The sequence below is a fragment of the Phoca vitulina genome, unplaced genomic scaffold (genome assembly GCF_004348235.1).
Source record: "Phoca vitulina isolate PV1807 unplaced genomic scaffold, GSC_HSeal_1.0 scaffold35, whole genome shotgun sequence".
NCBI lineage: Eukaryota > Metazoa > Chordata > Mammalia > Carnivora > Phocidae > Phoca > Phoca vitulina.
The window spans coordinates 13,484,945-13,772,362 of record NW_022589738.1 but is presented as its reverse complement, the minus strand read 5'-3'; the positions used below and the strand labels follow the sequence as shown (position 1 = coordinate 13,772,362).

Genomic DNA, 287,418 nt, shown 5'->3' with positions numbered 1-287,418 from the left:
AGAAGGAGAAGCAGGCTTCCCGCGGAGCAGAGAGCCCGATGTGGGGCTCGATCCCAGGACGCTGGGATCATGACCTGAGCCGAAGGCAGACGCTTAACGACTGAGCCACCCAGGCGCCCCTCTCTCTGTTATTTCTTACAACTGCATCCACAATTATCTCAATCAAAACTTCAAGTAAAAATATGTATTATTGGGACGCCTGGGTGGCTCAGTTGACTGAGCGTCTGACTCTTGATTTCCGCTCAGGTCATGATTTTAGGGTCATGAGATTGAGCCCCGTGTTGGGCTCCCTGCTCAGTGCAGAGTCTGCTTGAGATTTTCTCTCTCCCTCTCTCTTTGCCTCTCCCCGTTAGCACACACACACTCTCCCTCTCTAAATAAATAAAATCTTTAAAAAATATATGTATTACTTACAATGGGATAAGGCAAAGGGTTTGAAAACTACTACAGTGCTCTGTAAGGAACTTAAAGTTTCATTCTCCAGACAAAATTTTCATTATTTCTTCCTCTGAGCTTCCAATATAGTGCTTACCACATTGTTTTATAATTATCTATAGACAGTCTCCCTGACCACACTGAGCTAAAGTAGGGGCCATGATTTATTCTTTGTAACCTTAGTGCCAGCTTCATTTAAGCTTCAATGTGCTTTGGTTGAATTAAATTATTCAGCTCTATATATACCATGGAGATTTGCATTTAATAAATCTTTAATAAATTTTGTTGACTTGAACTAAATTATAGTGTAGTGCATGAGATTTTTTTTTTCTGTTTCTTAGCAGGGATGGGGAGGGCTCCTGATCCAAGGAGCATTCTTCTCACCAGGACAAAGGAAATGACAGGGAGGGCATTTCCATGGCATGTTTTTCCTCCATTCTAAGATACCATAAGTCACTAGTTGACCATCAATTTAATAAGAGACTTTCAGGGTCGGGGGAAGAATTAGGTGGTATGTTTAATTTCAGAAATCTTAAAACCTGAGTCACTATGCCCTTTTGACTCAAAGAATGATTGTAACAAAAGAAAAGTGACCTTATAGTCTGAAAAGCTGCCTTTTTGTCCTGGGAGATGCTGGTTGGCATCCTGAATTGCATACTGTACAGAAAGAAAGAAAGAAAGAAAGAAAGAAAGAAAGAAAAAGGAAGGAAGGGGGAAAGAAAGAAAAAGAAAGAAAGAAAGAAAGAAAGGAGAAAAGACAGAGAGAGAGAAAGAAAGGAAGGGAGGGGGAGAAAGAGAGAAAGAAAGGGAAAGAAAAGAAAAAAAAAAAGAAAATTTCCCAAGTGTAGGAGGTAACTATTGGATAAATGGCCATGTCTGAAGTGAGTGAGTTATACCATATGAACATGAAAAATCTGGAGTGTTTTCTTAGTTAATATTACCCACTAAAACCAAAGGGTGGAAGATTATGCGTTCCTGCTGGCTGATGCTGCTGACAGCATGCTGTCTGGACAGAATCCCAGGAATTGCTGGCAGAAGCATATTTTCTCTTTAACTCTTTAACTGCTAGTGTTTTCACCCAACTTGTCTTTCCAAATTCAAGCCTCTTCAGGGACTTTCGTTCAAGACTTCAGGATCATTCTTGTTGCTAGTTATGACCAAAATAAAATCACTTCCTTCTATGGATGATTTGATAGTTTCTCCCCCAAACAGTTTCTAACCCCTTCAAAAAAAGTTCACCCCATTGGCTAGCCACAGATGCTTGGAATTCCTCTTTGGCGAAAGGAATTTTCCTCTTCAGCCTTCACTTTTAAATGCAAATAATCTCAGAGTGGGAATACAATTTGCTGTAATGCAAACCAGTTTGTCAGAGATTACCAATGAATTCCTGCTCACACAAATATAATACAAAATGAAAAATGTATGAATAAAGGACTGGATTAGGGACCATGGGCTCTAGAGCCTAGTGACAAAGAATAATTTCCTTTGGATGCTCATTTTCTGACATTTGTTGAGCAAAGGTAAAGTGCAAAAAATTTTAACTTCAATAATTTAAAGTTCAATTCAGCACCTACTGTGTTTCAGATACTGAACTCTAATAAAAAGAAATAGTTCCTACCCTTGAAGACATCAGGATAAAGTGCAGGGAACAAAATATGTGAAGGGCAATTATAATATAAATGCTAAGTGCTGAAGGGTAGCAGAATATGCCACTCTGAAATATTCCACTGTGATATAAAGATCATTTTGAGTTGAAGGCAATTGAGAAGAAACAGATACAAGAAAAGCCCAACTGCTATTTGCCTACAAGCAGGATACAAATTTGTAAAGCTGTTCCCTCTTCCCTCTCTACCAAGAAGAATAAAAGTTAATCACTAGAAACAAGTCTAGACCCCTATCAGCCCAGAGAAAGGGCCAAAGGAATCCATACACCAAACTTTACTAACTAGCCATTATCTTCCATTAGTTCCCCCCATTTAATTGCCTTCCTACAATCTGCCCCCCTAGAAACCCAAAGTCTTTTTCCTTTGTCTTATTTCTCTAAAAATTTATTGTTCTTGTGTGAAGATGCTATATAAGTCCAAGTTCTAACCACCCCTTTGAGTTATTCATCTCTGTCTGAGTGCTCCCATGTTTATGTATGATGCACATGCTAATAAACTTCTGCTTGTTTTTCCCTTGTTAATCTGTTTTTTGTGAGTCTCATTTATAGGACTCAGCCAATGAACCCAAGATGGGTAGAGGGAAAAAAGACAAGTGGAACAAGGTGAACCTTGACCTCTAGCTGATATCATACACAAAAATTAACTTGAGATGGCTCAAAGACTTTAACATAAGAGCTAAAACTATAAAACTTCTAGAAAAAGAATTGGAGAAAATCTTCTCAGTTTTAAGATAATTAAAGATTTCTTAAATAGGAAATAAAAAAACACCAACCATAACAGAAAAACATTTGGTAAAATGGACTTTATCAACATGTCTGCTCTTCAAAGGATGGTGTTAAGAAAATAAAAAGCCAAGCCACAGACTGAGAGAAAATATTCACAATACAACTATCTAACAAAGGACTTGAATGTTGAATATATGTAAAAAATTCATACAACCCAACAGTAAAACTAACAATCCAAGTAATAAATCAGCAAAAGATTCGAAAAGACTTCACCTAAAAAGAGATATAAAATAGATCTAAAACTAGTAAGAAGATTGAATCAGTAATCAAAAATCTCCCAACAAAGAAAAGTCCTGGACCTGATGGTTTTGCTGGTGAATTCTACCAAACATTTAGAGAAGAACTCTAAAGTTGAAGAGGAGAGAACACTTCCTAACTCATTCTATGAGGCCAGCATTACTCTGATACCAAAGTCAGACAAAGCACTACAAGAAAACTAAAAACCAACGTCCCTTATGAACACTGATACAAAAATCCTCAACAAAATACTAGCAAACCTAATTCAGCAGTATATTAAGAAGATTATACACCACGACTAAATGGCATTTATTCCTGGAATACAAAGATGGTTCAACATATAAAAATTGATCAATATAATATACCACATTAACACAATGAAGAGAAGCCCACATGATCATCTCAATTGATGCAGAAAAAGCATTTGACAAAATCAACAACCTTTCATGATAAAAACACTCAGCAAACAAGGAATAGAAGGCAACTACCTCAACAGAATAAGAGCCATAGATGAAAAAACCCATAGCAAACATCAAACTTAATGGTGAAAGACTGAAAGCTTTTCCTCAAAGACCAGGAACAAGGCAAGGATGCCTGCTTTCACCACTTCTAGTCACCATAGTACTGGGAGTTCTAGCCACAGCAATTAGGCAAAAAAGAAAAGAAATAAAAGGCATCCATATAAAAAGGAAGAAGAAAATTATCTGCTTCCAGATGATATGATCATATGTAGAAAACCCTAAATATTCCACAAAAAGACTGTCAGAACTAATAAGTGAATTCAGTAAAGTAGCAGGATACAGAGTTAACATGCAAAAATCAGTTGCATTTCTATACACTAACAAGTACCAGAGAGGAAATTATAAAACAATTGTAAAACAATATCCATGATGATAGCATCAAAAAGGTTAAAATACTTGGGAATTAACTTAACCAAGGAGGTGAAAGACTTCTACAATGAAAACTATAAAACATTGCTGAAAGAAATTAAGTAACAAATAAATGGAAACACATTCCATGTTCATGGATTGGGAGACTTAATATCATTAAGATGTTACCACTACTCAAACCAATCTACAGATTCAATGCAATCCCTATCCAAATACCAATGATTTTTTTTTCAGAAATAGAAAAACTCATCCTAAAATTTATATGGAATCTCAAGGGAACCCAAGGAGTCAAAACAATCTTAGAAAAGAAGAACAAAGCTGGAGGCATCACACTTCTTGATTTCAAAATATATTAGAAAGCTACAGTAATCAAAATAGTACCTTTCATGATAAAAACTCTCAACAAAGTAGGTATAGAAGGAATATACCTCAACATAATGAAGGCTATATAGGACAAGCTGACAGCTAACATCATACTCAATAGTGAAAAGTTCAAGGCTTTTTTTCTTAAGACCAGGAACTAAAAATCTAAACTAAAAATCTTCTGTACAGCAAAAGAAATAATCAACCAAATAGAAAGGAAACCTATGGAATGGGAGAAAATATGTGCAAAACCACACATCTGATAAGTTAATATCCAAAATACATAAGGAACTCCTAAAACTCAATAGCAAAAACCAAATAACCCAATTTGAAAATGGACAAAGGACATAAAGAGATATTTTTGTAAAGAAAACTTACAAATGGCCAACACTGAAAGGTGTTCAACATCATTAATCATTGTACATGAAAAGGTGCTCAACATCATTAATCATTATGGAAATGCAAATCAAAACCACACTGAGCTATCATCTCACACCTGTTAGGATGGTGTTGAGATAAAAAGTGTTGATAATGGTGTGGAGAAAAGGGAACATTGTATATTGCTAGTAGGAATATAAACTGGTACAGCCACTATGGAAAACAGTATGGATTTTCCTCAAAAAATTAAAAATAGAATTACCATATGATCTAGCAATCCCACTTTAGGTATATATCCAAAGGAAATGAAATCAGTATCTTGAAAAGATATCTGCATTCCCATGTTCATTGCAGAATTATTCACAATAGCCAAGACACGGAAACAAATTAAGTGTTCACTGACAGATGAATGGATACAGAAAATATGATACACACACACACACACTCAAATATAATTCAGCCATAAAATGGAAGGAATTCTTGCCATTTGTTACAACATGGATGAACCTGGAGGACATTATGTTAAGTGAATTAAGCTAGACACAGAAAGACAAATGCTGTATGATCTTACTTAGATGTGGAATCTAAGAAAGTCAGACTTACAGAAACAGAGTAGGATAGTGCTTGCCAGGGGCCTAGGGTTGAAAAAATGGGGAGATGTGGGTCAAAGGGTGCAAACTTTCAGTTATAGGATGAATAAATTCTGAGGATCTAATATAGAGTATGGTGATTATAGCTAATAATACTGTTTTGCATACTTGAAATTTGTTAAGTAGATCTTAAAAGCATTCTCATACAGGCCTCCAGTTATGGAATGAATAAGTCACGAGAATAAAAAGCAAAGCGTAAGGAATACAGTTAATGATATTGTAATAGTGATGTAATGGGACAGATGGTTGCTATACTTTTGAACATAGCATAATGTATAAACTCATCAAATCATTAAATTGTACATCTGAAACTAATGTAACTAAAAAAAAATGTGTTCTCACCACACATAAAAAAGGTAACAATGTGAGGTGATACATGTTTATTAGTTTGATTACAGTAATCAATTCACAATATATGTATATATATATATATCAATCATCACATTATACACCTTAAATATATATAATTTTTATTTGTCAATTATACCTCAATAAAGCTGGGGAAAAATATACAAATGGCCAATAAACACATGAAAAGATGTTCATTATTAGTCACTAGGGAAATGCAAATCAAAACCGCAATGCAATATCTGAATACAACAGCCCTCTAAGGCAGTAAAAAAAGACTAAAAGGAGTTGAAAGCTTATAGCAGATTATTGCCAACTGATTTCAACTGCTGCTCCCATAGCCCTGGCTGTTCCAGACATTGTGACTGCAACTGAATCCATCATACAGGCTGATGACACTTGGTATGTTATCGTAGACATTACCAATACCCTCTGTGCCATCTTACTGACACTTGAGGAACAAGATCAGCTTGCGTTCATGTAGCAAGGCCTCCCATATATTTTTATAGTATTCCCCTAGGAATACCTAAGCTCCCCTGCCATTTGCCACCAGTTGGTGAGTCAGGATTTGGCATGAGTTCCTCTACCTTTGATATCCCAAGCTTTCACTATATAGATGATACCTTGTTGGCAAGTCAGAAGCCTCAGTCTCAATGACCTTGACGGTGGTGCTATTACACCATGCGGGTAGCCAGGAAGAGGATCTGATAAACCCAGACAAAATTTAGGGGCCTGTTCAACAAGCAAAATCTCTTGGAACTATGTGGGTGCATTAATAACATTCAATCCCTCTGGTGGTCATGGGAAAACTGCTGTCTCTTTGGCCTTACAAACCAAACAGAAAGCCCAGCACCTTATTGGACTCTTCGGGTATGGGAGTATGTGGTTCACCCAGGCATGCTACTTGGTCTTTTATATTAGCTAACCTGCTAATCAGCATCCTTTGAGTGGGGCTTATACAAACAGATCACGTTTGAAACTGCCCTGCAAGCTATGGCATGCTCTCTGTCTTTAGGGTCCCATAAACTTAATGATCATGATTTTGCTGATTGAAGTCTGGCAAAGAGAGGCAGCCTCCACCCAGAAATGCCCTTCGGGGTTTTGGACTAGTCGCCTCCCTGACATGGCTACTAGAAACAGCCCTTTTGAAAAGCAGCTATTAGCTTGCTACTGGGCTCTTGTCAAAACTAAACATCTGACCCATAGAAGCCTTGTGACTCTCCAGCCCAATATCCCCATTTTGGGGTGGGCTGACTCAAACTTGATGACTAACAAGGTGAAATGAGCCCATTAAGCTTCAGTTGTCAAAAGGAAATGGTATATTCAAGAAAGCAGCTGGCCTGGCACAAGCAGCATCTCAACTTTACATGAAAAAGTGACAGTTATCATTTGGGGGATAATTTATCCCCTACTCCGTTGCCTGAAGCCGAGTCACTGGCTCAATGGGACCCTTGATTCACAGAAATTCCTCTAATGCCTAGGCCTGGTTCACTGATGGCTCAAACTAAACCCAATGGTGTCACTGGGTTGCTGCAGCTAATCAACCTCATCACCAGCTATGCAGAACCAAAAATGAACGTGGCTCCACTTAGTGGGCAGAACTCCAGGCCATTCTCATAGCTCTGACCGATGCTCCCTTTGATTAACCTTGTCAGATTTTTACTGACTTATTGGCTACTGCCAATAGCCTAGTTGCTTGGTCTGCCACTTGGAAAACTATAGATTAAGGACACCCCTCTTGGGGCCCAGGTACAGTAGAAACAAATCATGACTTCTGATCAAACCAGCTGGGTTATTCACGTGGATGCCAATGGAAAGGCCAATTCTCTGATGAGACCAATGAAAATCAAGCTGCTAATCAAGCCTGCACTGCCCAGATTATCATCATTGCTGCTTAGATCAGACATGGCAAAACATCCACTCTCACAGACTGGGCACAAAATAAAGGAGCTTATGTTTCTGATCTGCAGAGGCTACCATTGCATACCAGACTTGTGACAACTGCCAAAAGCTGACCCCTTTGTCTCACAATGAGGGAGCCCATATTACATGGGGTGCTAACTCCACCTGCTCCTGAATGATTAACCGCACTGGGCCTTTGACCCTTTCTCGGGCCTATCAGTAGGGCTTCACTGCCGTTGATACTTTTTCAGGCTACTCCTCTGCTGTTCCAGTCTGATCAGCTGAATCCAAACAAATTACTGTGGCCCTTGAAGCTAATCTAGGTTATGTGATCAGCTTCCCAGACCATTTGCAGGCCGACAATAATGCCCCTTTTGTGGCAAAAGCCACACACAATGGGCTGATTGTCAAGGTATTCAATGGTTCTTCCATGCGCCCTACCATCCACATGCATCGGTATTGTGGGGTTTGACAAGCTTCCTCAAAAACTGACTTGAAAAGATTTCTATTTCCCTCACCTCCTCCCGGTCTATATATCTTAGTAAGGCAGTTTGGTCATTGAATACAGTTGTTCCCAAAAAGGGATCTTCCCTTCTCAGCTACTTCCTGGGTAATGATCAAAACAAAAGTGGTGGGGCTCATAGAGACCTATTTTGAAAATTCAGGATTCCATCCTGCCCAATTCTCGGCATGATGCTTTTTTCTTTTCCTAATGGCAACCCCAAGCCAGCCTGGTTGGTACACTCTCTAGGTGGCAGGCCCAGGGGATTAAAACTTAATTCTGGTTCGGCCATCTGGATTCTCTTGTTAGACTTCTGTGGTCTAGATCGTCAAGGTAATGACCACTTGGTTGAGTACATTGCTCACGGAATCTCCCCATCATGACCCACATGGGCTAAAGTGGGGGATATAACGGGGTCTCTATATAAGTTTTCTAAAAACATCCTTGTCCTTCTTGCACCTGACTCTTATGGACAAAAGGTATGGGTATGAATAATAGATGATTGGAAAAAAGTGAAGTTACAGCTGCTGGAATGGGCCAAAACAATTTTGTGGGGGTGGAGGGGAGCAACACCACCAGCAGAGGAGGGAGGGACGTTAATGACCTTTTCTCTTTTAGAACCGCCCCTGGAGCCTTGGGTGTATGAGGGAAAATGCCCCGCTGTAGCTTTCCACAACTGTTTTACTTGTGTACTTTATAATTTAACTGACTATTGGGTCTGCTGTCCTTGCCAGATAGCTCTGATGACAATTTGATCACCATTGTCCTTAATCTTACTGAGAAGTCTATCAGCAACAGTGGGGGAGGACCCAAGCTGCTAAACTTTCGTACCAAACACCTGTCAGCACCTCCAGATGTTTTCCCCAAGCTCATTCCCATAGCCTTGACTCATTCTACAGGGTGGACAAATGTCATTTGGCTGGTGGTGTGGACAAATAGAACAGACTGGATAACTGCCCTCAGATTGGCTTTCCAAAACTGAGGACTAAACTCAATTATTCAAACAGAATTGGGAACTTAAGGTGTACCAGCTGTCTGGGAGGCCACATTGGAGACACTGTTAATCTGCGTTCCCCAACTGATTCAGGTCCCACTTGGGGGCTCCAACAATTGTCAAGCTTAGATTGACAAGTATCCTCGTGATGTCCCTTTGTTGGCGGATAGAATAATGGCCCATCCTTTCACTGAGGGAGCTATTTATCTCTCATCCCCACCATGCTTCTTGTTTGCTGAGAACAATAAAAGCTTCCATCAGCACAAAACATCAGCACACGCTTACCACTTTGGTTTTGTCTTTCTCTTTGCTCCTCCCTTCCCTCCCAGATTTACCTACTTTACCTCAACTATGCATTTTAGGGGATATTTGTTACATTTTACCCAGAATTCCCATCTGTTTGTAGTTTTTAAAATAACTAGGATAACTGATGCCATACATGAGACAGAAATGCCCTCTCTGGTTTACTTTATTCCTCTATTCTATATAGCTTTTTTCTACCTCTTAGCTTTTGCCAATTCACAGTTTCTGCTTCTTTGCGACCTGAGTTTGATCTGTCCTGAATGGTCCCAGCACTAATTCATGGCCTTTCTTTACACATACGCTCAATTTCAGCTTCCTTTGCCATCTACTTCACATCTTCTAAAAAAGAGGTAATATGATAGAGCCAGTTTGGCTTTTTGAGTCAGGCTACAGCAGAGTTTCCCGACCTGCCTATGGACTGGCTGCTCACTGGACAGGTGCCCACCCTGGCCCAGTCAGCTGTGACCATGAGCAATGGTAGAGAAGAGGGGTGCACTGGGTCACATGGAACCAAATATGGGGCAGCTCTCTCAATAGGAACTGAAGATAGGGTAAGTTCCCTTAGAAGGAACTATGGGTGGGGAAGGCATTTGATATATCTAGAGGTTTTAGAGTGATTAACACATCAACCTGTTTGGAATCCGTATACTCTCTTTTTAGAGAGGAAGGGAACAAGAATATAATAGGTCGCTGAGTGACTAGAAGGTGAAGAAGCAGAAATCAAGTAGGAACTACCCCAGGAGTCTTTAAACTTTGTTGCTTGTGAATCCCTTAAAAGAAAAGAAAGCAAAACAAAACAAAAACTACTTACCTTTTCACACAGTTGGAAGTTATTTAATATTTTTCATAATAAATTTAAACAGTTGTAAGTTACACGTATTAGCTATGGTTAAAGGCTATGGTGCTGTAACAAACAGATAGTCAATATTTAGTAGCTTAAAGAACAGAGGAGTTTATTTCTTTCTTTTATTCTGGTTCCAAGATTCAGGCTGAGTAGGATGTTCTGCTATCTTTGACACATGGCTTCTAAAGTAATTCTAGTTACTATTCCAGCCAACAAAGAGAAAGAGCAGGATCCTAGGGCCAAGGATTTCTTTTAAGCAAGAGAAGCTGAAGTTATATCAGTTCTGCTCACATTCCATTGGTGAAATCTTTGTTACATGGCCATCACTTTGCTGCAGAGAAGACCGGGATATGTGGTCCCAGGCCAGGCAGCCATATCATAGCGATGGCTCTATTGTTATGGAAGAAGAGAGAAAGGAATTTAATGAGTGTGGTTCCTCAGGTCTATAGATCTAGAAACAAAAAGACAAGTTATCTGCTCCCTCCCTACCCAAAATCCAGTGGTAATGTGGGAACAGAATAACCATAGTGAAACTCCTATTTGGAAAAAGGAAGAATTAGAAACACTAATAGTCATCAATCCATAGTGACTATAAAGCCCACTAATAGGTAAAGCAGAGACTCCCACCTCTGACAGTAGATTAAATTTCTTGACTAACCTATCTATCTGCCCTAATTCTGATGATGGGGAGAATTCCTATGACCACTATCCTCTAGAGGACCTGGCTTTGCTCTCTGGGAGTTTCTTCTTTGTCCATTATACCCCATGATCACATGTGAAGAAGAAGTTGGGGAAATACTCTTCTTGGGAGTTGTATAATTTTCACAACCTCATTCTTGCTATTCCAAGTTTCTCCAAACATTAGTACCCTCTGTGTCACCTAGAGGGTTGGTAATGATACATTATTTAACACTCCACTATTGTCTCTCAGATTTCCCAAACCATTGGCACCCATTTTGCAAATGTTGATGCTGGCACTTCTTGATCCTACCAGAAGAATTTGAACCTTTATTAATACCAATTTATGCTGTGCTGTCCTGTGTCTTTTGCAAATACAACAATTTTTCATTTCAATGGCAAATAATGGCATAATATTTTTGAAAACATTTAAAATGGCAACTGAATTTAACATGTAGTATCAACAGTGTGATAACTCAACTGAAGTGATGGCAATGTGAATTACTGTGGCCAAATTCCTGCATATTTTGAGAACTACAAATACATAAGGACAGATGCTTGACAAACAGGGATTGTAAGTCACTCCTAATTTCTAGAATGTTAAAATGTAAAAAAAGCATGTCTTAGAATTGATGAATCAAAGCGATATCTGTACCCCCATGTTCATAGCAGCATTATTTACAATAGCCATGAGATGGAAACCACCTAAGTAAGTGTCCATCAATAGATGAATGGATAAAGAAGATGTGGCATACACACATATACACACATGGTGGAATACTATTCAGCCATAAAAAGGGAAATCCTGTCATTCTGACAACATGGATGGATCTTGAGGGCATTATGCTAATAGGTCACAGAAAGATAAATACTGCATGATTTCACTTATATGTGGAATCTAAGAAACAAAACAAGACAAAAACAGAAAAAATCAAACTCATAGAAAAAGAGATCAGATTTGTGGTTACCAGGGCAGGGGGTAGGGGGTGGGGGAATTGAAGATAGTCAAAAGGTACAAACTTCTAGTTACAAGATAAATAAGTAGTAGGGATGTAATGTACGGCATGATGGCTATAGTTACCACAGCCGTACGGTATATTTGAAAATTGCTGAGAGAGGAAATCCTAAAAGTTCCCATCATAAGGAAAAACCTTCCTTTTTCTTTTTTTTTTAAATCTATATGAGATGATGGATGTTAACTAAACTTACTGTGGTAATAATTTCACAACATGTATGTCAAGTCATTATGCTGTACACCTTAAACTTATGTGGTGCAATATGTCACTTATATATCAAAAAAATGAAAGAAAATAAAAGAATTGATGAAATATGAAAGTGGCTGTCTATTTAGTTTGCTTCCAATCACTTTAATGTGCCAGTATCTACAACCAAAGTAATTTCCTGGACATAATTCTTAGGCCTGCTTTACTCTGATTGTCTTCATGTTCTCATCTCTTAATGTCAGCTAACTTGTTGCCATCAGAAACAATAAATTTGATGGGAAGATGGGTGATTACCATAATCTGATTCTTCCTTCCATAATGGATCCATTGTTTGTCTTAATGTTTGACATAAAGGTTTTAATGAGTCTTTAAGTAAACTTTGAGAAAGAGACTTATTTCTTGGGTCCAGAAGCAGTTGGATTTTCCAACCTTGTGAGGCTTTTAAGGCTTTTAATATAAAGATTCTCTCCATTCTCTTCCACCTCTGCTTGCAAACTGGCTATTTCTTATCTGAACTCATCTTTTCCTAAGGTGGTAAGAAGAAACCATTACACATTAGCATTCTGGCTCTTGCCCTAGATCTACTGGCTTGGTAGGCATGTGGTCTGCCTTCCAAGTTAACATAGGTAACAAATGTACCAGTTGTCTAGGGGACACTAGCCTTCTAACTAGCACTATTTATTTCTTCATCATTTGCTATCTAGGCATTAGGCAAATGCTGAAAAATTTAGGTTTTTGTCATAGTAGTGCTCCACTTTCATAGTACCGATTCCTGTATTAGTTAAGGAAGTCCTAGCTGCTGTAACAAAGAAGTCCCTTAAAATTCAGAGGCTTAAAAAACAAAGAAGTTTATTTCTTTCATGTCACATTCTGAGCTGAGGGTTCTAAGGTCTCTGTATAATCAGACAGGGGCCCAGGCTGATGACAGATCTGCCATCTTCTATATGAGACTTCCAAGGTCACTGTAAGTCATTTCCATTCCTGCCAGTGGGACAGAAGAAGGAAGGGTCATTCAGGGCCAGGAATTATCTTTTAAGCAATAGACTTATACTCATTACTTCTGCTCAAATTCCACTGATGAGAGCTCAGTCCTATCTTGTCACATCTAGTTTCAAGGTAGATTAGGAAATTTAGTCCCTTGTTGGGTATCCATATCTCAGTTACAAAAATAAAGAGAATGGATTTTGGTGGAAAGCAAGCAATTTCCACCACAGGATATAATTTCTAATATATTATTAAAATTGACATTTAAAAATAATATGTACATCACTTTTTCAATGTATCCAATGGATTCTAAATTCTTTAGTTCTTTAATATCCAATATTGCACATCTTTAAAAAAACTTGAACAAGTTCTTTAACAGCTGGATATATTGCAGTTTCTTTCTCTCCTAGAAGTCATAATTCCATTTCACTCCCCCCCAACAAAAATTACGCAAATGTAATGTACTTTTAAGTTTGAAAAATCTTTTATTAATCATCCTATCATACTTCCCTGAAACCAAAATATATGTGTATACATATACTTCAATAAAACTAGAATAATATAAACTAGAATATATAAATAATAATAATATATAATAATAATATAACATAATATATATATAATATTATATATATAATATATATAATATAATATAATAAATAGAATTTTTTATTTTCTATGAAAAAAATATAAAATTTTATTAGGAGATATTATCTCAATCTCAAGGAACATTAAAGAAAATAGAATGTTTTGATTTTCTATGGAAAAAATTATAAAATTTTATTAGGAGATATAAAGATCTGAATGAATTGAGAAATACACTGTGCTCAATGGATTAGAAGACTAATATTACAAAGATGTCATTTCTCACCTGAATGATCTATAGATTTGATGCAAACCCAATCAAAACCTCAAGATATATTTTTGTGGAACCTGAGAATCTGATCCCAAAATTTATGAAAATGCAAATAGACAAGAATATCTAAATTACTCCTGAATAACAAGGCAATGAGTATTGCCTTACCAGATAAAAAGTCAATATAAAGATACAGTAATTAAGGCAGGATGGTATTATACCACAAAGAGACTAGTGGAACAGCGTAGAAAGCCTACAAATAGGTCTACGCAATCATGCACACGATATACAGCAGAGATGGTATTCCAGATTCGTAAGAAAGGGTGCACTTTTCAATAAATGGTCTGAGACAATTGGATACCTACATATAAAAAGAAAAATAAATGGAACTCCTATCTTACACCACACACAAAAATTAATATCAGATAGACTAAAGACACTGCCAAACAAATTCATGCATCCTTTTTCTCTCCTGACAAGCCAGAATGGGACATTTCTGGTTGCGAGATGGGGCGGCAGAAGGGACAGAAAGGGAAATCCACCTCTGCTTGCAATGCCAGGGCAACCATACCCGGTTGTTTTCCCTGCCCCAGCCTTAGCAAGAAAGAATTGGTTCCACTAAGCCATGTTCATACACGCAGTGTCAAGGGAAGCACTAGCCAGTATCTGAAGACAGCTAGATGGGGTAATTCTGGTCAATAAATCTGTGTGGGATCAGATCTGGCTTTTCCACAGCTCAGATTCACTCAATAAATGCCAACCTTCTCAGTTTCAGAGATGGTAGAAAGGGAGCAAAGTAGACAACCACTATGATTCCTAAGTGGTCTGAACTCTCAATAGGTTGGGGTTGCTGTACCTGCTTGGTTCCCATCTGCCATTTTTCTTTCTGCCTCTTAATTGAAGTGATGAACTTCTGAGGAAAGAGATAATGACTCACCACAGAGTTGTAGGCTCTCATGTAAGGGAGGCACCACTGACTGTTGTTTGGATGAGGATGAGGGAATTCTGCCCCTGCACATGGCTCTGCTATTCCAAGGGAGTCACAGGGCTGACAACTGCCAGACACTTCCTTCCTCAGACCCAAAGGTGGGACCACTGCAAAGTTCTGGTATGGGACTTCACTTCTCTCTTGCAGACTTCTCCCACTGCAGAGGGTGCAGTGAAATCAGCACTAGCCCAATCATCTATCCCAGATGTTGTCTGTTGAACTTCAGCTCCACACTCACCTTCCCTGTTACCACTGGGGCTAACAGCGTACAAACCACATTTCCCAGATTCCTTTGCCGGTGCGTTCTGGTTAGGTTCTAACAACAGGAGCCAGTCAAGTCAGATTAGAAGGCAGTAAGAAGGTAGGAGAAATTCTGTTCATGGAGTAGCTGTGGCAGCAGTGGTTCAGGTAATGTCAATAGTAAGTATGGGCTTATGAGTTCCAGTCCTCAGGGGGTAGGAGCTTCCTGATTCTGGCCAATGCCCTCTCTCCCTAGAATAGTAGCAGTTTCCTTGTCTCTGAATCACACCAACCCTTTTAACTCCTTTAACACTTCTAACCCCTTTGTAACCCATCCCCTGCATTAAAGCCCTTTCTGCTGGAAATATCTACAGTACTTTATATGTTCTTGACCAGAAACTAAGTAATATACTAGCCTTGGGACACTCTTTTAACCTCTCTAAAACCTCATTTGAAAAATATGAATTTGGGGTGCCTGGGTGGCTCAGTCGGTTAAGCATCCAACTCTTGATTTCAGCTCGGGTCATGATCTCAGGGTTGTGAGGTGGAGCCCCATGTTGGGCTCTGTGCTGGGCATGAAGCCTGCTTAAGATTCTCTTTCTCTCTCCCTCTGCCCCTCCCTCACCTCTCTCTCTCTGAAAGAAAGAAGAAAGAAAGAAAGAAAGAAAGAAAGAAAAAGAAAGAAAGAAAGAAAGATAGATAAATGTGAATTCAACTAAATGAATGTTAATTGAGCACTTATTAAGTTTAGAGCAGAGTACTGCCTGGGATATAAAGATGCATAAGACTTGACCTCTGACAGTCTAGAAGACATGATTAGAAATGTCCACAGATAACTAATGCAAGTCAGAGAAAGATAAATGTCAAAAGAGGAGGACATATTTTTTAAGATTTTATTTATTTTAGAGATAGTGAGAGAGCAAGAGAGTGAGAGAGAGAGAGCGCTAGGAGATGAGCAGAGGGAGAGGGATAAGCAGACTCCATGCTGAGTGCAGAGCCCAACAAAGGGCTCGATTCCACGACCCTGAGATCATGACCTGAGCCAAAATCCAGACTTGACCACTTAACCGACTAAGCCACCCAGGTGCCCCAGATAAAGACATATTTTTGAAACCATCAGATTTTTTCTGAACAATTACAGGATACATTAACAATAGTAATGATAGCAAGGTGCTAAGTGCCCTAAATAATTATCTCATGGATACGAAAAGGCATTGGAAAATGGAATATATATATATGTGTGTGTATATATATACATTCATTCATTCATTCATTTATTTTGCCCAGAGGGAGCCTGGAGAAAAGAACAGTGGAGTGAATGACATTCTGATAGATCTCAGCAAGGTTGGAAAGACACTGAGCTCAGGAGTGTGTACCACAGTGCTCATTTTAGACATATGGAATAAAGCCCCAGGGGGGATCTTTTCACTTCTTAGGAACCTGAGGTCCCTCCTACCCCATGTTGCTCCCTGGCCTTGAGGGTAGTGCTAACCGATCACAGCTCTATAACCTACATTGGACTGTCTATCCTCTGAAGTAGCTGGCTAGGAATTGTGGGAAATGGGGGCAGGCCTCTCATTAGAATGTTCTGGGATAAAGGAAGAATGGAGTCTCTGTTCTTTGTTCATGCTGTGACTCATTTATCTGAAACAAGTGAATTTCGTTTTCATTTAGAGAGGAGGAAGAGGAAAATGGATAAAATGTAAATGTAGGAAGATTATTGGTCCCTTGTGGATGTTACCAAAAAAATCAAAGTGACTTAGTATAGAGCTGCATCAGAGGAAATGGTAAGAGGCTCCTGGGATGTTAATAAGCTCTTCTTCGCAAGACCTGGGGGGCTGCACTCAGAGCAGGATGCTGACCTTCCCAGGCAACCTGAGGATCATCCAGGAAATCTCAGCCTTAATGAAGTGGGCATTTTCCCTCCATCCCATAGCTTCCTCCATTTACCATCTGATATCTGAAGTCTCCCCAGATAGGGTGTTTATATCTTTAGTTTTAGGACATCCATCCCAGTTCCAATGTTAACATGACTGCTCCCAGCCATTTCCTCCCTAATACGAATGAAGAGTTTACAAAAGCAGACTGCATTGGAAATAAAAGAAGAGATCAAGACACATGAAAATGTGGACCCATCTTCTGCTGCGGAAGATGGAGACAGAACCACCTTGGGGAAAGACTGGAGAAGAGGAGGTTGCCAACTAAAGCCAACTCTACATTCTGGTCAGGACTGGCTCTGGCAACTGGGTGTGGTGGAACAATCAATGGGCCAGAAGTGCCACCAAGAGGGGAGCCGCCCCAGTCCGGAAGAGATGCTGCATGTACGATATCTACCTGGGTCATTCTCCACCATCCTGTGAGTCATAGGGGCTGCCTGCTGGGCCACGAATGACACATCCCTTTCCCTCTAACCCAGGAATCTCCAACTGTTAGCTTACAAATAGGGTAAAACCTCAGAACCTTCACAGTTCTTGACATTTATATCATATAATATGGGGTGCCTGGCTGGCTCAGTCGGTAGAGCATGCGGCTCTTGATCTCAGGGTTGTTGAGTTTGAGCCTCACATTGGGTGTAGAGATTACTTAAACAAATAAAAACTTATATCATATTATATATGTAATAATCTCTATACATATATATCTTTTCTGGAATTTCTCCAGTAAGCATTTATTATTTTTAATATGTTAAATGAACAAATGGCTCTTTACAGTTCTTAACAATGACATACCCTTTACTGGCTTCCTTTCCCTTCCTGCCTCATTTCCCCATTACCCCACTGGTGTTTACTAGGTTCACTTCCCAGATAAACAACTGGCACTCAAATTCTTGATTTGGAAGTCTTCTTAGACAACGCAACCTAAGACAATCAATATGTCCCATAGATATTTGTTCAGGCACTCTCCACTCTCCCCACACTAGTCTGGAAGACAGACTGATGCAAGTTTCTACTACATTTACTAGAGGAAAGGGGTGCAGAAAGGGGAGGTAGAGGAAGGGAAAGTCTGAGGCTTTTATGTGTTTCCTTGCAGGGAAAGGAGTGCTCCGCATAAGCCTCACCACTGCCCACCCTACCACTTTTGGCTGCCCTTTCCCTTTCTTCCCACTGATTTAATTCCCAAATAACATATTCATTTAATGACTGTGAAACGGTTTAGACCCCATGGATAATGGAGTGTAATGATTGATGTGGGATATGGTACATTTTTCTGAACAATGAATTACAGTAATAAACATTCATCAAATGCTGAATAGCAAACACTGCAAAATATTTAGTTTAGAAAAGCATTCTGGTAATAGGTGCAAATAAATAAAAGGCAGGGTCAAATTAAAATGCAAAACAGCAACTAGACCAAAAAAAAAACTATAAAGGATGGAAAAACCAGTGGAGGCCTCAAAGACAGAGACCATGGGATTTGATTCAAAATGTTTTTCTCTCATATGCGTAATAAAAGATGTTATTCATATTCAAGTATTCTGCAAAATGTAATGAGGAAAGCAGATCAAATTTTAAATAACGATGCTTTTAAAAGGCAGTTGGCCAAAAAAGGCAGTTGGACCTCTTTAAAAATACAAATTAAAATCAACTTCTATTTTGGCATGACCTTTTAGATTTTAAAGATCTTTTCCCTCCTACCTGGCAAGTCTCTTTCTTCCTCTACCCTCTGTCTATTCAAACCCTACACAGCTTTCAAAAAACCAGCTTAAGTACACCCTCCTCCAGAGACCCCTCATAGCATCTATTATCTTTACTACTTATTTTGGCACCCAATGATAATAGCTACCATTTAGTGAACATTTATTATGTGCCAAGTCCTGAACTAAATCTTCTGGGGCAATTACCTCACTAAACACAACAATCCTTAATGTAGCTACTGCCATTATACCCACTTACATAAAAGGGAATGGAGGTACTGAAAGGCTGAGTAAGTTGTCCAAGATCGCAAAGTGAGTTGCAGAGTTAAGAGTCAAACCTGGGTCTTTTCATTCAAAGACCCACTATACCATATTGTCCCTGCCCCACATCTTAGAGCCTTTGAATGTCAGTGAAAAAACTACCATAAACAAGAAGAAAATGCATTTAAATAGCAGGATATTAAATTAACATGCAGAAACCAAAAGCCTTCATATATACATATGATCAATAACCAGCTAGAAGAAAAAATGGAAGAGAAGACACCATTTACAAGAGCAAAATAAAAGAAAATAAAGTGCCTAGGCATATGCATAATGAGAAAAGTGAAAAATATTTATTAAGAAACTATGAAACATTCCTAATAGATCTGAGTAAGTAGAAAGACATTCCATGTTCTTTCATAAGAAAATTTAACAGGATAAAGATATTCTTTGTAAGCTAATCTATAAACTTAACACAATCTCAATAGAATTTCATCAGTCTTTTTTCCTGGAGCCAGAAATGTTGATTATAAAGTTTGCTTCAAAGAATAAATAAGCCAGAATAGATATCCCTTAAAAGATAAAAGCAACAGGGAGAGCTAGCTCTAACAAATATGAAAACCTATCATAAAGCTTTCATAATTAAAACAGTATGATATCAGGGCGCCTGGGTGGCTCAGCCAGTTAAGCCTCCGACTCTTGATCTTGGCTCAGGTCATGATCTCAGGGTGGAGATCTCTCTTTCCCTCTCCTTCTGTCCCTCCCCCTGCTTGTGCACAGCGCTCTCTCTCTCTCTCTCTCAAAAAAAAAAAAAAAAAAAGACTTTAAAATAGTATGATATCAGCACATGAATTGGCCAAAGGAACAGAATACAAAAAAGCCAGAAATAGACCCACATGCACATGGAGATAGAGTATATGATAAAGGCTATCTCAATCATGGGAAAAGAAATACTTTTTAATAAATGGCATTGGAACAACTGGATAGCCATATGGTAAAAGATAAAATTCAATTTATTACTTACACTGAATAAATTCCAGATAGATCAGAATTCTCAATGTAAAAAAATGAAACTACAAGCAATAAGAGAAAATATGGGTGAAGTCCCTTAAAGCCTGGGAGTGGTAAAACTTTCCTATCACTTCAAATTACAGAAGCAATAAAAAAAAAAGATAGATAAATTTGGTCAAATAAAAATTAAAAAGTTTTGCATGGTAGAAAACATCATAAGAAAAGTGAAAAGACAAGCAACAAACTGGAAAAAATATTTGCAACTTATAATCACAGGGTAAACATCTTTAATATATAATGAGCTTCTCAAAATTGAGAAGAAAAGAGCAACAATTCAACAGAAAAAATGGTAAGAGAGATACACAGATAACTTGGAGAAAAAGAAATTAAAAAGGCCCTCAAAGATACGAAAAGATGTTCAACCTCACTCATAGTAAGAGAAATGTAAATTAGAACTATACAGAGATAGCACTTCTCACCTACAAGATTGGCAAAAATCCTGAAGTTTGACAACATGCTGTTGGCTGGCTGATCTCCCTAAGCAATGGTCCTTTTCAAGGGCTTGGCATTGCTCTTTGCTGGTGGAAGGTTGGGCATTCAGCAGTGGCAGCAGCTAGATCAGCCATGGTGAAAGGGAATCCATGTTGTTGGGCCCAAGTAGAGCCTCCATTGCTGCCACCATGACCACGCAGATCATGGGTGCTAGAGTGGATGAGGAAGCTGGTGACATCCACGGGACAGATTATCTTAGGCACCTGTAGTGGATGCTGTGTGGTGGGCATTCATGTGAGACACAAAAATCCACACACTCTGTGCCCTCTCCCATAGGTTAACCCAAATACCTCTCACCCAAACCAATGTGTTTATCCTTACTAACCTGCTGTTTATAATTCTCTCATTCCAGGTTCTCAGTTATAGACAACAGTTTCATTCTAGCTAGTTTACCCAGAAAGCAGTCAACTACAACTCAGCCAGAAATAATGCAGTCAGGACAATGTAGCCAATAAAAATATACAATCATCCCATGGAAAAATTCTGCCTGAGACACCACAACATTGGAATTGGTGTTAAGTGAGCCAACTTACAGTATCTGCCTGACCAATACAGGCACTATTTCTTTTTCAGTCTCTTTAAAGAACATAATTAACTATATAAAATCTCCCTAAAGTTTCTAAATTCAAGTATCATAATTATCAACTACCCATAAAACATCTTAATACCTTCAAAACCATATCCAGTGTCTTTAATGTGATATCCTGGCACTTGACAAGCACTTAATAAATACTTGTTGAATGACTGAATACAAGGCTTTCAAGGAAAAAAAAATTTTTTTTTCCTGAAAACCTGCCTAGAAATTTCTTCACTGAAACATAGATGATAGGTGACCCAGGTAGGACTAATTCCTAGTGAGCTGCCTATAACTCCACACCTAGTCTCTGGGGGAGAGAACGGCACTATTCACAGGGTAAACTTAAATTTACACTACCTTTTAAAGAACTTTTAAACAGAATCATTCCCAAATTTCAGTATTTTTGACATACTTCCAGGTCTTGATGTCTCAGGGTAAGGGAGAAACCCTGGTCTAGGCAGAATCTGTGAGTTCTGGCCTTCAGAGATCTAAGTCTCTGCTACATTGTAGACAATCAAGTTTCCTTGTGGTTGCCTTCATTTGGATTCCTCCCAAAATGGGGCCTGAGACCAAGATTTGAAGACAAGTAGTTGAGAGATGAGCCCAGGAAGCAGTGTGAGAGACTGAGGACGTGACACAAGGAGAGGAGGAAAGCCGATAAAGGGTGTATTGGTGAGCAGGTATCACTTTGGGCATCTGGGGCTCAATCCAGCTGGAGCCCCTGAGACACTGAGTACAGCTTACCTCAGAACTGCCCTGCTGAGGGGCCAGAAAGCCAGAGTATGTATTTATTCTCATCCCCCATTAGCTGAAGACCCAAGGACTGCTCCTAGGGTTGTTAATTTGCAGACATTTTCAGCATGCTTCCTCCTCCAGAAAGCACAGAGATGCAGGAAGCCATTAGCAAGCATACGGAATGTCCACAGGGACCTCCAGGGTGGAAAAAGGGGATAAGTGTAGAGCTTGCTAACATCTGCTATAGTAGTCAAGCTAAAAGGTTAACCAGATGGTGGGAGGTGGGGAAACTAAGAAAAGTACATTGGAAAAGCACCTCTTCGGGCTTGAGCTGTACTCTGGGACACAAGGCCCTGGGATTTTCTTTCTTGTCTGACTTCAACCCTTGTGGCAAAAGGAAGCATCTGTCAAGAGGCAGGGAGTTTCAAGGCTCCTGCCCTCTCAGGGATTAGCTACTCATCCAAGAAGAAACCACCATTTGGGACAGAGGAAGGGGAGGTAAGTAGCCCAAGACAGCTTTTTTTTTTTTTTTTTTTTTTGATGTAGTGTTCCATGATTCATTATTTGCGTATAACACCCAGTGCTCCATGCAGAATGTGCCCTCTTTAATACCCATCACCAGGCTAACCCTTCCTCCCACCCCCCCTCCCCTCTAGAACCCTCAGTTTGTTTTTCAGAGTCCATTGTCTCTCATGGTTCATCCAAGACAGCTTTTACTTTGAACAAAATGTTGAAGACAAACTTGTAGAAAGGATTTTTGACTCCACTTAGGGATTTGGAGTTAGTTAATAAGGGTAAAGCTTGACACTGGTGACAAAATTGCCATATGCAACCTAGATGTTTAATCTTTCAACATCTTACTTTATTTAGAAAAAACCTTGAAGCATAAGAATCAACTGCTAATAGCCATCATGGCTAGGGCATGGGGTGTATACTGTATGTATTTAACACATTTAGTAGATGTATATATAATAGGCCTATTTGATCTATTTTATAATTCATATATAATATAGTATTCTACATTATACATAATGCATATTTTAGGGGATGTATATGTATTTAATACACATCTACTTAAGTAGTTTAGCATAAATGTTATTTATAGTGAATATAAAGTGTATTAGGATAGGCTGGTTATAAGGAGTGAAGTAAAAAACAACCCCCAATCTCAATATCCTAATACAACAAAAGTCTGTTTCTCACAGTCTCCCAGGAATCTAAGTGGTCAGAGCTTCCACATCTTGTATCCACATTGTCTGCAACATGCATCCTTCCCAACACCCCTAGTAGAGGAAGAGAGACAGGAGAATCATACTGGACTTCTCACCACCTCAGCCCAGGGGTGACTCCTCCCCTCACAGCTCATTGGCCAGAACTAGTCACCTGACTGCCTATCTGCAAGGGGGCTGAGAATGTAGGGAGAAAGTGAAATATTTGATGAACATTAATAGTTGACAAAGCCTGCTTTTTTATTACCTAGCTAGATGGTTGGCTGGATGGACAGACATACGAAAATTCAGTGCAGCATTCAGTGCCATTATACCTAATCTGCCAAACTGATTTCCTCAGAGGTGATTAATAATTGGAGACTGAATCTACAAAACGAGAGGGGCAACAGTAATATCACTTAGAGCAGGGCTCCACGCAGAGTGAATATGAAGCTAGCATATAACTAGAATCTACCTAAGTAGGCAAAGCATTGTTTTGCCAGTCGAGTTCCTTAGGAAGCAAGTTCTGAGATTTATTGTGTAGGCTATTTATTAAGAAGTGCCCTTGGAACTAACACCTGTAGAAGCAAGCAGACACAGGCAGGGAGAAGATGAGCTGTAACAGGCTGCCGACGGCCTCAGTGAACCCAAGGAAAGCTCCACAGCTAAAACAGTCCTTCAGAAATGTCTCCCTATGAACTGAGATGGCTAGGTCTTCATATCTCTGCATCTATTAGTCATTGGATGTGGGCTGCCCTGGGAAGGGTGTGACCTTAGCAGATATATTTAAAATGCAGACACATATACACACTCTCCTGGCAGCTGGGGCAACACGTCCTTCACTGAAGAGGGATCTCAACAGCACATCAAAGTGACCTGCACACATTACACAATCTATCTGGTTATTACTTCTCTCTCAATAAGCCTAAGCATTATGTGACTTCTAGACTGTTTACTATTACTTGAATTGCTTTTCTTAAGCTGATAATTAAGAGTGTCCTACAACCCAATGTTTAAGGGCTAACACCATTTTTTTAATATGTTAAAAAGATGAAGTTTAAAATATTTTGCCAAATAAAAATCCATGCATAACACCTCTTGCAGTCGCGTGTTCTAAGAGAGCCTAACCAGAGACTGGGCGTTGAGAGGCCCCCATCCCGGCACTGATTTCCATCAGCTGATTTACTGAGTCAACGCAGAGCCATGGGAAAAGACTGTGAATGATGTCAGTGATTAGGTTCAGACACAGACCCAGACATCTGAGGGAGAAGTGCCAGAAATAAACATGAAGAAGTGACTGTGTGTTCCCTTTGAAGGTTTCTACCCTAAAGGAAGAAAAAGGTTGGCATACCTAGAGAGGGTAGTTGCTAGAGGTATAGTGTGACGGCTGTCACTGTGGGGCCTCCACACCCAGGAACACTGGCTGCTTTATTGTGGGGGAAAAGGCTGTTCAGATATAAAGCCAAAAGTGCTGGCCACCTCAGGGGCCGAGGGATCTCGGGTATCGGCTTCCTCGAAAAGCCCCGTACAGAGATCACTGTACGTTCCTTTCAGTAATGCCATATCTTTGCAAAGCTGTAGTTTCGGTTCTGTGAACTGAGAAAATTTGGAAAGTTCAAGCAGTCCTTGGCCCCCAGCTGGTGTTGCTAATTCATGCAAGGAAGCAGACAAATGGTGGAGGTCGGAGGAGAGTATGTGAGGTCCACAACTGACCTTTTTCAGGGAATTTCTGGGACAGTCTTTCTAGGATCCAGTGAGACAGAGGGGGTAACTATGTGAGGTGGCTTGATAATTATAGCTTGATTATGGCAGTTATTTCACAATGTCTACATATATCAAAACATCAAGACACATCAGTGTACAAAACCCACAAAACGACCTGAAGACTGGCAGAACAGACTCTCCACAATTAAATGTAGACAAGAAGCCATACTGAGGAGGGTGGCAAGAGTGAAGACATGTTGGGGAGCTAAAAAGACCCATGGAACTATCCACTGCAGGGAGGGAGGCCACAGTTGCAGGAGGGACAAGAAACAGACTCACACACCAGGGAGCCTTCACGGGCAAGATGAATCCCCACAACACTCGGCTTTGAAAACTAGAGGGGCCGAATTTCACAAGTTCTTACAATCAGCAGGGCTTAAAATCTGGAACTTTAAAAATCAGCTGGCTTGTCGAAGAAACAGGAGGGTGAGAGAAAACTGAGTTGCTACCTTTAAAGAGACAGTACTACAAACGGCCCCATGGAGATACAGCATAGAAGCAGCAGTTTGAAAAATGCCGGGGGTGTACATGGGGAGAGATTGGTTTACTCAGCTCAAAGTGAGTGCTGGAGGGGCAGGGATTGTTGGGAGACTTCTCCAGGAACAAAGGAGCTGGTAGATGGCATTTCTGTCCCCTGCCCCCAAGCCTAGATACGAAGACACCTACTGAAACCAACGCTACATAACTTGCCACCTAACTCGATAACACCGCTGTCCCACCTGCTGTGTTCTCCTGTGGACAGGTCCCCACCAGCCAGGCCTCAGCTCCAGGTCCCCTCCCATAGCAGACCTATGCAAACCTTGCTAACACCATGCATTCTGCCCCTGCTTGCTCCTGTGAATCTGCCCCCTCCAATCCAGCCTGCCTGGGTCCCCAGCAGCTGCAGGTTCCCTTCCACCCATGTGGACCTTACTGGCACTGTGCACCCCACCCCTGCATTCTCCTGCAGTTCAGGGCTACCGTATCTCTGGCAAATGCCTGGTCTGACTCAACTTAAGCCCAAGGGGGCCCCAGACTGGCCCACTAACAGCACAGGGACCAAACCCTGCCCAGAACAGGCAGAGAGAGACATTGCAGATGACTAGACTGAAGGCAAAAGCAGCTCAGCCACAAAAGCAGGGCATATGCAACACACATAAGAAACACCCCCAGAGTGGCAGGTTCTGGTGAACAGGGGACATTGCACTGCAGGGTACTACAGGACCCCTTCTTCATAAGGCCAGGAGGTGTAGCTGACTTTCCTAACACAAAGAAACAGACACAGAGAGTTAGACAAAGCAAGGAGACAGAAGAATATGTCTCAAATGAAAGAATAGGACAAAATCACAGCAAGAGAGCCAACCAAAATGGAGATAAGTAATATGCCTGACAGAATATTTAAAGTATTGGTCATAAAGATACTCACTGGACTTGAGAAAAGACTGCAGGACCTCAGTGAGACCCTCAACAAAGAGACAGAAAACATAAAAAAGAACCTATCAGAGAGGGAAAAAATAGTAGACTAGAGGAAGCAGAAGAATGGATCAGCGAACTGAAGGAAAGAATACTGGATAGCAATCAAGTTGAACAAGAGAAAGAAAAAAGATACAAAATGAAAATAGATTTAGGGAACTCAGTGACACCATCAAGTGTAATAATATTCACATTATAGGGATCCCAGAAGGAGAAGAGAGAGAAAAGGGGGCAGAAAATTTATTGGAAGAAATAATAGCTGAAAACTTTCCAAAGTTGGCGAAGGAAACAGAAATCAGGCCAAGGAGGCACAGAGAGCCCCCAACAAAATCAACCCAAAGAGGTGCACACCAAGACACATAGTAATTAAGATGGCACAAAGTAGTGATAAAGAAAGAATTTTAAAAGCATCAAGAGAAAACAGCTACATACAAGGAAAACTCCATAAGGCTATCAGCAGATTTTTCAGCAGAAACTCTGCAAGCCAAAAGAGAGTGGCATGATATATTCAAAGTGCTGAAAGAAAAAAACCTGCAGCCAAGAATACTCTATTCAGCAAGGTTATCATTCAGAATAGAAGGAGAGATAAAGAGTTTCCTAGACAAACAAAAGTTAAAGGAATTCATGACCAATAAACCAGCCCTACAAGAAATGTTAAAGAGGGGGGCGCCTGGGTGGCTCAGTCATTAAGCGTCTGCCTTTGGCTCAGGTCATGATCCCAGGGTCCTGGGATCGAGCCCTGCATCAGGCTCCCTGCTCCGTGGAAGCCTGCATCTCCCTCTCCCACTCCCCTGCTTGTGTTCCTGCTCTCCCTCTCTCTGTCTGTCAAATAAATAAATAAAATCTTTATTAAAATAAAAAAAGAAATGTTAAAGAGGACTCTGAGTGGAAAGGAAAGACTGTAAGTGGGAGTAAGAAAAGTAGGAAACACAAAAGCAGTAAAATTAAGTATATCTATAAAAACCAGTCAAGGGATTCACAAAAAAAAAAAAAAAAAAAGACATGAAGTATGACATCATGTATCTAAAATGTGGGGGGAAGTGGAGTAAAGAATGGGATCAAAGTTAAGCAACCATCAACTTAATACAGACTGCTATATGTATAAGATGCTATATACAAACCTAATGGTAACCATAAATCAAAAACCAGTAATAGACATGCACAAAATAAAGAGAAACGAATCCAAATATATCACTAAAGAAAATCAGAAAACCATGAGAGAAGCAAACTACAGAAGAAAGGAACAGAGAAGAACTATAAAAACAACCATAAAACAAGTAACAGAATGGCAATGTGTACATACCTATCAATAATTACTTTGAATGTAAATGGACTAAAGCTCGAATCAAAAGATATAGGGTGACAGAATAGATAAAAAAGCAAGACCCATCTATATGCTGCCTATAAGAGACTCATTTCACACCTAAAGACACATGCAGATTGAAAGTGAAGGGATGGAAAAGCATTTATCATGGAAATGGAAGCGAAAAGAAAGCTGGGGTAACAAAACTTGTATCAGAGAAAATAGACTTTAAAACAAAGACTGTTTTACAGAAAGCAACAAAGAAGGACACTATATTATCATAAAGGGAACAATCCAACAAGAAGATACAACAATTGTAAATATTTATGCATCCAACATGGAAGCACCCAAATACATAAAGCAGCTAAAAACAAGCATAAAGGAAGTAATCCATAGTAATACAATAATGGTAAGGGACCTTAGCACCCCACTAGAATTAATGGATAGATCATCCAAACAGAAAATCAACAAGGAAAGAGCGGCTTTGAATAACACATCGGACCAGTACAGTCTAACAGATATAGTCAGAATATTCCATCCAAAAACAGAATACACATTCTTTTCAAGTGCACATGGAACATTCTCCAGATTAGATCACATATTAGGCCACAAAACACGTCTCAACAAATTCAAAAAGATCAAAATCATACCATGCATCTCCTCTGACCACAATGTTATGAAACTAAAAATCAACCACAAGAAAAAAATCTGGAAAGAACACAAATACATGGAGGTTAAATAACATGCTACTAAACGATGAATGGGTCCACCAAGAAATCAAAGAGGAAATTAAAAAATACATGGAGACCAATGAAAATGAAAACACAATGGTCCAAAATCCTTGGGATGTAGCAAAAGCTGTTGTAAGATGGAAGTTTATAGCAATACCGGCCTACCTCAAGAAGCAAGAAAAATCTCAAATAAACAACCTAAAGGAGCTAGAAAAAGAACAAACAAAACCCCAAACCAGTAGAGGGAAGGAAATAATAAACATTAGATCAGAAATAAATGAAATAGAAACTAAAAAAACAATAGAACAGATCAATGAAACCAGAAGGTGGTTCTTTGAGAAGATCAATAAAATTGATAAACCTTTAGCCAGACTCATCAAAAGAGAGAGAGAGAGAGAAAGAGTACTGAAATAAAAAAAATTGGAAATGAAAGAGGAGAAATAACAACCGACAGCACAGAAATACAAAGGATTGTAAGAGAATATTATGAAAAATTATATGCCAACAAATTGGACAACCTAGAAGTGGATAAATTCCTAGAAACATATAACTTCCCAAAACCAAATCAGTAAGAAATAGAAAATTTGAACAGATCAATTACCAGCAATGAAATTGAATCAGTAATCAAAAAACTCCCAACAAACAAAAGTCCAGGACCAGATGGCTTCATAGGGGAACTCTACCAAACATTTAAAGAGTTAGTACCCATTCTTCTCAAACTTTTCCAAAAAATTTAAGAGGAAGGAAAGCTTCCAAATTCATACTCTGAGGCCAGCAATACCCTGATACCAAAATCAGATAAAGACACCACAAAAAAAAGAGAACTATAGGCCAGTATCTCTAATGAACGTAAGTGCAAAAATCCTCAAGAAAATATAAGCAAACAGAATCCAACAGTACATCAGAAAAATCATTCACCACAATCAAGTGGGATTTATTCCTGGGATGCAAGAGTAGTTCAATATTCATAAATCAATCAACGTGATAAATCACATCTACAAAGAAAGGATAAAGACCATATTATCGGGTACCTGGGTGGCTCAGTCGGTTAAGCGTCTGCCTTCAGCTCAGGTCATGATCCCAGAGTCCTAGGATAGAGTCCCACATTGGGCTCTCTGCTCAGCGGGGAGTCTGCTTCTCCCTCTCCCTGTGCCCCTCCCCTCTGATCATGCTCTCTCTCTCACACATGCTCTCTCTCTCAAAATAAATATTTTTTAAAAAGACCATATTATCATTTCAGTAGATGCAGAAAAAGCATTTGACAAAGTACAACATCCATTCATGATAAAAACCCTCAACAAAGTAGGGTTTAGAAGGAACATACCTCAACATGATAAAGGGCATATATGAAAAACCCATAGCTAACATCATACTCAATGGTGAAACACTGAGAGCTTTCCCCCTAAGATCAGGAAAAAGACAAGGATATTCACTCTCCCTCCTCTTATTCAACATACTACTGGAAGCCCTAGCCACAGCAATCAGATGAGAAAAAGAAATATAAGGCATCCAGATTGGTAAGGAAGAAGTAAAACTTTCACTATTTGCAGATGACATGATACTATATATGTCGAAAACCCTAAAGATTCTACCAAAAAACAATTGGAACTAATAAATGAATTCAGTAAGGTTGCAGGATACAAAATCAATGTATAGAAATCTGTTGTATTTCTATACATTAATAATGAAGCAGCAGAAAGAGAATTTAAGAAAACAATCCCATTTGCAATTTCACCAAAAACAATAAATACCTAGGATTAAACTTAACCAAGGAAGTGAAAGACCTATACTCTGAAAACTATAAAATATTGATGAAAGAAATTGAAGATGACACAAACAAATGGAAAGATATTCCATTCTCATGGATTGGAAGAATATTATAAAAATGTCCAAAGCAATCTAGAGATTAAATGTAATCCCTATCAAAATATCAACAGCATTTTTCACAGAACTAGAAGGAATAATCCTAAAATTTGTATGGAACCACAAAAGACCCAGAATAGCCAAAGCAATGTTGAAAAAGAACAAAACTAGAGGTATTACAATCCCAGATTTCAAAATATACTAAAAATCTGTAGTAATCAAAACAGTATGGTACTGGCACAAAAATAGACACAGAGCAATAGAACACAATAGAGAGCCGAGAAATAAACCCATGATTATATGGTCAATTAATCTTTGACAAAGGAGGTAAGAATATGCAATGGGAAAAAGTCCCTTCAACAAATGGTGCTGGGAAAACTGGACAGCTACATGTAAAAGAATGAAACTAGAGCACTTTCTTATATCACACACAAAAATAAACTTAAAATGGATTAAGGACCTAAATGTGAGACCTAAAACCATAAAAATCCTAGAAGAGAGCACAGATAGTAATTTCTCTGACAAATACATAGAGGTTAAATAACATGCTACTAAACAATGAATGGGCCATTGCAACATTTCTTTAGGTATGTCTCCTGAGGCAAGGGAAATGAAAACAAAAATAAACTATTGGGACTATATCAAAATAAAAAGTTTCTGCACAGCAAAGGAAACAATCAACAAAACAAAAAGACAACCTGCTGAATTGGAGAAGATATTTGCAAATGATATATCCGATAAAGGGTTAGTATCCAAAATATATGAAGAACTTACATAACTCAACACCAGAATAACAAATAATCCAATTTAAAAATGGGTAGAAGATATGAAGAGACATTTCTCCAAAGAAGACACAGCTATGACCAACAGACACATGAAAAGATGCTCAACATCACTAATCATTAGGGAAATGCAAATCAAAACCACAATGAGATAACACCTCATACCTGTCAGTTGGCTAAAATCCCAAACACCAGAAATGACAAGTGTTTTGGTGAGGATGTGGAGAAAAAGGAACCCTCATGTACTGTTTATGGGAACGCAAACTAGGGCAACCACTGTGGAAAACAGTATGGGGGTTCCTCAAAAAATTAAAAATAGAACTACCCTATGATCCAGTAATTCCACTCCTGGGTATTTTCCCAAAGAATATGAAAACACCAATTCAAAATGATATATGCACCCCTATGTGTACAGCAGCATTATTTACAATAGCCAAATTAGGGAAGCAATCCAAGTGTTTATTGATAGATGAATGGATAAAGAAGAAGTGGTGTGTGTGTGTGTGTGTGTGTGTGTGTGTGTGTGTGTGTAATGGAATATTACTTAGCCATAAAAAAGAATGAAATCTTGCCATTTGCAACAACATGGATGGATCTAGAGAGTATAATGGTAAGTGAAATAAGTCAGTCAGAGAAAGACAAATACCATACAATTTCACTCAGAAGTGAAATGTAAAAAACAAAATGAAGAAAAAGAAGAGAAAAACCAAAAAACAGACTCTTAACTATACAGAACAAACTGATAGTTACCAGAGGGGAGGTGGGTGGGGGGATGGGTAAAACAGGTGATGGGGATTAAGAGTACACTTATCATGATGAGCACCAAGTAATGTATAGAATTGTTGAATCACTATATTGTACACCTGAAACTAATATAACACTCCATGTTAACTATACTGGAATTAAAAAAAAAAATCAAGTCATACACCTTAAATATACACAATTTTTATTCGTCAATTTTATCTCAATAAAGATGGAAAAACGTTTTCCTGTATAATATGAATAGAACCCCTCCTTTGGAACTTCACAAATTATTTTATTAAAAAATCAAATTGTTTTTGAAATTGTTTCTGGAATGTTCAACTGACATTTCTTTGAAAAGAGCACTATATTAAGACTGGGCCATGGTACAGCTCAGCTTTATGTATGTTATATATACAACCATTATTTATTTAAAAATAATTGATAAAAGCCCCTCCTTTGCTCAGTTCTAGGGGAAGTGGGAAGTACCATATAGTTGTTAATAGTCTGTATACACAGATACCGTAAGAATTAAGGAATCCTTTTATAGCTTTATGTCAGGACTCATCCAGATGATAGATTTAACTACCAGAAATCCAGTGATTTCCTCTAATAAAGTACTCTGTGGTTCCTTCCTCTTTCTTAATTCATCTTTTTCCTCTTCTTCTCAAATAAAATCTAAAAATAGTTTTAAGTGCAAATGAAGTTGAGATCCTAGGCAGAAAATTATATTATAAATATAAACTTGGGGTTTAAAATTTATGTTAAACGATGCCAATCACATTCTAGATTAGATGTGGAAAGTATATATTAGTGTGCTGATGAAAGCATATTCAATATGCCTTTTTGGTATTTCTGTGAGTGTCAATTGTGACATTACCAGATGTCATGCACTTAGATCATCTTATACAAATGAAAACCATTACTGGAATTATTACCTACCTGCTAAAATTCTTATATTTTTCACATTCTTGTCTAATTCATCTTTACACAGTTGTCTGAAATGACTGTTTTCAATGGTATTTCTTTTCTGTTTAAAATATCTGTGGATAACACCTCAATCGCAATGAGCACATCTAGTGCCTGGATTATACCCCACTAAAAAGAACCAGAGCTCCTTGAAAAAGTGGATGATTTTAGTCTGGAGTAGAGAAAGTATAAGGTGGTCTTGAAATATCTTGTGCCAGAAAATACAGAAGTGCTCAAAAACTGATGGGGTCATGTAAAAGGAAGGCAGAAGCCAGCTTGAAAGGGCTCCCACTTGATAAATATGGAACAATTTGAGTATCAAAATGAATAAGGAACTGGAATTGATTATAACACCTTGAACAACAAAAAAAATTCAAACTGACACTATTCAGTAAAAAAAAATTAAGGGCACGGTGCCTGGGTGGCTCAGTCAGTTAAGTGTCTGCCTTTGGCTCAGGTCATGATCTCGGGGTCCTGGGATTGACCTGGGTCAGGCTCCCTGCTCAGTGGGGAGTCTGCTTCTCCCTCTCCTTCTGCCCCTCCCCCTGCTCATGCCCTCTCTCTTTCTCTGTCACACTCTCTCTCAAATAAATAAATATATAAATAAATAAATAAATAAATAAAATCTTTTTAAAAAATTAAGGGTGAGGAAGAAATGATGGAAAAGGTGTTTACAGAATAATGTCAACTCATAAATGTGGGATTGTTACAATTAGAAAACCAATATTTTGCAATCACCATTGTAATACCTGATTCAGGCAACAATCATCAAGAGATGTAAAATCAGTGAGTGAAAGGTTGGTAGGGAAGAATATATCATCCAGTCTCAAAGACCCCTAGTTACAACTACAAAGAGAAAAGGAAAAAAAGAGAATAAATGAGAAAAAAAGGTACCTTTATAAATGTAGAAGTCTGGTGGAAATCACTTGAATCAAATGTTCAAACTTAATGTCACCAAAATGGAAAAAATTGACATCGTGTTTTCTACGATGTGACACACTGAGGACACAAATCACCCATGAAGTATTCCTGTAAAAAAAAAAAGGATTCTGATCATAAGGTAGTAATTGTGCAAACTAAATTCAGGAACATTATGCAAAATAGTTGACCTGGACACTTCAAAAAATGTCAATGTAATAAAAGATAGAAAAGTGCAGAAATTATCTTTAAAGAAAGTAAAGGGACATGACAACTAAATGCAATGTGCAAACTTTTTTTGGATCTTGGATTTTTTTTAAAAAAAAGTATAAAAGACAATGTGGTTATTAGTCCAACTGAAGAAATATTAGTATGGAATGCATATTAGATAACAGTAACATATCAACGTTAAATTTCCTGAGTGTGGTAATTTTCTTGAGTGTGACAAATGTATTATAGTTATTTTTCGTAAGAAAAATATGCTTTAAGTATGTATGGGGAAAATGTCAAGAAGTTTGAAACTTACATTTAAATCTCTTGGATCTTTCACAAAAAAGTGTGTGTGTACACACACGTGGGCATAAGCGCTTACACAGAAACACATTTATTTATTTATTTATTTATTTTTTTTAAAGATTTTATTTATTTATTTGACAGAGAGAGACACTGTGAGAGCAGGATCACAAGCAGGGGGAGAGGGAGAGGGAGAAACAGGCTTCCCGCAGAGCAGGGAGCCCGATGCGGGGCTCGATCCCAGGACCCTGGGATCATGACCTGAGCCGAAGGCAGACGCTTAACGACTGAGCCACCCAGGCGCCCCCAGAAACACATTTAAATAGAATACAAATTTGCAAAATGTTAATAACTAGTGAATCTAGGTAAAGGGTATGTGGGTGTCCATTATACTAGTTTTATAACTTTTCTGTAGCATTAACAGTTTTCAAAATAAAAAAAGTTAGGAAATGAAAATAACATGGAAAAAAAATTAAATTAAAAAAATACGTTGAGCCAAAGATAAAATGCAAGAGACAAAGTTGGGATGAGCAAAGTTAGAAGTAGAGTAAGGATAAAAAGTTTAAATCTATGACCTCTCATGGCTCTATTCTTATGAGTCCACCCTGCTGCCTCAGAATATTCTATCATATGCTACATATTTTTCACATTAGGAACCAAGCACCTATGGAATAATGTTAGAATCATAAGCTCTTGACCTTGTGTCAGAAGAAAAAGGTGTATGAGAAATTCAAACATTCTATAGCTTCAATGCTTCATGTCATCTTTCCTACAGACAGGGTTGCCAGGCCCTTCTTGTATGGAGGACTGACTAAATTTTATTCTCCTTGGCTGTAGGTTTATCATAGTGATAAGACCATTAGTTCCCAGAGGCTGGAAGAAGAGCTAGATGCTAGAAATTCCAGTCACTTGTATTTTTTTAAGACTTTATTTATTTATTTGGGAGTGAGCATGAGCGGGGAGAGAGCAGAGGGAGAGGGAGGAGACTCCCTGCTGAGCAGGGAGCCTGACGTGGGGCTCCATCCCAAGACCCTGGGATCATGACCTGAGCAGAAGGAAGACCCTTAACTGACTGAGCCACCCAGGCGCCCGCCAGCAATTCCAGTCACTTTGAAATGCATTTTTAAAAGTAAGAGAAAAATGTTTATCTAGTTTGTAAGGCTTCTGCCCTATAATATTTATGTGAACCTTTTCTGGGCATATTCTGTATCTGACTCCTCTCTCTTCCCTCATGGTTTTCCTGTCCTAGTGACCTCACTGACAGCTACTGTTGATTCTTTATGTGTGTTGCCTATGAACATACGTGCGTATTCACTCCTTCCTCATTCTTTTACTCATTATTTATTCATCCATCACAATTACTTATTTATGTAGGTCACTTTATCTTATATATATTTTTAATTTATTTTTAGCTCACTTTATTTTAAATGATAGTTTTACAAATGTTTAAGCAGATGAGCATTTATACTCTAAAGGGCAGGAGAGATGAACAAGAGACACAAAATGTACCACAGACAGCTGGATTGGAAAAGAAAGATTAACACAGGCCTGGACTCTCTTCTTGTATCTCCATCATCATCTACCTTTTTTTTTCATTTTAGGAACTGTCCTGATTTCCTGTTTTCAATGGCCCTTTACTATTTTAAATATCCTTGTGATTGTTTTGGACTCTACTACCTAGAAAATGAAGCAAGGTTTGTTTGCTGTTTCCAAGCAGGAACCACAATGGCTATAAAACATGGTTAGCCTGACCAAATTGGAGACAGGGGTCTAAGAATAATAGATCCCGACTAAGCCAGGCCTCTGACTGGCCAACCAGTTTTTACTGAGCATCTACTATTTATCAGGCACTATTTTTGGAAGTGGAGGCAAAGACTGACTGAGACACAATCCTAACTTAGTGGTTCAAAGTATTCCATGTCAGGTTCACTCTAGTCTCATCTGAAGGATACTGGGCAGAAGATGGTGCCCACCACATGGATATGAGTGCATCATTTCTGAATTTTATTCAGATGCTAATAACAAACATTCAATAAAGGGTGGTTTAAATAGATTGGGAGGTTATTTGTCTTTTTTGCAGCCAGAGGTAAGTAATTGAGTGGTGGCTTGACAAGTCCATGAACTCATCCAAGTCCCAAGATTCTTCTATCTTGCTGCTTTGCCCTTTTTAGCACACAACTTCTACCCTAAAGTTTGCCTCATGGTTGCAAGGTAGCCACTGCAAGTCTGGCCATTGTGTCTGCATTCCAGGCTGTGGTAAAGAGGAAGACAGAAAAGGGGCTGAAGGCTACTTTCCAGGTGAGTCAAGCCCCTTTAAAAGAGCTTTCTCAAAATCTCACCCAAAACTTTTGCCTCTACCTCATTAGCCAAAACTTAGTCATTTGGCCACCCATATCTATAAAGAAAGATCTCAACAACAAAAAATCAAGAGTACTGTCAGTTACTCATTTGTAAGTACAAGTGTAGATACTTATTATATTGGCTTGTCTTTTCAATTGGGCCCTGGTACTTTCTAAGTTAATTTTTCTTGTTTCTTTTCATCACCCAATTATCTAAAACAACCATCCTTCACTTAAAATACATAGTTGTTAAAATTCTGACTAAGGAAGAGGGATAGTCAAATGATGCCCTGAATAAAAGAGTTGAATTAATGGTAGGGCAAAGGAAGGGGACTCTCACGTAAGAGGCCCCTAATTCTGTCGCTGCTCACTTCTGCTGCCACCACTCAATTACATAGTAATATATGTATAAAGATACCTTCTCTTTATGCTGTTAGGAACACAACCTTTTGTAGGCTTAACCTTTAGCACTTGCTTGAAGTACTGAATAATGATAATAGGAGTTGGAAAGCCTTAAAAGCAGGGCTGAGGCTTCCCTGAGACAAATAAGAAATTCCACCTGTGGACAACAGCTTGACCTGTGCCCATGGAGTTCCACCCTGTTTGTGATCTTACCTTCCTAACTGAATGCCCTAGGGCACAAAGATATTACAGCATATTTATCATCAGAAACAATGCAAGGAAGACAACAATGGAACATCTTTAAAGTAGTAAAAGAGGGGCCTGAGTGGCTCAGTCATTAAGCATCTGCCTTCGGCTCAGGTCATGATCCCAGGGTCCTGGGATCGAGCCCCGCATTGGGCTCCTGCTCAGCAGGAAGCCTGCTTCTCCCTCTCCCACTCCCCCTGCTTGTGTTCCCTCTTTGGCTGTGTTTCTCTCTGTCAAATAAATAAATAAAAATCTGTAAAAAAAATAAATAAAAATAAGTACTGAAAGAAAAAGTCAATGTAAGATTCTATACATAGAAAAAAAAGGATTTCAAAAACAAAGATAAAACAAGACTTTTTCAGACTTAACAAAAGGCGAAAGAATTCATCGCCAGCAGACCATCATTATAAGAAATGTTAAAGGGAATTCTTTAGGCCAAAGGAAAATCCTACTAAAAGGAAATATGGATCTATGCAAAGGAAGGAAGAGCACTGGAAATAGTAACTACATGGGTAAATGTCTAATATTTTTCTTATTCTTTAAATATATTGAAAAGACATTTGACTATATAAACAGAAATAATTAACAATGTAGTACAGGGTTTATAATATATGTAAAAGCAAAATGCAGGACAACAATAACACAAAGTCCAGGAGGGGAGAAATGTAAATATACTATTGTAGGGGTCTTAAACTATGCATGAAGTGGTATAACAGTACTAGAAAGTTGACTGTGTCAAATTAAAAATGTATACCTAAACCCAAAAGCAACCACCAAAACAACACAACAAAGAGTTATAACTAATACGGGGAAAAGGAGATAAAATTAAATAATAAAAAACACTCAATTTGTTCCCATTTTGGTCAGTGGTAGCTCTTTCAGGTTGGTTGTCACTTTGACATGCCCTCATCTTTTTGGGGTTTTTTGAGCACTTTCTTATTTTCTGATACTACAAGATGCTCTCCTCCTTGGTCCTAAAATCAGCTGTTCCTCTAACAATCCCTGGTTCCTTTTATTGGAGACTGTATTTAGAAACCAAAATCTGGGTCCTGACTGTGCTTGCTGCTATTGGGTGTCATTGCTTCTCGGCCCTCTCAATGGATAGAGCTAAGTAATATATATATGGATACTAACCCACATGTACACACATATCTATAATTCTTTTTTTCTATCTATCTATATTAAGCTAAATGTAAGTTCATACTTCATGTCTCTGACTCTAATCCGGTATCACAGGGTTTATCCTTGCTTTCTTTTCTTGTTTACCTGTAACTTTCCTCTCACAGTGAGCACCTTGAACATACCATCCACCATCCATTTACTTGTTTAACACCACTGTAATGTAAAGTGATGGAAAAATTATATCCATACGAAATCCTGTACACAAATGTTTATAGCAGCTTTATACATACTGGCTAACAACTGGAAGCAAGGAACATGTCTTTTATCAGGGGAAAGAATAAACAAACTCTGGTGCATCCATATAATGAAATCCTATGCAGCAGTAAAAAGAAATGAGCTACTGATTCATTCATCAACATGGATGAATCTTAAGTGCATTCTACTTAGTGAAAGAAGGCAGAAAACAAAAGCTACATATTGGATACATTGTATGATTCCATTCATATGACACCTGGAAAGGGCAAAACTATAGGAACAAAACAATTAGTGGTTGCCAGGGGTTAAGAAGACCCACGTGGTTGACTATAAAGGGGATGAACAAGAGAACTTTTAGGGTGAATAAATTGTTTTGTATGGTGTTGGAGTGATGGATATATTACTACCTGTGAACTGTATAGAATCCATAGAACTATATATTATAAAGAGTGGATTCTAATGTATGCAATTTTTTTAAAAAGCTGACCTATCTAACTTGGGAAAATGATATTTTGACTGAAAACTATAAGGCTATAGACAAAAGGAACTGTACATAGTCATTGTATTTCTAGGTGGTAAATTTGTTTCTCATAAGGGTATGAGTTTAATAATGTACTTCAAATAGGGGCACCTGGGTGGCTCAGTCAGTTAAGCATCCGACTCTTGATTTTGGCTCAGGTCATGATCTCAGGGTCATGAGATCGAGCCCCACATCGGGCTCTATGGTGGGCATGGAGACCGCTTAAGATTTTCTCTCCCTCTGCCCCTCCCCATGGCCCCACCCCACTGTCTCTCTCTCTCTAAAGATAATAATAAATAAAATAAAAATGTACTTTAAATATAAAGACACAACTAATTAAAAGGATGGAAAAAGATTATCATGCTAACACTAGGCAAAAAAAAAAAGCTTGAGCAGCTATATTAATATCAAAGTAGATTTCAGAGCACAAAATTTTGTATTACTAGGAATATGAAAGATCATTTTAAACTGATAAAGAAGTCAATTCATCAGGAGGACATAATCCAAAATGCTTATAGATCTAATCACAGAGCTTCAAAATATATGAGGCAAAATCTGAAAGAACTGTAGGAAGAAATAGACAAATCCACAATTATAGTTGATTTCAATGCCCCTCTCTAAATAACTGAAGAGCAAGCAGAAAGAAAATCAGTACAGCTATAGAAGACTTGAACAACACAGCCAACCAATTGATCTAAGTGACATTTATAGAACACGCCATGCAACAACAGCAGAATACACATTCTTCTCAATTGAGTATGGAACATTTACCAAGAGCGACCATATTATGAGCCACAAAATGAGTCTCAATAAGTTTAAAAGGATATATGTCATATAGAAACTGTTTTCTAGACTGTACTAAGAAAAATACATGTTTTTTTAATTTATAAAATGTACTTATAAATTTTGGATCTAAAGAATTCTGGTGTAACAGACAGTTCACAATTGGTTACTACTTATTAGTTTTCACTGGAGACTAAGGTTTCAAAGAGTTGAAATTCTAACCATAATTAAGACTGAAAAAAAAAGGCTTAGGTCAAAATCTGAATATTAAAAGGTTATAGGTTTATGAAGGGAAGTCTTTGGAAAGGAATTTTATGTGTGGTCAGGACTAAGGTTAAAATGCATGGATTTTAAAAGTATACTGGTATAATATTAAAATTTGATTTTCTCTCTGTTAAAAAGACAAAGTTTTTTTGGATTGTTGGTCTGCTCTTGATAAGGAAATGTAAACAAGTTTTTTTTTCTCTTTTGTCTGCCCAGAAAACCAAAACTTATATTTTGTCTTTATCAGGTCTTTGATTATTTAAAGTTAAAACTTTTCAATGTTAACAGAGCTAAATTTTACTAACAACTATACAACACTACATATTTGCCTTTGGAATCTCTTATTGGCACCTTGGTTAAGTTTTATAAGGATCCATAATCCTATTTAGGCATGTGTTTTACAACTTTCTGAGGGTTTTTAACAAACTTCCCCAAGATTTGAATTATAAATAAAGTATTTTGACCAATTAAAAAAAAGAAACTTTTCTAAGGACAATGGAATTAAATTAAAAATCAACAACAGAAATATATTTGAAAAATCCATAAACATTTGAAAACTAAGTAACATATAAATAACAAAATCAAAAGAATAAAATGAAAGACAAAAAGGAAATCAAAGAAAAAATCAAAAGGGAAATTAGAAAGTATTTTGAATGGAATGAATATGAAAACAGAACATATCAAAATTGTGGGATGTCACTAAAGCAGTATGTAGGAGAAATTCTATAGCACTAAACACTTACATTGGAAAAGAACACCTCAAATCAATTACCTCAGCTTCCACTTTAAGAAACTAGAAAAGGAAGAGCAAATTAAGTTCACACTAAGCAGAAGAAAGGAAATAATAAAGATCAGAGCAGAAATCAGTGAAATAGATAACAGAAAAATGACAGAGAAAATAAATAAAACCCAAAGCTTTTACTTTGAGAACAATAAAATTGATTAACCTTTAACTAAACTGATCCAGAAAAAAAAAAAAACCCACAAATGACCAATATCAAAACAGAAAACTTGAGTTGTCCTACATTAAATAAATGGAATCTTTAGTTAAAAGCTTTCCTACAAAGAAAATACCTGACCTACATGTCTTCACTGGTGAATTCTATGAAATATTTAAGGAAGAAATAACACCAATATTCTTTGTAACTCTGAAAAGGAGGGAATAATTCCCAAGTTATTCTTCTTTTTAAAAAGATTTTATTTATTTATTTGAGAGAGATAGAGCGTGCACACGAGAGAGAACGCGAGCAGGGGGAGGGGCAGAGGGAGAGGGAGAAGCAGGCTTCTTGCTGAGCAGGGAGCGGTTGGGGGCTCAATCCCAGGACCCTGAGATCATGACCTGAGCCAAAGGCAGATGCTTAACCAACTGAGCCACCCAGGTGCCCCCCAACTTATTCTTTAAGGCTGCCATTGCCTTGATACTAAAACCTGGCAAGGACATTACCAGAAGAAAAAAATTAAAGGTCAGTATTCCTCATGAACATCAATGCAAAATCTAAACAAACTTTTACCAAGCTGAATCCAACAATATATTAAAAAATATTAAAAACTTATCATTACATTTTAACAACAAAAGATGTGAAAACTCTGTATACTAAAAACTACAAACGACTGCTAAAAGAAATTAAACAAGACTGAAATCAATGGACAGACATACTATATTCATGGGTTATAAGACTTAATATGTCAATTCTCACCAAATTGATCTATATAGATTATATGCAATCACCAATACCAGCAGGCTTTTGGTAGAAACTGACAAGATGATTCTAAATTTCATAAAGAAGTGCAAAGGACCTAGAATAGTCAAAATCACTTTGAAAAAGAGGAATAAGTTAGAAGATTAAAACTAACTTCAAAAACTTAGTATAAAGCTATACTAATCAAGACTGTGGGATTGATGTCATGATAGATAATTAGAGCAATGGAATGAATTAAATCTATATATATATGAACAACTGATTTTTGACAAAGGTGCAAAGACAATTCAGTGGAGTAAGCATAGTCTTTTCAACAAATTGGGCTGGAATAACTGGCTATCTATATGCAAAAGAAAATGTATTTGGGATCATACCTTACACCATAAACAAAAATGGATTCAAAATAGATCAATGACCTAAATGTAAAAATTATGTAACTTGTAGAACAAAGCACAAGAGAAAAACTGTGGCCTTGAGTTACAAAAAGATTTCCTTGAAACAGCACCAAAAGCCTTATCCATGAAAAAAAATGATAAATGGAATTTATCAAAATTTAAAACCTCTCCTTTTCAAAAGATAATGTTAAGAGAATGAAAAAAATAAGCTACAGAGAGAGAAAAATATATCTGATATACATGTATCATATATCTGATAAAGGGCTTGTACTGAGAATAGATAAAGAACTCTCAAAGCTCAATAAGATAATTACAAAGACCCCAATAAAGTGAACAAAAGATTTTTATAGATACTTTACCAAAGAAGATATACAGATGGAAAATAAACACATGAAAAAATGGTCAAAATCACTAGTTATCTGGGAAATGCAAATTAAAACCACAAAGGAAATACCACCTCCCACTTTTTTAAATGGCTAAAATTAAGAAGACTCACCATACCAGAAGTTGGTAAGAATGTGAAGGAACTGTAATTTGCATGACTGCTGATTGGAATGTAAAATGCACAATCACTTTGGAAAACAACTTAGAAGTTCAAAGTTGAACACACATACATCTACCATATGACCCACCTATTCCACTTCTTTTTTTTTTTTTTTTAAGATTTTATTTATTTGACAGAGAGAGAGATAGCGAGAGCAGGAACACAAGCAGGAAGAGTGTGAGAGGGAGAAGCAGACTTCCCGCTGAGCAGGGAGCCCGATGCAGGGCTCGATTCCAGGACCCTGGGATCATGACCTGAGCCGAAGGCAGACGCTCAACGACTGAGGCACCCAGGGGCCCCACCTATTCCACTTCTAGGTATTTATCCAGGAGAAATAAGAGCATATGTCCATACATTGACTTGTACATGAATTTCCATAACAGCTTTATGTAATAGCCCAAAACTAGAAACCCACTCAAATATCCTTCAATAAGTGAATGAATAAGTTAATTTTGATACATCTATACAATGGAATACTACTCACCATTAAAATGGAATAAACTGTTGATATACACAACACTATGGATGAATCTAAAAATAATTATTCTGAGTGAAATAACAGAGACAAAAAGAACATACAGTAGTATAATTTCCTTTTTATGTAATTTTTAAAAATAAAAACTAATCTATAGTGACAGAAAACAGATCAATGGTTGCCTGGTGGGTGATGGTGGTTGGTGAGGAACAAGAGGAAGGGGGATGAGAAGACTTCTGGGTATGATGAATATGTTCATTATGTTGATTGTGGTGATAGTTTAATAGGTATATATACATCAAAAGCTATTAAATTGTATACTGAAGACATATGCAGTTTCTCATATATCAATTACACCTCAATAAAGGTGTTAGATACAGGATTTTTCAATGACTGTTCAATATTCATTGCATAGTTATACTCAGCTATGTTCTCTTTGATTATCTCCAAACTTTTGTTATTATCTTTGTTCACAAATCTTTGAATGCATTTTAAGTTACTTTCTTAGGATAATAAATTCCTCAAAGTGGAATTACTGGGTAAAAGATTCTCAGGGGTTTTTTAAAAAACTTTTTTTAAAAAAGATCTATTTATTTATTATAGAGAGAGAGAGAAAGCGAGAGAGAGAGCGCAAGCTGGGGAAGGGGAAGAGGGTGAGGGAGAGAGTGAGAGAATCTCAAGCCGACTCTCCACTGAGCATGGAGCCTGACTCGGGGCTCGATCCCACAACCCTGAGATCATGACCTGAGCTGAAATCAAGAGTTGGATGCTCAACTATCTGAGCCACCCAGGTGCCCCCAAAATTTTTGATAAACATTGACAAATTGCTTTCCATAAAGGGTATATCAATTTATACTCTTACCATCACTGTATGAATTACAGAATTGGGTCATTTTAAAGAAATTTATGTTCAAAACTCATTGAACACTTCATAAATGTACTCTTGATTTCTGAGCAACCTTTACTAATACTATTGTCCTGCTCTAAAATTATCTGAAACTACTTACCACTTTCTCAATTATCCTTAATTTTTGCTTGTTGCTATACTGTCATCGCTTCATTTCACATTGTTCCTTCTTTAAAAAATGTTTATGACAGGTTTATTAAAATATAATTCACATGCCATGCAATTCATTCATTTGAAGGATACAATTCATGGTTTTTAGTAAAATTAACAAAGTTCTGCAACTGTCACCAGAATCAATTTTAGAACATCTTTATTACCTCAAAAAGAAACCCTGTGCTCATTAGCAGTCACTCATTTCCTTCTGAACGCACTAGCGCTAGGTGACCACTAATGTATTTTCTGTCTCTATGAATTTGCCTATTCTGGACATTCCATATAAATGGAATGAATACAGTATGTGGTCTTCTGTGACTGGCTTCTTTCACTTAGTATAATGTTTTCAGGGTTCATTCATATTGTAGCTTGTATCAGTATTTCATTTCTTTTTTTATTGCCAATTAACATTCATTGTACAATATACCACATTTGGCAATTCATTGGACAAAGAAGAGACTATTCAACAAATGGTATTAAAACAATTGGACATCTATTTGCAAAAAAAAAAAAAAAAAAGAACCTGGATCTATGCCTCATACCTTATCCACAAAATAATTCAAAATGGATCCCATATCTAAATGTAAAACATAGGAGCAATTGAAGGATGCAAACATAGGAGCAATTGAAGGACCTGGGTGGCTCAGTTGGTTACACATCTGTCTTCAACTCAGGTTATGACCCCAGGGTCCTGGGATCGAGCCCCGCGTCAGGCTCCCTGCTCAGCTGGGGAGTCTGCTTCTCTCTCTTCCTCTGCCCCTGCTCCTGTGCTCTCTCTCTCAAATAAATAAATAAATAAAATCTTTAAAAAAAATAAATGTAAAACATAAAACTGTAAACCGTATAGAAAGAAAAATAGGAGAAAATCATCACTGTCAGTGGTTAGGCAAAGACTTTTTTAAAAGATTTTATTTATTTATTTGAGAGAGAGAGTGAACACAAGTGGGAGGAGGAGCAGAGGGAGAGGGAGAAGCAGACTCCCCACTGAGCAGGGAGCCCAACACAGGGCTGGATCTCAGGACTCTGAGATCATGACCCGAGCCAAAGGCAGATGCTTAACCAACTGAGCCACCCAGGTGCCCCTAGGCAAAGACTTCTTAGACATGACAGCAAAAATATGATCCATTAAAAAAAAGAAAGGACTTGTACCCAGTATATGTACAGAACTCTTAGAACTACATAATAAGAAAATCAACAGCCCAGCAAAAACCTTAAAATACAACCCAGCAATCATACTCCTGGGCATTTATCCCAGAGATATGAACATTTACATCCACACAAATGATCATAGCAACGTTATTTGCAATAGCCAAAAACTTGAAACAACCAAAACGTCCCTCAATAGTTGAACAGTTACACATACTGTGGTACATTTATACCACAGAGTAATTACTCAGCAATAAAAATCAATACATTATTGATGTATGCAACAACGTGGATAGATCTGAAAGGTAGGCTGAGAGAAAAAAGCCAATCTCAAACTGTTACATACCATGTGATTCCACCTATACAGCATTCTCAATGTGCCAAAAGTATAGAGATGGAAAACAAATTGTTGGTCACCAGGGGTTAGAGTTGGCTGCAGGGAGGTGCGTGGCCATGAGGATAAAGGGAGCACAAGGGAGGTATTTGTGTCGATGGATCAGTTCTGCATCTTGCCAACTGTGGTGGTTACACAAATCTACACACACGACAATATGGCATAGAACTATACACACACATTATACCAATGTCAATTCCTGGTTTGGCATCATACTATAGTTATGCTAGATGTAACCATTGAGGAAAGCCAGTGAAGGGGACACATAACATCTCTATAGTATCTTTGCAACTTCCTGTGAATGTAAAGTTATTTCACAATAAAAGAGGTTTTTTAATGGCAAAAGACCTGAACAAACATTTCAGCAAAGAAAATAAACAGATGGCAAATAAACATGTGAAAAGATGTTCAACATCATTAGCCATTAGGGAAATGCACATTAAAATCACAAAGAGGGGCACCTGGGTGGCTCATTCGGTTAAGCGCCGACTCTTGATTTTGGCTCAGGTCATGATCTCAGGGTCATGGGATCGAGCCCTGTGTTGGGCTCCACACTGGGCATGGAGCCTGCTTAAGATTCTTTCTCTCTCCGTCTGTCCCTTCCCTTGCTCATGCTCTCTCTCTCTCTCTGAGAAAAAAATTTTTTTTAAAGATTTTATTTATTTGAGAGCGAGAAAGAGAGCACTAGCAGGGTGGGGGGGTAGGGGTAGAGGGAGAGAGAGAGAAGCAGATTCCCTGCTAAGCAGAAAGCCCAATGTGGGGCTCAATCCCAGGACCCTGAGATCATGACCTGAGTGGAAGGCAGATGCTTAACCGACTGAGCCACCCAGGCGCCCCAAGAAAAAAAAATTTTGCAATAAAACCACAAGGAAACATCACTACATATCCATTAGAATGGCAACAACAAAAAATACTGACAAAAATCAAGTGCTGGCAAGGATGCAGAGCAACTAAAACTCTCGAGAATACACTATTGGTTGGAATGCAAACTGATACAGCCACTGTGAAAAACTCTTTGGCAGGTTACTTTTTATGAAGTTAAACATATGTTTGCCATATGACCCAGCAATCTTACTATTAGGTATTTACCCTAAAGAAATGAAAATTTACATTCACCCAAAAATCTGTACATGAATGTTCATAGCACCTCTATTTATAAATGCCAAAAAACCAGAAACAACAGAAATGTCCCTCAATAGGTGATTGAATAAACAAGTCGTGGTATGTCCATACAATGGAATTCCACTCAGCAATAAAATGGAAAGAACTATTGCTAAATGCAACAATATGGATGAATTTCAAAGGCATTGTACTCCAAAGTCTCAAAAGGCTGCATACTGTATGATGCCATTTGTATGACATCTTCCAAAAGACAAACTATAGTGAGAAGAAAGATAAGTAGTTTCCAAGGGGTAGGGGTGGGGCATGGATGTGGCTGTAGAGCAGAAGGTCAGCAACTATTTTCTTCCTTTTTTTTTAAACATTTTTTTTAAAGATTTTATTCATTTATTTAACAGAGAGAGAGAGACAGCTAGAGGGGGAACATAAGCAGGGGCAGAGGGAGAGGGAGGAGGAGGCTCCCCACTGAGCAGGGAGCCCAACACGGGGCTCCATCCCAGGACCATGGGATTATGACCCGAGCCAAAGGCAGACCCATAACAACTGAGCCACCCAGGTGCCCCTCAGCAAATATTTTCTGCAGAGAGTCAGATGGTAAATATTTTAGGCTTTGTGGCCTGCATATGGTCTGTGTTGCATATTCTTCGTTTGTTGCTTCTGTTCTTTTTATAACACTTGAAAATATAAAAACTATTCTTAGCTTCTGGGTCCTAAGAAAACAGGGCATGGGACAGATTTGACTCGGGCGCAGTTTGCTGACCCCTACTACAATGAGATAGCACAAGGGAGTCCAGGATGTGGTGTGTGATGTAATTGATCTGCATCCTAACTGTAGTGGTGGTTACACAAATCTATAGATGTGTTAGAACTCATAGAAGTGTATGCACATAAAAATGTCAGTAATATTGTATGCTAATTAAGAAAAAAACACCCCAGTAACCAATCAGGTCTGCTCATCTGTCACGAGAGATCAAAGATTGCCTTTTCTCTAAGATACAGAGATCAAGAAATCTTTTTAAAGATGGTTTCTACTTACTCTATTTATAAAATTGTTTACTGTAGTAATTCCCTCAGTTAAAATGGCACCCTTGTTTGAATATGATACTGAATTCAATTGTAATTTATTAGGTTATGATGATGACAACTGTTTCTTTGAGGACAGGAAAGGCACGTGTTGATTATTCTCTACTACAGAGAAATAAATGTATTTAGCACTTATAACAATGTCCAGTTTATTAGCTGAGCAATGAACATTGAAGCTCAAAGCAGTATGTGAGTTTTAGCCTGCAAACAGCAATTCAAGCTGAATTGTTCTCTAATAAGTTGCCTTTGTAAGCGCCAGAAATGATAACTTGTGTTATGGAGAATATGCCCTTTCTTAACTTTTCTAAACTGGAGACGAGAATCTGAGATTTACTTGGATGCTCCAGAGAAGAGGGTCACTGTACCATAGCAGCACTTTTCCACAGGCCTTGCTTACTGTCAGAAAGAAGACTCAGCATATTGTATTTAAAAAAATCCAGAGAACTGACTTCTGTGGTCTGGCCAAATGAATAAATTTTTAATGCTTCCCTAAAAATAGTCTTTAAGAAAATAAAAATATTTCATCTTTAGTAGTGATTCTCTTGGTGGTAGGTTGTGTACCTCGGGGTCAGTGATATTTTTGGAAATTATACGACCTAATCCAAGAATTGCTGTCCTGGTGATCCCTTTGAAAAATAGTATAAAATCTTTCATTAGGCAGTCCTTCAAAGTATATTTATCAAGTATATACTCTGGAAAACAGTATGAGGTTTCCTCAAAAAGTTAAGAATAGGGCGCCTGGGTGGCTCAGTCGGTTAAGCGGCTGCCTTCAGCTCAGGTCATGATCCCAGGGTCCTGGGATTGAGTCCCGCATCGGGCTCCCTGCTCAGCAGGAAGCCTGCTTCTCCGTCTCCCTCTCCCTTTGCCTCTCCCCCTGCTCATGCTCTCTCTCTCTCTGTATCTGTGTCTCAAATGAATTAAAAAAAAAAAAAAAAAAGTTAAAAATAGAACTACCCTATGACCCAGCAATGGCACTACTAGGTATTTATTCAAAGGATACAAACATAGTGATCCGAAGGTGCACATGCACCCCAATGTTTACAGCAGCAATGTCCACAATAGCCAAACTATGGAAAGAGCCCAGACGTCCATTAACAGATGAATGGTAAAGAAGATGTGATATATATATGAAATGGAATATTACTCAGCCATCAGAAAGAATGAAATCTTGCCACTTGCAATGACATGGATGGAACTAGAGGGTATTATGCTAAGCGAAATAAGTCAGTCAGAGAAAGACAAATACCATATGATTTCACTCATATGTGGAATTTAAGAAACAAAACAGATGAACATAGGGGAAGGGAAGGAAAAATAAAATGAGATGAAAACAGAGAGGGAGGCAAACCATAAGAGACTCTTAACTCTAGGAAACAAACAGGGTTGCTGGAGGGGAGGTGGGTAGGGGGATGGGGTAACTGGGTGATGGGTGTTAAGGAGGGCACTTGTGATGAGCACTGGGTATTATATTCAACTGATGAATCACTGAATTGTACCCCTGAAATTAATAATATACTATATGTTAACTAAATCGAATTTAAATAAAAAATTTTAAAAAATTGCTACCCCTTAATAGTCACATCCTCTTCTTCCCCCCTCACGCCACAAACTCTAACCTCTGGCAACCACTAACTTGTTCTCCATCTCTATAATTTTGTCACCAGAGAATGTTATATGAGGGGTGTCTGGGAGGCTCAGTCAGCTCAGGTCACGATCCCAGTGTACTGGGATCGAGCCCCGCATCGGGCTCCCTGCTCAGTGGGGAGCCTGCTTCTCCCTCTCTCACTCCCCCTGCTTGTGCACGCTCTCTCTAATAAATAAATAAATAAATAAATAAATAAATAAATAAAATCTTTCAAAAAAAGAAAAAAGAGAATGTTATGTGAATAGAATCATACAATATGTGACCTCTTAAAAATGGCTTTTGTAAAAAAAGGGGGGGGTTTGTTCACTCAGTGTAGTGCCCTTGGAATTCATCCAAGCTGTTGCAAGCACCAATAGTTACTTCTTTTTATTGCTGAGTTGTATTCCATGGCACAGATGTACCAGTTGTTTAACCATTCACCTGTGAAAGACATCTGGGCTATTTCCAATTTTAGGTTACTATAAATAAAGTGCTAGAACAATCATGTATAGGTTTTGATGTGGACATAATTTTTATTCCTCTGGGATGAATGCCTTAGAGTGTGATTGCTGGGCCATATGGTAAGCGTATGTTTAGTTTTTAAAGGAAATGCCAAATTGTTTTCTGGAGTAGCTATACCATTTGACATTCCATCAGCAATGTATAAGAGATTCAGTTTCTCCACATCCTCGCCAGCACTTGGTGTTGTCATTATTTTTTCCCAGTTTGAGATATAATTGACATGCAACAGTATATAAGTTTAAAGTGTGTAACAGAACGATCTGATATATGTATGTACAGGTTTCCTCTGCTATCCAAAAGTAGGGTGTTCCTATGAAACTTCATAAGCTGAAAGGGCATAAAGCAAAGCAATTGCCATTAATTTTTCTGGAAAAAGTTTTGAGTGTTCTCAGCTCCACCAAAATCACCCCTCTTAGGCTTGTCTGATACCTTAGGACACATCTTGCTAACGAGATGCACAAAATACATCAAGATAAAGCACAAATGCTCATAGATGCTGTTGAAAGTTCTGGTGGCTAGATGCTGAGATGCCCAATGTAGTTCTGAGGGAAGAAGCTTGGCGGGGCTGCTCTCACTGCTCTTGGGGTACACGCTGCCTCTTTTTTTTTTTAAAGATTTATTTTATTTTATTGAGAGAGGGATAAAGAGAGAGCATGAGCGGGAAGGGCAGAGGGGGAGGGAGAGAGAAACTCAAACTGACTCTGCTCTGAGTGTGGAGCCCAACATGGGGCTCGATCCCACGACCCTGACTGAGATCAGGACCCGAGAGGAATCCAAGAGTCAGAAGCTCAACCGACTCTGCCACCCAGGTGCCCCAAGGTGCCCACCACCTCTTTAATGGCTCTCTGCAAAACAAACACCAAATGCTATTTTCGCTTTTCACCTTTTGTCGTAAAAGCAAAAATCTTCTTCAGGTATCTTTTGATTAGCAAAAATAGGTAATGATGTAGGTTTTTTTGTAAAAGTGAAGTGGTATAATGTGAATGTTTGAAATGCGGGGGATACCAGTGTTGCTAAATAATTACCACAATAAGTTTAGTTAACATGCATCACTTATTCATTTGGTCATACCACGGAAGTCAGTTCTGTGTATACTGTATGATCTGTCTTACGTGTAGAGCCTAAAAAAACCAAACTCATGGAAAGAGAGGTCAGATTTGTGGTTGCCAGAAGCGGGGATTAGGTGATTAGAGAATTGGGTGACGGTGGTCAAAAGGTACAAACTTACCATTTATGAGATAAACAAGCTCTGGGGATATAATATACAACATGGTGACTATCGTTAATAATACGGTATTGCATATTTGAAAATTGCTAAGACAGTATGGAGTGCCTGGGTGGCACAGTTGGTTGAGTATCCAACTCTTGGTTTTGGCTCAGGTCGTGATCTCAGGATTGTGAGATCGACCCTGCTGGGGACTCTCTCTTCCTCTGTCCCTCCCCACCCCCCCACCCCCGTGCTTGTGCGCGCATGCTCTCTCTCCCTCTCATGAATGAATGAATGAATGAATGAATAAATAAATAAATAAGAAAGTTGCTAAGACAGTAGATCCTAAAAGTTCTCATAAGGTAAAGAAAATTTTTGTAACTATATGAGGTGACCTCACCTCATTTTTCTTCCCTTTACTCTGCTCCAGCCACATTGGCCTTCTTATAATTCACTCAACACATCAGACAAGCTCCCATCTCAAAGTTTTGGCATTTCTTCTTCCCTCTACCTAGAATGCTCTTTCCCCAGATAGTCTCACTTCCTTTGGATATTACTTAATGTCACCTTCTTATTCATCTCCACACCACCACCACCATCACTCTTGCCCAAGACATCCTATCCCCCCTTCCTGGCTTTATTTTCTTCTCCATAGCACTTAGCACTATTGATACAGTTCTTTTTATATCTATATTCTATAAGTTTACTTATTTACCCTGTCTTTATCTATTTTTCCCACCACGATATAATCTTATGAAGGTATGAATTTTTATCTGCTTTGTTTTCTCTTCAGTGTCAGTGTCTAGAACCAACTCTGGCACACCGTAGGTGCTCAACAAGTATTTTAAGTGAATTATGTTGTCGTCTCTAATTGAGTGTGTTTCAACAAAGAACTGTTGGTTGACTATTATGCTTTAAGGAGTATAGTGCTGGTTGCTGGGCAAATATTTTCTACAACATATTTCTTCCATATCCTTCAATCATATTTTCACTGTATCAATAGGTATAACTCTAAATAATAAAAGATAATTTTGTCTGTCAGATCCCCATTCAATGCATATATAGGAACTGTGAATATAGGCTCCTCCTTCTTCTTCAGACTGCAGATCTTAATGAGCCAGGATTTTGTTCATTTTTTTCTTAGGTATGTATTATTCTCTCTTCTAGCAATTTCTTTGTGATCTCTTTCCCTTCTTATGTCATTCATCTTCCCCCACTCCTTGCCCTAAAAAATTTAGGAGACTGGTTGATATCCAGGAAAACCTTTCGTCTTTTACCTTGATCTTTTTTTCAGTATTATCTCAATTTTGAACAGGCTTAATTGAAAAAAAAAACATTTCTTAGATACATGTATTATTAGACATACAGTTTTATCATCAAGCTGTGCTTACTATAAAGCTCTCTCCATTGACAACGTGTACAAATTGCATTGGTAGGATGAAGAAGGAAGCAGGAGAGGCTTCTGGAACTAGCATCTGTGTTCTTCAAATATCAGAATTACTTGATGATGTTTAATGAGGCACTTGCCCATTAATTTTAACTTGGCTTTTCAAATTCTTTGGACATCATCACTCTGCAATGTATTTTTAATTTTCCAGAGTAAAACCTTTAATTATTCTTCTCATAATTTTAAAGCATAACCAATCATTATGGCATTTAATGGGAATATACTAGGTAGTCAGAAAAATATTTGAAACTAGATTGATTTAAAAATAGAGACTTGCTTTCAAATGTATGCATGTTAAAAATATTTTGAAAGTATGTGTTTTCTTCTATGGCTCCTAAATAAAATATAATGACTAGAGAGGTACATCCCCTACTTTTTACTATGAAGGCTCGATATTCAAGATAAATGCCTTTTGTTAATCTTTCCTTTTTTGATTATTTGTAATTCTTTTTTTTTTTTTTTAAAGATTTTATTTATTTGGCAGAGAGAGACATAGCGAGAGAGGGAACACAAGCAGGGGTTGTGGGAGAGGGAGAAGCAGGCTTCCCACGGAGCAGGGAGCCCGATGTGGGGCTCGATCCCAGGACCCCGGGATCATGACCTGAGCTGAAGGCAGATGCTTAACTGACTAAGCCACCCAGGCACCCCTGATTATTTGTAATTCTTAAGAAGTTACTCTCAGCTAATGAACTGGAATTACATTTCCACACTTGGGCATACTAGGAATTGTTTAAGGTTTAAAATGCATGATTTTAAGCATCTGGGTAATTTAAAAGTATAAAGTTATTTGTGGAGAAATTTAAAATGTTACACAATGGCTGAAATAAAATTCTTGGGATAAGAATAGTGTGTGTGGAGGTGGGTTTGAAATATCCAAAGTCCAACATTTTACTTTTTAAAAATGGCAATTCCCTGTTTTAGTCACCAAGAATTCTAATCACAGAACATGCCAGATTTAAAAATATTTATTTTAAAACTTGAATCTATATATTTGTCTCTTTATAAAATATCTTATGGTGCAATCAAAGGCACAGTTATTTGGTTTAAAAGTATTTACCTAGATAGAGCCCCTAGATTACTTTTCCTGCTTTCAAATTTGTTGGACTTCAACCTACTGAGTAATCACTTGTACTTAGGTCATGAGTATTTGTTTATTTTACTTGTCTACTAATGGCACATGGGAGTAAAATCCATTTTCAAGGTCTCCCTCCTTGAACAGAGAAAATACTATAATAATAAGCCTCATTATCCCACCATGATAAAAAAAAAAAAAAAACCTCTAAAGTCTTTGTTTGAAGGATTCAAATAACATCTGTTGCAATACCAAAGCACCAGTTCATTAACCACCTTTCTTCTCTACTCATTTTACCTGCATAAAATATAACTCCAGGCTCCCTAAGGTAACTTAATTTTCATTGAATTTTTTTTTTTAAAGAAATTAGTAAGTTGAAGCAGTAGAGGTGAAGGCTGTCATTTTTTTTAGTTGTTTACTTCTTGTCCATTCCCAATTATTTCTGCCACCTGGTGCACAGAAGATGTGGTCCAACAAAAGGGATTATCACACACACACACACACACACACACACACATCTGTCATAGTCCTGGTCCCAGGAGTTCACATATTTCACTTTTGTTCTTTGGTTTGCCATTTTCATGTTCAAGTTATTTAGTTGCTAGCTTTCTTTTTAAATAGGAATTATTTGTGCAACAAAACAAGATGATAAATTATCCCACCCAGAAAACAAAATATGAGCAAGTGGGGACAAACTAGTAACAACTACAATACCTACAGTATTATCTTATATGCAGAAGGAAGCACAGGCAAGCAACAGGGCCTCTCACTGACTTGAGAACAAAAAAAAAAAATAATGAACAGGTACTCACTGAATGCTCATAGAGCCAACATGAGGACAGGAGCTAAAACTGTAAAGGGTTTAATATTCCAATGGCAGGTGAGTACCAGGGGTCTGCAGTAAGGTCTAAGAGGGCTAAAACAGTCTGGCTAACACATATGGACTCTTAGAACTAATCAGCTAAAACATCCTTTAAGGATAAATATCCACACTGAGGAGATCTGCTGGTGAATCTAAATTGAACAGGATAGTGAGAATAGAGACAAAGGAAAGAACAGGTCAGAAAAAAAAAATAATAGGGGAACAGAGTCTAGAAATCCCAGAAATTAAGCCACCATAGTTTTTGACACTTCACAAAAACAACAGGAGAGAGCCCTAGTCATAAATTTACAAAATCCCTATCTCCCTTCTAAAAGTTCAGGAAAATTAATCCACTTGAAAATGAACAGCAAGGGCACCTGGGTGGCTTAGTCGGTTAAGCGTCTGCCTTCGGCTCAGGTCATGATCCCAGGGTCCTGGGATCGAGTCCCTCATCGGGCTCCCTGCTCTGGGGGGCCTGCTTCTCCCTCTCCCTCTGCCTGCCGCTCTGCCTACTTGTGCTCTCTCTCCATCTCTCTGTCAAATAAATAAATAAAATCTTAAAAAAAAAAAAGAAAATGAACAGCAAAATAAAATAAAGAACAGAAGCCACCTAATCATCTTGATAGATACAGAAGAAAGTATTTGACATTCAGAATACAACCTTTCAAGAAACCTAGAATAGAGGGGGAAATCCTCAACCTGATAAAGACATGTACAAAAACCCTGCAATTAACATGATACTTACTGATAAAAGACTGGATGTTACCTCTTAAGATTGGGAACAAAGCAAGGATGCCCACTCTTGGCACTTCACCGTTGCCACTTCAACACTGTACTGAAGGTTCTGGCCAGTGCAATCAGGCAAGAAAAATAAAAGCCATCCAAATTGTAAAGGAAGAAGAACAACTGTCTTTATTGCAAATGACATGATCCTGTATGTGTCAGAGACACAGATGGTGTATTACAGCATCCAGAGTAAGGAATTGTAAGGAATTTACAAACAAAAAACTATTAGATCTAATAAATAAGTTCAGAAAAATCCCAGGATGCAAAATAAGTTTATGAAAATCAATTATATTACTATTTACAAGCAATAAACAATTCAAAATGAAATTAAGAAAATAATTCCATTCATGATACCATTAAAAAGAATAAAAATACTTAGGAATAAATTTAACAAAATAAGTACAAAACAAGTATACTGAAAATTTAAAAACACTGATGAGGGAAATTAAAGATTTAAATAAATGGAGAGACATCCTGTAACATCCCCAAATTGGTCTATAGACGAACACAATCCCTACCAAATTTCAACAATTTTTTTGTGTGTTTGTGGAAATTGATAAGCTGACTGTTGGGAGACAATTCTCCATGGATATTCCACAGTTCTGCAGAGTGTAGGTCTTCTGAGCAAAGAACATGTTTGAACAGCAAAGACCTTGGGAGCCAGAGATTGAGAGATATATCTCCCTAAAGACATTTGCTTACATTCCAAGATAATAAATCCAGAGACCTTTCCCTCCCCTCCCCAGAGAAGATTTCCTTACATTCCAGAGTAAAGATGAGGTTATTCTCTCTCCCAAAAGAGAGGAATGGGTAGATGTGTCAGCAAACCTTATGTGAGCTTAGAGTCTCATAATTTTGGGGGTCCATTCCTGTAGCAAAACCCACTGCATATGCAGGTAAACATCTGACCCTCATTTGTGTTGCCCTGTGGAGAGCTGCTGCGCGGAGAACTGACGCAAGATGCTACTCTGGATGCTGTAATATACCATCTGTGTCCCTGACACAGGGATCTGATGTCTTCTGTCAGCATATGCATGCGAAACTGTGACAAACTTAGTTTGAAAGTAGGGCAAAATCTCAGACCCTTCACAGTTTTTGACTTAACACTGATCCTAAAATTAAATGGAATAGACCTAGAATACACCCCCCCTCCAAATTTTAAAAATGAAAAACAAAGTTGGAGGACTTTCACTTCCCAATTTCAAAACTTATTATAAACTGTAGTTATCAATATAGTATGATGCTGGCACAAAGACAGACCTATAGATCAAAGGAAAAGATCTGAGAACCTAGAAGTAAACTTTTACATTTATGGTCAATTGATTTTTGACAAAGGTGCCAAGGAAAGGATAGACTTTTATATAAATGGTGCTGGGAAAATTGGATATCCATGTGCACACTACACTCCTACATTAACTCAAAATGAATCAGAGAACAAAGTGTAAAAGCTAACATTATAAAACCTGTAATAGAAAACAGGTGAAAGTCTTAAGCACCTTAGTTAGGAAAAGATTTCTTAGATATGACCCCAAAAGTATGACTCATAAAAGAACAAATTAATAAATCCAGTGTCATCAAGATTCAAAACTTTTGAACTTCTAAGCTCAAAACACCACTAAGAAACACCAGTAAACACCCTAAGAAAATGCGAAGAAAAGCCATAGACTGGGAGAAGATATTTGCAAATCACATATCCACATCACTTTGCAAGTCACATAAAGGACTTGTATATCCAGAATATACAAAGAACTTACAACTCATTGATAAGAAAACAAACCAATTTTATAAATGGATGAAAAGCTGGACTTGTTCCCTACACCTAACCAGTACAGCTTGCTTATAATGATTAAGTGGGATCCAGAGTTTCACAATACCCAAAATATCCATGATACAGTCAAAGATGACTCATTATATGAAAACCCAGGACAACTGCATCAGATGCCAACACAGATGACTCAGATATTGGAATTATCTGACAAGGATTTTAAGGCATCAATCCTAAAAATGCTTCAATGAGCAATTATGAACACTCTTGACACAAATGAAATAGAAATTCTCAGCAAAAAAAAAGTTTAAAAAGAACCAAAAAAATTATAGAACTGGAAAGTCTAATTACTGAAATAAAAAAAATTCATTGGATAGGTTCAACAGTATATTGGAGAAGACAGAGGAAAGAATCAGAGAACTCAAAGACAAATCAATAGAAATTACACAATCTGAAAAATAGGGAGCTCTTACATTTAGGTCTTACTTTTTTTTTGGTACTGTTTAAGGAATTTTTATTAAAGCAACAATTTTATGATCCAAATTATGATTCCTTTCTCAGTTATCAATTCTGTTATTTAAAACAGAGTGACATTCTGAGCTATTCCACAGTAAAGAATTACAAATTTAAAGAAAGGAATGCTTTAAATTTTTGTACTTTGCTGAACCACTGGTGAGAAGGCAGTCTTTGATATATTTTGAATTAATTTTTGTATATGGATTGAGGTATCAATCCAAATTCATTCTTTTGCACGTGCATATCCAGTTTTCACAGCATCATTTGTTGAAATGGCCAGTTGATTTTTGACAAAGTCCAAAAGTAAATTCAATGAAGGTAGGACAGCTTTTTCAACAAATTGTGCTGGAACAACTAGGCATCCATACATGGGGAAAAAGAAGAAAAAGCCTTGACCTAAACATCATACCATAGAAAAGTTATACTCTTTTAATACAAAAGTTAATTCTAAGTGAATTATGAATTTAAATGTAAAATGTAGAACTGTCAAACTTTTAGTAGAAAACAGGAGAACATCTTCGGGACTCAGAATTAGGTGAAGAGTTCTTTAAAATGACACTAAAAACACTATTCGTAAAAGAAACCATAATAGATTAGACTTCAGAATTAAAAACTTTTATGCTATGAAATACTTTACTAAGAGGATGAAAAGACAAGCTACAGTGTGGTCAAAATATTTGCAAAGCACATTTTCAGCAAAAGCTTTCTTTGTAGAATAAGTAAAGAACTCTCACAACTTAACAGAAAAGAATCCAATTGTAAAATGAGCAAAAGACGAACAAACATTTCACCCAGGAAGAGATGTGGATGGTGAATAAGTACCTGAAAAGATGTTTAACTTCATTTGTCATTAGAGAAATACAAATCTAAACCACAAGGAGCGATCACTACAAACTTATTAGAACAGCAAAAAGAAAATATATTGATGATACCAAATACCGGTGAGGATGTAGAGAAGCTGGATCTCTCATGCACTAGTGGTGAGAATGTAACCTGGTGTGGCCACTCTAGAAAATATTTTGGCAGTGTATCAGTTTCCTAGAGTTGCCATAACAAATTACCACACACTTGTCAGCTTAAACAACAGAAATTTATTCTCTCATGGGTTTGAAGGCCAGAACTCCAAATCAAGGTGTTGGCAGAGCCATGCTCTCTCTGAAGACCATAGAGAAAGAAGAATCCTTCCTTGCCTCTCCCTAGCTTCTGGAGGCTCCCCGCGATTCTTAATGTTCCTTGGCTTATAGATGCATGACTTCAATCTCTGCCTCCATTGTCACGCGATCTTCTTCCTTCTGTGTATCTCTCTCTATAAATCTCCCCCTCCTTTCTCTCTCTTTTTTTTTTTTTTTGGAAAGATTTTATTTATTTATTTTAGAGGGAGAGGAAAAGAGATTGCGTGTGTGAGCAAGTGGGAGGGGCAGAGGGAGAGGGAGAGAGAATCTCAAGCAGACGCCACAGTGAGCAGGGAGGCTGATGTGGGCACAGTCGGTTAAGTGTCCGACTCTTGGTTTCCGCTCAGGTCATGATCTCCGGGTCGTGAGATGGAACTCCACATCAGGCTCTGTGCTCAGCGCGGGGTCTGCTTGAATTTCTCTCTCTCCCTCTCCCTTTGCCCCACACCCAAATCTCTCTCTCTCAAATAAGTAAATAAATCTTTAAAAAACCCCAAAGAATTATTAATGAGTTAGAGGTGATTACTAAAAGGATAAAAGAGAACTCTGAAGAACACAGGAATAGCATTGCAGAGAGCAGCCATTATCTCTAGAGTTGAGGGAGTAGATCCGAGGACTTGAAAGAACACTGCCCCTCCCACCACCCTCAGGGTGGGACTCAGACCTTGGCACAGGGTTGCAGCCCACTGGATGGTGGAGAAGTCCTCTGAGGTATAGCAGGTCAGAGCTGGCCCACACCTGGCAGGCCCAGACTGGCAAACAGGGAGCTGCTCACCGGTGCTGGAGACCTGGGGCTAGTGAGCTAGGGCTGGCAAGCAGGGAGTTGCCTGTTGGGGTGCCGGGGAAATCCACTGGGCAGGGGGGTGCCACTGGGTCTCCTGTACACTGCTAGCAAGGGTGCCGCCTGCTTGGATTCTGGTGTAAATTGCCAAATGGTAGGCACCACTTGGTCTCTTGCACACCACTGGCAGTTGCATGATAGATTCAGGAAAAGAAAACGCCCCAGACCAGAAAGATAAGCTCCTGCCTCTGCTATGCTCTACACTGTTCCTCCAGCACCCTCACCCGACAAAGCCTAACATTATACTATCCGGCCGAGGAGAATTGTTTACAAGGTCCGGTATCACAAAACAGGGCAAAGAAGGGTAGATTTAAAGCTTAAGAGCAATAAACTGATAATTGGTACATCAAGTTCTTCAGGAGGTATCATTGGACTGGGACTAATTTTTTACATTAGTTGTATAGTTTGGGATTACCAAACCATGTGGGTAGTATAAATTTGGACTTCAAACCCAGAAGAGGTATATTCTTGGAATTTTGATTTTTCAGGGAGACTCCCTCCCTTCAAAACTTCCCATATAGCATTGCCTACTCGTAAAGGAGGCCTTAATCCTATGTGGCAGGGAATTATATAGCCATAATAATATTTATGCAAAAATACTTATATGTTTTAGTACTGAAAGTATTATGTTACAGATTAATTCAGATATCTGAAACCTATCTAGAACCCCTCACTGCTAACAATGCCAAATTCATTACATGGAACAAAAATCCACGGACAGAATAATAGAACATCTGAAAGAAATACAAGCACAAAACCAAGAACAACCATGAAAGAAAGCCAACTTCCCAAATGGAAGAAATAGCTAACATAGCAAACTAAAGAAGACTTTAAAATTAAGTATAATATCCCAGAGATATTTTAGACAAAAGTACATGAGAGAAAAGATATAACTAGAGCTTTTAGAAATGAAATATATGATCATTGAAATAAAAAATTCAAGGGAGGGGCTAAAAAGAATAACAAACAAACCTAGGAATGATATTAAAAATATTTACTGACTAGTATGACACAATTATCAAAAAATCAGAATATCCGCCTTGGAATAGTATGCCCTAACAATGTAAACCAGCTTAATTTCAGCCTTAAACACAAATGAAGATTGAGCCAGACAATTTTTTCAGAATACAATGCACAGGGGCAAAAAAATGAAAAGACATATCAAGAGACATGGAAAATAGATTCAGAAGTTTAAATATTCAGGGTGCCTGGGTGGCTCAGTCGGTTGGGTGTCTGCCTTCAGCTCTGGTCGTGATCCCAGCATCCTGGGATCGAGCCCCGCATCAGGCTCTCTGCTCAGTGGGGATCCTGCTTCTCCCTCTCCCTCTGACTACTTGTGCTCTCTCTCCCTGTCAAGTAAATAAATAAAATCTTTAAAAAAAAGTTTAAATATTCACATGATTGTGATTCATGGTAAAACAGAGATAGTGAGGGGCACCTGGGTGGCTCAGTCAGTTAAGCATCTGACTCCTGATCTCAGCTCAGGTCTTGATCTCAGGGTTGTCGAGTTCAAGTCTCATGTTGGGCTCCATGCTTGGTGTGGAGCCTACTTAAAAAACCAACCAAACAAACAAAACCCCCCAAAACCCACAGAGATAGTGAAAGGAAAGGAATACAGAAATAATGAACAAGATATTATCAGAGTTCAAGATGTCAGTCTTTCGGCCACTAAATACACAAACACACATATGGATTTTTTATAAAATCCCCCACCTATATACATTATGGTGAAAACTGAGGTCTTATAATTTAAAGAAAATCCTAAAAGCATTCAGAGAAAAATTAACTGGTTACCTATACAGAAACCTATACAGAAATGAGAATAAAATTGGCAACCACGGATGCTATAAGACAGTATCTTGAAAGTTCTGAGGGAAAACATTTTGATCCTAGAATTTTATACCAAGCCTCCGTAGCATTCAACCTTGAGAGCTAAATGAAACATTTCTGTTCAGCACCTCTAAATTGTTTTTTCAGACCCTGACAATAGCAAAATTCCTCAGTGTCTAGACATCCAAACTATTTTTGAAAGAATTATTTGAAAATGTACTTTGTCAACATAAAAATGAGTCAAAAATTAAGAAAAAAGAAAACAAATCTATGTCAATATTGCTGCATACTGCAAAAAAAAAAAAAAAAATCAACAGTCCAACTAAATTCCCAGGTGATTTCTATGTGTGAGGAGCACAGGTAGCACAGGAAACTGCATGTTAGGGTTCTTGTTTTGTTGGGGTAGGGTTAGAGAAAAAGGTATAGGTATTTATTGATGGTTCATGTTTATAAAAAATACATTTAAATAATGTAACAGGAATGAAACAAACAGAACTACTCAGTAAGTTATTTGTAGCACTACATTTACATTATGTTCTGTTAGGTAGGTCCATCTGAAAACGGTCCCTCTATTCTTAGCATCTTTAATCTCAATTTGATAATGGGCTATTGGAAAAATAAGTAATAGCTAATATTTATTGGGCAATTACTTTGTGCCAACACTGTTTTAAGTACTTTATATGTATTATCACATTTAAACCTAATAAAAATAACTCTCTAAGATGGAGAAAGGGTCATTATTACTATTTTACTGGTAAGAAAATTGTGGTACAAGGTAGATATATAACTTGCTCAAATAAGCCAAGATTTGAACCCGGGCCATCTGGTTTCGAATCTCCTTATGTACTACTTTGCTGCCATACTGGCAGAGTCTTCAGCTTTACTTATTTATTTAATAACTTTGTAAGCACCTCTGAATTCCAAGGCAGTGAATGAGTAAAGGAGGGGAGCCTAGTTAGAGGTGAATAAGACTCTGTTCTTACTTTAATTTACCCTCTTGCAGCTAGTGGGTAAATAGAGAAAGCAGTATGGCATGGTTTTAAAAGAATGGATTTGGGCATCAGATAGAACTGGGGCTGAATCTTCACACTAGCACTTATAAACGATGAGATTACTTCATTTTTCTAAGCTCCAGTTTCAACAACCATGGAATGAGAATAACAATAGTACCTACCTCACTGAGTGGTGGTGAAGATTGAGATGGTCTATGTAAAGAACTCAAGCCATTGTTATTTTAGGCAATAAGAACGTGTCTTTGGAGCCCACAAATAATTTCGAGCTGGGGAGATTAGGAAACACTTCATGGGAGAAATAATACTTGAGCTAGGTTTTGAAGAACAAGTAAGATGTTTAATATGTAGAAATGGGAAGAGGTCTATTCAGGCTGAGCTAACATTGCGAGCAAATGCATGGAGGCAGGAAATTAAATTGGGTCAGATCATACAGTACACTAAAGGAAATATTAGTAAATAAAGCTTGAACAGTGGCTTTGATTTGTATTTTGGGAAAATAAATGAAATGAGATTATGAACTCCAGGCAGACAGAACTTCTTTGATTTCCTCCTTAATTTTGCTACCCCGTGTCCCATAGAATAGAACTGAATAGCATAGAAGTTACATGCGTATCACATGTGTTGATGGGGTAACCCCATGTCTGTATCCATCTGCTTTTGCCCCCTCCTTGTGTCCATTCGAGAGGCTACAAAAAGCCTTGGTTTCCCAGTCTCCCTTGCAGCCAAGAGTGGCCATGCTTCACAGCCTGACTAATGAACGACAAGCAGAAATCTATTGGAGGGCTGGGCGCCTGGGTGGCTCAGTTGGTTGAGCGACTGCCTTCAGCTCAGGTCATGATCCTGGAGTCCCGGGATCGAGTCCCACATCGGGCTCCCTGCTCAGCAGGGAGTCTGCTTCTCCCTCTGCCCCTCCCCCCTCTCATGTGCTCTCTCTCTCTCTCTCTCTCTCTCTCATTCTCTCTCTCAAATAAATAAATAAAATCTTAAAAAAAAAAAAAAAACCTTTAAAAAAAAAAAGAAATCTATTGGAGGGCTCCTGGGAGAGTCTGGCTTTATTTATTTTTTTTAAGATTTATTTATTTATTTGACAGAGAGAGAGAGCACGCAGGGGGAGAAGCAGAGAGAGAATCCTCAAGCAGACTCCCCGATGAGTGCAGAGCCCAAGGTGGGGCTTGATCCCAGGACCCTGAGATCATGACCTGAGCTGAAATCAAGAATGGGCCACATAACCGACTGAGCCACCCAGGCACCCCCAGAGTTTTGCTTTATAATGAAAAGGAGGACAAATATCCTGGGACCATCTCTTTTTCTCTACTTCATGCCATGTCTGGAGTTGCAGCAACCATCTTCTGATCATGAACTTATGGAGCAGAGAATCCTGATATAGTTAAGACATTAAACCAGTTCCTGGGGCACCTGGGTGGCTCAGCTGGTTAAGCATCCAACTCTTGGTTTCAGCTCAGGTCATGATCTCATGATCTCAGGGTTGTGGGATCAGGCCCCATGTCCAGCTCTGCACTCAATGTGGAGTCTGCTTGTCCCTCTCCCTCTGCTCCCTCCCCCACACTCTGTCTCTCTAAAATAATAAATAAAATCTTAAAAAAAATTCCCCAGCAGCTACAAATCTCCAGACACCTTGTTATGTGAGAAAAATGAACTCCCATCCATTGCTGGCCACATTGTTCTTGCAGCCAGAATCATTCCTAGCTGATACAATGGAAGATATTCTGGCTTTGAGAATTTTAAAAATAAAGTAGAACTAGTTTTTACTCAGGCAGAGTTTTATTTATTCTGTTTTTCTCCAGTCAGTGCCCACAGTCCTAATGATTTTGAAACCTAATCTAGTATTTGGCTGAGGTCAGACCAGATCTGGGAAAGTCTGTAAATGGGCTGTGACAACTACATACCAGAGACAGATGGGTTTACTGTTCAGTGGCATTATTCATCAATACAGGTTTCTGCATGGGCCCTTAAATCTATTTATTATTTGTTCTATCTGCAAAAGTGTTCTGTTGTCAAAGAGAAAATACTCTGGCATTAAATAATGACCTACAATATCAGAATAATTGAACGCAACATACATAAAGTGGAAATAATTGACCAGTATGGAAATTCAGCATGACAGAACTGTTACTTTGCTGCAATGTAGTCTAACTTTTCTGCAGTGAAGAAATTGTCATGCAATGATTCCAGGGGATGATAAAAGCTTAACCCAGTATCAGATTTCAAGGTATAGATTTATCCACATATATTTTTATATCTTGGTGGCCTTCAAAATCAGATCGTTTGGGTTCAATATCATCTATACATACAAAATATATACTAAATATACAACACATACATTTCTGGTTGTTTGAGTCAGCAAAAAGATAAAACTGAAAAATTAAGAAAACACATATAAATGAAATTACTGAAGAATCAACAATCTCATAATATTTGGCAATCTTATTTTGTGCCTTTGGTTTAGTGAATGTTGCTATACCACTACCTATCTCTCAATACTAACTAATTCAACAATCTTTTGATAACATTAGAGGAGCTAATTTTGGCATCCTTTGTAAGTATCAAATAAAAACCAAAGTTATAATTCACATTTTCTTGAGGAGCATCATTTTCTCTCTAAACTTTGCTTTTAGCTTAGAATTCAGAGTTTCCTTCCCTTTTGGCTCATTCTCTCTTGTTCAAAAATCTCTAGAAATAATGGGCTACAGTTTTTTGAAGTAAAAATGAATCCTTTTATGAAAAAGATTTATTTATTTGAGAGAGAGAGAGAGAGAGAAAGAGCGCGCAAGTGGGGGTAAGGGGCAGGGGGAGAGAGAGAAAGAATCCTCAAGCAGACTCCCCGGTGAGTGTAAAGCCCAAGGTGGGACTCGATTCCAGGACCCTGAGATCATGATCTGAGCTGAAATCAAGAGTCAGACACTTAACCACCTGAGCCACCCAGGCGCCTAGTGAAAGTGAATTCTATACAAATATTTCCACTGGTTTATGGGAGAGGTAGTCACCACCGGTCTCAAGCATCCTTACATTGTCTTGCTAAGTGTTCCACACTAAGGCCTTACCATCCCCTGATACTGACTAGTTTCTATAGAGTCACATATACAGTAAGGTTAGTCAGGGTGACCAAAAGATGACTACGATGTGATGGTTTGCTCCCTGGAATGGGGAACAGGCTTGTTTGATGCTTACTACAAAACATGCCGAGTTCTCGATGAGTTCCTCAGCCGTGGCACAATCCACTATGCATGTAGCCTCTCATGTCACATCGGGAGACTTGGGGACACAGGAACTGGCACTGCTATGCTGATGCTCCTACTGTTTGCTGTGCTGGAATAAAATGTCTCATTGTGATTTACTGAATCTTGTTGCCTACTTTTTTGACATCTGTGGAAGTAGGAGTTTTACTCTGTTAGCCCCCATCAGACTACCAAAAACAAACCTATAGTGTAACAAAATCAGGTTAATCAACCCAGTGCAATGAGGGAGATCACATCAGAGGAACCATGAGACATTTTATCAAATGAAGGATAAGATAGAGGCATTATAGGATTTGGGGGGAGGGTGGAGTTTAGGTGAAATTTAAATGAAGCCATAGGCTCAAAGCAAGGCTATGTGTAAAGGGACCAAAATCAGCTCTAAGCTGCAATGTAAACCCCTGGATTCCTTGGAATCTACCAAGTTAGGATATACGTACAATGTTGAATCCAGAACCCCTCCCTGAAGCTTTGCACCTACGGTAATAATTGCAGCTGTTTCTCTAGATCAAAGTGACTTAAATTCTCCAGGCAAGAACGGGATGTTGTATTTTTAAAGATATATTTTGAAAAAGCCAAGTTTCTGATAGTCTATGATTTTAGAGAATAAAGTTTCTCAGTGAGTATGGCAGCAGTAGTCACCCAAAGAAGGTGGTTATTATGACATTTTATACCTATAGCATGTCCTTGGGAGAAATATTACTTCCTGTTAACTGTGCAATCATAATTTTTAAATGGAAAATTCAGTTATATATATTTTTAAACCACAGTAATAATTAACAGTGGCTGTTTTTAGGAATTTAAACTTAAAAAAATAAAAAACTTTTTTCAGAATTATTTAAGAGTTTGATATAAGTACAAAAAGTAAAAAGAATATTTTGAGTTTAACAAAATATGTTCTACAATTTTTAAATAAGTCATAACAGAAACCCTCTGTTAGCAGAGAATTAGTTGGTTGTTTTACCAAAAAAAAAAAAAAAAAAACAGAACAAAAAAACCTAATTTTTTCTATTCTTGGTCAATGGACATTTGGGTTGTTTTCATCTTTCAGCTATTGGGAATAGTGCTGCTGTGAACATCTGTGTACAAGTAATTATATACCCACTTTCAATTCTTTTTGGATATTTACATAAGAGTGGAATTGCTGGGTCATATGGCAATAGTTAGCTTAGCTTTTTTGAAGACCAACCAAACTGTTTTCCACAGGAGCTGTGCCAATTTACATTGCCACCATCGACGCACTGTGGAGCCCAAATGCTCCACATCCTCACCAACACTTGCTATTTTCTGTTTTGTTTTGTTTTTTAAAGATTTTATTTATTTATTTGACAGAGAGAGACACAGCGAGAGAGGGAACACAAGCAGGGGGAGTGGGAGAGGGAGAAGCAGACTTCCCACTGAGCAGAGAGCTGGATGAGGGACTCGATCCCAGGACTCTGGGATCATGACCTGAGCCGAAGGCAGACGCTTAACGACTGAGCCACCCAGGCGCCCCTAAAAATTTATTTTTTTTAGAGATAGAGTGCAAGCTTGAGTGGGGGAGGGGCAGAGGGCGAGGGCGAGAGAGACTCTTAAGCAAGCTCCATGCTCAGCACAGAGCCTGACATGGGGCTTGATCTCACAATCCTGAGATTATGACCAGAGCTGAATCAAGAGTCGGACGCTTAACTGACTGAGCCACCCAGGTGCCCCGGTATTTTCACTTTCCTGATAATGTCTTTTGATGTGGGAAAGTTTCTAATTCTGATGCAGTCCACTGTATCTCCTTTTTCTTTCATTGTTTGTGCTTTTGGTATCATAATTTAAGAGTCCGTTGCCAAATCTAAGGTAATGAAATTTTTATCCCTATGTTTTCTTCTAAGGGTTTTATAGTTTTAGCTTTTACATTTAGGTCTTTGATCCATTTTTGAGTTAATTTCTGTACACAGTATAAGGTAAGGCTCCAACTGCATTCTTTTGCATGTGGATATCCAGTTGTCTGGCACCATTTGTCGAAGAGACATTTCCTTCCTCATTGAATGGCCTTGGCACTCTTGCCAAAAACCAGTCAGCCACAGATACACAGGTTTATTTCTGAATTCTCAGCTCTAATCCATTGATCTACACTGTTGCTTGCTTGTTCAGTGACTTTTCTAAACTATTTTTGTAAAGTCTGTATTCTTTGTCACATGTGGCTACCTAAGCCTCTGTTCTGTTAGCTTTGTGATCAGTTAGTGTTTTGACAGTTTCCTTAAATGCCAGAAGAGAAGAAAGAGGAAGAAAAGGGAAAGAGGAAGAAGAGAAGGAGAACAAGGAAAAGGGGAAGAAGGAAGGAAAAAGAAAAAAATAAACTACTCTCCCAGTTTTCATGGATTGGCTCAATATGGGAGCACTTCTCCAATGCTTAGCCAGGCTCATTTGCAACCCTGCCTTAGCCTTCACATCCTGCTTTCGTGGAGCCTGTAGTCCAGCTGGAGGCAAAAGCTTAGGGTCTTTTGAGGTTCTTCTGAGCTTGTATCCGGTCCTGGGCATACATGTGGCCTTCTTGATTCCCAAGTATATGTGGGAGCTTCTAAAAGTCCGTATTTCCCCATGTATCTTCTTTCCTGATCTCTTCCTTACTAGGCTTTATGGTCTATTTGTCATCCTGACTGTTGTCCCTTGCCCCCAGGCTGCTACAGCCAATCCGTAGGCCTCTAAATGCTTTGGGCAAAAGCTGTTCAGGAAGCTGCCGGTGGTCCAGGAATGCTCCAAGTTGCCAGAAACAAAGGTAAACGTTGTGCAGGTCCTTTAGAGAGCCACCAGACAAGTCTAAACCCACAACTACAATTATTTGAGAATAAGGTCCATATTGCTCTCTTAGGCACTAGCAACCTGCACCCAGAGTATGAGCTGCTGTCCTCATGGGTGCTGCCAATCTAGGGCATGGGAGACCATAAGTGGGCAATTTAAAATGCACTGTGCTCTCTTTCCATAACTCAGCAGCTGTTGTCTTCACCAAGCCTTCCTCTGGTTGTTTTAATTGTTTGCTAGATTCTAGAGTTTTGCAAAAGTTGATTCTGATAGTTTTTGTCAGCTCATTAGTTGCTTCTGCGGAAGGATGCAGCCCTGGAGTTCTCTAACTCTGCAATGTTCAGTGACATCACTCCTTAATATACCTTCATATGAATGTGTTTGAATGTAAATATATAGCAATGTAAATAGACAATAAAATTAAAGGCTTTAATTTTAAGAAATAATTAGTGTTAACGTATTAAAATGTATTTTTTAAGATTTTATTTATTTAATTATTTATTTAGAGCAAGTGGGAGGAGGGGCAGAGGGAGAGGGAGAGAGAATTTCAAGCAGACTCCGAGCTGAGCATGGAGCCCAACATGAGGCTCAATCTCACGACCCTGAGATCATGACCTGAGCTGAAATCAAGAGTTGGACACTTAACCAACTGAGCCACCCAGGCGCCCCTTAAAATATGTATTACATTGAAATCACTATTTTAATAAACTAGCAATTTCCTTAAGTAACAAAAAAATCATATCTATTTTCCTGCATGCATATTCATATTTTATGTAATTATTATATTGTATATAGTATAATTATTTTTATTATCTCCTTTAATCTACACAGTCAACTTTTGTTTTCTCCAGACCCAGAGAAAACTAATAGACAGGAAATCAAGAACCTCTAGCTAATTTTCCCTGCATACACTTTTTAGATTATATTAATAAATTTTAATGGGGAAAAATAAGGACATGATCTAAAGCACTGGAATGTTCCATTAACTCACAACAGTTTTATAACTTACAAGAATGAGAGTAAATTGAAACTACATTTAGTGACCAAAGTTTTATATATTTTTGTACTTAGAAATTGTCCAAGTATCCTAAGATTATTTGTCAATGAATTCAATCTAACATTTAAAACCTAACCAGATATTAACTAAAGATCTGGATAAAAGATGTCTGTTAAACTGTAATCTGGTGAAACACCATTTTTTATTTTGTAATCTTTAATATTTTGTGCAATGAAAATGTATTTGTTCCATAAGACCAATATAGGAAATTTAGGAAGTTTAAATAATGAGAAGTTTGGCCTTAGTTGCATAAACTAGAACACTGACTTGCATTAATTTTACAGACTAAAACCAAGAGAAGACATTCTTCTTACCTGTAATTATAGTAAAAAAGGCCACGATTTACTTTTCATGTTTTTTAAAGTGAAAGAAACACAGTTTATTATCTTTTTTTTTCTTCCTCATAGACATTTATGACTATCTGTATTAGATATTCCTAGGATATGCACCTAATGACAAAATAATTTTTCTTATTATCTTTAAAATTTCCCAAGTGAGGCAGGGAGAAAAACTGTAAAAGGAGAGAAGGAGCCAGTTTCAGAATGAAGTTAGCACTGTAAAAGCTAAACACCCATTTTGACATACGGTTATATACACCTTCCCACAAGAGTCATTAGAGGTGTTTTAACCAGTAACTTGGGGCCTTGATAATTTTATCAAGTCATACCGCTGAATAGTCAGTACTTGCTAATACACAGTGTATGGAAAAATAATGTGATTTCTCTTTTTCAGACAGGATAGTCTCCTCGTGAATTTTTTTCCTTTTGTTCTAAAGCACCTCTCAGATGAACAATCTTATTTATGTCAAAGTTACCTAAGGTGGGCACTACAATTCCAAATTATCCTCAGGGAAGTTATGCCAGAAGTTAGTATGTTTATTAGCAAACAACTTCCTGAGAAATTACCTGACGCTCAGTTAAACATAAAAATATCACTCACAAATGACTTGGGCCCTTAACTCTAATAATGTTAAGTCACCTCAACTGCTCACTAGAAAAATCAGCAGCTTCCTGGAGGGCAGAATATTTACAAAGATCTCTCCCAAGGCCAATTTCTCACAAGTTCTCAGACAACATACAAGATGATAGACAGGAAGAACACAGAGGATAGTATTAAAAGACATATTTCAGGGGTGCCTGGGTGGTTCAGCTGGTTAAGCATCTGCCTTCGGCTCGGGTTGTGATCCCAGGGTCCTGAGATCGAGCCCCACGTGGGGCTCCCTGCTCATCGGGGAGTCTGCTTCTCCCTCTCCTTCCGCCTCTCCCCCAACCCCCTGCTTGTGCTCTCTCTCTCAAATAAATCAATCTTTTAAAAAAAAAAAAAAAAAAGACATATTTCATCAGAGGACACCAAAGTCTGATCGGAACTCTAAAATCCCAGGATGGGATAACAAATCTGACACCAAAGGGCCAAAGAGATCATCAGAGTCCAGATTCGGTGCAAAACCCATACTATCGGGATAGAAATGCCTCAAGTAGGGGAGATGCAAGGGGCTGCAGACGTGCACATTTTACCGAGTGAAGGGTCCTGGTCCAGAGCAGTGAGGGTCCTGACCATACCTTGGTAGAAACCCCAAATTATCCTAGCCTACTCAGCCTAAGATCACCAGGGACAAACCTGTAGTCCAACAAAAATCAGTTTTTGTTGAGCCATTGTGGTGAGGACACCTGGGACTGCTTTGGCTAATGAGTGGAGAGCTGTTGAAGACCTGGCCGGTATGTCTGAGCCTGAGTGCTGTCGGTGCTCCAGACTGACTACAAAATGGACAGAACGAAAGCCCCCAGGACGAGCCCTTCACTGCAGAGAATGGCTGAAAGGATGTGGTCTGCCCCACCCCCACGTCGGGTGGAAGACCCCACTATCTTTGCTTTTAGTACTTGGAGGCCCTCAGTGGTAGGCGGTGATGACACTGAGCCAAAAAATGCCTGGGATAAAGATGGGCAGCCCAAACAAGGCAAAGACTCTGCAGTGCAAGACAAAACTAGGAAGGGAATATCAAACTCCCTCCAAAGGGACCCATAAGGCAATGTGGATATGGCTGTTCAAGCAGGGGCTACCCACAGAGGAGATCGATAGGGTGAGGACCAAAGAAATTTGGTCCGGATATTGAGCCATGGGAGGAGGGGCAGCAGACAGTGAGCTGTCCACCCAGCTGGAATGGGGAGTGCCTCAATGAAACCAGATTCCTCCACAGAAATCGTTCTCTCTACTGGAAGAACTAAGAAGCCAAGTGGCTGCCTTACAACAAATTCCTCCTTCGGCACCTTTACTGCTTGACTGTCAACTATGTATTCTGATTTAACTGCCTTTAAGGAGAAAGGGGACTGAGGATGGGGGTTGAGGTTTCTCCACTCCCAGGACAGACCAGAGGCCTTAATCTCTAATGAGGGCACAGTGAGGTGAAGGGAGGGCAAGGAAGCAGGATAAAAATTTTTATGACTCACTCATTTACCAGTGCTCGTTCACAGCCATGCATTCACCTGGCCAAAATTGGAAATGAATATGAGGAAGGGAATTAACTGTAACCATCTGAGTCTAGGTTTTTGGACCCTTGTTGTACACCTTTGGCAAAGGGAGACTGCTTCTGCTCGGAGGCATCCCAGGGGGTTCTGGACTTGCTGCCACCCTGACACCTACCCACGACATTCCATTTGCAAAACAGCTACTGGTCTGCTATCGGGCAGGCACTTGGAGAGACTGAGCATCTCACCCAGTACCTCCGGGTTAGAGTGCACCTAGATATTCTCATCTTAGGTTGGCTCTACTCAATGCTAACAGAGTCAGAAAGGCACAACAGTCTTTTCTTATTTAATGAAAATGGCACGCCTAGTCCCATAGGTGTGTCCTCCTCACATGAAGATATTGTGGCCACAGCTTTAGGGGCCATGGTAGCCCCCCACTCCTAGATCACTCATAGGGGCAGCCTCCAGCTATGTAGCCACTAGCAGAGTGTCCTTGAGGATGCTTGGGCTTGGCTTACTGATGGCTCAGCCAAACTAAAAGCTGACAGTGTGTCCTGGGCGGCAGCAGCTGTCCAGCCCCAAACACGTGGTAAGGACTGGTTCAGTACAATGGGCCAAACTGAAAGCCATCACTCTTGCCCTAGGCAGTACTGCTGAGGACCACCCACGTTATATTTTTCCTGACTCTTGGGCTGTGGCTAATGCCCTAGCTCTCAGGTCAGGCACCCGGATGACGACTGACTGGTATAGCAAAGACAACCCTCTGTGGGGCTGTGAACTCGAAAAAGCCATTGCTACAGCCCAACAGGACATCTATGTAGCCCATGTGGACACTTGTAGAAAGGGTCCACACCCAGGAGAGACTGAATGCAGCCATATGGCCTATCAGGCTTCCAAGGGAACATCCTTTGGAACAGCTGAGTAGAGGTCAGGACTGAAAGGATGGGAGCAACGGGAGACTGGGTACTCCATATTTATGATTCCACCCGGACAATCTCTAGTCCCTCCTCTTTTTTCTCCTCTGGTCCTGGTCCTGGAAAGCCTGGCTAGTTTCATCTTAAGGTGGCAGTCAGACCACAGGGGGAAGGTGACTACAGTCTTTGCTTCTGCTACAACTTGGTTTCAGTTGTTGGGGGTGGAAGAGCACTGACCATGAGGAGAACAATCAGTTGGTGACATTCATGAGCCCTAGAGTATCCCTCCAGTGGCCTGCTTGATGACAGGGGACATCACGGTCCCACCAAGTTCTACCATGGTGCCCATCTGAAATGGAAGAAGGTCTGGGTGGAGGTGGGAGTTAGCTGAGTGAAGAGAGACGTAGTGGCTACTGACTTAGACCAAATGAACTAGGTGGCCATGGAAAGGGAACAATAACCCTGATACCTGATGATGGGATACCTTCATCCCTACAAGGTGTGCGTGTGTGTGTTCGGGGGGAAGGAGTGGGAACATGGAATGCTTTTTCTGTCCCCTTCACCCAGCACTACAGCATCACAAAACAGTCACATGGTTCATGTGAGTCAAGCAGCAGCTGCAAGTGACACTATGACCCTGCTGCTGGGTTTGTCATCTCATCCCTGTGCTATGAACTCATCTGGGCTTGGCCACATTGGAACTATTCTGCTGTGCCGGACACCCTCAGGATGGCAGGGCTATTCAGCTCTGCCTGGTACCCTAACAAAAAAGCAGGACTGCTCGGCTGGGCCTGACATCTCAGCTCTCTCCTCATGCATTCACCAGTGCAATCTTGTTTCAATCTGACTGCTAAGAGTTAAGGCATTGAAGTGGGCCCCAGGGTTTCTCAGTTATGATGCAGCTCACTGAGCACAGGGTCTCCATCTGGGCCCATCACATCATGCCACGGGACTTGGGGGCATAAGAACCAGAGCTATCATGGTGGTGCCCCTGCTGTCTGCTGCGCTGAGGCTCACTCTGATCATATGGTCTACTTTTAGCACCAATGGATGGCAGGTTTACTCCTAACAATCCAGAGGGCGGGGTTCTTCCCTAACAAAGATAGAAGAAGGCAAGATAAGATTTTTATCTCTCTCTTTTCAAAAAAGATTTTATTTATTTATTTGACAGAGAGAGACACAGCAAGAGAGGGAACACAAGCAGGGGCAGAGGGAGAAGGAGAAGCAGGCTTCCTGTGGAGCAGGGAGCCCGATGCGGGGCTCGATCTCAGGACCCTGGGATCATGACCTGAGCCAAAGGTAGACGCTTAACGACTGAGCCACCCAGGTGCCCCAGATTTTTCTCTCTTAATGAAGAATATAACTATATTCTAAATGGATTCCTTCTTCCTTCTATTTCTTTTTCCTTTGTTCACCCATTAGAAATCAGTTATTTAGGGGGCACCTGGGTGGTTCAGTCGTTAAGCGTCTGCCTTCGGCTCAGGTCATGATCCCAGGGTCCTGGGATCGAGCCCCACATCGGGCTCCTTGCTCAGCGGGAAGCCTGCTTCTCCCTCTCCCACTCCCCCTGCTTGTGTTCCCTCTCTCGCTGTCTCTCTCTCTGTCAAAAAATAAATAAAATCTTTAAAAAAAAAAAAAAGAAATCAGTTATTTAAAAGATAATGAATTTTACAAAGAGGTATCTGTACCCCCATGTTCACTGTGGCATTATTCACAATAGCCAAGACGTGGAAACAACCTAAGTGTCTGTTGATGAATGAATGGATTAAAAAACTGTGGTATCTATTTATCTATCTACACACACACACACACACACACACACACGAATATTATTCAGCCATAAAAAAGAAGGAAACCCTGCCATTTGGATAAAACTTTGATGGCAATAGGCTAAGTAAAGTAAGTCAGACATAGAAAGACAAAGATCATACTGTATGGTCACACTTACATGTGGGAATCCAAAAAAGCCAAACTCATAGAAACAAAGAGTAGATTGGTGGTTGCCAGGGGCTGGGGGTGGGGGACACGGGGAGATGTTAGTCAAATGTTATAAACCTCCAGTTATAAAATGCGTAAGTTCTGGGGATCTAGTATACAGCATGGTGACCATAGTTAACGTGTATTGTATATTTGAAAGTTGCTAAGAGAGTAGATCTTAAATGTTCTCACCACAAAATTTTTTAAAAAAGTAACTGTAAGGTGAAAAAAAAGACATTGAATTTTAGCACAGCTAGAAATTTTTAAGATTATACATTTGGATAAGTTTTTGTTTGTTTGTTCGTTTTTAGAGCTCCTTGCAAACATTCTTATTTCAAGGCCTGAAACCAAAGTTGTTAAAATATTTGACACTTTCATGTCTTTTATAAGCAGGTATAATTTTAGGTTTCCTGGTAGTTTTTTTAATGTTAAACACTCTATAAATTACACAAATGTTTTAAAAATCTGAAAGATGGGGTGCCTGGGTAGCTCAGTCAGTTAAGCGTCTGACTTAGGATGAGGTCATGGTCTCAGGGTCCAGGGATCAAGTCCCATATCTGGCTCCCCGCTCAGCAGGGAGTCTGCTTGTCTCTCTCCCTCTGCCCCTCCCCCCACTTATGCTCTCTCTGTCTCTCTCTCAAATAAAGTTTTTTAAAAATCCAAAAGATTAAATATATACTTAATTTATTACATATATTACATATTAATTATATTTATTACATATTTATTAAATATACATATATATTTTTAAAGATTTTATTTATTTGAAAGAGAGAGAGAGGGAGCACAAGCAGGGGGAGCTGCAGAGGGAGAAGGAGAAGCAGACTGCCTGCTGAGCAGGGAGCCCGATGAGGGACTCAATCCCAGGACCCCAGGATCATGACCTGAGCCGAAGGCAGACCTTAACCGACTGAGCCACCCAGGTGCCCCTTAAATATATATTTAATTTATTATATATTATATATATATATATATTTTTTTTTAAAGCTGTTGATTAGGAAAGAAAAAGATCTGGACCTTTAGTTGACTACCCATTTGCAATTATTCAAAACTTTTTACTATGCATATTCTCACACCTACAGAAGAGAAGGAATAGAGGATAAGGAACTTCCACGTATCCATCATCAACTTTAATAATTCTCAACATGTTGCCAATCATATTTCATCTACCTCCGCCCACTTTTTTTCCTAGAGTGTTTTCATAGAAATCCTAGACACTTCATTTCACGTGTAAATATACGTAAATCAATCTTAATACCAAATAAAGGAATGCAATATAAATAGAACTACAATGTACAGATGAAGGAATATACCTGTGCCATTCATTCATTAAAGCCAGATAGCTAGGCACACTATGCTAGGTGCTGGGGCTATCAGAGAGAGAGAGCTACATGAGTATAGGAAAAGACAGTAAGTTCAGAGGTTATTAGGTGAAAATACAAATGCAAGAATTATTACTCCTAAGTGATGATGATGGTAATAGTTAATATTTATAGATCACTTACTGTTTGCAAATGTTAACTCATTAATTCTTCACAATCATCCTCTGAGGTAAATACTATTATTACAGATGAGGAAATTGAGACCCAAGAATTGAAATAACTTGCTGGAGAGCATTCAGATGGTAAGTGGTCAAGCTAGGATTTTAACCTAAGTGGTCTGATTCCAGAGGCTGTGTTCTAAGGGAAAAAAAAAAAAAGAGAGAGAGACACAGAGAGAAGACTACTTTAATCTTCTGGTAAAAACAATGCTATTTATTCACCAAACCATTTCATTTTCTACCTAGGCACACAAGAAGACTGTATTTCCCAGCTCCCTAGCCTTTATTTTAAAAAGAATTTATTGGGGTGCCTGGGTGGCTCAGTCGTTAAGCGTCTGCCTTCGGCTCAGGTCAAGATCCCAGGGTCCTGGGATCGAGCCCCATGTTGGGCTCCCTGCTCAGCAGGAAGCCTGCTTCTCCCTCTCCCACTCCCCCTGCTTGTGTTCCCTTTCTCGCTGTGTGTCTCTGTCAAATAAATAAATAAAATCTTATAAATAAATAAATAAAAAATAAAAAGAATTTATTATTGGGGTGCCTGGGTGGCTCAGTTGGTTGAGTGTTTGACTGTTGGTTTCAGTTCAGGTCATGGTCTCGGGGTCCTGAGATCAAGCCCTGCATCTGTCTCTGCACTCAGTGCAGAGTCTGCTTGTCCCTCTCCCTCTGCTCCTCTCCCCACTCTCTCTAAAATAAATAATAAAATCTTAAAAAAAGAATTTATTATTGAAGTATAGTTGATATACCATGTTATATTAATTTCAGGGGCACAACATAGTGATTTAACAATTTTATACGTTAAGCTGTGCTCCCCACGGTAAGTATAGTCAACATCTCTCTCCATATAACATTATTATATTATTATTGACTACATTCCCTATGCTGTACTTTTCATCTCTGCAATTTATAACTGGAAATTTGTACCTCTTAATCCCCTTCACCTATTTCACCCATCCCTCACTCCCTGGCCCTCACTGCAGCATTATTTATAATAACCAAGTTATGGAAGTAACCTAAGTGTTCATTGATAGATGAATGGATAAATAAGATGTGGTATATATACAATGGAATATCACCTAGGCATAAAAAAGAATAAGGTTTTGCCATTTAAAACAACATGGATGGATCCAGCTCCTAGCCTTTAAAAGGGCCATGTGACTAATTCTGGCTAATGGAATTTGGGTGGACATAAAAAAATCTCCCGGTTAGAGTGATGGCTTCCCAAGGTAGAAGGAGCCTGAATCTCTGGCTTATTACTTAGAGCTTAGGGTAGTATGGGCCTCTCCATCAGGTACATCTTTCCTGAACTTTGTGAGCACGAGAAATAAACTCTTACTGTGTTAAGTCACTGAGATTTGGGGGTTTGTTATGGCAGCTTGTGTAAATTATACTAATAGAAACACTTTAATTTAAACTTTAACAAATTATGAAATCTTTAAACATACTGAAAAGTACAGAATATATTAACAATCACCTCTCCCTACCCAGATTTAATAGATATTAATATTGTCACATTTCCTTCAGGTATTTCTTCAGTAAACCCATTAAATATAACAAATAGCTAATAACCAATAATGCACCACCTCATCCCTCATCCCTCCCTGTAACTACCACCCTGAAAGTGCTGTCATCCTCATTTACATTTTTTACTTTGACTACAATATATGAAATTATAGAGTGTTATTTCGTGTGCTTCAAAAATGGACAGAAGTAAGAAACAAAACAAATGAGCGAAGGAAAAAAAGAGAGAAAGAGAGAGACAAAGCAAGAAACAGACTCTCAAGTATAGAGAACAAACTGATGGTTACCAGAGGAGAGGTGGTTGGAGGGGAGGGATGGATAAAATAAGTGACAGGGAGTAAGGAGTGCACTTGTCACAATGAGCTCGTATAAAATGTATAAAATTGTTGAATCACTATACTGTAGGCCTGAAAATAATATAATAGTGTATGTTAACTATACTGGAATTTAAATTAAATTTAAAAAAATAAAAAAACAGGGGCGCCTGGGTGGCTCAGTCGTTAAGCGTCTGCCTTCGGCTCAGGTCAGGATCCCAGGGTCCTGGGATCAAGTCCCGCATCGGGCTCCCTGCTCAGCCGGAAGCCTGCTTCTCCCTCTCCCACTCCCCCTGCTTGTGTTCCTGCTCTTGCTGTCTCTCTCTCTCAAAGAAATGAATAAAATCTTAAAAAAAAACTAAAATTAAAAAATAAAAATGGACAGAAATGGTATCAAAAAAGACTGGTGTTTTCATTCAGTTTTGTTTTTGAGATGTATCCACATTGGTACATGTAGGTCTAATTCCTTCATTTGAACAACTACATAGAAATACAGTAATTTGGGGCACCTGGGTGGCTCAGCAGGTTAAGCGGCCAACTCCTGATTTCAGATCTCAGGGTCCTGACATTGAGTCCCGCGTCAGCTCCACACTCAGCGGGGAGTCCGCTTGAGGATTCTCTCTCCCTCTTCCTCTGCCCCTTCCCCTGCTCAAGGGCGTGCTCACGAGTGCACGTGCTCTCCCTCTCTAAAATCAACAAATCTTAAAAAAAAAAAAAAAAGAAATACAGTAATTTACTTAGCCATTCTTCTACTGAGACAGTTAAGATCATTCACATGGTTTGGCTTCTACAATAGGGCAATGAAATTCCTTGTACATTCCTAATATCATATATTCAGGGGAGGCCTCCCTGAGGATTTTCTCATTTATGCTGATACTAGAAGGATGAGAAGCTAGCCATGTGAAGAGCTGGGAAACAAGTGCTTCCCATATTTGGAACAGTGGACAAACCCTAACACCGTAGAAAACAGCACATATTAGACCCAGTGAAGTTACAGGTATAGTAAGTGAAGGAAAGAGTGGCAGGAGATAGTGGTGGAGAAGCAGGCAAGGGTCACTCTGCTAATGGCTTTAGAGACCACAGTAAGAAGTTTGGATTTTCTTTTACAGGCAAAACAAAGTTTTCTCATTTTTTTCTAGGGTGGTCAGACCATACTCACAGTATTGTGAGTTCCTTTCCTCAACTTTACCATGAACGGAGCATCTCTTGAATGAATGCAGTTACTGCTTTTGCTCTCTGTTTTGGAGGAACTGGCTGCAGTATCTCATAAAAAGAAAGAAAAAATTACTTTTTAATTTCTTTCCCATTCATTTGTGTCTGAGGGGCAGCTGTATGCTTCAAAATGAAACTATATTTATCACAATTTCATTTTTCCATCAAGAGGGCTTAAAAGGAAATGTTCTCTTATTTCTCCATATTTTGCAATCAATTTCTTTTATTAAAATCAGATTGACTTCATGAAAGATGTCAAGTGTTTGGGTTAATTGAAGAGCTGAGGAAATATCATGCTGCTAGTTCTGAAACTATGTGAAGTGTGACAGAATCTGTTGATGACCAAATAGGGGAACAATTGAAAAATGTGAAAGAATTATGTATATACACTACAGTGCCAAACATTGTACTGTAGGCTTTAAAATTATAAATTACACGATTCCCAAAAGTGATTCAGATGAGTCATTCCTTTAGTAACTCAGCCAAACATGCTAATATTTTTTCTCCTTCCCTGTTCATTTCTTCACTAGCACTTCCTGTATTTGTCTAGCGGCTACACTATCAGGTTGGGAGGTGGGCTATCACCTCTTTGAGGAGCTTCCATTTATATTACCTCCCTTATTGCCAACAATTCAAGCATAGCACCTCTCACAGTTCTATTCCTTGATCGTTGCCCTGTTTTCCTTTGGAATATCTTTTTAACAAGTACTTTTCAATTTTTAAAGGTATCTATTGAAACACAGAAATTTCAATAGAATCTAATCTGATGGATGTGGGTGAAGCCTTCTCTATTCTAAAACCACCCCATCCAATTAATTTTTCTCTTTTATTTGCAAGTTGGTTGTACTGTCTCTAGGTAGAACCTTATTGCCAAATAGAATGTATACCAAAATACATGCTGTGTAACTGTGTTTAATATATGCAATAAGGCAGAGTTAAAATCCTATCAACATCACACAGAATCAGAATCTGAGAGTTAGAAAAGACCTTAAAGACCATCTTGTAGGACCACCTATCTTTCCTGTGTATGTGACCACCGGCTTTTTTTTTAACTCAAGTCAATAGTTTTCAGAAAGGTGTGTGTGTGTGGGGGGGGAACTTCAATAAAACAAATCAAAACAACTGCAAAAGAAATGGTACCATTCTAGCTAACATAAAAATGTTTGTTCCCTGAGGTAACTTGCATAGGGAGGAATAATAGTCTGTGCCCTCCAGCAACTGCACCTGTAAGGGGTGTAAGTAGTCCTAAGGCATTTTGATGAGTACGATGATGATACTGCGTGTAAATATGCTTGAAGGCCACAAAAGAGGGAGCAAGCGACTATACTCCAAAGGTTACAGGTGAATGGCCTTCAAGAATGACTGAGAATCACACAAGTGGACAATAAGAGTATTTTAACCTTAAAGAACAAGGGCATCTCCTACACCTAAGAGTTACAGATATGAAATCTGCAAAAGGATGTTTCATAAAAGGGTCGCAGCAATTGACGCTTTTTAACAGTGGATTTCTACCTTAGCTGCACATAAGGAAGATTTTAAAAACCTCGAACCCAGACCTCACATCAGACCACTTAAAGCCGAATCTATGAGCGTGACATAATATTTTTTAAAGCCCCGCCCCCCCGACGCCCCGCGATTCCAACGTGCAGACTGGGTTGCGAATCACCAATTTAAAGCAGGAAGCAAAATACTAAACGTGGATTTTGAAGGGGAAAACTGGAGGTAGGGCATAGAAAAAGAACTGAAAACCCTGGGAGGGCAGGGCGTCTACTACAAGAGCAGGGACAAGAACCGAATGAGAGCCAGCGGTAGAGGATTTAAGGGCTGTTTCTGTGGTAGAACTCCCGGGATTTGGGGGTCGGTAACGAGAGCGGCATATGTCCAACTCCATTAAAGTGAAGTTATTCTGCCAGCAGCCCTGCTCCTACCCCCCAGCATATTTTCTCACATCTTTTCCCACAGTTAAGAAAAAAAAAAAAAAACAATGACGGAAACGTTGTCTATCCCACGAAAGGCGCATGAGCAGACTGTGGGAGGAGCAAAGATCTGAGAAGCCACAAGAGCGGCCACAGCCGCTACAATTTCTTCGCGATTCCAGAACCACAACTCACGAACATCTTGGGAGGGAGCCTCCCCAGCAGCGTTTGAGCCCCACTGGGGAGCGCTGATAAATACCTCAGTGTAAATTGGAGCCTTTTAAGCACCGGAGGGCGGCGACGGCAAGGGCGGGGCAACTACTGACGTTCACGGTGACGTCGCCGGCTCCGCCCCCACACCCGCTTCCGGCGACGCGCGGCCCCCGCTTCCGCTTTCCGGGCCCACGCGCCGGCCCCGCCTCACTCCCACGCGCCCCCAAGCGTCACGGCGCCGGACAGCCGGAGAAAAAGCACAGGTTGCTGTCGGAAGTCCCCCTGCAGGTTCCCCTTCCGTTCTGCCTAACGACTTCCGCTTTGGGCCGTCAACATGGACGCTGCGGCTGCTTGCCGAAGCGGACTCTGATCGGTTGCGGAGGCGCAGCTTCTCTGCGGCGGCCGCCCCGCTTCCCCGCCCTCCCCGCCTCCCCCCCCCCGCCCCTCTCTCCAGTCGCTGGGGCCGGCGGGCTCGTCGCTACATGGGGGCGGGCCTCCGCGGCCGGCGCACGGCTTCCTGTTCGGAGGCGGCCTGGCGGTAGGCGGCGGCGACTCTGCCCGCGTCCACTTAGGCGCGGTGACCGAGCGCCTGGGAGGCTCGAGGGCTTCATCTTGTGCCGCTGCGCCAAGCCCGGCCCTGCGCCGCCATGGCCCCAGTGCAGCTGGAGAACCACCAGCTGGTCCCGCCTGGAGGCGGTGGCGGGGCCCCCGGTGGTCCCGCGTCAGCCCCGGCGCCTCCTCCTCCCGGAGCCGCCGTAGCGGCGGCCGCTGCAGCCGCGGCCAGTCCGGGCTACCGGCTGAGTACCCTCATCGAATTTCTTCTGCACCGGGCCTACTCCGAGCTCATGGTGTTGACGGACCTGTAAGTGCCGCGAAACCCATGCCTGCTCCCCAGCACCACCACCCCCCCATCGCTTCCCGCCCAACCGGCTTAGAGAGGCTCGCACCTCCCCACGGGGCTGCTGTTTTTTCCTTTCCTCTGGGCTACTTAGTCTAGAATTTCTGAACTCTTGGGGCTCAGTGGAGGTGGAGGAAAAGCTTTGCATTTGGGGTCTTTCTGGAGAGGAGCAACGGAGACTTGTTAATTATGTATGTTAGACTCACTGAAAATCCCATCTTTGGGGTTTTTGCTCGAGTTGCCAGCAGAACCCTATTGATTCCTTGGTTGGAAGCTTTTTAGCCGAAAGCCCCAGGTTAGGGTTTAGGAATACATAATATTCGAATTCCCAAAGACAGGAAATCTGTTTTACAGCGTCTTGAGGGTACATTTTAAATTTAGGTTGTAATTGCTTCTGACAGTTGGAACTCAGGAGATCTACTGTGTATAAAATAATCCAAAATTTTGGATTCCAAGGTTTGTTTGTTTTTTCCTGAAATGTTTGAGAGTGTTTGAAGTCTTAACGCATTTAGTGTAAGTAAAAGATTTATTGTAACTGGTCTTCTGTTATTGTCTCTTGGAATATGTAGGGAGTTTATAAATCAAGTTACCAATGAAATGCCTTGGGACATGATTAGGTTGTTAATCCCTTCAAAATAGGATCAGAATACACTAATTTTCAGTGTGTGAAGAAAAGACACTATAAAATTTGGGGGTATATATACCTTAATTACTGTTATACATTTTAAATCCAGGTTCAGAAAAAGTAAGAATTTTAAGTTTTTACTTAATTTAGTTTTTATCTTTTATCTTGTTACACTGCAGATCAGTGTTTTCATTTGTATGCATTAATATGTAGATATTAGGCTGTAAAGTGGCATAGTAATTTGTTACCAGAGACTTAAAATATTTGTTTGCGGATGACTGAGTTAGAATAGGTTCCACTTATTCCTGTAAAACATCATTCTCACTCAGTTTTGACATATGGTACTTTATTGAATGGAACAGAAAAAAGTCTTCCCCGTCTAATGAGAAACTTAAATAGCTGTCATTAGGTGTTATTAAAGTAATATACTTCTCTGAACCAATTACTCTTGGATTTCATGAAAATTTAAGAGTGTCTATGAAAAAATTTCATATATATGTGAAGATCACCTACCCAATGTATAGCTATGGAAAAATGCTGAAAACTGCTATCAGTGATTGTATAATTTGTCCTTTCATAGAGGATTTCTAGAAATTTTTTGAATTATATTGTGTTCTTCCTATTTTACAACTTAGTTACAAAGAAATGTCTATTTTATTGCAGTAGAATAAGTGTATAGTTTTAATCCTGCACCCTTTATATGATGATGATTCCCATACTTCTGTCTCCAGCAGAGACCTCTCCACTGAACTCCAGACTCTATATCCAGATGCCTACATTTAAATACGTAATGGGCATTTCAGTCAATTCCACTTGATATATCCCCCCCCCCCCCAAACCTCTTCTATCTCACTAAAGAGTATCTCCATTCTTCCTGTTGTGGCTTAGGCCACAAATTTGGAGTAATTTCTCTTTCTTCCAATCCCATACCCAGTACATCAGCAAGTCTTGTCATCTCTGACTTCAGAGTCTGACCAGTTTTCAACATTTCCATCAAGTGTGAATCCTTCTCCCATGTTAACTGCAGTAGTCTGCCAGTTGATATCTCTAACTGCTACCCTTGCCCCTTTACAGTTTTTGTCATCCATAAAATAGCCAGGACGATCCTTTTAAAACTTCTCTGCCCACAACTCTGCAGCGGTTCTCCATCTCACTTATGGTAAAAAGGTTTTATAGTCACCTGTATTTGGAGTGACCGTAAAACTTATGGTCCAGATCAGGACACTTTTGAGCATGAAAGGTGGTGTTCTTAATAATAATGCTGGGCGCACCTGGGTGGCACAGTAAGTTAAGCATCTGACTGTTGGTTTTAGCTCAGGTCGTGATCTCAGGGTCATGAGATCGAGCTCCATCCTCAGTGAGGAGTCTGCTTGAGATTCTTTCTCTCCCTCTGCCCCTCCTGCCCGTGCTCTCTCTCTTTCTAAAATAAATAAATCTTAAAAAAATAATGTCGGAGCAACAGGCATGAACCAGGACTATCTTGGGCAAACCAGGACATGTGTGTGGTCTGTGCCTTCTCCCCCTTCCCTCTTTATCCTCATTTCCTAATACTCTCCTCTTTGCTTATTCTGTTTCAGCCACACTACCCTTCTTGATGTTTTTTGATAGTGCCAGGCACACTCCCACCTTAGGGCCTTTGCTTTCCCCCCAGAAATCTGTGGTTTGCTTTCCTATTTCCTTTAGGTCTTTGTTCAGATAGAACTTACCAGAAAGACTTTCTCTGACCACCCATGAAAAGCACTCTGCCCCTGCTGTCTATTCTTTACTCACTGCTTTGTTTTTTTCTTATCGCTACTGGGTACCATTAATTTATTGTCTACTTCCTCCCCACTGGAAGCTCCATGAGGATGGGAATTTTTGTTTGCTATGTTCCCTGGGCCTAGAATATAGTTAGGCACATAGTTGGGGATTAACTAAGTATTATATTGACTTAATACATTAACAAATGAATTTTTAGAATTGCCATTGTAGACCATGGAGTATTTAATGGGAAAATACATTCCTGCTCTTGATACTTGGGTATATAAAATAACTCTTTTCTCTTTTGATTTGTGCTAGCCAAATTAGTTTAGGAACTTACCTTGGAGTTCCTAAGTCATATATTTTTCCTTATTCCAGGTGGGAACTGTCAGAATCAATGTATTGATATAAAACTAGTGTTCTAGGTTTACTTTATAAGAGTCTTATTTCTGCCATATTTGATATTTGTTTGTGAACTATTGAAAGTAAAAAGGACCGCCTTGGCAATTTCAGTGGTTTGTTTGTGGCCACAGATTTCTGTGTTTTTTTTTTCCCCCCTTCTGCTTGTCTACCCCCACCTCCTCCCCAACATGCATGCTCTCATCTAAGAGTTTATACTCTGCCTTGACTTCTTAGGGAATTAGGTTCTCCTCTTTTTTTTTTTTTAAACCTGTTTTAATGAAAATTAGAAAATGCTAGGGTCTCAGTCATGTAAACTTGTCTTATTACACTTCAGTGTAAATAAGTGTCTGCGACTTCCAAAAATTTGCATTTTAGGGCTTTTGCCCCAAATGGTGGATTTGTTATCCATAAAGGAATTTTAAATAGATTAGGAGGAATTGGGAGGAAAGGGATGTAGACAACAAAGCCTAATCTTTGTCCCGGAAATGATACCGCCTCTGACATGAGATGATCCTTTTAGGATCTCTGGGGCAGGTGGGAAGAGCTGGAACAATATTTCCTGTTCTTTCTACCCCCAGAGGCTCTCCTCTTTTGTTTCTCTCTGGCTCTTATGCACACACCTGCATTCAAGGTTCTCATTCTCTCCCTCCCTTGAGGACGAGGGTTGTGGCTTCTCAAAGGGAGTGTTCTCGGGAGCTTTCACATGTAGAGGAACTTGCCAGTAGTAGTTTTTCCTTGCGGTCTTCTAAGGCCTTAATTTCTGCTTGTACCTAGTTTCCTTTATCACCTGGATCATAACTTCAACTTCTATCTCACTGTCTACTCTGAGAATTATTGTTAACTACAGGCCAGAACTCATTTTGATAGTTTCCCCTCCTTGTACCTCGAACTCTGGTTTTATTTTTTCTGCACCTGTGGCCTGTGGGTGGGAGAAGAGAATCTAAGTGGCTCAGTGTGTGTTCTTCAAGAAGGGATTAGATGTAGAGGAGGCTTTAGAGTTGCTCAGGCCTTTGAATCTTGAGCCATGGGATAGAGGTTTCCAGAATGTGGTGATTCAGGAGGCAGATCACGACCTTTGTAAGCATCAGTGAATGTGAGAGTGTTAAATGGTATAATTTAATAGGGAAAATAATGACATTGGTTGCTGGCTGTTGTACTGGAGAACTAGCAAAAAAGAAATCAAAATCTTACTGGAGCTTAAAAGTAATCATTTACATCTAACCACCATGCAACATCATAATTACCATAAAACCCTTGGCTGACACTGGTCCTTTTGTGTGCTTAGCTTCCAGTTTTGCCCATCCTGACAAAACATGGAGAGATTATTTCTTGGAAGCAAGGTTCCATTGGATACAAGGAGGCTAGCAGCTAGTATTCTGCATCCGTGTCTATTTTGGTTTTAAAAGAATATTTTTTCTAACTCTATGATATAGTAGTGTGTTTAATGTAAGACTTGAACTTTTTAAATGTTTGAGGTTTATGCAATACCTTTTGGACCATCTTGAGTGGGGAGGAATGTTCCTTTGTTGGTTTTTTCCCTTATAGCCATATTGCTAGAAACTCGTAAAAAAGAGTAGGTAGCCACGTAAGCCTGTAGTGGCTATTTATCTAGTTTTTCTGAAACACTAAGGTGTGTAATAGAATTGAAATAAAGACCGTTATCATAGTTTGATGAAGGTATGTGTATATTTAGTCAATTTCTTTTGTTTTTCTTTTTTCTCTTAGACTGCCAAGGAAATCTGATGTGGAAAGGTGAGTATGAAAAAAAACTTAAATCTGTGTCTGTGTTGGTATATCTATGAGAGTGTATGTGAGAAAGAGTGTGTGTGTGTGTGTGTGTGTGTGTGTGTGTGTGTGTGTATGAAGGGTAGGGCTGTGGATTGGAAACCTAGGTCCAGAGAACCTAGGGTGATGTTTTACACCATTTGTTTAGGGAACCCTGGGAAATGTGATTTCCTCATCCTTGACAATTCTTGGTGTAGACCAGCTCTGGACCTTGTGTTCTAGAAACCTTTGTTGTTAAGTCCCTGAGGGGGAGAGGAAGATGTAGAAGGTATAGAACTTAATAGAAGAAGCTGAGGAACAGACTGACTTAAGTTGGCTGCTGATTTACTGTTTGCTATGAAGATGCTATTAGATGTCTTTAGAGAATTGACATTTGCATACTGCTATTGCTGTTTCATAGTTGAATTTTGATTGAGTTGGAGTTTGGGGCTTAAGACATAACTAAACACCACTGTTTCCATAGGCCAAAGGAACAAGATAAATTAAGGTTTCAAAGTAATCCTGTAATGGAGGTTTAAGTTGTGGCCACAGTATAGGCTACTTGACTGTGTCTCTGGCACTCTTATGCTCCTTGGTTAATTTTTTTTTTCCTAAATACCAAGTCACTAGGGAAGATTTATTAGTGACTCTGCTCCCCACCCCCACCACCAGCTATCTTTCTGAGGGAATTGGATCAAAAAGGTAGAGATGGGAGAGACTGTTGAAGCATACTTTCATTATGGTTTGGCTGGTCAGTTTTAAAGGAAGGAAATGTAAATCCGGATTTCTTCTGTCCACTCTGGGGTGGGAAGGGAAACTGGGCCTTGAGAAACTGACTCATGCTGCTGATCACTTGAGATTGCATGGTGTCAAAAAAGTCATGTTACAATAGTTTACAAAGGTGGGTGTTTGCTTTCCAGTACAGGAGATTGTTTGGGGAACCAAGTTAATAATAGACAGATATGTTTGCTCTAGGAGAAGAGCAGAGGGCTCACGTGCTCTGTAAGTCATTGCTGAGTTGGAGTTTGAGTACTGGGGCTCCCAGCACTGAGATGGTGCCAGGTCTTAATGTACATTTCCTATTTCTGCTGTGCTCCAGTCTTGCCTGTGATGCTCTGCTTGTTATCTCTCTTAAGATCCTTAACAGACACTGGCAAGGAGTCTTAATTGTATCTGTGCCCTTGCTTCTTCTCTTTGTACTACCAATAATCATATTGCTGGCTGAATCTTAAGGAAGCCTTTTCAGGTTTTTTTGTGGGCTACGCACACATGCTCTCACTAGGAGTTAGACTCTGTAGTCCTCAGTCAGGATTATACTTCAACAAAAGCTTTTATTTTGGTGCATTGCCTCATGGTGTTGCTATTGGTGAGATACAGAGATGTGGGTTGGATCTGTAGTCCATTGAACAGCTGTACTGAGATTAATATAGGTCAGAGTCCACTTGGAGGGAGGTTGATGTCCTGCTGGGTCCTGTCATCAGTCCCAGCCTGTCGAATATATTTTTCAGTATCTTAAGGTAAACTACGAAAGTGATTTTCAATTTTATAGCTGTCAGGAAATTGAGAGGTCTAGCTAACATACTGACAAAGCTTTTAAGGCTTTATGAGATGATAAAAATACTGATGAGTATTGAGAGAATAAGCATCGTAGTGGATATAGCATAAAAATAGATACGGACAGACCATCTAGCTTTTATTTTTAGTGCTCAGTTTACTTTAACTTTGTTTAGATGATTTAATATCTAAGTTTGTCACTGAAATTAGTTTGGTAAAGTGTTGCATAGTTCTTTGATTATTCAGGTGTTTAAATCACGCTCTTGCAAGCTTTGGTAAAGATCTGTTTCAGTTCCTTTCTCGTAACAAAAAGGTTGCAAATTCATAACTCATAGTCTTAATTATGAAATTCCTGACTCTTAATTTGTTCCTCTCTGTGACCTAGTTAACTTTTACGTTGTACTTTTATGTCTGTGAATTGGGTATAGTTCAGTAAACAACTTCTATTGTCACACAAAATTAATTTTTAAAATGTGATGGTGGTTTATTGCTAAAACATTTTTTTGGATTTATTACTCGGAAGTAGAAAATAAAAAAATGCATGCAGTATACAAAATGTGACAATAATTCATATTTAGGTAAGTACCTTAGGTGGTTCATTTTATTGTAATGGTTATAAACAAAGATTGATTCATATTTTAGCCCAGATGAAATAAATTGTGAAATACTCTTTTCAAATATGTTGGTTCATTAAGAATTGTTTTATCTTATAGGAAAATAGAAATAGTGCAGTTTGCTAGCCGGACACGTCAACTCTTTGTTCGACTATTAGCTTTAGTAAAATGGGCTAATAATGCTGGCAAGGTGGAAAAATGTGCGGTGAGTTAAACTTTTGATTTTATTTTATATAAAATAACTTTTTGGAATGTCAATTTATAATAGACATAGCTTGTAATTTTAGCTTTAATTTATATCTGTTGATTTGTTTTGAGAGATAGTACTTAAGTGAGTAATCCTATTTCTGTACGAAAATGTGTAGGGGCACCTGGGTGGCTCAGTTGGTTAAGCGTCTGCCTTTGGCTCAGGTCATGATCCTGGGGTCCTGGAATCAAGCCCCACATCGGGGCTCCCTGCTCAGCGGGGAGCCTGCTTCTCCTTCTGCCCCCACCCCCGCCCCCCCTGGTGCTTTTTCTCGCTATCTTTCTCTCTCGAATAAATAAGTGAAATCTTAAAGAAAAATGTGTAATATATTTCTGTAGAAACTTAGTATTTGATCACCCAAGCAGGAAAAGAGAGTAGGTCGTATCTGGAGACATCGTTACTCTAGAAGACATTAAATATGAGACTTAAACTACAGGGGGGAAATAGCTTTACATTTGTACACTTCCTTAGAGTGTGCAAAGTACTTCCTTGAATTTTGCCCATTGATTCTTGAAAACCCTCTTGAGTATGGCAGAGTTAGTGTTTTCTTCTTGTTTTACAGATGAGGGAATAAGGTTCTTAGGAGCTAAATGGCTTCTTCAAGGCCACAGAGCTGATAACAGCATTTATCTGTTTGTTATTTATCTACTGATTCTCCAAACCCTTTAGTGAGCACAGGGCATAGGATATGGCAGATGAGATTTAAGAAAGGCACAGCCCCTGCGCTCAAGAAGCTCATAGGCTTTGTCTGTTAAATCACTCTTGAATTCAGAGGAGTGACATGTAGTGAAGTGTACCAGAGATGCTAAAATCTGCCTCCCCTGCCCCCCAACCAAAAGAAAAGAAACCCAAGTTATGAGCCCATAACTTGGGGAGGATGGCGCCGTGTTAACAGACGAGGCACATGATTACTCCCTTCTGTTTTACTTCGGTCACTTCCTGTGAGGAGAAAGGAAAGAGAATAGAGTACCCTTTCATATTGGAAAGGGTAGAGTAATCATCATAAAGTGAATAAAGTCCTAAAGCAATGAGAGCATTTATTCACTTTGAGGTCAGCTCTACAAAGCCAAGTAACCTTCTAGCCACTGTCAGTTATATTTGGAAAGTAGGTAGATTCTCTAAGCTTAACACTGATGCTCATTATTTTTTTTCATTCAATTATGTAATAACATTAAAATTTTTTTATCAGTTTTTATCAGCGAAGGCAGAAAAACAGCATTACATTGGTTCAGTTTTATTTGAGTCCTTTTCAAATTCTCTTAAAGTTTACAAATTAAAATGAGCAGCCACCTGGTCATTATAGAGGTATGTAATAAATTTCTTTTTAGCACCCTGACAAGCTAAGTTGAAAATATTTTTATAGTACTTTTATATTTGCAAGTCTATCAGGGTTTGCCTCTTCCACAAAATCCCACATCAGAAAAGAATCTAGGACACAGTTGTGTTTCTGCACATGATTTCCTGACCCCTCCCCTCCATTGTAGCCACTGCATTCACTGTCCTCGGTTCTACTAGGTTCCTCATCATTAGACACAGAGCCTAGGTGAAAGTTGCTAAAGTGAAAGGAGAAAAGGGGTGGTGAAGAAGTTGAGAATTGTAAATTCTAGAATAATAATTTTTTTTAAGTTAAAAATAAAACCCAATTTTCACTGAAGTCGATACTCAATTCCAGCTCTACCAACTAAGCTAGTGACAGTGCTGGAAGAATTCTACCAAGATAAATTCCAGCCACATATCTTTTGTCCATAGGAGTAAGCTGTCATCCTTCTGAAATACAGCCTCGATCACAGGTTTATTTAGAGGGAGAATATTTTGTACCCCATATATTGTTTTTCTCATGGGGGAAAATGTTCTTTGATTCATCTGTTGTCTGTTGGTATGATAGGGAAATTAAAGTTTGTATTCAGAAGGTCTTTTGTCCACTGAAAAGCATCATTTGAAGGATAGTTGTGATTATAAATATTAATAAACAGACATACCAAGCTTATTTATCAGAAAGTTTTATAATTCATTTTTCTGGAAATTTGGGATACCAAATGTAGTAAATCTATTTTGGTTGAAATGAAGAAGCATGGTATAATATTTCTGAAAAGCCTAGGGTTTTTTCTTAATAATTACTTAACTTGGGGTAATCTTTTCTTAAAAATGTTCAAACTTGCAATGAAAAGTTAGGTGTCACTGAAGTATATCAAATCCAAGTGTTCAGTCTTTCAAACCTGGTGTTAAATCCCTAATCATATCATGGGTATTTCAGTTATCTGTTTAATACTACTGAGTTGTGCTTCAGTAACATAATGTCAAGGAAAATCCAAAACTCTTGGTTTTGAAGTTGAGCCGTATTGTAATTCATCTTTCATTAATTCATAGTTCAGCATTCTTTTATTAGTTTTTTGAATTGGCTGTTCAAATAAGTCACATTCTGAATAAAGTCTCATATTGAATTTATGTAAAGTTTTGGTATTTTTGTTTTGTGAATGTAGATACCACAGGTGTGTTTATGTCAGGTATTAAGTCCATCAACTGGAGAATTAGAAGATTATTCATGTTTTGATTCTTCTGTTCTCAACCTAATGATTATTTACCTAGTCTCATTTGAGGTTCTTAATAGATAATGATCTTTAGCCATACCAGACATATTAAGTGTGTAACAGTGTATAATATATAAATACAGTTTATAACTCTAATGGTAAAACAGTCTCGATCAGGTTTTATTTAAGAAAAAATATCTCTCATATTCCTGGAGCTTTTTAAAAAACAGCTTTATTGAGATATAATTCATATACCATACAATCCACCCATTTAAAGTATACATTTCAGTGGTTTTTAGTATATTCAGATATGTGCAACCATCAGTCAATTTTAGAACATTGTCATCATCTCAAAAAGAAAATTTGTAGCCTTTTGCTGTCACCTCCAAGTGCCCCCCCCCAGCCCTAAGGAAGCATTAATCTGTTGTCAATAGATTTGCCTACTCTGAACATTTCATATAAATGGAATCGTAATATGGGGTCTTTTGTAACTGGCTTATTTCACTTAGCATAACGTTTTCAAGGTTCATTCATGTTGTAGCATGTAGTAGTTAGTACTTTGTTTCTTTTTATAGTTGAATTGTATGGATCTACTATATTTTGTTTATCATCAGTTTGTGGACATTTAGGTTGCTTCTAGTTTTTGGCTGTTATGAATGTCGCTGTAAATATTCATGTACAAGTTTCTGTATGGACATTTCTCTTGGGTATATGCCTAGGAATTGAATGGTTGGGTCATATGGTGACTATGTTTAATCACTTGAGGAACTGCCAGACTGTCTCCCAAAATGGCTGTACCATTTTACATTCCCACCATCAATATTTGAGGGTTCCAGTTTTTCCATGCCGATACTTGTTATTGTCTGACATTTTGATTCTAGCCATCCTATTAGGTGTGAAGCTGGTATCTCATTGTGGTTTTGATTTGCATTTCTCTGCGGACCAGTGATGTTGAATATGTTTTCATGTGCTTTTGGCCATTTATGTATTTTTCTTAGAGAAATGTCTATGAAGTGCTCAGTTAAATTTGAAAGGAGAATATTAACCATATTAACAGCTGGCACGTGAGTGCTTAAAAAAAAAAAAAGGAATGCGATGATCATTAGGGACCTGTATAGTTTTACTAAAAACTAAGTTACTCAAAACTAAAATCTGATGTTTATTCATTAGATTTCTAAGTCAAAGGAGTATAACTGAAGCTAGTGTATTTTGAATTGAGCCAGAGTAGTGTCAAGAATGTTTCATTAATTACCCACGTTTAAGGTGGAGCAATGTGGGCCGGATGAACTGTAGTACCCCACTAGGGTTGATGCAGGTCTTCCCAGAAGGAGGTCTTTGGTATTCTTTGGCCTTGGCTTTGGTCTGATAAGCATTTTTACAGTGACCTGGATTGGAGACTTGGGATGATCTAAATCTGAGTAAAAACCAGCTCAGAAGTTGAGAGAAGTAGGGGCGCAGTCGGTTGAGCATCTGACTCTTGGTTTTGGCTCTGGTAGTGATCTTAGGGTCATGGGATGGAGCCTGCATCAGGCTTCACGCTCGGTGCAGGGTCTGCTTGAGATTCTCTCTCTCTCTTTCCCTCTGTCCCTCCTGCTCGTGCTCTCTCTCTCTCTCTCTTTTTCTCTCTCTAAAATAAAGATTTTAAGATTTATTTAAATCTTAAAAAAAAGGTTAAGAGAAGTAGGATCCAAATGGTTTTAATGTGTTAGAATCAGATTACAGTCCTGCTTTAGTTTCAGGATGGAGAAAGGACCTTGCTTGATAGAGATTCACGTACAAAATATCAAGGCCTTTTAGTGGACTCCCAGCTTGCTGTGTGTTAGCACTGTCATTGCTGCTAATAAGTTAATGTTGTTGTCATTGATAGAAATCCATTTTAGTAGTCATGCAAGGTAGCACTTCTGGGCAGTCTAAGAGAAGAAACATTTTTTGGTTCCAGTTTCTCTGATTGTTGGCTTTCTTTGGGCAGGTGTCTTAACCTAAGTCTCAATTTTCTCATATCTAAGGTGATAGTCATTATCTGGTTTTGTCTATTTCCTAGAGTTGTGAAGATCAGATAATAAAATGAGTATGGAAATACTGAGAAAATGTAGGACATTGTGTACCGGTATTAATTGTGGGTGTGATGTGGTATTAATTCTGGATACCATGTTTTAAGTTGACCACTGATAAATTGGAGTATTTCCAAAGCAGCAGAACAAGGGTGGTGAGTCAGAAATTTGGAGATACAGACTAAATGAAGTGACTTGGGATGTTTAGCTTGGAGATAGGATGGGCTTCCTCTATTTGAAGGACATGAGAGACATTACTGCTCCAGAATAGAAGATAAAAGTTTCAAGGAAGTAGTTTTCAGCTCCGTGATGAACTCTGCTAGTTCAGGTACCCTTATGAAATGCATTCAATAGAGAACTGATGGAAAGGATTTCTGTTTGGGGTATGAAGTTGGCCTAGATTTCATACAACAGGCAACATTTAGGGAGTATTTTATGTGTTCTGGGCAGTGTTCTGAAGGTTTTGTAATGTACTAACTCTTTTTTTAAAAAGAGATTTATTTATTTGAGAGAGAGAGCGAGCACTCAAGTAGGGAGAGGAGCAGAGGGAGAGAATCTCAAGCAGATTCCCTGCTGAGCACAGAGTCCAGTGCAGGGCTCCATCCCATGACCCAGGAGATCATGACCTAAGCCGAGAAACCAAGAGTTGGATGCTTTAACTGACTAAGCCACCTAGGCAACCCTATGTGCATTAGCTCTTAATTCTCAGAACAACCTTACGAGGTTGGAAATCATTATCTCCATTTCACAGTTGAAAAAACTGAGGCCCAGAGAGGTTAAGTGACTTGCCTAAGGTTATTGGGATAGTAAGTTGCAGAGTTAAAATTGAGACTAAGGCAGTCTGGGTCTAGGAGTCCATGCTTTTAACTACTTTGTTACCAGCCAACTCCAGAAGTCTATGAGAGTAAAAAGCATTTTATTCTATTTATTTTTCCTAACTTCTGATAATGTACTTGTAATGTTAAGGATGGAGAAACAAATTGGAAGACCTTTTACTTAAAGTGATAGAAAGTTATTGTTTTTAATGCCAAATACAAATGTATTAAATATTTCTTCACATTACTGGGAAATTTCTTGAAGAAATGTTTCAAAATGTGGAAAACTATTAATTCCCTCAAAGTTTACTTTGGAATGAATAAATGATATTTGAAGTGCAAAGCAGCTTGTTATCAATGAAGCTTAATATATTTACCCTTTGCTTTAAAGATGATTTCAAGCTTTTTAGATCAGCAAGCCATCCTGTTTGTGGATACTGCTGATCGCCTGGCCTCGTTAGCTAGAGACGCCCTAGTCCATGCACGCCTGCCTAGTTTTGCCATCCCGTATGCCATTGATGTACTGACTACTGGGTCTTACCCACGACTGCCCACCTGCATTAGGGTAAGTGCATTGCTCACCATTCCCCTTCTTAAAAAAGTTGAAGGGTTTGGCAATGAAGTCTACTGTGTTACCAACAAAACAACTATTCTCTATTTTTAAAACAGTTATGTAATTCACTTGTTTCTCTATAACTAAAATTGTGGTTTTTTGAAATAAATTGAGGGCCAGAATGTGAATAACTATCAAAATGGATGAATCTATGTGTGTGTCAGGTTAAACATGTGCACATTAACTTATATTTATTTCAGATGTGAAAATACTACATGCTAGTTGCTTTTTGGAAGGTTGTTTGTTTTTTTTAAGTACTATTGTGGTAGTTGTTTACTGACTTGGTGCTATTGTATTTTATACTTTTAAGAAGTGGTGCAAGTCATCTAGTGACATGAACTTGGTCTCATAAATAGAGCATGAAGAAGATCGTGTTGTATTACTGACTTAGCTGGGTGACTGGTGGAATCATTGGCATTCTAAAGCATGATAGTAATGGTCATGTCACTATTATTGGATGTAGACTGCAGAAATGAGTGTTGAGATTCTCTTGGGCAAAGTACAAAAATATTATGTTAAGACAGGCACAGGTAAAGATTGTGTCTCTTTGTAACATTATTTTAAAATCACTTAATTTTTTTTGTAGGATAAAATTATTCCTCCAGACCCAATTACCAAGATTGAGAAACAAGCCACACTTCACCAGCTCAATCAGATTCTTAGACATCGGCTTGTGACCACAGATCTTCCTCCTCAGTTAGCAAATCTTACAGTTGGTATGTACCTGAAGTTTATTTAGTTTTTTTTTAAAGAATTGACTTGTTAGAATTTTTTTTAAACAGCGTTTAGGGTTTCGTTCGAAGAAATACTATTTTGAGGTTTTGGCTTGCAATTCAGGTGGTGTTCAAATATGTGACTTGTCAACCTGATCATTTTTCTCTTTAGTACCTGGGGATAAAATTTTAGTACCTGGCGATAAAATGCTGGTATGTGAAGCTGGGAGCAGGGAGGAGAGAAGAAGCCCCAGAGTTACGCCTCAAGAGAAAATTGTTAGTTGATGTTAGAAGTGTTAACTGCCTTTGGCTATTGCTTATGCAGGAACTACTGAATTCTTTGGACACTTAGGAAAGAACTTTCAAGCTATTTAAAATTTCTTTTAAGTTAGACTGAACGTTCTAGGTTAGCAGGAAGCTGCTTATTTTCTAGCAAGTAGTCATGTTTTTCTTCTTCTAAAAGCAAATGGCCGGGTGAAGTTTCGAGTTGAGGGAGAATTTGAAGCCACCTTGACCGTGATGGGAGATGATCCAGATGTTCCATGGCGTCTTCTCAAGCTAGAAATTCTAGTTGAGGATAAGGAAACAGGAGGTAAATCATAAATACGGATTTAAATCATAAATATTAATTCAAATGCTTGGTGTTTTTATATTATTGAAACATTCTTGCAGAATAATAAATGTTTAGCAGTTTATCCTGTCGTTTGAAGCAGATGTTAGGATGATCATACCTACCTACCTACCTATCCATAGAGGCTTTAGTGTTTCTCAAGTATAATGTTCTCTGGTTTCGATAGATAACTTCAGTTCTTTTTTCTTTTTTCTTTTTTTTTTAATTTAGTGTTAGTATACTCTTCCTTAGTTGGTACTATAATATGATCTGTACACTTTTCTGATTAACCACCTTCTTTTCTCCTGCCAATGGAAGATGGGCGAGCCTTGGTTCATAGTATGCAAATCAACTTTATCCATCAGCTGGTGCAGTCTAGACTCTTTGCTGATGAAAAACCTCTTCAGGACATGTATAACTGCCTACGTATCCTTTTGAAATTTGAGACATATATTTGTAAGGAATTTGTGTGTCTCTCTCTTCCCCACATTTCCATTTGCCTCCCCCATCCTGAACTGTAGCAGACTAAACTCCTTCCTCCCCCTTCCTTTTTGGGGGTAGAAACAGGGCTGGGGAACAGGTCAGTGTGAAGAATAATTATACATTTGTAATAAACCAAATTTTAAATTTTACTGTTCACTTTGAAGGTAAAAACAAAAATGAATTAGAAATAGTACAATCTGGAGGGAAAAAACCAATGCTATTTGGTCTACTCATATTCTCTAAACTGATGAATTAGCGGGCAACCTGGACCTTACAGTTTGTTTATGTTGGTTCAAAATTAAACATAAAACTTCTTTCTAAAATTGTGCCACAAATTATAACACTTTTTAGTATATGTCATTGGAGAAATAAAATTCCAGAAATTTCTTTCATAGCCAGCTTTTGGGGAAATAAAGCTTTCGTTAAATGAAGTTTGCTTGTACTTCATTGGCTGTTGTAGTGATTTATTAAGTTTGCTTAACGAGACCCGTCAGATTCTTTCTGCTTATCACTTCAGTTAGAAGTGCTACATTCCCAAACTCTAATGTTAATCCGAGAGCGGTGGGGAGACCTTGTGCAGGTGGAAAGGTACCATGCTGGAAAGTGCCTCTCCCTCTCAGTTTGGAAGTAAGTGAAGTTGATTCTGGTGAGTTCATGCTATGACTGTTAATACTCTTTTTCTTCCTTTTTTTCTCTCATGCATCTGATTTACTATATACCAATAGCTGTATACCTCTTAGCAACATGATTTTATATAGTAAGGTTCCTGGTATCGTATAAACCACATAGGGCATCTATAACTGACCCCTTTCTTAGAACGTGGCATGTTTTAAATACGTAGACCTTTATTTATATTAAGATTTGCTTTCTTAAAAAGTTAGATTACTCTGGGCTCACACCAGATTGCTGAAAGACCATTAAAATTATTGGGTATGTTTTAAAACATGCTTGCTTATCACAGTTTTACATTTTGAATTGTGCCTTTTAAAATCTTTTTTTGGGGAGGGTTTTGGGGAAAATCAGTATCAGGCTGTTTACAGTCCTTGATTCCCTGGAACTTGGCTTGATTCCCATTTTCTGTGAAGGAATCAGAGATTAATAGACACCTCTTAGAACACAGGTTGTTAGTTTTGGGATTTTTGTTTGTTTGTGTGCATGTGTTTTGTTTTTACATTCTGTGTCTTTTTTTTTTTTTTTAAGGACATAAATCAAATATTGTGTTGGATTATAGAATAGTCTGTGGGCCTGTCATGTTCTAGGCTCTGGCTAAGGTACACAATGGATTGTTTCTGTTTTATTCCAAAAGTTAACAGGCTGTGTTGGGAAAAATTTTTATTAATATTTCTTTTTTTCTTGGGGTGCCTGGGTGGCACAGTCAGTTGAGTGTCCACCTCTTGGTTTCGGCTAGGTCGTGATCTCAGGGTCATGAGGTCAAGCCCCGTGTTGGGCTCTGCGCTCAGTGTAGAGTCTGCTTAGGATTCACTCTCCCTCTTCCCTCTGTTCTCCTGCTTGTGCTCGCTTGCTCTCTCGCTCTCTCAAATAAATAAATAAATGTTTTTTAAAAAGAAAATATTTCTTTTTTTCTCTTTAGTCAACAGGTTCTTGGGAGAAAAACAGGGACGGCATCTGTTCACAAAGTTACAATTAAAATCGATGAAAATGATGTCTCTAAGCCTTTACAGATTTTTCATGATCCTCCTTTGCCAGCTTCTGATTCTAAATTAGTAGAAAGGGCCATGAAGGTAAAAGATCTCAATATATTTTAATACTGTTTTGATTAAATGAGTATATATAACTTAATATTTATACTTAAAACTTTTAACACAAATTCTTTAAAATACCCAGTTGTTCCTAAAACCTTTTATGAAACTTGTTTTAGACAAATGTTATGCTTTTGCATTTTTTTAATAACTAATGTTATATATAATTTTTAAAATGTTCTTTCAAATTTTTTAACTTAGGTCATATCACCATTTTATTCTGAAGTTCTGCCATTTAATCACTGATAACCAATACATACACTGTCTTGATACATACTTGCCAAAATGTTAGCTGTGGTCTTTAAGCTACCAGTACCATACACTACTGTATATTTCTTTTTAACTTTAAGCTTGCTTCCTTTTACTGGTTAAAAAATCAGTGTGATTCTAAAAGGAACTGTCTTGAAACACAATAATCTGCTCTCAGACTTTTAAAGTAAATATGTTTAAATTGCACATACGATCCTGTTCTTTTTGTTTATGCAGATTGATCACTTATCAATAGAAAAGCTCCTGATTGACAGTGTCCATGCACGAGCTCATCAGAAACTCCAGGAACTGAAGGCCATTCTGCGAGGCTTCAATGCCAACGAAAACTGTAGGTTCTTTTAAACTGGCATTTCTGCCTGCCTTTTATGTTAGTATCCACTTTTATGAAGCATCTTTCTTAATCTGACTTTTTTTCCTGGTTTTTTTGTGGACGTTGGGCATTTCTGCATTTTAACTTGTGATCTACCAAGCTTGTCCTAATTTTTCTCTTATTCTTACTTTTTTAGCTTGGCCTTATTTTTGAAATGTATGCATATTGAACCTCCTTAAAGCCTTTTTCCTATTGAAATGGAAGTTATTTTAACATCTTACTATGAATCTTATTTTTTTTAGGTCTTCTAAGAATAAGGCAGCTTTGCAGATACTTATTTATAAAATACGTCTCTTTGAGGGAAGCAGAATTTATCCCTGGTCTTTTTAAAGATTTTTTTTTTTTTTGAATTGTTAATACATTAGTGGGATTCAGATAAGAAATATAGATATACACACATAGTGCAAAATCTTCTAAGTTTACTTACTTAGTAAGTATGTTTAGAGCTTTGGGGGACAATCATTTAGAAAGCCAGTGCTTTCATTCTAGAAATAGTTTCACAGTATCATGAACATATTCACTCTCCCTACCCCACTCGTTTTTGGTTGTGATGACCTCATGCCCACAGTGAACAGCCTTTAATTAAGTGAGCTGATGTAGGGGAAGTGCCATAAATATTATGATGTCTTTAATAGTTCTGGTAGCAAAGGGACTGCCTTTCATCGCCACAGAGCCCAGCTCAGTCCATTATACTTTAAAAAGCAGCTTCTTCGGTACCACTTTGACGAATTAGGTAAAAATACTGCCTGAAGGAAAGACAGTCAGGAAAATACATTTGTATTTAGAATACAACAGTCATTCAAAGAAAGTGAAAGAAAAGAGGTGTACAAGAGGGTCTGAAAACAAACTAAAGACTAAGGGGAAGGGCAGCTTAACTTAACAAAACTGCAAGTGTTGGCCTTAAATCTTGTTTGCGGGGACATGCCCACTAGCCCCATCGGGGCTTAACAGATTTATCGGGTTTTGATAATTTTAATTTAATTATAAGATGCATTGGAAGTCCTCATCCCCCACCCACCTCCATTTTAATCCCTCAAGCAAGGATGTTCAATACAGACCTAAAATTTCTGATTGGAAAGTATACAAAACTTTCATTGGGGTTAGAAAGCACACATAACCCCCCCCCCCCCGTTTTCTTCCTTTTTGTAATAGTTTTGAGATAAAATTCACATACGGTGCACTCATTCGGTGGTTTTTAATATACTGAAGAGTTGTACAACTAGCTCCACAGTCTAATTTTAGAACATTTTAATCATCTCCCAAAGAAACTCTGTATCCATTAGCAGTCACTCCCCCATTCATCCCTCCCTTCAGCCCCTGGCAACCACTAATCTACTTTGTCTCTTTAGAATTGCCTGTCCTGGACATTTCAGATAAATGAAATCATATAATGTGTGGTCTTCTGGATATTGTTGTTAGCATAACGTTTTTAAGGTTTGTGCATGTTAAAGCATGCTTCAGTACTTCATTTTTATTGTCCAGTAATCCATTGTACAGATACACCACATTTTGCTTCTCCATTCATCATTGATGGGGTTGCATCTGATGTAGTTTTTTGGATGTTGGTGTGTTTGGTGGGGTCCAGAGCCAATGGCCAAGAAAGAATTCTTGAGACGTCTTTGGTGCAAAATGGTGGTTTTATTAAAGCACGGGGACAGGACCCATGGGCAGAAGGAGCTGCTGCCCTGGGATTGTGAGAAGCGACTGATGATATACTTTAGGGTGGGGGGAAGTAAAGATAAGGAAAGTTTCAAAAGGATTTTCATATGCTAAAAGAAGACTGGGGAAACCTGAGGCCTTGCTATTGTCAAACCAAGGTTGTTTTTCCCTCTAGCAAGGCATTAACATTGAGACAGTTGGGATCTTATACTCTGCCTGCCTCAAGTATTTGTCAGTGGGCTGCAGGTTATAAGGACATCTAATTTTATCTACATTTCCTTCTTCCTTTGTTTCTCACATCATTCCCCCCTGAACAGTTTTGACCCTTAAATCTTTAAGGTTGCTGAGGGTGGAAGGTCTCATCTTCTGTAACTTCTTTCTGCTAATAGGGGTGTAGAGATGTCCCTACTTGTGGGTCAACATTGGTCAGTTGGGGAATTTATATATAGGAGTTACAAAGGCCAAGGCAGCCAGTCCAAGGTAGACAACATATATGAACCTCCTTGAGTAGGAAGGATCATCCTGTCAGCTAGAAGTTAACGGCAGTGAAGGAGTCTTGGCACCAGGCAAGAAGACACCGGAAGAGACAACAAAAGAAGGTTAATATTATAATGAGAATGAGAACTCCGAGTAAAAGGACCTTTGAGAGTTAACTGTAATTTTCCTCCAGTCCTTTATTGTCGTTTGAAAAGAAATTTGAGGTTTTCACAGGTTCACAGGAATAAAAAGGCATGCTAGAGTTTGCTCATTGGTTTCCTGTGAAGGAAATACAGGTTTTATTCTAGATATGTGAGTCCATGAAGAGTGCCCCTCTAATTTTACTGCAGTGGGAGTACATAATATGACCCGGTAGGGGCCCTTCCATTTTGGAGTTAAATCCCCAGCTGTATTAGACTTCCAGTCCTTTAAATAAACCCTGCCTCCAGGGTTTATATGGGGTAGGTTGCTAGTGACTGTCAGATGAGGTTTAGGGAGGACATGGTTTGCATATTCATTTAGAGGTTTATGAATATAACCCAGCCTCAAGAGAATAATGTAACAAAGCATTATAGTCTCCATCTATTGATAGGTTTACAGTGAGAAAAGGTTTTTCATATAGTAACTCAAAAGGACTTAACCCTATTGGTTGTTTTGGGGCAATCCTCATTCGGAGAAGCCCTGCTGGTAAAAGAGTAATCCAATTTTCTTGAGTCTCAATGGTTAAAATCTAGTATCTACAAAAATGTGTTATTGAAATATTTTCATTTTTAATCAGAGATAGCCATATCAGGACTATTTTGTTTGTAAAACAAGTCCAGTTTTAACAGACTTGGCCTAATGATTTACATAAGCTCAACAAGAATAGTGAGTGATCATAGAGATCTTTTACAGTTTGCTTTGCTGGAACTTTTTAAAAGGAATCTCTACGTTTAACTTTTAGTAGCCTCCTGAGGCCAGAAGCCAAGCCATGTGCTTGCCAGACATGCCTGCAATACCTGTAGATTTGGGCAAATTCCTCTTTTTGAGATCCTCAAAGTATCCAGAGGTTCCTGCACCTGCCAGGAAGTGATACTCTTTACTCACCTGGTAAGGCTGCTGGGAACTCTGTAAGCAAGCTATCAGGCCAACAGTTCCAAGGGGCTCTATTGGCTCCATGATTCATAAAGTCAACCTTAGTTCCTTAAAGCTGTCTGGTCATATCTGAGTCGATGCCGGTCTCTCTCAAATATGACATCCCAGTCAAAGCCTTGGTAAAATAACCACTGTTTCCAATGGTGTCCTGTTATAAGGAGAACACATTCTTACTGAACTTAGGCAAATGACTGTAATTGCCATGGAAGAGAGAATACTTTTCGGACACCTTTTGAATTTCGGAGGGTTCAGATAAGTAAAAGGCTTCCGTTTGTTCAGAGGAATATTTATCTTATTTTTCCGTATCATAGATATCTTAAGAGAAAGTTTCCTTAGTCTGGAAGTACAAATATTAAAGAACCTGCAAAGTTTTAAACAAGAGTCAAACTGTAATCATCCTCAGTTTAGTTAGTTCTGGAAATTCTTAGCCATTTCAATTTTATGATCTTAAAGATATAAAAAACCTGTATTTATCAAAAGCCCTTTTTATGATTCTCCTTGAAGATGAAACACGTTTTGCAAGAGAATAAGAACAATAACTATAAATGAAAAAAGACTCAAAAATGGACATGGTTAAAGATCTGATAAGAGGTTACAACCATAGCTGGCAAGGAAATTTGGTTATTTCTGTTCAGTAATCAGAATATTAAGTAATGGCCTCATACCCAGAACATATTAAAACTTTAGAACTGCATATCGTCTCTAGAATGGTTATAGCATTTACCCAAATGTAACCTAAGGCTTATTATTTGTTTAACAGTGCTTCCAGAATAACATACCAATAAGAAGGCCTAATGAGTGAAAGAGACTTTATTTCCAATTTAAATCTTGGGAAGTTTGTTAAAAAAAAAAAAAAAAAACTCAGAAAGTGGGGCGCCAGGGTGGCTCAATTTTGCTTCCATTTTGGAGTTGAATGGAGTTAGCAAAACTTAACTCCTTTAAGATTGAAAAGTTTTAACTAAGTGATCAAAGACCTGATAAAGACAAAACATAGAAACAGGTTTTCTGGGCAGGCAAAAGAGAATAAAACCTTTGTTTACATTTTCTTATCAACAGCACACCAATTAATTCGAGAAAACTTTGTCTTTTGAACAGAGAGAAAAGCAAATTTCAATCTTATGCCCATGTACTTTTAAAATCCCTTCATTTTAGGGGTGCCTGGGTGGCTCAGTCGGTTAAGTGTCTGCCTTTGGCTCAGGTCATAATCTCAGTGTCCTGGGATGAGCCCAGTATCAGGGCTCCTGCCCAGTGGGGAGTCTGCGTCTCTCTCTCTTTCCCTCTGCCCCTCCCCCCTGCTTGTGCTGGCTCTCTCTCTCAAATAAATAAAATCTTTTTAAAAATGCCTTCATTTTAATCTTAGTCTGTCTTGACCACATGTAAAATTCCTTTCCAAAGATTTCCCTACAACAGACCTACAACTTTTTCATTCAGAGTTGCTTCCCTTATTTCCATCAGTCTTAATTACATTTAGCAAAATTTTAACTCTTAGAAACCTTAGTCTCCAGTGAAAGCTAAGTAGTAACAAATTGTGAACTGTTACACCAAAACTCTTTAGACAGCAAATTTATGAATCAGTTAAGCACAGAGCATGTTTACTGACAGACCCAAATATCCTTAGTTTCTCTGCAATAAGAAGTCAAAAGCACAAACTGACATCCAGTAATCAGTGCTTTAGCACTTTATCCTATTTGGAAAAGATCGAGATGGCTAATGAATTCAGTCCCACTTATCTAAGCAAAACTTTGAAGTTTCAGGTTATCAAAGACTTGGAAAGCTATCTTAACAATTACCCATGAAAGCTTGAGACAGTTAACCATCATTTTAAGTCATCTTTTTGCTAACAAATTGTAACAGAGATAACACGAGCTTATTTGACCTTCAGTAAATCTTGATAGAATAAAAGTTTCACCTTTAATGCTGATAACTTTAAAGACAGGTCTACCTTAAACCAACAAACTTAAAGTTAGTTTAAATAACTGAATTATATTCCACCTGGATTCTCTTTTCAAAAGTCAGTTTGTTCCCCATTGTCAATATATCAGGAGGGAGTTTACTTGTCTGATTACGACCAAACACATTCTGCAAGAGGCCCTTAGGTTTGGGACACTGGTGGGGAAATCTCAAGTGGGTGGTGTTAAGTCCAGGGCATGCTCTTCGCTCCTTGATAGTGAGGGAAGGAGGGGGAGGCACGAAGGATGGTCTAAAAGCCAGTTATGCAGGCCGCACTCACGGTGATGCAGAAACAGGAGGAGAGGGAGGCAGAAGAGGCAAGGGGCTGCCAGAAGGCAGAAAAAAGGGTTCCCAACTCTAGAGCTCATCAGCTCCAACAGAGGAGCAGATGCTGTTTTCCCACCAACAAAAGGAAATAGGCAGTCCATGGTAGGCCGGAGAAGACAGGGAATTTCCCTGAAACAAAGGTAGTCTCAGCAGCTCCTTGGGAATATTCCTTAAAGCCCCCATCCCAAGGTAGACTAACCAGAGCAAATTGGTTCCAATTATATCCATTAACCTGGGAAATGAGGGAGAAGCCCTCATGTAGTGCTAGAGTAGCCTGGGTCTATTAGGAGGAATAGTGAGAGAGTCCCTTTGCTAGGAATGGTCTGTGTTTCCTCCAGTAACCTGGGTTTATTGGGAAGAGGCCTATGTAGATAATTATCATTCATATATCAGGAGGGATTTTACTGGTCTGATTACGACCAAACATGTTCTGCAAGAGGCCCTTAGGTTTGGGTCCTGATTTAGAGCCCTGAAGGCCTGGATGGATTTAGGGTACCTCCATCTATTTGCTGTTCCTTGCAGAAGAGAGCTAACTTGATAGATCCTACTGAGGCCATGCAGTACCTTTCTTAAATTTTGTAATCCGAATGGTTTCCAGTGGATTAAAAGGCATTCCAAGGGAGAGTCCTTGGGGACTGAAGAGAAATGGTCCATTACCAAAAAACCCCCATACCCCCGACTCCCAGGTGGGGTCCCACGCGCAGGATACGTCAGAGGTTCCTGATGTCAAAGCAACACGGGGCGTCTCGAACAAAATCGCTATGATCACTGCCTGCCCTAAAGGCCCTGTAGGAGGGAGGCCTGCCTTCCCCCCGCTTCCCCATTGCATTCTAGACTACAATGGGTGCCAGCGTATGGACCCAGTTTACCTTACTTTGAAGGCCCTATCGTGCCTTGGCTTGCCTTGCAGAAGGACCCACTGTGAAGGCCACACTTGCGCCTTGGCTTACCTTGCCCTGAAGGCCACACCGTGCCTTGGCTTGGCTTGGCACAAAGGTCACACTGCGCCTTGGCTTGCCCTGAAGGCCCGCCATGAAGGTCACACCGCATCTAGGCTTGCCTCGCCATGAAGGCCACAAAGAACCCGCCCTTTTTAACCCATGGAAAATACTAGAAAAGTTTTACAAGAGGAAAGTACCCAATTTTGTAACTTAAGTAGTTAGAGGACATTGACAGAAAACAGTAAAGATAGAAATCCATGATGATCTAAGCGACATTCCAACACATGTAGTCTTTACAGCCAACTTCCCTAGGAAACCGGTCCCAGGTTGGGTTTTAATTCAATCGGGTACTGGTTTCAGCCGGATCCCAGTGGAGGTCTTGCGGCCAGAAATGGCAAGACCAGGGATGTGGAAAGGGATCACATTCAACAAGTGAGGAGGAAACCTCACGTGGGAGTCTTAAGATTGGTAGCCATGCTAGTCACTTAGGTGGCTGTCCTGTGTCCAAGAAAGACAGCTTTGTATGAGGACAGGAATAAAGAGAGGGCATCAAGTTTCTGGGTCTCGTTACCATTCTGGCCATTGTACTAACTTCCAGCCAAAAGGCAGGCTTTCTCCTCCCTATAGAGTAGCCACGGGCTAGAGGATTGGAGCTTGGGCAGTTGACATGAAAGGGTTCCAATAAGACTACTCCTTGAAGAGCCACTGAAATGAGAGTAAAGGGAGAGCAAAGTACTCCCCAAGTGTGCACCGAAGCTCGGAGTCCAGATGCCAAGACTTTTGAAGCCCCACGTTGGGCACCAAATGGCGTAGTTTTTGGATGTTGGTGTGTTTGGTGGGGTCCAGAGCCAATGGCCAAGAAAGAGTTCTTGAGACATCTTCGGTGCAAAATGGTGGTTTTATTAAAGCACGGGGATAGGACCGGTGGGCAGAAGGAGAGGCTGCCCTGGGATTGTGAGAAGCAACTGGTGATATACTTTGGGGTGGGGGGAAGTAAAGATAAGGGAAGTTTCAAAAGGATTTTCATATGCTAAAAGAAGACTGGGGAAACCTGAGGCCTTGCTATTGTCAAACCAAGGTTGTTTTTCCCTCTAGCAAGGCATTAACATTGAGACAGTTGGGAGCTTCCTGGAGGAGCATTATACTCTGCCTGCCTCAAGTATTTGTCAATGGGCTGCATGTTATAAGGACATTTAATTTTATCTACATTTCCTTCTGCCTTTATTTTCCACATCACTTCCACTTTTTTTTCCTATGATGAATAACACTGCTTTGAACATTCTTGTACAGGTGTTTGTGTGGACCTGTTTTCATTTCTCTTGGCCATGTACCTAGTAGTGGAAGGGCTGGGTCTTTTGGTAACTGTGTTTTACCTTTTTACATGTTTAACACCACCTTATAATCTCATCACCAGCAGTGTGTTGTGAGGTTTCCAGTTTCTTTGCATACTTACCAATACCAGTTACTGTCTTTTGGTTTCTAGCTGTCCTGGTGGGTGTGAACTGATGTATCCGCTGTGGTTTTGATTTGCATTTGCCTAATGATTCTTGAACATCTTTTCATCTGTCTTTAGTTTCATAGTTTTAGCTCTTATATTTAGATTACTTTCTGAGTTAACCTTTGTATGTGGTGTGAAGTAGGGGGTCCAGCTGTTTTCTTTTGTTTGGGGATATGCAGTTGTTCCAGTAACATTTGCTGAAAAAAAAAACAATTTTCCCATTTAATTGTCTTGGCACCCTTGTAAAGAAGACTGTTAAGGATTTTTGCAATCTTAATTTTTTCTAACTTCTAACTTTTCAAAATAGTAAAATTCTAAAATTTGTTGGGATTGCGGAAAATCAGAGTTTGTGTTCTTTTGATAGGCTCTGGTTTATTTTAGTATCCTCCACAAACAAGGTTTATTATTAGTAGTAAGTAAAAAACTCTTTGTGATTGCCCAGGGGATATTTAAATTACTTTGAAAAATAGACTAACCAAGTATTTACATAAGAATAGTTTTTTGTCTTGTGAATATAAGTTGCAAAGATTTTTCTTCAGCGCCATTTTGTAGAGATCTCACTGGTTGGGCAGCCAGAAGGTTGAGTAGAGCTGCGTGCTCTTGAACAAGTAACACTCTTTGAGCCCCATTCTCTTCTGTAACTCAAGGATGTTAGTCCAGGCTCTTCCTAGATCTCTACCTTTAGTGGGAGTGTGCTCCAGCAGTGGTTTTCATGTTCTACGTGTCTGTGGAGTCCTGCGTGTGAGAGAAAGGTGCTTTGGAGACTGTACTGTGTTTCGGAGGAAGGAGAGGTAGGTGCTTGCGTGTGGGGTTGGGTTCCTCAGACCTGCTTTAATCAGAACAGTTCTGGAAATGAGGACTGCTATAGGAAAGGGCCTGCGGACCCACCATTTTACAACATATGCTTTAACTTGTTTTTAAACTCATGTTCGTGCATTTGTATTCTTCATGCCGTCTTACTTGATCCCTTTTGTGATGGGAAAACATGCTTTAGTCACATCCTTTACTGGGACCAAGGACTGTTCTTGGAATCCTTTAGTGCAATCACCCTTAATCACCTGGCTTTTCTTCCCACTCCTCACTGTCATAAGCCCAGGAAATGAGTAGCTTGGACAAGGGAGCATTTCAAGGGAGGGCTGGGGGAATGGACAGACAGCAGGTTTTGGACAGTCTAGATGGCAGTGTGTGGTTTCATGGGGGTGGGAATGTCTCGAAGCAGAGTAGGCAGAACTTTGGAGAGAAGGTCAAAAAAGGCAGTGCAGGGCACGTAAGGTCACGTGTCAGGTAGCCCCGTTTGCAGCATTCCTGTCTCTTGAAAGCCAGGGGAGTCTCCCTCCTGTTGCGATGCGGCAGCGCCAGAATCAGGGTCTCGGGGGCAGTTCAGAAGCGGGCTTAGTTGCCTCTCTTTCATCTTCACACTTTATATTACTGTGTATCGGTCCGTTCCTCATCTGGTCCTCAATACATAGACAGGGAGAAACAAAAGAGATTGATACATACATTCCTGCTGCAGGAAGTAGTAGTGTACCATCCTGTAGGCTTGCACAGCCTTTAATTCTTCTATATTTTATTGGTAAGTTTTGCCTTGTTTGGATACCTTCAAACCAGTTGCCTTTAAATGCTTAGGACCTTATGGATTTTATTTTCCGTAAAGAAAAATATGGACATTGGCAGTTAGAAGGGATACACATCAAAGTATTTTTTATCTTTTGGACTGTGCTTTCTATATTCTCTGCCCTGTCTTTTCAGGAGTACTCAATTTTGATAATTAGATTGAAATTATAATTGTTACCCCAATTGTCAGAATGAGCTTTACATCATTTCTCCACTTTAAAAATGTTTTTGCTAGAGAAAGACAATGATCATATGATCTCACTCATGTGGAATTTAAGAAACAAAACAGAGGATCAGAGGGGAAGGGAGGGAAAAATAAAACAAGACAAAATCAGAGAGGGAGACAAACTGTAAGAGACTGTTAATCATAGGAAATAAACTGAGGGTTGCTGGAGGGGGGGGGTGTGGGGCATGGGGTAACTGGGTGATGGACATTAAGTAGGGCACGTGATATGATGAGCACCGGGTATTATATAAGACTGGTGAATCACTGAACTCTGCCTCTGAAACTAAGAATACACTCTATGTTAATTAATTGAATTTAAATTAAAAGAAAAAACAAAAATAAAAATGGTTTTGCTTTAAAGAATACATTTCTAATCCATTAGGACTTATAACAGTACAGATATGTGTTAAAAATCAGCAATCTTGCTTCAAATCTATAAGCACTGTTTATTATATTAACAGTAAATTCAGCAAAACATAATCTGAACTAATTTCTCACACTGCTCTGAATTATAAAATATTGTAAAAGAAATTTCTATACCTTTTTGTTCTTTTGTGTTTGTTTTAGGTGATAGTTCTGCTGGCTCTGTATTGTTAAACATTTCTTTACAAATACGTGATAGATCTACTTGAAAGAAATTTGTTTTCATCTGATTAAATATGTCTCCTGCCATTTTTTGGCTTTATTAACTTGTTTGATAATTTCTTTGTATGGATAGCACCAACGGTAACTTCACCCATTTTAATTATTGTGCAAATTCCTAATAAGAGGTTTTGGTTTGTTTCTTTGATTCATAGAGGACTATAGATAATGTACGTTGTTGAGCACTTTGCTTTTTAAAGCACCTTCACAAACTTGTCATTTCTTCCTCCTAAGGACCCATGGCATGGACAGGAAGATGTTATTCTTGTTTAACAGAGTAGCACAGACCAAGTCACCTGGTGAAAGGCTGGGCCTACATTACCGCTCTGCTCACTGCCTGCCTTTTCTTCTATGCTGTAGCGTTAGAGGATCGTGGTAACTAGAAGAGTATATTCCTTTTATAACTCCTCAATCTGAGAGGCACGGGCTTTGCTTTCAGTGCTTTGCTCCTTTACTGGGTTTTGTTACGCCAGTTTGTGGGATTAAGGGAAGAGTTAATTGGGCCTGGTGGAAATACTATGAAGCTCTAGAACAAGTACATTGGCAGCTTTGGGAATTGGTGTTTAACAGTTGCTTGTGTTCTTATTTCATCTGTGACTTGAAAATGAGGTTGCATAAATAACCGGAAAAAATTTTTTCCTATTAAGCAATAATGTGTAATGGTTTTCAGGTTTTTGTTTTTGTTTTTGTTTTTTTTAACACACAGGCCCTAATTGCCAGAAAACCTCTGTTTATGAAGAATAGCATTGAAAATATTGAGGCCATAGATGAAATTTATTCTATTTACCAATTTTCTTCCCACGTATCAAAAAGAAAATCCTTAAAAACTAACTACTTAGTAATTACTGAATGGAAGTAAAACTAGAACTCAGCTCACTGATGAAGTTCATGTTTTCACTAGCTCTTTTAACCTTTTTTAAGGAATCTGGGAATTTTTTTTTGCTGTAGTATTTCGAGAGGGGTCTGTTTGTTTCAAGTCACCTCGGGGGAATACATTCTTCCTTTTGAGCTACTAATTGACATAATAGTACTATTCCAATTTTGCAAAATCCTGTTTTTCCTTTAACATTCAGGATTGTTTGATAGTGCATTTGTTTCTACTCACTGAGAAATATTTTTTTTTCTGTAAAATATTCAGATAGAAATATAATTTTTTCCTTCTTAACCTTTCAGCTTCCATAGAGACTGCACTTCCAGCTCTTGTTGTTCCCATCCTGGAGCCCTGCGGTAACTCAGAGTGTCTGCACATTTTTGTAGACTTGCATTCTGGAATGTTTCAATTGATGCTTTATGGACTTGGTAAGTGACTCAATGATACAGTCACTCAGCGTAAAGAAGAATGCTTTAACAAAAGCAAACTAAAATTTTTCTGCCATTACCTCTGGTATTGGAGGGGGTGGTTTAGCAGTACAGAAAGTCTATGTGGAAGGGATAACTCTGGCTGACGTCTATTCCTTGAGGCCAATTTTAAGTCTCCTTTGGATTTTCTTGTATCAAAAATTAAACCTCCCAACATGAAGTGCATTCATGTTGTTTCTCTTTTTGTAAAAGTAATAATGTTGATGGCTGATGTTTTTTAGATTAGCGATATTACCACTCATAGTTGGGTGACATGGAAACAACTACAGGGGATTCTGATGTCACTCATGGCTGAAGAACAAATTTATGACAGTGTAAACATCTAAATGTTAACTTAGGATACAGAATCCTGGAGAAGAGGGTTTTTGTTGTTGTTGTTGTTGTTGTTCCTAGCCTAAACACAGTAGACATTAACGTTGGATTTCTAACATGATCTGTTACCAAGTTGGTGGTCTGAAATGATGAACCACTTGGCACTTAGTGTTTTTGTATTGCTAATGGAATAGTGTTCTTGCACATATTAGCACATTTACCGCTTGAAATTAATATTAAGCTAGATCAATGAAAATAAAAGGTTTTCTGGTTATACTGTATAAAGAAATTTGTCTATGAATTGTTCATAGAACGCTGGTCTCATTACTTTGAATCACGTTGCATTTATGTTGGCTAAATGATAAGTGGCACACTTAGGAATTACCTTTTAACTATGATTCCAAAGCACAAGGCAATTGTTCTTCAAAAAATTTTTTTATTTAACTGTTTTCTTGACTATTTACATAATACATACTCGTAAATAAGGAAGATGAACATGTAAAATGAGAGAAACAAAAAATAGTTACCTGTTGGCAGTCATTCTTGTTTTAGAGGATATATGCTTGGCTCAGTTCAGGCTACCATAACAGAACCACAGAGAGGTTTGCCGAAACAATAGAATTTTATTTTGTCACAGTTTTGGAGTTTGGAAGTCTAAGATCAGGTTGCCAGCATGGTTGGGTTCTGGTGAGGGCTTTGTTCCTGGCTTGGGAGATGTAGGCCTTCTCTCTGTCATCACGTGGCAGAAAGGAGAGCGAGCAAGCTCTCCAGTGTCTCTTCTTTTAAGACACCAATCACATCATGACCTCAGTCCTATACCCTCATGACCTCGTCTAAACCTAATTATCTCCCAAAGGCCCCACCTCTGAATACCATCACATAGGAGTTTAGGGCTTCAACATACGAATTTCCATAGCAATGGTATTCTAATTTTCTCCATACTTTTTTCTTTAGTTGAAATCATTTTATATTTTGCTTTTTGTGCAACATGCTATTATAACATTTTTTGGTGTCATTAAAAATTCTAAGTGACATTTAGCAAGCTGAACTTAAGCCAACAGCTCTTGCTTATGCCAGAAATCATTTGTGTTTAATAAATAAACATTTTATTTTTTAAAGATTTTATTTATTTATTTGACAGAGAGAGACAGCAGGAGAGGGAACACAAGCAAGGGGAGTGTGAGAGGGAGAAGCCGGCTTCCTGCTGAGCAGGAAGCCCAATGCGGGGCTCCATCCCAGGACCCTGGGATCTCGACCTGAGCCGAAGGCAGACGTTTAACGACAGAGCCACCCAGGCGCCCCAATAAATAAACATTTTAATGGAGTTTTATAGTTATTGCACTTTTAAAGTTCTAAATTTAGTGATACTAGGAATTTGAAATACATGTAAGTGAAAAAAATTAACTACACCAAGAGTTTTGGGAATTAAAATGTAGGCAAAGAATTAATTCCTGTATTTGTTACTTGTTCATCCTGCTAGTATACATTTGCTATTAATTAGTTGTCTGACCTATAACTCTCTTTAAATGTTAAAGAGGGTAAACAAATTGGGTTAATTGATGCCTGATGATACGTTTAGTTTGGTTTTTCTCTGACTCAAAAACAACATTACTTTCTGCCTAAAACAATAATTTTCGTGTTAAGTTTTGGGCTACCTAAATATTTTATGCCTCATGTAAGCAGTGAATTAATGAAGTGCTATATTCTATAGACCAGGCCACGCTGGATGACATGGAGAAGTCTGTGAACGATGATATGAAACGAATTATCCCTTGGATTCAACAACTGAAGTAAGCTTATTTATTTAGCTCAAGACTAAAAATGGAAAGTTACTTTGGTATGATATATTTTCTTCTCCATCATTACTCTTGATCAGTCACTGTCCTTAATGTTTATGACATGAAACTTGAGCACCTTTTGGTACTTGGAATCGAAATTCTCTTGGAATAGGGCCGAGATGGCAGTGTTTTGTACCCAGTTCCCTTCCAGAGCAAATACAGGTTTGAAGGGCATGGCACTCTACTTTTCATTCCTTGCCACATTTCCTCCTGTAAAAGCACTGTATAAATCACTTACAGTGAATTTTATTGAATCTAGTGTTCTCTGCAGTAGAGTCTTATTCTTACCCCGGATAATCTTCATGGTATGAATCTACCAGCTGACACTTCCAGAATAGTTGTTTCTGCTTCTCTAATACTGTCATTCAATACTGTCTCAAAATCCTTTGAGTGCTTCATACTGTTAAACTAAAGAACACTGAAAATGGAACTAAAGAGTCCATTATGGCAACTCTTAACAAACTCTCTTTTAAAATTAATAAAACAGAATTCCAAGGGATAAAAATAAATTTCAGAGATCAAAACCCAAACTGGCAAATGGAGAAGGGGGGAGGGGGCTAGACTGTTCAGAGAGCTCTGTTGATTTTGTGATCTAGCCTTACCCCTTCTCGCTGCCAGTTTGAGTTGTATAAATATTTGAAGACTTCACTATAATCAGGTAATGTTTTCATTAACAAGATAAGATTTTTAATGCCAGTAGATAGTGTTTTATGAGCCTCCTTTTGAATAGCTGCTTAGTGTAATTGTATATGAAAAATGATAATCATTATTCTGGGTAACACATTCCAAAATTTTTAGTGATTTAGCATATTTTTGTGCATTTGGCTAAACAAATAAGGTTTAAATACTTAAATGCTTAATAACTCACATCTTGGATGACTCAAGGTTATCTGGCAGTCCAGCTAGCAGAAATATAACATAAAACCAGAAAGCTAAGTCCCCAAAGCCTTAAACTTATCAAATGTGTCTCTGTACTTAAACACATAATTTCTGAGAAAGGTCCCCTGGTTATCACTTACAATAGTGCTTCTCAAATGATCTTTGGTGAATGACCAGTTGATTGCTAATCTATCATGGGACATTAATGTTTTTGAAATGACTTTATTGAAGTATAATTTCTGTACCAGAGAATTCGCCTATTTTAAGGACTTGTAAATTTACTGAGTTTTGCATCCATAATCACAATCCAGTTTTAGGACATTTGGAACATTCTCATCACCTCAAAAAGGTGTTCATTTACAGTTAACCCCCATTCCCAGCCTGAGCCCCAGGCAACTATGAATCTACTTTCTGTTCTTATAGATTTTTTTTTTCTGGACATTTCATATAAGTAGGATCATAAAGTATGTGGTCATTTGTGACTTGCTTCTTTTTACTTAGCTTACTGTTTTGAGGTTCATCCATTTCGTAGCAGGTATCAAAGTTTAATTCCTTTTTATGGCTGGATAATATTCCACTATATGGCTTTGTACCACATTTTGTTGATCCATTCATAAATTGATGGATACTTGGGTTGTTTCACTTTTTTTTTTTTTTTTTAGATTTATTTATTTATTTTAGAGAGAAGGGCGCACACAAGCAGGGGGAGGGGCAGAGGGAGAGAGAGAATTTCAAGCAGACTCCCCGCTGAGCAGGAGCCTGATGTAGGGCTCGATCTCATGATCCTGAGATCATGATCTGAGCCTAAATCAAGAGTCGGCCACTTAAACCGATTGAGCCGCCCAGGCACCCCTGGGTTGTTTCGCTTTTTGGCTATTATGAATAATGCTGTTCTAAATATTCATGTGTAAGTCTATGTGTAGACATGCATTTTCATTCCACTAGGAATGGAATTGCTGAGTCACAGTAAATTTATGTTTAACTTTTTAAAGAAACTGCCAAACTAGTTTCCAGAGTAGCTGTGCCTTTTTAAAATCGCATCAGCAGTATTTGAGGGTTTCCGTTTCCCTGCATTCTTGCCAACACTTGTTACTGTTTTTTACTATAACCATCCTAGTGTGTGTAATGAGGTATTGCATTGTTGTTTTCATTTATATTTTTCTAATGACTGATGATGTTGAGCATCTGTTCATGTGATTTCTTATAACGTGCAATGAAAACAAATTCTAAAAAAAGAAACGAAAAAACGTGTAAAATATAAGCCCCAGTTTTTTATTGTAAGAACCAACAGAAAATTACATCTCAGTAAACATAATCAGAACAGTATAAAAATAAAAAAAAAATCTATACACATTTTTCATTGGAAGTGTACATAGACAGTTAATACAGAAAATTCACTCTTACGTTCAGATTTTTTGTTCCATGAAATCAAAACAAAAAGTTAAGAGTAAAATGACAATTCTGTGTGCACATTGAAGAGAGTATTTTGTATTTAAAATTTATATAAATACACATTTATGTATGTTTAGAATTTATATTGTATTGATACTATCTTGTATTTAGAATTTTTAACGTGACAAATGGGCTTGTTTCTTGCTTGTTGGAACTAGTCTAGATTGGGTTGATGATGATGCTAATCACAGGAAATAATGTATATCTTAACTGTTTTTATTTTTCTTCAAAAACATACATAATGGAGATCCCAGTCTCACAAAGTCTCACATGTTGATGGGAATGGAAGTAGAGATTTGAAAGCAGTTTTGGCAAGTTCAGAACATTCATTTTTAACTTTTATCTAAAACATAGCAAGTATTGTTGCATTTTCAAAATTTATCTTCATTTCTTCATTTGTAGCCAGTTCTAGCAGTTGATCCTGTGAAGTTGCAGATAAATTTAAGTTGTTTTTCAGTGGAAAAAAACTGCTTTCTAGACTTTATACATTTTTGGGTAATAGTTGACAAACTACCCTTAAAGTGTTGTATGTTATGACATGGTTTTACTGCACGTGACTAGTACAGAGTTTGTACCACATGCAGCTCACTAGATAAATTGCAGCAGCACCTGAGCTGGTCTGTGCCCTGTTCAGCGAGGCCAGCCTGCTGATCGTGAGCTTAGATGTTGTTGTAATTGTTACGTCGCTGTGGAAAGTTTCTAAATTTGTATTCTTATACTCTGTAGTTATTTCACTGTGAACCAGTGAGAGTTTATGGACCAGTCATTATATGACATGGTTTTGCTGCATGTGACTAGTACAGTACTTTTTCCATATATTTTACACACACATACACAGTGTCTAGCCTCAATGATAGCTAATCAAATAAAAGAAGTGAGAGGAATACTATAAAAAGCATCAAACTAAAACCTGGTGGCTTAACCGAGAAAGAGGAGGGAAAAGAGGTAATTAATACTTATTGGCACCTGCTAGATATAACCATCACTTTACACATACACGGTATAAAAACTGGGACTATATATCTCTAGTGATACTAGAAAAATTAGGTACATTTATACCCGTTTATTGTTTGTTCTATTTTCTTTTATAAACATTTCAGGCATTTTATAAAAGATGTTGAGGTTAGTTATTGCTGTCTTAATAAACCATAGGAAATCCGTCATTTTCTTTAATACACTGCTACAGTGTCCCAGCCTTAATACTAGTTAATTCTACCTTATGACTAAACAAAATCATTCACATTGTAGTTTCAGCTCCTTAAAGTAGAACTAGAACTAACAGACCAATGCAAAACTTGGAGAAATGATTCATCATTATGGTTATGTGTCTTTTTACTAGTTCAGTTAAACTTCAGATTGTTATTTTTTAGTGGTGAATCTTCAGTAATCAGTTTACAAATCAGTTGCACACAGTTAATCAGAAGAACTTACGATTTTGTGATGTGAATTATCTCCTTTCAATTAAGGTTTTGGCTTGGACAGCAGCGTTGCAAGCAATCTATAAAACATCTGCCTACATTAAGCAGTGAAACATTGCAGCTGTCCAATTACTCAACCCATCCTATTGGAAACCTTTCTAAGAATAAGCTGTTCATTAAACTTACCCGTCTTCCTCAGTACTACATTGTAAGTATGCAGAGGGGGGATTTGGGTGATCAAGTTCAGTAATTCTATTAGTATTTCACATGATTTATTGCTTAATTTAATTGCAAACATTTTATTGGATATTTGACTTTAGTGATTCTCAACCTAGGAGGTAGGGATGGGGGAGAGAGGAAAATCATGTCTATGAAATGATACAATGATCAGGCAGGGTTGGGGAATATAAGGTATGTCTCCATCCCTCACCCTCAGATCTTTCCTGTAGTGAGGCCTAGTTTCTGTTTGGGATGAAGCATCTCCTCTATATGGGAGGGAAAACATTGAAAGCAATTACTGTGAAGGTGTGGAGATGTTTTGGTATCAGATAAACTTGCTTGCTTTTAATCAAATGTTAACTTGCATAATGCATCGTTTTAAATACAGCTGGCTGAAGTAGCTTTATATTCTCATCCTTAATTGATTGAAGGCATATATATAGATTTTTATTAATTGCATTTTTATTGATTGCATGTACCTTTCAGTGCACAGTAAGATCCTTTCTTATTCTTTTTTCACTCTAGATTTCTCGGTGTTTTGTAGTTAGTTTCTTTGAGATCTTTGAATTGGTTAAAAGTTGTAAGAATTTGAAATATGAATTCACCCTAAATATATTTCCCTGCTTGTAGAAATTTCTGTATATACCACATAGATATTTTTGGCTAAGAATCTTGAGATATTTGAAAAACTTAATTCAAGTTTGTTGGTTGAAGGTAATAGGAGTGAATTTTTTTAAGGTTTTGAGCTGTACTTTTAAAAGATACTATCTTAAAAAAAAGTGTACCCTGTCTAGCCTGACATATCTGAGGTTAGCGTTATTTGTATAGAGCAATAGGTTTGTCATTGATGTGAACTTCACTTTTTTCCTGAATCTTAAAACCCCAGCTGTTGAACTAGATTTGGTACATGACAAAGGATTGTTGTCTCCGTCCTTGGTGAGCTGCCTAGTCTACATATAAAATGATACTCAGAATACATGTATAATAATCAGACCTATTGAACACACAAAGATCCTTATACTCAGCCACAGACAAAATGGTTTTATTATTTCTGACCTTATTTAGTATCAACAGAAACTAGACGTTAGTTTCAATGACTAATGGTTTATTATAAAGCAATAATTTGTTTCACGTGGCTTAGACCAAAACTGAATCTATGTTACTCTTCATCCTTCTTATTTCTCACTTAGGGGTGACACATTCATAGAAGTGGGAAAAACTGGGGACATTAAGAACAGAGGAAAGGATTGCTGCCTTTAAATGTCTGCCATTTTACTTTTGTCAGCTTTATTAAGATATAATTTACATATGGGAAAAGTTTAGACTGTGTCTGAGTTGTAATAAATGCATACACTATTGTAATCCGCCTCTCAGCAGAACACAAAACAGATCCATCACCCCCAAAATGCCCTCATGCTGCTCCTCTATAATTGGACCCTCCCCCCACTCTCAGTTGGTGACCACTGACCTGTTTTCTGTCTATATAGGTTTTCCCATCAGTCTAGTTTCTTTCACTCAGCATAATGCCTTTGATTTTCATCCATATTGTGATGTGTATTATAGTTCATTCTTGTAATTGGAGTAGTAGTCATGGTATGGATGTACTATGGTTTGTTGAACCAGTCTCTGGTGGAAGAACATCTGGGTTATTTCCAATTTGGTGCAATTATGAATAAAGCTGCTGTAAGCATTTGCATATAGGTGGGGTTTTTTTGTTTTTTGTTTTTTTTTTTTAGTGAACTTAGGCTTTCACTTCTTTGGGATAAGTAACCAGGAGTAGGATTGTTGGGTTAGGTTATAATGTCAGTGTATGCTTAGCTTTTGCCAAACTGTTTTCCAAAGTGGCTGGGCCATTTTGTATTACTGATGGCAATACAAGAGAGTGCTAGATGTTCTGCATTTTTGTCAGCACTTGGTATTATAATTTTTAAAGTTTAGCCATTCTGGGGGTACCTGGCTGCGACTCTTGATCTCGGGGTTGTAAGTTCGAGCCCCACATTAGGTGTAGAGATTACTTGAAAAATAAAAAATAAAAATCTTTTAAAAATAAGAAAATTTTAGCCATTCTGATAGATGTATAATGGTATTTTTTTGTAGTCTTAATTTATGCTGCCCTAATGACTGATGATATTGAATATCTTTTCATGTATTTTTTTTTTTTTTTGTCATCTCTGTATTTTCTCTGGCGAAGCATCCATTTTCCTTTTTAATTCTTCCATTTCCTCGTGCATCAGTGTGATATTAGGTGTTAGCCTAAGAATTTCCTGAAGAGAGTGTGTGGGGAGGGGGTGGGGTAAGGGAGAGAAAAGAGGCAGGAAGAGAGACAGGAAAGCATATGTTGGTCAGAGCAATGGTCCAATGGCATTTATTTCTCCCCTTAAAGTATTTAGGGGACTTTTCTTAAATTTTAGGTAGAACTTGAAAACAGTAAACTGGTATAGTGGGTAAAAGCAAGGTCTCTGGAGCCAAACTGGAATCAAAGCATGAGTCCATCGCTTCTCAGCTCTTGAGACCTTGGGCAAGTAACCTAAGTATTTCGTGCCTCAGTTTCTTCATCAGAAAAATGAAGGCAGTAATCCCTTCTTTACAGTTATTAGGAGGTCTGAATGCATTAACATCTGTCAGGTACTTGGGACAGTATGTGGCATCTAGTATAGTACTCTCTATATCAGTGTTGGCTGTTGGTGGTGGTGGTGTCATCCTCACAATGACCATATCTATCAGGGTTTATTTTTATATGCTTCCAATTGTGAGAGTTATTTGTCATTTTTCTCGGCTCTAACAGTGGAATTCTTAGGAGGTTTTATTTTTCTTTAAGATTTTATTTTTGAGTAATCTCTATACCCAGTGTGGGACTTGAACTCAACAACCACAAGATCGAGTTGCATGCACCACCAACTGAGCCAAGCCAGGCACCCTTAGGATGTTTTAATGGTTAAGGGAAACAAGGCAATTTGAAATAGGTAGATACCATTCTAGAAAATCTAGCAGTTCTGCTTTACTTAAGCATACAGTGTTTTAAGCTAAGATGTGAATATCCAGAACACTTAATGCTATAATAGTCTAAATGTCCCATTTGCTGTAGTTTATGGTGGTTTTTGCTTTTATTCATTAGTCTGATCTATTTTTTAGAGAACAAAGGATATATTTAACAGGAATGCTTTTTTTGTTGAGAATCACGATTGATTTGTCCTCATTTAAAGAAGAAAGACCATCTACATTAGATTTACATTTCTGAGCCCTACTTGCTATAAGGTGGAAAATATGCAACACTCATTAATTATTTCTCTGAGTCTCATTTCTGACTTGGGCCTTCTTAGGTTGTGGAGATGTTGGAGGTTCCCAATAAACCCACGCAGCTGTCGTACAAGTACTACTTCATGTCTGTGAATGCTGCGGAACGTGAGGACACCCCTCTCATGGCTCTCCTGCTGCAGCAGTTCAAGGAAAACATCCAGGACTTGGTTTTTCGCACCAAACCTGGCAAACAGCCTAGGACCAGTCCCAAGCGCAAGGTAGGATCACATATAGAAGTGAGCACAGGATTGGTGTGTGTTAACTCTCTTGTGTTCTTTAACCATTTTTAACATGGGAAAGAATTAGATCTGGTTTGTAAGAGACTGGGGGACAATCAGGTTTAAGTAACAGTTTTCTACATTTTCTTGAAACTGCCTCTCTCTTAATTAATAATTAATTATACACCATTTCCACAAGAGAGTTTGCTAAATACACAATATTTACGTAAATTTCAAGTATTTAGGTTGAAATATTTGCTCAATAAATACTTGTTGAATGCATAACATTTGTTTTTGTTAACCTTGAGCTATAGTAGTTTAACTGCCTTAACTAATTGCATCACCTGTACTTTTTTTACCCCAATTCTAGTTGTCTGATGATCCATGTCCAGTAGAACCTAAGAAAACAAAACGATCAGGAGAAATGTGTGCCTTCAATAAAGTTCTAGCTCACTTTGTTGCTATGTGTGATACAAATATGCCATTTGTAGGACTTCGGTTGGAGGTAATTTTTTGAAACAGTTTTGAGTACTCTATATAAAAGTAATTTTTAAAATGCCTTGCTAAAGCTACATGGATTCCATTAGGAGAACCGGAATAGCTGTGATCTTGTTCATTTTGGGAGGGATGGGGTTGAAATCATAGCATCTCATGGTATACTTGTAAAACATGACTTACATTATTTCATTTTTCTGATTCCAAATTGTGAGTGTTCTTCCCTTTATGGAAATGGAAAGAAAATTCTTCCTAATTTAAAAAAAGGACAATTTTTGAGTATTAACATCTTACTTGCATACCTCTTAGTAGGAACATTATCTCTTAGAGGTGGTTAGTTGATAAAGGGGTGGCTTATTTTTGAGTTGGTGAAGCCATACATATTGCTTACACACCAATAAAACCGGGTTCCTTTCTGACAAACAGGTCAGAAAGAATATTAAACCCGATTTTTACTCTTGTCACGTGGACTAAGGAATAGACTTACATAGAATTAGTGTCTTTCAAGAATACACAGTTGTGGTATCCAGCGTGATCCCCAAACATGAGATTAAAGGGCAGTAACAGAATCTGCATTTTATATTTACAAAAAGGACTCCGGCCAAGGATTGGCATCCCTTTAAAAGGGGATACACCAAAACCTTAATTATTTCCCTCTATTTTAAAGTTTTACTTTTTGTAAGACTCCTCCCCTTTGTAAATTATTGGGAATGGAGACTTTTGCCACAATAAAACTAAAAAAATGTTTTTTTTAATGTTTATGAATAAAACAATTGAGGATACAAAAAAAAAAATAGAAGAGACTTGGGAATGTGGAAGTGGATTATTTCAGTGAAACTGATGGTGATAGTCTTGGGAATACTTGTTGAACACTTTCATGCTTTAGAGCAGGAATCGCCAAACTTTTTCTGTAAAGGGCCAGATAGTAAGTATTTTAGGTATTGTGGGTCATATGGTCTCTTATTATAGCTACTCAGATCTGCTTTTGTAGTGTGAATCAGCCATAGTTGATGTTTAAACAGATGAGTGTGGCTATGTTTCAGTAACACTTTATTTACAAAAACAGTCATTGGGCTGCATTTGGGCCATGGGCTGTTGTATGCTGACCCCTGCTAGGGTTTCAAGGTCTGAAGCCAGAGGGTGAGGTGTAAAACTATGAAGAAGAGAATAGCCCAGAGAAATCGAGGCCCAGAAATAGGCATCTAAAATAGATACTCATGACCTTGATGTCCTAGCTCCTAGAACTGTGAGCTTGATGAATGTCTTCTTGCCTGGGTACTGGCCATATAGCTCCTGAACTGTACAGACAGTGTCCATGCTTCCTATCTACTTGACTGTGTTCTTGGGCTTTTCTTATTGTGCCCTGTGGATTGATGACATGCATGTCATTCATTTACTGCCTTTGTAGTGGGAAGGGAGGCTACCTGGTACCTGGGGGCAATGTGATGTCTCTCTCCCTGCCTGCCCTCCACCCTCACCACCTACAAAACTTGGAAAAACTTGTCTCTGTAGTGCCCACGTAGCCTAACACCTGTAGACATAGTCCTCTCTGTCCCCCTTCCCTGGGCTCCTATACCTGTTGCACACATAGGACGTGTAAGAACATTGTATAGTAGTACTCTGTTGAAACCCCCTCAAGCTCTTAAACAGCCTACTTTTTCTTATCTCAGTGAAAAAGCCATGTTGAAGACAAAAGCAAACACATTTTCTGCCTAAAGTACTTTATACTGAGATGTGAATAATTCAATCTAATCTTACCAGGGATGTTTATATCTCTGATCCATAGGACAGAGACGGTGTTTTTGAGTCCTCCTACACTTGGCTTCCTTTTGAATCTGAACTCCTATGGCCTATTTATAGGGTTAGCAGCTATTTTTCTTAAACCTCTGCCCTTCTCAGGCCGAAAGAACAGGGCTCAGTCAAATACTTAGGGCTACTTTAAATCCTTTCTGGAACAAGGTGGGTGTAAATAAATAGCCTGCCATAGAAGACCTGTGAATATGTGCCAAAGACAAGCTTCTCTTCGGTAGATCATCAGATGACTTTTTGGCTACCTACATGACCTGCAGTTCCACTTACGGGGTCTCACGCATTCATCTTAACTCACTTTCTGAATCCTCCTGTTGGGAAAGCTATCTCATTGGGTAAATGCGTAAATTGGAAATCTTTTCTTCTTGGGTTTCACAACAGGAAGTAGTTTAATTGTTAAAAATAAAAATGTATTCCAGAGGGGCGCCTGGGTGGCTCAGTCAGTTAAGTGTCTGCCTTCAGCTGGGATTGAGCCCCACGTCAGGCTCACCTCTCAGCGGGGAGCCTGCTTCTCCCTCTCTCCCCTGCTTGTGTGTTCTCTCTCGCTTGCTCTCTTTCTCTCAAATAAATAAATAAGATCTTTAAAAAAAAGTATTCCAGAAAAGTTATACGCTAAAAACGATTGTGATTAAAAGTAGGATGTGACTATGACTCAGACTTTGTTTTGAACAGACATAATTAAGAAAACCAGTCTTATTTTACACTTGCTTCATTTGGAACCACCAGGATTGATTCTGGATGACTTTTGGCTCACTGCTGGAGTAGATTAGTCTCCAGAATTCTGAAGATTTGCCACCCGGGGTGTGTTTTTTTTTTAAACTAGAAGCTCTGGGTCATCTTTGGGTTTCACAGGATTTAATATAGTTGCCCAGGAAATCAGATGATGGAAATCAGTGCGCATGTCTAACATGTTGTTACTTTGGAACAGAGTGGCCCTGAAACAGGTGCCACGAGAATAGACACTAGTACTTATAAAAGGTAGTTTCCTTTGTAAAGTTGGTGGTCTGATCTTCCTGCTTTTCTCTTACCAGTTGTCCAATCTGGAGATTCCCCATCAAGGAGTGCAAATGGAAGGTGATGGCTTCAGCCATGCAATTCGCTTACTGAAGTAAGTCCCTGTCCTCTGTCTCCCTCGGTACCGCACGTTAGAGCCACACTGCTAGAGCTACTCCTCTCCCGTGACACAGCATAAAGCAGAGTTCAGCACCTGTGGATGTCAGATTTCTGTACAGAATTACTGTGGTCTGAGGGAGGCTTCCTTTTCACCTGCTGAGTGGAGATCCAACACCACTTGGTATCTTAGGATGTCTTTCCTCTGCATTTCTTTTCATTCATTTAATGGATGTTTACTCCGTGTGACTGTTTATCAGGTTGCATTCTGCTAGGGCCCTTCAGGATGCTGTGGGTTCATATAACAGGAGCATCTGAGCTAGTTCTGAAGCCAGAAAGGGTAGCCCTGAGGAAGTACCAGTGGTATTTGGACTGAAGGAGAGGTGAGAATTAGCCAGAGGAAAGGGAGATTGCGGGGGTGGGGCGGGGAGTGCTGACCAGAAGGGATAGCTGCTAAGGTGGAGGCAGTTTTTCTCTTCTTTCTCTTTCTCTTGCTTGGGGCAAGAGAAAGAAAGCTCTGTACCCGGGAACTGAAAGGAGGTCAGAGTGGCAGGAGTTGAGAGAGACGAGGCTGGAGCTGAGCTGTAAGTGGGAAGGGATCAGATCCTGGAGGGCTTTGTAAGTGTCCTTAAGGAATGTAGACTTGATCCTAATGGCAGTAAGAAGCCATCAGACGATTTGAAGCAGAAACTGACATCATTAGCTAGGTGTTTTTGAGAGCTCATCCTGAAAGCCATATTGAGAATCAATTGGAGGGGGACCAAGACTGAGTGGTGAAACCGGTTGCTGGAATGGTTCACACCAGAGTTGGTAGCTTAGACCAGGGAAGGTTCCACAAGGACTTAGGGGATGGAATACTCAGGGGTTGGTGAGGAGATTGATGTTGAGGGTAAGAAAGAGGAGAAGATGGCACAGGTGCCTGTTGGTTTTATCTTGGGCACATGATGGGTGATAGTGGTGTTTTCTGAGATAAGGGACACCGAAGATGTGAGTTTGAAGGGGCTTCGCTAGGTTTGAGGTGTCTCCGCATCCCTTTGGCCAGGCAGGGCTGGATCGCATGCTCTGGCAACAGGGCTGGGCAGGAGAAGTAAATGAGTCATCACCAAGGTGATAGTAATTGAGCTGGGATATTAAATAGATACAGAGGGAGATGGGCAGAGGGCTTGGCTCTAAATGGATCGAGGACCAGGGGCCAAAGGATGCTTAGAAGGAAAGCCAATATGGTGCGTGTGCTATGGAAGGCGACCAGGATGGACTTGGCAAAACTAGCGTGCCATTTACGAGAGCAACCTTTCTGGTGCAGAAAACAGTTTTTAGGGGGCGGGGTAGGGTGGGCATTTGTATTGTTTCTTAGACGTTGCTTAATAAAACAAATCACAGAAGCAGTTTTTATTTATCGAATTCCTCTGACTACCAAGACATGGCAGCTCTGCCAGCGGAGCTTTAATTTTTGTTACTTGGGAATCAGGTAGTTTCTGTGGAAGATGGGAAGAGCTAGCCCATAGCACGCACTCTACCCGTGTGTCAAGGTGCTCACTTGAGACAGAGTTAAATAACTAGGATAGCTTCCCTTGCTGGCTATCTGAACACCATCTCTACAAAAAGTTCTCGGGAGAGAGAGCTGGCCTTATAATGGAAATCAGTAGGAAAATGTGATACTTTTAATGGCTTTTGGTTTTGAATTACTTCTGCCTAAAGTATAGGGGCTTGGGGTTTTTTTTTGTTTTTTTTTTAATCTTTTCACTCTTCTTGGCAACTGCAGATAAATAGATAATGTTAACATTTGTGTTCTGTTCTCTTAGTTATATTTTTCATGTTTTGCAGGAGTCTTAAAATATCTTGTTCTCAGCATTTTTATGAAGAAATTCAGTCCCCTTCCTTCTTGAATTCGAGAGAACCCATGATATAGTCCTACCTAGGAAGGAAGCATTTCCTATTTTTTAAGCTTCATTTAATAATTTTTAAAAAGTCTTTATTATATCCTGGCTATTATTGTCTTTATTTAAAACTTAAAAGGAAAAAATATAGAGAAATGGATAAATTAAAGATAATGAGTTTGTCTAGTACCTGCTGTCCATTATGAGGATTATGGGGATAGGGTATAGAAATGAAGAACGAAACAGTAAACAATAAATGTCTAAACACGATTTTACTAAATTAAAAATCTAGCATAGGTCTCATTAGTATATAATTGCTCTAATGCATTTAATCTTTAGAAAGTCTTAAGCCTTTATTCCTAGATATATTAATGGGAGTATGAGTTGATACATCAAAGCTTTAAATTTGAGCACATTTTTCTCCTCTTTGTTAAAAATATGTTCTGTTCTTGTTCAACTTATCTTTTTGAGACTCCGTTGAACAGGCCTCCTTGAAGTATCTGTGAAAGTATCATGGTAAACACCTTAGATTGCTATGGTTCATGGGCCTGTTGCCCTGTGTAGATTCCAAAGAGCTTTCATCCGACAACACGAATGACTCAGCTTACTCAGGTCTCAAGAGCAGCATGCTCACAGTTGCCTCCATTTGAGCTCTTGAGCAAACTTCCCACCTTCTCCCGAACTAACATTACACTACTGGGCAGTGGTGCTGGTTTGCTAGCCACACCCACAAGGTTTATTCATCTTGTCCATTGTGTTTCTTTGCCTCTTGTAGCCTGTGCAAATAATGCATAGGCACAGTTCATTTTTGCAAGGTGTGTGACTCAGCTTCTATCAGTTGTGTGACTCAGTCCTTCTGCATTTGCACGTGCAACCTTTATAAAACCCTCTTCACTTTCCTTGTGGGCATAATTGCACTTCTTTTACTTAAAAGCACGTTCTGTGATCTCCCCCCTTGTGCACCGCAGGGCCATACTGTGGTTACTGACGTTCGTAAAACCCCTCAGAATGAAACTGACATAGAGCACACGATGGCGGCCCGCGGCCAAAAACGAGCGGTGCTAACACGTCTGCCCTGGAAGACCAGAGCCCAGTTCCTACATTCTTCCCATGCTCAGAATTACAGGAGAAACATCAGTCAGGAATAGCTGTTTAGATCAAAAACCTTTTTTGGACTGCTAGAAATTTTCAGATAAGGTTAAGCCATTGTCCAGGAAACATCTTCCTCAGTTCTTCATTTTTTGGTGACTCTAACAGTATTTTGCCGTATCTTGAGTTTGTAACAGTTTTGTTTCAAAAGTTTCCTTTTGGGGAACTATCTATTTTTCTCCTCACATGGGGGACGATTAAAGTTAGAATTGTCGTTTATTTACCTTAAAAGCAAGTAAATAGTTTACAGGTTCCTTGAAGCTGAGCCAATTACTTGTGTATCGCAGATGAAGAAGGTGACATAGAATGCACTGTTAGGGTCATGCTGTCCCTCAGAGCATAAATTGAAAGGAGTCTTACTCTTTACTTGAAGACATACTGGCTTCTCTGGGTTCATTTTCTAACCAGATGGATTTCACGAAACACCTATTTATGTGAAAGGAAGATAATGTATGCATTTATATTTTTTAAACCAAGATTTAAAAATCGATCTGAATTGGCTGCTTTATAACTCCTGTGGGTTGGGGTTATGTTTTCAGGGATAAGGATAAGCAAAAGTCTTCAGTATACCTACGGAATTGACAAGCATATATGCAATGTATGTGATTTCTGTAATTTACCACAAATAATATTGGACAAAATCTTTCTGGTTGTGAGTGATAAAAATTATGTAGTATGAAAGATTAACTTTTTTTTAAAAAAAAGATTTTATTTATTTGATAGAGAGGGAGCACAGGAGCAGGGGGAGGGGCAGAGGGGAAACAGACTCCTGGCTGAGCAGGGAGCCCTACTCTGGGCTCATCCCAGGACCCCGGGATCATGACCTGAGCCTGAGCCGAAGGCAGATGCTTAACTGACTGAGCCACCCAGGTGCCCCAAAGATTAACTTTTGAAATGTTGGGAAAAAAAAAAAAACACGCTATACATTTAAGAGGAGCTGTGGTGGAATTTTTAATTAATTGACAAAATTTTAGTACTATGTTGATTTTCTTTTTATGCAACCTATGTAGCTGTTTTCTCCCCTACAGATTTTTTTTTATAATCTGCAATCTCTGTCTCTCTTTTGCCCTCTTAAATTGTTTATTCTAGGCAAGTGGTTCTTGACCCCAGGGCGATTTTGCCCTCTAGGGGGACATTGGGCAATGTTTGGAGATTTTTTTGGTGATCATTAACTGAGAAGAGGGGGTGGGAGATACTACTGGCATCTGGTAGGGAGAGGCCAAGGCTACACAACAGAGAATTACCCAGCCTCAAATGTCAGTATTGCTGATGTTGAGAAACCCTATTCTAGGTGTTTCTGAATAAGAGGCCTGAATCAAGATTCCATATTTCCAATTTTTGTTAGACTTAGATATAGGTAATCATTATACCAAGTCTGAGAATTAACCCACCATCCCTAGGAGTTAAAGGATAATGTGTAATTAAAAAATATATTGTCTCATTATTTCATCTGTTACTGAAAAAAACAGTGAAAATATATTACTTCATAATGTTTTATGACAAGATAGTCCATAAAGCTGCAAGAAGAAAATGGATAGGTAGGTATTTTACGACACCAAAGCTAATACATTCCTCTCCTATATGTGACATATTTAAGTGAAAATATGTTAAATGAGTTAATACATGCAAAGCTTTATCACATGAGTGTTACCTCTACTGGAGAGGGGGGTAGAGATAACAAACCTGGCATTTTATCTTGGCATCAGTGAGACTTGGTTTTACCACAAAGGGAACTAACATACACGAATACCTATTATATTAGCTGCCATGAACACTTCACGTACGGTGTGTCATGTTTCAAAATCAGTGACCCATAAGGTAATTATCTCCATTGTGTAGTTGGGAAACTGAAATTCAGAGAGGTTAATGTGGCTGGGTCAGAATTAGAATGCAGGTCCCTGATCCAAAGCCTGTGTTCTTTCCACTGTATCATTCTGTTCTCAAGGGTGGTTTTACACCTTAGCTTTTCCTTGAGGATGTTCTAGGTAGATTTCATAGAAAGCCAGTATCTTTGATTTTCACTCTGAAGAATCATAGTGTTTCTAATGATAGGAATAAGGATGAAGACAGACACACTTCGTTAAAACACTCAGACAAACACTTGGTTAAAGCAAGAGGTCCTAATCTGTGTTGATGTGAGTAGAAGTGGGTTCAGTGCTATGAATTGCTATGAATCGCTTCTTTTGCAGAAGGCACCTAGTAATGGAGCTTGAACTGAAGCACTAACGTGATACCCCGAATGTTGTTGTGTAGATTGTACTCTTGTCTTTCTGTGATGCAAAGTACACTTCATATGCTCTGTCTTTCATTGCCAGAATTCCTCCCTGTAAGGGTGTGAATGAGGAAACCCAGAAGGCTCTGGACCGCTCTCTCCTCGATTGCACTTTCCGATTGCAAGGTAGAAATAACCGCACGTGGGTGGCGGAGTTAGTGTTTGCGAATTGTCCACTTAATGGCACTTCTACTAGGGAGCAAGGTGAGCTGCTTCACACATTTTGTCTTTGCGTATTTTGGGGCTTTTCTTTTTAGTATTGATAGCTATTAATCCTCTTTTTTAATCCTGTAGGGCCATCGCGGCATGTTTATCTGACATATGAAAACCTGTTGTCTGAACCTGTTGGTGGTAGAAAAGTGGTTGAAATGTTCCTTAATGACTGGAATAGCATTGCACGATTATATGAGTGTGTGTTGGAATTTGCACGTTCTCTACCAGGTACATGTGATAATCTTCCTTTTGGGGGGGTACCCCCCTTTTCTTAACTGAAAAAGTAAAACATCGTAAAAAAATTTTTTTTCAAAAGAATATCTAATGAAAAATAAGTTTCCCTTCTACCTCAGGCTTTTGCCCAGAGACAACCACTGTTAAGTTTCTTATGTATCCAGAAATTTTTTACTCCCGAGCTCTACCATATTATAGTAACAGGGAGTATTTATTGAGTCTACTATGCACCATACAGTGTAACAGTTTGCTTTTGTTAACCCATTTAATCCTCACAGTCACCCTGTGAACTAGTTGAGTTATTCCTCATTTCACAAATGAAGAAAACAAGTCGCAGAGACTGCGGAACTTGCTGAAGGTCGCACAGCTAGTAAAGGGTAGAGCTGGAATTGGAACCGCCCCACTGCTGTGCTGTACTGCTTCAGTACTCTGCCCCTGCCCTGGACCCCTTCTGTAGAAATGGACATGGAAGCCCACTGTCTATGCCATCGCTTTCCTTTTTTTATTTTTAATTTTTTTAACAAAATTATGTATCTAGAGATCCTTCCAGCTAGGCATGTGATACTGCCCAGATGCCCTCTTCTCCAAATATGTGTTTTAAAGTTTTGCATGTATCATCTTAATCTCTTTTTTGCTTCCTTTCTCTTTAGACATACCTGCTCATCTAAATATTTTCTCAGAAGTCCGTGTTTATAATTACCGAAAACTTATCTTGTGTTATGGAACCACCAAGGGAAGCTCAGTAAGTCTATGAACTAATTAAAACTGAAATTCCTCTCATAAATCCTTTAAAAATGAAGAATTCAGAAGTTATGCAAACTGCCTTGAACTAATTGAGGACTCAAGTAAAAATTAGGGTTAAAATGGTAAATTTTAAATACTTTGATGCTATATAGTAGACTAGTATACTAGAATGCTTAACTCTTTAAAATTGAAAGTGAAAATTATGCCCTCTTTGATGGGATATATAATCTTGATGAGTTTTGGACCAGGTAATGTACTTTTGGTGTTTGTATTTTTTTTTCTTTACAGATTTCAAATCTGGTTAGCAACATGATTACTATAATGAAGATTATGAATGGTTTTGAACAATACTGTACGTTTATGCTTTTGGTCATGTGATTATTAACGTTGTTTGATCCTGTCCCAATCTTGAAGGCATTCCCCGTAATCTCTGTTTCCTCATTTTCTTCCCACTCCGTATGTAAAGTCCTAGAAATTTAGTATAAAAATTCAGCCAGCTGGCTTCTTTCTGGACTCTTCCACGTCAAGTAATATCAGAAATTGAGTGTTTAAAATCTATAAATTGAAAGCATCTGTGTGAGAAGTGGCTTCCTTTCCCTTTATGACAGTGCTCATGTAGAGGGTGACTTTTCTTCAGTCCTAGATAAAAATGAAAAATAAGAAACACCAATGATCATTTTCAAATAAAGTTTAATCCAGATTTTTTCTCTAGCACCTTCTCTTTCTGTTTTATTTGGTGGAAGTGGACTAATACACACCTACTTCGCGAATGTACTGGTCCATAGGGACGGCACTTCTGGAGTTTATTATAGAGTCCAGTCTTCTGACTGGCTTTCCAAAAAGACCTCATGTTGATCTTTGGCATTTTGCCTTATTGGTTAAACATTGTTTTTTCTTTTACTTGAATCTGTTTCTTTCTCAGTTTCTGAAACATGTAATCTCTTTGATTTAGATTAGCATCCAGTGGAATTCCATACATCAAAAATTTCACATTTCTTTGGGCACTGTTGGCCCAAACTCAGGTTGCAGTAACTGTCACAATACCATTCTCCATCAGCTTCAGGAAATGTTCAACAAAACACCAAATGTGGTTCAGTTATTACAGGTAATTAAGTTTATTTTCTGTGTAAAAATATGACTCCGTCAGTGTTAGTGGCTCATGTAAAACTAAAAATCATGTGGGATTAACTTGTCTTCAGTGACTAGGGTGCATGTTTTATCTTTTATGTCTCGCACTCTTCTTGGAGAATTTTTTTGATTCAAAGTGGATGCAGTGATGTAGTTTGCATTCTTTTCAAGGGAAAGGTACATGGAATATGCCAGGAAGACCTTGGCTCATTTATGACTGTTAGACATGGAAGATTCTGAGACTTCAGCATTTGTACAGAAACCGGCTGGCTCTCACTGTGTGTGTTCCTTTTAGGTACTCTTTGATACTCAGGCTCCATTAAATGCCATCAACAAACTCCCCACTGTGCCGATGTTGGGCTTGACCCAGAGAACCAACACTGCTTACCAGTGCTTCTCCATCCTGCCACAGTCGTCCACCCACATCAGACTGGCCTTTAGGAACATGTACTGCATCGACATTTACTGCCGGAGCCGAGGCGTGGTGGCGATCCGGGATGGTGCCTATAGTCTTTTTGATAATAGCAAGTTAGTGGAAGGTTTTTATCCTGCACCCGGACTAAAGGTAACCGACTTTAGTATTCTAGCATAAATAAACATAAATGTCTCTAAAACAATTCCTTTAAAAGGGGGAAATAATGGGGAAAAGCAACAAATTCCTGTTTAATAAGCAGCTGTGTTAGTTTATCACCTCCGCAGCGTCCTTCCAAAGGAACAGGAAGTTCTTATAAAGCGCTGTGCCTACATGTATGAGATGATAAAATCTCCTTTCCTTGTAATGCATATGGTGAATGATACCGAAGAGAGTCCTGTTTGCTAGTTGGAACTTTAAGGAACTTCAGCAATGTCTTTCTCATCGATTATTGAGAAAGTTTGATTCATCAGTTCAACCATGAAGTTTTTTTAAAATGTAGGGTCCTGGGCCACAATCCCTGCAGATTCTTGTATAATAGCTCAATTGTATGTGCTTATAGTTTAGAGTCAAATAGTTCCAAAGGCTTGTTTTGAAAATTAGTTGCTTGCAACCCAGTCTTGCCCTTTTCCTGCTCTGTTTTCAACTCTTAGGTGGTGATTCTCTTGGTATTTACATCCTTATCTCTAAATAACATGCTTACATTGCTGTTTGTGGACTTCTTAGTTGAGGGCATTATCTGATCCTCACAATGGAAGATGAGGGTTTAATTCTGTTTCAATTCCTATATGCCTCTTCATCCTCCCAGGCTGCTCCCAGTATACCTTTTTTCTTTCCTTCTATCCTTGCAGTATGGTTAGGCAGCAATTTTGATCAGATGATTTTTCGGTATTCTCAATATTATAAATATGTAAACACTATACACCAAGCTTACTATAATTACTTTTCCTTTCTTGTTCAACATTTTATTTTTCTGGGAGTTATTAATTTACTTTTTTTGCTTACCTTTTTGTATACTTAACCACTAACTCAACCTTAAAGTCTCTCCCCTGTATATAAACTCTCCCCTCTGTGCGTTCACATATCAGAAACCTCACTGGTTTCATCTTGAAGAAATCTCTTCTACAACCGTCTGACCTCCAATCTGGAATGGCAGTGCCCCATGCCCTTTGCACAGTGTTGATTTAGGAATCTGTAGAAGGATGGGGAAGAGGGAGTGTCCTTGGCTTCTCTCTCGCGTGGCATGCCCTGTGGCGTGGACTGCAGGTCTTTTTCTTGGTTTACTCCATTGTTTTGGTAGAATACCTCTACGTAGTTTCCTGGGAGAAGGTATGTGGGAGATTATTTTGAGACTTTGTGTGCCTAAAAACATCTTTAGTTTACCCTCATCTAATTGAGAGAATGGCTAGGTGTAGAATTCAAGATTACAGTCATTTTCTGTAAGAATTTTGAAGACATTGCTCCATTGTCTTCTAACGTCTATTGTGACTGTTGAGTTGTTCAATCTCGTTCTAGTTCTTGAGCCTTATGTAACTAAGTAGGTTCTTTCACGCTGGAAACTTACATCCTTTGGCTCTGGGAATTTCCTTGTATTATTTCTTGATTCTTCTTTGTTTTCTCTGTTAGCTCTTTCTGGTTACCACTACTATTCTGAGGCTTGGTATCCTGGACTTATCCTCTGATTTTCTTGTCTTTTCTGTTTTTATCTCTTTGTTTCTGGGAGATTTCCTCATTTTTTTCCTTTCAGTCTTTGTATTTTTGATAATTTTTTTGCCATCTTTAAAAAAATTTCCAGGAGCTCTCTTTTGTTTCTAAGTGTTCATTTTATGACATCTTTGTTGTATATGGCTATCTTATCTTCTCTTACCCCTTTTCTTCCTACATAATCTCCATTTCATGCACCTTGCTTTTTTTGGTTTTGATCTCTTTCATGTTAGTGATTTTTAACTCGCAGCTCTTACTAAAAGGTGAGACTTACTGACTGTGGTCTTCATTGCAGCATGATCTGCTTGGGCCATTTCTTAGGGTAACTCCCAGTGTCAGTAGATTGAGGTCTTTTTGTTGGGCTGGTATGAGTACCAAGAGAGGAGTATTCAAGTCTCTGCATAGATGGTGTGCATCTGGCCCCCAATTTTTGGCAAATCAAATAAGAGAAGGAAACTACTATTTTCAGCATTCAGTATGTAAACTTTAATCTTCTTCTTCTTTTTTTTTTTTTTTTAAAGTAATCTCTACACCCAACGTGGGGCTCAAGCTCACAACCCCGAGATCAAGAGTCGCATGCTCTTCTGACTGAACCAGCCAGGTGCCCCATAATCTTCATTTTTAATACGGCATTCCTCTCGATCGATGCTAGAGTCCCCCTAGTCAGAGACCCTCCACCAGAGTGGTAGAAGTCAACCTCACTCAGTGAGAGTGACAGAGGCTCTGGGAGACTTTCAGTGTCTCTTAAAGAGACTTTCGACCAGTCCTATTTTTAATCCCACTTTCATCCCCACTTCCAGAGGTGTCTAGTGCTGCCAGTTCCTACATGTCTTGAGGATCTGGACGGAAATAGCTTTGCTTCTTGGCTTTCCCCAGTGCTAGCTTTAGGATACAACTTCCTCACATTGGATAGTTCACTTACCACTCAGCCATCTGCTCCGCAGCCTCCAGAATTCATTGCTATTTTTTTCTTCTCCCATTCTTTCTGTATTTGTAACTTATTGCTTTAAAAAAATTTTTTTAGGAGTTTCAGTGGGGTATTGGGGAAAGATAAAATGTGTGTTGTGAATCCATCATCTTTTATTAGAAATCAGGCAATGTACTTTTAAAAGCTTTCTAGCGATCCTGGTAAGCTTTTGATCTATGTTTTTGAGGATGGGGAAGGTGGAGAGTATTAAAAGGAAGAGAATGCTTGAGGCACAAACTCTGGTAGCCTTGCTTAATTTTTGATGACCTATCCCATAAAACGAGATTGTCCCACTCTTGGTGGTTCAAGATTTCAGTCACGTAAGATAAAAAGAGGAAAGATGGCTTAGTTTCTGCATTCAGTTTTCCTCTGTCGTATTTTCTAGCTTACAAAATGATGACTCTCACCCAATAGGAAATTTCCCAAGTCACTGAAATTACTTAGATGGCCAACATACAACTTTTCTTTTGTTTCCTGCATTTCTGGTTCAGAAGTTAGTAAGGAAATACTTTGACTTGGTGTGAGGAGGTACCAGGGTGTACTTCTCTCTTCAACTTTGTACTTGCACAATACTTCTTAATGGACAGGATTTTTAACTTAGATTTTGTTTCTGTTGTTGCAGTTAACCAGTTTCCTCAGTTTCCCCCCTTCAAAATTATCAATATATCTTCCAGGTTGTCCTCATAATAGTGGCTGTATACCAAACTTCTATTTTAGAGATGGGTGTAGTATATTTGTTTCTCTTAAAATAGTCTAAATGATTAAAAATATCTTAGTAAAGTTAAGTAAAATAATCTGAATTCTACCTGTTTATATCCATAGACATTCCTGAATATGTTTGTTGACAGCAATCAGGATGCTCGAAGAAGGTCTGTAAACGAGGACGATAATCCCCCTTCTCCCATAGGAGGAGATATGATGGATTCTTTAATCTCACAGCTCCAGCCACCACCCCAGCAACAGGTGATGTCTAGCTGAAATTCCAAATGGTATCGCATTCCCGTCACTTAATGGGTTCTTCAGGTGTCTGAGCGTCTTTATTGAAAGGCAAGGAGGTCCTTGGTGGGCCCAAGGTGTCCAAGAAGTCCATATGAAAAAATAGTGACAGAGGGAGAGAAGGCGGCTTCTAGTGATGGCAAGTGAACAGTACCAGAAGTACCATTAACCTCAGACTCGTGCATTTAAAATGATGTGAGGTGATTAGCCATGCGATCATGAAAGAGTATGATATCAAAACGGCTGGTAAGCACAGAAAGGGTGTTCAATGTCATTTGACATCACAGAAATACAACTTAAAACCACAGTGAGATAATACTCAAAACCCACAAAAACGGCTTTAAGAAGAAAATTGATCATTCTTGGCAACATTTGGTATTAGCAGCAACTGAAACTCATTTACTACTGGAGGGTGCATAAAATGGTATAACAACCGTGCAGTGGTGTTTAGCAGTATTCCAGAGCACTAAATCTGAACATTAGGCATACCTGTGATTTAGTAATTCTACTCTTAGGTATATGTACAACAGAAATGCATCCAAAAAACAACGAGAATGTTCACAGAAACGTTATTTATGTAAAAAGTGTAAACTAACCCAAGTATCAAGCAACAGAATGAGTGAATAAACTGGGTCTATTCCGTATACAGTAGAATACTTTATAGAAATGAAAAAACAAACTACTACATGGTGAATCTCGCTGACGTAATGTTGAACAAAAAAAGCCAGACACTCAGAAGTACATTCAGTATTTATATGAAATGTGAAAACTGGCAAAATCAAGCTTGAGTGACAGAGGTCAGAATAGTGCTTACCTTTGGGGAAGTGGTAAAGCCTTGGAAGGTGGCTGAGGGAGGCCTCCGGGGCACTGGTGGTGTTCTTCAGGGTCTCGATCTCTGTGGCGGTGACATTTGTGAAAATTCATCAGACTGGACATTTTCTAAGATTTGTGTCCTTTACTATATGTGATTTGTACCTCAAATGAAAAACTAGGAAGGATTTCATTGTCCTAGGTTTTTCATTGCTGGAGATGAAGGTAAAGGTGAGGAGAGGTCAGGTTAAACAACCGTATTTCATTGCCTTTAAAAACTCCACCAAGTGTAAGATGCACTACTTTTTATGAATTGCCAGTTAAACTGTGCCATACCAGGAATCGAAAGATACACCTTGACTTCAGAAATACTAAAGGGGTGGGGAGAGACTCTTAGAATCCGGGAAATGGGAGAGAAAAGATACAGATAAATCAGTGATATGGTAGATAAAATAAGCAAAAACATCTTGAGGGATAAAAGCAATGGTATTACAAGGTCAGGAGTTAGTTCTTGCTGTTTTTTAAACATTTTGAAAGTCGGGGAGTTTTTAAAAACTTGTCTTACAGATGTGTATTTTGCACATTTTCACATCTTGTGTTTCCTGTTGGTAACCAGTGAACTGTGTAAAGGTTAACTCTTCAGCCGTATATACTATATACTATACGCACATGGCCCGTTTGACCAACATGTACTTTTTTTCTTTTCAGCCATTTCCCAAACAGCCGGGATCGTCAGGTGCTTATCCCCTTACTTCACCCCCTACATCTTACCACAGCACAGTTAATCAGTCTCCCTCTATGATGCACACACAGTCTCCAGGTAAGATATTACTTACTCTTTTGTTGTGTTCAACTCTGACATCCAGAACATACATGGACACACCCAAGCACCACACATGTAGCCTAGACCTTCAGAGACCACTCCCTTATCTGTGGCTAGGTATCTGCCATTCGTTCCTTATGGCAGGGTTGTGAAAGCTGCGTTCGTGACTCGGGAACATGTTGAAAGGTTTGAATTAAGTGGAGGTTTTGTCACCCAGAGCCAGGCTCATGGCACAGCTCCAAGGAGAGCTGATCACAACACGATCCTGCCCATCACCTGTTTTTGTAGTCATTTTGTAGTTTTGGGGGAACCCAGCCACACCCATTCATGCAATGTCAGGGGCTGCTCTCCTGCTAGGACGACCCCTTACAGAACAAGTTTGCTGAGCCCTGGTATATATGAAAGGTGCTGTGCCCCGCAGAGTGGGCCAGTGCAGAGCCTGCTTATCCAAACAAAATGACTCTGTTGGCAGCCCCATGAAGTGCACTATAAAATTGCTTGAGGATGCCTAATTTTTACTTTTAACTGAACAATTTGCTGGTATCGCTTAAGTTCTTGCCCTGGGCCAGATGCTCCATGGCGCTGGGGATACAGCAGCAAGCCAGATACCAGTCCTGCTCTCAAGCATATCGTCTAGCAAGGAAGACGGGTATCAGATTTCTTGGGTAGATGACCCCTTACCTGCTCAGCAGAGATGGTGGAACCACAGATGAAGATTTGGAAGTTATTGTCATGTCACTGAAGGTCACTGAAGGCTGAGCTGGGTGGGTGAGCTCAGCCCCTGCGGAGTACCGGCAGCTGCTTCCCAGGTGTAGGAGCCTGAGAAGGAGCTGCTTAGGGAGCAAGGAGCAAAACGGGAGATGTGGGCAGAGAACCCAAGGGGCATGTGTTTCTAGGATATGAGTGAGGTTTTATGTAGAAGGAAGTAGAAATAATTATTTTGAAATGATTATAGTAGCAGACAGGTATATAGTGCTTGCTGTGTGCCAAGCCGTGTTCTGAGCACTTTATCCATTTAATCCCCACAGCAAACCCACAGCTGAATATCTAAACATGACACTTAAAGGTTAATCGAGTTGATGAACATACTGCACGTAAGGCACTGCATTAGGTATAGAATGTAGAAAATATGAAATTCTCTTAGTAGTAGAGAAATTGAAACATGTGAAAACTGAGGATAGTGATGGTAATGTAGCAAGTGTCTCTGTGTCACATTTATTCATAGTTTGGGGAGCATGGTTCCCTCTTTCCTGATCCTCAATTGAAACTAGTCCTGTGGCTAAATCCCATCTTTAAGCTCACTGCTCTCAGTTTTTTAATATCTGCCATCTAGACCTCTCCCCTGAACTCAAGTCCTGTGTTTTCCAGCTGTCTGGTCAGCATGCCCTTGTTAGATGGGTAGACAATGGCTGAGCCTCAACTCCTAACACCTGCCCGCCCACCCAGCCCCCGCACCCTGCCCCCAAACTCCGGAAACGGCAGCCCCTTCCTGCCTGCCGCTTGGCCAGAGCTGTTGGAGTCATGCTGGATTCTTCTTTCTCTCACACCCACTTCAGTCAGTCCCAGATACTGTTCCCTCTGTACTGAGAATTTATCCAGACTCTAACCCTCCTCAGCCTCCACCCTCACCCAAGCCATTAACCATCTCTCACTTGGATTATTACTGTTGCCTCTAACTGGTTTCCCTGCCCTTGCCCTGTAGTCTGTTTTTTACACAATGGTTAGGGTGATCCTTCCAGAACAGAAGCTAGTTTATGACTCCTTCACTCCAAACTTTGCAGTGGTTTCCCATCTCATTCAGGGTAAACCCTAAGTCCTTAGAGTGGCCTACGAGTCCCCGTGTGATCTGGGACCCCCACCACCACCTCTCTGTCCTCATCTCCTCCCACTTCCCCGTGGCTCCCACTGATCCAGCCACACTGGCCCCCTCCCTGTTATTTTTGCTGCTGCCTTTGGGGCCTTTGCATTAGCTCTTCTTTTGGCCTGGAATCTCTTACCCCCTGGGTATCTTCACACCTTACCCTTCACTTACCCACATGCCCCCTTCTTAGAGCGGTCTTCTGGGGTTGCTTTATAGAAAGAACAGCACCCACCTCTGCCATTACATGATATTGCCCCCTTTCCTTGCCCTGGTTTTCTCCATAGCACTTACCACTACCTGACATACATTTGTTGTCTTTCTAATTCTACTAGAATAGAAACTCCACAAGGGCAGGAATTTTTGTCTGTCAACTGCTGCATCCCCAGTGCCTACAGCAATGCTTGGCATGAAATTAACATTCATGCCCACTTGCTGAAAGAATGAATGAGCGAACACAAAAGTACACTGGATTTTTTTTTTTTTTTTTAAACTCAGGTCAATATAAGAGCTAGAATTTGGGCCCCATGGAATTGATCTCTCTCTCTTTTTCAGTAACAAAATCATTTCAGATTTTCTCTGTGCTATTTAAGGGAGCTTTACTACTTATTTCTTTAATCCGTAGAGAGAGTCTTTACTTGAGGTCCTTGGCCAGGACATACTATGTGTCCTGCAAGATCATCTGTAATTATTTTCCTTTATTAGGAAATCTGCATGCTGCCAGCTCCCCCAGTGGGGCTCTGAGGGCCCCTTCACCAGCGTCATTTGTTCCAACTCCTCCCCCATCCTCGCATGGAATCTCAATAGGACCAGGGGCCAGTTTTGCTAGTCCACATGGTGAGTCCATACGTGGAAACCGCGATAGCATAAGAATTTGATGTGGAAGTAGTTTTTTGGTAAATAAATTCTTTTCGTATTGCAAAATTAGCACTTTGTTCATTGGGGAAATCGCCAAAGAAAATGAATTTGTCCTCATCCCACCACTCAGAGATCTACCAGTTAGTCCGTCTGCTTTGGACTCTCTCCCCCTCCCCCCTCGCTTCTGCCTTGCTCTTCCCGTCACGCACCCCCTGCTCACCTGCCTGCTCGCCTCTCTGTTGCTCTCCACCTGTCTGCTTGTCTCTCCTCTCCACACCTCCCCCCACAATTGGGACTGTACCATATGTAGTTTTGAGACTTGAATTTTTTAACTCAAAAATTTTATTTTGAATTGGTTCAACTAAAGAATAGAAGTAGTAGCCAGGGGAGTGTTTCGATGCCACCAACCACCCAATTCCTCTTCCCAGAGGCATTCAGTCTTGTTAATTTCTTATGTGTCCTTGCAGAGATGTTGTCTGCATACACAAGCAGATGCCTGTAAGTGTTCTCACCCCTTTTACACATACTTCAGTGCCTTACTTTTTTCATCTATTTTTCCTGAATGCCATGCCAAATCACAACATAACGGACTTCCTCAGTTTTTACAGCTGTGTAGTGTCTGTGGTTTTGTCTACTATTAATATTTGTAGGGACATTTCTATCAGTAAAAACTCTACATCGTCATACTAAATGGCTTCATAGTATTCCCTTGTCTTGACATAACATAATTTAACTGCCCTCCTATTATATGTTTAGAATGTTTCCATTTTTTTTGTTTTAACAACTGAAAATGGTATCATCTCTGCTCACATGATTATTCCCTTAGGTAAGTTCCTAGACATGGAATTGCTGTCTCAAAGGGTTTGAGAAATTCTAAAGCTTTCGAAACATACTGCAAATTGCTCACCTGAAAGGCTGTACCAATTTCCTCTAGCATCAAACAAGAATGCCTATTTTCCTGCATCATTGCGAACGCAGGGTATTACGACTTTCAGAAATCTTGGTCATTTTGATAGGTGAAAAATGGTATCTTTTTGTTTAATGTGCATTTCTTTGATTATTAATGAAGGTAAACCTTTTTTCTCTCATCGGTCTTTGGTATTTATTTTATGCCTGCCTATATGTTCTTGTGTTTTTTCTTACCAATTTATAAGACTTTTAAGTTAGGATCATTTACTCTCTGATATATGGTAAAAGTATTTTCTCAGTATCCTTTGGTTACAGAGGGGTATAAATAATACATTAAAAGTAACTGCGGAATGACATTTAAATATCAAATTGTTCAGGAAGTTGCTGCTTTCTTCTTTTTTTTTTTTTTAAGATTTTATTTATTTGTTTGACTGACAGAGAGAGACACAGTGAGAGAAGGAACACAAGCAGGGGGAGTGGGAGAGGGAGAAGCAAGCTTCCCGCGGAGCAGGGAGCCTGATGCGGGGCTCAATCCCAGGACCCTGGGATCATGACTTGAGCTGAAGGCAGACGATTAACGAATTAGCCACCCAGGCGCCCCTGGAAGTTGCTGCTTTCAAAACTTGATTCTTGGTTCATTTTTCAGTCAGTGTAGCATTTACTAAAGAAAGAAGAGGGAAAATTTCCCTCTCCTCAGCCTTGAATAGAATGAAAAACATAATTTGTCAGGTTTACTTGAAAAATATAAGATTTCTGCCCTGAAGTGAGCTTTGAGATTTTTTTGATTAACATTTTCAAAGACGTTTGCAAATGGGTTTTGAAAATAGTAGGTTGTTGCATAGTGTAAAGTAGATTGTTACACATTGCATATGTTGAAGCTTGTGTGAAGGTAAATTTTATCCTTTCTCATTCTGTATTTTTCTAATTTTGTTTCATGTTAAAAAGTACGTAAACTATACAAAATAGACCTTCAGATGTGCCATATGAAGAAGCATCATACTTCAGTGAAATAGCGAAAAGAAAAATAAAATGAGCACCTTGTAAAGTGTCAAGCATTTCAGCACCGTCAAGTACTTTTCAGTTATTAAAATACAGGTTTTGAAAACCATCTGTTCACTTGTTTACAGGGACCCTGGACCCTAGTTCTCCATACACTATGGTGTCACCAAGTGGACGAGCCGGGAACTGGCCAGGGTCTCCTCAAGTGTCCGGCCCCTCACCAGCAACACGCATGCCTGGAATGTCACCAGCCAATCCATCACTACATTCTCCAGTTCCAGATGCTTCTCATTCCCCTCGAGCTGGAACAAGTGAGCGTCATCACCATTTTTGTGTTGGTTTTAGTCTAACCTCCAGATGACCTATTTTTTTTCCATCCTCATATTTGACGTTGTGACCTACTTGTTAAATGAGGATACTTAATAACTTAAACTTTAATCCATTTAGTAAATTGGTTAACGATAGTTAATTTGCACAGTTAAAGCAAAATATAAGAAAGGGAAATGTCTCCTCCAGAAGTCTAGTGAGGTGAGCCCCAGTACCTTTGTTATGTCTACTAACTTAGCTGCAAAACTAGACCTTGAGGGACACCTAAAGTTAACTGACAAGGTTGTACAAATTAACACAGAACAGAATTGTGCACATATGTTAGTTAGCTTTGCCAGGTAACGTTTAATGACTTAGAACAGCAATCTTATTATTAGCTCACCATTCTATAGGATGGCGATTTGGGCTAAGCCAAGCTGGGTGATTTTTCTAGGCTCTGCTTTGCTCACTCATGTGTCTGTGGTCAGCTCCTGTGTGGGCTGGGGCCTGGCTGGTCTAAAATGGCCCCAGCCGGTGTGGCTTCCTCTGTTCCATGTGGTCTCATACTTGATCACAGGTTTGATCACCTGGTGGCTGGACGGGGTTTCAAGAACCTGAGTGAAATCCTAAATTTGCAGCCGGTACCACGTCCCTTCCACTGCATTCTTTAAGTCACAGCAAGTCACAGGGCCAGCCCAGATCCCAGGAAGAGAAATAGACTCATCCCTCTAAGGGCTTGCTACAAAGTCACTTTGTAAGGAACCTAGCTACAGGGAGAAGAAGAACCCTGGCCATTTTGCTAAAAGGAAGCTAACATGTGATTGTTAAGCCACAAGGAGTAATGAAAACAGTATGGATTGCTTTAGAATATCAAAGATTTATAATAAAAGCAAAACAGAACAGTGGGACTGTATGTATTTGTGACTGAAATGACATGTTTTCCTTCCCAAAAGGTTCCCAAACTTTGCCAACAAACATGCCTCCACCTCGTAAACTACCTCAGCGCTCCTGGGCAGCCTCCATACCTACCATCCTCACTCACAGTGCCTTGAACATTTTACTGCTGCCCTCTCCAACACCAGGCCTTGTGCCTGGCCTGGCAGGTAGTTATCTTTGTTCTCCGCTTGAGAGATTCCTTGGATCGGTCATCATGAGACGGCACCTTCAAAGAATTATTCAACAAGAAACGGTATGGGTACCTAGTGAACTCCTCAGTGATGGTTGTTGAAGGCGGGTGCTGATAAGTTGCCCCACAGAACAGCATCTGAACTAAAATGATGTTCCCTCACTTCCTTTAACTAGCTCGCTGGAACTGTGCTTTCCACCCTGCTCTAGCATTAAAAACGGACTCCACTGTTTTCTTTTCCATTCTTAGGTTAACATGTTCCTGCGTTTTATAGTTTGCTGTGCTACGGCTAACGGGCCCAGAGATAGGTCCCACAGGGTCCCCACAGCACCATGGGACAAATGCTCCCAGGATCTGCCTTTGCAGAGAGTAGCATACAAGCAACTATGGGCCTTCTGGAATCCCCTTGCAGGCAGGCTGACTTTGAATCGGATTCTCCATTGAAATAAAATTATTTTTGATCACAAGGTTGAAAACTCCTTTTTAAATTCATGAACAACTGAACTGATTTAGAAAAAGTCAGAAAAAGACGTGTCCTGTGGTGATACCCTCAGGAGATAGTTCAGAGTTGATAGCCCCAGCTCTGGAGTCTGACTCTCTGGGTTTGTACCCAGGCCATGCCACCAGCTAGTACAAGCTTAGGCAGATCCCTTTACCTTTTTGATAATGGTAGATAATAATATTTACCTAACTCATAACAATTGTGGGAATTCGAGATACTTCATATAAAGCCCTTAGCATAATGTCTTGGTATTATTCAGTATCTGTTAGTTATTTATAACTCTTGATATATGTATGTGTTAATGAGGTAGAATGGTGAATGTTTGAAATATCTACTCCACGGATGGCACCAAGCTATTTTGCAACCTTTATATTCAGATTTGAAAATAATAGAGGTTTTAACATAAGTTGAATAAATTAGCATTTTATAAAATGATTATTATGAGACCTGTGATCTACCCTCCCTCTGCCACTTACAAGCCACGTAAGCTTTCAGCTCTTTGAACCTCATTTTGCTCATCTGCATAATCAGTATGTTACGATAGAGCAGGGGTCAATAACTACTGGCCCTGTAGTGGGGAAGGCAAGTCCTATGCACCACCTGTTTGTAAATAAAGTTTTACTGGAACATAGTCACACCCATTAATTTATGGATTGTCGGCAGCTTTCAACTACGATGGCATCATTGAGTAGTTGCGACAGAGACCATGTAGCCTAAAATATTTATTCTCCATTACTTTACAGAAAAATTTACCAACCCCTGGGCCAGTGTAAGGTCCCAATCCAGATCCAACATTTTGTAATGGTACTCTTTATTCTTTTCTTCTACTGTGCCATTTTTTAAAAACTTCTTACGGAAAATTTTAATCATATATAAAAGTTGAGAGTATAACAGTATAAGAGAGTATAATGAACTTCTGTGTTCTCATCACCTACCTTCCAACAGTGAACCCCTGTCAATCATGTTTATTCTATAGCTCCTTCCCCAGGTGGTTTGACAGCAAATCCCAGACATTGTTTCATCCATGAAGACAATTTCTTTATCATCAGATAGCTAGTTGGTGTCCAGATTTCCCAAGTTGTCACGGTTTTTACAGTCTAAAGCAGAACCCAGACAAGTCTTTAAGTCCCTTTTATTGTTGAAGCAACTATATCTGTTGTCTTGTCGAGTTTCTCACAGTCTGGATTTTGCTGATTGCGTCCCTTTGGAATTATTTAACATGTTCTTGTGACCCTCACATTTCTATAATATTGGTCCACCCTGCAGATCTAACTACCGAATTCCAGCTCAAGTTTGTTGTTGTTTTACGAGAATATTCCATAGGTTGTGTTCTGTTCTTCCATTGAGAGGCACATAATGTATAGTTCCTTCTTTGGGATGTTAGCAGTTCATGGTGCTCAGTGCCTAGATATTTTTGTTTGGGAACGGGTATCACCTTTTAGTTGTTTTCCCTCTGAAACAGTTCTCTGAGCAACGTTTTCATTTCCTCTTTGTCTTACATACTAACTTGATGCATCCTTCATGTTTTGCAGCTGCAGCTGATAAATTCCAACGAACCTGGAGTGATCATGTTTAAAACTGATGCCCTGAAATGCAGAGTAGCCCTTAGTCCCAAAACCAACCAAACACTTCAGCTAAAAGTGACACCTGAAAATGCAGGACAGTGGAAACCCGATGAACTTCAAGTTTTGGAGAAATTCTTTGAAACAAGAGTATGTGTTTCTTAATGCATAGTTTTAATACGGGCATACCTCGTTTTATTGCTTCGCAGATACTGTATTTTTTACAAACTGAAGGTTTGTGGCAACCATGCATGGAGCGAGTCTGTCAGGGCCGTTTTCCCACCAGCATTTTCTCACTTCATGTCTCCTTGTCACATTTTGGTACTTCCCACAATATTTCAAACTTTTTCATTATTATGGTGCTCGATGATTGTGACTCACTGAAAGCTCAGGTGGTGGTTAGCATTTTTTAGCAATAAAGTATTTTTTAAGATAGGTACATTTTTTTAGACATAATACCATTGCACACTTACTAGACTACAGTATGGTGTAAATAAACATAACTTTTATATGTACTGGGGAACCAGAAAACTTCATGCGATACTTGCTTTATTGCGGTGGGCTGGAACTGAACTCCCATCTCCAAGGTATGCCTGTACAGTCAACAAAAGAGAAGAGTCAAAGTAGAATGCGGAGTAACTTGCTTTATTCATCCCTGTAGGTTGCAGGACCGCCATTTAAAGCCAATACTTTAATAGCCTTCACCAAGCTGTTAGGAGCTCCTACACACATCCTCAGGGACTGTGTGCATATTATGAAGCTAGAGCTGGTAAGTTACAGTGAAATGCATACTTCTGTATATAGCAAGCTCTCTGAAGAGGTTGGAGTTGGTGGGAGCAGTATTTATCAGTTTTCACCTATTTATGTACTTCCGTTTTTCTCTTACACTCTTTTTATTTTTTAAGATTTTATTTATCTTTGAATAGGTAACACAGTCCTCCTGTATCTTTTGACCTGAGATCAAGATGTGATACGGGGGAAATTTCCCATCTATCCCTATCCAGGTGTCTAGTCTCCCTCCCCACAGGCAACCCGAGTTACCAGTGGCTTACCTCTTAGAAAAGCAAATACATTTAATTCACTCTTCCTGCTCCTGGATACTGAAATGATGTTCCCATGGCTTCTTTTAATACTGTTATGGCTTCGTTTTTTAAATTACTTATTTATTTAAATTTTTGATCCATTTAAAATATACCTTGGTGTCAAATGTGAGGTGTGGATCTAGCTTTTTCAGATGCCCCCCAATTGACCTAATGTCATTTATCAAAAAAAATCTGTCCTCCCTGGGGAGGTGAATTCCTCCTCTTTCCTGTGAAAGTATACAGTATGGAATCCAGGTTGTGGCTGATTATATTTTTCCAAGCCTACAGGACTTGGGTTCAAATGTTTCTAGGATTGCTTTGGGTAATTCCAAATACCTCCTTTTTCCAGTCGGTGTTTTACTGCTAATGCTGGGGACAGCAGTGTTCCTTTGCTAATAGTCTCAACATTTGGCTTCTGCTCTGGTAGCCTATAGGAAATAGTATTTATAGCAAAAAGATACCCATTTGAGTTTTTGAAGGAGTAAGTATTCATGTGGCTAAAAAAAAGCACCCTTTGCGGGGGGCGCTTGGGTGGCTCAGTCAGTTAAATGGCTGGCTCTTGATTTCGGCTCAGGTCACCATCTCAGGGTCCTGGGATCGAGCCCCACGTTGGGCTCTGCACTCAACAGGGAGTCTGCTTCGGGATTCTCTCTCTCCCTCTGCCCTTCCCCCTGCTCGCGTGCACTCTCTCTTTCTCTAAACTAAATAAATACATCTTTTAAAAACAAAACAAAAGGGGCGCCTGGGTGGCTCTGATGGTTAAGCGTCTGCCTTCGGCTCGGGTCATGATCTCAGGGTCCTGGGATCGAGCCCCGCATCGGGCTCCCTGCTTGGTGGGGAGCCTGCTTCTCCCTCTCCCTCTACTGTTCCCCCTGCTTGTGCTCTCTTGCTCTCTTTGTCAAATAAATAAATAAATAAAATCTTTAAAAAAAAACAAAAGAAAACACCAGTGAATACAGTTTGAAATTATTAACATAGTTTGACAAGTATGTTTTAGGGAAGGAGCTGGGAATGAGGCTGGGAAGTCTAGGTTGGCACCAGTTAAGAAGGGCCTTGAATGCCAGGTCTTGGTCCTGGCGGGGTAAGGGAAGGGAACAGCATGTGTCACTGCACATCACTAAACATTTGTGAGCTCGATTAGAACTGTGCTCGAGGACATTCTCCTGGCAGTGGTAGATGGAGGAACTGGGAGAGGCAGCCACTGGAAGAGACCGTTAGGGGCCACAATAGAAGTCATGAATCCTGGAGCTTGGTGGCATCCGTGAAAATAGAGAGGTGGGAACAGATGTCAGAGACAGCAGGGAAGCAGAATCCATAGTCCTTGGGAATTAATGGAGCGGGAGGGAAGGAAAGGGGAACATGTCACATAGGTCTGGAGTGGACTTTTCATGTAGGAACGTCACGTATGCCCTTTCTTTGAGATAATGTAGGCTGTCATCTTTATGTTCTGTTAATAATGGATTGTATAGGGACGCCTGGGTGGCTCAGTTGGTTAAGCAGCTGCCTTCGGCTCACGTCATGATCCCAGGGTCCTGGGATCGAGTCCCACCTTGGGCTCCCCACCCAGCAGGGAGCCTGCTTCTCCCTCTGCCTGCCAGTCCTCCTGCTTGTGCTCTCTGTCTCTCTCTGACAAATAAATAAAATCTTAAAAAAAAATAATGGATTGTATAAAATAAGATTCTGACCTTTCAGACTCCTCTACTAAAATGTAATTTTAAATGTTTATATGACTTTATCATGATTTCACGAACAGTTTCCTGACCAGGCAACACAGCTTAAATGGAATGTCCAGTTTTGCCTGACGATCCCTCCCAGCGCACCGCCGATTGCACCCCCAGGGACGCCTGCTGTGGTGCTGAAATCCAAAATGCTATTTTTTGTAAGTACCACCCAGCATGTGTGTGTGGGGGGGGAGGGGGTGGTGTGTGTGTGCGCACACGTGCACAAAACCCCTGAGGAAAAAGCATGCAAGGATAATAGAACAACTTTGGATTACTACAGAGTAAGTACCACCCAGCATATATATGTGTGTGGTGTGTGGTGTGGTGTGTGTGTGTGTGTGTGTGGTGTGTGTGCACGCGCGCACAAAGCCCCTGAGGAAAAAGCATGCAAGGATAATAGAAAAACTTTTGGATTACTACAGAGTTAACCGTCACTGCCAAACACAGGCTCAGATTCCTTAATTGTCAGTTTAGATGTGATGTACTGCCGGTTCCTTTAGTAATAACAGAAACGTATTGAACTAGATAATTGTGTGGCACGGTTGCATCGTTAACCATAATATTCAATTGTTTGTTACTTTTCTTGTCATCTCTAGTTTTCTTATGCCCGAGGTATCTTAATCTGATGGAGTAAATAATAGTACCTTTGATAAATGTAGGCAAATGTTTTATTTTCTTATTACGTTTTTATTCTCTTTGTATGTGTTGTGTGTCTTCAGCTTCAACTAACTCAGAAAACATCGGTCCCTCCCCAAGAACCTGTTAGTATTATAGTTCCAATCATTTATGACATGGCTTCAGGTACAACCCAACAGGCAGACATTCCCAGACAGCAGAACTCTTCTGTTGCTGCTCCCATGATGGTCAGCAACATTCTGAAGAGGTTTGCAGAGATGAACCCGCCACGACAAGGTACATGACCAGTAGATAATATTTTATTGCCTATATGTTATAAAAGTTCTTTTGACAGATTCCTCCTCCTTCCCTCTGCTCCCTCCTTACCCCGCTCCCCCCCCCCCAGTCCTAGTAACAGAGCGCTGATTGCTGTGGCCCTGTTTATGTCTGCCTGTCGCTTTCTTCCTTTCTCACTGGTTCTTCATTTTTGTCCATGTCTCTGCTGCCTGGACCTCATTTTTGTTAGTGATTTACTATTGGGACTGACCCAGTTGCTAATGCCAGAAGCTTGTATTTCTAGCACACATTGCCACAGAGCCGTAGGTTAGGATGATAGACTTTTTCATGGCTGTGAATTCCTGCCCTACCATCGATACCTGCCACTCTGTACATCACCAGTTGAAATGCATGTCGGTTTCTCATATTTCATGGTTCAATCATGAATAGAATATTATCATTCAAAGTTCTGTATCTTCTAAATGTTTTGTGAAGAATAAAAGCTGATACAAATGGCATCACTGCTTTTTGGGCTTCTTATATAAGTGTCAGGCGGGTGCAAGTGAACCTTTTCACCAAGTGCACAATGAAGCTCTCAAACAACATTTTCGAGGAACCCTGAATGTTTCTGGCAGGTAAACCAGGTCCCTTCCATACTGTGGTAGCCTACATGGAACACGCAACTCCTGGCAGTTTTGAATGTTTCGTCACAAAACCTAAAGCTCAGCAAAGAGAACTTTTCTTCCATTTTGCTTGTTGCTAATTTTAAGGAAATTAAATTTAAATTAAAATTTGCTTATTTCTACTATTAAGGAAGTCCTCTGTAGCTTTCTGCTTAGAGTAGTATGATAATAGAATTATGTTTTTAAATGAGGGAAAGTTGTTCTCTGAAACATTTTTTAGGTACCACAGTGTTAAAATTTTACTAGAAACAGGAATCATGGGAGAAATTATATTTTTCGCTGTTTATTTCTCCATATTGTATACAACATAGGCAAGTTTTCACTCGCATAGAGTTTACAAGGAATGCACCGGGCAGTAGAGAAGGGTATGCTTCTTTTGTTGTAAGACTTCTTCCACTTCTTACAGTATTCTGCTTTCATCCTTTGACTTATCTCTTCTTTCAGCTAAAAATAGGTCCTTCAGAATCGAAGTTTAAAGCTAAAATAATTTTCAAAGTAGCAGTCCAGTAGAACTTTGATGATAAGACCCTTCCTTCACAAGCAGATGATTATCATTATTATGTCTTGTGGAATTTACAATTTAAGGAAAGAATGTTTTGATCCTCTTGGGATCAAACACGTTTTTCTATCTGTCAATAATCAAAATGTGTTTTTGAAAAGGAAAAAGAAGGATATAACTTTTCCTTTTATTTGAGAAATTGTTGGGATGTTTTGGGAGTGTTTTTCTTTTTCCTTTTTTTAGTCTTTTTTTTTTTTATGTCTACCTTAGACTGGGCAAACCTGGGGTTTCATTTTTTTTCTGTACCGGTTGGAGGGAAGCTTGCAGTAGCTTGCACAGGGTCACTGCACATCCCACCCTTGGCCAGAAGGCCATTCTTCCCTCGAGGCCTCCCGTTCTCTCACTCGCGGCCACCGTAGCGTTAGGCCACGTACCAGGAAAGGGACCCAGCTTTTGATTTATATTATTTACAGCTGTTTGGGTTTATTATATTTAAGTCTATGTAATGTTCACAAGAAGTACCAGGCAGGGTCTCTGGGTTCTTTGAGCAAGGGGGAAATTGAAAGGATGAGTCATTAGCCCCCACCCCCAAACAAGTCTTGTTTTTGGATTGTCGGTGTGCCATACTTCACCGCCCCCCCTACCCCCTGAACCCATCACTTCCTCCCCTCCCAGTGAAGTGCTTTTAAGAAAAGTCACTCTCTTTTTATTAATTGATATTCATGTTGAACTCCAGAGGTTGATCATTTCCTTTACATTTGAGAAAACTCCAGTATATGTCATAGAAGTGCACTGCCCAGTATAACTGTCACTAACCTCATGTGGCTATTTAAATTCAAGCTAGTTAAAATTAACTAAAATTCAGTTCTTCAGGCACACTAGCTACATGACAGGTACTCAGGAGCCACAGTGCACATATAGAATATTTCCATCAGCACAGAAAGTTCTATTGGACAGTGCGATCATAGACATTTTTATCTGGCTTTTAAAGCAACATTAGAAGGACATCGTTGATGTTGTAACGGATGCATAAATCTAAACTAGATCTTTTCATTAGATTCAAAATACATAAACTGTCAGTAGTCTTGAAACCCAACTTTAAAGGCTTATTCACTGCTCCAGTGTTTCAGTGGAGAAACTCAAGGCATATCTCCTTAAATTCAAACCTAACTGGGACTTACCCAGAATTTCCCCATGAGAAGAAAAGCAAACAAAACCCGAACCAAGTATTTGATACTTAACACCAAAGCTTAATCCCCAATAACCTGTGCAGTTAAAGTTTAGTCTTTTATTTTGACCCTTGAAGTTCTTGCTGATTTTAGATTTAATTATCCCTACCCCCACCAGTGTGTTGACAGCATCTTTCCTGTATTGCGAATAGCTAATGACCATTTTTCTCTGTTGCAGGTGAATGCACAATATTTGCAGCTGTTCGTGATTTAATGGCTAATCTTACACTGCCCCCTGGTGGGCGTCCATAGACACTATTGTTTTTAAACCAGGAAGGCTGACAAATGAGACAAAACAGCAAAAAAAAAAAAAAAAAAAAAAAAAATCTGAATTTAGCCTTCAGTTTAAAAAAGGACTTTTTTGACTTTAAGAGCTAATATTCTAAACTGGCAAAAATTTTCAGGGTGCACTTCTTTCATCAAAAAGACCATCAGTCTTTTTTGTATAGTGAACTTGTATAGTGTGTTTAAACGGGACACATTTCAAACTAGGTAAAACATCGGTGTCCGCTTGCCAGTAATAGATTTAATATTGTTTTATACTATAAAGTTATGGAAATGCCAAACTTGTTTATTTAATTGTTTCCTTATGTTTTGGGTGTAATAGTCCTTTTTTTGGTTTTTGTTTTGTTTTTTAAGGCAGGTCTGTCATTTTTGAATACTGTAAAACTGTGATAAACTTTATATTGAAGCTGTATTTTAATATGCCCGCTTTGAATCCTTACATGAAAATGTTCTGGGAGTTGTTATAAACACATCCCAAAGAAGCAATATTTAATAAAACTAGGTTTAAAAAAACAAAAAACAAAAAACAGTGACACTCACTTGTGTGTATATCAGCTCTATAGACTTCTCCTGGCCTCCCTTCATCTTTCACCTGGTGGGGCCAATAATTAATTTCTAATGATACATGTCTGAAATTTGACCAAAAACATCATCTTTGTTTCAAGTTTAATTTATTTTCTTCGAACATTCCTAACTTGACTGGTGGTGAATGTTTAGCACCGTAGTTGTCTTTTAGTGTAGGATTTGGGTAAAAAAGAAGGTGAACCCGTCTTTGAGAAGAGACAATGAGTAGTTCATATTGATCAAGGATCCCAAATACTGCAATCATTCTCATCTGTTGAAGATACGGAAACTTTTCTGTTAGGCAAATTTAGTTTACAGGATACTTCTGCATACAGCATGAATTAGGAAACCTAGAACTTGAGTGTTCCACCCTTGCATGAAATTTCTGTGACATTTCTTTATCTTGCTTAACTTCTCCCCCCTTGCCTTCCCCACCACACTTGGGGTTCTAAACAGTCCCACCTTAATTCATTGTCAACAAAACGGTAAAATGTTTTGCTTGGAAGAAACCTGGTTACAGTGCCCTCACTTTGAAGAATCCAAGATCCAGTGCCCGTCCAGGGTCAAGTGGAGTTTCTGGTACTGACACATCTCAGCAGAGTGTCTTTTTGGAGCACCGTGCTGTCTCTCCCAGTGAGTCAGGGACTTTTTTAAGCTTCAGAGAATGTGATCAGAAGCAAAGGTCTTCTGGTGACCTAATGTTATTTGGGAAGGTTTTTTATATGATAATACTGTACTGAGTTATCTGGTCACTGGAATATTGGCTCTCCAGTAAACTGTAGATGCTCTAAGTCCACTTTAAGGTGATTTGAGCTTCTGTTAACTATCAACTACCAAATTCTAATTTCAGGCATCTCACTGCAGCTATGTCATATCTGTTCTCAACTTCGCTTGATTCTCCATTCACTTCTGGTCAGAGTCGAGGCCTTCTTTGCCTTTCTTCGGTGTCTTATTTCTACTGTTATCCCCTGCTTCTCGCCCAGCTCTACCGCTGTTCAGGAGCAGGTGACTGGACTTTATCCTTCCTTTAACTTACCTTTATCCTTCGGTTTTCGGTTCTCCTTACAATGGGAATCACATCAGTTTGGCAATCTAACATGTCTTTATATCAAGGGTCAGCCCTTTTCTGTCGGGAGCTGAGTCCTTTCTTTCATGTAGAAATCTACATGTATATACAAGAAATGTATTTTTATCTGCAGGATAATACTGTCTCAAATTTTATGAAAAGAGTAAACTTTCCGGGTATTCTCCTTTTTAAGTGTGGTTTTGAAACGTTAATTGTATTTTTTAAAACATGATGCATTCAGTGGATACTTTTTTCCTGATTATAACTCATCTCTGAATGCCTCGTGCAAATCAGAATAGGATTCAGTGAGCAGAATTTGCTTTCGATGCTTAAGAATAAACCCATGAATATGAATTTTGATATGTTTGGTACTTGGAATTGGTATATACTTTATTAAAGCTTGAAAACACTAGCATTCAAATCTTAGGTTTCAGCATAAACCATGTCTTTTGCCTCTTTTGTTACCCAGGTTCAATCAAAGGGACGGGATGCCCATAGTGATTTTTTTTTCTGATAGGTGGTTGGGGTCTTTTAAGGTGTTTTCGATGTGATTTTAGTAATCTCGGTAATAAAATTTATACAAGTTTCAGAGAACTACCAACTCTCTCTAGTTAATTTGCACGGAGATGTTTTGGATAGTAGTCTGGTTTAGCATTAGTTTGATCTCGAAAGAAGAAATTGGTCCTGATTTGCCAACTTCTTTTTTTCATTTGCTGAAATGCCATTTCAGAATGTATAGAAGTACTTTCAGAATTAGGAAGAAAGTGAAAAATTCAACAGAACATATCAAGTTATTAATAGCAGGGGCTGAACCTTATGTTTGAAAGTTAACTCTGAGCTAGTGCAAGCAGAAACTAAAATATACATGATTTGAATTTAAATACCACTAATAACTTGTTGCAGTTAATACAATAACTCATTCAGCCACAGGATACTAACCGTTTGTTAGTCATTTGGACCATTATTAATTCGGTAACTTCAAAAAGTAAAATTTTGCTACTCAATTCAGAATCCAATTTCTACATTAAAAAAGTTCCTTTCTTTCATGATTTTTCCCACAAAGAACTACCCATTATATTTTACTTTAATCTTTATTATCCAAGTTCTTGGTATAAAATCAATATACAGAAAATTGTAAGAGAACTTATCAGGAAACTTAAAGGACAGAAAGGAAAACTTAATATATATTTCATTATTTCTTGGGGAAGTTCCTTTTTCATTTGGTTTGATGGGAGTGGACAGTATGTCTAAGGAAATGATTTGAAATTTATTTAGGGTGGATTTAGTATTGAGGTTATTAAGAAAAAAGCAGCAGAGGTCAGCCAGCATGCTGCTGCACAACCCCAGGAGACTTCCAAGTAGCCAGTGATTTGTTCAAATACCTTGCCCAGGAATATGACAGATTGGTGGAAGGGCACGTTTAGATCAATGTAAAAATAATAGCTAATATTTACTGAGAGCTTACTATTGCTAGGCACTGTCCTAAGTATTTCAATGTGTATTTAATCCTCACAACTCAGTGGGGTAGGTGGTATTATCCTCCTTTTACAGATGAGTAAACTGAGGCCCAGAGAAATGAAGTAATTTGCTGATATCAAAATTAAGTTTAAGATCAAACAGTTAAAAGGGGGCATTTTAAATTCAGAGCTAGAGCTCCTACATACTTGTGCCACTTTGCTCTTAACCACGAAGTCAGGGGAAAGTTTTGTTTGGACTCTTCCCCCAGAGCCCTTTGACTACACACAATTTTAACACTCTTCCAAGCTCAAGAAGCTCACTAAAACGCAACTAAAACTGAGAGGACCTCTTGTCATACAGAGTTGACAGTCCATTGCCTTCTGATCCTCATGGCACTTACTTGGAAGTTAACTAAGACTGCCTTATGTAAGAAGCACTAATTATAACCAAGAGTATTAAGTAATGGTCTAAGCTGGATTCTTCAGGACCATAGTGGAAGAAGCCCTTATCCGGCTCCGGGCGGTGCAGCCCTCCACAGAATCCAGGGGATGCGTCGGCCTTTTCGCTTCTGCTAGATGGCCCAATGGCGGATGTTTTTGAGCTTTGTGTCACCTTGGCACTGCAGACGCATGGTAGATGCGTGCTGCAGGTAGCCAGCGGTCACACTGCACTAATACTCTTACTTGCTACAGCCAATCTGTTGGGCTTGGGGACAAAATAAACTTTATAGAATTGTATAATGCAAGGGACATAATGTAATTCAAAAAGTGTGCGTTGAGCATCTTCTGTATTTTTACAATAAAAGAGCACACAGCAGGAGAGGGAGTCGAATCGGGGACTGGCAGGGTCTCAGTTTGGGGGAACAGACAAGAGGGCGTTAAGAGTTTCAGGTACAAGCTCTCTGGGCAAGCACGGGATAAAGGAATTACACATCTGCTGTCACCTAACACGGGTGGGGCAGGCGTACCCTTGAAGCCAGAAGGCTCCGCCCCAGGATCCAGGGCGCAGCGCGGAGAGCTCTGGCCCCGCCCTTCGCCCTGCACGTAGGGGCGGGCTCCGGGCGGGGCTGGCGGCACCGCCCAGACGTTCGCGCTTGCGCACTGCCGCTCGCCCCGCTTCTCGCCCGTGGTCCCGTACTCTCCCGGGCCCGAGCGGGACATGGTGCTGTCAGAATTGGCCGCGCGCCTCAACTGCGCGGAGTACAAGAACTGGGTGAAGGCGGGCCACTGCCTGCTGCTGCTGCGCGGCTGCCTGCAGGGCTTCGTCGCCCGCGAGGTGCTCGCCTTCCACCGCGGCTTGCTCGCCGCCGCCCCCAGCCTGGGCCCCCGCGCCGCCTGCCGCAGCGGCTCTCGGTGTAGCCCGCGCGCCCGCCAGGTGAGCCCCTGGCCCCCGCGTCCCCCGTCCCGGTCCCCGAGCGTAGGGTCCTGAGCCCTTCCTGGGGCGGGGCGGACCGCAACGCTCCGGGCTCACTTGCCCAAGACGCCGCCCCTCCCCCCCGGGCCCCTTCTTACCCCCGCCCCCTGTAGTTTCAGCCTCAGTGTCAGGTTTGCGCAGAGTGGAAACGGGAGATTTTGAAACACCACACCAACAGGAATGGAGACGTCCACTGGGGAAACTGCCGGCCGGGCCGCTGGCCCGTCGACGCCTGGGAGGTGGCCAAGGTAAGCACCTGCTCAGGAGGGTAGGAGGTGACCCACCAGGTAGCCGGTCACCTGGAGCGCGGAGCCGCATAAACAGATGCAAAGATGGAAAGAGAGGAATGGGTGTTTGATCTAGGGTCTAGTGTCCAGGCGGTTCAGAGCTGCTGTCTGGATCCGATCTAGCTTAGCGAAGTAGAAGCTTGCTTCTTTCTTCTAACAAGGCATTTAAGTTTGCTACCCCTGCTTGGACAGTTGTAGCAAAGATTTCAACAAGAGACGCTGACCCAAGATGTAGAGCGAGCATCATGAGCACAGGCCCAGAGGGAGAAACACATAAGGCGTTTTTGAGTGTAGGCTCCCTGAGTAGTTCATTTTGGCTGTAGGGTGCCATCAGGATGGCAGAGGAAGCCAAGGGAAGTTAGGGCTAAAACAGAAAGGACTTTAAGTGGCCAGGTAAGGAATAAAACTTTGGGGAGGTCGGGTGGAGTGGGCAGCCAGATAGAAGGCTTTTAGATCTTGCCACTCTGACTTGCCAGCTGGGCCAGTTGGGGATTTTTTTTTTTTTTTTAATGTTTTCCAGAAGCCCAGTAAGGGGTAGGGCAAGGCAAAGTCACCTCCTAACACACATTAACTTTTGTAGTCCGTCTACATGCTGATTAGCAACAGGCACAGGGTTGGTGCCTTGGAAGCAGGGATCAGAGTCCCAGCTCTGCTGCTGTTGTGTGACCTTAGGCCAGCCTCTGTTCCCTAAACCTCAAAAATGAGGAAGTTGGACTTGATCAGTGGCCACAGACTCGTGGCTATCGTGGACCCATAAACCCACCGCATCTACACCCTCATCCCAATTTTTTTTGTTTTTGTTGTTGTTGCCACCATAGAATTGCCAGCTCTTACTTTTACCTACAAAAGAAAGAAACTTAAAATTCTGCCCTTTACTGTGACTGTCCCTCACCTGTTTGGTCTTCGTTGCTGCTTTCATACCCTTAGAATCCTCTCGAAGCCCATGTCCCCTGCCCATGCCCCTTTTTGCTGCTGTCACCCACAGACCTTCTAGTCCAACCCCGGTGTTTATGTTTTCCAACCACATCCTCCTTTTTTTCCTCCTTTCTCTGAACTTGCACGGCCCAGCGGCAGCCCTGATGACACCATCACCTACTTGTGCTCAGGGGAAGAATCTCACAAGGGAACTGACTGGTTTCACTCTTAGTTCTTGATCCTGTGCCCCAGTGGTCTGGCCGCGGCTCTGTAGAGGGCTCCTGTTCCTGGGGACAGCTGTTGCTGTCTTTCCCTCGCCAAGCTCCGATTCCTCCACCCTCACTCCCAGCTGCTGACTCCATGCATTTTCCCTGCAGTTGATGCATGCCCCCACATACATGCTTCCTCATCTTTTTACCAGACCTGCGAACCTACCTCCACGTGCACCATCTTCTTCCTTCTGCCACAGAGGAGGAAGGGTGTCTCTCTTCTTACCACCTTGGCCCTCCACTTGTAGGTCGGACCGTATCCCCTCCCACCTGCCCACAGACTTTCAGGCCTCAGGTATCCACTCTGTCTCCCTCGCAGCTTATTCCCATCACCATACAGATAGCTTTAATATCGCCTCGGTTTATTCAGTTTTTTTTTTTTTTTTTAAAGACAAGATTAAACACAGGGTTACTATATGACCTAGCAGTTCCACTTCTAGGTTTGTACCCAATGAAATGAAAATACACATCCGCACAAGAACCTGTGCTGCATGAGTGTTCATAGCAGCACTATTCATGACAGCCAAAAGGTGCAAACAACATAAATGTCCATCAGCCGATGAATGGATGAGCAAAATGTGGCCTGTCCATACAATGAGATGTCATTTAGCCATGAGAAGGAATGAACTGGGGAGCCTGGGTGGCTCAGTCGGTTGGGCGTCTGACTCTTGATTTTGGCTCAGGTGGTGATCTCAGGGTGCTGGGATCGAGCCCTGCATCCGGCTCTGAGCCCAGCAGGGAGTCTGCCTGGGATTCTCTCTCCCTCTCCCTCTGCCCCCCCTCTAAAATAAATAAAAATCTTAAAAAAAAAAAAAAAAAAGGAGGGCACCTGGGTGGCTCAGTTGGTGAAGCGGCTGCTTTTGTCTCAGGTCATGATCTCAGGGTCCTGGGATCAAGCCCCCATATCAGGCTCCCTGCTCAGCAGGAGTCTGCTTCTCCCTCTGCCCCTCCCCCTGCTCATGTTCTCGCTCTCTCTCTCAAATAAATAAAATCTTTAAAAAAAAAAGGGAATGAAGTACTAATACATGCTAGGACATTGGATGAACCTTGAAAACATTATGCTAAGTGAAAGAAGCCAGTCATATATTATATGATTCCATTTCTATGAAATATCCAGAATGGGCAGATCTATAGAGACAGAGATGAGTGGTTGCCAGGGCCTGGGGGTAAGAGGGAGATAATAGCTAATGGAGGTAGAGAGCTTCTTTTTGGGGTGATGAACATGTTCTAAAATCGATTGGTGATGGTGGCAGAACCCTGTGAATATACTCAAAACTACTGAACTGTACATTTTTTTTTACTGAGGTATAACTGACATATAACATTGTATCAGTTTTAGATGTACATCATAAAGGTTTGATATGAGTATGTATTGAGAAATGATGCCACATCACTATACATAGTTACAAAAAGTTTTTTTCTTGTGATGAGAATTTTTAAGATCTGTTTCAGCAGCTTTCAAATATGCAATACAGTATTATTAACTATAGTCACTGTGCTGTACATTACATCCCCAGGACTTACGTATTTTGTAATTGGAAGTTTGTACCTTTCGACTCCCTTCACCCATTTTGCCCACCCCCACCTCTGACAACCAGTGATCTGTTCTCAGTATCTATGAGCTTGAGGTTTTGTTTCATTTTGTTTTAGATTCCACAGAGAAGTGAGATCATACAGTATTTGTCTTTCTCTGTTTGACTTGTTTCACCGAACACAGTGCCCTCAAGATACATTCGCTTTGTCCCAAAGAACTGTATGCTTCAGGGGTGCCTGGGTGGCTCAGTCAGTTAAGCGTCTGCCTTCGGCTCAGGTCATGATCCCAGGATCCTGGGATCGAGTCCCACATGGGGCTCCCTGCTCAGCGGGGAGTCTGCTTCTCCCTCTGCCCCTCCCCCTGCTCATACGCACACGCTCTCTCTCTCTCTCTCAAATAAATAAAATCTTAAAAAAAAAAAACTGTATGCTTCAAAGGGGTGAATTATATGGTATGTAGATTATATCTCAATAAAGCCGTTTTAAAAAAAAACCCTTGAATAAATATTTGGAAAATAAAATTTAAACAGAAAGAAAAGCTTCCCTTGAGCCATTCCCTCCAGCTCTCTCCCCATTTCTGTATCTGCCTCCCATACCCATACCCAGTGGAGCTTCTCAGAAAGGGTTTTATGCCTGCTTTCTCTTCCTCAGCTGTCGGTGACTCTTCAACCCATTCCAGCCTGGCTTCTGCCCCTGCCAGCCCACCGCGTCTGTCGTGTTGGGCATGCGTGACCTTCAGTTCTCCAGCCTTCTCTTCCTTCCTCTCAGGCATTTGGCATGACTGGCCCCTCTTCTTGAAACACCCGTGGCTTTGTGACGTCATTATCCCCGCACGGGCTCCTCCTCTTCAGCCTCCTTCCCGTCTTCGGCCGGCCTTTCTCAGGCCTCTTCTGTCCCCCTCTTCTGCTCTGGCCACACTGCCCCGGCTCGTGGAATTGACCATTAAATACTACACTCATGCTGATGGCTCCCCAATTTGTCCCTCCAGTCCTGCCCTCTCTTCTGAGCTCCAGGTGCCCCTCTCCAGGTGCGTGCTCCACCCCTTTCCTTATTCCCGCCTGGGCACTTTTGAGTTTATTTCTCAAGCAGGATTCATCATCTCTACTCCCCAAACCCACGGCTGTGCCCCAGCAGCCACGACCTACAACCACCCTCGCTTCATCTCTCCTGCTCACCGCCCCCTTGTTTACACCTGCAAACCAGTTTTGGATTCCTTCTCTCTGCCTCCTGCCTGGCCTCTGGTGACAGCCTCCCACCCGGCCACCTGTGCCGCTGCTCTGGTTGCCTCCGGTCGCTTCTGGTCGGTTCTCCACACAGCAGGCTGTGTGGTCTTCAAGGGGGAATTAGATTTAGTTTTAAATTAGCTTCCCTTGCGTAAAACCCTTGGCTGGCTTCCTGATGTCCTTTTTTAAAAATTTTTTTTCTTAAGATTTTATTTATTTGACAGAGACACAGAGAGAGAGAGAGAGGGAACACAAGCAGGGGGAGTGGGAGAGGGAGAAGCAGGCTTCCCAAAGAGCAGGGAGCCAGATGCGGGGCTTGATCCCAGGACCACCTGAGCCAAAGGCAGACGCTTAACAACTGAGCCACCCAAGTGCCCCCTGATGTCCTTAGAATAAACTCCAAACTCCTTTCCAGGGCCAGTAAGGCCCAGCGTGATCTGGCCCCTGTTTGTTTCTGCAGCCTCATCTCCTCCTACTCACTGAAGAGGCAGGAGAGGGTAATGGGACGCAGTAACATACGTTTCCCACTGCTGTGCGTTTGACATCTGGAACACAGTGGCACATGATACCATTTTAAGAAACTCCTTTCGGTGGCAAGGAGGCAGCAGAGCCTCCCTGTCGGCTTCTAGTTCGGAAGAAAGGGAATAATTGCGAGAATGAAATGTGAGTGTGGAAAAAACAGGTCTATATTGGTGAGAAAAGGCCAGGTGCAGGACATACCTTGTCATGGAAAAGAAAAACTATGCCTGGTTTTGCGGCACCTAAGACCCCTCTAACTCTGGGATCATCCTCCCAGCAGGAGCTGAAGTAAATTTTTTTTCCTTCAGTTTCGTTGCACTAGTTTGGCTGTGATACAGGAGTTAACTTGTGTGTTAACATCATAGCATCCATGGGCGCCTGGGTGGCTCAGTCGGTTGGGCCTCCGATCCTTGATTTTGGCTCAGGTCATGATCTCGGGGTCATTTGATTGAACCCCGCGTCGGGCTCCGTGCTCAGTGCTGAGTCTGCTTGGGATTCTCTCTCTCCCTCTCCTTCTGCCCCTCCCCCTGCTGGTGTGCTCTCTCTAAATAAATAAGTAAATAAAATTTTTTAAAAAAAATCATAGCATGCATCATAGACTTTCAGAGGCTCAGCATGTCCGTGGTTGTTAAGACATAGAAAGAGTGATGGTACTGGCTACTGTACCTTCTGATACGGGCCATTCATGCTTACAAAGTTCTTTTTTTTTAAGATTTTATTTATTTGAGAGAGAGTGCACAAGAGAGCACGAGGGGGTGGGGCAGAGGGAGAGGGAGAAGCAGACGCCCCGCTGAGCAGGGAGCCCGATATGGGACTCGATCTGAGGACCCTGAGATCATGACCTGAGCCAAAGGCAGACGCCCAACCGACTGAGCCCCCCAGGTGCCCCTACAAAGTTCTTTTTAATTATGAGAGGCTCCAGCGGAGGATTCCACCGCTGTGAGGAACGTAGCCCTGACTCTCCTTGGGGTGTGTGAGCCCTGACCACAGCCCTTTTTGGAATACCATTACAAGCAGCACTGTAGGGAGCATTGCGGATGCTTGCCTGCTGAGGTGTGTTTCTTTTCAAGGGAACAGGTCTCTTTAGAATTCTTATTGCAAGCAATCTTCATATGTCATCTTTTCTAGTCCCTTGGCAGGAATGTACTGGTGAGCTTCCGAGCTTGGTAAAGTTTTTGCATTCAGGTGTAAATTTGGGACTATTTCAGGAAAGAAACATACCCAAGCCTTGTGGTGACACCATTTTGGGGGTCCCTGCCTTAAAATCCTACAAAAGGCAAGATCATGCTAGAACAAGGCCCTTCTGATATATTGAGCATCTCAAACCCTAGGATTCATCTGTAACTCCTGGGGAGGTCATGCTCACCTTGCACCATCAACATAATAATTGCCAACATTTACGGCCTATTGGTTTACCATGTGCCAGGCACCGTGCAAGTGCATCCCCTGCATTAACTCATTTAATTCTCACGATGTCCTTCGAGGTGGATGAGGACACTTATCCCCTACTTACTGATGAGGAATCTGAGGGTAAGTAACTTGCCCAGGGTCACACAGTTGGCAAGTGGCAGACCTGGGATTTGAACCCAGCTGTGTCACACTGCAAAGCCCAGGCTCTTAACTTTATGCTACCACACGAACTTGCTCGAGTCATCTTTATTTTTTTTAAAAAGATTTTATTTATTTATTTGAGAACGCACAAGCAGGGGGAGCAGCAGAGGCAGAGGGAGAAGCAGGCTCCCCGTGGAGCAGGGAGCCCGACACGGGGCTCCATCCCGGGACCCTGGGATCATGACCTGAGCCGAAGGCAGATGCTTAACGACTGAGCCACCCAGGCGCCCCTTGCTTAAGTCATCTTTAAAGTGCCCATTTGGGAGTAACTATTATTTTTAAATTTCAAATCTTCTCCACAACTCAGCCACTGAAACTTCAGTGCTTCCTACCCGTGCGGCCTGCTTCTACACCATTAGGAAAGGACAGGAAACCAGTCCTGTTGAGTGTTTAAGTATTTCCGATAGCAGAGGGGACAGGCAGAGCAGCCCTTCAGTTACCACCCTTGGCCAAGGCTTAGCTCTGACACCAGTTCCGGAACTTACATTTTGGACTCACAAGGCTCGACCTCGAAACCTCAGTAAGAGAATTTCAGTCATCATTTGGGAAGCGGGCAAATGACACCTGCCCCTCTAGCTCCTAGGGTTGGAGGAGACTCAGGTGTCCCTTGTGCGTCCCCTACCGTAGGCCTTCATGCCCCGAGGACTGGCAGACAAAACCAGCCCCGAGGAATGTGATGCCGTTGCTCTTTTAAGTCTCATCAATTCCTGCGATCACTTCACGGTTGATCGAAAGAAAGTCACAGAGGTAAGAGCCGGCGGATTTAAAACCATACAGTGAGGGTCAGTCGGGTCAGTACTGTGAAGACCAGCTGAGAGACGCACCCTGTGGTGCCAAAGCAGCCGTGCACACATAGCACACAGGCTGGCCCCAAAACAGTGGTGTGCAAGGAATGTTAAGCTTTGGTTCAAGGTTGGCGTCACTAAGTGGGCTAGCGGGACTCACGGTGCACGCGCCTTCTATATGTCCGAGAAGCCCCATGCAAACGCAGGCGGGAGATTGACCCCTTAGTTCTCCCTCACTGAGGTTTCCCAGCACCTTGATCTTATACTGTTTGCTACTAAAATAGATAAATCACAAATTTCTCTTCCCTGGTATGCCATAAACAGAAGCAAAGTAATCTTCTATATTAAAAAAAAAAAAAATAGAAAAGCAGTGCATCACTCTGTCCATCATATGCCAGCATCTGAATCCTGCCCTTCTGCATCTCTTTGGCTAGACAATTGCAAGACCAAGGTACACAGAACTGAAGGAAATATAAACACTAATGGACAATGTCAGAATAGATCGCGATGCTTGTCAGATTTCCTCTGGGGGATTTAGACTTTCTCTGTTTCACCAGAGAACAGCTCTTGCACATTTATTACTCTGAGAGTCATCAGAGAGAGTATATAACATATCTGGATTATATATAACATGCAGAGAAAATGCATGTGTATTTTACTGGCATGCCAGCAGCTGAAAGGACTGAGAATCTTGCTTGGTATCAGCAGAGGCAAAAACTGTCACAGTACCAAGTTGACCCCTTTTAACCAAGAATGTCGAAGACTTTATGTGAATTATATATTAATATATGAGACATGGGGCGCCTGGGTGGCTCAGTCGGTTAAACGTCCGACTCTTGATTTCGGCTCAGGTCTTTGTCTTGGGGTCGTGAGTTCAAGCCCCATGATATATATTTAACCCCTTGACCCAGCTTCCTGGAGCTCCAACAATATTTAAAGGATTTTCGTATTGTCTGCTTCAGCCTTTGGGTGTACCGAGAGCCAGAAACCAATACTCTTGCTCTTTAGCAGGTGGTTTTAAGTTAAGAGATTTGAGGGATTGTGTAAGAGTTAACCAGCCAGTCACAAGATTTCAAGAGCTAACAGTAGTTGTAGGCTTGATTGTATTTCTTATTCCAATGACTCCCAAGTAGCAAGCGGTCGAACATCCCCTCAAGCCCTGGTAGCACCTATAGGCCACGCTTGTGCATTTTGTAATTAACAAAGCCTTTCTGCAGTTTTTCTTTTCTTTTTTTTATTCCATTTGACATATGTCATGTGGCATAGCTCTTTTTTTTAAAGATTTTATTTATTTGAGAGGAAGAGAGAGAGAGAACGAGTACAAGCAGGGGGAGCGGCAGGCAGAGGGAGAGGGAGAAGCAGACCCCCCCCTACTGAGCAGGGAGCCCGGTGTGGGGCTCGATCCCAGGACCCCGGGATCATGACCTGAGCCCAAGCAGACACTTAACCAACTGAGCCACCCAGGCGCCTCTGTAATTTTTCTTCAGAACTACAAAATCTCTGTTTATCCCGTCATTTGACTTTGAAACCTTCTATCCTCTTTGGCCTTTCGGTAGGTGATTAAGTGTCGTAACGAAATCATGCATTCTTCAGAGATGAAAGTGTCTTCTCTGTGGCTTCGAGATTTTCAGATGAAGATCCAAAATTTCCTGAATGAATTCAAGAATATTCCAGAGATTGTGGCAACATACACCAGAATAGAACAGGTAAAAATCAGATTTAACAGTTCTGGCATAAAGAATTAAGGGGGAAAAGACAACTGCAGCCACTCATTAAAAGTTGAAGTTTGTTAGATTTAAATGAAATTTTAGAATGTAAGCAGGGGGGAAAATGTTGATATGAAATCCATAATTGTGCTGGGCTTGAGAAGCTTTTCTGTGGCCATAGGATGTTGCTAAAGTGGATCCAGTCAAAGATGTTTAGTTACAAGTTCTTTGAGCAACCCAGTGGAGCATCTTTTCCATTCCATCATTCACACATCTGTTCGGTAATCCAACAGCTGCTGACATCTGACTGGGCTGTTCACATCCCCGCCGAAGATCAGCGAGATGGGTGTGAATATGAAACAGGAGTTTACCTGAGTGAGAGCCAAGTCAATGAAATAGAAATGGAATTACTAAAGGAAAAACTTCGAGAGATCTATCTTCAAGCACAAGAACAAGACGTGTTGCCTGAAGAGGTAAAAAAAAAAAGAAAAGAAAAGAAAAAGGTATCATATGCTTTATGTGAGTAAACAAAACAAAGAAAGGCGTCAGGGAGGAAGAGTCACTCATTTTAACAGACTGCCAGCTATGTTTCTGATTGAGAAGTCAGATCGTTTCCAGAAATGAGTATGCTTTTGGCACAGACCAATATTACCTCTCCACAAATATTTTCACTCAATCAGCAAACAGTTGAGTGCCTAATGTGTGCACAGAGTGGACCAACGTGGTAAGGGCTACAGCAGGATTCCAAACAAAGGCTCAGGAGGTTCTCGGCAGGTCAGGGGGGATTGCAAAAAAAAGACTTTGCCGAGAAGATGCCGTTGAGCCAGGACTAGCAGAATCACACAAGCGTGTGGCAAACTGGCAAGAACAGAAGGCTGTTGTTGGCTGAAGGAGCAGCACTTGCAGAGGTATGAAAGAATAGCGGGGCCGGAGCAGTGACAAGGCAAGCGTAGGAGGGAGGGTCCCGTGAGCTTGGAGCCGTGTTTTGAAAGGTTTGCTATGCTGCTCCAAGGGGCTTGGGCCTTGTTCCCAAAAAGCAGTGGGGAGCCAACAGGTGTTTTTAAGCAAGAAAGAGTAAATCGAATCGATCCGATGTGGCTTTTAGAAAGTTAACTCATGGTAGTTGGAGGCTGGAAACTAGCAGGAGACTAGCAAGAGGCTGTCACAGCCGTGTGAGAATGGAAAAAGGACAGAAACTAGAGGTGCAGCGGAGGGGCCGGATTCTGCAGGCATTACTTGGGCAGAGCTGATGGCTCTTAGTGGCTGCTTAGATTGGAGTGCGGCATGGGGCTGGAAGAACATGGGGAAGGAGGGGTTAAAGGATCAACAAGGTTTCCAGCTTAGGACACAGGCAGGCTGATGATGGTCTTAAGTCCTGCTAGGGAATACAGGACAAATGAATCCCCTTTGTTACATGCAAGGTATAAAAAAAGCAAACAGTAGTAGAATTGTATTCTAGTAAAGTTCATTCATGATTTTATTTATTTGGGTCCTTTCTCTTTTCTTTCTGATAAGTCTGGCCAGGGGTTTATCAATCTTATTAATTCTTTCAAAGAAACAGCTCCTAGTGTCATTGATCTGTTCTACTGTTCTTTTGGTTTCTATTTCATTGATTTCTGCTCTGATCTTTATTATTTATCTTCTCCTGCTGGGTTTAGGCTTTATTTGCTGTTTTTTCTCCAGCTCCTTTAGGTGTAGGGTTAGGTTGTGTATTTGAGACCTTTCTTGTTTCTTGAAAAAGGCCTGTATTGCTATATACTTCCCTCTTAGGACCGCCTTTGCTGCATCCCAAAGATTTTGAACAGTTATGTTTTCATTTTCATTTGTTTCCATGAATTTTTTAAATTCTTCTTTAATTTCCTGGTTGACCCATTCATTCTTTAGTAGGATGCTCTTTAGCCTCCATGTATTTGAGTTCTTTCCGACTTTCCTCTTGTGATTGAGTTCCAGTTTCAAAGCATTGTGGTCCAAAAATATGCAGGGAATGATCCCAATCTTTTGGTACCAGTTGACACCTGATTTGTGTCCCAGGATGTGATCTATTCTGGAGAATGTTCCATGTGCACTAGAGAACATGTGTATTCTGTTGCTTTGGGATGGAATGTTCTGAATATATTTCTGAAGTCCATCTGGCCCAGTCTGTCATTTAAAGCCCTTATTTCCTTGTTGATCTTTAGCTTACATGATCTGTCCATTTCAGTGAGGGGAGTATTAAAGTCCTCTACTATTACTGTTGATGTGTTTCTTTGCCTTTGTTATTAATTGGCTTGTATAATTGGCTGCTCCCATGTTAGGGGCATAAATATTTACAATTGTTAGATCTTCTTGTTGGATAGACCCTTTAAGTACGATATAGTGTCTTTCCTCATCTCTTATTACAGTCTTTGGTTTAAAATCTAATTTGTCTGATATAAGGATTGCCACCCAACTTTCTTTTGATGTCCATTAGCATGGTAAATGGTTTTCCACCCCCTCACTTTCAATCTGGGGGTGTCTTTGGGTCTAAAATGAGTCTCTTGCAGACAGCATATCGATGGGTCTTACTTTTTAATCCAATCTGATAGCCTGTGTCTTTTGATTGGGGCATTTAGCCCATTTACATTCAGGGTAACTACTGAAAGATATGAATTTAGTGCCACTGTATTGCCTGTGAAGTCACTGTTTCTGTATATTGTCTCTGTTCCTTTCTGGTCTTTGTTACTTTTAGGCTCTCTCTTTGCTTAGAGGACCCCTTTCAATATTTCTTGTAGGGCTGGTTTGGTGTTCACAGATTCTTTTAGTTTTTGTTTGTTCTGGAAGCTTTTTGTCTCTCCTATTTTCAATGACAGCCTAGCTGGATATAGTATTCTTGGCTCGTATTTTTCTCGTTTAGTACCCTGAATATATCATGCCAGTCCTTTTTGGCCTGCCAGGTCTCTATGGATAGGTCTGCTGCCAATCTAATGTTTCTGCTGTTATAAGTTATAGACCTCTTGTCCCAAGCTGCTTTCAGGATTTTCTCTTTGTCTCTGAGATTTGTAAGTTTTACTATTAGATGTTGGGGTGTTGACCTATTTTTATTGATTTTGAGGGGGGTTCTCTGTGCCTCCTGGATTTTAATGCCTGTTTCCTTCCCCAAAGTAGGGAAATTCTCTGCAATAATTTCCTCCAATATACCTTCTGCCCCCCTCTCTCTTTCTTCTTCTTCTGGGATCCCAATTATTCTAATATTGTTTCGTCTTATGGTATCACTTATGTCTCGAATTCTGCCCTCGTGATCCAGTAGTTGTTTATTTCTCTTTCTCCCAGCTTCTTTATTCTATATCATTTTGTCTTCTATATCACTAATTCTCTCTTCTGCCTCATTTATCCTAGCAGTTAGAGCCTCCATTTTTGATTGCCCCTCATTAATAGCCTTTATGATTTTGACTTGGTTAGATTTTAGTTCTTTTATTTCTCCAGAAAGGGATTCTCTTGTGTCTTCTATGCTTTTTTCAAGCCCAGCTAGTATCTTTATAATCGTCATTCTGAACTCTAGTTCTGACATCTTACTAATGTCCATATTGATTAGGTCCCTGGCAGTTGGTACTGCCTCTTGTTATTTTTTTTTGAGGTGAGTTTTTCCATTTTGTCATTTTGTCCAGAGAAGAATAGATGAATGAGAGAATAAGATGCTAAAAGGGTAACAACAACCCCAGAAAAATATACACTAAACAAATCATAGGAGACCCAAAACCAGGGGGAAAAGAAAAGAAAAAAAAGAATATGATCAGACAGGTGAATAGAACAGGGGCACACACTAGATTTGGGGTGTATTTTGGTCTGTTAGAAGAAACTGCCTCTCAAAATTTTAAAGAAAAAAGTACACACAAAAATAAGGGTAAATATGAAGGAATGGAATATGACTGTAAAAATGAAAATTAAAAAAGATTTTAAAAAAGGAATTGATAAGAAGTTGCTTAAAAATTTTTTTAAAAAAATTAAAAAATTAAAAAAAAAAAAAAGAGAGAATGTGATCAGGCCGGTGAATAGAACAGAGCCATACACTAGATTTAGGGTATATTTTGGTCTGTTAGAAGGAACTGCGTCCCAAAATTTTAAAGAAACAAAAACTTATATATATACAAAAATAAGGGTAAATACGATGAAGGGATGTAATATGACTGTAAAAATGAAAATTAAAAAAGATTTTAAAAAGGAATTCATAAGATGTTGGTTGAAAAGGAAAGAAGAAATATTCAACTAAAAAAATAGAAAAAGAAAAAAAGAAAGAAAATTTTAAAAATTAACTTTGAAAGACTAAAGCATCATGGGAAAAAAGCCCCCCTAGTGCTGGGGTTTTGTAGTTCTCGTTGATCGGTAAACTTGGTCTTGGCTGGCTGTTCTCACTGATCTTCTGGGGGAGGGGCCTGTTGCCGTGGTTCCCAAATGTCTTTGCCGGAGGCGGAATTGCCCCGCCCTTGCCAGTCTGGGCTAAGTAATCTGCTCAGATTTGCTCTCCAGAGCTTTTGTTCCCAGCAAGCTTTCCGCAGGGCTTTGGAGGCCGAGAGTGAAAATGGCGGCCTCACAATCTCCGCTCCGGAGGAGCCAAGAACTCGGGGCCCTGCTCCTCAGTGAGCCCCAGAGAAAAGCAGTCAGTCACTCCTGTCTCCCCGGTCTCCGGCCGTACTCCGTGCTCACCCGGCCTGTGACCGAGCGTTTCTATCTCTGGCACCCGACCCCGTGTGGAGTCTCCAAACCCAGCAGATCCCTGCGGTGCTCTCCTGCGCCGCTCCTCCCAGGGGAGGAAGGTGAGTCTCCCTGGATCTGCCACTTGTTGGGTCCCTGCTGGAGGAGCAGTGCCCGACTGTGCCCCGGATCACGGTTTATGACAACCCAGAGCTGAGAGCCCGCGCCTCAGCTCCGTCTCTGCAGCCGGCTTCCCCGCTCCGATCCCTGGGAGCTCTGCCGCACTCAGGCACCCCCGGTCTTTCTGTGACCCCGAGGGTCCTGAGACCACACTGTCCCACAAGGGTTCTACCCCCCGCTTAGCCACTGGAGCGACGTCCCTCAGCGGAGCCGACTTCTAAAAGTTCCGATTTTGTGCTCCGCGGCTCTGTCACTTGCCAGAAGCGGCCGACGGAGGCCCCCTCCCCCGCCATCTATCCTCCTGAATATCGCCTCGGATTCACTTCTCTGCACGTCCTACCTTCCAGAAAGTGATCGCTTTTCTGTTCAGAGAGTTGTGCTATTCTTTTCTTCGATCTCCAGTTGAGTTCATAGGTGTTCAGAATGGTTTGATTTGATTTGATAGAATGGTTTGATCCCTATCTAGCTGAATTCCTGGGACCAGACGAAATTTAGGTCTCCTACTCCTCCAACATCTTGGACCAACCCCTTCTCTAGTAAAGTTCAGACATATTCCAGTACTTGCTGGATTAGAGTTCTAGATCACCAGGAAATCTTGGGCGAATCATTTTACCTCTCCATTCTACCTTGTCTCCAAGGAAAGTAGTTTTGCTGGTTACCTCTTTAAACAGTGTTTATTTAATACAACATGTGTGTTTCATTCATTAAGCCATGCCCCTCACTGCTCCATAGGCCTCTGTTAACCATTTTGACCTTGACCTAGCTGCTTCATTCAACTTGGTGAGCTCCTTTAGCAGAACTGAGAACCACTGGTTTTTGGATGCTCCCACCCCAGCACACCATAGGCGTTTACAGTGATGAAAAAGATGGTTGTGTCTTCTATTCTTTAAATCCGTGTGTTTTATCTGACTTTATTTTAAAATACCATTAGAACCAGCCCCAGTTTTGTTTCTGCTGCTTCCATCAGAAGCCGTGTGGAACAGGGGCACCTGGGTGGCTCAGTTGGTTAAGCGTCTGCCTTCGGCTCGGGTCATGATCCCAGGGTCCTGGGATTGGGCCCCACATTGGGCTCCCTGCTTGGCGGGGAGTCTGCTTCTCCCTCTCCCTCTACACCTCCCCCCTGCTCGTGCTCTCTCGCTGTCTCTCTCACACACTCTCTCAAATAAATAAATAAAATCTTAAAAAAAAAAAAAGGCCGCGTGGAACAGAAGACACAACCAGGTCAGGCTTAAGGCCCCAGAGGTGTCAGTAGCTCCGTCTTCTCTCTTGAGGGAGGTGTAGTTCTTTTTTCTGTTTGTGTAACAAACAACAAAATGCATCCATAGCGGCGCACTCAAGCCAGGAGTCTATGTAAGTTAGAAGCTGTCAGGGAATCTGGCAGGGACCAGATCCCCCAGCTTTCCATGCGAGGCAGCAACCGCAAGGACAGGTGCTGACAGACTCCAGGCCACATGGCTGGCGAGTGAGGGCTGGCCCCGGGGGTCTCGCTGCTCTGGTCCTGTGCCTTTCCGCATGCAGCCCTGCAGCTCCTGTCTCACCAAGGAGCTAGCTACCGTAAATTTTGAACCCTCATTATCTCTGTTTCACAGACAGGAAATTGGGGTGAGTGGGCTTGTCCTCTGGGTCCCCGGAGTCTCTAGATAGAACTGATAAATTCTCATTTTTCATGCTTTCTGTTCAGTAGGCCATGGCATCTCTCTTGATATTTCAATTGATCAAAATGTAAGTTAGGATTGATTAGCATGTTATCACGAAGAAGTTGAAGGTTGGCTTTCCACAACGTGTGGAACTGCTCTCTTTTGAAAGTTCGGTACCATATATGGGCATCCATGTTCTTTAGCGTTAGTCTCCAAAGTCAGAGGATTTAATAAAGCAAATTTCAGTGAATCTAAAGTGCCATCAACTGTAAGACACCATGAATCCAGTTACTTCTAAGAAAGAAACAAACAAAAAACACCACTGCAGATTTATTGTAAGACACTATCAACGGTAAGGTGCCTTCTCATCTGAGATGCTAAAAGATGAAGAACCAGGCACCCAGGAATTTAGAAACACCATGCTTATAGTAGGTGTTTGTGAAAACAGCATGGCTAACATTGGAAAGCCACGTTGAGAAGAAATGGTTCGTGGTGGTAATTTACGGTGCCAGTTTCTGGCAGCGCATCACAGAGCATAGGGGTGCCAGGGACCACATAGCAAACAGAGCTCATCACCTCCGTCCTGTTCTGTTCAGGTGACGAGCCTCAGTGATATCTCGCATTATGAAAAGGGGTTCCCATTAAAATACACTCTGCCTGTAGAACTGTGATTGTGAAATGCATTCTGCTCCAGAGCCACGTGGGAGCAGCAGCTGCTCAGGCCCCCTGGGACATGTGTGGACTGTGTCCACCACGGGCCCATCCGCAGCAGGCTCCGGCCGCCGCCCAAGACCCCTCCATGTCGCCCTGCCAGCCCTCAGTGCTCTGTTAGGATCCAGTGGATTTAACCATTCAGCTAAAGCACGGCAAGTGCAGTAAGGGGCTGAAAAACATGTAAGGAATTTGTGCATTCTTTAAAATCATTACTGATTTCTTAAACCCTGGTGAGGGAACTGTCTCACCCCTGGGAACCTTGAGCAGCAGAGGCAGGGACAGAACGTACCTGCAGCAGTCGGGGAAAGGGTCGAAATGACCTTTCATTTATTACATTTCAGAAATAGTTACAGAGCCTGTGCCAAAGACCCCTGTAGGGGGAGACAGTCAACAGTCAACGTAGTAAGTAAATGACGCTCGTTAGCATTAGAAGAAGTGCTATGTGGAGCACGGTGTGGGGGATCAGGAGTTAGCAGAGGGGGGCCGAGTAGCAGGTTGTGTTCTGGTGGTCAGGGGGGCCTCGTGGAGGATTAGCCAGGCGCATATCTGGAGGAAGGGCCTTCAGGCAGGGAGCACAGCAGGTTGAGCAGGGCAGCTGGTGTGGGGGTAGAGAAAGAAAAGTGGGTGAGGACGATAGAGAAAGGAAGGTGGAGGAAGCAAGTCCTTGTGACCCGTGAGCTACTGGAAGGGTGGAGGCTCTTCCTCCTGACATGGCAGCCGTAGGACGGGAGCGGGGAGACCCAGGAGGAGACTGCTGCCCGTACCAGGTTCAGACCAGGGTGGAAGTGGAGACATAGGGTGGTGAGAAGGGGCACAGAGACACGTGCAAGACAAGCCCAAGAGTTTGGGAGAATGGAGGCGCTAAGCCTCTTTTGCCTGGAGCAGTGCATGGCTCGTAATAGACTAGCTCTGGATAAATATTTGTGGAATGAACATAGAAAGCAAGGGATATACCGGACATAACGCTAAGCACTTGGAGTAGATTATTTCTAGTCCTCATGAGAATCCTAGGTGGTGTTGGTATCACCATCTTTCATTTGCATACGTGCAAGGAAGCTCAGAGAGATCGGGTGTCTGGCCCAGAGTTACACAGCTGGTTAAGTGGTAAAGCTGGGCTTCAAAATCCAAGTCTGTCTGACTACATTCCATAAGTTTTCTAGTACTTTCAGTTTTTCCACCTCTATTTCCTCTTCTCCCTTTACCTATAAATGTGCATAAGTCTTCCCCATTCTTAATTTAAAAAATTTGTTTTGACTGTGTCAAACTGGATTTTTACTTTGTTCCCATGTGTTCATTTTGAATTTTGTACCTGTACACTTACTACTATTAAACATATGAATATTTTATAAATATTTAATAGTAATAAGTGTATACATATATGTAATAGTAATAAATGTGCAGGTACAAATGCCAAGTGAAAGGGCTTCATGTTGTTTTATTTTTTTAAAGATTTTATTTATTTATTTGAAAGAGAGAGCGAGCATGAGCAGTGGGGAGGGGCAGAGGGAGAGGGAAGGAGAGAATCTCAAGCAAGACTCCCCACTGAGAGCAGAGCCCATCAAGGGGCTCAATCCCACAACCCTGAGCTCATGATCTGAACCAAAATCAAGAGTCAGCTGCCCAACTGAATGAGCCACCCAGGTGCCCCTTGTTTTTATATATACATATATATATATGCAAATATGTGTGTACATACACATATAGAGATAGAGATAGATATATAGCCCTTTCCTACAAATGTAGGAGGTTTTAAAGCAAAAAAGAATTTTTAAAATTGTTTCCATCTTTATTGAGATGTAATTGACATTGCATAAGTTTAGGGTGTACGGCATGATGAGTCGACCTACATATATTGTGAAATGATCACCACAGTAAGTTTAATTAACATCCATCAGCTCATCTAGGTACAAAAAAAAAAATCTTTTAAGAGATGCGACCACTTGGGATTTACTGTCTTAACAACTGTGTATCACAAGCAGTGTTAGCTGTAGTCATCCTGTTGTACGTTCCATACCTAGTACTTACTTATCTTATAACTAAAGTTTGTACCTTTTGACCACCTTCTTCCCATTCCTCCTCCGCCTACCCTCTGCCTCTGGTAACCACAAGTCTGATCTCTTCTTCTATGACTTTGTTTTGGGGGGCTTTTTTTTTTTTTTTTAAGATTCCACATATAAATGAGATCATACAGTATTTGTCTTTCTCTGACTTCTTTCACTTAGCATAATGCCCTCAAGGTCCACACACATTATCACAAATGGCGGAATTTCCTTCTTGTAGATGGCTGAATATCTCATTGTATATATATACCACGCCTATTACCCATTCATCTATCAGTGGTTGCTTAGGTTGTCTCCATGTCTTGGCTATTATAAATAATGCTGCATATGAACACAGGGGTGCAGATAATCTCTTTGACCTGGTGCTTTCATTTCCTTTAGATATGTTCCCAGACGTGGAACTGCTGGATCATAGGGTAGCTCTATTTTTAATTTTTTGAGGAACCTCCATACTGTTCTCCATACTGGCTGCACTAATTTACATCCCCACCAACAGCTCACAGGGGTTCCGTTTCCTCCACATCCTCTCCAACGTTCGTTATCTCTTGTCTTTTTGATGATGGCCATTCTAACAGGCATGTGGTGAGATCTCATTATGGTTTTGATTTGTGTTTCCCTAATGATGAGCGATGTCAAGCACCTTTTCATGTATCTGTTGGCCAATCATACATCTTCTTTGGAAAAATGTCTATTCAGGTCCTTTGTCCATTTTTAATTGGATTATTTGGAGGTTTTTGGCTGTTCAGTTGTACGAGTTCTTTATCTCTTTTGGATATTAGCCCTTAAAAGCAAAAAAATTTGGGATGCCTGGGTGGCTCAGTCGGTTGAGCTCAGGTCATGATCTCAGGGTCCTGGGATCGAGTCCCGCGTCAGGCTTCTTGCTCAGTGGCAAGCCTGCTTCTCCCTCTGCCTGCGACTCCCCGTACTTGTGTTCACTCTCTCTCTCTATCAAATAAATAAATAAATCTTTTTTTAAAAAAAAATAAGCAAAAAAATTGGAGGAGACAAACACCCCCTTGTGTGGTCCCAAAACCATCTATTGGCGGACACATGAGCAGGAGCCGGTCTCGGACCTAGTAAGTTTTCCATCTGAATTACAAGCCTGCTGTAAAATGATCTAAGCCGTACATTGTATGGTTTCCTCTTGCAGATCTTAAATCGACTGCAAGTGGTGAAAGAATTTCTGAGAAGCAACAAGGATCTTAGAAATGGTCTTACAGAAGATCTGCAGAAGCTAGACAGCCTCCATCTACAGCAGCAAAAACCAGATTCCGAGGAACCTGGGGCCCAGAAACCTGAAGGGAAGGCCTGAGGTAAGTTTCCGCATATGAAGATAAGTAAGGACTGAATAACCTCATCACCTTGATGCTTGTTCTCTTATATAAGGCCATGATGAACACACAATTTAGTCTAACCTGAAGTTTCCCTGTGTCCTTATTATTTGAAAGAAAGGACACTGAGCTTTGTGCTCTAATTGATGGTTCTCACATCTGTGAAATAATTCAACATAATCTCCCTGTCAGCTTTGTTTAGTCCAATATACCTGAAGTCACTGGTCTAGTCTTAAGTAAATCAACTTTCTAACTTAATCAAAGGCCTGTCAACCCTAAAACGATGCCACTGATGCCTAGCTCTTAGCAACTTGTTCATTTCCATAAGAAAAACTTGTTAAAATGACTGTCTCTGATGTTTCACGGTTTTCCCTTCAAATAAAGAAAATTAGGTTTTAGGTTGCCCTTTGACAAAAATCAGGCGTGTTATGTGAAGGTCAGTACGGCTTCAAACTCAGCTCTTCTTTTCTATGCAAAAGGAAACACCAGAGTACCCCGCCCAAACAAAAAGGAATTTTTGTTGTCTTTCCTGGACTTCCTTTGACTCTTTGGGAATATATATTTTTTTTAATATTCATAAGCTTGGTGTCATGTTATCTGTAACCGCCCAAAAAATATTAGATATTGCTGTGTCAAAACTTGCTAGCATCCAGGGGTTTTTTTGTTTTATTTGTTTGTTTTGATTTTGGGGTCTTGAGGTTTGGGGTTTTTGTTTTTGTTTTGTTTTGCTATTCAGAAGGTGAGATTCTTTTCTGGTCCTAAACTTAAAGGTGCCTCACACAGTAAGGTCTGTGTTTGGCCCGGCCTGTGTGAAGGGTCACACAGAGTTCTCTGCCCCCTGGCACCCAAGCCCTCTCCCCACACCCATTCCTGAAAGTCTCATTTACGAGGATGCCCAAGGGGTGGGCTGTGATATAAATGTTGAGATATAAATCCTTCCTTTTTGGAAGAAGGCAAGAAAACAAATCCCCTGAAAGGCCATTTCCTAGCCTTTTCCAGTTAGTACAGAACTGTTGCTCCCCGTTTCTGGGAGGCCGGGGCAGGAGGGCGAGGAGGTGGGCCCAGGCTGGTCAGGGGGCACCGGAGAACACAGTGACTTGACTGACCAAAGCAGGCAGAGGGCCCAAGCCAGCATCACAGATGGGGAAGTCGGGGAAAGCTCCGCAGTTGCTGGCTTGTGTGTGGTACTCCTGGGAAAAGTCACCTCCCGTGGCCATCGCAGCTCTTTCTGGTCAGTTCTATATATTCCGAGTGCCGAGCACAGGGCCCAGCCCTCGTGTGCTCTGTGGCTATTTGTTGACAGAAGGATCCACCGACAATTTATTCTTACACATGAATGTGTGTCATACTGTTAAACTAAGCCTGGTCCTTTGTTAATGAGATTTAAGGATGAAATGTCACCATTCTTATGGAAATTCAGAGGCATCAGTCTCTTTGCACAGATTGACAAATTCATTTGTGACTGCCTCTATTGCTTTACCCCAAGAGTCTTCCACTTCTGACTTTGTCCTGTTTGTTTCCTCAACTGCAGAACCCCTGTCCAGTCGTTTGCAGTGGTCCAGGGGATCAGCCTCACCCTCCCCTCCATCTGCTCCTTTTCAAAGCCAGCAGCACTTAACTGGGCCAGGTCACCTCTGGACCTTCGGGGACAGAAGTGCCACCTGCCCCGCTCCCTGGAGGAAGTGCTTCCACTCTAAGCCCAAAGGAAACCATCCTTCACTTGTCCAGCTGCCCATCAAGGACGTGGTCTGTAGACACTGGGCAGGGGGTGGGGGTATATTTGGTATGTTTTTACATTAAAATGCACGTATGTAATGCTGTAAACCCCGGATGAATGCAAATGTGCCTGTAACTATTTGGTCTTGAATCGTACATTTTCTTTGTCCGTTCACTTCACGCCGTTCCTTCAGAAGACTTCCATAGTAAAGTAAGAATCTTCATTCATCTCGCAACTATGCCCAAACTAAGAAATTTGCCGAGACGTTTCCCAGCTTCTAGATGTAAGGTATATCTAGAAGGCGGGATCCAATTAAATCTTGATTCACTAACCAAGTTAAGACCTGATTTCTAGCTTTAGGAACTTGTGGTTATGAACACTTTCGTTTCATCCCCCCTGTATCCAGTTAGCTTCTCCTTCTCTCTCCAACATTTATCAAGTGTCCCACCACAGCCGGGCGCTGAAATGGATGCAGATGTGAGGATTTATAAGATGTGGACAATGGTATACATGCCATCATCTCTGGATTTATTGTCTGCTCTGATAAATGAAAGATACTGTGCAGAAAACATTATACTGGCAACAATTTAATTACCTTGAAATCGAAGAAAGGGAAGACATGTCCAGAGAGGGCTTTAAAGCAAATGGAGTGTGCACGGGGACGTCAACCTGTGGGCCTCTCCTCTACGGATCTGTGCACGTGGCACAGGATGTGCACACAAGGGTGCTCATAGCAGCGCTGGCCGCCGGGCATCAAGAGACGACTGGGTAAATCCCAGCGCATCCATGCCACAGAGCATTATGCAGCTGTAAAGAAGAATGTTGTAATGCTGCAATGCAGTAGTATGGAATGCTCTCTAACACACACGAAACGTAAAAGCAGAATGTTTAACAACGCATGGCATGCTGTAAAACTATTTGTCTTTTTCAGTAAAAGGTCTGGAAAGTTGTGTGCCTTTCCCAGGCTCCTTTGCTGGGTTACCTCTGGGAGAGGAATTCGGGTCGAGGGGGTTGGTTAGCAGAAATCTGGCTTTTCTGTTTTGGGCCTCATCCCATATGAAATTTGTGCAACAAACACGTGCTCCTGGTATTTTGAAAGTTCTTAATTACAGTTTGTTCATTTCAAGACAAGAGACATGAACAATACAAATTCAAACTATAAGACTTAACGTGTCACATTTCCTGGAATAGGTTGTAGCCTCCCATTTTTGTAGGTGTCAGCTCCACCTCCAGGGGCACTTGGGAGGCGTCAGGGTCCAGAGAAGCCCAGGAAGTGGTCTCTTTTCCACACAGGGCTGTTTTGTCTCCAAGGGCCTGGTTTTCATTCAGCAATATGATTTACTCTCTCCGCCTCTCCCTGCGACACAATATATGGAAAGAATAAGAGGAGAAAAAGTTTCGGCATTAGGGTTGCAAAGGTAAGGCAGTTCTTTGCATTTTAGCCTGTGCTTTGCCAGGGAACTCAGAGGACCTAAGGAGAAGGACGTTACTTATAAAACTCAGTATAAAACACGAATTCTGGGGCACCTGGGTGGCTCAGTCATTGGGCGTCTGCCTTCGGCTCAGGTCATGAGCCCAGGGTCCTGGGATCGAGCCCCACGTCGGGCTCCCTGCTCCGTAGGAAGCCTGCTTCTCCCTCTCCCACTCCCCCTGCTTGTGTTCCCTCTCTTGCTGTCTCTCTGTCAAATAAAATCTTAAAATAAATAAATAAATAAATAAATATAAAAAATAAAACACGAATTCTGGGTAATAACAAAAGTGTGTCAGTAACAAAAACTTCTGGAAAAATAGCTCTGCCAATTCAAAATGTTATTGGCTTCATAAAGTAGCAGAAGAGATCTGTGAACAGGTTAAACTGCCAAGGCCAGAAAGGATTGTGTTTGAGAGTTTGGGGAGATTATGAAGTGATTGTTACCCTAATGACTTGAAAGGCTCATTTTTATTAAAGTATTAATCACTTATATGGCTTTAAACATGAATATCCTAGGCAACAAAGGGTTAGACCTCTTGGGTGGGCATACTACAAATTAGATCCTGTAAGTGGAGCATTGCCTGAGAGTTGGAGGCATTGGAATCTTTTGGATTTTTTTTCTAATCATTTTGCCCTCTAACTTATAAATGTAGAGTGATAGGGAATTATCAGTAGGGATTATTACCTACTTTTCCCTTACCAGGTTAATTAGAAACCTACCTGCCTTTGATTGAAATATACTCAAATTACAAAATACATGTTGTAAGACAGATCTAAAAATATATTAATTTCTATTCACATAGTGAAGGGAAAAATTCAAGTTTTAATAAAAACCTTGATAAAAGGTTATGGCTCATTTCAAAACTTTAAGAACTGGTTTTTATTATTACATTATAGTCTGAACTATCTAAAATATGAAAATACTATCTTCCAGAGACTTCTTTCCCTCTTCTCAAACCCATGCTTCATGATATATGCATGTTAGTTATGACCACAAAACTGTAAACTGAGCATTTTGTGACGTCTTGGGGGAAGGTGGGTGATGACTTGACATGCTTTATTACTTTCTACTGAGTTTCAGAAAGGCATGAGAATTTTTATTTCAGAACCATATGTGGTAGCCAGCCTCCAAGATGGCCCCCCAAAGATCCCTGCCTCCTGGTATTCCCATCCTTGTATTTTCCTCCCACAATGTACTGGGGTTGGTTCATGTGGCCAATAGGACACAGCTGAGTGATGGTATGTCACTTCCCAGATGATGCTATAGAAGACTATGGCTTCCATCTTGGGCTTTCTCTCTCTTGGAACACTTGGAGGGAAGCCCTGTCGTGAGCAGCCCTGTGGCTCCCGTGCCAAGGGATTGCAGCCTGCAAACAACTGTGTGAGTGAGCTTACCGCAGGCAAGTCCAGAGACTGCAGCCCCAGCGGACAGCTGAAACCCTGAGCCAGAAGCACCCCGCTAAGCCACTCCCAGATTCCTGACCCTCAAATTGTGTGAGATAGTATTTGTTGTTTTACACTAAGTTTTGGGGTGACTTATTCCATGGGAATAGATAACTAATACACAGTAGTTTTCCAGAGTTTTTCTCCCCCGTATGCAGAATGTAAAATGCAGAAACTGCCTACAAAGAGGACTACTGCTTAGGTGCCATAGAAGATAAGGGGAGGGGCGCCTGGGTGGCTCAGTCGTTAAGCATCTGCTTTTGGCTCAGGTCACGATCCCCCGACCCTGGGATCGAGCCCCACATCAGGCTCCCTGCTGGGCAGGAAGCCTGCTTCTCCCTCTCCCACTCCCCCTGCTTGTGTTCCTGCTCTCGCTATCTCTCTCTGTGTCAAATAAATAAAATCTTAAAAAAAAAAAAAAAAAAAGATAAAGGGGAATCTTCCAGAGTTCCACTAACGTTGTGCCTGTCTTATCCAAGACCTGATGTCTTCAGAACCTTTCAGAGAGTTGTGTTCAATTTCTTTGCATTTGAAATCTTTTTTTTTTTTTTAAAGATTTGTTTTAGAGATAGAGTGAGTGAGCGTGGGGAGGGGCAAAGGGAGAGGAAGAGAGAAACTTTAGCAGACTCCTTGCTGAGCTTGGAGCCCGGTGAGGGACTGACTCTATCTTAAGACCCTGAGATCACAACCTGAGCCCAAACTAAGTCAGATGCTTAACCAACTGCGCCACCCAGGGGCCCCTCTTTGCATTCAAAATCTTTAACAAAAGCAGGGTTTAAGCACTCTTCACCCAATAAACCACTCTAGAACTTCCTGCATCCTTCAGAGGCAGGAAATCTGGGGTCAAATCCTAGAGGGTAGCCTCTGCTGCAGAGACAATGGCCTTACACCCACAGCCCCACCCTTCTCTTTCCCCACCTCATGCAACCTGGTTTAAGACAAGTCCTTAGCACCCATAGGATTCCTAGGGGGACACTGTGGGCTAATAATGTTGACCACTGACCCTTACCCCCAACCCTAGCTAGCATTCAACACAGGGCAATAGGCTTACCAGTTTTACCAACTGCCATTTCCCAAATTTTTAGGCATGAAGAAAAGAAGAAAGGATTGTGATTTTGTCGTTTTTATTTTGTTTACCTAGAATCCAGGGTTGACAGCAACTAACCTCAGACTTATTTATCCTGTTTCCATGGTAGATTCTATAATTGCTGTCCAATCACCAAGAGATTCTAGGTTCTCTTAATAAGTACTTTTTAAAAGCCTAAACTGGTTTTTCACTGAATTCATTTAAACCCACTTAGAAGTATTTCCCTCAGTAGCAATAACCCCCGACTTATTTTTGCTGTAAAGAGATTAATGCCCGTACCAAGTTTTAAAAATCATTTATGCTACCAAGCAGCGTTATTTGGCCTGGACACCCGAAACAAGGAACAAAACACCATCTCAGAGCACTTTTCATTCGGTTTTCCTCCCCCTGTAAAAAACTAACCCTCCAGGGGAGGGTCCCATGAAGAGGAAGACCAGCCAATCTACCCTCACCCAAAGAACATTTTATTTCCAGATCACGAAATAAACAACACTCAACACTTTCTGTTCTGTGCTATTTTCTACTTTTTATTAACCAAACTGCAGGTTTCAATCGGACTCGCACTGTTTTATTAGAGTCAAAACCAAACTTCCCTGGTGTCTTCTTCAGGGAGAACAGTTCAGTGCTTGCAAGCTGCAAAGATTCGATCGGGCCCTCTCAGCCACGTTTCGGGGACCACGGGTTGGTGCAGGCGGCTGCCTAGCAGGAATCGTCATCCTCAAAGCAGCAAACAGCCACAGAATCGCTGGTGGGACCGGTGGTGGCGGCCTCGGTGGCGGCCTCGGTGGCGGCGATATCAGCAGCCGGCGCGGCGTCCCCGCCGTAGTGGTGATTCAGGTAGCGGCTCAGCTGCACACTCTGCGCCACCACGTTGGTGCTGTGGCACGCCAACAGCAGCAAGTTTCGAGGCTGTACTCGATAGGCGAAACGCATGAAGGCCATCGAGTAGAAGATGAGCGCTGTTGTCATACGGCCACTGATGATGTCAGGCGGTTCGTTCATGTCCTTAAAGGCAGCCACCGGTAGGCCGCAGTTGGCCACAGGACCCCAGAAGTGCGTGCTGGTCAGGTATTCCCGGAACTCCTTGGTCTTCATGTAGTCCCTCGCCCTCCGCCACAGTGCCGCCACCATCGCCATGATGGCCGAGCCATGAGAGCACCAACGAAATAACAGCCAGCCCCCGATGACGTAGGACGCAGAGCCTACCCCGCGCAGCGTGGGCCTGTGACCTCGCGCCTTCGCGTGGCTGCCAGAAAGTGCTCCACACTGCACGTGTGGATGTCGTGCGTGCCTGTGGGCGCGGGAGGTATAGCCACGCCCCCGCGCCTTTGCGTGACTGCCGTAAAGTGTGTCGGACAGGCACGTGCCGCTGTCAAGGACGCCTTTGGGGGCAAGAGGCGTGGCTTCACCCTCACGCCTGAGCAGGATAGCCGTAAAGTGTGCAGAGCACGAATGCTCTCCTGTGTGCGTGCGTGTCTATTTCTCTGGCAAGGGTGAGACCACAGCCTTGTCCTTCGCTCGCCATTGGGCTGTGACCACCGTAAAACTCTCAGGGCTCCACGCGCCACCCAGGGAGGTGAGTGTCCAGCTGTGTGCTTCTCCTCAACTATCCAAAGGGAAAATTTGCCTGTTCTGCCCAGTCTGTGGGCAGTGTTGACTAGATGTTGATACAAAATCCTTCAACCGGGTACAGAGTTTTAGTCCTTACACAATTTGCCTGAGTGTTGCAGATATAGTGACATTTCACCCATAAACATTTCCGCATCTGGCTCTCAACAAGGACATTCTCCTACTTAACCACAGTACAATAATCCACTCAGATACTTAACATTATGTACAGTGCTATTTAATATGCAGTGCATACTTAAATTTTACGGTTTTGTGGCTGTTTTTTTTTTCTTTTTTGTTGGAGAGGGGAGATCCAGTCAAGATTCACATTTAGTTACCTCTTTTAGATTAATCTCCCTTAATCTAGAGGAGTTCCCAGCGTTTTTTCTTCCATGACATTGACATTTTTGAAGAGTACAAATCAGTGGTTTTTCAGAATATCCTTAATTTGGATTTATATGTTTTCTCATAATTAGACTAAACATTTTGGGTCAAGAATACTACACATGTGATGGTGTGTCCTTAGTGCATTACAGTGGAAGGCACATGATGTCACTTTGTTCCATCATTGGTGATATTAAGTTTGATTATTTGCTTAAGGATTTGTCTGCCAGGTTTCTCCCCTCTGTAATCAACAAATAATCCAAGGGGAGCCTCTTTGAGAGTGTATGGAAGTTCTACTCCAACAGTCTTTCACCTAATAGTTAATATCCATTGATGAAAATTCTTAATGACAAAACTGATGATTATTTTCTAAATGTTTTCTATTTTTCTAATTGAAAATAATAACTATTGAAAAGTAGTTTTCATACGTTGAGATACTAATACTTCAGTGATTTATAAACAAGACCATGGTATCTTTAAAAATTAATACATTCATTATCTTTATTTACATCCCAAATATTTCACAGATGTAGCTTAAAATATATAGTATAATCATTGCTCAGAAGGAAAACAGCATGATTTTTAGATAACTTTTTTAAAATGCTGGGCTTCCAAATATGGATGAGTGGTATACTAGTGTAAATTAGTTCAGTATAAGTTTGGATTAATAAATCAGCAACCATGAATTGAAAGACATTTTAGGCCTACACTGTCAGATGCTCGATGCTCCAGTGTCCTAAAAGAAAGGTCAGTTACCACTCCTGTCTGCAAAAAAACTTTCAGTACTTGTAGATCATCTCACTTGGGTTGTTACTTCATTTTGATTACCTATCGCTGTGTAATAAATTACCCTACAACTTAGTGGCTTACAACAACAGTCCCTTATTTTATTCACAAATTTGCAGCTTGGGTGGGACTCAATAGCTGTCCTTATCACCAGCTGAGGCAGCTCAGTTTAGGGCTGGAAGATCCGCTTTCAAAATGGCTCACTAACATGGCTAGCAAGTTAATACTCGGTGTTGGTTAGGAGCTCAGCTGGGACTGTTGGCCGGGAGGCCTCAGTTCCTTTCCACAAACTGCTTATACTTCCTCACAGTATGGATGCCGAGCTCCAAAAATAAGCATAACAGGAAAATCAAATAGAAGCTATGTGGTAGGCAGAATTTTACCCCAGTGATCCTTGCCTGGGCATATCTCCCCTTGAGTTGGGTGGAACCTATGAATATGATTAGATTTCACTCCCATGATTATATGACAAAAGGGATTTTGCAGGTGTAAGTAAGGTCCCAAATCAGTTGACCTTAAGATAGGGAGATTTTGCACGTGAGCCTGATCTAATCACTTGAGCCATTTTAATCTGGGTCCATTCTAGAAGTGAGAGACAGAGGATGTCAGAGATTTGAAGTGTGAGAGGGATTTGATGTGAGGGAGATTATCTACAGTGGCTTTGAGGGTGGAGGTGGCCATGTTAGCAAGGAATTTGGGTAACCTTTAGGAGCTGAGTGCAGCCCCCGCTGACAGCAAGGAGAGGCAGACCTCAAGTCCTGCAACCACAAAGAACTGAATTCTGCCAACAACGCTGGGAGCTTGGAAGTGGATTTTCCCCTATACTGTCTGAGAACTCAGTCCAGCCAACCCCTTTAATTCATCCTTGTGAGACCCTGAGCAGAGAACCCAGCCATGCTGTGCCTAGAATTCTGACCTATGGACTGAGCTAATTAGTGGGTATAAGCCACTAAGTTTGTGGGTAATCTGTTGTGCCGCAATACGAAACCAGTATTAGCTAGACTGACTTCTGTGATCTGGCCTCAGAAGTCACATAACATCGCTTTCTCCAGTCACACGCCCACCCAAATTCAATGAGAGAGGACATAGACCCACCTCTCAAAGGCAGGAGTATCAGAGTCCCACTTTAAGAAGAGCATGTGGGATGGGAAATATTGTGGCCACCTTTGGAAAACACAGTTTACCTTATTACTTAACTTGAAATCACATAATTCTAGACCATTGGAGTTGAAAGGATCTCACGGATTATCTGTAAAATGGGGATAGTGGCCCCTACCTCACAGCAGTATTGTGAGATTTCAGTGTGTTAATCCTTGTTCAGTGCTTAGTATAGGGCCTGGTATATAAGTGCTCCGTACATTTCTATCATCATTATTGTCATCCACTCCAACCCCCTCATTTTACAAATAAGGCATGAAGCCTTAGGACATCATGTCTTTTGCCATGGTGACACAGTGAATTTGCAGTAGACCGGGATTAAGGTTTCCTATTTCTCCCATCAGTCCTCTGCACAAATCACTTTATTTTTTTTAATTTAATTTTAATTTATTTGACAGAGCGCACGAGCACAAGCAGGGGGAGTGGCAGGCAGAGGGAGAGGGAGAAGCAGGCTCCCCGCTGGGCAGAGAGCCTGATGCAGGGCTCAATCCCAGGACCCCGGGATCATGACCTGAGCAGAAGGCAGATGCTTAACTGACTGAGCCACCCAGGCATCCCATGCACAAATCACTTTAACATCTGATGTGTTTCTGTCTTTCCAACTATGTTGGAAAGACCAGGGAAAATATCACTGAAGAAACTGTTCCTTTTCCCCATGAGCCTTTTTCAAATGGGCTGACTGGACATGGTCCAAGTTGAACATGACAAGGTCTGCCTTTCAGTGGGGCATTTTACAGCTAGAGAAATGGAGGTACAGACAATGTGTGACTTTCCTGGTCGGTTCCAGGCTGGTAGATGCAGGCTGAATACAGTCTTTGTATAAGGTTTGTGCCTCGTAGATATTTGTTGGTCGTTAGAGTTGAAATGAACAGCCCCATTGGAGGGTAAGGCATTGTCATGGAGCTTGGCTAGCACTTGAAGAGAAACTGAAGGAAGTATACAGAGCTAGGAATGAGCAAAGCTATAGAGAATCCTACCTGACTGAGGCAAAGATGGTGACAAAAGAGTTTTAGGATTAGAGAACATAAGTAATGTTACCGAACCCAAGCTCGGCCGCCCACTGCTTGAAAGGCCAGTACTCAAGAGACGAGTGTTGATTGGAAAGGGATATGAACTTTATTCAGGTGGCCGGCCACCTGGGGAGAAGGCAGACTCTTGTCCAAAAGCCAACTCCAAGGTTTCTGCCTGGCCCAGAGATTTTTAAAGGGGTTTAATCAGTTAAGGGAGTGCAATGGTCTGTGACTTTTTTTTTTTTTTTAAGTTTTTATTTATTTATTTGACAGAGAGAGCACAAGCAGAGGGAGCGGCAGGCAGGAGGAGAGGGAGCGGCAGGCAGGAGGAGAGGGAGAAGCAGGCTTCCCGCTGAGCAGGGAGCCCGATGCGGGACTCGACCCCAGGACCCTGGGATCATGACCTGAGCAGAAGGCAGACGTTTAACCGCCTGAGCCACCAAGGCGCCTTTCTTTTTTTTTTTTTTAATTAACATGTAATGTATTATTTGTTTCAGGGGTACAGGTCTGTGATTCATCAGTCTTACAGAATTCACAGCGCTCACCACAACAAACCCTCCCCAATGTCCATCACCCAGCCACTCCATCCCTCCCACCCCCCTCCACTCCAGCAACCCTCAGTTTGTTTCCTGAGATTAAGAGTCTCTTATGGTTTGTCTCCCTCTCTGGTTTCTTGTTTCATTTTTCTCTCCCTTCCCCTATGATCCTCTGCCTTGTTTCTCAAATTCCTCATATCAGTGAGATCATATGATACTTGTCTCTGATTGACTTATTTTGCTTAGCATAATACCCTTTAGTTCCATCCATGTTTTTGCAAATGGTAAGATTTCATTTTTTTGGTGGCTCCATAATATTCCATTGTATATATATACGACATCTTCTTTATCCATTCATCTGTCGATGGACAACTGGGCTCTTTCCATAGTTTGGCTATTGTGGACATTGCTGCTGTAAACATTGGGGTGCAGGTGCCCCTTCGGATCACTACATTTATATCTTTGGGGTAAATACCCAGTAGTGCAATTGCTGCGTCATAGGGCAGCTCTATTTTCAACTTTTTGAGGAACCTCCATACTGTTTTCCAGAGTGGCTGCACCAGCTTGCATTCCCACCAACAGTGTAGGAGGGTTCCCCTTTCCTCGCCGACATCTGTTGTTTCCTGACTTGTAAATTTTAGCCATTCTGACTGGTGTGAGGTGGTATCTCATTGAGGTTTTGATTTATATTTCCCTGTTGCCGAGTGATGTTGAACACTTTTTCATGTCTATTGGCTGTTTGGATGTCGTCTTTGCAGGAATGTCTGTTCATGTCTTCTGCCCATTTCTTGATTGGATTATTTGTTCCTTGGGTGTTGAGTTTGAGAAGTTCTTTATAGATTTTGGATACTAGCCCTTTATCTGATATGTCATTGGCAAATATCTTCTCCCATTCTGTGTGACATTGCTTGATTACATGCAGACTCCATGATGCCAGCTACAGAGTTCTCTCGGTGCTCGGAGGTTGTGCAGGAAGTTCTAGACGTTCCTTGGTGCCCCAGGGGGTGGGGGAAGGGGTTGTGCAAGAAGGTCTGGTTCCTTGGTCCTTTGGGGGCTGTGCAGGAATACTCTGTTCTTTCTGCAAAGGCGCAGCGTCTACAGATGCAGAGGGAGGTCAGTAAAGTCATTTATGTGACCTTAAAAAGAGGAAAACATTTTGCTAAAGGATGTTTTAGCTAATCAGAAAGTTGAGGCAGCCTCAAATAGACTTGCTGGCCTCTGTGGTCTGGGAAAGTTCTGGTCCTCCACTCCCCAAGTCCAGTGGTCTGTAAATCAAAGAAAGTAAATTAGTTCTGTGACAGATCAAAGGCCTTAGGTCGGGGCGCCTGGGTGGCTCAGTTGGTTGAGCGACTGTCTTCGGCTCGGGTCGTGGTCCCGGGGTCCTGGGATTGAGTCCCACATCGGGCTCCCCTGCTCTGTGGGGAGCCTGCTTCTCCCTCTCCCTCTGTCTGCCACTTCCCCTGCTTGGGCTCTCCCTCTCTGTCAAATAAATGGGTAGTATCTTAAAAACAAACAAACAAAAAAAACAAAACAGAGGCCTTAGGTCAGCAAGCCAGGAGCGTGTTAACCTGAAGCAAGTTAACCCATAAGACCATCTGAGTGCTATGACGGTAATGCTGGCCGGTGACTACCCTTCCCCACGGGTGAATTAGCCCCGCTGTGTAATCCACTGTGTTTTAATAGAGGAGACTAAACAGCTGAAGGTTTATCCTTATTTTAAATAATATTTCTTTACCATTAATATTATTGGAGGTGGCGTTTCTTTCACATAAAGCGGTCAGAGTCTACTGTGTGACTCAGCCTAGAGACATAACATGAACATGGTCAGTAAGCTGCTCACCGTCCTCTTTCAGAAGAAAACGAGGGGAGAAGACAACCAAATACAAAGGTGGATTCAAATGGATTCAGACCTTTGCCCAGCCCCCTCTTCTAACCAAGATTCCAGCTCACAGGGTCCTATGAGATCCTGCCTGACGTTAACAGCCGTAGCCCGCCACAACCCTTCTGGTGAGTTCCGACGCAGTGGACCATAGAGAGCATACCTTTTTATTTTAACTGTTCTTCTTAACTTTTTATTTGGAAATAATTTCAAACTCATAGAAAAGTTAAAACAGTTTAAAGCAAGTATAACAAAGCAAGAAGTGTCAAAAGAACATCCACGTAGCCTTCACCCAGATTTACCAACTCTCAGCATTGTGCAACATTCCCTGTAAAGTTTTCTCTCCCTCGAAGGGTATTTCTTAAGAACGTCAGTGTGCATTTCCTAAGCAATCGGAGGCTGATGACTTTTTTTTTAAGATTTTTATTTATTTGAGAGAAAGCATGAGCGGGGAGTAGGGGAGCAGAGGGAGAGGGAGAAGCAGGATCCCCACTCAGCAGGGAGCCTGATGTGGGAGCTCCATCCCAGGACACTGGGATCATGACCTGAGCCGAAGGCAGACGCTTAACTGACTGAGCCACCCAGGCGCCCCTCATGACTTTCTGTCACATTACCACAGTACATCCATCAGAATCAAGATGTTTAACAATATAATACCATAATCTGCAGTCCTCCTTCACATTTTGTTCATTGTCCCAGTAACGTCCTGTATCATCAGTTTTGTTTTTTAGTCCAGGATCCAGACCGGGATAACACACTGTGTTTAATCGTGATGTCTCTTTTATCTCCTTCCATCTAGAACAGTTCCGCCTTGCTCTGCTTTTGCCGTTCATGACCTTGACATTTTAGAAGAGTACACACCAGCTATTTGATAGAATGTCTCTCAATTTGGGTTCACTTGGTGTTTCTTCATGACTATCCTCAGGGTTCATTTTGGGCAGGGGCCCCACGAGAGTGTTGTGTCCCCAGTGCATCAATCCATTAGGAGGCATGTGATGTCTGTGTGTCTGGTTATTAGTGATAGTAAGGCAGTATTTGCTAGGTTTCTCCACTGTAAAGTCAGTGTTTTCCCCTTTGTAATAAGTAGTTTGTGGGGAGATACTTGGAGACTATGTATCTATTTTCTCATCAAATATTTAACCTAATTTTTAGCATCCATTGCTGATTCTTGCCTAAATTAAGTATTAACTCTAATGATAGCAACATTCTATTTTTTTAGAGATTTTATTTCTTTATTTGACAGTTTATTTTTTAAAGATTTATTTATTTATTAGAGTGTGTGTGCACACATGCAAGCGGATGGGGAGGGGCGGGGGGGAAGCAGAGGGAGAGAGAGGATCCTGAAGGAGACTCCCCGCTGAGCACGGAGCCCAACCCGGGGCTCAATCCCAGGATCCCCAGATCATGACCTGAGCCGTCCGATGCTTAAGCAACTGAGCCACGCCAGGCATCCTGGCAACATTGTATTTTTTAAACGATTTTATGTCTTCCGTTTTTTTGTTTTTGTTTTTTTAAGATTTTGAGAGAGAGAGACAAAGATAGCGACAGAGAGAATGAACGAGACGAGCAAGCACAAGCAGGGAGGAGAGGGAGAAGCAGGCTTCCCATTGAGCAGGGAGCCCAATGCGGGGCTCGATCCCAGGAGCCGAAGGCAGACGCTTAACTGAGGGAGCCACCCAGGCGCCCCATGTCTTCTGGTTTAAAACAAAAGTCAGAAATGTATTTACAGAAATGTAAAACAAAAGTTGCCCTGGAATGCTCACCAACATTTACAAAACATACGACTATTCATGAATTACAGCTGTGAAAACTGAACATTTAGGACTTGGGTATTTTATGAAAAAGAAAATTTTTTTTTTTTTTTTGCCATATCTATGCTGATATCCTTGGAGTATCTGCTCTTAAATTCTACCAAAGGGAATAAATAGCAGAGTGCCTCAAGAGAAGCTGGATGAATAAAACACTAGGCAGATATATTGGCTCTGCTATTTTCAGTTACTGCTGAAAGTAGTTTTAGAGCCATCTGTGGCCCTGATTCTAATCTTCCGCCTTTATGTGTGCTCTTTTTCCCTCCAGTGAATACAGTGGCTGAAGGCTGGGTGGGTTCATCTTTCAGTCGCTATGAGAATGTCAGTTAAGTGTGTTGTACCTCACTTTCTCTAGCGATAAAGCATGTTGTAGCCTGGGCCGGGTCCAGTCAAGTGGCAGGAGGCGTAGGTCGGGTCCGGCCCCCAAAAAACTGCTGCTTTTGTTGGATTTCTGCCTTATTCAAGTGTCCTCCCATCAGGCCCATGGTGAACAGAGCAGGAGCCTACAGAGCCTCCCTCTACCTGCTTCTCTTGCCAGGGCCTCGTTGGAGGGTCCTGTAATCGGAGATAGCTCAGTGCCACCTTCTTGGACTTTAAATTAGTCTTTGCCCCAGAAATGAAATGAAAACCTTTTTTTTTCTTTTTTTTAAACCTTTGAGCGAGTGGCTCATCCAGTAGTTTAAATTCTACAAAAACATAGAACTTTGAATTTTGAAAACTTTTTGTTTGAAAGTATTTCACATTTACCAAAAAGTTATAAGAATACAGACAACTTTCATAGACCTTTACTCAGATTCACCAATGGTAGGGTTCCATCAAGGAGGCGGGGCCACTGTGAGTGAGAAGGGATTTATTACAGGGACTAGTCAGAACAGAGCCACGGAAGGAGCTGGGGAGGGGACGGTGTCTGAAAGGGGGGACCTGGAGGGTGAGGGATCACCAACCAGTCATGGTGAGGAGCCAGGCCCGTTCAGCTGCCAAAGCAGGGCCTGGGGCGCTGAAAGGGAGGCTGGCAGGCAGGCCTGGGGGGCTCTTGCCTCTGGGGTACTGCCGCCAAGAGTCTGGGGATGGGGGGGCACTGTTGCTCAGTAAACCCCACAGTTAGGAAGAAGAGCTGGCCACGGAGCAGAGCCTAGAACAAGCTGGGATCTGCCAACACCTCTGCGTCTTCCACAGAATGTAACCCCGAATGCCTTCAGAGAGTCCTCTTTTACTTCCGGATGCCAAATCTCTGACCTGGAGCCATATGGGGAGGGGGATTCTGGGAAACCGGGTTCTCTCACGTAGCCACAGTAATCATTGATGTAACATTGTTTACAATACTTTTTGTCGTTTTAGGCCCGATTTCAGTTTTGTCACCTGTCCCAATAATGTCCTTTATAGCATTGTTTCCTTCAGTGCAGGGTCCCATCCAGTATCATGCAGGGCATTTCATCTGGAACAGTTCCCCAGCCTTTCTTTACTTTTTATGACATGGACATTTTTGAAGAGCACAGGCCAGTTATTTTCTAGAATTGTTCCTCAGTTGGGGCCTGCCTGATGTTTCCTCAGAGATTCAGGTTCTACTTTCTCAGCCAAAACATTGTCAGTGATCTGCGTCCTCAGAGCATCACATCCAGAAGCACGGGTCTGTCTGCCCCTTGCCGTAATGGGCATTTTCATCACCTGGTCAGAGCATTGTCCAGTTTCTCTGCTGTAGAGTTACAGCTTTGCCCCTTGCAGCTACTAAACGGTCAGTAGATGGATACTTTAAGACTATAAATATCCTGCTCCTCATCGGAATTTCTCTCCCATAGATTTAGCATCCATGGATGATTCTCATCCAAATCAATATTTACTATGATGGACGCAAGGTGAGGCTTTTCCAGTACTACCAGTCCTTCCATATATATGTCAGCACTACTGTAAGGAAGAGCTTCCTGTCTCCCCCCATTTATATACTTACCTATTGTTAATACGGTTTTGTGAATTCCTCTTTTATTCAGTGGGTTAGAATCCTTTACTGTCGTCTTAATTTTGATGATCCATTTGGTCTGTATTTGGACAGTGGGAGCCCTTTGAAGCTATCTTCTCTGACCCCAGCATTAAAGTACACAAAAAGATACACCCTGCAAAGGCTGTTCCCTCCCGGATTTATTCCATGCTGTCCACCCTACCACTCCCGCACATGCACACACACACACATTATAACTTCATTGTTTTCTGGTTCATCCTTCCTGTGCTTCCTTTTGCAAAAATAAGGAGATACATACATACTTACTTATTTCCCCTTTCTTACACAAATGGGAACAGACTACTTACATTCTTTTTCACTTTACAGTATATCTTGGAAACCACCCCATATCACCTCAGAGATCTTACACCTTTTTTTTTATGTTATGTTAATCACATTACATCATTAGTTTTTGATGTAGTGTTCCATGATTCATTGTTTGCGTATAACACCCAGTGCTCCATGCAGTATGTACCCTCTTTAATACCCATCACCAGGCTAACCCATCCCCCCACCCCCCTCCCCTCTAGAACCCTCAGTTTGTTTCTCAGAGTCCATAGTCTCTCATGGTTCGTCTCCCCCTCCGATTTCCCCCCCCTTCATTCTTCCCTTCCTATCTTTTTTTTTTTTAAACATATAATGTATTCTTTGTTTCAGAGGTACAGCTCTGTGATTCAACAGTCTTACACAATTCACAGCCCTCACCATAGCACATACCCTCCCCAGTGTCTATCACCCAGCCACCCCATCCCTCCCACCCCCCACCACTCCAGCAACCCTCAGTTTGTTTCCTGAGATTAAGAATTCCTCATATCGGGGCACTTGGGTGGCTCAGTCATTAAGCGTCTGCCTTCGGCTCAGGTCATGATCCCAGGGTCCTGGGATCGAGCCCTGCATCAGGCTCCCTGCTCGGCGGGAAGCCTGCTTCTCCCTCTCCCTCTGCCCCTGCTTGTGTTCCCTCTCTTGCTGTGTCTCTCTCTGTCAAATAAATAAATAAAATCTTTAAAAAAAAAAAAAAAAGAATTCCTCATATCAGTGAGGTCATATGACACATGTCTTTCTCTGATTGACTTATTTCGCTCAGCATAATACCCTCCAGTTCCATGCACATCGTCTCAAATGGCAAGATTTCATTCCTTTTGATGGCTGCATAATATTCCATTGTATATATATACCACATCTTCTTTATCCATTCATCTGTCGATGGACATCTTGACTCTTTCTATAGTTTGGCTATTGTGGACATTGCTGCTCTAAACATCGGGGTGCACGTACCCCTTCAGATCCCTACATTTGTATCTTTTTTTTTTTTTTTTTAAAGATTTTCTTTATTAGAGAAAGAGTGAGAGCAGGAACACAAGCAGGGGGAGTGGGAGAGGGAGAAGCAGGCTTCCTGCGGAGCATGGAGCCCAATGTGGGGCTCGATCCCAGGACCCTGGGATCACGACCTGAGCCGAAGGCAGACACTCAATGACTGAGCCACCCAGGCGCCCCCCTACATTTGTATCTTTGGGGTAAATACCCAGTAGTGCAATTGCTGGGTTATAGGGTAGCTCTATTTTCAACTTTTTGAGGAACCTCCATATTGTTTTCCAGAGTGGCTGCACCAGCTTGCATTCCCACCAACAGTGTAGGAGGGTTCCCCTTTCTCCGCATCCCCACCAACATCTGTCGTTTCCTGACTTGTTAATTTTAGCCATTCTGACTGGTGTGAGGTGGTATCTCATTGAGGTTTTGATTTGGATTTCCCTGATGCCGAGCGACATTGAGCACTTTTTCATGTGTCTGTTGGCCATTTGGAGTCTTCTTTGGAAAAATGTCTGTTCATGTCTTCTGCCCATTTCTTGATTGGATCATTTGTTCTTTGGGTATTGAGTTTGATAAGTTCTTCATAGATTTTGGATACTAGCTCTTTATCTGATATGTCATTTGCATTTAAATATCTTCTCCCATTCTATCGGTTGTCTTTTGGTTTTGTTGACTGTTTTTTTGCTGTGCAGAAGCTTTTTATCTTGATGAAGTCCCAGTAGTTCATTTTTGCCCTTGCTTCCCTTGCCTTTGACGATGTTTCTAGGAAGAAGTTGTTGCGGCTGAGGTCGAAGAGGTTGCTGCCTGTGTTCTCCTTTAGGATGTTGATGGACTCCTGTCTCACATTTAGGTCTTTCAACCATTTTGGGTCTATTTTTGTGTGTGGTGTAAGGAAATGGTCCAGTTTCATTCTTCTGCATGTGGCTGTCCAATTTTCCCAACACCATTTGTTGAAGAGACTGCCTTTTGTCCATTGGACATTCTTTCCTGCTTTGTCGAAGATTAGTTGACCATAGAGTTGAGCATCCATTTCTGGGCTCTCTATTCTGTTTCATCGATCTATGTGTCTGTTTTTGTGCCAGTACCATACTGTCTTGATGATCACAGCTTTGTAATAGAGCTGGAAGTCCGGAATTGTGATGCCACCAGCTTTGCTTTTCTTTTTCAACATTCCTCTGGCTATTCTGGGTCTTTTCTGATTCCATACAAATTTTAGGATTATTTGCTCCATTTCTTTGAAAAAAGTTGTTGGTATTTTGATAGGGATTGCATTGAATGTGTAGATTGCTCTAGGTAGCATTGACATCTTCACAGTATTTGTTCTTCCAATCCATGAGCATGGACCGTTTTTCCATTTCTTTGTGTTGTCTTCAATTTCTTTCATGAGTATTTTATAGTTCTCTGGGTACAGATTCTTTGCCTCTTTGGTTAGATTTATTCCTAGGTATCTTATGGTTTGGGATGCAATTGTAAATGGGATCGACTCCTTAATTTCTCTTTCTTCTGTCTTGTTGTTGGTGTATAGGAATGCCACTGATTTCTGGGCATTAATTTTATATCCTGCCACTTTACTGAATTCCTGTATGAGTTCTAGCAGTTTTGGGGTGGAGTCTTTTGGGTTTTCCACATAAAGTATCATATCATCTGCAAAGAGTGAGAGTTTGACTTCTTCTTTACCGATTCGGATGCCTTTTATTTCATTTTGTTGTCTGATTGCTGTGGCTAGGACGTCTAATACTATGTTGAATAGCAGTGGTGATAGTGGACATCCCTGCCGCGTTCCTGACCTTAGGGGGGGAAGCTCTCAGTTTTTCCCCATTGAGAATGATATTTGCTGTGGGCTTTTCATAGATGGCTTTTATAATATTGAGGTATATACCTTTATCCCTATACTCTGAAGAGTTTTGATCAAGAAAGGATGCTGTACTTTGTCAAATGCTTTTTCTGCATTTATTGAGAGGATCATATGATTCTTGTTCTTTCTTTTGTTAATGTATTGTATCACATTGATTGATTTGCAGATGTTGAACCAACCTTGCAGCCCTGGGATAAATCCCACTTGGTCGTGGTGAATAATCCCTTTAATGTACTGTTGGATCCTATTGGCTAGTATTTTGGTGAGAATTTTTGCATCCATGTTCATCAAGGATATTGGTCTGTAATTCTCCTTTTTGATGGGGTCTTTGTCTGGTTTTGGGATCAAGGTAATGCTGGCCTCATAAAACGAGTTTGGAAGTTTTCCTTCCATTTCTATTTTTTTGGAACAGTTTCAGAAGAATAGGTATTAATTCTTCTTTAAATGTTTGGTAGAATTCCCCCGGGAAGCCATCTGGCCCTGGGCTTTTGTTTGTTGGGAGATTTTTGATTACTGCTTCAATTTCCTTAGTGGTTATAGGTCTGTTCAGGTTTTCTCTTTCTTCCTGGTTCAGTTTTGGTAGTTTATACATCTCTGGGAATGCATCCATTTCTTCCAGATTATCTGATTTGCTGGCATATAGTTGCTCATAATATGTTCTTATAATTGTTTGTATTTCTTTGGTGTTGGTTGTGATCTCTCCTCTTTCATGATTTTATTTATTTGGGTCATTTCTCTTTTCTTTTTGATAAGTCTGGCCAGGGGTTTATCAATCTTGTTAATTCTTTCAAAGAACCAGCTCCTAATGTCGTTGATCTGTTCTACTGTTCTTTTGGTTTCTATTTCATTGATTTATGCTCTGATCTTTATTATTTCTCTTCTCCTGCTGGGTTTAGGCTTTATTTGCTATTCTTTCTCCAGCTCCTTTAGGTGTAGGGTTAGGTTGTGTATTTGAGACCTTTTTTGTTTCTTGCAAAAGGCTTGTATTGCTATATACTTTACTCCTAGGACTACCTTTGCTGCATCCCAAAGATTTTTATTGTTTCCATGAATTTTTTTAATTCTTCTTTAATTTCCTGGTTGACCCATTCATTCTTTAGTAGGATGTTTTTTAGCCTCCATGTATTTGAGTTCTTTCCGACTTTCTTCTTGTGATTGAGTTCTAGTTTCAAAGCATTGTGGTCTGAAAATATGCAGGGAATGATCCCAGTCTTTTGGTACTGGTTGAGACCTGATTTGTGACCTAGGATGTGATCTACTCTGGAGAATGTTCCATGGGCACTAAAGAACATGTGTATTCTGTTGCTTTGGGATGGAATGTTCTGAATATATCTGTGAAGTCCATTTGGTCCAGTGTGTTATTTAAAGTCTTTATTTCCTTGTTGATCTTTTGCTTAGATGATCTGTCCATTTCAATGAGGGGTGGGTGTTAAAGTCCCCAACTATTATTGTATTGTTGTTGATGTGTTTCTTTGCTTTTGTTATTAATTGGCTTATATAATTGGCTGCTCCCATGTTAGGGGCATAAATATTTACAATTGTTAGATCTTCTTGTTGGATAGACCCTTTAAGTAGGATATAGTGTCCTTCCTCATCTCTTATTATAGTCTTTGGTTTAAAATCTAATTTGTCTGATATAAGGATTGCCACCCCAGCTGTCTTTTGGTGTCCATTAGCATGTAAATGATTTTCACCCCCTCACTTTCAATCTGGGGGTGTCTTTGGGTCTAAAGTGAGTCTCTTGCAGACAGCATTTGGTGGGTCTTATTTTTTTATCCAATCTGATAGCCTGTGTCTTTTGATTGGGGCATTTAGCCCATTTACATTCAAGGTAACTATTGAAAGATATGAATTTAGTGCCATTGTATTGCCTGTAAAGTCACTGTTACTGTAAATTGTCTCTGTTCCTTTCTGGTCTTTGTTACTTTTAGGCTCTCTCTTTGCTTAGAGGACACCTTTCAATATTTCTTGTAGGGCTGGTTTCGTGTTTGCAAATTCCTTTATTTTTTGTTTGTCCTGGAAGCTTTTTGTCTCTCCTTCTATTTTCAATGACAGCCTAGCTGGATATAGTATTCTTGGCTGCATATGTTTCTCATTTAGTGTTCTGAATATATCATGCCAGTCCTTTCTGGCTGCCAGGTCTCTGTGGATAGGTCTGTTGTCAATCTAATGTTTCTACCATTGTAGGTTACATATCTCTTCTCCCGAGCTGCTTTCAGGATTTTCTCTTTGTCTTTGGGACTCGTAAGTTTTACTATTAGATGTCGAGGTGTTGACCTATTTTTATTGATTTTGAGGGGGGTTCTCTGTGCCTCCTGGATTTTGATGCCTGTTTCCTTCCCCAAATTAGGGAAGTTCTCTGCTATAATTTGCTCCAGTATACCTTCTGCCCCTCTCTCTCTTCTTCTTCTGGGATCCCAATTATTCTAATATTGTTTCGTCTTATGGTATCGCTTATCTCTCGAATTCTGCCCTCGTGATCCAGTAGTTGTTTATCTCTCTTTTTCTCAGCTTCTTTATTTTCCATGATTTAGTCTTCTATATCACTAATTCTCTCTTCTGCCTCATTTATCCTAGCAGTTAGAGCCTCCATTTTTGATTGCCCCTCATTAATAGCCTTTATGATTTCGACTTGGTTCGATTTTAGTTCTTTTATGTCTCCAGAAAGGGTTTCTCTGATATCTTCCATGCTTTTTTCAAGCCCAGCTAGTATCTTTAAAATCATCGTTCTGAACTCTAGTTCCGACATCTTACTAATGTCCGTATTGATTAGGTCCCTGGCAGTCAGTACTGCCTCTTGTTCTTTTTTTTGAGGTGATTTTTTCCGTCTTGTCATTTTGTCCAGAGGAGAATAGATGAATGAGAGAACAGAATGCTAACAGGGTAACAATGACCCCAGAAAAATATACACTTAACAAATCAGAAGAGACCTGAAACCGGGGAAAAGAAAGGGAAAGAAAGAAAAAGAAAAAAAAAAAAAGAAAAAGGTATAAACAAGAAACAAACAACAACAACAAAAAAACAGAATATGATCAAATATGATCAGACAGGTGAATAGAACAGAGCCACACACTAGATTTTGGATGTATTTTGGTCTGTTAGAAGAAAGTACCTCCCAAAATTTTAAAGAAAGAAAAACTTACATATGTACAAAAATAAGGGTAAATATGAAGGGATGGAATATGACTGTAAAGATGAAAATTATAAAAGATTTTATAAAAGGAATTGATGAGGTAAGAAGTTGGTTGAAAAAAGAAAGAAGAGGATTTTAAAAAAAAGGGGGGGGAGAGAATGTGATAAGGCAGGAGACTAGAACAAAGCCATACACTAGAGATTTAGGGTATATTTTGGTCTGTTAGAAGAAACTGTATCCCAAAATTTTAAAAAGAGAACAACTTACATATATATATATACCAAAAATAAGGTTAACTACTATGAAGGGATAGACTATGACTCTAAAAGTGAAAAATAGAAAAGATTTTTTTTTAAAAGGGATTGATAATGGGGCGCCTGGGTGGCCCAGTCGTTGAGTGTCTGCTTTCGGCTTGGGTCGTGGTCCCAGGGTCCTGGAATCGAGCCCTGCATCGGGCTCCCTGCTCCACGGGGGGCCTGCTTCTCCCTCTCCCACTCCCCCTGCTTGTGTTCCCTCTCTCACTGTGTCTCTCTCTGTCAAATAAATAAAATCTTTAAAAAATAAATAAATAAAAAATAAATCTAGCTGAAAAAAAAAAGGGATTGATAAGATGTTGGTTGAAAAAGGGAAAAAGAAAAATTCAAAAAAAAAATTAACTTTGAAAGACTAAAGAATCATGGGGAAAAAGCCACGGATTCTATGTGCATTATTCCCCTAGCGCTGGAGTTCTGCCGTTCTCATTGATCGGTAAACTTGGTCTTGGCTGGCTGTTCTTGCTGATCTTCTGGGGGAGGAGCCTGTTGCCGTGGTTTCCAAAAGTCTTTGCCGGAGGTGGAATTGCCCCACCCTTGCCCGGTCCAGGCTAAGTAATCTGCTCGGGTTTGCTCTCAGGAGCTTTTGTTCCCTGCAGGCTTTCCGTACAGCTTTGGAGGCAGAGAGTGAAAATGGCGGCCTCCCAGTCTCCGCCCCGGAGGAGCCGAGAACTCGGGGTCCCGCTCCTCAGTGTGCCCCCAGAGAAAAGCAGTCAGTCACTCCCGTCTCCCCGGTCTCCAGCCGCACTCCATGCTCACCCGGCCTGTGACCGCGCGTTTTTATCTCTGGCACCCGACCCCGTGTGGAGTCTCCAAACCTAGCAGATCCCTGCGGTGCTCTCCCGCGCCGCTCCTCCCGGGGGAAGAAGGTGAGTCTCCCCGGATCTGCCGCTTGTTGGGTCCCTGCTGGAGGAGCAGGGGCCTGACTGTGCCCCGGATCACGGTTTATGGCAACCCCAAGCTGAGAGCCCGCGCCTCGGCTCTGTCTCTGCAGCCGGCTTCCCCGCTCCGATACCTGGGAGCTCTGCCGCACTCAGGCACCCCGGTCTTTCTGTGACCCCGAGGGTCCTGAGACCACACTGTCCCACGAGGGTTCCACCCCCCGCTTAGCCACCGGAGCGATGTCCCTCAGCGGAGCTGACTTCTAAAAGTTCCGATTTTGTGCCCCGCGGCTCTATCACTTGCCAGAAGCGGCGGATGGAGGCCCCTCCCCTGCCGTGTATCCTCCGGAATATCGCCTCGGATTCACTTCTCCGCACGTCCTACCTTCCAGAAAGTGGTCGCTTTTCTGCTCAGAGAGTTGCTGCTATTCTTTTCTTCGATCTCCTGTTGAGTTTGTAGGTGTTCAGAATGGTTTGATCCCTATCCAGCTGAATTCCTGGGACCAGATGAAATTTAGGTCTCCTACTCCTCCGCCATCTTGCCGATATTTCCTCTTTTTTGTTTGTTTACAGCTACATAGTACTCCATCATATGGATATGTCATAGTTTATTTAGCCAATATCCTTCATTTAGACATTTAGGTAGTTTCTACTATTTTGCAATTATAAATAATAGTGAATATCCTTGCACATGTATGTTTTCTTGTTATAGGTGTATTTTAAGAGTAAGGCCCTAGAGGGGTGCCTGGCTGGCTCAGAAGAGTGTGGGACTCTTGATCTCAGGGTTGTGAGTTCAAGCCCCATGTTGGGTATAGAGATTACATACATACCTATATACATAAACTTAAAAAAAATTTTAAAGATTTTATTTATTTCTTTGACAGAGCACAAGCAGGGGGAGCGGCAGGGAGAGGGAGAAGGAGGCTCCCCGCTGAGCAGAGAGCCCAATGCGTGGCTTGATCCCAGGGCCCTGGGATCATGACCTGAGCTGAAGGCAGACACTTAACCAACTGAGCCACTCAGGTGTCCCACTAAAAAAATTATTTATTTATTTATTTTTTAAAAAGATTTTATTTATTTATTTGAGAGAGAGAATGAGATAGAGCATGAGAGGGGGGAGGGTCAGAGGGAGAAGCAGGCTCCTTGCTGAGCAGGGAACCCGATGCGGGACTCGATCCCGGGACTCCAGGATCATGACCTGAGCCGAAGGCAGTCGCCTAACCAACTGAGCCACCCAGGCCCCCTAAAAAATTTTTTTAAAAAAAGAGTAAGGCCCTAGAAATGTTACTGCTAGGTCAGAGAGTAAATACAAATTTAATTTTGTTAGATATTGCCAAATTTGCCTTCCATTTTGAATTCGCACAATGTACAGGAGTGTCCCTTACTCCACAGCCTTGTCAACAGAGTATATTGTAAAGCTTTAGAATGTTTGCTGATGTGACAGTTGAGAAATGGTATCTCATCGTAGGTTTTTTTAAATATATATAACAGCTATATTGAGGTGTAGTCCACATGCTGTATAATGCACCCATTTAGGGTGCACAATTCAGTGGTTCTTAGTATATTCACAGAGCTGTGCCTCTATCAGCACAACCGATTCTAGAACACTTTCATCACCCCAGAAAGAAATCCTATACCCAATAGTAGTCTCCCCTTACTCTTCATTCCATAAAGCCCCCGGCAACCTCTAAACTACTTTCTGATGCTAAGGAGTTGCCTGTTGTGGACATTTTGTATAAATGGAAGCAATGATGTGACTTTTATGTCTGGCTTCCTTCACTTAGCATACTGTTTTCAAGGTTCATCCTGCTGCGGCATGTAGTAGTACTCATTCCTTTTTCTGGCAGAATACTGTTCTAGTGGTTGCATAGACTACATTTCACTTGTCCATTCATCCATGGATGGGCATTTGGGTTGTTTCCACTTTGGGCCATAGTGAATAATGCCACTGTGAACATTTGTGTACAAGTTTTTGTGTGTACATATGTTTTCATATCTCTTGGTTGGATACCTAGGAGTGTAATTGCTGGGTCATATGGTAACTCTGTTTAATCTTTTGAAGAATTGCTAGACTGTCTTCCAAAAAGGCTGCAGTATTTTACACTCCCGCCAGCAGTGCACAAAGGTTCGTTTCTCCACATCCTTGCCAACACTTGTTATTACCTATCTTTTTTTTATAGCCATCCTAGTCGGTGTTCTCAATACAGTTTTTTTTTTTAAGATTTTTATTTATTTATTTGACACAGAAAGAGCGAGAGAGAGGGAGAGACAGAGCGTGAGCACAAGCAGGGGAAATGGCAGGCAGGGGAGAAGCAGGCTCCCTGCTGAGCAAGGAGCCCGACACGGGGCTCGATCCCAGGACTTGGGGATTATGACCTGAGCTGAAGGCAGCCACTTAACTGACTGAGCCACCCAGGAGCCCCCTCAATACAGTTTTAATTTGCACTCTTTATTATGAGTGAATTTCTTTTCATATGTTTAAGGGACATTTTAATATCTTTTTTTAAAAAAGATTTTATTTGAGAGACAGAACACGAGCAGGGGGAGGGGCAGAGGGAGAAGGAAAAACAAACTCCCTGCTGTGTGGGGAGGCTGGCGTGGGGCTCGATCCCAGGATCCTGTGATTGTGACCTGAGCTGAAGGCAGGTGCTTCACTGAGCCACTCAGGTGCCCCCATTTTAATATCTTTTTAGGGGAATTGTCTATTCATGTCTTTGGCTCATTTCTAAATAGGAATTTGGGGCTTTCCCCCTCAAATTTCGAAAGCTCTTTATTAGAGATATTAGTACTTTATCTGTGATGTATGTTGCAAATATTTTCTCCTTATCATTTGTCTTTTGACTTTTTTATGGTGTTTTTGGCAGCATTATTCATTTTGTTTTAAAGATTTTATTTATTTGAGAGAGTGAGTGTGTGGGGGGAGGGGCAGAGGAGGAGGAGGGAGAAAGAATCTGAAGCAGACTACGTACTGAGCACAGAGGCTGACTTGGGGCTCGATCCCACCACCACAAGATCATGACCTGAGCTGAAACCAAGAGTCAGATGTTTAACTGACTGAGCCACCCAGGCGCCCCAGCAGCATTATTCATAATAGCCCCAAATTGTGAATAGACAAAATGTATATCCGCATAAGGAATATTATTCAACAATAAAAAAGAACAAACTATGGACACATGCTATGACATAAACAACCTCAAAAACATATGCCCAGTGAAAGAAGCCAGACACAAGAGACTCCATGCCACATGATGTCATTTATATAAAATGTCCAGAAAAGGCAAATCTGTTGAGACAGAAAGATTAGTGGTTGTAGGGTTGCGGGAGGATAGAATTAACAGTAAATGTACATAAGGGATCTTATTGGGCTAATGAGAATGCTCTAAATTGATTTATGGTGATGTTGTACAACTTGGTAAATTTACAAAAACATCATTAAATTATACACTTGAAATAGATATGTGATATTTAAAATATGCATCAATAAAATTTTTTTGAAGATTTTATTTATTTATTTGACAGAGACACAGCGAGAGAGGGAACACAAGCAGAGGGAGTGGGAGAGAGAGAAGCAGGCTCCCCGCTGAGCAGGGAGCCCGATGCATGGCTCGATCCCAGGGCCCCGGCATCATGACCCGAGCCGAAGGCAGATGCTTAACTGACTAAGCCACCCAGACACCCCTCAATAAAAATTTTAAAATTCACATTTTTAGATAGCCAAATTTGTCAACATTTTTCTTTATTGCATCTGGATTTTGATGCAATAGAAACAGAAAAGCTGTTTCCTGCACTTGGGCTATGAAATAACCCTGTTTTCTTCTAGTACTTGTGTGGTCTCTCTCTTTAAAATTTAGATCTTTAATCCATTTGGAGTTTATTCTTGTTTATGCTGGGAGATCTGGATGTAGTTTTATCTTTTCTCAAATGGGTATCCTGTTGTACCAACCTCATTTATTAAAAAGTCTACCTTTGCCCACTGATTTGAGATACTACCTTTATCATCTACTAAATGTCTCTATTTCTAGATCTTCTGTTCTGTTCCATTGGTTTGTCTGTTAATGGACCAGTACCGTACTGTTTTAATCATAGAGGCTTTAGGTTTCCATATCTGGTAATGCTAGTTCAGCCTTGTAACTCTTGCTTTTCAGCCTTTTCTTAGTTTTCCATACATAAACTTTAGGATCTCCTTGTCCAGCTCCATAAAAACATTTTGATTTTCGTTGGGATAGCATTAAATTAACTTAGGGAGAACAGACTTTTTTAGGATGTTGTCCTGGGTTGAATTTTGTCCACCAAAAAGACATGTTGAAGTCCTAACCCCTTGTACCACAGAAATGACCTCATTTGGGAATAGGTTCGCTGCAGATGTAGTGAGTTAAGAGGAGATCATACTGGAGTAGGGTGGGCCCTTCATCCAATATAACCGTTCTTCTGAGAAGGAATTCTGCCTCAAGACTGCAACAGAAATACGACGTGAGTTTCCAGCCTGCTGGCCCTACCCCCCCACAATCACATGACTGGATTTCTTAAAATACATCTGTGCGCGTGTAGAAACATATTTTTTTCATTTATTCTCTGAAGCACATGGACTGGCATACATGTTTTCCTATTCAAAAAGATGTCTTTTCACTTGTCAAGTCTATTTTTGTGTCTTTTTAGGAGTGTTTCAAAGTTGAAACTTGTTTCCTATATACATGATTCTTCAAGGGCAGCCAGAGTAGATAAACTATTCTTGGCTTGCATTTTCTTTCCTTGGCTTTCTTGAAAATGCTGTTCCATTCTTGCAATACTCTGTGTATTATGTTTGAGAATTCTGACGCCAGGCAAATTTTCTTATTCATATAAGTAATTTAATCTTTTGCCTGGAAGCCCTGAAGATCTTTTGTCCTAAAAGTCTAAAATTGTATTAAGGTATGTCTCAGAGTTGATAGATTCAGGTCAGTTTTCCCCAAGTACATGGTGGGCCCTTTCAATATGCAGATTTGTTTTCTCTTATTTCTGGAAAGTTTTCTTGAATTAGAGTTTTAAAAAATTCTCTTCCATTGTTGTTTTCCTTCAGGGACTTGAATTAAGTGTGTGTATGTTGGAGTTTTCTTGCATATTTTCTATTTCATAACCACTTTTTTTTCTGACCCTTTTTACTTCTTTATCTGCTTTTCATTTTCTTTTGTTTTTTTTTTCTCCCCATCTTTATTCAGTATTCTTTATTTTCATTTGACTCTGTTCTCCCTTGGGTGCCTTGTAATTTTATTCATTTATGAGATGGTTGTCTTTTACTTTGACTCAATTTCTTTCCTGAGTTCAGTCAGCTCTCTTGCATTTCTACCTGTTTTTTTTTGTTCATTTTTATTCTTAGTTTTTACATTTCTGATTCTAGGGTTTTTTTTTTTTATATTGAAAAACATGTTTGAAAGCATTTAATTCAGTTTGGATTTTTGTGTTGCAGTTTTCTTCTGCTTCATGGTTGGCTTTTATGGGGAGAATTTTCATCAGCTGATTTTTGTTTTGTTCTTAAAGTATTTTGCATTGAGTTAGTTTAATTCTTTTTCTACTCCCAGGCATTTTGTGGACGGAGTTCCTAGTTCAGGAGCACCTTCATCTTCCTCTCAAAGAGCAAAGAGGGTTGAGGCCACACCAGGCAGGAGTGGGGTGGAGGGACAGACAGGGGTTCTCTTGGGGCAGTGGTTCTGTGCTACCTGTGGGAAAGGACCCGTTCTTAATTTTTTTTTTTTAGTATACGTGCTGCTGAAGTGAGCACCCAGTTTTTAATTCCAAATCCATTGTGGGCCAGTATTTTTGTAAAATACAGTGAAAGTGAATTACTCTGAAAATGATTATTTTTAAATGACCCCAAAAATACAAGCCCAATTGTTTAACAGATAAAATTGCATTTTAATCAGTATAATCAGAAGAAACACAAGGAAAAAATTGTAAAAACTGTATCCATTAATTGAAAGTGAATATATAGGCAGTTAGTAATCACTGTTATATTCATAACTTTACCATTACACAATTATAACTAAATAATAGTTAACAGTTATGAGACAAAGCAATTCCCCCATATCCAATACCTATATGTACTTTGAGCAAAAAACATGTATATTATTATTTAAAGTTTTAAATGTGACCAGTAAGTTTGGTTGCTTGTTAACTTATCTAATTCAGGTTGGACGGAGGACAGTGCTATATGTAGGATGATACAGAGCTGAATGACTTCTCTGTTTTTATATATATTTATAGTAGAGAAACTAGAGTCTCGCAGGGCTATGTTGACAGAAACGAAAGAAGATATTTTAAAGTAATTCAGCAAGCTCAGGATATTTATTTTTAATTTTCATCCAAACTAAAAGGAAGTGATGACTTACTCCCCAAAATAGGTCTTCAGATCTTCAGTACTAACAATTTATGATGTCAGAGTTAAATTTTTATACTTTGGGGTAACAGTGGGCAAACTGACCTTCAAATATCCTCCACGAGGACATGGTTTTGTTGTGCGTGACTGGGACGCGGCTTGTTCTGTATGTGGCTCACCGTGCGGGCTTTACACCCAAACTGCTCTGTGGTCTGTACCATGTTCATTTGAGAGGAGTCTGTTGATCATGTGTTTGGATATCATGTAATGTCAAATTGCTATAAAAACTTCCTAGCACAGATCTCCATTTTTGTACTTATCACATCACAGACTGGTAACAGCCCACAGATTGGCACCAGTCTGTGGGCCACTTTGAGCAGCCCATTTAGTCCACTAGCAATTTACTGGACGATTCCTTCAACCTTCAGGGACAACGGGTTTCTGCAATGAGTGAAGAACTAGCTGAGATGTTAGCTGAAGGTAAAGGGAACATGAAAGGAGTAGTAGACCACCAAAAGTCCTCCCAAATCCAACTCTGACCTTGTTATCTTTTGAAGCAACAAGAACAGCTACCCCTGATCCCTCATTTTGTTGTGTATATGTTTACATATTCCAACCGATACCACTGTTTCCTTACTTGCCCGGTTCCCCACCCATCTTTCTCTCCATCATGTAAAGGTATGGTGGTGGTGAACTTGAAAATTCAGTCCATAAATATGTGGTGCCAGAAAGTAAAGAAGTGCTCAAAAAATGATGGGGATCTGTCAAGAGGACATAGGAACCAACCAAAGGGTCTCCCAGTAACCAAATCTGGGACAACTGAGCAACAAAAAGGACAGTGTTGGATGGTAACACAGAGCCTCAAATATCCGTCAGTTGGTGCTGGTATAAATAATGGGGAGAAGGGAAAGCTCTTCTTTACAGAATTCCAATTAATATAGAAGGAATGATAGAAATAAAACATCATTATTTGGCAAAAACCACAGTAATTCTTTCAGGCAAGAATATCAGTAGATGCTAGAACGGGTGAAAGATGAAAAATGAAATGTTAAGTCTTTTAAAAATATTTTATTTATTTTAGAGAGAGAGCATGAGTGGGGAGGGAGGAGACAGAATCCTCAAGCAGACTCCCTGCTGAGTGTGGAGCCCGAAGTGGGGCTTGATCTCACTACCTAGCTGGGATCATGACCTGAACTAAAATCAAGAGTTGGGCACTTAACCAACTGAGCCACCCAGGGGTCCCCTTTGTGTGTGTGTGTGTGTGTGTGTGTGTATTTTTTTTTTTTAGGTAAACTCTATGCCCGATGTGGGGCTTGAACTCACAACCCTGAGATCAAGTGTTGCATCTACCGACGGAGCCAACCAGGTACCCCTGAGTAATAGTTCTAATTATAAAAGAAACATAAGTAACTGTATAGGGGAGAAAACTGGCAGATACCACCTTCACCAGTTAATGTCACCAAAAATGAGACCTTGACAATCCATATGCCTCCTGATTAGAACACAAAGATGGACACACCATTTCTGTGGTATTCATTTTATTTATTTGAGAGCACGCGTGAGCAGGGGATGGGCACACGGAGAGAATCTCAAGCAGACTCTGCGCTGAGTGTGGAGCCCAACGTGGGGCTTGATCTCACGACCGTGAGACCATGAATGACCTGAGCCCAAATCGAGTGGGACGCTTAACCTACTGAGTCATGCAGGCGCCCCACTTCTCTGGTATTCTTTCCAAAAACATATAACCTGAATTTCATCATGAGCAAATATCAAACCCAAACTGAAGGACATTCTGTCCATTACACTTCAAAAATAAACTGTCCCAGATTAAAGAAGCCTAGGGAAACATGAGAACTAAATGCATTGTGTGCTCCCGAAGTGGATTCTGAGCTAATAAAAGGCCTTAGTAAGACAGTTGGTGTAATTTAACCAAACTTACTGTTGTTTGCAACCAAGAAAACTGGCTAGGACACATCCATGGTACAACCATGGGTCCAAGCAGAGCTCCTTGAATTTAGCAGTTGTTATATTAAGCATTCGCAAACCTTAGAACATGCTAGTGCACTGAAGGCTCATTTCCACAAACCGGGAGTATTACCATCCCCATGATGTTGATTTAAAACTCTGATTCGGGGGCGCCTGCGTGGCTGTCGGTTAACGTCTGCCTTCGGCTCGGGTCATGATCTGGGGGTCCTGGGATTGGGCCTGCCTCAGGCTTCCTGCTCAGCGGGGAGTCTGCTTCTCCCTCTCCTTCTGCCCTCACCCCCACCCCCCTGCTCATGCTCTTGCTCTCAAATAAATAAAATCTTTAAAAAAAAAACAACTGATTCAGAGAGAGTGAGGGATTTGCCCAAGACTGTCCAGCTATTAAATGGTGACATGGTGAACTGAATTCATCTGTAGGACTCGAGGCATTTTAATCCTAGTGCGTCTTACTAATGGCCTTCTCCAGCAACTCTGTTGTTCTAAGAAACCATTGCATAGTCATTCTGTCACAAAAAGGCTACAGAGAAACTCTGCCTAAGCCCAAGGTTAGGAGAGGCTTGATGCCACTGCAGGACCCAGTAGGCCTGGTCACTGACCCCAGTTCCTGTGTCCCTTAGAAATTGTTGAACATCCATTAAAGAGTAAGTTCATGGCTTCCACATTATCTGGTACCAATGAGAATGTATTCAGATGACCATTCCTTCAAAACAGGCATAGCCAAAGAGAATAAAAATCAATTCTGTATCATTCCTAATCGAATTAGGCCATAAGCAGTACTTAACACATGTAGAATCTCAGGTATTTTATAAACCAGGAATATTCTACCAATTAGATATAAAGTGATTGGGGTCTTTCAGCTTGTCAGAATAGTCTGTCATGAGTCTAGCTTTCCTGCCTCTCACACAAATCTCGACACTGTGATTTATGTTCCTGAACAAATTAGACTTAAGAGCAAATCATCAGCAACAGGTATAATAATCTTGGCAGAACATTTATTTTAATTAATTGCTTTCTGCCTAACACAAGGGTGCTGGTGCCATTTACCCTACAAGGACTAGTGCTGTCATGTAATTCTTTTCTCCCCTAGAACATGGTCTCATCAGTTTTAAATTACAGACATTAGTTTACTTCATATGTAATCACAGTCTTCTGTGGCAATGTTTATATAAGAAACTTGTGAAAGAAACATGGATTTTTAACTACTCTGCAGCTTTATGGATTCCTGGCTTCCCAAATAGAGGCCCTGTTGAGTTCTGTGAGGGGTTAGTGTTTTGGGGCCAGGCAGCTGAAAACCCCTTGCCCCCCATAAACTTGCCAGGGAGTAGCAGTGGAGAATATCCAAGTGATTTTGGAACAGTGTCTGTGGTCTCTCTTCCCGGTGAAGGTGATGACCAGCTGGAAGGTATCTTGCATTAAGTGGTAGAAGACACAACTAGCTGACTGCATCTTCTCAGACCTGCCAACCTCAGTGTTATTTAGAAAGGATTTGATGATCTTTCTAAAGAAGAGGCACAGAAACGGCTCATACTAAACCCAAGTAGGGTTCCCAGGGGCAGGGCAGCACAACTCTCAGACTGATTTTGCTACATAATCATGAAATTTAAAATTCTAATAAGTCTTTAAAATTATAACCTTTAAGACTTTACCTTAGATAGTCCTTATTTTGACCAATTACTTACTCATCTTTTAAATACTATAGGGAAATTTAAGCTTTTCCTACCTAAAGTCTAGTGTGAATTAACCACATATTCTGTATAAATTCAGTAACAAGAATGGTAATTAAAATGTCTTCCTTGTCTTGATACTGAAGCTCAGGAGGCAGTGAGAATAAACAAATGTAAAAAAAAAAAAAAAAGGCACGAAACCGTTTGTGTAACAGCCAATTCTGATTAAATAAAACCCTGTTTAGTTAGGATTTTACAATACAAAATAGATTTAGTATTGAAATGACACAAATGTGGAATCAGTATTAACTTTTATTTGTCACTTTATAATAAAGACATTGGTCCACTTCCACATGAAAAGTAGGGAGCATCTACTTCCACTTAATATTCTAGAGAATGACGTTGTACCATAAACCATTAATAGTAACTTACACAGGGAGGAAAGTTGACTATAAAATAGTCAAGCCCCAAGATGTCCCCCCCAAAATTGGTTTTTGGGTGTATAATTACAGATATCTATTAACTCCACAAAGCTAGTTTCTTTTTAGATCAATGTAGTATTTTTAATATCCACCTGGTGATCTGGATCACCAAACTTTCAGAAGAGGTTAAAAACCAGCCACCCTCTGTCAGTCGGATGCAGTTCTCAATCTCAGTCACTGTGTAAGTACTCCCAAATAGCCCACTTTGGGCTATGTGAAGTTAAATACCTTCTGTTTCAGAGAGATTTACATCAAATTAAGACATTTACAAACGGTTCCTGGTATAGAACAGCCCAAATGTCATTTTCACCTGTCCTGTGTAAGGAAGTTAAGCACTCCTCTAAGTTTGTCTAATAAATTCAATGCATTTTCCCCAACATAAATAACACAAGTTATTCTAAATGTTTTACATTTATTTCAGTGCACATTTCCAAATGTTAAATGGAATGAAATTATATTAAATGGTTATATCGTATTTGAGCATATTATGGAATCTATAGCACACAAATCAATTCACATCAATACTATAATTCACTCTAAAAGAACATCACAGGCACACGGAGAACAAAATTTGTTTTTTTCTTTTTTATAAATTTAAAGTATACCATCTACTTTTAAACTACCACTAAAAGATTTAACAAAACAGCCAATTTCCAAACCCCTTTTCTAAGTTTGGCATGAGGAGACTTCAATCCATTCGAATCTTCTGGTTTGTCATCCTATAAATAATGCTGTCATATCCAGGATCCATGTTCCAGATATTGTAAGAGGTGATAATCACGGCCAAGGCCAAGGCGATCATTATCCAAAGTACCATGTTGAAAACCACTGGATACTCAAGGTTATACTTATATGCGAGGTTATAGGGGCTTGATGGATTCTTCTACAACGAAGAAAAGAGGGAAGAATTTTAAGATCAGAAATTATCCCCATTTGGTAGCTCTAATTCGTTTATCAAACATTTATTCCTAGGTGGCATTAAGACATGCTTCTACTAGGAGGAGCCAAGAAGGGGAGCCTTCCAGGAAAAGGGGAAGCGCACGGTCATTGGAAGTATAAACCAGTCCAACTGCTTGAGAAAATGTGGCGACACCAGTATGGTCAAAGATCCAGCGAGTCCACGCCCTAGGGAAACCTTGTGTGTGTGTGTGTGTGTGTGTGTGTGTACCCAGAGCCACGCACAGCGACCTGCGTTAACAGCACGGACAATGTGGCACGTCCACACAACGGGAGCCATGGCAGTGAGGATGGACCTACGGCCCGTGTGCCTCTGAAACAAGACTGGGCAGCAAACAACACGGAAAAGTAGGATTCCATTCACATACAATTCCAGTGCAGGCAAAACCAAACACCAGTGTTTAAGGATGAATCCATTCTGTGGTCAAGCTGTAAAGAAATCAAGGGCATGACTAACGAATCGGGACAGCAGTTCCCTGCGGATGGGGAGGGCACAGGGATAAGACCGGGGGCTCAGAGGAACAAGGACTGTGCTCCCTTCCCCACGTTACTCCCTTCCCCACGTTATACACTTAAGTGTGCTCTACTTAGGAAAACAGTTCATCCGACCCCAGCTTCATCCTGCCGGGCCTTGGTGCAGGTGCAGTCTATTCCAGGCCCAGGCAAAGGCGCTGTCTGGGCAACTTCATTCCGGCTGGCGAACAAAGCGAGGAGGAAAGGAAGCTACGGGCAACCTGGCCTTGAGCCTACGGGCAAGGAGAAGCCGTGGACAGGTTTCAAGCAGGAAGTGAGTGACAGGATCAGGTTTGTCCTAAAAGGACACAGAAGACGATGTAGCCCCAGCACCTGGCATGTTGTAGGCACTCGGATGTTTCCTTCAACTCTGACTCTCTCCCTCAGACTGAAGAAAGAGGGATTTCAGTGGGGGAGAGGGTGGGCATTCCCACGTGCAGGGAGCTTAGGATGCAAACGCGAAAGGACTTCCCCCTTGAAGACCTCTTTCTTTTGGGGGGGGTAAGTGGGTTCTTTCTCCCTGCGCACCACTCCCCGCACCTTAGTATATTCCCAGAGCTGCACAGTCTAGCTGTAGAACATTCCCATCCCCCTACTAAGACCCTCAAGCTGAACGCCTCGTTGCCCCGGGGGGCTGGGGAGCCCGTCCAGAGCTGAGAGGCAGGACGGTATTCCCAAGGATGCGGGGCACCAGCCTCCCGTCTCCCAGTGCTTTAGTCTATTAGAATGAACCAATACAACACTGTAATTTTCAGATTACATATGTAAAATGTTAATTCAGTTCAAGTTCCTCTTTACTTGCTCCTTAGGAATGTCTGTCTTGAAAGCTAAACTATGCACTCAAAAGCTGTTTATATTTTATCAGTATTTCTAGACGCTCTGTAGTGGGAAAATTTTTGGGATTGTCTAGCCTGCCATGTGGTCTTAAATACAGGTCCTCCCACTCCCATTAGAATGAAACCATCTCAAACCAGCCACATCTAGATTATCTCGGGCAGGCCTTCCACCTCCGTCCCACACTGAGATCAATAAATGGGTCCAAAGGGCAGTGTCTATAAATGACTGCGTAGCAACTATAACTAAGGTTCTTGGCCACAGGGTGTCCAGTGCTGCTCTCGTACCCGTGCAGGCGCACGCACGCTTCGCTGCGGCGGGGACCTGCGCCTAGGACCCTCTAAATGCTTAAAATCAAAGCAAGATCCAGGCCAAAAACTTGTAAATCAAATTCTCAGGAGTATAAACAGCAGATCCTGGAAAATGAGGGACTGGGCCACACAGACAACGTACCTCCAGGAAAAGCAGACTCCAGGTGCTGAATCCTACATCCTACTCCCTCACATTAACTTCTGAGGTCTGCTTGTAAGAGCAGTATTTGAATGATATGACTCAAATTCTTGTATCATCTGATCACAAGCAGACAGCATCACTGGCAAAACACACATGCCTACATGGGTAAGCAATCTCGGTTTTCACTGAAATTGTTTCCCAGATTGACCGACCGCTCGTCCATGTCGCCCACAGGTGATCGAGGATTTAGTGGGTTTTTTTAATTTTACAGTTTTAAAGCAGGGTCTAAAACCATACTCACCGCTTGTTTTGCCTCAAGAATAGTCCTTGTCTTCCTGATGAGAGATGTGTCAAATGACCGCACGGTCACTAACTCCACCACTGCATTCCCGCCATAAAGGTTGTACATGTCATCTGCGAACTGAAGACTTACTGGTATTACTATGAATTGTGGACACGCACTTACTCAAATAATGTTAAAGCTGTGCACCTAGGAGAACATACACTCGCCTACTGGCTAACAAAATACGCTGTCTTAAAGGTTTGATTATGTCAAAATATTCAGAAAAATGTTCATCTTCAACATATATTCAAATGTTCAAAATAGAATTAAGAGATAAGCTGTTGGCATGTAAACTGGGGGAAGGGAAGTAGAAGAGGGAAATGAAAATTTTCCTAAGTGGTCTCTGATTAATCACGAACACCTGTAAAGTTTAACTCACTGAAGAGCTGCAGGTGAGCAACTCCAAGGGCAGAGAGAAACACGCACTTATTACATGTCTATTCAATGTCTGGTACTGTGCTTAGTGTTTTCCTCCCATGATTTCATAGGGTTAATGGGGACAGTTTCGGGTAGGAAAGAAGAAAGTTCTGGCAATGGATGGTGGTGACAGTTGCACAACAATGTAAATGTACCTAATGCTACAGAACTGTACACTTAAAAATGGTTAAAATTTTACGTATATTTCACCACAATTAAAAGAAAAAAGTATAGTGCTGGAGTTACTAATCATTTCCCCTGCCGTCTGCCAGCATGAGAGACATCCCAACGCACACCTGTGACCCACTCCACCCTTTGTCACTAAAATTAGAGGTCCTCCAAAGAAGGGGAGACTTCAATCAACAGTATTTCACTAAATAGATTTTTCCATTAAGAAGCTAAAAGTGAAATCGTCATACTCTAACCTCTCATACCCCATTGACAATTTACCTTTTGCAGAGCATCAACAAGGATCTTGGAAGCATCTCTGAATTGTTCAGAATCTTCCCCATAATGTTTCCCAATTTCATCTAAACCTGCCAGCTCCAGCGAATATAAATCAGGAGAATGATCCTTGGCTAGATGCTTATGTCGAGACAACTGAGAAGAACGAACAAAAGGAAGTGGGTAATGTCAGACGCAGCCGCTTCAAGTTTTATACGTAACTAGGCTGAAAGGGCCATACCAGTGTGCCACGAGATACAAATAGTTTAAAACGGTGGCAAACAGAACTAGTTGAAATGGGAGTTTCTGATAAGCCCAGCACAAATCTCATTTTTAAGAGCAATTATAAGACTCCTTGAATATTTAATAAAAGCTCCTAAAAAACAACAAACTCCTTAGTTAAAAAACCTCAGATATAAGGGGCGCCTGGCTGGCTCAGTCGGTAGAGCATGTGACCCTTAATCTCAGGGTCAGGAGTTCGAGCCCCACACTGGGCCTACATATAGCTTAAAGAAACAAACCAACAGAACACCCTCAGATATGGGCCAGGGTATGAAAGAACAGATAGTTGGACCAGTTCGATCCCAGGAGAGCATGAGCCATCAGTGCTCAGAGAGCAGCTAGCTCCCCACGGGCCCTCCTAGAGCACCTGGCTGGCCCCCAGCAATACACCTCTAGACTCCCCCAAACCAACCTGCTGAAAGCTTCGGGCAACAACTTCAGAAGACAGCATACAGGTAAGCTTTCTTATTTTAGTCAAAGGAGGATTGTTTTTTTTTTTTTTTTTTTAAATCACTCACTCACACAAAATACACTGCAGGTATATTTATTTCCTTCCTGACCTGATTGACAGCATTATTAGTCCAAACTGTTATTTCTATTTTATTTTTAAACTTTTTTTTTCATTTGTTGGTTTTTTTTTTTTTTTAAAGATTTTATTTATCTGACAGCAAAAGACGGAACACAAGCAGGGGGAGCGGAAGAGGGAGAAGCAGGCTCCCCGTGGAGCAGGGAGCCCGACGTGGGGCTTGATCCCAGGACCCTGGGATCATGACCCGAGCCAAAGGCAGTCGCTTAACCAACTGAGCCACCCAGTCGCCCTGTTATTTCTATTTTAGACCCAAAGATAAGATCTAGGAATTAGGTCTTAATGTCTTTCAAGAAATCAACAGCCAAGTCAGGACTCCGGCGAGGGCGGCCTTACTCCCAGACCTGTGCCCTTGAGGACATACATACGCTTACTGTCTCTCCTAGAAGCAGAAATGCAAAATAATTTCACTGTAACAAGAGAGGAGTTCACAATTCCCATCACCACCACTAATTTCTCAGCTTTCGTGGTACGTAAATCTAGGGCATAATCAAACTTTAATTGGTCTCCCTATCATTTCAGGATTCTCGGGAAATGTCTTTTGGAACCAAAATAAATGAAACAAATACCAGAGTAGCCGACTTACCAAACTTGAAATATCACGTAGCACTTGCAATTCAGAAAGAAAGAGCAGATCAACCTGCAAAGGGCCAAAAGAAGTATTATTTTAAATATGCATCAAAGATCTGTATTTGCCATTTATCAAGCAAGGCACAGGACAGGATATTACAAATGTTAAGCCCAGTAAGTGATTTTATGCAACAGCTGTCCTCTATTTGGCAGGTTCATCTCAATTGAAAATGCACATAAAAACATTTCCTAATAAAAAGGTGATGGTCAGGGCGCCTGGGTGGCTCAGTTGGTTAAGCGACTGCCTTCGGCTCAGGTCATGATCCTGGAGTCCCTGGATCGAGTCCCGCATCGGGCTCCCTGCTCGGCAGGGAGCCTGCTTCTCCCTCTGACCCTCCCCCCTCTCATGTGCTCTCTCTCTCTCTCATTCTCTCTGTCTCAAATAAATAAATAAAATCTTTAAAAAATAAAAAATAAAAAAAAATAAAAATAAAAAGGTGATGGTCATTCCCAGCACAGTGAGGACCACTCAATAGCTAGATCTTTGATAAAGGTATGACAAAGCACCCAAACTCTCAAGTGGTTTTCCCTCAGGGCATCCCAGTCTCTGACACCCTGCAGCGAGGTCCTGCCAGTGGCCCGGCCTGCTCACATTCCTTGAACATGTTCCACATCAGAGAAGAAAAGATGGCGGTTCTAGTCATCCACAGGTCAGGAAGAGAGGCCGCCACAAAGGTGGCATGCCACGTGGGGAAGACAGTGGTGAAGCTGACAGGAGTCAAAAGTAAGAGGGCCTCCCTCCACTATACTGTTGAGAATGAACCAGAAAGAGGCGGCAACGCATCAGAGATGGCAGTGAATAATGGCCTCTACATAACCAGACCAACACAGCTCCGCCAGCCAAGTAGTCTGTGTGACTCCTGGCCTGTCCGCCTTAACTGGTGGCAGCCCCTGCACGAGAATGTAATACTATTTATTCATGTCACACAAAAAAAGTCTATTTGTTCATGAGATTCATTTAAAAATTACACTAAAGAATCTACTCCAGCACAGTAAACCTGTAAAACCTGTCATTTCCTGAAATTCCAAGTCTGCTCTAAAGTCAGGGAGCATAAGACCTGGAAAATTAGTAATGATATTCATGTATTCATTCAATGATGGCACTTCTTACTTCATTGTTCCTACTCAGAGAATTGAGGGGAAGTGAATTGAGAACAGAGTTTTCCTGGAACAGGCGATTGCGGAGCTGTCGTAACGTTACGGAGAGATCTTCAAACACCGAGTTCGCCTTCCCCACCATATACACTCTCTGCAAGAAGATCCGAAATTTTGTTACAGCCTGCAGATTAATTCCAATATACGTAGTACACATGAAATATGCATACGTACTATAATATAGAGAGAGTATATACAATTTTTCATAAAAGTGGTTTTAAATTTTCATTAAGGAAAGCTTATTTTTTAAAGCATTAAGTAAAAACTTATCACTTACCTCCTCACTGGGAGCCAACTGCAAAACTACAGGAGTTTCTTCGGAAAATAAGGAGTGAATGGAATTTGCAACGCTGTCAAGACTAAAAGGAACTGCCTGAAATATAAGAGTAAGACCTCAATTATCGTTGGAACCCAAGGGGTAAGAAAAACCACTCAGCAACAACAAAAGAACCTTAAGAGAAAAAATATCAAAAAACAAAAACCCCCATCATTTATGGATATTCAAAAGACCCAAATCATTTCCAAACACAGCCCTTTGGAGGGTGCGGATGAAACAGCCCCTAAGCGGGCCGCGAGTCTTATCTCCTATATGCCTAGATGGGAAATAACTTGCCAACATGAAGGACACAACACTCTTGCACAAACCATTTTCTGGTGGTAGTTCATATACTTTAAGCAGCAATTCATTTGGTTTTAATATTGTCTCACAATGAATGTATATTCTATAATAAAGTATCAACTTGTAAGAGGAGGTCTGAAGAATTTGAAGAATTAAATTTCATTGAAAGAGAACTAGACCTCATTTTTCATTTCAGAATTTAAAAAATGTTGGATTTAGGGCGCCTGGGTGGCTCAGTTGGTTAAGCGACTGCCTTCGGCTCAGGTCATGATCCTGGAGTCCCGGGATCGAGTCCCGCATCGGGCTCCCTGCTCGGCAGGGAGTCTGCTTCTCCCTCTGACCCTCCCCCTCTCATGCTCTATCTCAAATAAATAAAATCTTTAAAAAAAAAAAAAAAAAATGTTGGATTTAGGGTTTATCTCCAGATAGACTGAAGACTCAGACAAAGCATAAAGTATGTCACAAGAATTTTGAAGCCTCTACCTTGGGACCACATGATGGTATCAATTGAAATAACCAATTGTAGTAAAATCTACTTTTCTCTTGAATTTTTTATTGAAGTGTAACATACCTATGGCAGAGTGCACAAATCTTAGGGTAACAGCTCAAGTAATATTCACAAATGGATACACTCATAAAGCCTAGCCCGAGCAAGGCAGAACATTATCGGCACCCTAGAAGGCTCCCCCTTCCATCCTCTCCACACCCAAAGGTAACCAAAAATTCTGACTTCCATCTGCATAGATTTGTCTTTATCCCACATTATTTTTTAAAATAAGTTATGGTCACTCTTCCCCTCAAAAAATTATGTTATTCTCAATATTACTGTAGTAAAACAAGCAGTATAATGGTGTTTAATGGAGATTTCTTAGTGATTTTTTTTTTTTAAAGATTTTAATTTGTCAGAGGGCGCACAAGCAGGGGGAGCGGCAGGCAGAGGGAGAAGCAGGCTCCCCACTGAGCAGGGAGCCCGATGCAGGACTCGATCCCAGGACCCTGAGATCATGACCTGAGCTGAAGGCAGACGCTTCACCGACTGAGCCACCCAGGCATCCTTAATTCCCTTTACTATTGAAAGGTTAATGTTTGTAAGTAGCAAATAATGCTAACATGGTACAGGGAGAAATAAATATGATTAATAAATCTTTGATAGGGCGCCTGGGTGGCTCAGTCGTTAAGCGTCTGCCTTCGGCTCAGGTCATGATCCCAGGGTCCTGGGATCAAGCCCCGCATCGGGCTCCCTGCTCCACGGGAAGCCTGCTTCTCCCTCTCCCACTCCCCCTGCTTGTGTTCCCTCTCTCGCTGCGTCTCTCTCTGTCAAAATAAATAAATAAAATCTTTAAAAAAAAATAAAAAATAAAAAATAAAAAAAATAAATCTTTGATAAATTTAATTTTGATGCTGGGATTTCATCTAGTTCATGATACTGTGAAATAAAACCAATTCCTTCTTAATCAAGATGCGTATTAACTCTTCACAAAATTCTCTTAAAATAAGTTATGGAGTAACCGAAGAAGGGGGAAGAGTCCCACTTGCAAAAGCACACCGTCACAGTGCCCTCTCCTTGGCCGTCCCTCTCCGGAGGGAACACGAGCACGGGGACACTCTCTGGCCTCATTTCACCTAGTGAAATGGCACCTGTGTCAGGGAAGTTGAAGATTAAAGGTAACACATCCTTAGCAATCAAATTGGAGAAGCTGCTGAGTCAGATGAGAAGCAAACTGTGACAGAAAAGAAAAAATTATACAGACCACGAAGCTCAAAAAGGAAAAAGCTCAACAGCTTAAGATCTCCTGTTTTCTTCCACTGTAGTACAAGGGTATGTGTGTGTCCTGGAGAGAATCAAATTTATCTATAGGACTTGAAATTCTAATGAAAGGAGCTAATCAAATAGAAGCTTCATTAAGGGGAATTCTAAGACATTCCAGTTTGTTTTAGATTTTGTGGATTTTGCCCTCTGAGCCTTGTATTTCATTCACCACCCACTGCCAGGAAAAGTATTAGCAGTCAGCGTCAAGCAATAACATGAGCTCTTTTCACAGCTTCTACTCATGGAAAATAAGGCTAGTCTGTTAAAAATGCTGAGTTTTGTGGGGCGCCTGCGTGGCTCAGTCGTTAAGTGTCTGCCTTTGGCTCAGGTCATGATCCCGGGGTCCTGGGATCGAGCCCCGCATCGGGCTCCCTGCTCAGCGGGAAGCCTGCTTCTCCCTCTCCCTCTGTTGCTCCCCCTGCTTGTGTTCCCTCTCCCGCTGTCTCTGTCAAATAAAATCTTAAAAAAAAAAAAAAAAATGCTGAGTTTTGGACTGTATGCAAATTAAAATCTTAAGAGCATTTTGGATTTTTATATATTTATTTTAAAGGGATCCTCAACGATTTTCACAGAAATTACTTTAATATTATTACTAAGATTATTTTTTAAATCTGCCTTTTGATTTTTGTTGTTTCCTTTCTTCCATTTATTCTGAAATTCTGGTTTCTTTAGCTCATTAATTTCCAGTCTTTTAAACTGTCTAACGTGTGCATTTAAGCTATCAATTTTTTCCTTTTCTTACTTTAGCTGCACCCCACCACTTTTAAATATCTGGTACATTCACTGATATTCAGTTCCAAATAATTTCAAAACTTCCACTGTGATTTTCTCAACTCATGAATTATTTGGTAGTCCCATCTATTCCAACTAACTTTTCCTGTTGATTTCTTTCAAGAGATGGGGCACCTGGGTGGCTCAGTCAGTTAAGCATCCAACTCTTGATTTCAGCTCAGGTCATGATCTCCGGTTCTGGAGAACAAGCCGTGGGGGGTGGCGCAGGGTCCCACACTCAGTGGGGAGTCCACTTCTCCCCCTTTCCCTTGGCCTCTACCCTTTCTCCCCAGCTCACATGCTAAGATCAAAAATTTTTTCAAAAGTTATATAGAAAAAAAGATTATACAGTTTAAAGACATGCAGAGTTCTATCAGACTTTCTATGAAAAATAAGTTTAAAGAAAAAAGTTTGCCCCCATTTCCCATTCCCAAAGGGAACAAGTTGTTCACAGTATCATGAACTTTCAAAACCTTTGTTTCCTTTTCCTTTTGCCACCATCTCTAAATATGTTTATATCACATCTTGATTTTTCCATTTTAGAGATTTACTGCTGAGTATAGAAAATGACGATTTAGCTCTCTCACGTCACCAACCACAGCCCCCCCCCCACCCGCCCCATAAGGCACTCCGTTTCTAGGTCTTCACCTTCTCAAGAGTCCTAATTTTCATTGGATCCATATCATTTCATTATTATGACAATGTAAACTGTATTCTCGGCCTGGCATTATACTAGGCAATCCCTCCTTTTCAGTTCTTGCTCTTCTAGTCCCTAATGGCAATGAGAAATCTGCTTTCTACTCTCATTCCTTTGTAAAGACAATGTCTTTTTTTCTGATAGCTTTTAAGATTTCCAGTGCGCTTTAAACCTGAGGAGTCATCTATTTTGTTTTTACCGTTTCCAAATACATTTTTACTTTTTACCGAAGTATAGTTGACATGCAATATTGTATTAGTTTGCAGGAGTACAACCCGGTGACCCAACATTTATACACATTAGGAAAGGACTAATGTGTATAAATGTTTCCATCTGTCACTAAGTTAGGCAACGTCACAGCGTGTACTCCCTGTGCGGTAACGTTTATAACTGGAAGTTCGTACCTCTTCCTACCCTGCACCTATTTCCCCTCCATCCTCCCCACCCTTCCAAGTACATTTTTAAGGTATCGTTTTCAGATTTAACTGCATTGTGGTCAGAGAGGGTGGTTTATTTGATACTAATTCTTCATTATTTGTTGAGATTTGCCTTGTGGCCTAGTACATGGCCTCTTGTAACCATGTTGTGTGTGCCTGGAAATAATTTATACTAGACCACAGAAGTCTGAAAAACTCCCCCCAAATCATCATACAGACTAGTCTTAAAATGCCATGAAATTAGAAGCTGAAAAATTAAAAATTTGAAAAGAACCCACACGTTAAACACTTCTAAATAACTCATGGGTTAAAGAAATCACAAGATAAATTATGAAATATTTAGACGTATTAATGAACGCACCACATATCAAAAAGGTCTTCTACCTGCCTCACAGTTTCTATCCCTTCCTTGAACTCCTTTCACAATTGTAACGTATGTATTTTCACATCTCCTGGAGACTGGTCTATTATCTGTAGTTCTAAGGGGATGGATTCGGTTTGTTGCACCTGCACATTCTCTCACGGCACTCCTTTCTTGCAAGTGCTTTGTAAATTACTCATCTTCCATTTTTTTTTTTTTTTTAAACCAAAGCAGCCCTGGGCAGTGGAGGTGTCCGAATGGGGTGGGTTGTGTGAATTGGGCACACCATGAGCCTGGAGTTCCGATTTCTCTTAGGGGACCCTTTGGGTTCCCCCGCCAAGAGAGGTAAGCCAGCTGCTCTGTGGCAGCCCTGGGGCAGCTGGGGTTTTCCTGGTCCTCCTTTCGAGAACAAGCCATCATTTCATAGCCCCTGGCTTTCTGCAAGAAACACGGAGCTCCGGCTCACCGCTGTGGCTCTTGAGCTGTCTGTTCCCATCTGGCAGCTCTGTGTGTCCCTGCCTTGCCCGCAAGTTCAGCTACATGATGTTCTGGGGACTTCCCTGCTGGCAGCGGACGGAGGGCCTCTCAAGACAGCTCAGCCAGCCATACTGCCTGAAAAGCCAGTGAAGGCGTAAGTGAACCGGCAAAATAGCCTCCAGTCTCCTACTTACACCAAGTAGCAGGTAAAATTCGGACGGGAAGGTGACAAGATAATGGACAAGAAAATGTAGACAAGAGAAAGGTGTTTAGAACACAATTCATAACGACAGCAGACAAGATTAAAAATGCATGCCTTTAATTTTTTATAATAAATACTCACATTCTCCAAAGGGTACGAAATGACACTGCCTGGGGGTAGAGCGAGTTTGTCTACTCCCTTCACCATCACCATAACGGTAGCCCGAGGACGATGGAACAGGTTACCCACCGCAAGTCCTGGCCAAGAAAGGTCCTAAACACCGGAAAGCATGAGATGGTGCTTAATTATCCGCTCCAGAAACCCCTGCCCCAATAACGTGTACTAAGCAGAGTCAAGGGGTTCCAGGACGACACAAACAATGAAAATTCCATTTATATATTTATTTTAAAGGGATCCTCAACAATGATTTTCACAGAAATTACATTCTTAATATTATTACTAAGATTATTTTTTAAATCTGCCTTTTGATTTTTGTTGTTTCCTTTCTTCCATTTATTCTGAAATTCTTCTGGTTTCTTTAGCTCATTAATTTCCAGGGGGAGCAAACGTTTCATTGAAGGCAGCAGTTGCAAACTCCTAACCAGGGACAGGGATTTCGACCTCCTTTGTGTTCTTAAACTTCCACAGATCTACAACAACAAAGTCTACTAGTAAGTCCTCTCAAACCTTTTGTGGAAGAAAGCAGACAAGGAAACAAAATGTAGGTCCTTTTCAAATCTCAGATTACAAACTCTTCCTCACCATCACCTGCCCTTGTGGACGGCGTGGCTTTTGTCTTTCGTAAGGACACAGCAGAACTGCCGTTAGAAGTCTTCTCTTTAGACTAAGCTTGTCATAAATAAAATTCCTGCTCAAAGTAGCTCACGTTAATTTACTAATAATTATTTCTCAAGGTTACTCTGACAGCCACTCGTAGTCAAATTTAAGTCTGTGAAGGAGGAGGTACAAATTTCATCCTTAAATGTAAGCAAGCACTCATGTTCCCACAGGGAGCTCAGGGGCTCCAGCCACAGGCCCCGCAGAGAGGTAGCTCCCTCGCACCGCTTTTGGTTTCAAGGGCACTCAGGACCTGGGAGGAAAGTTCCTTTGAGTGACTGGTGATTATCTAGAGACCATGTCAAAAGCACAAAACTTATTAAGTGCCAAGAGCTAACGATAGCAAGACAGCAGACTGCATCCCCTCTCTCCATGCCTTTCACTGCAGACCCCTCGTCCTGACAGGATCTACACCCCCTCCAATACATCACAGAAGCAGCCAGTTACTCAACAGCTTATGGCTTCATTCCCACAGCTGCTGACCGCACTATATTCTCAGACTCAGGCAAGATGCATGCACGTTTTATCATTCATAATAAACTGCAATAGACTGAACGTTTGTGTCCCCCCCCCCCAAAATTCACATTGAAAGCTATCCCCCAATGTGACACTATTAGGGGCGGGCCTTAGGGAGGTGATGAGGTCATGAGGATAGAGCCCTCACAGTGGGGTTAGTGCCTTATAAAAAGGGACCCCAGGGGCGCCTGGGTGGCTCGGTCGTTGAGCGTCTGCCTTCGGCTCAGGTCGTGATCCCAGGGTCCTGGGATCGAGCCCCACATCGGGCTCCCTGCTCAGCGGGAAGCCTGCTTCTCCCTCTCCCACTCCCCCTGCTTGTGTTCCCTCTCTCGCTGTGTTTCTGTCAAATAAATAAAAATTTAAAAATCTTAAAAAAAAAAAAAAAAAAAGGATTTTATTTATTTGACAGAGAGCGAGAGAGGGAACACCAGCAGGGGGAGCAGGAGAGGGAGCAGCAGGCCTCCCGCGGAGCAGCGAGCCCGATGTGGGGCTCGATCCCAGGACCCTGGGATCACGACCTGAGCCGAAGGCAGATGCTCAACGACCGAGCCACCCAGGCGCCCCCAAATAAATAAAATCTTAAAAAAAAAAAAGGGGACCCCAGAGAGTTCCTACCCTCTCCCCACCATGTGAGGACATGAAAAGAAGTCAGCAATCTGCAAACTGGAAGAGGGCCCTCTCTAAGAATCCGACCGGGCTGGCACCCTGATCTTGGACTTCTCGCCCTCAAAACTGTGAGAAATAAATTTCTGTTGTTTATAAGCCATCCAGGCTATGGTATTTTGTAATAGCAACCCAAACTAAGACATACATCCATTGTGTACTGGAAAAAAAAAAAAAAAGTAAAACTATACATCCTATTAATAGGACAGATGCGTTCTCATATACAAAGAACATCACTACTATGAATGATTACATGGTTAATGATTTATGATGATTTGGTTTCATAAGCCAAGACTGGAGCATGTCTCCAAATCTCCCCGACTACAAATGAGCTCTTTTACTTTTGTAATCTGTACCAAATATACCTATGTCTGCTTCTTGCTTTCTTGGGCCATTAGCAGAAAAATCAAAAATACTTTCAGAAGTATCTCCCAGTATCTTTTTAAAAATACACATACTTCTTGGGGTGCCTGGGTGGCTCAGTTGTTAAGCGCCTGCCTTTGGCTCAGGTCATGATCCCAGGGTTCTGGGATCGAGCCCCACATCGGGCTCCCTGCTTGGCAGGAAGCCTGTTTTCTCCCTCTCCCCCTGCTTGTGTTCCCTCTCTTGCTGTGTCTGTCAAATAAATAAAATCTTTAAAAAAAAAAAAATACACATACTTCTTTAACAGAGAAGCCCATGGACAATGCAGCCACGTCTGGGATTCGCTCTCCTGGTATAGGCCAATTTCCATCTCGGAAAACAACAGACCCTGGTGATCTTAATATACTAAACTCGTTCCCCAAAACACCTGGAAGAAAACAGATTAATAAATGATCAACATCATAAATCTTTTGCACCCGTGTAGAAAATTAGTAAATATAAAACGTTTCCCCATTCTCCACTGACTCAGCATACTACATATTATTGGACAAAATGCTGAATCCCAAACATCAACAAATTCTTTTTCAAAGTACCGCTCTACGAACCAAAGTCCATACATTCTGCTAACAGAGGCACAGTGATGAAACAGGATTCTCCTAACGATCAAGATGCCTTCCTACAGGTGGCCCTTAAAACAGAGGCATTTGGGGTCGCCTGGGTGGCTCAGATGGTTAAGCGTCTGCCTTCAGTTCAGGTCATGATCCCAGCGTCCTGGGATCGAGCCCCACATCGGGCTCCTGGCCCAGCAAGGAGCCTGCTTCTCCCTCTCCCTCTGCCTCTCCCCCTGCTCATGCTCTCTATCTGTGTGTCTCAAATGAATAAATGAAATCTTAAACAAAAAAAAAAATAAAAAACAGGGGCATCTGCCAAATCGGCAAGAATTAGAAATCAATGGCATTTCTCCAGAATTTAAAAAGCAAATGAGGGACACCTGGCTGGCTCAGTGAGAGGAGCATGAAACTCTTGATCTTGAGGTCGTGGCTTTGAGCCCCATGTTGGGTGTAGAGATTACTTAAATAAAACTTTAAAAAATAAATAAATAGGGGCCCCTGGGTGGCTCAGTCAGTTAAGCATCTGCCTTCAGCTCAGGTCATTATCTCAGGGTCCTGGGATTGAGCCCCGTGTCAGTTTCTCTGCTCAGCGGGAGTCTGCTTCTCTCTCTCTCAAATAAATAAAATCTTATCAATCAATCAATCAATAGCTAGCAAACAAACCCCTGGCACAGACTAAAACGAAGAAACATGAAATCTCTAAATTATTTCTGCCATCTACCCTCTCTTCAAAATGCAAATTCATAAAACTCCTAGTATTTCACTCTAAAACTTGAGCAAGTTAGCAAATCTTAGGATAGAGGAGATCTTTCTTTACATCCCATAAGCAAACCTAGTGAAATGAGGACTGTCAAAGGCAAGGGGCAGGCATGTTACTAGTCAGAATATAAATACTGCAGACTTTAGAAGCCAAGTAGTCTAGAATCCAATGGGTGTATCAAGAGGCTGAGAACAGGTATTCTGTAATACTAAAGCCAGCAAGTCTAGAGGTAGAGAGCCTGAGATTAACAGACCAAAGATGAGAATAAAGGGCCTATTTGATAAACCCTCCAAGGATGAGGTATCTGGCCTCTTCAGCCATTTTGTGTAAACCCAATGATGTCTAGCTCGCACAAAGACAAGTAACTTATGGAAACTTTCAGATTCCTATGAAAAGATCAGCTCCGAGTCCAAAACAAATCTTGGCCATGCTTACCTAGTATGGGACAATTAGACTTTATTTAATAAAGCATCACTGTTATTCTCTTGACCTAAGGAAAGTACCACTTACAGGGTATGGGAATAAAGTTAGAAGCAACAATAGATGTTTTGGTGTTACAGTATTGACAGTAAATAAAAGGCCTCAGGATGGTGCTGATACAACATGAAGAGTTATGAGTTTCAATTCAGCGCAGCTGCCAGAGCAGGAATTTCCAAAATGTTCTAGCCGAAGGCAGGCAAAAAAAAAAAAAAAAAATTAGCGGAACGGAAGGCTGTCTGTAACTGATAGACATCTTGGTTCACTACAGTAGTGGTTACTGCAAACGCTAAAGAAAATGGGGCAGCAACAGTCCTACACTTTCCAAGTACCATACACTAATTTAAAGAACCGTATTTGCATCTGGAGATAGTCCTGTTTTGCAGCAAGGCCCTAGTCACTCAATCCCAGCAAGGAGAGCTCTGCTGAATTACTCTGCCCCAACACCATACGTAGAATGCCCACTTCGGTGCCTGCACCACAGTCCTGCGGGAGCCTCGGGCTTTAGAAAACCTTACTGCTGGGGCCTCCTAGACTGAGACACTGCTGCTTAATCCAGGTTTCCCCTGGAGACCCGACAGGAAGTCACCCATTCCCTACCACAATACAACCAGTCAAGGGAGACGCTGCCTCAACTTACAAAGCCGACGCCGGCCAGCAGCCATCTCCACCGTCCCCACATTGCAAAACCCCGGAAAGGCCACTGCAGTACTTAACTGAAATGAGCTTCCCGACTTCTTGCAACTTCTTTTATCACCCCTGCCTCAGACTTACCAAATAACCTCACCACCAGCTTCGAAAGAGAGCACAGGAATCCCGCCCACTGCCTGCTTCCTCTCCCCACCACAAATTTATCTGCACCAGCCCCTGGCCTTCTCTCCTCTCCCTCCAGATGCTGGCAGGGCCATCCCTCCTCCAGTCTAACATCATCCCCGCATTCAGCCTTCTTAGGGACCTTCATTCACTCACCTATTAGTCATTCAGTGTTTATTACACGCTGCTACTCCGGGAAGACAAGGATCAGGAGCTAGGTGGCTATGCGGTTGTATAAAAGCTGGCCCTGTAGAATAGAAGCTCCACGAGGGCAGGGATTTCAGTTTGTCTTGTTCACACAATATCCCCAGGAGCTGAGAACAGTGCCTGACACATGGGTGCTCAAGAAATAGTTGCTGAGGGGCGCCTGGGTGGCTCAGTCAGTTAAGTGTCTGCCTTCAGCTCAGGTCATGGTCCCAGGGTCCTGGGATCGAGCCCCGCATCGGGCTCCCTGCTCAGCGGGAAGCCTGCTTCTCTCTCTCCCACTCCCCCTGCTTGTGTTCCCTCTCTCGCTGTGTCTCTGTCAAATGAATAAAATCCTTAAAAAAAAAAAAAAAAATAGTTGCTGAGTTCATGAATGAAGCCACGCCTCACACTACCAACTTCCCCTTTCCAAATGGCTCTTTCATTTCCTAAAAATACACTCTGGGTGCTCCCATTCTAAAATGACAATCACAAAACCCCTGCTTTGGTCCTACCAGCCTTGGCTTCCCTTCAGAGGAAGGATCCTGGAAGAGTAGCCAACGACCCTTAGCTTCTCTACTTCTTCATCTCACATTACCACCCAACCCATCGCTCCCAACTCTACCATGCCACCGAAATGCCTCACCAAATCCGAAAGACAATTCTCAGCCCTTAATTTATTTAACTTCTCAAAGCACCTGATCCTGGACAACTCCCTCCTTAAAAGTCTCTGCCCTTAGCCCTGGTGAAACCCGGGCCCCTGTTTTTTTGTTTTTGTTTCTCCCCAGTCCCTCTGGCAGTTTTCCGTTTCTTTCCCTTCCATCCTTTAATGCAGAGAGGTCCAAACTTCTTAGATTTCAACGCTTTTGGAACAAAATTTGAAAACAGCCCCAATATAGATATATTTATTTATAAAGTACACACTTGTAGAATAGACTGTACCTTCATAATATATTTCAAAGCACACAAAAACAAATTTTTTAAAAAGGATGAGATACTTGTGTAGTATTCTTCCCAATTTAATCATGAGAAAACATCAGATAAACCCAAATTGATGGACATTCTACAAAATATCTGACCGTTACTACTAAAAAAAAAAAGATTAAAAAAAGCTATAGATGGAAGTTCTAGTACCTTCTTCTGGCATCCCAAGAGATCACCTAGCATACTCCACTTTTGAGATCTGAGGGCTCCATTCTTGACCCTCACTGCTTTCCTATCCTATATCCCTCTCCCTGGCTGAGCCTATCTACTCCTCAGGCTGCAAACACCAAAAACACTGATGGCTCCCAGATTTTTACTGCCAGCCTAGATTTCCCTTGAGCCTTAGACCTACATATCCAACAGCCTGCTAAGCATTTCCTTCTAAGTCCCATGGGTCCTTCAAACTCAACAGGTTCCGAACTGAACTGACCATCTTTCCACATGCTCCTTCTGCGTTCTCTATCTCCAAGGATGACCCCACCCTTCAGGCAGCGGCTCACACTGGTCATCTTTAAATCTTTCCTCAGCACCACTGCCAATCAACCACAGAATTCTGCCCATTTTTTTTTTTCCTTCTTATCTCACAAATCCTTTCCCCTCCAGGTCCAGTGCACACTCCCAGTCCCTTTCCAGGCTTGCTAGAACTGGGTCACCTTACGACCTGTCACACCACTCTCTGAGCCAGCCTTTCTAGCACCTTTTCAAAATACAGGTATGTTCATTCACCCATCAGCTTAACCACCTTCACTCGCTGCCCTGAGCTTTTGAGACAGAACCCAAAACATAACACCCAAGGAATCTCACCAACCTTACTTCTGGGAGCTCCCCAACTTAACCCTTATACATTCTAGCCCCACTGAACTATTGGCTCTTTTGCTCTCATATCTCTGTGCTCTTACACAGGCCATTCTGTCTAAACTTCCCCCCCACCCCAACCTTTTTCATATATTTGCCCATGAGGCATCTCCCCCCAAGGAATTTTCCTTCCGACTCCCCATTCTGGGCTAGGGGGTAAGTATCCCTCCCTTTGGGAACTCCCACCGTACTATGCTGTGATCCATGAACGGTGGATGGAATCAATAAGGGAAAAAATAAATAGGTCCTACTTTATACCTCTGGGACATCACTGACCACATCAAATCCCTCTTCCACATGACACACTGTCAAATTCCACGTTTGCCCTTGGCCTTTCCTCTCCAGGGTAAACATCTGAATTTTTTTCAAATACTCATGACATGGTATTCATAACCCTAGTTCCCTTCCTCTAGTTCTCTCTTGGGTTTAGTTAACACCAGTTTAAAGGACTTATTTATTTCCTCAAATAGAGAAGTCCAATCTCTTAGAGATGTTTTCCACTAAATTAAACTTAGTCATTATGGAGAACAGTAATTTAACCTCATGTGACAAGACCAAGCACCGTAGAAACTGAGAAGATCAGATTCCAACCCTGCATGAACTAGACTATTCTAGTTAGGAAAGCATGTTCAAACTGTGTACAGAAGCAATTATTTTCCCTCAGACCAAAACAACCAACCCCTAAACCTCACTGAATCAAAATAGTATCAGTCAACATTAAAAGATGGAATTTCAACAGATATTCAGTTAAATCACAGTATCAAAGGGAAGATTTTTAAATTTCAAACACTGAATTTAAAATAAAAGAAAAACACCCCTCAAAATAACTTACTAGATGGATCAGGATGACCCTTCTGGAGCCAGAAGCAGAAATGAAAGAACAAAACCTTAAAACCTTGGGGATATGAAAATAAGTATAATTACCATCAACACACAACCCTGAGCACACCTCCAGGGATGGAGAAGACCTGCAGATTTCAAGAACGTCAGTGGTCTATATACACTCATGCAGAATTAAACCACCATTCCAAAAGTGGGTCAGGTCATCCCAACCCCTCACACACACTTTTAAGCTATAGGTTTTAAACAGAGCCCCATTTCTCCAAGTTCTCAACTTGGCCTCTTGGTTCGCCACTGTCTGAGCCTCCAATCCAGGCCCCCATCATTCCCACGCAGGAGCATTTCCATCACCTGTGCCACAATACACATAATGGAAAGACCCATGCTTTGGAGCCAGCTGATCCGGGTTCAATTCCAGCTTTGCTGCTTACTATCTGCGTGTTGTTGGATAATTTACTTAAGCTTGATCACCCTGTAAATCGAGGATGATGTCCTAAGGACTACTGTAAAATTAAATGAATTAAATGATACACAGTAAGAGGCCAAATATTAGCGGACTTGCTGAACACTAGGGAACCTAGGTTCCACTCTGAAAGCTACCATTTACTTAACATGTGACCCTAAGAACGTGACTCACATCTTAGTTACCAAATCCTTAAAATGGAGAACCTTGACAAACTACTCAGAGGTACTCTGAATTTGCCTTTAGAAAGAATCCTACAAAAACAATTACCCCATCTCCAACTTTTGTATTCTGAAACACATAAGGGAGGAGACGTCACCAATTACTGATGACAACCGCTAGAAAGGAAGACACCAGAAAAATGCAAGGAAACGCAGCATCTGATGGCAGCTCAGAGAAGTCTGCTTTCCCTTTCTCGCGGAGGGCTGCGGTTCCACAGTTAATTGGGAAATGCACCCCCGTGCCTCCGGAGCCGGAAGAGACCGGCGGCGGGACCCGCGGCCGCGCCTTCCTGGAAGAGGCGGAGGGTGGAGGCCGGCTCAGGTGCCCCCACGCAGCCCGGCCCCGCCCCGGCAGCCCGCCAGGCCTGCCGCCACAGGTCGGTCCGACGAGAAGGCCGAGAGGAAGGCGGCTGGGGCGAGGCCACGGCTGGGGCGAGGCCGCCGCCGGTTGCCCGCACTGCGGCACTCGCCCCGCTGCCGCCCACCTGCGGCCGCCTCCAAGCCCCCGAGGCTCCCGGCCACCCCGAGCGCGCCCCGGCCGCCCCGCCCTCACCCGCCGCCAACAAGGACAGGAGCACCACGAGCGCTGCCATGGTCCCGCAGTGGCCGCAACAGCAAAGGGCGGCACGGACCGGGACGGCGGAACGCGAGCGACCACCGCAGCCGTAGGGGGTGACGTGCTCCGGCTCGTCCCGACTGCCGGAGACCGCCCCGTCGTCGCCTCCGCTGGGACGGCTGACGCCTTCTCCACCAATCGCCAGCTACGTCGCGGCCTACGGGAGAGACGTAGGCTGGGGAACGTCAGCCTCGTGGGCGGAGCCTAACGTGATGGATGGAAGGCCCTGCCAATGGTAGGCAGCGACTGGAGAGCCGGGCAGCTCCGCCCCCCGGCCCGTGACCACCAGTCACGAGGTGGAGCGTAGGGCCGGGTGTCGGGGTGTGGGGGGTGACGGAGATTGTGGAAGGATCCTGAGTACCCACGGGGTGGGGCTGCCTCCCAGGTGCGGCCCCTTGGCCAATCTCCAGTGATGGTCTCCAACCGGGGTGTCTGTGTCTTTCCCGGTGGCTTGGCTCCGCCCCGCTACGGGTGCAGCTGTGGAAGCTGCGGGGCTGGTTTGGATTTCGTTCTAACAATTGCACAGATGCTGAGCACCTGCTGGGTGGAAGCCAGGCGCCTCCGGGAGTCCCTGCCCTCCAAGCAGGAGTGCCAGATAAAACACAAGACGCCTAGTTAAATTTGAATTTCAGATGAACCATGAATACTTTTTAGTATAAATATGTCGTGAATATTTCATGGGACATGCTTATACTTAAAAAAAAAAAAAAAGGTATTCGTGGTTTACCTGAAATTCACATACGACTGGGCGTCCTATATCTTGATTTGCTAAATCTGGCAACCCTATCTCCTAAGACTCTCCTATCCACCAGGAGTGACGGGACAAGAACATTAATTACTTCCTTCATCCATTTGCTCAGTGTTACGTGAGGGCTAGACCTACTAATTAGACCAGGATCCTCTCTTCCGACTTTTAAGTTTTTTTGCCTATGATATATTTTCTTATATTTAAATTTTAGTTAACATACAGTGCAACATTGGTTTCTGGAGTAGGATTCAGTGATTCATCATTTACATACAATAACCAGTGCTCCTCATGTGTTTTTTGGAGTAGCGTTGTTGGGGTCCAGAGCCGTGGGCCAAGAAAGAATTCTTGAGACTTGGGTGCAAAAAGGTGGTTTTATTAAAGCAGGGGAATAGGACCCGAGTGCAGAAAGAGCTGCTGCCCTGGGATTGTGAGGAGCGACTGATTATATACTATGGAGTTGAGGGAGATAAAGAGAAGGGAAATTCCCAAAAGGATTTTCATACGCTAAAGAAGGCTCAAGAGATAGTGGAAGCCTTGCTATTGTCAAGCTAAGGTAGTTTTTCCCTCTAGCAAGGCATCAACATTAAGATAGAAGGGAGCTTCCTTTATACTTAGCCTGCCTCAAGTATTTGTCAGTGGGCTGCAGGTTATAAGGACCTTTAATTTTATCTACATTTCCTTCTGCCATTGTCTCCCACATCAGTCACAAGTTTTTTGCCTATGATATTAAGCAAGAAGTGACACTGTGGGGGCGCCTGGGTGGCTCAGTTGGTTAAGCGGCTGCCTTCGGCTCAGGTCATGATCCCAAGGTCCTGGGATCGAGCCCCGCATCGGGCTCCCTGCTCGGCGGAGAGCCTGCTTCTCCCTCTCCCTCTGTCTGCCGCTCTGCCTACTTATGCTCTCTCTCTATCTCTGTTAAATAAATAAATAAAAAATCTTTAAAAAAAAAAAAAAGAAGTGACACTGTGTAGCATCCAAGATCAGAAAACGATGCCCCGGCCCATGACCTTGAAAGATGTTTGTGGTTTCAATATGCAAGTACAGGAGAGGGGGTGGTTCTGGCAGGTAGCAAAAACTGTAAGGTGCAGCATGGAGAAATCCTGTCAGGTTGAGCATTAACTGTTAAATTTAACCAAAGAGGAGATTATATGGGGGAGGGGCACATAGGGCTAAAATTTTCAATTAGGGACATGTTTATTGAGACTGTTAAATGTTAAGTAAAAGAACTACACATCAACTGACAGGAAATGGGGAGCCAATGAAGGTGTTTGAGCTTTGTAAAGTGCACAAATGCCAAGACAGACTTGTTGGGGGGGAAATGCCCTACTGCTTACACAGTTTCCGATCTCTGTTTTCTTCTTGGGATTAACTGAAGGAGAAAATAGGAGATGGCTTGAAAGCAGTGATCCCAGGAGTTTCTCAGGTAGCAGACCTACACCAGGAAAAACTTGCCCAACTCAAAACAGGAATCAGAACACTCCCCAAATACTCAGTTTTGAACTTTCTAGAACCCACTATGCTTACCAAAGCCACTCTCAATTTATGGAATGGAATCTGGATCTCCTCATTCAACTTCAGGAAACTCTTGACTCAAATTTGCATTCTTTCAGAGGAGAATTTGCACAAATACGACTTTTTTTAAAGTTTTTATTTATTTAAGTAATCTCTACACCCAATGTGGGGCTCGAACTCACGACCCCAAGATCAAGAGTCGCATGCTCTTCCGACTGAGCCAGCCAGGTGCCCCTGTACAAATGTAACTTTAAACAAATCTGAAAGAAGAAGGGATAGTTTTCCATTAGGAATGTGAAATTATTAGATTACCAAAAATGTCTAAAGTAGCTAATTTCCAAAGCATCAACTCTGAAATGACTGGCTTGGAAAAAAAAAAAATCAATAAGAATTTAATCATTTTTAAAAAATTCATTTTTAACCATGACGGAGTCATTTCTCTTTACATCAACTAAAATTTTATTCTTTGTCCATCTTGCTGCATATCCTAAAACAGATTCTAAACCAAAGGACCTGAGTTTGTCTAAATAAACCTTATTTAGGGGCATAATCAACTAAAAGTGGAGCAGAACTCCTGCCATTTCATCCAGCCTAAAGAAACAGGAAATGGAGTGAATTTTTCTATTCTTGAAAGAGTTCTAGAACATTCTTATTTCTTTTAACTTGAAGAAGACCAAAACTATTATAGACAGGAACATAAAATCCCTCTTCTTTCCCCTCCCCGCAAGAAAACCTCAAAGTCTCTTTTATACTCTTTGTCTTGAGAAATAACAGCCTTTTTTGAGCTAGGGGTGAATATCTTAGCCTTTAAATCTAAAGCCCCCCTTTCCTCAGAGGTCTCCAAGGGGCATCACTGTTCCTTATAGCCTTGGAATTCAGCAAGATAAACACTGTAGGAAGCTTTCTCTTTGTTTCATAGATTGAGAGATTGAAACCTGCGGAAGGGCATATGTACTCAAGGTCACATTTTGAATCGTCAGCAGTTCTGCTTCCTATATGTAGCCCTCCTGATTCAATCTTTAGCGCTCAGTAAACAATCAGTGATGTGCGTGTGGTTAACTTTTTCACTGAAGCGTTTAGAGGTGGATATGTGTGTGGCAGGATAATATATGAAGTAATGACCCACATTTAGCCTAAAAGAAGCCTCCTCCTCCACCTTTATCATACCTCTCCTCCTAGGCCAAATAGCCAAGACTCCTGTCGTGCATTGCCCCGTGGGGAGGATTCTCAGAGAAGAACTAGGAAACAAAGATGTCAAATTCTTGGCTCTTGAGTTTTAAAAGGAGAGGTCCAGATACAAGATTTGAAAGAATACACAATTCAGTTTGTTTCCCTAATTCTGTCCCCCTGCCCCATGAATTCCAGCAGTAAGTTCTGAGTGATCCCCAGAGGCAGCATTGAGATGGCTTGGTTCCTGCCAATCAGCCGTCAGGGAGCCCTGTGGAGGACAAGATCATGCCGTGCCCCTGCCACTCAATTAAAATTAAGAATTTCTTTTCAAGGGCGCCTTGCTGGCTCGGTTGGAAGAGGGTGCGACTCTTGATCTTGGAATCATGAGTTTGAGCCCCACGATGGGTGTAGGGATTACTTACATTTAAAAAACTTTAAAAAAGGTGCACCTGCATGGCTCAGTCGGTTAAGCGTCTGACTTCGGCTCAGGTCATGATCCCGGGGTCCTGGCATCGGCCTCTCTGCTCGGCGGGGAGCCTGCTTCTCCCTCTCTCTCTGTCTGCTGCTCCCCCTGCTTGTGCTCTCTCTCAAATAAATAAATAAAATCTAAAAAAACCACAAAACTTAAAAAAGAAACAAACTGAGGGTTCTAGAGGGGAGGGGGGTGGGGGGATGGATTAGCCTGCTGATGGGTATTAAGGAGGGTACATACTGAATGGAGCCCTGGGTGTTATACACAAACAATGAATCATGGAACACGACATCAAAAACTAATGATGTAATGTATGGTGATTAACATAACATAATTTTAAAAAACTTAAAAAATAATTTATTTTCAAAAGATACCATATACAGAATGTAAAAGGGGGGGTGAGGGGAGAGTAACTCTACAGCAGAGAAACCTGACAGACACTACCTCAGCCAGGTGATCAAGGCCAATGTCAGTAGTGACAAACGATGTTGATGGTGTGTACTCTTGATATGATGTGATGAGAATGGCATTTTACCTATGGCCTACCTCCCCAAACCCATAATCCCAATCTAATCATGAGACAAACATCAGACAAATCCCAATTGAGGGACATCCTACCAAATATCATACAAAAGTATGGAGAGGCAGCTTTTAGGCAAACAGGCTTGAGCAATGGAATGTGGAAAGGGCCCACAGCAACCCCCTTGCTGAATACAGACAGGACCATCAGGCGACTCACCTCAAGATATCCGTAGGCCCTAACTGACCAATGGGCTACTTACAACCAGGCGCAATTACCAGAAAAGGGAGAATTCCATACATTGCCCTACCTCCTCATCTCCACCTTTAAAAACAGCCCCCTCCCACTGCCTCGTTGCAGACTGTCTCTCCTCTGCCGTCCTGCCCACAGGTCCCTTGCAGTGTATTCAATGAACTTCTGTCTCCTTTGTTCTGCCTCAGGTGCATCCTTTTACCGCTCATGCCACCGGCTTCCACCCAATCGTCACCCCACATTTGGGGGCCCCCACATGATCGGACAGACACCACATTTAGACACAACAAAGTACTCCTCAAAACTCTCAAGTTCATCAAAAACAAGAACAGTCTGAGAAACTGTCACAGCCAAGAGAGCTTAAGGAGACATGACAACTAAACGTAATTGTGCGTTCCTGGATGGGATCCTGCAACAGAAAAAGGAAATCTGAATAGAGTATGGATTCTACTTAATAATGTATCAATATTGGTTCATTCATTGTCACAAATGCGCCATACTAATGTAAGATGTTAATAATAGAGAAAACTGAGTGTGAGGTATATGGGAACTCTCAAAAAGCTTCTCATTTTTCCTCTAAATCTCAAACTGTTCTAAAAAGTACAGTCAGTAAAAAAACCATAAAGTAAATGAAAATACAAGCCAAAAACTGGGAAGATAAAAGATGAATTGCATCCAGACTACATAAATTATTCCTACAAATCAATAAGAAAAAGTCTGCCTGATAGAAAAATGGGCAACAGATGTGAACAGATACTTTACAGAAGAGGAAATACAAAAGGCCAGTAAATAGATAAGACACTCAACCTCATTAGTTGATAGGGAAATGCAAATCTGAAACCATGGGACACCACAACATGCCACCAGATGGGCAAAAGTTAAAAGGTCTGACCATGCCAAGTGTAGGCAAGGATGTGAATCAACTGAAACTCTCGTAACATGCTGGTAGGAGCATAAGTTGGTGCAATGATTTTTTTTAAAACATTGCCTAATTTATTAAAGTTGAAGATATACATGCCCTATGACCCAGCAGTTCCATTCCTTGGAATAAAGATGATATGAATATGCACTTACATGTGCCAGAATACATATATGAAATGTTCGTAACATTCATTTGCTCACTGGGGCATCTGAGTGGCTCAGTTGGCTGAGCCACCAACTTTGATTTCAGCTCAGGTGGTGATCTCAGGGTCATGGGATCAAGCCCCATATTGGGCTCCACACTCAGCGGGGAGTCTGCTTCTCTCCCTCTCCCTCCCTCTCCCTTTCCCCTCCCCCCACGTGTGCTTTATCTCTAAAATAAATAAATAAATCTTTAAAAAAAAAGAGAGGGGGCACCTGGGTGGCTCAGTAGGTTAATTGTCTGCCTTTGGCTCAGGTCATGATCTCAAGGTCCTGGGATTGAGGCCCACATTGGGCTTTCTGCTTGGCAGGGAGCCTGCTTCTCCCTCTCCCCCTGCCTGCCGCTCCCCCTGCTTGTGCTCTCTCTCTCTTTCTGTCAAATAAATAATAAAATCTTTCAAATAAATAAATAAAGAGAGAGAGAACATTCATTTGCCTACTATTCATAATAGCCAAAAACTGGAAGCAATTTAAATATTCATTAACAATAGAATGGATAATAAATTGTGGTATATTCCATACAATGGAATACTATACCACAATGAAAATTAAGAAATGTAAATAATATATTTTTATAACATATATATTATATTACACATAAATAAGAAGTAAGCAATGTAATTCCATTTATATAAAGTTCCAAAGCAGGCAAAAAGAAAGTATATATATATATATATATATTTAAAGACTTTATTTATTGGGGCACCTGGGTGGCTCAGTTGGTTAAGCAACTGCCTTTGGCTCAGGTCATGATCCTGGAGTCCCAGGATTGAGTCTGCTTCTCCCTCTGACCCTCCCCCTTTAAAAAGATTTTATTTATTTATTTGAGAGAGAGAGAATGAGAAAGAGAGAGCACAAGCTGGCTGGGGGAGGGGCAGAGAGAGAGGGAGAAGCAGACTACCCACTGAGCAGGGAGCCTGAAGCTGGGTTCCATCCCAGGGCCCTGAGAGCATGACCTGAGCCAAAGGCAGACACCCAACGGACTGAGCTACCCAGGTGCCCCAAAAGTATATTGTTTAGGTATGTAGCATAGGCATTCAAATTATATAGAAAAGCAAGGAAGTGATTACCATAAAAATCCAATAATGGTTACCTGTGGGGTGGTAGAGAAAGGGATGTGTCTAAAAGGGACATGCAAGGGGCGCCTGGGTAGCTCAGTCAGCTAGGCATCAACTCTTGATTTTGGCTCAGGTCATGATCTCAGGGTCCTGAGATAGAGCCTTGAGTTGGGCTCCATGCTTAGTGCAGAGTCTGCTTGAGATTCTCTCTCCCTCTGCCCTTCCTCCTGCTTGTGCTCTCTAAATAAATAAATAGGTAGATAGATAGATAGATAGATAGATAAATAAAATCTTTTTTAAAAAAGGGGGACATACACAAGGCTTTGGTGATGCTGGCCATTTCTAAATGACCTGGATGGTGGTTGTTACACTAGTGCTCATTTCATAATTATCCATATTCTGAACATTGATGTTGTATGTTTGCATGTTATATGTTACAATAAAAGGTTTTAAAAATCTAGTTTGCTTTTTTGGATCTTGAGAAAGTGTATCTTCCTTTGACTTGATGAGAATCATTTATATGTGATTTCAATGTATGTTTGGAGAATCTTGTGTTTACAACACAAGTCTTCAGTGAGTGTGGAAGTTTCCAAAGAAAGGCCAGAGTTAGGTTGGCCTGGTAATGACTGTCTTCCAAGACATTTTAGAGGTGGTATCTATCATGGGAATTTACCACAGGACAGTATCTAGGCCTCGGCCTGCCAGCCTGAGAACCCCAGTTCCGTCAGTGTCTCAGAGTGAGTCTGACTGCATGACTTTGACCTAAAACAATAAACTCAAAAGATCTTACTGTTGAAAATAACATTTTGTTCACTTACAATGAGATAGAAGTATGTGGTAGTCTACATATTCATGTCAACCTGGTCAGTGTATTCTCTCCAAAAATGGAAGTGACACAGGAATTCTAGTTACTCAAAATCAACTTGGTGAGCATGCAATCGGAGCAAATATTTAATGCATGGTGCTCTGTTGTACCTATCTCTACAGCTGGAATGTACTCCCTGGGCAGGCTGGATATTTGTGTCAGACTGACAGAACACTGGAATAAGCCACCTTTTTGGCATAACTGCACAGACCATACCTTTCCATTCGAGAGAGCTCCCCACCCCCTTCTTTGGTCCCTACCATGTTTGTTTTTCCTGATTAAACCTTGACTGAGACATGGCAATCTTCTTTCCAAGCTTTCATGGGCACTTCCTCTCACTGAGCCACTGGATACTGACTACAGTGACTCTGGATAGTTCTCTTCAACTCCCCCTGAAAAACCTAATCAAAAGCACTAGGTTCTCTGAATCTATGAGGATAGAAGTCAGAATATTCATTATCTCTGAGGGTGAGGGAGGTAGACTGAGAAAGGGCCCAGGGGAACTTTCTGGGGTGATGGAAATGTTCTCTATCTTGATCTGGATGGTGGTTACATGGAGGATATACACGGATGAAAATACAACAAGCTGTTCACTTGAGATTCATGCATTTTACATGCAAATTACACCTAAAATATTTTTAGCATATTCTGTTTGCACCTAGTGGATGATCATATTTAAACCAACATGAATAGGAGCCATTGTTCGTTTAGTTTGTTCATTCACTCACTCATTTATTCCTGTATCCAACGTTGTGCCTTTACAATGTGCTCTGTGACCTCTGGGCTCTGCTAACTTGGAGCTGAATCTTGGGGAAATAAGCCGAGAATTTGTATCCCATTTGAGGGGGGAAAGAGGAAAATGCTTCCTTTCATATATTTCACCTCCATGTTAGCAGGGACCCATGTTCACAGAGCACATTGTAAACATAACATTGGATGTATGAATGAATGAATGAATAAGTGAACAAATTAACAAATGATGGCTTCTATTTATCTATGAAGAATAAAATAGAGGGAATCTTCTGCTAATGAAGTGATCACAGTAAGTTCAACTTCCAGGTAATTACAAAGGCAAAAACAGGGCAAGACTTGGGTGCCTGGTTGACTCAGTCAGTGGAGCATGCGACTCTTGATCTCTAGGTCATGAGTTCAAGCCCCATCCATGTTGGGGGTAGAGATTACTTAAAAAACAAACAAACAAGAAACCAGGGCAAGACCATGCCTCAGCCACAAGTGTTTTCAAGACAATCTCTGGAGCTCACAGGAGCTGGTTGGGATGCTTGATCACCTGAACAGACCCTTGGTCCTCTATTTCTCCTATCACCTCCCCTTCTGTCTTTTCTGCCTTTCCCATCCCACTTTGGACCTATGGGCCACCCCTCCTCACTCTTTCTCTTTACCACACCCTGATTCCCTTTCCTCTCTGTCTTCTCTTCAACGTGTAGGACAAAGACCTGGTCCTGGATCCATGTGGCTGCCTACCTTCTCTTCCCATCACAGGCTGCTGACTGCTGCTGTGGAAACTCCCCTACCCCTAAGACTGGCTCTCAGCTGAGCCCTCCAACCTGCCTGACCATCCTTTCCTCTGACCTAGTCACTGCCTTCCTCCCTTCTTCCCCCACCTCTACAGCTATTTAAGGCTTCCAGCAATGTCTTTAAGCCCCTATCCGCCCTCCAATCCCTTGGGAGACCACACTCCTAGCTCCAGCCAGCTGTCGGGCATCCATCATCCTGACCATAAGGGTAAAGAGTCTAGACTGAGAAGCGTGAATTGGTCGTTACTGATCCATTACCAGCATCAGGAAACCAACTGTGCTCTGTCTCCTCTCATCACCCCTGGCAGCTACTTCCCCTTCTTTATGAATGTGATGACTTATGAATGAAAAATCTCCAGTCTCCAGATACCCTCCTTCACCCTCGGGAGGGCCCCCCAAGAACCCTGCACACGGCAGCCTGTGGGGTGCCTTGTACTGACCCACCCTCAGAGGTCATTAGTGAGATTAGTGAGAGTGGAGAGAGAAGCATCTGAGCTTGGCTCTGCATTGTTGTGTGCTCACACCTGGCCCTGCCTGGGTCTTAAGTTTCCCGTGCTAGGTGTGGTGCCGGGTTTGGGGAAAGAAGTGTGGATCAGACTCAGCCTTATGTTTCTAATTCACTCTGTGTTCGGACATTTGGGTTGACTCTCTCTTTCATCCGTTGTCAGACTGTCTCTCAGTCCCCGGTTCAGCTATCCAGTTGCAGTTTATTTGCTTCTTTAAGTACATTTAAAAAAATTTTTTAAAGGTTTTATTTTTAAGTACCCTCTATACCCAACATGGGGCTCGAACTCACAACCCCAAGATCAAGAGTCACACGTTCTACTGACTGAGCCAGCCAGGCGCCCCAGTATGTTTCCTATTTTAGAATAGTTTTAGGTTTACAGACCTAACCCTAACCCCCCATGTCCCATATCCAGTTTCCCCGGTTGTTAACATCTTATTTTCCTGTGGTATATTTGTCACAACTGATGAACCAATATTAGTACATTATTATTCACTAAAGCCCATACTCCAGATTCCCTCACTTCTTACCTAATCCAGCTGGAGCTTTGATTTCTTTCCTTCCATCCTCTTCCCCTGAATTTTTTTTTTAAAGATTTTATCTATTTATTTGAGAGAGAAAGAGAGAGAGGGAGCATGAGTTGGGGGGAGGGGCAAAGGGAGAAGCAGACTCCTTGAAAAGCAGGGAGTCCGATGCAGGACTCGATCCCAGGACTCTGGGATTATGACCTGAGCTGAAGGCAGCCACTTAACCGACTAAGTCACCCAGGTACCCCTCTCTTCTCCTGAATTTGCCTTGACCTAGGCCTGATGCTCTGCACCTGAGGCCCCTCTCCTCTCTCAGCCCTGTACATCCACGGTTCTCTCCTCCTCAGCCCTAACCCCAGGATTGAGACCACCAGCAGGTGAACCTGAACCCTAGAAGCCCCAGTGACCTGCACTTCTGACTGGCGCTTGTCCCTAGAGCTATCTCAGTGTTTCCTGCAACCATTGTGTTCTTCCCTCTGGAACTCATGCTAAGTCTAGCCATATCACATTCTACCAAATTGGAATGGTCCTGTACATACTTGGCTTATTCAGAAATCATTTGGTTTCAGGTGACTCATTTACTCACCTTAAGATCTGAACAAAAACAGGGGTCATTTATTGGCAGGTATATAACAGCGTTGGATAAAGAGCTCCTAAGAGCACAGACTCAGTTATTCAACAGCCTGTTGGGGCGGGGCGGGGGGTGGGGGGGCGCCTGGCTGGCTCAGTCAGAAGAGCATGCAACTCTTGATGGTGGGGGTCGTGAGTTCAAGCCCCACGTTGGATGTAGAGATTACTAAAAAATAAATAAATAAACTTTAAAAAAAGGCATCGTTCAACTGCTTGTTGGACAAGTTAGTTTACCTTTCAGGGCTCAGTTTCCTCATCTGTAAAATAAGGATAATAGTGGTGTCAACTCCATACATTGGGTGAGGATTAAAGCTAACACACGCTGAACACTTAGAACAGTGTTTGGCACAGTGAGCACTCAGTCGTCCTTAGCTATAATGAAGATGATGATGATGATGAAAACGGTATCTCTAGGAAGAACCAAGAGGTAGGAAGAGTATTAGGAGCAGCACAGAAAAATAGGAAAGGAGGTTCTTCTCAAATTTTCTTTTAAGGCTACAGGATCTCCCTCTCTCTTGCTCTTCTCTGAGTGTTTGATTCCTTCTGCTGTCCTCTGCAGGCTGGGACATAAGGTAGAAAATGAAACTGAAGTGTCCAGCGTCCCCAAGCTAGGAGACTCGGTGTCAGTGTTCACATTCCAAATTTCTGGAAGAGACAAACAGAGAACCCCTATCAGGGTGGGGCAACCTCCAGGGGTCCCGCAACTGTGGGTATGTGTGGGTGCTCCTGTGGAGCCAACAGATTCTAAGGTTTCCTCTCCCAGGCTGAGCGAGTGGCAGGTTCTCTCAAAAGAGGGTGTAGTAGGGGGCGCCTGGATGACTCAGTGGGTTAAGTGTCTGCCTTCGGCTCAGGTCATGATCCCGGGGTCCTGGGATGGAGCCCCACGTCAGGCTCCCTGCTCAGTTGGAAGCCTGCTTCTCCCTCTCCCTCTGCTCCCCGCCCCACTCGTGCTTTCTCTCTGTCTCAAATAAATAAAATCTTTAAAAATAAAAAGGGGGGTGTAGTAGTTATCCATTACACCCCACAAGTAACCCCCAAACTCAGTGGCATCAAACAACAATACTCATTTATTATCTCTCAGGGTTTCTGGGAGCGTTTGGGAGCAGCTTAGCGAGGTGGTACTGGCTTAGGGCATCTCATGCCCGCAGTCAGATGCTGGCCAGAGGTGGTACCACGTCAAGGACTTCTACGTTCCCGTGTCTGGCACCTGGGCTGGGAAGACTCAAACAGCTGGGGGCTGGAACAGGGCATCTCTCTATTTCTACATGGTCTCCCCACATGGACATTCCGGCATGGCAGCTTCAGGGTAACCAGCTGTCCTATATGGGGACTCAGGACTCCAATGGCTCAAGCATGTGACCCAAGAAGGAGAGAAATCCCGATGGAAGCCCAATCACCTTCTAGGATCTAGCCTCAGAAGGTCACTGAACATCACTTCTTTGCTTATTTGTTTGGGCAAGGCAGATAGAAAGATCTACGTAGGTGTAAGGGGAGGGAACAGAGACACGACCCCCCACCCCCCCGCCTGTCAGTGGAGGCCTGTTGAAGTCACATTGGACGAAGAGCCGGTGGGTTGGGATATTTATTGGCCTGGCCATCTTTGGAAAATACAACCTGCCACATGGGGTTTGCATACAGATTAGGAGACAATGATTGTCACATCTAATATAATACCACCTCATGTCTTCTACCCAAGAATATATTATAAACATTTCTCCACATAATTATTCTTCTACAATATCCTTTTAGAAGAAGTATGCATTTTTAAAATTCATGTAATCAACTACATACTCGTTGTAAAAAAAATCAAAATACAGAAATGCATAAAGAAAAAAGTAGATGGTTTCCTCTTCTCTTCCCTCTAATCATACTCCCTAGGGGTAACAATAGGTTTTATATCTTTCTACACTTTCCTCTCTCTCTCTCTCTTTTTTAAAAGGTTTGTTTTAGAGAGAGCAAAAGAGAGGGGAGCTGGGGCAGAGAGAGAGTGTCTCAAGCAGACTCAGTGCTAAGTGCAGAGCCCGATGTGGGGCTCGATCTCACGACCCTGAGATCATGACCTGAGCCGAATCCAAGAGTCTGTCGCTTAACCGACTGCACCACCCAGGGGCCCTGTATCTCTCTCTCTCTCTTCCTCTCTCCCTCTCTTTTAAAGATCTTATTGTTTTAAGTAATCTGTACACCCAACATGGGGCTCGAGCTGACAACACCGAGATCAAGAGTGTGTGCTCTACCAATTGAGCCAGCCAGGTGTCCCTGTAGTATAGTTTTTTTTTTTTTTAAGATTTTATTTATTTTTTGACAGAGAGAGAGAGACAGCGAGAGAGGGAACACAAGCAGGGGGAGTGGGAGAGGGAGAAGCAGGCTTCCCACTGAGCAGGGAGCCCGATGCGGGGCTCGATCCCAGGACCCCGGGACCATGACCTGAGCCAAAGGCAGACGCTTAACGACTGAGCCACCCAGGCGCCCCTATACTTTAAATATAGGCAGTGTGTTATGAATGTGTGTGTTGTTTAGTTTAAGCTCTGCTTTCCAAAATGGGCTCTTACTGTTGAATTAAGAAGTATTCAAGGTATATGGATCAGCTGAACTATTTTAGAGACGCTCCTCATACTTGCACAAACAGGGTAGTTGAATCTAGGCAGGCATGTGGCCTGGGCTCAGTAGCACTTAAGGCTTGATCTCTAAAGGGGCCTTATCCAGCCGTGAATTTGGACATTCTGGTTGCTTGACGCTGCCTCCAAGGCTAATGGAATCCTGCTTCTAGAATACCACAGTCTTTGCCTCAAATGAACCTTGAACGCGAGGACCAAGCTGGGACCCCTTTGCATACACAGAAGAGGTCGTGCTGCTATTGCTAGGTCTGCTTGTTAATACATACCTGGCTGGTTTGAGCCTGAGACCTACTCTCCTTAAAAGCTGGTGGCAAGGGGCGCCTGGGGGGCTCAGTCGTTAAGCGTCTGCCTTCAGCTCAGGTCATGATCCCAGGGTCCTGGGATCGAGCCCCGCATCGGGCTCCCTGCTCTGCGGGAAGCCTGCTTCTCTCTCTCCCACTCCCCCTGCTTGTGTTCCCTCTCTCGCTGTGTCTCTCTCTGTCAAATAAATAAATAAATAAATCTAAAAAAAAAAAGCTGGTGGCAAGGGGCACCTGGGGGGCTCAGGCGGTGAAGTGTCTGCCGTCAGCTCAGGTCATGATCCCGGGGTCCTGGGATCGAGTCCCACGTTGGGCTCCCTGTTCAGTGGGGAGTCTGCTTCTCCCTCTGCCTCTACCCCTCCCTCCCCTCCCCCCCCACGCTTTCTCTCTCTCTCTCAATAAATAAATAAAATCCAAAAAATAATAATAATAATAAAGCTGGTGGCAAGGTGAGGCATAAATAGGCCCCACCTGCCTCAGATTAATGGCTGGAGCAAGAGAGCCTCATGTGAGTGCCTTGACCAGATTGGCCTTGGTCAGTTCACAACATTATGGATGTATCATAATTTAATTTTCCAAACCTGTCTCAACAGACATTTAAAATGTTTCCAATGTTTTGCCTTTACATGAAATGCGGCAGGACCATCCCTTTAACAGCATATCTGCGCACATCTTTTCAGTAATTGTATATTTCATTGTGTGGATGCCCCCTAATTTACTGATCAAATCCCCTATTTTTGTATCTCAGGCTTTGGCAGAATCTAGATCTGAATTCAGGTCTGGTTGATGGAGAGAAGTCCAAGTCTTTCCCAATACTTCTCGACAGAATTTTCGAGAAGACTGAACCTGGGAGTGAAAGTGCCAGGAACTGATTGTGGATGTTGCTCTTCTCCCGGTTCCTATGTGGGCATTCCATCCCAGACCTCAATTGACTTTTCACCTCTCGGGGTCCGCTTGAAATGATTCTCCACCCTCGTTACAGGTATGATTTTCTGAACAAACACAAGAAATCCTGTTGTTACAAATCTAATTCTCAAACCCAGGAAGGTGCAAAGCTCAGATTGTCAGTATATGGAGTTAAATATAACCTCATGCACTGAGCAATATATTTAACGTCCTAATTAATAATTCAGAGCATCAAGTGCAGTGTGGAATGATATTATGTCTGTCTGCACTGCGTGTTTGTAGGAAAATTTGCTACCTTAACTGCATTACAATCACCTTTCACCCACCAACCAAAAGGCAAACCAGAGACATTGGCCAAGAAGGGGCAAGCATATATTAATGACAAAGGGCAGGAATAACATTATTCTAATATACCAGTGATAACGCTACTGAATAGGGAGGGAACTTCTTTAAATTCCATTTTCTGAGACAATGGAGATTTTGATGTGGATTTTTGCCTTCATTATAGTGTTTTATAGTCTGTGTTCCTGAGAACTGGGTCAGATTTTGCATTATGTCCGTAATTTATTTTGGAATGCCTGATATTTACATTCCTAGGCAAGCAGTGTATATATAATGCCATGTGAATACTAGAGTTTTTAAGTTAGAGGAGGGTTTGTTGTTTTAATTGAAATAACAACTTGGCCCCTCCTTATCGGACATTCTATACATAGTTCAGTGTAACTTAATTTTTTTTTCCTCAGTGAATTCCTCTGTGAATTCCCCTCCTGTAGATTCAATCTTCCCTGCCCCACACAGCTCTTCTCCATGGTCCCCAGACAGCTAAGAGTAAGTTCTATCTTTGTGATCCTCCAGAGTATTTTATCATTCTTTATCTTATACAGCAGGGTGCCTACTTAGTTAGAATTTTAATTTGTTTCGAGGCAGGAGAAGTTGCTTGTTAAAAGCTGTCTGGGTCCTGTTTATAAGTTCATTCAGTACGGTGTTATTTGTAATTGAAAAAGATGGCAAACAACCCGAGAACCTACCAATATAAGACTTTAGGTTGAACAACTTACAGTGTATTCACACTTTGGAATACTCTGCAGCTGTAATAGGAACAGAAAGCCCCCTGGATTGATTATCAAGATTATACTGTAAAGTGAAAAAAAAAATCAAGGAGCCAAGCACTGTGTATTGTATGCTATCATTTCTGTAAAAAGGAGGGGAATATATGGAGAGAGATATATATTGGCTGGTATGGACATAAACTGTTTCTGGAGGAAGCACAAGAAACTGATAAAACTGGTTGTTTGGGGGAGGATCTGGGTGACTGAGAGCGGGTTGGGGGGGCAGAGTTTCTCTACATATCCTTCAGTATCTTTTGAATGTTGAACCATGCAAATGTCTGAACTGTTCAAAACATAAATCCACGACATGGAAATTAAATAAACAAAAGGAAGACACAACGACACAGGCTGTGGACGAGACAGCAGGTCACCTTGGAATTGACAGACTCGAGTCTTAAGAGATCCTTAAACCACCTCTCTTAGTTATGTAAATGCACGGTGACGGGTAGCCCAGGGGAGGGGTCTAACAAGACCTTTCTTTATGGCTGGAACTGGCCAGCCTCTTCCCCAGAGATTGTCCCAGGGCCGGTTGTGTGTGGCTCAAGGGATTCCTGACGTTACAGGGAACTGGGTCTCAGTCCTTCACTTCTGAGACATCTCCCTTCTCTGACGGGTTGAAAGGGTCCTGCTGGGGGTCTGTTGGCCGGAGAGGGGACATGGGAACATTTGGGGAAATGTACCAAGAAGGAAGAAGCTTGACTAGGATCAATACCTTTGGTGTTGGCTGTTGTTGGGGAAGATGGATTCTGGCCAGGGGTGGGGCTGGGCCTGCAAGCTCCAGGTGTGTTGGGGAAATAGGGGCTGAGTGTTTCAGAGGAAAGTAAAGAGCCAGATACTTGAGATCCCCGCTCTGGGCACCTATCCCAAGGGCTCCACAGAGGAAGAGGGTCAGCCTTCCTTGGAGAGCCACTGGGGCCTAGACAGGAGCTTGATTAGCAGTGAGTCAAGGTGGTTGGACTGACCAAGATCACTGGTTTCCATCAGCAAAACCCCCGGGTAGCCACGGCAGCAAGTAAAGAGGGTACCTGTTGGGGGATGGCTCAGATTCTCTAGTTCTTTCTCCTCCAGGTGTTTGGAAGCAGGACCGCAATGGAATTGGACTGGCCTCTTGGATAATTCACCAGAAGAGGAGCAGCAAGAGAGACACTGGGCTTTTTATTAATCTGGGTATGTGGACCCCCAAGCAGTCAATTTGAATATGTAAGTGACTTGAAGGGGAGCAGAATCTGTCATCCCAAAATATGCTTTGGCAAAAAGGTTATATTAGGCTGATTATTTTTTTTAAGAAACAGCGGACAGAAGAAAAACTTTGAAAACCCAGTGAAAGTTACTGTTTTGTAAGAGAAAATTACATGCATAAGGGAACTCTCCATTTGTAAGGGTGTCTCCCTCTCTGTAACAGGATGACTCAATCTCTAGAAACTCTGATCAGTGGAGAAGGCAATGACCTAAAGCTGCACGACGACCGTACTCTTGATTACTGTGCTTTGTCCGATAACTTCCCATAACTGACCTTCCCCTCCCCCGACTTTTTTTTTAAAGATTTTATTTTTAAGTAATCTGTACACTGAAAGTGGAGCTCGAACTCACAACCACGAGGTCAAGAGTTGCATGCTCTACCAAGTGAGACAGCCAGGTGCCCCCACCCCAACATCTTCTTTTGTCTTTAGCAGGAGATGGTATTTAAGGTCATGATTTGGACCATTTTGGGGAGTTACTCAGTTTTCCTGGGTCTCTCCCACGCATATAGGAGGTGTACACGTTATTAGACATGCTTATTTTTCTCCTGTTAATCTGTCTTTTATTATTATTTATTATCTGCCACAAACCTAGAAGGGTAGAGGGAAAATTATTTTTCTTCCCCTACAGACTGAATGATTATTAAGGTGTCATTGTTAATTATTTGAGTGGGGGTGAGATACTGGTATTGCTGTTATGGTTACAAGGATTCCTTGTCTTTAGAAGATACATACTGATGTATTTGTGGATAAAAGAACAGGGTGGCTGAGATTTGCTTCAAAAAAATCCAGTAAGGGGGCGCCTGGTTGGCTCAGTTGGTAGAGCATGCAACTCTTGATCTCGGGGTTGTGAGTTCGAGCCCCATACTGAGTGTAGAGACTACTTAAAAATAAAAATCTTAAAAAAAAATTTTTTTAAATCCAGTAGGGAGGAGGTGGGGGAAGGAAAAAGTGGGTGGGGCATAGAGGAACCAAGATTGGTGGTAAATTGATAGTATAAGTTACATTGGGTGGTTGGGTGATGGGTACATGGGGGTTCATTATGCTGTTCTCGCTTCTTTTGTGTAAGTTTGAACGTGTTAAATGTTAAAAACTATATATATATATTTAAAGACAAAGGCCACATGAATTTATTTAACCCCAAACTGGTAAAAACCTGCCCTATCAGGTATGGTCTATACTATTTGTTCCTTGGCTAGGTTGACCTGTTTGATTTCTTCACCCTAGAGGCACCTCCCTGGAGTGAAGAACTTGTCTTCAACATCTCTCCATCTCAGCAACCAAGTTTTTTGCCGGGCACATGGAGGCAGCAGAGGACAGTGGTTAAAAGAAAGAATACTGGACATACCCACAGCTCACATCTGGGTGCGGCCACTTAGTAACTGGGCAAGGTAGCTTCTCTCTGCCTCAGTGACCTCATCTGTCCTCATCTGGGCAACAGCAATAAAAAAACCAAAAAACCCATATACTTGAAAGGCTATTAAAAGGATCAGACAAGATGATACCTATGGTGTTACATGGTCCCTGATACATAAAAAGACTCACTGTTTGTTATTATTTATCTTGGGCACTCAGAGTATTTACTGAATATGAATGCCTGAATGAATAAAGGTGAGTGAGAGCCAGTATTACTACGAAGTCTATAATTTTGTAATTTGTCTTATTTTGAAAAATGTATTCAATATTTCCTAATGCCCTTAGTTTTAAAGAAAATTGTGAAATTAGTTAAAATGTACCATCTTTTTAAAAAAATGATAGAACATTTAATTTGGGGGGTCTCATTTGTAATAATTGTGGGTGTCCAGAAGAATTCATTCTGAAAACTTATTATTTAGTATATATGTCTTGGTATTCTATAGTCTCAAACTTCAAGGATTTCTTAAAGAGAAATGTAAAGCTTATACTTTCAGCGAATTTATTTTTGAGAAGATTGGATACTTGTTAAACATAACATAGGGATATATTTTTGGCCTATGCTTTGTTAATTAAAAAAGAATTAATTCAAGTAAGAGGCAGCTTTGGAAGGAGGGGAAAATGGGGAGTTACTCATCAATGGGTATAAAGTTTCAGTTACACAAGATGAAGAAGTTCTAGAGATCTGCTGTACAACTATAACTAATAACTCTGTATTGTGCACTTAAAAAACTGTTAAAAGGGTAGATGTCATGTTAAGTGTTCTTAACACAATAATAATAATAATAAAGACTCAACTTTAAAGCTTCCAGTAGAAGTCTGTCCATTCTTTTTTTTTTTTTTAAGTAGGCTCTACGCCCAACGTGGGGCTTGAACTCATGACCCCAAGATCAAGAGTCCCGTGCTCCACCCACTGAGCCAGCCAGGTGTCCCAAAGTCTGTCCATTCTTAAGTTTTTCAGGAAGCAGTAAGCACCAAAAAGTGTTGAGCTAATGAAAATACTTTCACAAATATCAGCTTTCTTAGTCTTGGCCAAAATGTTGCAGCTAAAGAATGCACAACCTCATAGGGGCCACCCCTCTGGTGGAGTCACTAAAGTGGGTTGGGACTCAGCATTAGAGCCTCTAAATGTGATGTTCTCAGTTTACCCAGGGAGAATGTGGCTGTTGTGGATTGAATCATATTAGGTGAACTTGAAGGAGACTGATGGATATAACAACCCCGAAATGGCTCTCAGTATGGAAGATACATTGGTGCTTGGTGCCCAGTAGACTGGTTTCAGAAACCTGTATTATCTTTCCTAGGACACCCTCCCAACCACACACCACACACACACACACACACACACACACACACACACACACACAAGCTTGGGACCTTATCCTTTCTGAACGACCAGGATAGCATCCCTACTCTGCTCTTTGTGCTAGAAAATTGGCCTTTGAAATAAGGCAGCGGTTTTCAGTGACCTATGGCTGCCTAACAAATCATCTTAGTGATTTAAAATAACAACAATCCTTTTCTTATTATTCCTCATGGTTCTGGGGGTTCACAGGGCTCAGCAAAGAGGGTGAATAGGAGGGTTAGAATACAAGCATGACTGTAGCCTATAGCCGGGCAAAATTTCTATGTTGATATGAACTGTTCAGAATAGGCAAATCTATAGAGAGAAAGTAGGTTAGTGCTTGCTGGGGGCTGAGGGGACAGGGGAACAAGAGGTGACTGCCAGTGGGTAGTGGGTTTTTTTTGCGGGGGGGGTGGTGATGAAACTGTTTTGGAATTGAATAGTGGTGATGGTTGCACAACTTTGTAAATATATTAAAAAACCACTTAATTGCACACTTTAAAAGGATGAATTGCATGGTGTGTGAATTATATTTTTTTTTAAAAAGCATTTGGCTGTCTTCTGGTTTCCACTATTGCTGTTGGCAACTATGCTGATGTTCTAATTGTCATTCTTTTATAGGTAATTGTGTCCCATTCCATCCCCCCCCCTCCTGGCTGCTTTTAGAATCTTCTCTTGGTTTTTTGTGTTCAGGGTTTTTTTGTTTGTTGGGTTTTGTTGTTGTTGTTGTTGTTGTTTTGGTTCTACAGTTTCACTGGGATGTGTTTCGATGTGGATTTCTTTTATCCTGTGTGAATTTGTGGGGCTCTCTGGACCTGAAGATTCATACCTTTCATTAATTTTGGAAAATTGTCAACCATTATCCCCTCAAATATTGCCTTTCTTCCATTTTTCCCTTCCGTGACTTCAATTAAACATTTGTTAGACTTTCTCATTCTCTCCTCCATACCTTGCAATCCTTCTTTGATATTTTTCATCTTTCTTTGCCCCATTTTGGGTAATGTCTTAGAACTTTATATTAATACGTTTAGCTACTTTCTCCACCTTTCCACCTGCATGCCCAGTAACATCTCACCTACAGCACGTCCAAAATTAAACTCCTACCTCCCCAACCTCCACCTCCTCCTGCCTCTCAGTAAGTGGTAATTCTGTTCTTCCCGTTACTCAAACCCAAAGCCCAGTGTTATCTTCACCTTTGCTCTTCCCCCTCACACCCGACATTCAGTCTATCAGCAAATTCTGTCTCCTCTACCCTTAGATCTTATGTATAGAGGAGAAAATGTACCCATTTGTTCCAGAAGGAAGAACGTCAGCCAAAATGTGAAAATGGGACCTAATTCCTTAGCAGTAGAGCAGGAATTAAGAGGAGCGTGTATTTTTTTTTAAGATTTTATTCATTTGAGATAGAGAGAGAGCACAAGCAGGGGGGAGGAACAGAGGGAGAGGGAGAAGCAGACTCCCCACTGAGCTGGGAGCCTGATGCAGGGCTCAGTCCCAGGACCCTAGGATCATGACCCGAGCAAAAGGCAGTTGCTTAACCAACTGAGCCACCCGGTGCCCTAGGAGCATGTATTTTTGACTGGGTATTCCTGTCTGGGTTCTGAACACAACTGTTTGATCTACACAGAACATTCTTCCAGGAGGGTTGATCTCCTCAGTAGACCAAAGTATAGGCCAAAAAACTGTTTAGGAAGCAGAGAATTAGAACAAACAAATTTCTATCAAGCTATGGAGGTGCAATAGACTGGTGGTCTTCACTCCAGGCCTCTGTCTAAAGGACTCAGGCCAGTCATCCAGGATTAGTCATCATCAGGCTCCCATCCCAACATCCATCCCTTATGCCCCAGAAATTCTGCTTAGATCTGGCCTCTTGCCTCAGTCCTCACCCCATGCCTTGGTTTGTGCCTCATTATCCCTTTTCAGGACTCGTGCAATGGCCTTCTACCTGGCCTGTCCCCAGTCTCTCTCCTGCCACTTCATCTTCTACCCTCCCACTGGAGTTACTCTCCTAGAAAGACTTGATTTTATGCTACTTCTCTGCTGGAAAACCTCCTTTGGTTCCCCAGGTTTCAGCATCTAATCAAAATGCCTTAGCCTGCCTTTTACACTCCAACACCCTGTGTTCCAGCCACTCTGAACCTCTGCACAACACCTACAACATTTGGTATCTTTAGAGGTGTGCCTTCCTCTGCCTGAAAAGCTCCTCTGCCCCCATCTGCTTAGTAATCACTTACTTGCCATTTAAAAGCTAATTGATATATCACCTCCTCCAGGAAGCCTCTCTGGACTCCAGACAGTGTTCCCCTCCCTTATAGGGATGGACACATTATATTGCAATTATGTGCTTGCACCTACCTCACCTGTGACAAGTGGAACACTTTGAGGGCAATGACCCTGCTCATTCATCTTTTAATCCCCAGAGCCTAACACGGTGCTGGCCTCATGAAGGATACTCAAAAAGGATTTGATGAATGGATAAAAGCATGAACAAATGAGTGACTATTGGACTATTGCGGTACACTACCATTTGGTGATGCCTAACGAACCTCACCCCTCTGTGTTCATGCCCTTGCGTTCTCCCTCCCACATTGAGTCTGGGCCAAGAAGTGATACCTGTCATTTCAGCTCATTACTCAGTGGGCAGAACCAACCACGTGGCCTTGCTAATTGGAAGATGGAGGGGCAGGGGGTGGCGGGAGAGTGTGATACCAGTGCTCGAAGTCAGAACTGGGTAAACAGTGACAAATTCTAACTCTTTAGCTCTCCTCTTCCTAGATTTCTAACCTTTCTAATAATGAGAATTATTTTTATAGACCTCTGCTTCATATGGGGTCTTCTCACATATATGATCCTTGCAAGAGTACTCTGAGATAGATAGCATTGTCATCATCATATTTTAAGGAGGAGAAAACCAAGACACAGAAAATTTCTCAATCTCTCAGCTAGTTAATGAAGAGGGTGGGGTTCAAGCATCAAAGCCAAGGGCTCTCCTCGAGCACAGCAGCCCTGGGCTTGCCACAGCCTGGGCATATCATCATGAAGACTTTCCTGAAAGAGCAAATACTGGGAACAGATTGGGCTTGGGCCAATTTTCAGGCAGCCCCAACTTTTCTCTCTCTCTCTCTCTCTCTCAACTGATTCACTTATATCATTACAAAATCCAGAAAGAAAGATGGATGGAAAGAATCTGACTGGCCAGCTTAGGTCATGTGTCCATCCCTGTAATGGGAAAATGGGGTCATGTTATTGGCAGCTGCATGGACAGGAAGGATTCATTCTTAAAGGAAGAGGAGTGCTGTTACCAGAAGATTGGCAGGCGTGCCATACTGGCAAAAATCGGAGATGCCCACCCTGAGTCTGGAATCAGTAAGCGTTACGGATTGAATTGTGTCCCCCTACTTAAAAGATACGTTGGCATCCTAACCCCCAGGACTTCCAAATGTGACCTTATTGGGAGTAGGGTCTTTACAGAGGTCATCAAGTTAAAATGAGGTCATGAGGGTGGGCCTTCATCTAATATGATTGGTGACCTTATAAAAAGGGGACATTTGGACATGGGCCCACACAGGGAGAACACAATGGGAACATGAAGGTAGAGATCTGGGTGATGCTTCTACAAGCCAAGGGATGCAAAAGTCTGCTGTAAAACCACCAGAAGCTAGAGGAGAGGTCTGGAACAGATTCTCCCTCAGGGCTCTCAGAAGGAACCAACCCTACTGGCACCTTGATCTTGGACTTCTGGCCTCCAGAACGGTGAGACAGCGCATTTCTGTTGTTTGAGTCCCCCAGCGTACGGTACTTTGTGGTACTAATACTCCAGGTTGGACAGAGTAGGATTCTGACAAAGGCTGTTATTGTCCCTCTCTATCTCTGACCCATTTCTGTCTCTTCTCCTGTGTCCTTTGCCCCTCAGCATCTACATCAAGGTTCTTCCCCAGCCTGTCTGTTTCCGTCCAATGTCCAGCCAGCAAGGCCACTGTTCCCAAGCCACTGCTGTATGTGTGTTTGGATCCCAGAATCCTGTTCCCTCCAAATGAAAGAGCAGCTCTCCCCTAAGGAGGGGCGGGAGGGAGCGTGGGTATGTCTGGGCCTTACCTGTGTGGGTTGTCCTCTGTGTCACTCATCTCCGGATGGGCTCTGGGGCTGAGGGGCTCACTAACCCCTGCCTGGTGTGGCTGTGGGGCCTGGGGGAAGGTGGTGAGTAAGAACCTGAGAAGACAAATGGGGGGTCTCTGAATCAGGATTTCGATTCAGCTTACTGATGCCCAGAAAGCTACTGTAGGATGAGAAAACCATAGTTTCTAAGTGTCATTAATGCGCTCGAATGCTCTTTGTTTCCCTTGTAAATCTCCTTAGGTTTGGGTAAGATTCCTTTGGACCATTACAATCCAACTTTTTTTTTAAGATTTTATTTATTTATTCGAGAGAAAGAGAGAGAGCACACGAGCTGGGGGAGGAGCAGAGAGAGAGGGAGAAGCAGACTCCTTGATGAGTGCAGACCCCGACTCAGGGCTCAATCCCAGGACCCTGAGATCATGACCTGAAGTCAGATGCTTAACCACTGGGCCACCCAGGCGCCCCTGGATCATTACAATCCATCTTAAACAATGCTAAAGGATATGGTGGGGCTAAAGGTGGTGGTAGGAGCAATCTGTGGCGGTGATGGGCAGAGTGGGGTCCGAATAGCCCACCTGTGGTCTAGAAAGGAAGTTGCAATGTCTGGCTTGGTTGAGGCAAAAGTGAAAGATCCCACAGCCTTCGTCATGGGAACAGCTGGTCAGGGAGCTCCTATAGTGGGCTCTGGGAGCACCTGGAACAGCCTGGTAATCTAGATTCGGACAGAGGCTCGTTTTTTCCTACATGGTCTAAGAGAGGACCCAGCTTAGGGGGAAGCTTGGGGCTGCTGCAAAACTTGGAGCCCAGAGGAGGCAGCTTAGCTTAGTAGCACGGCAGAAATTGCAGCTATTGGATTGCTCGCTTTTCGTGGTGGCTCTGTCACTCATTAGCTGGAAGACCTTGGTGTGGTGAGCACAGCGATGTGAAGAGGCCAAGGTCCCCCTTCAAGAGAAGATGTGTTGCTCTGACTGCCATCAGCAGTGCTGTTGGCGGATAGCCCTCAGCTCTCGGCCCCTTCGGGGACTGTCTGGGCTCCAGAGTGCACCTTGCCAAGGTCATGGCCTTCTGGGGCTGGGCCCCCTCTATTGAGTGACGGCTGCCTGAGTATCAAAATCCGGCCATCTTTGTGCAAAACTCAGGACAACCCAGAAGGGCCTTTCTTGTTCCAGAGCTTCCTGCAGGGGTGACCGAGGCTGTCACTGGGCCTGCATCACAGCTGACTTTGCCCTCTGCCCACTCTCCCCTGTTCCTTTCTCCTTTCCACGGGCCCTAATAAACATCCTGCGTCCTCGCCTCAGAGTCTCCTTCCCTGGGAACCCAACCCTGTGACACTTAGGCCAGTTAATTCGCCTTCCCCAAGCCTGGCTTCCTTCGTCTGGCAAGTGGTTGTGGCAACGCCTTCCCGGAGGCTTGTGACGGAGATTGAATGAGAGACTGTCCCGGCCGTCCTGTTCCAGGCTCCACCGCCAGGACCGAGGATGGATTCGCATTAGTATGTTTAGAGGCCGGAGGCTGCTAGCTGGAAATGACAGCAAGTTGCTGCAAGGGACTGTCTCCTGCTTTAAACCTGCACCTCACTGAGTGCTGCCAGGCTCCGCGTGTTCCTGGCCAGTGTGGCCCGTGTTTGCCAGAGTCCCTCCCGCTGTGCCAAAGGCCGGCAGGCGGTTCAGTGGCGCTAGCGGGCTGTGTGGTGTGACAACCTACAGGGTGGTCCGGAAGGGAAGGGGCGGGCAGGCTGGGGGCCCGGGGTGACCAGCCATCCCTGCAGGAGCCCTTTCTAATCTTGTTGGAGCCCCAGGGTGGGGTAGTGGCCTGGAGTGGAGGCAAGCGAGATATCTAGGGGGAGCTGTTGTCCTCAGGGGGCTCCAGCAGGACCTTGGTCTTCTGTAAATGCCCTCAATCCCTTTGAATGTAAAGAGAATGTACCCCGTGCTTGAAGTAGAACACATCATTCCCCCCGCCCTTTTTTTAGGATTTTATTTATTTATTTGAGAAAGAGAGAGAGCGCACAAGCAGGGGGAGGGGCAGGGGGGGAGAAGCAGGCTCCCCACTGAGCGTGGAGCCCAATGCGGGGCTCGATCCCAGGACCCCGAGATCAGAACCTGAGCCCAAGGCAGACGCTTCACCGACTGAGCCCCCCAGGCGCCCCCCAGGTCATACCCTTACGTTCTTTATACACACATGCCGATGTGCAGCAGCATTACCTAAACCCCCTTTCAAGTATGGTTTGATGCCAAGTGTACACGTCACAGAGCAAGAGCAAACAATGTAAATAATAGGGGGCTATTCTGTTCCTGGCCCCCCCCCCCCGTTTACTCAAAAACTGAGCTGGAGGCCGAAGCCACAAATCTTCTAGTTCCTTCGCTGCTTTCCATTCAAATATGTCTCTCCAGTCTCGCCAAGTTATACCGGTGTGTAGGGCACACATTTTTTCACAGAGTATGGCCCCTGCGTGCAAGCAAACTACTGACTGCATGAGGAGCTCACCCTGAGAGGCAGTGACCTTGCCGTGGAGGACTTAGTGCCGAGCTCCGGTAGGGAGGTTGCTGTCCAAGTCATTTTCAAGGGCAATTTTGGCTCTCGGTGATTTCCTCTCACTGCCTGTCTTTAGAGGCCACACCCTCCAGAGGGTGCAGTTTCACTACACATCTGTTGGCAACACTTAGGATCAGTTCAATTTCCCAGCAAGAGCTAAGATGCTGAGATAAACCCATCCTTGTCCGTAACGCACCGGCCCTCTTGTCTAGTCGTTTCTTTATGATGCCATTTCTAGAAGGAGATGTGATGGTTAATTCTATGCATCAAGCTGACAGGGCCCCCCGGGGGTGCCCAGATATTTGATTCAACAATATTTCTGGGTGTATCTGTGAGGGTGTTTCTGAATGAGATTAACATTTGAATCAGAAGACTGAGTGAAGCGGATTCCCCCCCCCCCAACTCCTTGAGGGTGGGCCTCATCCAATTCGTTGAGGCCCCCCACCCCAAGAGAACAAAAAACCAGAGGAAGGGAGGGTTTGCTCTCTGTTTGACTGTTGAGCTGAAACATCGGTTTTCTGCCCTTGGATTGGGACTTCACACCACTGGCTCTCCCGGGTCCCCGGCTTGCAGACAGCAGATCGTGGGACTTCTCAGCCTCCAGAATCACGTCAGCTGATTTCTTATAATAAATCTCTTTTATTGGACCATTTGTGTTCATTCTCCCTATCTGTATCTGCTAGCTTTGAAGGCAGACAGAATCGGTTCCAACTCAAGTCCGACCTCTTACTAGCTGGCCAGCTTCTTAACCTCAGAGCATTCATTTCTATGTCGTAAAACGGGGTCCACAGCACGTTCCACTTGGAGGTTTTCATGAAGATTAAAAGCAATTAACCCAGTACTGATATAGTAAAAACATTGTGTCATTTAGATGAACATTTAAATGAATATCGATTATGTAATTTATATATATATAATATATATATATTTAATGAATATATATATATATATATATATATATATATATATATATATTTCTTTCCTATTCGTTCTGCTTCTCTGGAGAACCCTGACCAATACAATATAATGTCAGTCCATACACTCAGTACATAAAAGCAATACAAAAGGGTTTATGGTTAAAAGTAAGCTCGCTATGCCCCAGTCCCTTCATTCTCCTGAGAGGCAACCCCTGTTAACTGTTCCTTGAGCCCCCTTCTGGAACCAGCCTAGGTCTGCGCTGACTAATATGGTGGCCGCTCTCTGCATGTGACTATTGAGCACTTGAAATGTGGCTATTCTGAATTGCAGTGTAAGTATAACACACGTAAGTCACTGTTCGTATGGATTACATGCTGAAGTGGTAAGATTTTGATATATTGGGTGAAAGAAAATGTCTTATTAAAATTAGTTTCCTTTAAAAAAAAAAAAGGGGGGGAGGTGCGCCTGGATGGCTCAGTTGTTAAGCGTCTGCCTTCGGCTCAGGTCATGGTCCCAGGGTCCTGGGATCGAGCCCCGCATCGCATCAGGCTCCCTGCTCCGCGGGAAGCCTGCTTCTCCCTCTCCCACTCCCCCTGCTTGTGTTCCCTCTCTCGCTATGTCTCTATCTGTCAAATAAATAAAATCTTAAAATAAAAAAACAAAAAATAAAATTAGTTTTACCTGTTTTCATCGTACTCTTTCCAAAGGTGGTTATTAGAACTTTTCGAATTACAACTGCAACTTGCACTGTTTCTATTGGCCAGAGCTGCTCCGTGCTTATTGAAATGCCTGTTTATAGGTCTTCCTCCCCCTTTATTTACCCAAATGGTGGCATCTCAGGCACATAGCAGGGGAAACACATAAGCCAGGCTGTGATTTGTACATTTCTGGGTGCTTCTGGGCAGCCCCCCAGGCCGAAGCTAAATCTCCATGGGCTGGGTAGCAGGCAGAGGTGCCCTGCTGACCTTGGGCCAGGTCCCCAGGGTCATTTGTCCCCTCCCAGGCTGGAGCCTCAGGGCCAAGGTGCCATCTTGGAATATCTGTAGCATTTAGCTGCCCTAACTCAGGCTTTTTCTTTAAAAACTAAATAAATTTTAAATCCACAGTGTCCTCTGGGCCACTAAAGTGTCAACCTGACGCTCCAGGTGGGGCAGGAATGGACCTTCATATTTTCTGTCTCATTCTGAGAGGTTCTGTTAGGCCAAGTCTCCTACATCCAGGGAGGCCAAAGTCGGTTTGGTCTAGGACTATGAGGTGAACTGTATGTCAAGATCAGTGAAATGGAAAAACATGATTTTTTTATAATTGTCGGTGCTTTGCTTCGAGGTTACATTTTGTCTTAGAAAATACAGGCTATTGATTTTTCCCTCTGTATATACAAATCCATTTATAATCCTACTATTTCAGAAAAGTCAAAACTTTAAAAAAAGAAACAAAAAAGATAAAGAAAAAAGAAAAAACCAATTTGGCTACCAGGGAAAAGATACAGGAAGCTAGAGCATGTGAGAATTCCATTAAATTCCACATAGAGGCAGGCAGGTTTGGAGTGTCCGTGCAGGAAAGACTGGCAAGGAAAGATCAGTTGAAACCATCTGCTTCTAGAAGAGGGCCAGGTGCCATCCTGACAGATGGGCACGAATGCTAGCTTGGCATGGAGCCAGCTGACGGTCGGCCTAATGGCAGAGAGCAGAGACTCAGCACATGTGGCGACCACCCAAACCTGGTCAAGACAGGGCCACAGGGGCCTATAACCCCTGTCCGGCTTTCTGAAGTGTAATTCTACGTGGAGGGCCCTACGTGGAGGTTACCAGAAAGAGATAGGCAGGAGGATGCTGTGGGCTACTCGCCTATGTGTTGTCTATGAAGGGGTGAACTTGAAAAGGTTCCTGCTTCGTACTCTGTCAAAATTGCCCATTAGAGCTTAGGCAAACATTTCCCATGGGGCACCTGGGTGGCTCAGTCGGTTAAGCGTCCAGCTCAAGTTCGGCTCAGGTCATGATCTCAGGGTCGTGAGATCGAGCCCTGCGTCGGGCTCCATGCTGAGCATGGAGCCTGCTTAAGATTCTCTCTCTCTCTCCCTCTCTTGGCCCTCCCCTCACTCTCTCTCTCTCTAAAAATAAATAAATCTTTAAAAAACATTTCCCGTGGCCGAGGAACTGTTCCAAGAGGTGGGGTTTGGAAATGAGTTGGTGTTAGCTTGGTGTTGCCAGCTGAGAGCACTTTTTCTCAATCAAAATGGATGCAAACATCGATGACATTTATTGTTTTTGCCCTTTCTTTCCTTTTCAAGAAAACTATTCTAATCCATTCTCACCTGTGATAGCTCACACAGATGGCCACGATTCTCATCCCTCGTTTCATCGGTGTCCTCGGCCGTGTGACTTTGCAGGGCCTTTCCCCGGTGGGCGGGTTGATTTACCACAGCCGTGGACTCTGAGCTCAGCCAGATGACTCACTTTGGCCAATGGACCGTAAGCAAGCATGCCACAGGCTCGAAATGGCTCATTCGTTGGAGTTTGCTCTCTCTTGGGCATCTGCCACCTCCATGTTGATACACCCAGGCTAGCCTGCTGGACCATGAGAGACATGTGGAGTGGAGTAGAGCTGAGGCCAGCGTTGATCAGCCACCAACCAGCTGTCAGTGAGTCTAGCTGAGATCAGCGGAGCCACCTAGCCAACCAAAAGGCTAGACAGCCTGAATTTGCCTTTGGTAGACACAGAAAGAAAAATCCATTTTCCAGCCAATGCTGCCCCACCGATAATATTTATAGAGGAATTGGTGCAAATTTGTCTCTAATTGCTGCAGCCCCAACAGCACAATCCTGGGAGATTTCAGTGACCCAGAGCAGTCATAAATTATGCCGTATTAGAACTATGTATGATTTTATAATCTGATCACCCATAAAACCTTAAGAGCTCCTTTAGAAAAATGTTCAAAAATTACGTGTGGGCAAAAAGCTCCACATATGTAACTAGAGCCAGCTAATGTTTGTTTTAGAAACTTCCATATTTCCTGACTTGCAAAAGTTCACCCTTGCCGACTCAGCAGGGTAATAACATTGGTATCTGCATTAATGTCCTGTGCCTATAACAAGAATCTCTTGCATCCACGTAGAGGTAATTTCAGAAGTTCTCACAGCAGGGTCGTAATTCTTAAATACTTAAAATATTATGTATGTTGTCTTTCCTGATGAATAGAACATTTTTTCATCTTGCTGTTAACAAACTTAGATTCTCTCAAGTGATTGAAAAGCACTCTGCAAGCCTAAAGTTCTATAAAAATTCTAAGTAATAGCAACAATAAAACCTTATTAGCCATTTCGGGCTCTGAATCAAGATTTCCAATCCTTGGCATCTAATTAAACGTTTTACATTCTAAGGGAACACGTAGCATTATACCTCTCTCCAAACGCTTCCTTCCCTGATTGGGATTAGAATATTGGTCAAGACTTTGCACAAGATGCACAAATGCAGCTCGAAATAAAGATGTCTACGGTATTGCTTTCAAACCTTATGAGCCTCGGTCCTGGCTGATGTTGCTAACTGCTGGTGGAATTTGGGGGGCCGGTAGTAAGAAAGCCACGGGTTTCAGATAACCTACGGGCATGCCAGGTGCTTTAGGGATGTTACCTTGTTAAAGTCCCCTACCCGCGTTATGAGGCAGGTACAGCATTATCTCTAATCTATGGAGAAATGAGAGCTGAGGGTCAGCAAGAACCTTTGAGTTCACACTTCAAACTCAGCAGCCCTTGGAACAAAAGTGGTGGGCTTCGAAATCCCAGGTTCTCATATGGCTCCTTTTGCAACTCTCCTCCCATCTAATCCGTGGCTGCGCTGTCCAATATGGTCACCACAGCGACCCCACACGTTTGCAGTGTGACTGGTCAAAGTCGAGAGGCGCTGTGCCAAACACACACCAGCGTTCAGACTGAGTATGAACAAAAAGAATTTAAAATACCAAATACCTCATGAATGATTTTCCTATTGATTACCTATTGAGCAGATAGTACTTTGGATGTATTGGGTCAGGTATATTATTGCAATCAATTTCACCTGCGTCTTTTTACCTTTGGGCGTGGCTACTAGAAAATTTAAGATGGCATATGTGGCTTTCCCCTGGACAGGGCTGCCCTCTAGGAAGAGAGAGAGTGAAGGGCAACCCTGGACAACCTCCAATGGGAGTGGACAACCTCCCAGGCCTGTCTCTGGAGTTGCAGAGACTGAGTGGGAGAAATGATTCCTCAGAATGAAGCAGCAGATGGGCTTGAAAACCAACCACAGCGGCACTCTTAGAATTTGGGTTGAGAGCCAGAGAGTCTCAGTACTGCTCCCTAGCCTGCCTTCTGTGTGTGAGTCCACCTCTGTGACTGGGTTCACAGGCTTCTGAAAGTTTGGATTCTTTGCCGAGTCCAGTTGCCAAGAGCTGGTGGGATCTTTAGTGGTCAGCTGTGAAAAATGAGCCCGGAGGGGGTGGCATTAAACATAGCTCCCCGGCTTTGGCCACGGTTCAGGCACGGTTCAGAAGGGGTCTTTACCTTTCCCAAGGTCACCGTCTTGGGCTGGGTGCCCCAGAGGGCAGACTCTGAGATGGGAGTTTTGCATGCAGAAGGTTTATTAGGGACCCACCCTGAAGGAAGGGAGGGGAGAAGGCAAGAGTGGATGGAGGAATATGTTGAGCTCCAGTCTTCAGGGCAGACTTTGCTGACTCTATGGGGAATGTGAAAGCGGAATGACCCTCGGAGCCACCTGGAGTTGTCAGTCAGTTGGCAGAGACGGGCTACCCTGGGAAAAGGTGTGGCGTTGGCCAGAGGGTCTCCCCTGCAGCTGGGGGGAGTCCTTCATTCCTGATGGGGGTTCCACAGCTACACAGCTGTCATCTGAAGCTAGGTCCCCTAGTCCCTTGTCCAGCACTGCTCTCCTCTTCTGCCCCACCAGAGAACCCAAGGTGCTGTCCGGAGCGGGATACTCGCTCAAGACAGAACAAAATAAATCAATGGGAGCTGGAGCCAGAGAGGCACTTTGCAGGGGAAACAGGCCATGATGTTTCTGATTCCTCTACTTGCTTCGAAAAAGCACCCGTTGTCCCGTGGGATATCGCAATGCTGGAGGACTCAAGGAACGAGGGAGATTTACTAAAGGGTCAGCCAAGAGCTGCTGTGAATGTGGGCCAGTGAGCTTTGGTATGTCCTCTTACACAGATGTAATCTCCAACCTCAGTCATAAGACAAGCTTATGACTCATCAAAGACAAACATTGTGATTCCCACTACTGGAGAGGGAGCTCATGCATCTGCGCGCCCAGGATAGCAGCGTGTTGGCGCTGGGGTTGTGACTTTGCCCTCTCGTCGGCCTGCTTTTCCGGCAAAAGCCCCCAGCAATGAGCCAAGTACACGTCTAGGTCAAGGACCCTCCGTGAAGGCAAAGTTCTCAAAAGAGGTCTAGAAGGGGGTCAGTGCTGGTCACTGGCCCACGCTTTCTGCACAATGCATTCTGAGCTAATGGTGTTGGCCTACAGGTCGGCCACAGTCCCGAGGGGGAGCCGGTGATAGTGTCCAGTGGAAAATGGAAGAAGGGATCCAGGAAGCTTGACTCGATTTCTATCATCATCTTCCGTAGACAAGTCGCTCCGTTTATGGTTAACGTAGGAATAAGTCAACCTTCACAGGGCCCCCGTAAAACTAGATGGAACCATATCTCTCTCAGACAGTTGGGAATGGGGCCCGGTGTTCCAGATAGCGCTCTGCACAGAGCCCTGACTGGGGGGTACGGAGCAGTGCGTGCAAAATAGAAGCCAGGTAATGAAAGTTCCAAGCACAGCAGCAAATAATCAGGCGATTATTGAGCCAAGACTATAGCTTTAAGTCCTGAAACTTCTGAGTCAGAAAATTCTTCTAATAATAGTTAATAAGAACATAATCCTTAACCATAAGGAGCAGGAAAAGTTGTCTAGAAGACGAACTGTGGGCTACAGTTGAGTTAACAAACAAAAACGCAGATTTGTGACGACTTCAACCAAAAAGAATGGAACAATAGTAAGTGCACTGAGGCTTGGCAAAGGGGAGAAGGCTCGGGCAGGAAACATGAAAAACCCCCTTTACCTTGATTAGCTCTTAATGAGTTTTTTGACTAGGCCGAGGGAACACTCTTCTACCTCCATCTTGTGGTCAAACGCAGAACTGCAGACCACTCTGGGTCTTTCCATCCCCCTCCTCTTTTTCTATTTGCCAAACATTCCTGGGCCTCAATCCCCCAAGTGGGAGGCGGCTGATTGAATTTGCCCCACCGGGTCACCTCTGCGGTTTGCAGGTCCCAGCTCTATTACACGATAGAACCATCGCTTGTTGTATTTAGCCCTCTCTTCCCTCTGTCAGGAGATACCTCCCAGCATGGCGGGCTGTGGAGATGTGCGTAGGGTGCAGCCCGTACCAGATCCCAGACAATAGCAAACACATGCAAACTCGAGGAGGAGCCAGGCTTTGTGGGGCCTGAAACGTATACAGTTTTGGGGTCCATCTTTAAGGAAAAGAATGTAAGAGGACCGGTGCAAAATGAGGTATGACAAGAAATCCTGACTCTGAAAGAGTTGACAAATACCTACACCTCACAAAATCCAGACAATGCAATAGAAGATTTTCATTAACTGCCTGACACACCTTGATAGCGCTTTTTATCTTACGATTTTGGGCTGCCTACTCGATCTGTGATCGATCTTTGGGTTGATCAATAATTCCAAAAAAAATATCGAAAGTTAATCTGAAATTAGGGCATACAGGAGCAATTCAAATGTCTGCTTAAATTGCCACTGCATCGTACCGGGCTACGTAATTACGTAACTGAATTACTCTTAGGGGATAAAAATGGACTCATTGGTAAATATGTTTCTTTAGGGTATTTGGCTGTGTCAGTGGCAATTTTGCTGCCGTTGCGTCCGGAACTGCCAGCCTTCACTGGAACAAGAGGGCATCAGAAACCTGAAGATATGGTCCAATTCACTGCAGTGCATAAAACATGCGACTTCCCAGACAGACCTACTCCCCATTTGTTGTACTGCTATAGGTCTGGGCCCCACAAACCAAGAATTCTGGTAAGTTCTATTCCGTATACATTCCAGGAGAAAGGAAAAAATATATATGGTGCATTCATAATTGTACACATTGCATGGCTGAATATATTCCTAGTGGGAGAGAATATCCTTTGTCTAGGCATGAAGAAGAACTAACTCCCTGGGGCGCCTGGATGGCTCAGTCAGTTAAGCATCTGCCTTTGGCTCAGGTCATGATCTCAGGATGCTGGGATCGAGCCCTGTGATGGGCTCCCTGCTCAGCAGGGAGTCTGCTTCACCCTCTGCCTCTGCCCCTCCCCCCCAACTCCTACTCTCTCTCTCACTCTCTCTCAAATAAATAAATAAAATCTTAAAAAAAAAAAAAAAGAACTAAATCCCCTGTTTGCAATTTTTCACATCTGATGATTGGAAGAATTTTCCACAGAGTAGAGTACCGTCTGATTCCATACTTCTCAAGCATTGTTTGTCCTTTACTACTCATATGCTTCTGGTTCTGGGCACCATAGGACATGTTCACATTGAGATACAACCCCTGAACCCCTGGACCTGAATCTTCATGTTACATCACCTGGGGAGTAAACCCAGTGGGTGCGAGAGTGTTCTTGGAAGCTATTCCTGCACTGGGATGGCTAGCGATATCTCTCTCTCTCTCTCTCTCTCTCACACACACACACACACACACACACACGTTCCACTAAACCCAAATTAAATATAATTCCAACTCAATTTCCCCTTAGCTGGATATAAAGAAATCCCCCTAGCTACTCCTATGCTACCAGATCTGAGGGGAAATATGGCCGACAGGAAGTAGGAGTGGAGACAGTGGTCACAGACAGACAGACAGATAGGTGAATAAGATATAACACTGCCTTCCAGAATCTGGCAGACCAGTATTTAAAGATGGCATGTAAGCAGCTACAGTATACAAGGAAAGTGATGGGAAGGGTAAAAATAAAAAACAAGAACAATAATAATAAAAAAATACGCTGACCATCATTGACTACTTACTATTTGCCATATACTTTGCTAACCGTTTTACATGGGCGATATCTTTTAAACCTCACAGCAACTCCAAGAGAGTAGGTACTGTTATTAACAGCCTATTTTATAGATACAGAAACTGAGACTAAGAGAGATTCAACGAGCAATTCCAGGTCACATGGCTAGTGGAGGACAGAGCCTGGGAGTGGGCGGTCTGATCAAGGGTGAGGGGTGGGTTTGCACCAAGACAGGAAAGTGCTATTGGGCCAGTGGGGAGATGGGTAGGAGGTTAGGTGACTCCCAGAAAGCTGGCTTTGGGGATAAGAAACTGATGCTGTTGGTTGACAGGGGGAATGTAGGAGAAGTTGGCTTAGAAAAAGTCAATGAGCTCAGTTCGGCCATATTGCTTTGAAGCATCTGCGGGACACCCGTGTAGAGATGGCCGGGAGGCAGTTGGCAGCTGGATATATGAGTCCAGAGCACAAGAGAAGTGATCTGGGCAGGACACAGACAAGGGTGGGTCATCCGCATGTGGTGGTGGTCGGCTCCAGGGGAGTGACTGAGATCCCCTGGGATATGTTGCATGTGGAGAAGCCAAGCTGGAATCCAGGGAGTAGGCAGAGGAAGAAGGGTGGGCCAAGGAGTGGGCAGCAAGGGGGCAGGGAACCCAGCAAGTCAGGGGGGAAAGCATGTCAAGACGAGCTCTTGGTCACAGTAGTACCCTGTCACAGATAAAGGCTGGGACTCTGGAGTTAACAAAAATAGTCACAATCATCCTGGTGTCTGAGTTTGGTTGTCCCCAAGGCAAGGACTTGCAAGCAAGTAGATTTTAGGAGATTCAGAGAATATGGGGAGTGAGGAAGTGGGACAGGGGAGGGAAGGCAGCCAATAAAGGGAGTGTTACCAAGGCAGTTCCCACCAGGGGCAACTGGTGTTCAGTCCCATGGAATCTCTGGGAAATGGTGGGGGACACACAGCTCAGGGGTATCTGTCGCAGATCAGGTTCTCTGGAGGCAGAAGCCTCGGTGTGGGGCATTTGGTATGTGGGGTAATTATCAGGGACAGCACCTGTGGAAGGAGGGGGAAGAAGCAGGAATGGGCCGAGAGCTGGCTTGAACTGCAAAGCTGGCCTGGCAAAGCCGGGACCGACCCCCTGGGGACCCCTGTGGCCTCTGATGGCCCATCAGAGTTGTCCCACAGTAAGTGAAATGACCCGTTATCGGATGTGGGCTACCTCGGGGCAAGGTGGTTTTCAGCAGTTGGAGACTGTCTCCTGACACCGGGGCAACAAGTCCCTCTGTGAAGGGGACCTGGGGGTGCATCTCTGCGGCCACCGCATTTGCCCTCTCCCGCAGGCCGTGCCCTTTATACACCCCGAGGTCACGGCCGAAGTGAGCCGGAGGTGCGCTCATCTCTCGGCATCGCCGACCTGCCGTATACGCAGGCGGAGCAGAGCTCGCTGGTTCGGGGCTGGAAAAAGCCCGAGCACGTGGACGTAAGGCCCGAGCCTCGTGGGGAAGGGAAAAGCCCGCTGAGGTGCTGGCTCAAGATCCCCCGCTCTGAGCTTTTGTCTCTGCTCTGTCACTTTGCCCCCCCGGGCACACTGGCTGGTTGATCCCTGGGAAGATACCTGACCCAGGCCGGACCAATCAGAATCCTTCCCTGGGATTTTCAAACCGGCGTGAAGGGGAGCCGCCAGATAGAAGGCTCTGGAGCATGTGGGAATCACGTGGGGGGAAAGAATGACATCACTCCCAAAAGAGCAGCTGGGAGAAAGAGCGTGGGGGCCACAAGAAAGGAGTCCCAGGGGCTCTGGTGGCCCGGCTGCATCCCTTTCCTTCTTTCCTTCCCACACCCTGTGAGATCCCCTGCATCCTGCCAATAAAGCCCCCATTGTGCTGAGTGAGGCTGGGTGGCTTCCGCTCTGGGAGCCGAGAGTCCAGCCTTGGGTGGGATGTGAAGAAATACCACGAGAGCCGGCAACTCCTGGAGAGCTCATGATGAAGATGAGAGAGAGAGAGAGAGAGAGAGAGAGAGAGAGAGAGAGAGTGAATGCCAAAACTCAAAGAGAATGCAGGGTCAAGGAAGGGTTTTTTATTTTATTTTATTTTATTTTTCTAAGCTGTGGAAAACTTAAACGTGTTTATGTGCTGAGGGTAAAGAGCCAGTAAAAGCAGCATAAATCATAACAACAGAATATACTAAAACGAGGCAGCGATACAAAGCCATAAAAGCTTTAAAGATAAGGAAAATATGCCCTCAGTAAAAACAAGGGGAAAAGGCAGAGGGAAAATCAGCCTTGCTGTGGACAGCGGCTGTTGGCTTGGGTACGCGCGGTACATAGTCCTGGGCAGCTGCTTCCTCTGCGGTCAGAACAGTTCCACGCCCTTGACCTCCCGTGTCCTTCACCTCTGGGGCTCGCTCACCCAGGCCACTGGGCAGGGGCCCTTTAGGAGCTGCGCCCTGGGGATTAGGACAAGACATGTGCACTCCGGCCAGTACACGGGGCCGTGGGTGCTTACTCAGGACCACAGCTGGGAAGGGGCTGCTGGAGGGCAGGAGACCGAAGATGCAAGACAGAGAGAGAGAGAGAAAGAGGCAGAGAGAGAGAGAATGGCTAGGGAGCTCCCTGCAGAGGGGTGGGCCTGGTGTCCAGAGCCCAAGGGAGAGATTAGTCTGAGATCAGATCAAAGGCTCTTGGCTAGGACATGAGAGGGAAGAGAGAAATCTTGTGTGTCGGGGGGTGGGCAGGAAGTGGACTCCATTTTTCTCTGCAAGTTGAAGGCGAGGATGTCTGCTGAGAGTTATCAGGAATGGGTTAGAAGTGGCAGGAAGGCTTTTGGCTTCAAGTGGCCCCAAACCCAGCTAATAGTGGCTTAAATCTTAAGGACCTTTACTGCTTAGCTAGCAAGAAGTCTGGAGGTAGGCAGTCCAGGGTTTGTCCATGGTTCATCGACTGCATGGAAAACCCAGCTCTGTCAGCCACTCTGCCCTGCCGTCCTTAGCTGGTGGCCTTTCCTTCCCATTCTCGTCACCCTGTGGTGTCAAGATGGCGGCTAAGGCTCCAGCATCCACCGCCTGTTCTAGGAGAGGAAGTCCTGGGCCCTCAGACAATGAGAAAACTCCCCCCCGCCTCCGCCCCGACTCTCTCCTCAGGAAGAAAATTTCTCTTCAGAAGCTTCCCAGGAGACTCTTCCTTTATTAGCCGGGGCTGGGTCACAAACCCATCACGAACATATTACCTAAAATTAAGAGATACTTGCCTAATACCCACACAAAATTGGGTTCTGTTAGCAGAAGCTTGGGAGCTCAAGTAGAGGGGAAAATTTTCAAACAACTGTGAGAGGGAAAGGAGAGAAAGACAGCACTGCCCGACAGCAGTGGGAGTCCAGCTGCCGTGTGGGGCCCAGTGTAAGGGGACCAGGTGAAAGTGGGCAGATGGGAAGAATGGCCCCATTTACACAGAAGGCTCCCAGCACAGTCCCGGGCAAAGTCGAAGACGCTGACCTCTATCAGCCGCCACCAAAACCTCACAAGACGGAATCATCAAATTCTGAAGCACCCGCTGGCCTGACCATCACGTACGACCAACACTCGGGGTTTGGTTGTAGGAGAAGGAAATCACTCCAGCCATTTTAAGTGGAAAGGAATTCGAGTCAGGGTATTCGAGGTCAGGAATGACTCTCAGGATGGCACCACAGAATGACTGGCCTGCCCGGGGAGCTACTTTACGTCTACCTTAACCAGGAAGGTTGAGAATTAGAAAGTTCTGGGGGGACGGGTTGCTTCAAGAGCGTGCTGCTTTAGCTGTGCGTGATCCAGGGATCAGGAAGGCCCTTATGCTGTTGCCTCAATTGCCAGTGGACACTCCCGAGGCCAGTGTTGGGCCCTGGCAAACTGTTCCAGAGACTCACTGGCCCTGAACCCAGCCACACTTGTCAATGGAACGCGGCCTCAGCCTCACTCCTGCCCTCCGAGTCACCCACAGGAGCATCTGATGGATAGAGCGCAATCACTCAGAACCCTAGGTTTCCAGGCTTGGCAGGGCGGACAGACACAGGAGGAGGGCGGCGTGGATGGCGAGAGCACCAATCCTCCCCATCCCCTGCAACATTCTAGGAACTTCCCCTTATCCCAAGGCTGCTTTGAAGACCTTTTCGTACTTCAGATCACAAAAAGCTTTCCTAATTCTTTTTTTCCCCCCTTTTAATTTATTTCTAACTGTGGTTAAAAAAAAAGCCACATAACCTAAAGTTTATTATCTTAACCATTTTTTAGTGTACAGTTAAGTAGTGTTAAGTATATTCACGTTGTTATGCAACCAACCTCCAGAACTTTCTCATCTTGCAACACCAAAACCCATTGAACAATTCCCCACTCCCTCTCCTCTGAGCCCCTGGCAACCACCGTTCCACTTTCTGCTTCTGTGAATTTGACTACTCTAGATACTTCAAATAAGTGGAATCATACAGTATTTGTCTTTTTGTGACTGGTTTATTTCTGGCGAATGATTCTTTTAAGAAATTACAAATCTTTGCTATAATGAGCTGAAGCAGACACATTTCACATTCTCAACAGCACAGCTATAATGCATCAGCCCAAAGGCATCCCTTTAAGCCAATTTTATAATGATATGTCTTCTCCTTTTTTTTTTTAATAACCTGGGATGGGCATGGAACTCTCAAATGAGTGGTCAAGGAAACCCTCCCCACAGCAGGGAAGATGCTATTCCAGCACACTTCCTGTGGTAGGCAGAATTCTGAGGTGGCCCCTGGGGGTCCAGGCTCTGTAGAATTCCCTCCCCTTCAGTGTGGGAGGGACTTCTGGATATGATAGCATGACACTCCCGTGGTTAGGTGATGCTATATTGCAGTGGACTTTAAGAGAGGGAGATTGTCCTGGGTGGGTCTGACCTAATCAGGTGAGCCTTTAAAACAGACTGGGCTCCTCCGAACGAGAAGGCTCCAGTGCCTACGGGACATTTTGTGTCAGGGAGAGTCTCCATTCCTGGCCACATGGCAAGGACCTGAGAGTGGTCTCTAGGAGCTGGCCAACAGCCATCAAGAAAATGGGCCTCTCAATCCTACAACTGCAAGGAACTGAATCCTGCCAACAATCGGAATGAACCTGAAAGGGGACCCTAAGCTCCAAGCAAATTCACTGCTCTGGCTGACCTTTCACTTTAGCCTTGTGAGAACCTGAGCTGAGGATCCAGCCATGCCAGGCCCCAGCTTCTGACCTACAGAACCATGAGCTAGTTAATAAGTAGCTGTTGTTTTGAGCCCCTAAATTTGTGGTGCTCTGTTACATAGCCAGAGAAAACTAGTACATCTCGGTTCTGACTCTGGGCAGTTTACTGTGTGACCAAGGACACACCACTCACCTCTGAGCTTCAGCTTCCCAGCCAATGAAAACAGTAACTCCTGTCCTGCCTGCAGGATGAATGTGAACATCAAATTAGTTAACGTATGGAAAAGCTCTTGCAAAGTCAGAAAGCGGCTCTTAAATGGGATGTTTACTATTGTCATATTAAAAATAAACCTCTGGGAACCTGGGTGGCTCAGTCGATGAAGTGTCCGCCTTTAGCTCAGGTCCTGATCCTGGAGTCCCGGGATCGAGTCCCACATCGGGCTCCTTGCTCAGTGGGGAGTCCGCTTCTCCCTCTGCCCCCCACCCTGTTCTCGTGCTCTCTCTCTCTCTCTCAAATAAATAAATAAAATCTTTAAAAATAAAAATAAAAATAAATAAACCTCCAACTTTGACCACAGGAAATGATTTAGAATCAACCAACCCAGGGCCAATAAGCCCCCATTTTGTTACAGGGCCTCGGCTGGATGTGAGTGTGCTCGGCATCGGACCTGGCAGGCTTGGGGAATGGATGGTGTCTGCTGCCCTCCTTTTGAACACTGCAACCTGCGTGCCGTTTTGTCTCTACGACAGAAGTGACACAGGCAGAGGCCTTCACATTTGTTTACCTTTTTTTTTTTACCTTCCCAAAGTAAAAGATACAGAGATTTTATTTTTCACTTGCTAGAAAGTTCTATGCCTTCTAGAACCCTGCCGCTCTCCCTCTGACAGGGAAACATTGCCCTGTCCGCATGACTCTGAGCTCCCCTTAAATCCCATGGTTGCTGCCCTCTTAAAATATTATTATCATTGTATCTGTTTTCTGCAAGTTAAAATCTTTTTTTTTTTTAAGATTTTATTTATTCATTTGAGAGAGAGAGAGCGAGAGAGCACAAGCAGGGGAAGGGGCAGAGGGAGATGGAGAAGCAGACTCCCTGCTGAGCAGGGAGCCCAAAGTGGGGCTCGATCCCAGGACCCCGGGATCATGACCTGAGCCGAAGGCAGACGCTTAACCCACTGAGCCACCCAGGCGCCCAAGTTAAAATCTTTAATGGACTAAAAATATCTTTCGCTTATGATTATCAAATTAGAGTATAATACTTAATCCATTAATCCATTCTTCTTTTTTAAAAAGTCAACTCTACACCCAATGTGGGGCTTGAACTCATGAACCCGAGGTCAAGAGTCGCACCCTCTACCGACTGAGCCAGCCAGGTGCCCCCATGAATCCATTCTCTAAAAATTTGTTTTCATTTCTCCTCCTGCCCTTTCCACACACCTGCTAGTCAGTGTTTACCTTCTTAAATGTTTTGTAAATATTTTATACAACAGATCCATGCAGTGAATTATGGGTTTTTTTTTTTTTTTTTCTTGCACAATCCTTTCCCTGGAGTTAATAGTCGTTTGGCTTTTGGTTTTCTACATACTTATTAGTAACGCAACTGTACACTTGGCCAGATATTTAAATCTCTGAAGACATCCAGACACATCAAGTATTCAATCGATTTCATCTTGTGGAAACTCTCCCTCCTGGAGTCTCCTGATCTGTCCCCATCTGAACCGGCGCCCTCCGGACCTCGTACACCCATGACTCTTAGTATTGTATATCGAGCGTTTATTCTTCGCCACGGTGATATTTGAGAATCACAACAACCTTACGAGGTACAGATTTCTATTCCCAGGACACTAAGTCTTAAAGAGATTAAATAACCCAATTAAAAGATGGCTAATAAGTGGCAGAACTAGGATTTTAACCCATGATTGTTTAACTCCAAACCCTGGGTTGGTTGATTCTAAATCATTTCCTGCAGTCAAAGTTGGAGGTTTATTTTTCAGATGACAGTAATAAACTTCACATTTAAGAGCCGCTTTCTGACTTTGCAAGAGCTTTTACATACATTAACTAATTTGATGTTCACATTCATCCTGCAGGCAGGACAGGAGTTACTGTTTTCATTGGCTGGGAAGCTGAAGCTCAGAGATGGTGAGTGGCATGTCCTTGGTCACACAGTAAACTGGAGGCAGGACCAGTGTCAGAACTGAGATGTACTAGTTTTCTCTGGCTATGTAACAGAGCACCACAAAATTAGCGGCTCAAAACTACAGCCATTTATTTTTTTTTAAGGATTTTATTTATTTGACAGAGAGCGTGCGAGCACAAGCAGGGGGAGTGGGAAGGGGAGAAGCAGACTCCCCGCTGAGCAGAGAGCTTGATGTGGGGCTCGATCCCAGGACCCCAGGATCATGACCTGAGCCGAAGGCAGATGCTTAACGACTGAGGCACCCAGGCGCCCCAACAACAGCCACTTATTAGCTCATAGTTCTGTAGGTCAGAACTGGGGCTTTTCCCCCAGTACTATCCTAATGTACAATTTATATGCAGTAAAGAGCCCAGATCTTAAGTGCACACTTGATTACTTTTTATGTATGTATATACCTGTACACATATACAATGTGTGTGTGACCAGCACTCAGCTCAAGCTACAGAACATTTCCATCACCCCCAGAAAGTTCTCTTGGGTCCCTTCGCAGTCAATATCACCCCCTCTTTGCCTCCCAGAGGCATCTGCTATTATGACCTTTACGACCACAGACTACGTTTTGCCTGTTTTTAAGCTTCATATAAATGGAAGCGTGTACTCTTCACTCTTCTGTGTCTGGCTTCTTTCCCTCAGTAGAGTGTCTGGGCAGTTCGTCCATGTGGTTGTGTATATCTCTGCTTTGTTCTTTTATATCCCATTGTATAAATATCTCTTCCACTGTGGATGGGCATTTGGGCTGTCTGAAGCCTGTGCTCTTAACCACTAAAGCTAGGTCTAAGGTAAATATCATCCTGCTGATTGACTTAGCTTGGATTTTGCTTACCAAGGCTGGTAGGGTGGCTGGAGCAGATTCATCGTCAGGAACCCAGGCGAGGACCTCGGAGCTTCGCAGGGGGCCGGGCTCTGGACCACGCTGGCGAGGGCATGAGGCAAAACACCTTTGCCTACCAGAGGCGGGACGGGCCCGCTGCATCTGAATGCTGGCTCACCCTCCCAGGCCAGCAAGAGCTTGTCCCTGGAGGTGAATTGTTTTGAAATCTCCATGGAGACCGGAGAGAGCCCCCCACCCAGTTCCCCCGGAAAGTCCCTGAGCTTCCACCCATCAAGTTGGCAGGGTTAGGAGGGGTTGTCTGGCCTCAAAAGCCATTTGTAAAGCTAACAAACAAATCACAAGGCAAATTGAGTCCGGTCTGTTTCTGGGTGAACCCAGAAATAGTTTCATTGTGGGCTTAAGGGTGGGATTGCTAAGGCGCAGGCCTGTGGGGTCACCCGCACAAAGCCTGGGGAAGTTTTATGGGCCCTTGGTGGACTTGCGTGCCTGCTACAATGAACATACCCAACAAAGGGGCCCTTTAAAGAAGAGAAGTTTTATGGCCTTCCACAGCAAGCTGGGGCTTGTTCTCTGGCTTTGGGGAGGAGGCGAGGGGGAGGGTGATTTACAGCAGCTGGGGCACCTCCCCTCCTGTGAACTTCTCTGGGTTAAAACCTGCATCTGGTGGTCTCCAGAAGACTGCAGGCTGGTCTATGGTGAGCAGCTGGGGGTGACAGCTTACAGCCGCAAAGATGATTAAAAGCCTGGAAAACGGGACTGATGGGCACTCTTTAAAAGAACCTGGATTCTTCAGCCTGGAGAAGTAAAGATTAATACCCACGCTCGAGTATATAAGGGGCTCTTACGCTGAACTTGGTGGCTAGCTATTCTCTCTCTCTCTCTCTCTCTCTCTCTCTCTCTCTCCCTCTCTCATTCTCGGAAAAAAGAAAAAAAAAATCCTAAGATGATGAAGTGGTTTGAAATTCCAGCAGGAGGGATTGAGGGTTGAGAATAAAAAAGCAAAGGTCTGACAATGAGAATTAAATGTGGGACTGGGTTACCATGGAGGCTGATGGAAGCTTTTCTGCATTGCTGTGCAAACAGACCGGAAGTGCCTAAAGGTCAAGAAGAGACAGGATGACTTCTCAGGCTGCTCATTTCTGCATGGTTATCTTAGTGTGGTTTCCCCAAGGAGCACACCCTGAGGCGAGGATGTAGGTGCAGGTAGTTCACATGGGAACAGGTCCCCAGAAGCACAGTTATGGAGGGGGGGAGGTGAGATGGGACAGGGGAAGGCTGACTAAGGCTGAGCTACACAGCACGTGACCTCTGTGGGCAACTGGGGCACAGTTGCTCTGGGGACTCTGGGAGACGGTGTGAAGCAGAATTGTTCTCCCAGAGGAGCGAGGAAGCTGGGGTACTTAGTCATTGACTCCCACTGCTAGTTGGTTGAGACTCATTCCATTTCCAGAGAGTCCTATGGCTATTTACTTGGGTAATGGAGCTGTAGAAAAATGAAACTGAGCAGACTTCTCTAGGATTGTGGGTACAGACATGAATACCAGGGACACAAAATTCTACCATGGGCCCTCTATGGAATGGCAAGCGCATGCGGACCAGGTAATAAATAGAGGCCAGGCCCAGGTCTGACTAGTGGTGGTTCCACTGGGTCCATGAACCCACCCAGTGGTTATTTCTCTGCTCCCTGAATGTCTAATTGGAATGGACATATTTAGTGGTTAGCAGAGCTCCCATTGGTACTGGGGTTTTTGGCCTAGGGAGTAAGGGCTCCCACAGTGTAGGAGATGAGGTAGAAGCCCGTGAAATGCACCCCCCACACCCCAAGCCAAGAGAGTGAATCATCAACAGTATCACACCCGGGGGGGATGGCAGAGATTAGGGTCACCCTCAGTGATATCAGGAATGCAGTGTTGATGGTTCCCAACATAATCCCCATTTAATTCGTAAGTCTGGTGCCTAAAAGAACCAGATGGAGCATGGTGAATGGGAGTGGATCACTTGATCGAGCGGCCCTAATTGCAGCTGTTTTACCCCCATGTGGCATCTTTGCTTCCAGCACATGGTATATGGCCACGGATCTGGCAAATGCATTCTTTGCTATCTGGTTAGGGAGTTAAGATGGCGGAGTTGTAGGGGACCCTAAATTCGTCTGGTCCCTGGAACTCAGCTAGATAATTATCAAAACATTCTTTGCTATCTCTAATGGCTTATATTCTTGTGGGATGGACAACAGTAGACATGGATGGTCTTGCTCCAGGGCTATGTCAACTTTCCCAGCCTCTCTCAAAACATAATCTGAAGAGCTCTGGGCCATCTGGACATTTTGCAACACAGCACGTGGATGTACCATGTTGGTGGTGTCTTGTTATTTGGAACAGATGAGCGACGAGGGCTGAGTATGTTGGAGGTCTTGATAAGACACATGAACTCCAGAGAATGGGAGATAAACCCTATGACAATTGATGCCCTATCACATCCATGAAGCTTTGAGGGACCCAGTGGACTGGGGCATGCTGGGACAGCCTCTACAAAGTAAAAGGCAACTTACTGCATTGTGTCTCACCACTCAGAACGGAGTGCCATATTTGGTAAGCCTCCCTGGGGTCTTGGGGTGGCATGTTCTACACGTGGGGATACCCATTAACTGGGTGATACAGAAGGCTGCCAACTTGGAGTAGGGCCCAGACCAGGAAAGAACTCTTCAGCGAGTCCAGGCAACAGTGCAAACAGCCTTGGGTCTTGGGCCATATGACCTTCTAGTTGAGGTAAGTGTGGTGGGATAAGATGCTAGATGGAGTTTATGGCAAGCCCCAATAAAAGAATCACAAGCAGGGGCGCCTGGGTGGCTCAGTCGTTAAGCGTCTGCCTTCGGCTCAGGTCATGATCCCAGGGTCCTGGGATCAAGCCCCGCATCGGGCTCCCTGCTCAGCGGGAAGCCTGCTCCTCCCTCTCCCACTCCCCCTGCTTGTGTTCCCTCTCTCGCTGTGTCTCTCTCTGTCAAATAAATAAAATCTTTAAAAAAAAGAATCACAAGCTAGGTGCCTGGTTCTAGCTTCTGGAGCAAGACCATGCCGTGCCATTCAGAAAACAGCTCCCTGCATGCTACTGAGCCCTGATAGAGCACCTAAATATGGGATGTCAGGTGACTATGTAATCAGAACTGCCCATTATAAGCTGGGACTATAAGACCCACCAAATCATAAGTTTGGGTTGGCCCAGTAGCAATCCACTGTATGATAAGAGTGGTATTCTTGGATTGGGTACCAGCAGGACCAGAGAGCCCATGTAAGCTGCACAAACAGGTGGCCTAGATGTTCATATCATCCACCACTGTTGCACCAGCATCTCTCCCTCAGCTGACCTCAAATGACCACATTTGGGGGGCCCCTTAAGACCCATAAGGGAGGGGTGCCTGGGTGGCTCAGTCAGTTAAGCGTCTGCCTTTGGCTCAGGTCATGATCCCAGGGTCCTGGGATCGAGCCCCGCATTGGGCTCCCTGCTTGGCAGGGAGCCTGCTTCTCCCTTAGCCTCTCCCCCCAGCTTTTGATCTGTCTCTCACTTTCTCTCTCTCAAATAAATAAATAAATAAATAAACAATATCCTTTAAAAAAAGACCCATAAGGGAAAAGGCTGAGGTTGAGTCACAGATGGGTCAACTTGGTACGCTGGTGCAAGCCAAAAGTGGATTGCTGCCTCATGATGGCCCCACTCAGGGATGGCCCTGAAAGACAGAAGCAAGGAGAAATCCTCTCAGTGGTCAGAGATCTAGGTGATGCACCTGATAATTTACCTTGTGCAGAAAGAGAAGTGGCCTAAAGTAAGAAAATATAGACTCATAGGCAGTGGCAAATGGCCAGGCTGGCTGGTCAGGTCCCAGGAAGGAGAAAGATTAGAAGATGAGGGACAAAGAGGCCTGAGGAAGAGGCATGTGGAGGGATGTATGGGGGTATGCACAAAGTATGATCTTTCTATCACACATAAATAACCACCAGAGAGTGTCTACCACAGAAGGGGCGCTAAGCAACCACGTCAGTTGACATCAGCCATCTTCTGTCATTGGCCACCCCAATGCTGGCACAGTGGCATAGTAGGTGCATGAATGAAGTAATCGGGATGGCAGTGATAGAGGTTATTCATGGGTCCAACCACATTGGCTCCTTCTCACTAAGGCTGATCTAGCTACTGGCACTGTTGGACGTCCGACCTGTCATTAACAGAGACCAATGCTAAATTTCAAATATGGCACCATTCCTCAAGGAGAGTGGTTGTCCACTTGGTAGCAAGTTCATTTCCACCCTGAAAAGGGCAATGATTCATCTTGACTGGGACCAACATGCAAAATGGGTTTGCCTCTCCTGTCCACTGGGCCTCAGTGGACGCCACATTTGGGAGGACCCTTACGACCAGCTGATGGATAAGGGAAAAGGCTGAGGTTGAGTTCGCACCAATCCCAAGGGCTTACAGAACCTTTGATTTACCAATGTGGATTCTCACATAAGATCACCTCAGACAAATGAACAAATGAGGCATGACAGTGGGCACATGACCACAGGATGCTCTGGTTCTATCCCATTCTGCACTGCCCAGGAGCTGTTGGCATGATAAAACAGAGAAATGGCCCGTTTGGGTGCTGCTGACGCACCAGCTTGGAGGACATATTCTGCAAGGATGGAATGCCATCCTCTGGGACATTGTACCTACTCGGAATCGACAATGATTATATGGTGCTCTAGCCCCAATAGTAGGATATGTGGATCCAGGAACCAAGACGTAGAAATAGGAGTGGCCCAATTAATATCAATCCTGTTAATGCACTCTGGGAATTTATGCTTCTGGTCCCCATCATGTGGATCTACAGGTCTCGGTTCTCAGAAGAGGAATGCGTACCTTAGGGGATACAGTAAGGTTTTTGTTCAGCTTTAAGATTCAGTGGCCTCCCAGTCTCTTGGCCTCTTGCTGAGTGACCAGCAGGCAGAGAAAGGAGTCATCACCCCGGCAGCGGCGGTGAAGCCTCGATCATTAGGAGGAGATAGAGCGGCTGCTACGTAACTGGAACAGTGAGGAATCTGGCTCCGGAATGACCCACGGAGGGATCTATTGGTGCTCTCATGCCCAATATTAATGATAAATGGACAAGCACGGCAGTCACAGCCTAAGAAGGCCACAATGACCCAGGGTGCAGACCTTTCAGGCGTAAGGGTCTTTATCACCTCACCAGGAAAGGCAACTAAATAAAAGCGGTGGTAGCAGAGGGGAATCTATAGAAGATGGAGGAGGAGGAGGAGGAGAGGAAGGTGGAGAGCAAGGAGGAGGGGGAGGCGGACCTCTTATGGATTCAAAATCAACTGCAGCAGCAGCAGGGACTATAATTCTCCTACTAAGTCTTCTCTTAATTTTCCCAGAAAACAGGACTCCGGAAGCGTGGACAAGCTTTCCCCAAGCGGAGTAAACTCATTACAAGCAGCAAGTGAATGCAGTGGTGCAAGGGGTGGACTGTAGTAGATACTATTGTGTTCTACCCAGATCCCCCCCTTCAAGGCCAGTCTACCCGGCCCCCAGCTGCTGATGACTCACCAACTGTGTTCTTTCTAGGGAGCTGTCCTCAGGTGCGGTGAACTTCCTTGCCCACGGGAAGCCTGCAGCCAATGGTTGGATGACGAGACCCAGTCTCTGAAACAGGGGCTAAAGAAGGTCCCAGGCCCAAGAACTCCTTACAGTTTCTCTCTCTCTCTCTTTTTTAAGTCATCCCTATCCCTGCTGTGGGACTCGAATTCACGACCCCAAGATCAAGAGTTGCACCGTCTACCGCCTGAGCCCACCAGATGCCCCTTTGGTTTACCTCTTGTTATGTTCTATTGCCAACCACGCAAACAGAGATGGAGGAACTGCTGCAGCGGGATTAAGAAGAAAGTCGGTGTCAGACCTGGAGACCAAAGCCTAACCTCCCTGCCCTAGAAAACTGGGTGAGCAACCTCAGCAGGCAGGGCTGCCGCCATAATGTGTGGGGCTCAGTGCAAAGTGAAAATGCGGGGTCCCTGGTTCGAGAAGCAGGAAAAAGTGCTGTTACAGTTCTTGAAGTATACCGTTTCTCCTTTAAAAATGTTTTCTTACCTATAAGACACCATCAGAGTAATAGTGATTCGTGAATAACAATGAAAACTTACAAACAGCGAAACAATATTTTTGGCGTCATAATTTTATGCAATAAAGTCAATAATACTTTATTAATGTCCTATCATGGTTGATCCTATTTTCTGGCTCACTTTTCTGCAGATTCGTTTATTTAGGTCATCAGAATTTATACTTGTAGCTAGTTCATCTTCAGTCAAAATAAATTGAACAGGACATCGGTCACCCTTTGCAAATATGAGGTTGCAGGTAACTTTGGTAATTTTTAATTTTTTTTTCAATACAGAAACTTTAATAGGTAAACATATCTTGTATTGTTACAGTGGGGGCGATACAAAGGGATGGCTGCCAGATGCACTCCCATTCAGTATTCTTCCCCTTTTTCGGCCTCTGCTTCCAGGTAATTTTTAATTTTGAAAAGGATCTTTCCGGGCTGCAACTGTTACCAGACCTGTCTAGAGTGTTTTTATAGGCTGTGATGATGTTGTGATACATTTCTGATGAATTATTTTGAAATACATTACATTCTGAAATTCAAAAATTTCAGTATGTCGGGGCGCCTGGGTGGCTCAGTTGGTTAAGCGACTGCCTTCGGCTCAGGTTGTGATCCTGGAGTCCCGGGATCGAGTCCCGCATCGGGCTCCCTGCTCAGCAGGGAGTCTGCTTCTCCCTCTGACCCTCCCCCATCTCATGTTCTCTGTCTCTCATTCTCTCTCGCAAATAAATAAAATCTTAAAAAAAAAAAAAATTTCAGTATGTCTACAGTTGAGTCTCACGGAACATTTTTTTCTAAAAAAAAATCAATGATACAAATCAGTTTCGTCTAAGTCTGAATTTAATTTTAAATGTAAATTTATACAAAGGCCTTTTTAGTATTTTCTCTGACGTTTCCTGTAACTTGTGGAGGTCATAGAAGAAATTAAAAGTGGCTTCGTGATTTATATATAATTCAAGATACCTGTTTACGCATTTTATTGTATCTTCAATTACAAGGAAAAATTAATTTTAAAATGATCTGTTAATAATTGGTTCATCTGAAGCTTCCTGCGAAAAGAGCGTTCTTTTCCGTTGAATTTGATGATCTTTAAATTTAATTTCTACGTCTAAGCCTGTGGATATTTGTCACGCAGCGTTGCCATGGTTTTCAAAACCTGAGATTCTAAACACGTTGAAAAACTCTAACTCCCTTATATGCTTTATTGCAACTTCCATGTATACGCTTTTATTTTATTTTTTAATACATTGACAAAGTTTACTGAGCTCTGGCAGTTCCTGCGCAGGCGCTCAGGCCAGAGAGCTAATATTTGTGCTGATGCCACAGGGATGGGGTCCGTGCATTGACGGGCTCGCTGGTTTCCCACCAGGGGTCCCGGTGCCAACTCCACGTGGGGCACCCCCTCCCCCTCCACCGCAGCTGCCATCAGCACCCCCACTCTGGGCCTTGGGGCTCTGCTGCTCCAGGGACTGCCCCAGGCATGCATGCGTGCCCCCGGGGGTGCTAGGGAATCCCCTGGGTTGTGCTGGCTCAGAGCCCCGACTTGCCACCCCGCGTTATCACCCTGCGTGCTCCACTGTCCCATCAGCTGTCACTTGGGAAAGGCAAGTTCAAAGACAAAATTATTACGGATTTCAAGACGGAGCCAGCAGAACCTGAGACCAAGCATGGGGCCCCTCTGAGAGCGGGCTCTGGGCGCCCAAGCTGTCCGCAGGCTGCGGGCTCTGCTTCTGACCAATTCACCCACCAGCTGGTGCAAACCCTCCCGTCTGGGTTTGAGCTCCCCCTCAAAGCAGAGGGGCCCGGGTTGTTATTTGTGCAGGAAGCGCAGCGATGGTCGGGTGGGGAAGTGAGAAAGGGAAGTGGGGAAAGCGGGTTAAGGTCTGTTCTTGGGTGGATTACCCCGCCGGCCGCAGAGGCCCTCTGAAGGACCATGTAGAAAACACTGGAATAGCTTCCTTCTACGGAGAGGCCAGGCAGCGGAGCTATTTAGCCTTCGGTTCCCATTTCTCATTGGCCGAGGGTGGCTCCTGTTCTCCTGGAGCATTTAACTCTCTGCCTGCCCCCCCTCCCCAACTCCCCAGCCCAGCCCAAGGATGCCCCCTGGGCCAGAGGGTGCCTTCCGGTGGAGAAACACAGGAAGCCATGGGGCCTGTGGAAACTCTGCAGAGGGCCTCCTGGTGGAGATGGGGAGATGGCCCCAGGGCCTTTTCTCCCGCCTCTCCCAGCCCTGCCCCCTCTGCACACACACACTGACCTGACCGGGTGGGCCTTTTCATTTATCCTTAACGCTGTAATTAGTGCTTAATTTCCTCCTGACATTAGTATTGCAAGTGCCTCCAACAACTTTATTTTCTTGCTTTATTTATACTAGTGAAAAGGCACTTAGAAGCAAATTATGCTTGCCTCCATATATCTCTCTACCTGTTTATCTCTGTGTTTATGGGGTGTCTATCACCATGGTATCTGGGCACTTAGACAGTCCCATTAGATCAAATTCATTACCTGAGAGAGGGAGAAAAACGCACTCCTCCTCCAGCCCCCTGCAGAAGGCTCTCAGTTGCACACTGAGGGCTCGGGCTCAGGGAGACCGCCAACCGGGGGCCTTTTGTTTTCCAACTCAAGGAGAGGAATCTTTTTGGCAAAGAAGCAAATCCCCTCCTGGAGCTAGGCATGGAGAGCTTGCAATGTAATTTGGAAGATCTATCCGAGGGTGGGTCTCAATATGTTGGGCATTTAAAATTTGAAATGATTTCAATTTCATTGCTCTCCAAATATCAAATTGAGCCCATTTTTCACAAATGCAGCTTCACGCTATGAGCAGCTTCCACTGCAAGAAGGTTCCAGATGTTAACTCTTTCTTTCTCACTCACCCTGGAGTGATAGGGGGTGCCGAGCTCAAACAGCCCTGAGCAGCTCTCTGTGCCCCGGCCTGTGTGGCTGCTTTGAGACCCCAGGTCCCCCCTGTGACCCGGGTACCACGGAGACCACTGCTCAAGCCCCCTGTCCTGCCTGGCCCTTCCTTCCAGCCCCTGCCCCCTGCCCTCGGGCCTCCCTCTGAGTTCATGGCCTGGCCTGGCACCTTGGACCCTAGTGACCGCCATGAGTCTCCTCTGCCGTTCCTGGGATCTTGTCTCACGGCTGCTGTGGGCCGTCCTGACCAAACACCCTGTCGACCCGGGACTCGCAGGGGCTCCCACTGGGGGCATGTCTCCCGGGGGAGCTCATGCGGGCCCAGAGAGGAGAATCCAAATACCACTAGAGGTGAGGAAATATAGGTAACGAAACCCTCGCATTTTTTTTTTTAAGATTTTATTTATTCATTTCAGAGAGAGGGAGAGAGAACACATATGAGCTGGGTTGGGGGGGAGAGGCAGAGGGAGAGGGAGAACCAGATTCCCTGCTGAGCAGGGAGCCCGACGTGGGCCGCCATCCCAGGACCCTGGGTTAATGACCTAAGCCGAAGGCAGATGCTTAACCGACTGAGCCACCCAGGCGTCCCAAGAAGCCCTTGCCTTTTTTTTTTTTTTTTAAGATTTTATTTATTTGACAGAGAGAGACACAGCGAGAGAGGGAACACAAGCAGGGGGAGTGGGAGAGGGAGAAGCAGGCTTCCCGCTGAGCAGGGAGCCCGATGCGGGGCTCGATCCCAGGACCCTGGGATCATGACCTGAGCCGAAGGCAGACGCTTAACGACTGAGCCACCCGGGCACCACCCCCCCCCATATTTTGTAAATAAATAAATAAACAAAAACCCACCACAAACCAAAGACATAGATGAGCCACATGGTGAAAATGGAAATCATCCCAAGTCCCACCTGCCCAGAGCTAGCTGTTGTTCATCCACAGTGGTGTACATCTTCTCAAACGTTCGCCCCTGCACACATCTCCGTATCAACAGATTTATTTCAACGAAATTAGAAGATGCCATAGGAACTAATTCGGAAACTGCTTTATTCACTTAACGGTGGATCGTGAATATTTTCCTAGATAAAAATGGATCTACGTTGAGCTAATGGCTACCCAGTGTTCTGTTGTATGAAAACGTTATCATTTATTAAATGTACCTCCTATGGTTCATTTGAAGTCGTGTGCAAGTTTTCACTATTATTATTATGTTTTAAAAGATTTTATTTATTTATTTGAGAGAGAGAGAGAGAGCACATGAGAGGGGGGAGGGTCAGAGGGAGAAGCAGACTCCCCACTGAGCAGGGAGCCCGATGCGGGACTCGATCCCGGGACTCGATCCCAGGACCCCAGGATCATGACCTGAGCCGAAGGCAGTCGTTTAACCAACAGAGCCACCCAGGCGCCCCAAGTTTTCACTGTTAAAAACTACGTTGTGATGAGCTCACCTGTGTCAGGTATCCCACTTCCTCTTTCTAGAATTGCCGGGTCTTGATCAAGTTTTGACCCATGGCCGAATTGCCCTCCAGAAAGTTTGTGCCGGAGTGAAGGGAAGCAAGTGCAGACAGCAGACACCCTTCCAGTCCACCAGTCATTGTGTCCCCTTCTTGAAGACCCCTGTGGCTGGCCCCTGCAAGCCAGACGAGCCCCAGGCAAAATGAAGATGGCCTGGGTGCTCCCCTCCTCCTGGCCCCCAGCCCTGCCACTCGCCTGTCTGGGCTGCTGGCCTACAAAGGGTCCCTGCTGCCATGGTGGAGCGTGACCTGGGCTTTGGGCCTCTGAGGGCAGGATTGGGCATGGGCTCAGGGCGTTCCCTCTGATCAGACACAGGGGAGGTCACCTGGGACAGCTCCTTTCCGGGGCCCTGTAAATTCCTTTCCGCTTCTGGCTCTGTTCCTGCGATTCCTCCCCAGAACCACTTACCCTGGGCGCCTGGGTGGCTCAGTTGGTTAAGCCACTGCCTTCGGCTCAGGTCATGATCCTGGAGTCCCGGGATCGAGTCCCGCATCGGACTCCCTGCTCGGCGGGGAGTCTGCTTCTCCCTCTGACCCTCCCCCTA

General features: G+C 41.9%; 5 protein-coding genes across 8 annotated transcripts; 2 read left to right on the top strand and 3 right to left on the bottom strand.

Annotated features, from left to right (window-relative positions):
- Positions 1–79,209: 79,209 nt before the first annotated feature.
- On the bottom strand, positions 79,210–82,546 carry MED14OS (MED14 opposite strand). Its single transcript, XM_032426569.1, is given in 3 exon segments — positions 79,210–79,288; positions 81,975–82,354; positions 82,357–82,546. Coding segments are annotated over 2 exon segments (402 nt in total). The 5' UTR covers positions 82,540–82,546; the 3' UTR covers positions 79,210–79,288; positions 81,975–82,135.
- MED14 (mediator complex subunit 14) lies at positions 82,467–153,203 on the top strand. 2 transcript variants are annotated; one of them, XM_032426565.1, is made up of 31 exons: positions 82,576–82,790; positions 87,319–87,345; positions 89,625–89,730; positions 95,558–95,731; positions 96,366–96,495; positions 96,956–97,084; positions 97,421–97,528; positions 98,080–98,212; positions 99,177–99,327; positions 99,832–99,943; positions 111,627–111,752; positions 113,836–113,914; positions 117,760–117,919; positions 121,251–121,445; positions 121,816–121,950; positions 124,781–124,857; positions 130,201–130,361; positions 130,452–130,598; positions 131,255–131,346; positions 132,301–132,453; positions 132,772–133,041; positions 136,382–136,522; positions 138,074–138,185; positions 140,752–140,883; positions 142,941–143,123; positions 144,072–144,307; positions 146,279–146,458; positions 146,970–147,077; positions 149,144–149,269; positions 149,831–150,023; positions 152,592–153,203. In XM_032426565.1, exons 1-31 carry the CDS (start codon positions 82,576–82,578, stop codon positions 152,663–152,665), a joined length of 4,365 nt encoding a protein of 1,454 aa, XP_032282456.1. In that variant the 3' UTR covers positions 152,666–153,203. The 2 variants fall into 2 exon arrangements, with proteins under 2 accessions (XP_032282455.1, XP_032282456.1); XM_032426564.1 differs by lacking the exons at positions 149,831–150,023; positions 152,592–153,203 and having other exon boundaries at positions 82,467–82,790; positions 149,144–149,816.
- A 3,666-nt stretch (positions 153,204–156,869) lies between these two features.
- CUNHXorf38 (chromosome unknown CXorf38 homolog) lies at positions 156,870–179,887 on the top strand. 3 transcript variants are annotated; one of them, XM_032426566.1, is made up of 7 exons: positions 156,870–157,160; positions 157,313–157,447; positions 164,184–164,303; positions 165,898–166,047; positions 166,341–166,520; positions 176,436–176,598; positions 178,148–179,887. In XM_032426566.1, the coding sequence occupies exons 1-6, from the start codon at positions 156,945–156,947 to the stop codon at positions 176,595–176,597; spliced, it is 963 nt and encodes a 320-aa protein (XP_032282457.1). In that variant the 5' UTR covers positions 156,870–156,944; the 3' UTR covers position 176,598; positions 178,148–179,887. The 3 variants fall into 3 exon arrangements, with proteins under 3 accessions (XP_032282457.1, XP_032282458.1, XP_032282459.1); XM_032426567.1 differs by lacking the exon at positions 164,184–164,303 and having other exon boundaries at positions 156,872–157,160; XM_032426568.1 differs by lacking the exons at positions 156,870–157,160; positions 157,313–157,447 and adding an exon at positions 163,862–164,076.
- Positions 179,888–183,033: 3,146 nt separating this feature from the next.
- On the bottom strand, positions 183,034–183,471 carry MPC1L (mitochondrial pyruvate carrier 1 like). The gene has a single exon (XM_032426494.1). It carries the CDS (start codon positions 183,469–183,471, stop codon positions 183,034–183,036), a length of 438 nt encoding a protein of 145 aa, XP_032282385.1.
- A 27,806-nt stretch (positions 183,472–211,277) lies between these two features.
- On the bottom strand, positions 211,278–232,786 carry ATP6AP2 (ATPase H+ transporting accessory protein 2). The gene is made up of 9 exons (XM_032426681.1): positions 232,593–232,786; positions 226,129–226,259; positions 223,595–223,726; positions 218,357–218,452; positions 218,036–218,173; positions 216,881–216,934; positions 215,433–215,582; positions 214,524–214,643; positions 211,278–212,348 (listed from the first exon to the last, which is right to left on the bottom strand). Exons 1-9 carry the CDS (start codon positions 232,630–232,632, stop codon positions 212,154–212,156), a joined length of 1,056 nt encoding a protein of 351 aa, XP_032282572.1. The 5' UTR covers positions 232,633–232,786; the 3' UTR covers positions 211,278–212,153.
- Between the last annotated feature and the right edge of the window lie 54,632 nt (positions 232,787–287,418).

Coding starts and splice junctions, on each gene's coding strand:
- CUNHXorf38 (XM_032426566.1), top strand. CDS start 156,945: ATGGTGCTGTCAGAATTGGCCGCGCGCCTCAACTGCGCGGAGTACAAG. Junction 157,161..157,312: donor GTAGCCCGCGCGCCCGCCAG/GTGAGCCCCTGG, acceptor CGCCCCCTGTAG/TTTCAGCCTCAGTGTCAGGT. Junction 164,304..165,897: donor ATCGAAAGAAAGTCACAGAG/GTAAGAGCCGGC, acceptor GCCTTTCGGTAG/GTGATTAAGTGTCGTAACGA.
- ATP6AP2 (XM_032426681.1), bottom strand. CDS start 232,632: ATGGCAGCGCTCGTGGTGCTCCTGTCCTTGTTGGCGGCGG. Junction 216,935..218,035: donor CTCTGAGTAGGAACAATGAA/GTAAGAAGTGCC, acceptor GGCCCTTTGCAG/GTTGATCTGCTCTTTCTTTC. Junction 214,644..215,432: donor TTGTTGATGCTCTGCAAAAG/GTAAATTGTCAA, acceptor GTAAGTCTTCAG/TTCGCAGATGACATGTACAA.
- MPC1L (XM_032426494.1), bottom strand. CDS start 183,471: ATGGCGATGGTGGCGGCACTGTGGCGGAGGGCGAGGGACTACATGAAG.
- MED14 (XM_032426564.1), top strand. CDS start 82,576: ATGGCCCCAGTGCAGCTGGAGAACCACCAGCTGGTCCCGCCTGGAGGC. Junction 136,523..138,073: donor AGCCACCACCCCAGCAACAG/GTGATGTCTAGC, acceptor TTTTCTTTTCAG/CCATTTCCCAAACAGCCGGG. Junction 138,186..140,751: donor GATGCACACACAGTCTCCAG/GTAAGATATTAC, acceptor TTCCTTTATTAG/GAAATCTGCATGCTGCCAGC.